The sequence below is a fragment of the Cupressus sempervirens genome, chromosome 10 (assembly GCF_028749045.1).
Source record: "Cupressus sempervirens isolate cs-2001-9-10 chromosome 10, ASM2874904v1, whole genome shotgun sequence".
Classification (NCBI taxonomy): Eukaryota; Viridiplantae; Streptophyta; class Pinopsida; order Cupressales; family Cupressaceae; genus Cupressus; species Cupressus sempervirens.
Genome location: NC_143127.1, coordinates 113325628 through 113613985, shown reverse-complemented (window position 1 = coordinate 113613985; position 288358 = coordinate 113325628). Strand labels below are relative to the sequence as shown.

The 288358-nt window shown below is 34.5% G+C and overlaps 1 pseudogene; it reads left to right on the top strand.

Annotated features, from left to right (window-relative positions):
• Positions 1–99129: 99129 nt before the first annotated feature.
• LOC149532858 (uncharacterized) lies at positions 99130–277440 on the top strand (annotated as a pseudogene).
• The last annotated feature ends 10918 nt before the right edge of the window (positions 277441–288358 follow it).

The window sequence follows — 288358 nt, the reverse complement described above, 5'->3', positions numbered from 1 at the left end:
ACTATGTCTCTACCAACAGAAAACAAGGACTTTCTTATCATGATATAGTGATGTCTCATGTTGCTAAAAAATTCTGGCACATATAGGCTTCTTTGAAGAATACCAACCTGTCAAGGAGATTTCATGGCTTATTTCTAATGAAGGGATTGTTGAGACCCACCTTTTAAATTGCTGCCACATTCCCATTTTTTTGTCAAGGCACTATGTTGCTAATGGTAGGATTCCTTATTTTCCAATCACAACATAGCGACCTCCTTAGTACTATTAAAAATCTAGTGCTAAGAAGATCTCCACATTTCCATCATGATTACTATAATCAATGCCTCTAATAGTGTATTGGAAGCATAGAATTATATTATTAACTAAGACTTTTCAGTGCCTACCCTTTTCAAAAATCTATTGTCCTTTCTATTTTCTAGTAAGGCTCTATGTTGCTACTAGCAAGGTTCTTACATTTCCCAGTCATGACATAGTGACCCACCAAAAAATACTAAAACTTGATGACACAAATTGTATAAAACTCCAGCTATTCCCTTCTTTGATACTGATAATTCTGGCATTAGTCACATCACAAAAAAGTTTGAATCAATCAAGATTCTGGTGCCCACTTTCCACTTTCTAACACCATCCTTCTATTTCATGATAGTTGCTATGTCACATAGGTTAAAATCCTTGCACTTCTTTCAAGAAACATAACAATGACCATAGATCTTGCAGAGATCTGACAGTGTAAAAATTTGGGAACAAGAAACAAGAAAGTGGGATTTTAAATGGATCTAGAAGGAATATTCCAAATTCAAAAAGTTGCTTGCCCAATAAAATTTAAAAAGAACAAGGCCTAGCATGCTTAATTGGGACACAAAACTTGGTTTTAAAAAGGTTTCTCATAGGGTTTTAGAATTGTAAAGATAGAAAACAAAACCCTAGTAGGCAAGACATACAACTTATTCTATTTTTTATATCTAAATTAATGAAAATTTTATTTTGTAAAAATTAGACCAATAATGGCTCTATCTGGTGATGATAGATTACCTGCATGTATGCAAGTACCTACATGTATGCAAGAATTTAGAATCTTTGGTTGAGTAGACCACATACTTGACAAGAAATGATAACTTTTGAGAGAGCAACCATGCCAAAAATAGAGCTATGTACAAGAACTCTACACAGACCAACAAAATATACAAATGTATAGGAAACCTAAAACTGCTATTCATGGACAAAACAAGTATTTTAATAGAAATACCTCTTTAAGAACTATCCATGAATTGGTAGTTCAAGAATGTTACCTGATAAATCCTTCAGCAAATAAGAATCCTCTCCCCATAAAACTTCAATTAGATAGGGACCCAACCATATAGGATCAATTTTCCATGTTTTCCCTTATCTCAAATTCGGGCATTCCACATGAGGACAAAATCTTCAGGTTCAAATTTTTTACTAACTATTCTTCTATCATATAGTATCTTGACCTATAGTTGCGACTTTTGGTTCCAGAGAGATGCTTCTCTCCTAGTTTATGCTAATCCTACAAGCTCATCCAACCTTTCTTGCATATCATCAAAACTATCTTCATTATACAACTGGATGTAATTATAGAGCCCTACTAGGTTATTTTGATGCATCCTTTTTTGAATTCCATACACAATATCAAAAGGTTCTACTCCTACTACCTTTTCTATAGTGACCTTATCAATCCATATTACTTATTGCAACTTAGAATCCCAAGCTTTCTTATTATCATCAAGTGTCCTTTTCATTATTTTCAACAAACTCTTATTTGTGGAATCAACTTATCCATTCACTTGTAGATGATAAAGGGAAGAGGTTGATCTTGTAATTCCATATTTGTCACAAAATTTTATGAACTCCTCAGACATAAAGCACATTGCATTATCTATTAAAATTTTCTAAGGACAACCAAATTTGGAAATAATGTTATTTAGCAAGAAATTATTGACAACTTTACTAGTTGCATTTCTAGTAGGGATTGCCTCCACCCATTTTGTAAAGTAATTAGTAGCAAATAATATCCTAGAAGAACTAGTACTAGACTTGGGAGAAATATCACCTATAAAATCCATTCCCCATTGTTGAAATGTTGATCAACACACTTTAGCAGTATTCCTTCAAAATTTCTCCACCATAAGCTATTCTGAACAGTAATATATCTGATGGCTTGTAACTTGGTGCTTCTCTTTTCATTTTTAGTCAGATGAGGAGGAGCTTTCGTGTGTTGTAGATAATGAATAACATTAGTATTCCATTCACAGTGGTCCATATAACACAAACCTAACTTTGAGTTATCTATAACCAAGTTTATTTGACTAGCATCCAAATTGGACTAAGCCATAAGCTTAGCTAATCCCTAGCCTCTCACCAATTTTATTATGTATATTTCAATGTTAAACTCTTGGATGTTGTTGATCCATCTACATCTTCTACCTAATACTTCTTGTTGAGAAAATATGTCTTTTACAACAACACTGGGTACAAATGCAATGACAATGGCACCTATCAAGTAGTATCTAAAATCCTTAATATCTTTTGCCAAGGCATAAGCCCATTTCTCATTAATCTCATATTCAATTCAATAGGTTGTAATGATTTGCTAAAGAATGCAATTAGTTGTTCATATCCTTCCTCATTCTTCTACAACAAGACTACAACTATAGTATAGAAAGATGCAAAAGGGAATGTGTGCATTGGTTTTGTGTAATCTAGAGTCCTAAGGACTAGAGCATACTTTATGGTAGTTTTAATAACCTAAAATTCCTATGAAGGTTCACCATTCTAGTTCATAGTAGTTCCTTTCTTAAGCATTTTTGAAATAGGTTTTCTAATCTCAGCAAAGTTAGTAACAAACCTAAAAATATAACATGCCCAAAGAAGGATTGTATTCCCTTAAAACTCTTTGGCTTAGTAACCTTATCAATGGCTACCACTCTCTCAAGATCTATCTTTACACCATCTTTTGATACTATGTGTCCTAGTAACCTATCTTCTATCACCCCAAATGTACATTTTTTTGGGTTTACTGACACTCCATATTCCAAGGCTTTGATAAAAATCTTCTCCAAATGATCTTTAGCCCTTTTGGAATAAGTTTTAAGGTCATCTTGGTATACAACCATAAAATTATTGATGTACTCATAGAAAGCTACATCCATAGCCCTTTGAAAAGTGGCACCAACATTAATCAATCCAAATGGAATTCTCATATATACATAAGTTCCCCATGGAGTTGTAAATGTTGTCTTAAACTACTTTTCTTCTTTCACTAAGACTTGGTTATACACTGATAACCCATCCATCATGGACATAAGTTCATAACTAGTTACCTACTGCAACATAACCTCCATGTTTGGCAACCCATAATTCTCTTTTAGGGAAGCAATGTTTAGATTTCTAAAATCCACAAATAGTCTGATGTCTCCATTATTTTCTTGATAGGTACTAGATTTGAGACCCAAGTGGAATGTCTAATAGATTTGATTATCCCTCTATCTCTTAATTTTATCAATTCTTCTTGCATTTTGGGTGCTAAGGTGGGATTTACTAGTCTCTACTTTTTCCTAAAAGGTTGAGATCCTCATATGACCATGCAAAAAAAATCTATATTTTCTCAGTAGGTCAATCAAAGGCTTTTTGATTTTAGCTGATAAATTCTAACCAATATATACTTTCTTGGTGGCCTCATTAGTTCCAAGGTTTATTTCTTCCATCTATTGAGGGTTATAACCTATAGCCCTCGGTCTTACCCTATCTTGGTTGTCAAACTTGTTCTCTAAAACAACTAAACCCTTAGCTATTTTATTAGTCTTTAATTGTATGACCTCTTGACCAAAAATTATTTCCTTACCATCTATAGTTTCAACCATATCACTATAGTCCAATTCTTGATCATTGTATTTATCTTCATTCAACAAGAAACTTACAATGTCTTTGTCATTTTCAAATACTTTCCAATGTTCAATATTGTCAAGTATTGAGGATCTATTTTGGACCTTAATCTATGAAATTTCCTTCAAATTATACATCCTTTGGTTTAATTGCTACATTTTCTAATCGGTCAGCCATCTTACTCTGAGTTCTGTCTCTCCATGAAATATTGAATGCATGAAAGAACTCTATTTGATCCCAAACAAAATTTCTATACTATTTCAATCTTTTATTTTTAGAGGCATATGTTTCCTTTATCTATGAGATAACCAATTCAAAATCACCTATATCATGCAACTTTTTAATTCCATGGTGGGTAGCGACTTTCAATCCTAATAGCAGAGTTTCATATTCAGCTATATTGTTGGTGTATGAAAAATTTAGGGTGTAGGAGTATCTAAAACTATTCTTTTTAGGAGAAACAAAAACCACCCCTACCCCTGAACCTTCCTTAGAGATGGCCCCATCAAAATACATGGTATATAACACTAATGAATCCACACAATAGTCAACTTCATGCTCAATCATAGTAGGCAACTTCTCACTTCTTGGATAATAATCTCAGCTTTGAATTCATTCATGCCTATGTCTAAGAAACAAGTATAATCTTTGTCAATTTCTTCCCCCAAAATATGACAAACCCTTGGCTCTCTATCTACTTTAACAACCTTATCTCCTATGTTAAAAGTTGCATAGGTTAGATTACATTGTAGGCTACCTCCCATAGCAACACTCCATTTTCTAGAGAACAACATTCCATAGTGTGGAGGAATATCAATTACAAGGACTGACATAGTCAATTCTACCTTAGGTTATGCAACTAGCTTAAATGGTAGAGCATTGATAGTACCTACATCCAGAACTTGTCTAACATCCATACCTCTAAATCTACCTTGCTTAGTGTCTACTTTCAACACTAGGGCTTCCATTACTTTGAAGGGCATGAAGGTGTTAGAGGCTCTTGAATCTATCATGCCATTTTTTTAGGGTTTTTCCCTTTATAATTAGATTGAGAAAGAAGGTGTCAATATCTTCTATATATGCTACTGATGAATCATCCAAGAACATTTGGAAAATTTTAGATATAATATCACTATCTTCTACTACCAATGGGGTTTGTTGAATGGAATTTTGTTCTATAATATTATTATTATTTCCTATCCCTCCCAACCATGACATGGCTTTGCTTTTATGCTCTTCAATTCTAAATAGTTTAGATAAATGTAACTTTACTATTATTTGGGACAACATAGATATCATATCAATAGGTTTAGATACAATGGGTTTCACAAGAATACCTAGAGTTGAAACCTTTTGAATAGTAGACACTATTATTTGCTTGATAGTATCAGATCCTAATTTCTTTTCTTGCACAATTGCTTTTGTTGTCTCATTTGTTTGGAATTGAGCCTTCTTCTTGGGTTCCCACTTCTTGCTTTTGATGTCTTTAAATTTAACTATCTCTATATTAGCTTTCTTTCTTTCATCTTTCATCTTATGTGTAATATCCTTTATGAATATACTAGAACGCCTCTCAACATCATTATTAACTATTCAGTTTCTCAAATTGTAATTTCTATGCACTTGGGAAATCATCTCTATAGTGATCCTATCAATCTCCTCTTTAGAGGGCATTCTCAAGTTTACATGGAGAACTTTAGAAGATGTAACACATATCTAATCTTCATCATAACCTTTTTCATCTGAGAACACTTGTTGATGATGTAACTAATAGGAAACTCTCTTATTTGCAAGATCACTTTTAGTTTCTTCCAAATTAGAATCCATATAATCATCACACATGTTGACCATATTTGATGCAGGAGCATCTAGAGTTATAAGGGCAATCTTGTGTCACCCAAAAAAATGTACCTAGACTTAGTTTCTATTTCATGTCTTTACATTTTTTGATACCCATTTGGGTCAAATAAAGGTTCCAACTCTCACAGTTCAACTATCAGTGTGCTAGAAAATCCTAAAAAAATAGGACCATGCAATTTGGCCATCATTTTGGTGACCTAGAAGGTGTAAATTGTCTAGATGAATTTAATTGTGATTTAGAGCATTCCAAAAAAAGAATTAGGTCAAAAGTCCCCACGGTTTGAAAGTTATTGCAGTTTTTTGGGTTTTGGAGACCTCTTAAGAATGCTTCAAAGTCAGGTTAGGGGCATTAAATGGCCTAAAAAAGGGCCAAAAAATGGGGGACGAGAAAATCTTGTCCATAGGGCTATAGAGCACTTCAACAAATTTCCAAAAATGTAAACGGTTTGTCAATCAGAGCTACGGTTCAAAAGTTATGCCTCTCGAAAGTTTGGTTACCGATTCTAGATTCTTCAAGATTTGTGCCAACTTCTACCACAGCTTCCAGAACCTTCTATTTGGTCGGTGGATGCCTACTAGCACTTTCTAGAATGTACTCCTAGTCCTTAACCCTCTGGGGTCTATTTAAGGAGATTTTTGGCATTGTAAAAGGTAGTTCGGAGTGGAGTTTGAGAGGAGGTACTGAAAGGAGGAATTATCTCCAAATTAATGCTATTGTAAGCCCTTAGGGCATGTTTTGAAGTTTATTCTCCTATACTGTTATACTAGCTTATTTTCTCAGTTAATATAATTTTCCCTTTTCTATTGTGTCCATTTTGTCTTGGGTTGTGTCCCCATCAAGTGGTATCAGAGCTGGTTTTCCTGAGTGTGTAGATAGAGCACCGACTATGAGGCAGTTTGCACCAGGACTGTGTGGTTGTGGGATCGAGTTAGAAGATGCCTTCACAAAGAGAGCATGGTGGAAGGGATAGAGCTATTAATCCTAAGGAGGTTAGAGCCCTCCAAAGGTAGGTGCAAGCATTGCAAGAGGAGCTCCGTAGAGGAGCAAATGTTGCCGTTGGTGACGATAGTGAGGATGACAATGAAGAAGAAGTTATGGGACTAGAAGGAGAATTTGATGGGGAAGTTCTAAATCATACAGAGGAAAGGCTTTTTAGGGCCATTACTAAGTTTTGAAAAAGACCCACAATTGAAGTGGGTGTATTTTCAGGAAATCTGAAACCATATGAGTTAATCAATTGGATCAATGAACTGGAAGAATACTTTGAGTATGAGGATATCAGGGACCTAGATAGGGTTAAGTTTGCAAAGGCCAAACTGAAAGGCCATGTCAAAATCTGGTGGCAAGAGGTCCAATTGGAAAGAAACAAAAGAGGAAAGGAGAAGATCACAAGATGGGATCGCATGGTGGACAAATTGAAGAAGCAGTTCATTCTTGTGGACTATGAGCTTGATTTGTTTAAGAATATGCATGGGTTAAAGCAAGCAGGAAGATTGTTCCAAGAATATACAGAGGAATTTTACCAACTCTTGATTAGAGCGGGACATGTAGAAGCAAATAAGGAGAAGGTTGCTCATTATATCAATGGGTTGCAACCTGGCATCCAGGAGGAATTAAGTCTGGTAAGAATGACCAGTGTTGAAGAGGCATACCAGTTTTCTCTACGAGTTGAAGAGAAGCTGAATAAAAAGTTTGAAGTAAGACAAAGAGGGCGCAGTCAAGGAGGAAGGGGAAGTGGTAGGTCATCTTGAGGCCGCAATGAAACCCAGAAGAATGAGGATTTCAACCACTCCGGTGACCAAGACTTTGGAAATCAGAGAGGAAGAGGTAGAGGATGTGGACAAGGAAGAGGAGGCTTCCGTGGTACCTATTTCCATTGCAATGAAGAAGGTCATCGTGCATTTGAATCCCCTCAACGACAAGGAAGGATAGATAGGAGAGTTGAGGGCCAAGCTAGGGTTTCTCATGTGGATGAGGATGAACAATCATCACATTCAGAGGATGCAGAAAGAGGAGAGACCTTGGTAAATGAAAAAGTCATACTAAGTGGTGAGATTGAACCAGGACAACAGAGGAGTTTGTTCCATACCAGATGCAAGTGTGAGGATAAATGTTGTGACATGATCATTGATGGTGGCAGCACTGATAACTTGGTATCAGAAGAGATGGTCTCTAGCTGAAGTTCAAGAGGGAGAAATATCCCCAGCCCTATCGGATTGCTTGGGTAAAAGATGATCATAAGGTCCTGGTAAGTGAATAATGATTAGCGAAATTCAAAATTGGTAGTTACCATGATGAAGTTCTCTGTGATGTTATTTCAATGGATGTTTTCCATCTATTTTTGGGTAGACCATGGCAGTTTGATAGACATGCAGTACATGATGGACATGCAAACACATACTCTCTGACAAAGGATGGAGTTCACCACAAATTGAAGCCCATGAAAAAGGAAGGTGAAAAGGTATGTAGCAGTGCTAGGATTTGTCTTGTTGATTAAAGGAATTTTTTAGATGGCATGAAACATTAGCATATGTGCTATGCTTTGATTCCTAGGAAAGATAAAGAAGGTAGTAGTGAAATGCCACTTGAAGTTTCAGATTTACTAGGAGAGTTTGGAGATATAATCTCTGATAATGTTCCAGATGGATTGCCACCAATAAGGCAAATCAGTCATCAGATAGATCTGATTCCAGGAGCTATTTTTATGAACAAGGCTACTCACAGGATGACTCCTACTGAAATAGAGGAGCTAAATAGACATGTTCAAGAGCTATTGAGGAAGGGCTTGATTGGAGAGAGCCTGAGTCCATGTGCAGTACCTGCAGTACTCACACCAAAGAAGGATGGAGAGTGGAGGATGTGTACAAATTCTTGAGATATAAATAGGATGACCATCAAGTACCGATTTCCTTTGCCAAGGATGGATGATATTATGGACTGCTTGAGTGGAGTTCAGTACTTCACAAAGATAGATCTAAAGAGTGGTTATCACTAGATATAGATTCGAGAAGGAGATGAGTGGAAAATAGCCTTCAAGACCAAGGAGGGTCTTTATGAGTGGTTAGTCATGCCCTTTGGACTGACAAACACCCCAAGCACCTTCATGCGGCTCATGAATGAGGTACTTAAGAAGTTCTTGGGAAAATTTTTTATTGTTTATTTGGATGATATTTTAATTTTCAGTGAGACTTTGGAAGAACATTTATTGCATATTCATAGTGTCCTTGAAAGGCTAAGGGAAGAGAAATTGTTAATTAATCTGAAGAAGAGTAACTTTGCAAAAAGGGAGTTAGTCTATTTGGGGTTTGTTATATCACCTAAAGGTCTCAAAATGGATCCGGAGAAGGTAAAATCCATCTTGGAATGGCCTACTCCAAGGTTTGCTACTGAGGTAAGATAATTTCATGGTCTAGTTAGTTTTTACAGGAAGTTTATTAAGAATTTTAGTGGCATATGTGTACCCCTAACTGATATAATAAGAGGGGATAGAAAAGAGTTCAAATGGACTGCAGCAACTGCGAGAAGTTTTGAATTTCTTAAGAAGAAGGTAACAAAACATCCTGTGTTGGCATTTCTAGATTTTAGAAAGGTTTTCTAGGTAGATTGTGATGCCAGTGGCAGCACTATTGGGGCTGTATTAGGCCAAGAAGGTAAGCCTATTGCATATTTTAGTGAAAAATTGAATGATGCAAAGAAGAAGTATTCTGTTTATGATCAAGAGTTCTATGCAATAGTTTAGGCCTTAAAGAAATGGAGGCATTATTTATTGCCAAAAGAATTTGTTTTGTATATTGATCGTCAGGCATTACAGTACCTAAATAGCAAAGGTAAATTGAATCAGAGGCATATGAAGTGGGTAGAGTTCTTGCAGAGCTATACATTTGTGTTGAAGCATAGAAGTGGAAAATCTAACAGGGTTGCAGATGCACTAAGTAGGATACAGTTGTTTCTTACAGTAATGCAAGTTGAAATAGTTGGGTTTGATGAACTCAAGAATTTGTACCCTGAGGATCCTAATTTTGCTGAAGCATGGAAAGCTTGTAAAGAACTTGTTGCTGTAGATAGAACCAAGTGGTTAGAATATTTGATTCAGGATGGCATGTTGTTCAAAGGTAGTCAATTATGCATTCCAAGGAGTTCCATGAGGGAAAATCTGATATAAGGAGAAACATAGTGGAGGGATGGCAGGACATTTTGGTCAAGATAAGACCATTTCCATTCTTAGAGAACATTATTTTTGGCCAAAAATTACACAAGATGTGAAGAAGTTTTTACAGAGTTGCCAGGTTTGTCAAGTTACCAAGGGGTTTAGTCACAATACTGGCCTATATCAGCCATTTCCTATTCCATCAAGGCCATGGGAGGACATAAGTATGGATTTTGTTCTTGGATTTCCAAGGACACAAAGGGGTAATGACTCAGTATTGATGGTGGTTGATAGGTTCTCCAAAATGGCACATTTCATTCCATGCCACAAACCTCATGATGTTGTCCATATTGTAGACTTGTTTTTCAAAGAGGTGGTAAGACTACATGGTCTTCCAAGGAGTATAGTTTCTGACAGAGACACTAAATTTGTGAGGTATTTTTGGAGGACATTATGGAAAAAGTTGAGAATAGACTTGAAATTCAGTTCCACGCATCACCCACAAACTGACGGCCAAACAGAAGTGGTAAATAGAAGTCTGGGCAATTTGCTGAGATGTTTAGTTGGGGATAAGCCCAAGGGATGGGATTTGATTCTACCAGAGGAAGAGTTTTCTTATAATAACTCTGTAAACAGGAGTACTGGAAAATAACCATTCCAAATTGTATATGTGAATAGCCCAAGGACTACACCAGAGCTGAGGAAGATAGAACATGGGGAGAGGACGAGTGCTGAAGCTGAGGAATTTTCTGAACATATCAAGCATCTACATGAGGAGTTTCAGGCACACATAACCAAGATGAATCAAGAGTATAAAGCTAGGGCTGATCAAAGGAGAAGACATAAGGAATTCCAAGTAGGAGATTTAGTCATGGTGCACTTACGAAAAGAAAGATTTCCAATCGGTACTTACAACAAGCCGAAAATGAAGAAATTTGGCCCCTGCAAAATTTTGAAGAAACATGACTCAAGAAATGCATATGAGGTGGAGCTGCCAGATGGTAGTCACATTTCTCCCATTTTCAACATTGCAGATTTAACAGAGTATCATGATGATGGTACAGATCAGGAGCTGGTGTTAGAGCCATGTCCAATTCCTACTTCTAAGAAGGAGGAGATAGAAGACATTCTAGATCATCGTGTGGGTAGGAGTACTAGAAATAGGCAGTATGAAGAGTATTTGGTCAAATGGAAAGGACAACCGATCCAGGACTCAACTTGGATTTCAGCAGTTGAGGTTTCCCATTTGCGATTTCCTCTACCATCCATAAAGTGACAGGGTCACTTTTCAATCTACCCTAGGTGTCTAATGTAGGAGCATCCAAAGGTATAAGGGAAATCCTGTGTCACCCAAAAAAATGTACTTAGACTTAGTTTCTATTTCATGTCTTTACATTTTTGGATACCCATTTGGGTCAAATAATGGTTCCAACTCTCACAGTTCAACTATCATTGTGCTAGAAAATCTCAAAAAAATAGGAGCATGCAATTTGGCCATCATTTTGGTGACCTAGAAGGTGTGAATTGGATAGATGAATGTAATTTTGATTTAGAGCATTCCAGAAAAAGAATCAAGTCAAAAGGCCCCATGGTTTGAAAGTTATTGCTATTTTTTGGGTTTTGGAGACCTCCTAAGAATGCTTCAAAGTCAGGTTAGGGGCATTAAATGACCTCAAAAAGGGCCCAAAATGGGGGACAAGTAAATATTTTCCATAAGGCTATAAAGCTCTTTGAGAGCTTTCCAGAAATGTAAACGGTTTGTCAATCGAAGCTACGGTTCAAAAGTTATGCCTCCCGGAAGTTTGATTACCGATTCTAGATTCTTCTAGATTTGCGCCAACTTCTACTGTAGCTTCTCGAACCTTCTATTTGGCCGGTGGATGCCTACTAGCACTTTCTAGAATTTACTCCTAGTCCTTAACCCTCCAGGGTCTATTTAAGGAGATTTTTGGCATTGTAAAAGGCAGTTCGGAGTTGAGTTTGGGAGGAGGTACTGAAAGGAGAAATTATCTCCAGATTTATGCTATTGTAAGCCCTTAGGGCATTTTTTGAAGTTTATTTTCTTGTACTATTGTACTAGCTTATTTTCTCAGTTAATATAATTTTCCCTTTTCTATTGTGTCCGTTTTGTCTTGGGTTGTGTCCCCATCAATATTATAACTTACATTATCATGGCTTTTTTTCTTCTTCCTCCTCCTCATTTTGTGCATTTTGACCTAAAGCAAATGATTGAGCAATTGCACAATAATCTAAAGAGTAAGGTGATTGACATATGATGCACCATGGCACATCATCATTCATATTAATAGAGCTTCTTTCTAGAGGATTTGGTGTACCCTTATCCTTTACATTTTAGGCCTGGTTAGGAATTGGTTTGCCATCCTTTCATTGAGTAGTGTAAGGATAGTTTTGCATTCTGGGTTGTCTGTTGAAATTGTTGTTGTTCACTGGGGCTTTCTCACCAACATTAAGGCTTATGTGTATTGAAATTAGTTGGGTTCATCTTTTTCAATAAGTCCAATACCTAACCTATTGTGAGTTCTTCAGGTTTCTTACATGTAGGAGTTTTATCAACTTCCTTCTTAGTGCTATTCTTGGGATTGAACAAATTTGGGTCATCTCTCCTACCAAGCTTGCCAAATGCTTTCCTATTATTTTCATATTTACTATAATATTATAAGAATCTCTCAAATTTTTAAGATCTTTATCCCTCAACTGGTAAGCCATCTTGCTATCAGAAGCATTAAAATAGGTTGTAAGACAAATATCCTCATTCAACCTCGTAACCTAAAACAATTTGTACATATCCTTTTGAAATCTCACATTGAAATCAAATGTAGACTCATTAGGGTTCTTCTTAATGTTATTGAAATCAGTCAACATAAAAGCAACATTAGTATTATCTCCATATTGTTCTTTAAACAATTTTTCCAAATCACTCCATGAACTAATGTTGTCATTAGGTAATCTTCTGAACCAATCCCTTGCAACTTTAATTAGTGAATGAAAAAATAACTTCATCACACCACATCCTCATGTTCAAATTCAAATTCTTTTAGCATATATATGAAAATTCTCAAGTGCTCTTCACCAGTAACAACATTATTTCTTGAGAACTTAACAACGTTATCTCTTAAATCAAAAGATATAGGGTGTGGAGAACAAGGAATACCTACAAATGACATTTTTCTATATTTTTCCATGTAGATAGGCTTCTTCTAAAAACCATCAACATTTGAGGTGCTTGCTACATTGGCTTGGTTGAGAATAACACTTTGAGATTGTTGTGGTTGAATGACAGAGACTTGAGTACTAATTGTAGATGATGAGGCATGGGTAGACTGAGATATTCCTTGATTTGAAATTACTAGACCACAAATAGGCATAGAAGTTGTAGCTAGGGTATACAAGTTTGGCCATGAAGCCAATGTAGAATTAGACTTTATGAAGTGAATTTTTCTCCTAGTTCCTATAGCCTGGGCTTCATTCTCAAACTTTTCAAGTTCCTTTGCAAGATCTTCTTTCTCTTTCCTAGCCTTTTCTAGATCCAAACCTAAATTTGACATAGGGGATTTTATAGATTTACTTCCTACTACTTGAGGCTCATTTATGTAGATTCTTATAGCTTTTCCTTTTCCTTTATCTATCTATTTGACAGTAGGTTCTACCTAGTTATTTTGGATAGGCTTGTAGAGTTGAACTTGGGAAATAACAGGTTCTTGTCTTTGGCTTAGAAGCTTTTCATGTTCCTGAACTTTTGTTCTCAAACCATCTACATCTCCAAAGACATTAGCATGAAGGATTGAAGTTATTTCTTCTAACTTCTTGTTTTGTTCTTTTAAGGCCACCATCCTTCTAAGAAAATTATCTCTTTCAAAAATGGTGTCTAGGGTGGCCTACTCTCTTTCCTTTTCTAGACAAGCATGTTTAGCTTCTTCCTTAGCAACCCATTTCTTCAAAACTCCTATCTATGATTGTACTTCTTTAAGATCTACAAAAGTGGCTTCTGAATTAGTAGGATCATCAAGATCTATAAGATTAGTTTCCATGTATGGGACTACTCTAGGATTAAAAGGATCTTCAAATGCACTCCTAAATCCTAGCCTATGATTCATCTCAACTATCAGATCTAGCCTAGAGGATGCATTCCCTACTAGTGACATATTCTTGTCCTGATAGATTCTTTCATCTAGTAATGGGGTACTAATTATTCCTCTTAATATTCTTGTGGTTTTTGATTTAGAGTTGAGTGAAGAAGACTCTCTCCCTACCACTGCTTGGTATTAAGAATTAACTGATACACTACCTCTTGGTTTCTAGGTGGAGTTTGGGTTTGCCTTTTTCTTATTCAGGTTCTTCCTACCACCCTTAGGTAAGTTAATATACATTGGTACATTAGGATTATCTCTTGTGTATGCTCTTGTATTTTTCTTTTTGTCAGCCATATTTACTATTTATCAAATAAGCACTAGCTTCAAAACCTTGACTAAGTTGCCACCCTATTATAGGGAAAAATATGATAGTAAAAGGGGATTTGACTTCAAAAGTGAAAATACAAGAAAATATGAAAATACTTTGCAATAATAAGGGACCAATTATATAAAAACATAACTATAACTCTAGTTTGATAGATAAGACACTTTGTAAAGGTTGTCTGAATCATTATACACCTATGGCACTAGGGTTGTTTCTCCCCTTTTTTTAAATTCTCAAGGATTTTCACTAAAATAGGCCTACTATAACCATGAGTAGTACAACACAATGATCTGACACACATGTACATAGTAGGACCAAAGCATTTGCCACACTTTTTACATAGGCACTTGTGTTAAACAACTCCCCAGTAGAGTTTCCATTTTGTTGGTGTTTTTCAACTACTGAACAACAAAAGCTCAATACCAAGATAATAATACTCAAAAATCTAGGAACTAGCTACTTCATATTAACATTTAATTATGCATATTACTTCAATCCAACTTCAACAAACCCAAGACTAGTTTTCTACTCTTTAGGCTCTGCAAAACCAAGGTGGGTATACCTAGGGGATGATTCAAATGAATGCTATTATATGAGAATCCTTTTAGTTTCATTTTGATTCTCATCTCCCATCTCTTACATATACATAGTTTATCCATTCCTTGACATTTTTAGATGATGTACATCCCTTATAAGTAGATTTGGTGACATTTCTCCTTAGGTTTACAAATATTTCTAAAAATAGTAGCTATCTAAGACTTAGAAATCAAATGTAAACAAGTGTTGACCCTCTTTGAAACTCTTCAAATGGTAAAATAAAATTGATTCTAATTTTAGAATTGGTGCTTATTCATTATCTCTATATCTATGGACTGGATTAACTAGATCAGTGCTTCATCCACTGGGATTCAGAGTCTACTTCAATTTATAGATCTATAGTTCTTATCTTTCTTAGGTTCTCACAGATGAAACCATTTCCTTTGACATTCTATCTCCTTAGATAGAGAATTTATTTCTTTTTCTTCACAATCCCAATTGTCCATTCTAGGGTTTGCTAAGATTCATTGAATCTACCCACTTTTCCATTTTATCCCTTTCTAGAAACTTCCTCTACAATCCTCTTTGTATTTTCCTCAAAATGGTTTATCTTGAATTATCTACCACTAGCTAATCATAGTTATCATCCACATGCTTCACACAATTCAATAAATCAACTTTGTCAACTTATATTAATTAAATCTTTTATCCATCTCATTTTACTAGCACTTGACAATAAGACTCTGTTTGCTTAGCAAACATTTTCGTCTAATGCTTAGCCAACACTAGGTTGCTTGGCATCCACTAAGCCTTTAATAGTGCTAGACACATACTAAATTTATTCACTTGGCACCAAATAAATTTCTCTTGATTGGCACATATTGAGCTTACTACTCAAGTTTTACTAATTTTTTGATTGGCCTAAACTAACTTTGCTTGAGTTGTATTGTTTTCTTGGTCTTGCTTGGCACAAAAATTTCATTGCTAAGCCTTCTTTTATTATTTTCTTAAGTATCATTTCATTATAGCCTAAAGTAAATAAATAGTACACTATATCATCAATGTCTTTCTTGGTCTTGATCCTCGTTTTATAGACCAAAAAATCAATCTTTCTCTAGGTTCTCTTCTTATCCATTTTTTCAAATCCTCTTCATCACTCAATCATTTGGTAGCATTTAGAATAAAGTAATTAATTGTATCACCAAAAAGTAGTAGTAGGTTTGACATCAATGACAAAATAATGATTGTTCCATGGTAGGTTTCATCAATCTTCTTCACTTCAACAATGTCGTTTAAGCATAGGCTAGTGATAGATTCTTCCATCTTAATAAGATCTAGATTACCTTGAAGTAGTTTGATAATAGTATTTTTCCCAATAGTTCATTTCTCCTTTTGAATGTCACCCTTCACCATATTTCTTTCATTCCTTTTATCTCTCCCTATAGGTTTCACCATTTTGGTCTCTATACCCATATTAATGAGTCTAATAGGGGAAGTAATTGTTCCCTACTCACTTGCATTACCCTCTTTCCTAAACTCTACATTATTAGGCTTTATTTTAAAATCATATCTTAATCATCACCCATGTCCTCCTCATATTTTATCTCAAAATTTTGAATTAATCATGGGGGGGGGGGGGGGGGGGGGGGGGGTGTTGAATCAAGATCTCAAAATTTTGACTCTAAAATCAATTTCATTAAATCATACCCAATTCATCATTAAAACTATAATGATGAAACATAAAATGAGTTCATCACATCCATAACAATTCAACACATTACACAATAATTTGGTTACCTAGAAATTCTTCAAGATGAAGGTAAAATTGGGGTAGGCATAAAATACACAAATCTTCACAATTACAACAATAAGGCTAACCTCTTAAGGTTACAATTTTGACCATAAGATATGTTCTACCCGATGAGAGGTATGTCTTGCCAAATCCTAAAAGAATATTAGGTTTTACCTTGTTAGAGGGCATGAAACTTACAGTAAAATAAGGAATTTGAATGGAGATTTACATAAGTTTGTTATGACCACTTTATTAAGAGGTTATCTATCTCTCAATTACAAAATAAATGATTTAATACCTAACCCTCAGTATACTCTATAAGTTGATCTTGGGTATTCTCTTTCTCTTGTCTCTAATATAATTCTCCTAATATGATAAATCTATTTAGTCCTTCACTATTAGATAATTTCTCTCTCTACTAGAACTGACTCTTCAACTCCTTCGCATGCATGTTTCCTTTTGCATTTTATCCCACTTCTATCTTTCTTAATTCTAGGGTCATCCTTAAAATAGACTTCAAGTGAGCCTTATAGATCTTGATTAGGGGTTTAAAATTCATCTTTTGGTGTCATCTTTTGGTGTTTATGTCCCTTTCTTTGATTGTTAATTTTTTTGCCTAGGTATCATCACCTTCCTTTGATGATGCATAAATAGAATATGATTTTCCTCTGTAGATTATAAATATTATAGAATACTAGCTAGAATGATTCACATATGATTTTGGGCCATTAAAATCTTACATAAAAAAATTGTATTGCTCAACAATTGAGTTCTTTTGATGCTCATTCATGTATGATTACTCAACTTCTATAGGTCTTTGTGCTTGAGACATGATAATGTCTCAATATGCTTAGTCATCATTAAATTTATTGGCTCATACATCTACTTAATCTTTATTGAATGCTTGGCAATCAGTGTTTTGTTGGGTCTAAGTATAACTTTCTCAATCTATACTAGATAACTTAGTTGTAGTGATGACCTTGTAATCTTCCATAGTAAATGACTTGAAAATAACTAAGCATTTGGTCACTAATTGGTAAAATAGGCTCAGAGATCAACAATCTCCCACTTTGACATTAGTGGCAAAAGAAATTTTTCATGAAATTATTCCTTACAATATTATATTATCTCTTCAGACCAAAAAAATTATTTGCTAACTAATATCCTCTTCTTTATATGTCTCTAATTGTAACTCCCACATACTTGTTACTTCTTCATTCTTACATATCCCCCTTGTTTTTGTCACTAATGATAGATGGGGCTTTTGGGGTGAGTTGGAACTTCTCAAAAAAATTCTAATGACTTGCTACAATATTAGCATAGGCTTGGATCCATCTTTCTTGTACCTTGTCCAAAATTTGAAACTTGATCTCTAGCTTGGCAACTAGGTCAATAAATCTTGCAATGCGTACAAAATTTGTGTCTATTTGAAAAATTTCTTTGCCAACCGAAATAACCTTCTAAATTATTTTTATGTATGGAAATAACTAAAGTTGAATTAATGCCAACTTGGTTCATATTTCTACATCTTTAGCCAGGTGAGTTAATTTAAGCTTGTCTAATTAAATGTGAGTTCATCGATTGAAGATGAAATTGAGCTTTTGTTCTTACTCAATGAGTGAAAATTATTCTTCATACTTGAATGTAAAAATAGTAATGATCATTGAGTATCTGTTGTAAAAAATCTATGTCACACAACCTCAAATATAAAGAGTTTACTATCTTCAAAACTATTTGCAATTTTGTAATAATAGTAAAAAGCTTGGCTTATTGTTGTACAATTTCATGTGAGACTTTCTACAAAAAATTATGCTCCGGTCTCCTTTTAGACCATTGTAGTAACTTCTCATTTATTTCTATGACATCTATCTAAACTTTATCAACAACATATACTAGTTGTTCCAAAATTATATGTATATGATTGACATCTATAATGCTAAAAGAATCTATAAAAATATCTCTGACAGTATGGAATACCTATATTCTCTTTTCTTCTTTCTTTAAATGTTTTTTTTTGGCCTCTTGACTCAACATGATTTGCAATTCATACATTTTCTCTAATGTAAGACTATTCAAATCATATGTAGGTAAAGTAATTACCTCATTAAGGTCTACTAACTCACTGTGATCCTCTTCTACATGAGTCATAGCTTGATATTTTGATGGTGTATCACTTAGTAGTGATGGTTGTATTTTCTTCCCTTTCTCAATTAATCTCTCCTTTGGTTCTTGCACTAGTGTATATATCACCTAGTGTATAGGTCTCACTTGTGTTGGTTCTACAACCTTTTCACTTGGTATTTGAATGATAGCTTGAGTAGCCTCTTTCTATTTTTGTGTAATTCCTCCATCTACTATTAGCATACTTGAAAATTTCTATGAATTTTATTCCTTCTTCAAAACTTGCATACAAGTCATTGGAGGAAAATATAAAATCAATGGTTCGTACCAAGTTTCTTAGCACTTGCAGCCTCTATAACTAGTGTGACTAACACATCATTAGTTTTATTAACTTCAAGCTTTTGATATTCAATTACTTGTAACAAAATTAGATTTTTAGAAAGTTTTCTTGAATCCTTCATCAATCATGAATTTCAATTTTAGTGAGTACATTTGGATTACGTGGAGATAGATCATTATCATCTTCAATTGTGATAGTATCGTTAAATTTAATTCCTTTAATAATTTCTTCCATTTTTTCCATTATTGAGCATCTAGTTCCTAATTTTATTCTTCAATAAGTTTGTTATTTTCTTGACCTTCTCTCACATTGCAGTGTAATTTTTACTCCAAATACTTCTTTCCAAACTATAATACTTTCTTCCTCAACTTTAAGAACTTTTTTCTTTAGAACTTTGCATGCCTTGTCCTTTAGAATAAGCTTCTTAATAGAATCTTTAAGGGCTATAGACATATGTCTCTTTCCCAAATATGCAATGATATGTGCCAATCTTATTTCTCTTATTTTCTTCTCTATGGTCAATGCCCATTTCCATTTTGTATCCACTCTATTATACAATCCCATAGAAATTCCAATTTCTACTTCCATAGATGTATGTGTAACTTTGATCAACATATTAATTAAAGCTTCTTCAAGTTTATCTTGATATTCATTTCTCAAAGAATTATATCGTAAGTCTTTAAGAACCAAAACATTTTTTGATCTATCAATTTTTCACATACCTAATCTATAGTCATTGTAAGGAGTCTCTTTCCAACTTGTAGATTACTAGTCTGATAAGACTCTATCCTTTCTTCATCCTCCTCCTCCTCTTGTGCAACTATCTATTTCTTTGGCTTCATCCAAAAATATTCTTACTTTCTCTTCTTTGATGGCCTCCCTAGTAGTAGTTCAATAGTGGGTTGCACTAACTTCATTATTGTGATGAACACCTTGCACTTTGGCCTTGATAGTGTTACCATGTCTTGCATGTTCTTCTCGAGGTCTTTGTTTACCTTAAATACAATAAACACAACCTTCCATTTTTTTGGTTCCCTTTTTTTACAAATAAAAATTCTTTTCCTTTTCCTTCCTCAACTTCTAAGGGTTGTCCAGAGCTTTCTTATTGTTTAGTTTGACTAGCCTTAGAAAAATTTATTTTTCTTTTCTTACTTGCCATAGGTGTGCTAGCTTTAGCAATAAACTTTATGATAATTGTGTGTACCCAACTAATTGGCACTAGCATGTATGTCTCCTACCAATATTGCAATGACCATTATTGATATATCATCAACATTTACCTCATAGGGCATAGGTATCAACCATGCTAGCCTAGGTATTATTTCTTTTGCGTATACAAAACCTGTATCCAAAATAATTTTTTTTTATAATAATATCTATCCAAAAATGATTTTGGAATCCTCATTATGTTCTTCATTTTAGTTTTGAATTCATCAAAATAGTTATCCATGATACTTCAAAATTATCTCCTAATCTCTATATTAGTTTATTCACCTAAGCTACAACATTTTTGTTTCTATCCCATGTAATTCTTCCAATGATAGGGAAATAGTTTTGTACATGTTAAAATATTCAAACTAATAGAGACCCAAACTTACAAGATGTTTTCTTATCTTTTCTTACTACTTCTACTTGAACTCTGTAAGTTGTTGTAACTATAGCATGAGAATATCACATTAATGATCTTTCTTCACAATTTTATATCCTAAATCAACTACAATGTAGGACATGTTGTTCAATCTACTATATTGATAAAAATTGTTTACAATCACATAAACAATAAATTCAATTAGTGGATACTAAATCTAGACTATTAACATTCCACATCCATTTTATTTTTCCTTAGATAAGTCTTTAATTTCTATCCATGTGCCACTCACTATGAGCTCTTAGGTTGATCTGATGTAGGATACCTAGTTAATCTTCAAATAATTACTCTGTAGATCTTGACTGGTCCACCTTCCAACCATACTTTCATGTTGTGAACTTAGTTTAGAACATTTTTTATCCATTCATTCTTGAAAACTTTGGGAAAATCTAGGGCACAAGTCAAACCTTTTTCTACAACAATTTTGAAATCATCTTTTAGAATTTCATCTATAAAAAACAAGTCATAAGCTATCCTTCTTTTGAAATCCCTAATTTTTCCAATTTTACATTGATCACATGATATGATTTCTTACACAATCAAGATTATAGGTAGAATAGATGATAATTCTCCAACATTATCATTAGGTGTTTCAATATTAAGTGTGTTTCTAAAGTTTGGTGGAGGCCTTAAATCATTCTGTATAGTTTGTGTATTGTTGTCCTTTGTCATTTCACCTCCAAACACCATTGTGAAGTAGTGTTTTCAATAAAATAGTTTCAAAAAATATAAGAGTAATAGTTACTTCTTTTCACATATTTGATAATTCTTTTTTGTGATTCCTTTCTCTAGTTTCTGAGATCACCTTTAGTCTTCTCTTGAACTCTTTGATTGCTAGGAAAGAAAAATAATCATTTAGATATAATTTATTTAGATAGTGTATAATAGTTGTGCTCAATCTTAACTTTAGCTTGATAAACATTATGTACTCAGTCATAACCAATTTACTTAGTCGTAATGTGATCCTCCCTAATCACTTAGTCTACACTGCAAGAATCAGTCAATATAGGTTGTACCATTGATGCTCGATACTTACTAAATTTTATTTCTAATATTTCTCCATGCATCTCTATCTAATGAAATATATGTTTTCAAAAATTTAATGCTAGGTATTGACGTAAAATATAGTTTAAAATTATATAGTTCCTACATACCTCATTTCTTTAAGTGAGATGTGGTATGATTACTAGATCGATTAGATTGTGTGATCATAGTGTCTTCTACTATGTTGCTTCAAACTCTTACTACCTCTATCCATGTCTTCATCTTTTCTAGTTTGTAATTTTCATTTCTTGATGCTAGTGCAAGTGTCCTAGTTTTATATTTCTTATTGATGTGCTCCACTCTAAGACAACTAAAACATATTATCTTGCCATTTAGCCATTTCTTGTAATGTCCTCTAAAATGTGTCCTAAAGTAGTTGTCTAGAATGTGTCCACATTCTCCATAATAGTGACAACTATACCATGTGTTATAATCCCAATCATAGGAATTTCTATTTCTTTTTTCATGAATTTTTTTTTTCAAGTGACCATTGTGATTTCTTCTTAAATCTGCAATCATCAGCCTTATGTCCATAATTTTGAAAATTATACTAGTGACCTTGTAATCTAGATACCTTTCTAGGTTAATATGTATTTTTTATTTTGCATTCATGAACTTGATGTTCTATTTTCTTATATTTAGAACAATTACCACTTGGGTTAGGTTTAGGAGTTTTCTTACCATCTATTCTTTTGTAGATGTTTTTTGTATGTCTAAGTTTTCCATAGTAATGGTATTTAGTTTTTCCTTTAGCATTCCTTTGCTCTGCACTTTTGGAGGATTCTCCTTCTTTAGTAATTGAAAATTGCTTTTATCCAAGTCCTAATGTTTATTTTTCTCCTAGTGACTTCATCATGTATTCAAAATATTTGATTGCTTCAATTGGTTTGTTCATCATTTCCATGAGTTTCTTTTCATGACTTAACTCATTCTTCAATTTCTCATTTTGTAACTTAAGATTTGTGATTTCCAAATCTTTTCTGTTTGCTTCATGATTTGCAATTACCAATTGATTTATCATATCCAGATGACTATTTGTAAGCTTCTAAACTTCAAATAATGTTTCTTCAAGTCTACTATCTCTTTTCCTTTTGTCTTCTTTGGCTATGATATTATCTTATATTACTTTATTTTTTTGTTCAATTGCTTCTTGTAGTATGACAACTTACCTTTCTTGTTCTATCTTCAGATCTTTTGCTTCCTTTACTAGGGCATTATTCTTCTCAAGTAATTGTTATTTCTTCATCATTATTACAAATATTTTCATTAGCTAGAAAACCTTATGTATCAAAATCTTTGTGCTAATATTCATTAAGCTGTGTGGCGGTCTCTCTACTCCTCTTGAGGGATTTTCTCTATACTTCTCTTCTTGCATCTAATTATTATAACCCAGTCTATATTTCAATTATTTGATTTTCAATGATCTTTCCCATCTTGTAGAATTCCATCTTGATGATCTTAGACTCAAGTTGTTAAGATTCCTAACAATATATCTGAGGTGTGATACAAATTGTTGGAATATATGTATGTATGTATGTATGTATGTATGTATGTGTGTATGTATGTATGTATGTATGTATGTCATATGTATGTATGTATGTATGTATGTATGTATATGTATGGGAAACAAGATACTAAGAGGGAGGGAGTTTAGGGGTTAATCACGATCTTAAAATTTTGACTTAAAAAAAATCTCATTAAATCATACCTAATTCATCATTAAAACTATAATGTTGAAACATAAAATGATTTCATTTCATCCATAATAGTTTAACACATAACACAATGATTTGGTTATCTAGAAACACTCCAAGATAAAAGGTAAAACTAGGGTGGGGGATGAAAGTTGCAAATCTTCACTGCTGTAACAATAAAGTTAACTTGTTAAGGATATAACATTGACCATAAGATATGATCTTTGCAGTGAATGGTTTTTCTTATTAAAGACTAAAAGACTATTAGGTCTTGTCTTACTAGAGTGCTTGATACTTACAATAAGTCAAGGACTTTGTTAGGAGATTTCTATAGGCCTATTAGGACAACCCTATTAATAGATTATCGTTGTCTTAGTTATAATAAAATTGATTCACTACCTAACCCTTGGTATTCTTTGTAAGATGATATGGGGTCCCCTCTTTCCTTTTTCTCATATCTAATTCTCCTAATATGATAAATATATTTAGTCCTTCACTACTTTTATTCCTCTCTACTAGACTAACTCTTCAACTCCTTCAGATGTATGCCTCATTTTGCATTTCATCCCACTTCTCTCTTTCTTGATGCTAGGGTTAGGATTCTGCTTAAATAGACTTCATGTGAAGCTTCTAGATCTTGATCAATGGTTTAAAAATCATCATCTTTTGTCATTTATGTCCCCTTTTCTGATTGGTTAAATTATTGTCTCAAGATCAACACCTTCTACTAATGACACGTAAATAGTGTCTGATCTACCTCCACATATATTAAGTCTTATAGAAATGTCATCCAGAATAATTTTCATATGAGTTTATGCTATTAAAAACTCACACAACAAAATTTTATTCCTCAGTACTTGATTTCTTCTGATGCTCAGTCATGTATGCTTTTTCTCATCGTCTATAAGTTTTTGTGCTCGACACTTGATAACTTCTCAATATTCTAGGTCATCATTGAATTATTTAGCTCATACTATATTCCTCAGCTCCTATATCTACTCAATATCTATTGAATTCTTGGCAATCAATGTTTTTCTCAGTCTACGTATAACTTGTTCAATGTTTACTAGATAACTTGGTCATAGTGATTACCTTGTAATCTTGCCTAGTAAATGACTTGCAAATGACTAAGTGCTCAGTAACTAATAGACAACATAGGCTCAAAGATCAACACTTTCTTGCCTACATTATCAATGGACTTAGAATATCCAAGTTTCCCCTTAACAAGGGAGGCCAAGGAACTTTTCTCTCTTAGTCTCTAACTCAACCTATTAGTGCCCTTACTAGAAATAGTTCTAGTTCTTTTAACATCTAAGACCGCAATTTTCTCCATTTTGATCTACCTAGTAGTAGTAGGGGGCTCATTGCAAATATAGGTTTTAGCAAAAGGGAATGACATTTAGGAAACTTCTATGATTTTGATAGGAGATGGGGTCAAAGTAAAAATTTTTGGGTCAAGGCCTTTCTAGATCCTAAATAGGTGAAACATTAAGGCTTTGTGGTAAATAATTCATCATTAAGAATGACCTCTCTTCTTGTGTATATTTCACTCATAGTCATCCATAGAATGTAGTGACATGTAAGGAAAGGAGATACATTGTCTATTCATAAAGTGGTTAAGGATGGGGAAATGGAAATGGTAACACACCTTAATTGTTTCCTCCATAGTAATGTACCTCATTATGACATAATAGACCATGTTCCAAGGTTTAGGTAAGAATTCATGAGAAAGGACGATGTAGAAATGAACCAACTTTTCATCAGGCTAGAAGAATTTTCACAAACTTGTATCATCCACAACCCTTAGTTGCTTTATCCAATTTGTACCCTCCATAAATAGGGTAGTGTCATTAGCAATCATCTCCTCCATTTTCTCAAATAAGACTCCATTAATATTTATCCACTAATTCTTCTGAAAATCAACAAAGTGCCAAGTGACCTTATCATTGTGCCCTTCAATTTCCTCCATAGAAAGGGCTATTCTTCCTTACTTCAAACACATCTTTGGAGACTTGTCCTTCTTGATATATTCTTCAATTATTGGTGACTAAATCCAAGCATTGACATTCTCCATCACTTCTTCTTCCCCAACATCAACCACTAAATCATCAAAACCCTCCTTCATCTAAACAACCATTATGCCCACAAACCTCACCAAAATTTGTAGAGAAACTATTGAAATATTTTTGACCTAATAGTACAACTCATAAATACAATATAAAATGTATAACTACGTTTTAGATTAAGATAAAAAGAGGTTTTGAAAGGGGCTTGAAGCCTTAGAAAAACTATTTATTGGTGTAAATACATATTTACTATTCACACTTTACTTAAGTTTACTTAGGTTAATGCATTATTTTATTATTTATTTGATGGGACACTTAGGAGTTTGTGTACTTTTATGAGTTGTCATGTTGACAACACAGAAGTAAGCAACTCTAATTCAACACATGATCTCTACAACATTGGAGTTTGCATACTTAACTGATTTTTCCTATAGAAAACATAGTTATTCACACTCCTATTTTGGCACATGATGTCTACAACATTATTTTGCATGCTACACCTTTGTAGGCTTATCCTCTCATCATTTCACTTCCTTCTATGTCTAATGGAGAATAAACCACACTTGGTGGACATTGCCTAGTTGTATGACTTATCATGATGTTGATTCCTATGCATTCTAGAAGCATTCTAGAGGCCTTTATATATAGGCCCTCCTAGTGTACTTTTGCATTGAATTGAATACATATCAATATTTTGATCATACTCTTTCTGGTCTACTATTGTGTTTGTGCTTGAGTTCTTTGATCTTGGGTGAATTTTTCCCTTAGACAAATTCTTACATGGTATCAAAGCTCTTGGAGAATTTCTCTTCATATAGACATTTGAGACCATTGTTGCTTCAAGACCATAGTTCAAATCTAGAGTTTTGCGATCATTGGGAGTATCTAGAGCGAATGTGGACCTCGCCACTATGTCTAGAATGTTGATTCAGTAAAAATTGACTATAAATTTCCCTACCCTAGGCCAAAGTCAATTTTGAAACAATTTTTTATTGCAAATTGGAACCTGAAGGCTTGATTTACAAATTCAAGTATAATTTATTAGGTCTATAATTTAATTTAATTTAGATCTGTTAAATTGTTCTTCTCTACAATTATTTTTGAATTCTATATTTTTTCAAAAAAAAAATTTCCCTTCAGGCAAGCAGAGATTTTTTTTTGTATAGGTATCAGGAAGTGACACCTAGGCCTTGTACTCTGTGTGGAATATTCTTGCACTCGATAAAATCTACATCAATCCCACCTGTACCATTTATTCTATAGAGAATATTCCCATTTTAGTCAACAAATATCCACATTTTCTAACACATTCTACTAGCAACCATTTAAGAACCGGCGACCATTTCCCATGGCCAAAAATGAACCTCGACATCAACTAGTAGTCAAGCCCATAGCACAAATGGCTTTGTTATATCACATTCCTTTATCGAGTTTTAAACTATCATAGCTCCTTACTTCATAGCAATGTGGGATTAATCCCCAACATACCACTAGCCGTGTAAGCACTTCTAGTCCTACAAACTTATCTTTCTAGCCATTGTATACTGATATCATTACTGTCATCCTAGTGTCTTGAGCTCCTTGTTGGTGGTACTTCCTTAGCCATTGGTCACTTCTCCCTACCACTGCTTTAACCAATCACACTATGACAATGACAACATTGTAGACATTGCACTATGACATGTGGCCCCACTGCTAGCTTGGACTCCCAACCACATAGATTGACACATCAAATGACCAAAAAGGACACATACACGATGATGTCATCTTGATGTCACTACCATGTGAGTAGAGGAGGCTAATTTTTTTCTTGCTTTAGCATTTTATAGGACTAAATTTGATGGCCATCTAATCCTCATTCCTAGGCATTTTCCAACTATTTTGATAGTCACTTGACCATCAAATTTAAGGTCATAATTTTTTTTCCTTGACTCATCTTTAGATGTATTTTTGATTTGACAATTCAACTTTGGGAGGCCATAACTCAAACATTTGGACTCCAAATCAGGTGTAATTTTTTTTATTTTTGGTAGAGTTTCATGAACTCTTTAGAGGTGCTATTTTTTTCTAGTTTTGGTGTATGGATTTTTTAGGAAATATGTCTTTTGATGACTATACCTATTCAATCCTACATTTTCCAACTTGTAACGCTCCATATGGGCTCATCTTTTAAGGTTCATTTTTTTTGAAAGTGCATTATTTTTCATCTACTTTCTAGATCTACAATCAGATTATAGGGTTGTGTGGACAAAAATATCACTTTTAGACTTAGGGCCTTTTCTTTATTGTATTGCTTTGATTACTTTTTATAATTTTTGTACATTTGAGCGATAGTGCTTAGTGATAGATTTGTTCCTCAAAAGGTAGTTGTAAACAACAAAATCAGAAGTCCACTTTGTACATTTTGACAAGTGACCTATTGTACATGCACTACATATAAAATTCCAAAAGTATCTTTCTTTGGGGGGTCTTTTGATTGAGTGAAAAGGGTGGGGAGGTGGTGTATTGTGTTCTTGTGTCTCTATTTTGTGCTCTTTTCATTTTCTTCATCATGGGTTCACCTAAAGGTCCACTTCTAACTTCAAGAAATTATTCTACATAGAAAGTTATTGCATGGAGTATATTAATGGAAAAGGTCTAAGTCTTTAGGTTGATGGTACAATTACCAAACCCACTAATGCTAAAACACTCATTGATTGGAAAACTAAAGACCAATAGGCTTTAGGAATTATCAACACTTGTGTACATAGAGATTTGTTCTTCCACATTTCCAATTTCAAGGAAGCCAAACTTGATTGGGACAAACTTGCAACATTGTATGGTGAGTTGGATGAGGAAATGGGATTCCAGCTTGAGGATGATCTACTTCTATGGATCCAAAGAACTTTGACACAATTTAGGATTATATCAATAAAGCCAACGAGTTTAGAGCACTACTTAAAGATTGTGGTAATCCCATGAAGGATGATAAGTTCATTCATCACATCCTAAAGAGGCTACCTTCAAAGTATGCTTCCTTTGTTTTGAGTTATAACACTCATAGGTTGACTATGGGAAGTGCTTTCCAAAAGCCTACATTTGATGCTTTTGCAGAAATGTTGATTTTTGAACAACCCACTTGATAGATATGGGACTTCTCATGTCATCAAATACAAAAATATTGGTGGCTAGTGATGGGAACCAATCAAGTCAAGGAGGAAAAAGTTCTACCAACAACAACAAGAAGCAGTGGAAGAAAAAATCACAATTTGAGACACAACAATCCTCCTCAAAGCAAGGCAATTCTTATTCCAACAAGAAGGGAAGTAATGAAAAGAAGGACAAACATTTTTGTGCATATTGCAAGAAGCCAAATCTGATGAGCATCATTGAAAAACTAAAAGAATCAATGAGATGGAAAGCCTACTCAAGAAGAACAAAATTTAAGTGCCAAATGCTTCCAAGGATTCAACTCCAACCACTTCAAAGGGAAAAGGGCAAGCACTTATGGATGGTTCAAGTTCTTCATCGAAATGGATTCTTGACTTAGGTGCCTCATATCACATGGGTTCTTCAAAGGGAGACTTTTCTTCATTAAAGCAGTCACAAGTACCGTACATCTTTATGAGAGATGATACTAAAATGGAAGTTGAAGGGAAAGGACATGTGGAGATGGAAAAAGGGGAATTCAATGGCATTCTCTATGCTCCACACCTTAGCTCTAATCTCCTCTCAATTTACCAAATCACTCACCTTGGAGATGGCAACAAAGTTGAGTTCCTTCCAAATTCAATAATGGTGTGAAGTCTCAAAGATAATTCATTGGTTTTAGTAGGGAAAGTCAATCATGACAAGAGGATTTATTCCTTCTCCCACTTTGTTTCTAAGTCTCCTTGACATGCCTTATTAATTCAATCTAATTAACAAGCCAAATTATGGCATGAGCAGTATGGTCATCTTGCCTTCTACTATCTTCAACAACTTTGCTCAAAAAATGTGGTCAAAGGTCTACCTCCAATCAACTTTTCTAAAGGTGAATGTTCATCATGTTTAGTGGATATGCATCTCAACGATAAGTATGAGAAAGGGAAGTCTTCAAGAGAACCAATTGTTCTTCCATTGGTTCACATGGTTTTAGTAGGACATTTTGTAGTGACATGAGTTAGCCAAGGCCACTACATCCTTACTTTCATTAATGACTTTTCACGCTGCACATGGGTCTATTTTCTTCATCACAAGAATGAAGTCATCAATACGCTTCAAGCCTTTAAGATTCATGTGGAAAAAAAATCAAGGAAATTCATCAAGGTCCTATGGATGGACAATGAAAGTAGATATGTGGACAAAAAAGTTAAAGACTTTTGCAAACTTTAGGGAATTAATCTTCAAAATCCACTAGCATTTAGTCTGCACAAGATAGATGTTGTAGCACTAAGTATTAGGACTCTTAAGTCCATGGCAAGTTGCATGATACAAGCCAAGTCTCTTGATCCCACACTAAAAGTTGAAGCTATCAGTAGTGCCACTCACATACTTAACATGTCTCCTCATTATGTCTTAGATGGAAAGACTCCTTTTGAGGCATGGTGTGGTAGAAAACTAGTTGTGAAATACTTCAAAATCTTTTATTGTCCAACATGAGAAAACATAACTTCTAGGGGATGCAAGGCACCACCACCTAGGCCTGGTACTTTCATTGGATATGAAGACAATGTTAAGGCATACAAGCTTATGGATCCTAAGACTCATAAGATATTTGTGGAGAAGGACGTACACTTTAAGGAAAGTTCACCTGGCTTATAGTCTAATCCTCTCCACACTTCATACAATATGGAAAATGATAGTGACACCAGTGATAGTGATTCAACAAATTCAGATTTGTAGCATACTATTGACTAGTGTAGTTAGAGGTCACATCATCAACACTTTCCACATGCATAAATTTCCATAGTGATAGGTCTATCACAACAAGTATAGCTTGTCTTCAAGCTCCAGCAATAGGGTATGACTACATAGTAGACATTTTAGGTTTGTTTTTGGAGTCATACATAGCAGACTTGGGGGACATCATTGATGATATATATCTTCTTTTTGATGAGTTAGATCCCTCTTTAGTTGTTACAAGAGCTCACTCTGACCCTAATGTCCACTCTCTACATGATAAATCTTTAGAGGTTAATATGATTATGGATCCTTATGTACATCAGTTAGAGGAGGTCTTTTTATCATTTGAGGAGACAGTGGGTTCCTCAGGACAGGTTCTATGATGGGAACACAACCCAAGAATAGAATGGACAAAATAGAAATGGGGAAATTATATTAACTAAGAAAATAAGCTAGTACAAATAGTACAGAGAAAATAAACTTCAAAACATGCCCTAAGGGCTTACAATAGCATAAATCCAGAGATAATTTCTCCTTTCAGTACCTCCTCTCAAACTCCACTCCGAACTGCCTTTTACAATGCCAGAAATCTCCTTAAATAGACCCTGGAGGGTTAAGGACTAGGAGTACATTCTAGAAAGTGCTAGTAGGCACCCACCGACCAAATAGAAGGTTCCAAAAGCTGCATTAGAAGTCGGCGCAAATCTAAAAGAATCCAAAAATGGTAATCGAACTTCCAAGAGGCATAACTTTTGAACCGTAGCTTCGATTGATGAACCATTTACATTTCTGAAAAGCTCTTGAAGCTCTCTATAGCCCTATGGAGGAGCTTTGCTCATCCCCCATTTTTCAGCCCTTTTCAAGGTCATTTAGTGCCCCTAACCTGACTTTGAAGCATTCTTAGGAGGTCTCCAAAACCCAAAAAATTGCAATAACTTTCAAACCATGGGGCCTTTTGACCTGATTCTTTTTTTGGAATGTTCTAAATCATAATTATATTCATCTGGCCAATTCACACCTTCTACTTTACTAAAATGATGGCCCAATTACATGCTCCTATTTTTTCAAGATTTTCTAGCTCACTGATAGTGGAACTGTGAGAGTTGGAACCTTTATTTGACCCAAATGGGTATCCAAAAATGAAAACACATGAAACAAAAAATAAGTATAAGTACATTGTTTGAGTGACACAGGATTGCCCTTATACCTCTGGATGCTCCTGCATCATTCTACCTACATCCTTGCTAGATCTGCATTTGTTATTTTTAGTAGTGTTGGAAGCGACAACCATTAGCATCAACATAGGGATAATTGAGTAGGTTTTAGGGACATCATTAATCATTGGGATTCTTTCTTCACATTGGGGAAGCATCTCACTTGTACCTTTTTCATTGTTTCTTCCAAAGGGGAGGAACATTATTCAGCACTCATTGACTAGCTTCTTCCTTGGAGCAGCTATCACTAATTGACACTCTTCATTAGGGGGAGGAACTATCTTGTCTCTCTTCCTCTTATTTCTTATGGGAGACTTTTTCCTCTTATGAGGTTTTGTTCTTCTCATTGTTCACCTTTGTATATACTTGATGTATGTCATAATGGGGGGGTCTCTATTACTCCATGCATCTTGCTTTTTCATCATTCTTTTTGGGGGAGGGTTTTTCCCATTATTTTTTCCTTCTTTCTCCACTTTATGAGAGATTGCATTTCATTATGTACATGGGTACCTAACATGGCCTAGTAGCCAGGACCCATTATGCACTTCATCCTAGTTTTCATAAGCTTAAGGGAATTCCCTTAAGTTGCACTTAAGGGGGGGTGTTGGTGTAAATATGTATTTACTATTTACACTTTACTTAAGTTTACTTAGGTTAATGCATTATTTTATTATTTATTTGATGATGCACTTAGGATTTTGCATACTTTCATGAGTTGTCATGTTGACAATATAGAAGTAAGCAACTCTAATTTAGCACATGGTCTCTAAAACACTAGAGTTTGCATAATTAACTGAGTTGTCATGTAGACAACATAGTTATTCACAATCCTATTTTAGCATATGGTGTCTACAACATTATTTTGCATGCTACACCTTTGTAGGCTTATCATCTCATCATCAAACTTACTCCTGTGCCTAATGGAGGATAACCCACACTTGGTTGACATGTGCTTTGTTGTATGACTTATCATGATGTTGATTCCTATGTCTAGAAGCATTCTAGAGGCCTTTATATATAGGCACTTCTAATGTACTTTTACATTGAATTGAATACATATTGATATTTTGATCATACTCTTTCTAGTCTACTATTGTGCTTGTGCTTGATTTCTTTGATCTTGGGTGAATTTTACCCTAAGGAAAATTCTTACACTATTACATGGAAATATTCAATAAAGACCTAGAATTTGAGACTCTCTTGGAAACATAGACAAAAAACAAACATCACAACTACCAACTAGCAGAAAACAAAACTAAATTGAAACACTCACACAAAAACTAGGAAAAATAGTGGAAATAATGAGACCATTTAGTAGACAAGCTCCTTAAGAGCTTCAATAGTTTGGCTCCCCATGATAGTGACCTCCTCCATGGTACTCTTCAACTCATGGATGGATTTCTTAGAGGGTGCCACCTTTTTTCTCAAGAATTCCCTGTCTCTCCTTCTACGATTGTCCTTAGTAGCCAACATCTTCTCTTTATCACCTAGGTTGACATTCAAGTCAAACTCATCCAAGTTAATCTGTCTCGTAAAGTTCATGAACTTCTATAGGGAGGAATTGATTTGGCTATCACTTTCCTTTAGTATTTTTTGATATTTACCTCATTAATATTAATGTGATATGGGATTCTCTTGCACTTAGTATCCAAAATATCCCTCACTTTTACTTCATCATTAAGCTAGGTTTTTGGTGTGAGTGTTTTGAGGGGTGCTTGCACTGCTCCTCAAGAGACCTAGCTTGTCTCTTCTGGGAACCTAGTCATCCTATTTCCTTTATTGGATTAGTTTATTAGCTAAAACCAATCCAAAATCCCCTTCAAGAGTTTGATCCTTTGCACTTACCCTTAGAAGACTAACACTCTAGTTTTAGTACTCTTATTGACACTTAGAGCTCTAAGTGCAACTTGCTCACAAACTTCATTCTTCATTTTAGGGACATCCATCAAGAAGTGAACATTCATATTGGTTCCTTTTGATTTCGTTTAGCAATATCTTAAGGCTTCTTTCCTATCAATTTTAGGATTTAACCTCTAGGAAGCCTAATTAGGCCTAGTGCCAATTAGCATTTGAAATTGACTAATTCCTCTTTCTTGTAAAAAATCTCCAAACAACCCAATAAAAAAATTCTAGTTTTGAGAACCCTTTTGGATTTCCTAAAGTAATCTATAGGTCTTAAACTCCTAAGTTTTCTTTACATGTGATTTCTATTATCTAGGTCTAATAGGGCAATTAGGCCCAATTTATAGGGATTACTAGTTTCTTGATCATAACTCACCCACATAGATTGGTGGACTCCTAAAAATTCTTATAAAACTCCTCATAATCACACCACACATGATCATGTGGTTTATTCATACAATACACACAAAACCTTTAAGATTTTTTTATTCTTTCTCCTCCAAACCTCTAATTGACAACTACCAGCTCGCATGGGGCTTAGTATTAAAAATCCTCTCCCTACATTCCATGACTCCTACTCCTATATATTTATAGATAATTGAATATCCTAACATTTCTATCCAAAATTAAGGTTTACCCATGGTCATATTTCATGGGGGAGTGGAAACAATACTAACTAGTCTGGACTGGACTAGTGAATGGGCTAAGTGTAAAACAATTTACAAAGGAAACTAAACTATCTCTGCACTCTCAAAGTATGAACAATGAAAAAAACTATAATCTAATCCTATTACATTAATTCAATGAAATTTTTACTCCTTCAATATATATAACACCAAAAAAGATGAAAATGCTCAGTCTGCACACTAATCATAGTCACAAACACTATTGTATTCACATTAACTTCTTACAATACCACTTCCCAACTCAAGATTGAGCCTTCAATAAGTAGTAGATGAATTTTACCTATATTTTAGGCCATCTTAGAAGATTTCCCATTCCTCATACTTAGCAGATCCAAGGTAACTAAGTTACATGCAACATTTGTAATAAATTGCAAATGTTATCATGACAACTTTTTGACAACATTTGGCATCTTTGCACTTGTTCCATGATCTTTATTTCTAGGACCTCTAACCCCTTTAGGTCAATTCATAAGAAAAATTAATGACCTTAAAGAATCTTTTGCACCCATTCTATGTGTCTAGGACACATTTACAACTCAAATCTCTTTTCCTAACTAATAATCACAAACTTGTTAAAACAATTAACAATGGTTAGTTGTGTGACCTTAGTCCTAATGACTAACATAGTCAACAATGAAAATGACCTTCCAAGGTCTAAAATCAAACTAATGCATGCTCTTGACTTGTCTATAGTCAAGTACAAGCCAAAAATATTTCAAACATAGGACGTAGACTGGGTGTGCTCCTACACCATTTTCAAGGCTAACAACCTTAGATCTGAGGGCATGATTTCATTCTAGATGAAATTATCTAGATAAAGGAAAGAATCAAATTTTCTATTAGCTTTATTTCTTAATTCCAACGAGGAAGTACAACTAAATCAAGAGTCATATTAACTTTCTAAATCCTATTGGTGTTTGTATCAACATTCTGGTGATTCTCAAGATCAAAGAAGTTTCCAATGGAATATGTACTAGGGAGCTTTAGATGATTAAATATATTGGAATTTCTCTTAACCTGACACATTAATATTTTCATACCTCCATCCCTACATATAACAGGGTAATTATCTTTAACAAGTGATAGGTAATGGTTCCAATCTTTCTCTGAGGATTATAAGTTGTCTTCTCCATATAATCATTGCTAATACCTATTCTCTTAGAGTCCCCAATTGAATAATTTACCAATTCATCAATGTCCATGAACTCCATGGAATTTTTTATCAATCTTGTCCAATATCCATACCATTGTCACTATCGTCCAAGATAGTTAACCCCTTCTAACTCTATAGTCCCAAGGAGATTTTCTTTTCATACCAATGGGGATTTCACCTTCATGCTTCCTAATATTTTTAGGAGTAAGTTAGTGGTAGAAGATTTATAATATTTAGATTAAAGTAGGATAATACCCTCATGTAAAATCAACTTTATAACCTTCCTTTGATGTTCAATGATAGAGTGATTAAGGGATTTAACAATACAATATGAAAAAGAGACCTTGTCCCCATACCAAAAATAATTTAGGAATAAAATGTTACAAATCTATACTCTTGAGTACCTATCCTCATGCACAAAAATATCATCCTCCAAACGGTCTTTATCTATATGCTTGAATAATAGTCTCCTTCTTCTATAAGGGTCATCCTTTCAACCTCATAAACAACTATCTTATAATTATGTTACTATCTCATGAAAATACCTTTTTGATCCGATGTATCATTAATGAATTTTAAGTTATATTACTTATGAAAATTAATTCAAATAAAAATCATTAACAAATATATTTGACAAATATAATACTATCAAACTTTATTTATAATTGTGTCACTTTTTATCATGTAATTATTTTTTGAAATGTTCTTTGATTACATATAAAACTGAGTGCAAGCTATATGAATTTCACCATCACAATATGATATTTAATAATAAGTTTTATGATTTACATAACAACTTGCATATGCTACAATTAGAGAATTCTATAATAAGCTATATGATATTTAATGAGAAGAAATTTGAGAATATCAAAGAATAGATCCATGAATATCTATATGAAATATTGGTAAATGGTAAAAGAAGGGTACAAGAAGATAAGTAGATTAGAGAGAATGTGATTAGAAAATTATTTGTAGTTGAAAGTGAGGAACACTTGAAGAGCTTGTTGTAGAGTCTTAAACTTTTCCTAATGAAAAAGACAAGAGCTATTATGATGGGACATTACAATGAGAAGGTGAGAGAAGAAACTCAAGAAGACATACTACAAATGATGAAGAGCATTAAATACTCTAGCCCTCAGACTATAGTAGTATTAGTCATAACAACAATAGAAACTCCATAGGTAACAAGAAGTGTTGACACAATGTAGATTGATAACATGAACATTAATTTTGATATAGTAGAAGATCCTTTTAAGGATTATGGTACAAATGTTGATAACTTGGTGATCTATGAGAGCTCAAAAGATGTGAAAGAAGAAGAAAATGAGAAGTCAAAGGAAGAACAAAATAAATCTAGGTTAGAATAGAAAAGAAAGAAAAATGAAGAAGCAACTAAGAAAATCATAGAGGAGAAAAGGAAGGACAAAGAGGATAAAAAGAGGAAGGAAGAAGAGGAGAGAAAGATGAAAGAAGTGTTAAAAATATGACATAGGTAGGGTTATTGAGAGCAAGGGGTGAATCAGGAATAACTAAAACTTCAACATATTTCATTAATTAATCATTCATATAATATTTTGATCTAATTGCATGCATGAAAGAATGAAAGTAGTAAAACATTCATAACACTTTGACACAAGATATGCTGACCCAAAAAAAATTCAAATAGAAAGTAAAACTTGGGTGGGGATGATACCCACAAGCTTTGGTATTGTAGTATAAATTTGGTCCATTAAGGCTTAAAATTGATCACTTTTGATGATCTTCCCTATAATAAGTACTGCTAGGTCCACCTTGTGAAAGGATCTACAAAACATAAAATGTAGTATGCACTTGGTAAAGATATTTGCAAAAGACTACTAAGCCTACCTTGTTTAAAGGATTTAGTTGATACATCTGTTAGGATGAACCAATGGCTAATATTTGATCTACAACTATGATTTGTTGGTTGAGGTTCCTTTGAAATGTAAAGATCACCTTGTTATGATAGATAAATTTTTTTTGTATCTTATACTAATTGTAGCCTTCTTAATTCACACTTATTCTCATGATATGCTTACTTATCTTATTTGGACATGGTACAATACATTAAATATATACCAATCCAAAATACATTTTAATAAAGTCATCTACAACACAAGTTTCAACCAAATCCTCAAAGTTGGCTCAACTACTAGCACTTAGGTTATGAAGACAAACTAATTGAGGTTCTGATACTTGGCAACCATTATCAATACTCAGCATCATCATGCTCTCCATAGATGTAGAACCTTGGTTCATACTAATCACTTTCAAGTAGTCATAACTTAGTCAATACTTGTGACTTGGTGAACACTATAAAACTTGATATATAAATTGAATCACTTGGTTGATGCTACATGACTACACTAACACTAAGAGCTTGGTATAAATAGTAGATTTACATCACTAACACTACGAACTCAGTAGACACTAGAGAACATAGTTAACACTATGCAACTTAGATAGTACTGTGAAGTTTGGTTTGTAATGTCACCCATGAACTCAATAGATACTAATTAGTATGAACTAAATGTAGATTTTGAAACTTGGTATAAAACTATAGAAATTGGTAGAAATTGGGTTGCTCGATTAACACTATAAACTTCCAGATAAGCTTGGTAGCTGCTAACCAATTAACTAAGTGTGAGTCACTGATAAAAAAAACTTCACCTTAATGTCAACAATCTCCCCTTTTGGGATTAGTGAAAAAAAAAACTTATCACTCCAAAATTGAATACTCAAAATTTTTAGGTCAAAATATTCCTTTTATCTTCATCATATGTCTTGAACTCGGTAACATACTCTATTTTTGAAATTTTTCAAAATTTCTTTTTTAAAAGATGTTTTCTACTTATCAATACATGTATTTGTATAATATTATGTTGCTCCTTGATACATATATCACATATATACACATATTATACTTTGCTTCAATATATATACACACTTCTCCTCTTTTAAATATATATCATCTTATCCCCCTTTTTGAAATAAATGCCAAAGGTGTATACTACATGTTGATGCCAAAATGTGACAAGAATTTAGAATATACCTTCAAAATGAATGCCATTATCTTGTCCAAATTTTCTAGTAACACCTTACTTACATGAAATGCAATTTGAACTTCTGCTAAAAACTCCTTCATGTGATCAACTATGGAGAAGTTATTTCCATGGATGAGAGTCTTGGGATGTGCAATGTGCTTCTATAATATATCCATGTTTAAAAAAATCATTCCTTGAATGTCTACTTATAGATTTATCAGATATCAAATCTTTGAATAGTGAGCAAAACTATAGCTTGGGTGAAATGACAACAAGTGTGCACTTGTCTTCAAGTCTTCATTTATCTTAGATAATTTATATTTAATTTCCTAAGTGAATATAGATGTATCACACAACTTACTAAATAATGAAGATACATTCTTTGTAGAGGTTTCTAATGAACTAAGAATAGTAGACAATTCTACTTGATTTATTGCAATTCTCTGACTCACTTGTTCCAATACCTTGTTCTCAAATTTCCTCTCTTATCTTTGTAGTAACCTTTCTTGTGCATTAAAATATTCATTGAAATTTAGTAAAATTTTTGCTAATTGAACCAAAATAGGTTGTGAAATATCAACCTCAATACTTAGTGCATCTACAAGTATGTTCTTCACATCTTCAAGCACTAGGTTTTCTCTACTCTTCTCTTCTCTGAACTTTTTTTGCTTAGCTCTCTTTTTCAATAATTCACCCATGATGTTCATTTGAATAGGATTCATAGTAGAGATATCCCAATTTGAGATAACTATATCCTTATCTAGTTCAATGCCTTCTTCTTTACTTTTATCCTTACTTGAAACTTTAGTACTCAGTTGAGACTTTTTCTCAATTGTCCTTGTATTGCTATATGTACACTTGGAATTGTAAAAATAGTAAAAATAGAGGGGCTAGCAAAAAAAAAAGATATAGAGCTAATAGTAGAAATACCTTGTTAATGTTTAGCCAAATCTGATGATGTTGGAGGCACTAGCTACTCTATAGATGAACTGCTAATCACTTCAGTCAATATGGTACTCAACTGAATAGGTGCACAAATTGGTTGGGTCCTTGGTATTGCATTAGTTACCACGACTAATTTGGTAGAATATTTCTTTGAGCTTGATGACATTAAATCTTTTCTTAGAGAATGAGGAAATGAGGTCATTACTATTGCTGCTATCTTCTCCAGGTCAATTTCTTCAATATTTTAAACCTTAGGGAGATTCTCATTTGTAGTTTCTTGCTCCTCCTCCTCATCATCCATATTTACATCATCACCATCTTTATCACTAACATGAATGATGAAGTCACTTAGTTAATGAAGTTTGTAAATGTTCTTCCATGTAGTTGTAGTTTTCTTCACTATGGATTCTATGTCTTTCATAAACACAAGCCATGTATTGAATTTTAGAGTGAGTTTCTCCTCATTTCTCTTCAAGGAATCTTTCACCTCTTTGTCACTGAGACTCGGCATGAGTTTTCTCATAGTCTATTCATATATGTCTTTCACAATCTTCTTAGCATTTTCCCTTCTTGGCTTGATTGTTTGCATAAGCTCATATGGAATTTGTTGCATAGGTTGATCAATAGAGTATTTCCATTTACCCAACTTTGACATCATCATGTCTTCAACTTGCTTTTTCTCATCTATAGTGTTGGATTGATATCTGAGTGCTTTAAAGTTTTCCATACCAGCTCCTCTTTCTAGTTCAATGAAATTTTCTTGAAATATAGGTGGAGACATTTTGAAAATAATTTTGTTTGCGTCCTCCTCACCTAACTCCAAATTCTTTTTGGATCTGGATGCTCTTCTAGTGAATATCGTAGTAGATAACATAGTAGGTCTACTTATGATAAACTTAGATTTATTCCATAGTGGCTCTTCTTCCTCAAATGTTGTTTCTTATTATTTATGCTTTGCTTCATCTTCTTCCACATCATCTCCTTTTCATTTAGTTAAGAGGAGAGTAGAACTTTCTTGCCTTAGTTTTTCTATCCTCTTCTTTCCTTTACTAATTGTTTAAGGAAGCTTAATTTAAAGTTCTATTCTTGCCTTGGCTTCATCATAGGGACAAAAATATTTTGCCTTGGGATCCATAGGCTCATTCAATAGTGCCTCAATGATATCCTTGGTTTCATCAATGTTAACCTCATATCTTAGAGGCTTAACCCACACCACTCTAGGTTTGACTACTTGAATGTATACTTTATCAAAATCTACCATGAAACAAACATCATCCTTGTAGTGTTCTCCATGTTTCTTAGGTATTCTAATATCTGTTATTCATCTTTTCCTTGAATGAATCAAAATAGTTATCCAAGATACTAAAAAAGTTCTCACCCATCTTTATTATATTTTCATTGATCTGATATAATAGTAGTACATCTTTTTCTCCATACAAATGAATCTTTTGAAGGGAAAAAATTTTACACATAGAAGAGTAAACAAGTCAAGAGTGAACCAAACTTACATGGATGATTCTTTGAGTTCCTAATGCTCTCCATGTTCTTGTTGAACTGATTTAGCATTAACTCAACAAGGTCAAAGGACATGTTGTTCTTCACTACTTTGAGAGTTAGATCAACTCGCTCACATGAGATGCTATTGAGATGACTAGAGGTATAGATCTTATAGGTGATCATATAAGTTCTAAATTTCAGCTCCATTTCAGTTACATTATTGATCTTCATTCCTCTTCCATCCCACTCAGCAAGAGTCTTGTTTTCTAGTTCTACCCAAATTAGGGTTTGGGCAGTCTTCACTTCTTTCAACATTGGTAGCCCTATTATTATATGAATCATTTTATTTGTGATTTTAGTAGGCTAATCCAAAAACAAGTGTGTCTAGTGTGTACATGGTTGAGGATAAAACTTATCCATTTTATTTGAAAAGCTCAGGGCATATAGAGCATTTTTGTTAAGCCGTTGGTCTCCAAATGTTGATTCTTAGGTTTCAACACACTATTGAGACATAACTTCTTGAAATATTCATCCATCTCTAGGGTTCCAAGTTCTTGAATTGAATAGAAAAATTGTCAACATATATCATTAATGAGTAATACCTTGGGTGGAATATATGATTGAGCTCTAGTTGGATCAAGTGCTTTTGCAATTGCTAGACTTAACTTGAAGTCTACTACCTTCCATTCAATTCCTCGAATCAACATCTTAGATCTTTTCCTAGTTTTGCTACTAGAAGATTCCATGCTCTGAACAGTTTATGAAACACTAAAATATTTAGCAAAAAAAACATACAAATCACTTGGAAAGAACATAAATCACTCTTTACAAACAACTCTCAAAAATTTACAATAATAAAATGAATTCAATATTCATCCTTTTAAAAAAATTTACTTTTCAAGAACCATAATTCTTGGTATGATCTCTCATTTGGTGACAGACTATCTTCCACTTAGTTCAACCTTAATTCTTTGTAGTTTCATTCATAGCTGGTGTCTACACAATGTTTTAGTATATCATGACCTTTATCGATAGGGTCTTCCAATGTGACCTAGCTTAGTAAGGTCTTTAGTTTCTATAAACAATCAATGATCCCTTTTCATCTTGAATGCTGATATGGATCTCTTCTTCTTGTTAGCTGGAACTAATGTGAGATGTCTACTTTAGAGTCTTAGTTCTAGTTATTCCTATGGGAATTCAAGTTGAGATGCTTAAGTCGCCCAATTTTTGAGTGACATCTACTTCATGATTTAGACTTGCATTCTCAAAAGATTTTGGAATCCATTGCCACCTCATTAGTTTTTTGATATTGTCAGCTTTGGCTATTCATCCTTGACTCTTCAAGTTTTTGTATATTTCTTGGCAAGGTGTCCAAGTTTTGTACAAATAAAACATCTTCTAGTGGTATCTCTTTTCTTAATGTGATGTTTCAAACAACATTCTCCAATGTGCCCAAATTCTCCATAGTAGTGACATCTACACCATGTGTTTTAGTCCCATACAAATATTTTTTTCATAATCTATTCTACTAGATTCAATATCTTGGTTTTGCATTTAGAATGTTTGTTTCTTTATTTATTGCACTTGTGACATTTACCTTCAAACATAGGCTTCTCCTTGCATTCACTTGCTCTATGACCATGTTTGTTGCAGTTGTAACACTTTCCATTGAATTTTTCTTTACTATTACTTAAACATTTGTTTGATTTCTAACCTAACTTACCCTAATGATTACATGTAGGCCTCTTATTCTTTTGAGCTCCTTGCTTGGATAATTCACCTTCTTTTGTGTATCATATTCCAAATTTTCCTTTGTATCTGTACTAACTTTTCTCATTTAACTGATTCATGTCTACTTGAGATTTTAACATTCTTTCATTGCATTTTCTTTTCTGTATTTAGATCATTCTATAGTCTTTCATTCTCTTATCTTATATTTATGATTTCTTCATTTGCATTAGTAAGTTGATCAATGAAGCTTTCCTACTCAATGGATAGATGTTGAATTTCATTGTTCTTTCCTTCCATCTCTTCTTTGGCTTTGTCTTTTTCTTCCATGACTTCACAGTCTTACTAAATCCATTTCTTGTTCTATTTTCATCTTTCTAACTTCTTCTTGAAGATTCCTTGATTCCTTTCTAACAGGTCTTTGATTTCTTCATCAACTTCATATGAATTTCTTTATGGACAGATATCTTCAATTCTTTCTTCATTATAGAGATTGTCATTCATTTTTATAGCAAGATCTTTTCTCCTTTTCTTTCTTTAGTTGATGAATGGCTAATTCCAAATACAACTTTTCATTGTCAATAGCCTTATCTAGCCTGTATACCACCGTTGCCTCTGATCTTTTCTTAAGATGCTAAACTTTTTTTGAGAACCATAATTCTCTGATACCTGTTGTTGGAAATTTTAGATAGGCATGGTTACTACGAGGGGTGGTGAATTGGGAACTAATAAAACTTCAACTTACTTCATGAATTAATCATTCATATAATATTTTGATCTAATTGCATACATGAATGAATGAAAGTAATAAAAGATACATAACACTTTGATGCAAGATATGGTGACCTAGAAATCTTCCAAGTAGAAAGTAAAACTAAGGTGGAGATGATACCCACAAGCTTTACTACTATAGTATAAAGTTGAGTGATTAAGGATTGCAATTGATCACTTCTGATGATCTTCACTAGTAGGAGCAATAAGGACCTCTAGGTCCACCTTGTGAAATGATTTACAAAATATACAATGAGGTATACACTCGATAAATAGCTTTGCAAAAGATTGTTAAGTGTACCCTTTTAAAAGGATTTAGCCAATACACCTGTTAGGATGAACCAGTGGCTGATCTCTGATCTACAACTCTAGTTTTCTAGTTGAGATTCCTTTGAAATTTAAAGATCACCTTGTTGTGATAGATAAATCTTTTTTGTCCCTTGTACTGCTTTTAGCATTCTTAATTCATACTTCTGCTCCTTATATGCTTACTTATCTTATTTAGATGTGATAAAATACATTACATATACTCCAATCCAAAATACATTTCAACAAAGTTGACTCAACTATTGGCACTCAGGTTCTAAAGAAAAACTTGGTGGGTTTCTAATACTTAGCAACCATTGTCAATACTCAACATGTAGTGCTTGCCCCTACTTTGCATTTTTGCTATCATTGTCGAACTCTTTTAGGGCTAGTTTTATGTTAATGGTTAGTAGCATTGTTTTGAGACTATCAGATATGTGTTATGGATTCAGTTGATATGTGATGAGATTACTTAGACTCTACATTTCATGTATGCATGATGATTATTCAGTGATTTCAATTGTTATTGATTAGTTAGATGGTTTATCATCACATGTGTTTTCTTATGGATACTTACCCCATACTTGCATGTGTATGGTGTGCATGTTTGCTTATGTATGGCGTGTCTGATGTGGTTAAAGAAGGGAGTTGTAGTCACCTGTTAGTCAGGATCTACGCGATGCACCACTTCTTGCCATTGCCTATTTAGCTTAGCATATATATACTGTATGTACATGCATAGTTTTTGTGTAGGTTGCAAGTATCAGGTATCGACTTCCCTGAATTGCCAAGATGAGCATACCCTATCACATTATCTCAATGATAAGAGAGGGGAGATAATTTTTCAAGTCCAAATTCCAACCCTTTAAGCCATTTGTCCTAATTGAAAACTAAGACAAATATCTGAGTTGAGTGCCCTCCGAATGCGTTGGATGACATAATTCATGATATTAACCCTTGGTTTGATTTTATATGTATTTTGGCTATGATGGATTTTCATATTTTACCTTGTGAGTCTTTGATGTATTTTCTATTAATTAAGCCTAGTTAAAAGATTTAATTAATGGTTTAATTTAATAGAAAATTAATATAATATTTTAATATTTATTTTATTTAATTAATTGGGAAATTAATTAAATAAAATAATTAAATTTGAAGATAAAAGTTATAATTTTAAAAAGTTGGAATGTGATAATATTTATTTAAGTTAATAAATATTTATCAGTTAAGTTTCGAAAATAAATGAAAAAGTGAAAAATATATTAAAATTATTAAAAGATTCTAGATTGCATGATGTGTACATGTGATTAAAATATAAATATATTTAGTTTTAAATAAGTGGAGTTATTAAAATTAGTGCACGAGATTTAAAAAATAATAAATTAATTAAATTGAAAAGAGTAAAGTGAATATTATATTAATTAATGTGCATTATTTTAATATTTGCTCACATAGGAGTTTGCAAATTCTTGGGAGTTGTCATGTAGACAACACAGGAGTTTGCACTCTAAAAATGCACTAGTTGTCTACACTTAGGAGTTAGCATATTATTTGAGCACATGGTGTCTACAACCTTATGACTTATCTAGAAGGTTGGAGAAGACTCATGCTTAGTTGTCATGCTTATCTTCTAGTTCTTTCTAGACACATTCTAGATGCATCTTAGAGGCCTTTAAATAGAGGCTCTCCTAGTGTGTTGGGTGAAGCTTCAAAGTTTACATGCATTTGAGAAGCTCATATGCTTCTACATGCTCCTATGCTTCTTCAAGCACTTCTAGTCACATGGGAATTTCAGTTGGCTTGGATCTTGGAGGAATTGCGAATGATGGAGAAGGAAGGGATTTTCTATGGAATTCTGAGGTATGGCAAATTAGCATCAGTGTCTAGGTGCACTCGAGATTTTTTCTTATTCTGTTTGCACTCTTTCTCTTCTTGTCTTCATCGTGTCTATTATATGTGTCTGAATATACTCCATGAACGATTCTTCAATCTTGGAATTGGAATCTAGATGTGTATGTTAATTTTTATTTGGTTGTGAGGAAAATATTAGAAAACTGTAGCTTCCATTCATGATAAGAAATTAGATCTGAATCGGGTTCGGGTTTGAATTAAAATTGTGAATTAAAATTGACAAGGATTTAAATTTGAAAAAAAAAAAAAAAGTTGAAATGGAAATTCTAGATTAAAATCTGAATGATTGGTAGTAATCTCTCCATTAGAATATATTGGCAAATTATATATATATATATATATATATATATATATATATATATATATATACATATATATACATATATATATATACATATATATATATACATATATATATATATATACATATATATACATATATATATATACATATATATACATATATATATATACATATATACATATATATATACATATATACATATGTATATATATATATATGTATATATATATATATGTATATATATGTATATATATATATATATGTATATATATATATGTGTGTATATATATGTGTATATATATATATATGTGTATATATATATATATGTGTGTATATATATATATATGTATATATATATATATATATATGTATATATATATCTTGTGAAGTTTATTTTAATTAAACATAACCATAATCGAAATTATGGATTTAACTCAGTGATGTGATTTTTTTTGGGGAAAACTTTCATGTTAAAATGCTTTTATAAAAATTATTTAAAAATAAATATAATAATGTTGGGGGGGCAGGGGTCTCACCCCACCCGACCCCTTTTTCCTTACCTTATTCCCGTCGTTAGTTACCTGTACCCACTGACACAGGTACTGCGACTGCCATCACAAGCCATGCGTCAGAGGGCAGGGCTGCACAGCCTTTGTAATAGTCGTTCAACAATTTTTTTTAAATCGCTTAAACTTTGAAGTGCCTCCCTCTTTAATATATTATAAAGCTTTTAAATTCAATTAAGTTTTAATAATAAATTGTAATTAATATTCGTTAACAATAGTTGATATTTAATATTTATATTAATGTTGTTATTGTATTTTAAATCAATTCTACTTATAAATTGATGTTTATGAATATTGTTACTCAATATTAATAGTATTAAGCATTAATTAATGTAGATTTCATTGAATATATTTAATAATATATATAGCTATCAATGGCAATATATGTTATTACGTATTATTTAATATGTATATAAAGTCATGACTTAACATTAATATTTGTAAAGTTACAAATATTAAATGTTATGGTCAATATATTACATTGATTATTATTATAATCACAATAATGCTAAATATGGATTATTAATAATAATCCGTTAATTATTATTAAATTAGAATATGGATCTTAGTTAAATAAAGAGAACAATTTAATTAAAGGTCATAGTCATTGTTATAACATTTAATAACCTTACTATGATTTGAATTGTTATGTTATTGTTAATACGTTATGTATTATTAAATAAATTATGGATATACCTTAATGGTCTTAAGAGTTAGTTAAATATTAACTAATGAGGTTTATGGAAGGTTCTCTAGATTGATTATTTATAGTTTTGATGAGTTTATTATTTATTAATGTTTGTTGGGTCTAGCAAATTATTAATAAATAATAGTATAATGGATTAAATGATTATCATTAAATGTTAGTATTGATTGAAGAGTGATGAATGTGATCATTATATATTTATTAATAAGATTTCCAAATAGCTTGTTATTAATATTAACAAATTATTATTATTGAACTATTAATATGATTATTTGTGTATTGAATTATAGTTGACTTTTAAATTACAAATTATAGTAGTCATTAGTCAACTAATACTTATTGGAATGTTGCCATGGATATGTAATTATTAATTAAATTAATTAGAGTTAATTAGATTTAATTAATAATTAAGTTATGTAATAAAGTTTTAATGAATATGCTAATATCGATTCTTTTAGTGGAGTTGTTAAGTATCTACATTGAAGTTGATAAGTCTTATTCTAATGACTTGAATAATGACTTTAGATACTTTAGTGGTTATTAGTGATGATTTAGTTATTATAATGATTAAAATTAAAAGGCTTAAATTTTAGTAATATTTAATTAGGTTTTAATTAGTATTATTAGAATGACAAAAAGGGTCATGGATTGTGAACCTATGTTAATTGATTGATTTAATTGATCATTTTTATGAAAATATAATCTTCTTATTCAACGATTGATAATTGGCTCTCTTATAATATAATGAATAATGATCATTGATTATGTTGAAAAGTTGAGTTAATGATAAGGAAGAGTTATTCAATTAGTAACATGGATCTTAGCAAATGAAGTGAATGATTTAACTTAGTTAAGGATCAAAGAAGATTAGCTTAATCAGTAAATAAGTATCCTTAAACTACTCTTAGAATGTAATTGTAAATAATGGAAAGGATAATGCTATCGGGGAAACAAACGGGTTGACTTGTGATTACTCTTAGTATACTTGAAAATAAAAAATGGAAACCTCTACACTTAATTCAACTATGTGATTTTATTAAACCAAAACATGTGTTTGCATTGTGTATTCTCTATGCTTCTTGTTTTGGGTTTTTGGGTTGACTAGTGTTGACCAGTCTTAGGTTGTTACCAGAGGCTCGGGGGTTTATGAGATGTGATGGCATGTTGATCTTTTTTAGTTTCGATCTTTCTAAACCCAACCATGGTAATGTGATGGCATGCTCTATGAGATGTTTGTATTTACTGATTGTTATTGCTCATCAGTCTTCTTGAGTGAAGCTGAGTTATGTGTATCTGAGACACTTGACCTAATCATTTTTGAGTCATCGATTAGTTATCCTTAGATTACTTTCCAGTCACCATGATGGGACTGAAGTGTTGATTTATTTCTTGATGATGTCATGTTGTGACATGTTTGACTCAACCATTTTGAAGTCTTCGATCAGTATGATTTTGAGATATATTTTGGTTATTGAGAACCAATGGATACTTTTGATTATCAATGATGCCTTCAGTTGCCAATAGAGAACTGTTGTGGTCATAATTTTCTATGGATGCTTTTTAGATGCTCATGGAGAGTTGATGCTTTTATCATGGATATTTGATGATTCTTATTGTGGATTATCTTTTGGTATTTTCTTTCCAGTCGCTCGTATAGGACTGGGGTGATTTTATGATTCCATGAGCTTAGGGTAGGTTATCTACTTGTAGTGTCAAGAAGTGGCTTGCAATGGGGGTCGAGGCCCTAAGTGGCTGCCAGGGTAACTCATTGTAAGTTTTGTTAATAAGTGATAACATTTACACTAAATGAGGATTAAATGAACCTAAAAAGATAAAAAAAAAATTCTCGCCCATGCCTTGAGTGCTTGTATAGACTAGGATGGAGTAGAGAGAATGCATGGTTGTGACCTTGCATTCCATAGTATGCTTTGTCAGTATGAGAGGATACTAGTGGCCACATGAGGATCAATAGGGACCCATGGAGTTTAGCTAACTACCAGGGTAGCTTCTACATGATACATGCAATGACACTTTCCCACTTGCATAGTAGGTTCCTTCATGTCATTGTGTGCCTCTGGGAATTAGATGTCAATTTTGTGATTGGAACCTTTGAGTTAGTATACTTTTAGGATTCCTGGACTTAGAGAGTATCTTTTCTATGTGGTTTTGATAGCTTGTTTGGGACTTGAGATTATCTCCTTAGCATGATGGGAGTGGACTACTTAGGTTCCACGCGGTCGGGTGGTAGTGTATTTCCACACTTACCATTTGAGATCCGTCTGAGACACCGTGGCTGGAGCACTCTTGGTTGGTATTTATCTTCATTCTATTCTTGGATCATTATGATAGATGATATACCTTATGATGGATGTATTTACTGGTATGTTTCTTATATTGATGATTTACATATGTTATCTTATGCTTTACTTTGCATGTTAGATTTCTTTTCTGCATATGATGTAGTATGATTTAGGAGTGACATTCCTACTATGTTAATATTGATGATCTCTTCGGTGCTTTGGGATGTTATGCATGGAGGGATGGCTAGGATCCACAATGGTATAATGATGCTATTTATGGTTGGGAGGAACCGTGCACTTAGTTATTCATGTTTGTGATATATGGTTATCTTTTATGATGGATGTTTATATCTTTTGTGATGATGTATCATGTATGTTATGTGGTTTCATTTATGTTATTGCATCATGCATTAGAATTAGTATGATGATGTAGTTTATTTACACGAATGTTTATTCTATTAAATTTTTCATACCTTGTAACATGTACAATGGATGATTGAACAATCTAAAATGTAATTACTAAAAGGACATTTGTATATTTTTTAAGAACCTGGATGTATCATTGCTAAGGATGTGATGTTAGATGAATAGTTAATTTAGATGTGATTCAATGTTAAGGGATCTTTAAAGAATGTAGCCTGTTATGTATGTATGTTATGTTTACTTTCAGTTGGATGTTACTATTGCTTCTGCGCATGTTATGAATGGTTTTACTTTCGTGTTTAAAAAAAAATGCTACCAAACTTAGGTTAATTTTTTGGATCTCTTGGCAGGGCATTACACAACATCATCATTCTCTTAGTAGTTGTAGAATCTTGGTTCAGACTAATCACTTCCAAGTAGTCTAAAGTCCATCAACACTTGTGACTCAATGAACACTGTGAAACTTGGCATATAAACTAAATCAGTTCGTTAATACTGCATGGCTTGATCAATACTAACACTTTGAGCTTAGTATAAATTGAATCACTTTTTTGACACTCCTTTCCTTGGTCAACACTAGATTCACATCACTAACACTATGAAATCATTAGACATTGGAGAACATAGTTGACACTGTACAACCCAGTTGGCATTGTGAAGCTTCATTTGAACTATCACTGATGAACATGTTAGATATTGCTTGGCATGAACTGAATGTAGGTTTTGAAACATAGTAACAACTATAGAACTCAGTAGTAACTAGATTGATTGGTTAATATTGTAAACTACTTGATTAACTTAGTAGCTACTAACCAATTGACTAAGTGTGAGTCACTAATAAACAAATTTGACATCAATGTCAACAATCTCCCCCTTTGGCATTAGTGACAAAAACACTTATCAATCCAAAACTGAATACTCAAATTTTTTAGGTCAAAACATTCCTTTTATCTTCATCTTGTGTCTTCAATTTGGTAACATACTCCATGTTTGAAAATTTTCAAAATTGCTTTTCTAAAAGATGTTTTTTGATTATATATACATGTATTTGTATAATATTATGTTTCTCCCTCATACATATATCACATATATACACATATTATAATTTTCTTCAATATATTTACATACTTCTCCCCTTTTATATACATATCATCTTCTCCTCCTTTTTGACATAAATGCCAAAGGTGTATAGTACATGTTGACGAAAAAATGTGACAAGAAGTTAGAATGTACCTTCAAAATGAATGCCATTGTCTTTTCCCAATTTTCCTATTACACCTTACTTGCATGAAATGCAATTTGAACTTCTACTGATAACTCCATCATGTGATCAACTGTGGAGAATTTATTGTCATGTATGAGAGTCTTAGCATGTGCAATGTGCTTCTACAATGCATACAAATTTGGGATAACTATATCATCATCTAGACCAATGTCTTCTTCTTTACTTTTATCCTTGCTTGAAACTTTAGTACTCTGTTGAGACTTTTTCTCAAATATACTTGTACTTGCTATATCCACAGTTGAAATTGTAACAATAGATGAAATAAAGGGGTTGGAAAAAAAAGTAGATATATAACTAATAGTAGAAATACCTTATTTCTATGTAGCCAAATAAGATGATGGTAGAGGCACTAGCTGCTCAATAGATGAAGTGTCAATCACTTCAATCAATATGGTACTCAGCTGAACATGTGCAAATATTGGTTTGGTACTTAGTGTTGTAGTGGTTACCACAACCAACTCGGTAGAAGCTTTCTCTAAGCTTGATGGTATTTAATATTTTCTTAAAGAATGAGGAAATGAGGACATTATTATTGCTTCTATCTTATTCGGGTTAGTTTCCTCAATACTTTGATTATCTAGGATATTCTCCTCTATAGCTTGCTATTCTCCCTCCTCGTCATCAAAATTTACATACTCTTTTATTTCCACATCTTCTTCATTATCATTTTCATCATCTTCCTTATCATCTTCATCATCTTTATCACTAACATGAACAACAAAGTCACTTAGTTGATGAAGTTTGTAAATGTTCTTCCATGTGGTAGTAGTTGTCTTCACTATGGATTCTATGTCTTTCATCAGCACAAGACATGTATTGAATTTCAGAGTGAGCTTCTCCACATTTTTCTTCATGAAATATCTCAACTCTTTTTCATTGAGAGTTGACATGATTTTCCTTAAATTCTATTCATATATCTCTTTTATGGCCTCCTTAGCATTTTCCCATCTTGTCTTGATTGCTTGCATAAGCTTATTTGGAATTTGCTACACAAGTTGATTAGGAGAGTATTTCTATTTACCTAACTTTGTCATCATCATGTCTTTAACTTACATTTTCTCATTTGTAGTCCTAGATTTATATTTGAGTGCTTTGAATTTTTCTATCCTATCTTGTCCTTCTATTTTAATTAACTTTTCTTGGAATATAGGTGGAGGCTTTTTAAAAATAATTTCCTCTACATCCTTGTCACCTAACTTCAATTTCTTTCTAGATCTTGATGCTTTTCTAGTGAATACTATAGTAAATAACTTAGTAGGTCTAGTTATGATAACATTATATTTCTTCCTTAATGGTTCTTCTTCCTCAAACTTTGCTTCTTCTGCTTCATCCTTTGCTTCATCTTCTTCCACATCATATCATTTTCCTTTAGTTAATAGAAGAGTAGAACTTGCTTGCCTCATTTTTGTTATTCTCTTGTTTCCCTTTCTAATTTCTTGAGGAAGATTGATTTTAATTTCTATTCTTTCCTTGACTTCATCATAGGTACCAAAATGTTGTAATGTGAAGCCAAATCAGACTTGAAGATTTATTTGGTATGGTTTTTCTTGCCATACTATTTCTATAGGGGTTTGGGGGCAGTGCTTGCAAGATGGGGTCAAGTGGTAGCACCTCTGTGGCATCCTAGGGTAATTCCCTAGGTGTGCTCCCTATCACAATATAGGGTTGGGTCAAGGGGTAATGCCCCTATGGGAGTTTTCAAGGCACCATCCCCAAAGCCAAAAATGCCCTTATATTTTAAAAGGTGTCAATTACCATTTTTTCTATTGCACAACTTATTCTAGCCCAAATTTTGTAAGAAAAAAAAGCTTGTATAAAAAAGGCTTAAGGTTAGGGATTTCATAATGGAATGGTAATATTGTAGCTTCTTGCAACAATTTTTAGCTATAAGGGATTATAGATTGTAATCACTAGATATTGCGTGAACCACATTAAATCTTAGAATCTTGTGTTCTCTTTTATGCAATCTACTATTTTTTGGTATTGATTATATTTGTATGTAACTATTATCTCTATCCAAGGTTAATCCCAACAAAAAATATGCGGTCTTGGGATCAATAGGTTCATTCAATAGTGCCTCAATGATATCGTTGGTTTCATCACTGGTAAACTATTAGTTTAGAGGCTTAACCCACACCAGTCTAGGTTTGACTACTTGAATGTATACTTTTTAATAGTACACCATGAAACAAACATCATCCCTATAGTCTCCTACAAGTTTCTTAGGTATTCTATATATGATATTCATATTTTACTTGAATGAACCAAAATAGTTGTTCATAATACTAACAAAGTTCCCATCCATCCCTGCTATATATTCATTGATTTGATATAACACTGGTACAAATTTTTGTCCATAAAACTAAACCTTTTGAATGGAAAAAAAAATTCACATAGAAGAATAAAAAAGTCAAGAGTCAACAAAACTTACATGGATTATTCTTTAAGTCAAAATGCTCTCCATGTTCTTGTTGACCTAATTTAGCATTAACTTGGAAAGGTCAAAGGACATGTTGTTCTTCACTGGTACCTTGAGAGCCAAATCAACTACCTCACACAAAACACTATTGAGATGATTGGAGCTCCATGTCATTTAAATTATTGATCTTCATTCCTCTTCCATCCCAGTCAGCAAGAGTCTTATTTTCTAGTTCTACTTGACTTAGGGTTTTGGTAGTCTTGGCTTTGTTCAACATTGGGAGCCCTGTTATTCTATGAATCATTTTCTTTGTGATTTGAATAGGTTGATAAAAAAAAAACTACCCAATGTGTACATGGATGAGCATAAACTTGATCCATTTTATTTTAAAATCTTGGGGCATATATGGAATGTGTGTTAAACCCATGGTCTCCAAATGTTGATGCTTGGGTTTCAACACACTGTTGACACATTACTTCTTCAAAGACTAATCCATCTCTAGGGCTGCAAGTTCTTGAATTGAAAAAAAATAATATAAATGGATATTGTTAATGAGTAATACCTTGGGTGGAATCTATGATTAAGCTCCAATTGAGTCAAGTGCTTCTATAATGTTGGACTCAACTTGAAGTCTAGTGCATTCCATTCAATTCTTTGAACCAACAACTCAAATCCTTTCCTGATTTTGCTACTGGAAGATTCCATGCTTGATAGGGTTTATGAAAACATTAAAATCTTCAGCAAAAAGTACGAAATCTCTTGGAAGAACAGAAATCACTCTTTGCAAATACCTCTAGAAAATTTATGGTGAAAAATGAATTTGATTTCCTTTCTTTTAACAATTTTGACATTTCAAGCACTAGAAATACTTGGTAAGATCACTCATTCAATGGCAGACTATCTTCCACTTGGTTCAACCTTAATGATTGGTAGAGTCATTCATAGGTTGGTATCCACACAATGTTTTATTACATCCCTACCTTGCTCAGTATGGTCTTGCAACCCAACCTAACTCAATAAGGTCTTAAGTTTCCATAAACACTTCGTGATCCCTTTACATCTTAAATGTTGTTATAGATCTCTTTTTCTTTCTAGTTGGAATTGATGTGAAATGTTTGCTTCAGAGTCTTAGTTCTAGTTATTCCTATGGTAATTCAAGTTGAGATGCTTGAGTCACCCAATTCTTGAGTGACATCTTCTTCATGATTTAGACTTGTATTCTTAGAAGATTTTGAACCATTGCTACCTCATCTACTTTCTAATATTGTTAGCTCTAGCTTTCTTTTCATCCTCAACTCTTCTAGCATTCATATAGTTCTTGGAAAGGTTTCCATGTTTTGTACAAGTAAAACATCTTCTAGTGGTGTCTATTTTCCTCATGTGATGTTTCACACAATTTTCTCCAATGTGCCCAAATTCTCCATAGTAGTTGTATCTACAACATGTGTTGTAGTCCCATCCAAATATTTCTTTCACAATATATTCTATTAGACTCAATATCTTAGTTTTGCATTGAAAATATTTGTGTCCTTGTTTATTTCACTTGTACCATTTACCTTCAAGCTTATGTTTCTCCTTCCATTCGCTTGCTCTATGACCGTACTTCTTGCAATTGTAGCACTTTCCAATGAATTTTTATTTACTGTTGCTCCAACATTTGTTTGATGTATGACCTAACTTACCACAAATATTTCAAGTAGGCCTTTGATTCTTTTGAGCAACTTGTTTGGAGGATTCACCTTCTTCTATGTATCTTACTCTAACATTGCATTTGTGCCTATACCAAATTTTCTCATTTAACTAATTCATGTCTTCTTGAGATCTCAACATTTTTTCATTGGTTTTCTTTTCATATTTAGATCATTCTGTAGTCTTTCATTCTTTGATCTTAGATTTGTGATTTCTTCATTTCCATTAGTAATTTTATCAATGAAGTCTTCATGTTGAAGGGATAGATGTTGAATTTCATTGTTCTTTCCTTCTATCTCTTATTTGGCTTTGTCTTTTTCATCCATGACTTCACATATAGTCTTACTAGCTGGATTTCTTTTTCTCTTTTCAAATTTCTAACTTCTTCTTGAAGATTATAATTCTTTTCTAATAAGTCTTTGATTGCTTCATTAGCTTCATCTAAATTTATTTATGGACATATATCTTCAATTCTTTATTCATTCTAGTGTTTTTCATTAATTTTTACTACAAAATATTTTCTTCTTTTCAATGATTGAGTGAGTTCCTCCTTTGCTTTATTGAGTTGACAAATGGCTAGATCCAAATCCAAGTTTTCATTATCAATAGCCTTATCTACCCTATACACCTCCATTCCCTCTAATCTTTTTTCAAGTTGTTAATTTTTTTTTGAGAACTACAATTCTTTGATACTAATTGTTAGGCATATCAGGTAGGAAGGGTTACTAGGAGGTTGGGGGTGAATCAAGAACCAATAAAACTTCAACTTATTTCATCAATTAATCCTTCATATAATATTGTAATCTAAGTGCATGCATAAAAGAATGAAAGTAGTAAAACATTTACAACTCTTTGACACAAGATATGGTGACCTAGAAAACTTCAAAATAGAAAGTAAAAGTAGGGTGGGTATGATACCCACAAGATTTAGTACAATAGTATAAAGTTGGCTGGTTAACTCTTACAACTGATCACTTCTAATGATCTTCCCTATTATGAGCAATAAGGACTGCTAGGTCCACCTTGTGAAAGGATTTACAAAACACACAATGAAGTATGCACTTGGTAAAGATATTTTCAAAAGAATGTTAAGTCTACCTTTCTTAAAGGATTTAGTTGATACACCTATTATGATGAAATAGTAGTTGATCTCTGATCTAAAAATCTAATTTACTAGTTGAGATTCTTTTGAAATGTAAACATCACCTTGCTATGATAGATAAATCTTTTTTGTCCCTTATACTACTTATACTCATCATCTAATTACTTATCTTATTTGGATGTGATATAATAAATTACATGTATAGCAATCCAAAATACATTTCAACAAAGTTAGCTACAACACAAATTTCACCAAAATCCAAAAAGTTGGCTCAATTGCTAGCACTCTAGTTCTAAAGATAAAATTAGTGAGGTTATGATACTAAATAAACATTTTCAATACTTAGAATCATCATGCTCTTAGTAAACATTGAAGCTAGAGAACATGGTTGATGTTTTACAACTTGGTTAGAACTATGAACTCAACACTAGTTTCACATCACTAACACTATGAATTCAATAGACACTAGAGAACATGGTCAACATTGTGCAACTTGGTTAGAAATATGAAGCTCAGTTTGTACTATCAATGATTAACTCAATAGATACTATTTGGCATGAACTAAATGTAGATTATGAAACTTGGTAGCAACTGTAGAACTTGGTAGTAATTGAATTGCTCGTTTAACACTATAAACTACTAGATAAGCTTAGTAGTTGCTAACCAATTGACTAAGTGTGAGTCACTAATAAACAAACTTGACCTCAATGTCAACAAGAAGAAGAGGAAAAGAATAAAAGTGAAGAAGAGGTGAAGAAGGAGGAATAAAGGAAGAAGAAAGAATAATAGTATAAGAGTATAGCAAGAGCAAAGAGAAAGGAGGTAGAAGAGAAGAACATGAAAAATAAAGTGAAGAAGAAATAGGAGTAAGAAGAGAAGAAGAAAAAGGAGGAAGATGAAAAGACAGAAAGTGTACCATGTTCTTCTAGGACACCCTTTACACTATTAGTCCTTACAGGGTTAGATGATGATGATCAAATAGAGTTGATCTCATCACTCAATAAGATCATAGAGAAGAATAAGAAAGTGAAGAGATGTCAAAGTTCATTAATGGAAATAACTAATAGACATCATAGAACCATACCAATATTATTCATGGATTAAGATCCCTAGGATAGAGAAAATGTAGTAATTCAAGGGTTTGACACAAAATTCTCTAAGTTGTCAGATATCACTACTGTGGAACACACTTTTTTGTGATGGAGACTTATATTAGAAAGTTTGTGATAATATCGTAGTTGATTCAAAGAACCTTGATGAAATGATAAAGGATCTAAGACAATGTCTAACAAAATGGAAGATTCTATATGCAAAGTGTGTTGGATCACACAGTTTAATTGGGGATATTTTAGATGAGCTAAGCACCAAACTTAGAGAACTAAGGTAGTTATAAATAAAGTGAAAAATCCCTCAATTAAAATTGTTGATCTCATGGGTAGAGTATGTAAATTCAATGATGAAATTATGATTATAGAGCTATGAAAGGAGATGAAACTAAATAAATTATCATTGCTAAGGGACCACCTTGCATTGAAAATTGATCTTGTATAGAGACAGATGGAAGCATGCCTCTTAGTGAAGGAATCTTATGAAAATTTTTCCTATGCAAATTTAGATGTAGTAGATGTAGAATTTTAATATCTATTTGTAGTTTTAAGTGTTCTAGATGACATTATGGACAAGTGGAACTCAAGGTTCTCTATTTTGAAATAGAACTTTCATGTGTTGCATCTCACAAATTACCAATTAGTATATACATATACATACATACATACATTTATATATACATATATGTATGTATGTATGTATATATGTGTGTATATGTGTGTGTGTGTGTATACGTGTGTGTATATATATGTGTGTGTATATATGTATATGTATATGTATATGTATATATGTACATATGTATATATAAATGTGTGTGTGTATGTATATTATATGTATGTATGTATAGATATGTACACACACACACAGATACATACATACACATACACATACACACACACACACACACACACACACACACACACACACACACACACACACACACACACACACACACACACACACACACATATATTAGGGGGAGAGACAATGTATAAGTAAATGGGGAGTTATAAAAAAATTGAGAGATATGAGGAAATATGAAAAAATATGTAATGATCCATAGTTTTGAAATTTTGAAATTTTGTCAAGGCCAATTTTGAGAAGTTTTCTTTTTGGAATTGAGCCAATTTTCCCTATGTTGCTATCAATACCAAAGGGAGAGATTGCTGATGATTTTCCTAGGTTAGACACTTTTATATAGTCATTTATTATAACATATGACTCATATAAAGTGGGTAGGTCATGGAGATGAAGCTATGACATGTATACTTAGAAAATTTTCTAACTGTTACTTAGTTTAACTAGTAGAACAAATAGAATTTTGGTTGGAGATATTCATAGGCTTATCATAGATGTGTGAATTTAACTATTGCTACCTTAATTTTTAATGATGGCATATGCGAGTGCACAAGATAGTATAGACAATATGAATAAATTTATAGTTATATTACTAGTTTCAACAGTATTTAGACATAATAGAGCATGATGAGGAGACATATATTTTTGGTTACTTTGAAATATTTTTTTTATAGATTAATTATTTAACTAATTAGTGAAAACATCCTAGATGTTAACCCTAAGTGAGAAAATTTAATATTATATTTTGTAAAGTGTATAAGGGCATGAAGGCCAACTGGGAAGATTATTGTAAATCAACAAGGTATACAAAAAATATTGTGAATGCAAAGTTATGTGAGTTATTAAGTGATGGAATATGATATTGATGTAGTTTTATGTGATGCAAATTCTAATGTATGCTGAGAGGAATGTGATTTATGTGATGATAATAAAAGGTAGTATTAGATATTGAAGATATCAACAAAAGTGCAAAGAGATTTTTGTATCTATCTCTTTATATTAGAAAACTATATTGTATATTGCATATTTGTGTAGTGGGTTCATCTTGTATAAATTTTGTATTTATATATATTAACTCCTAATAAGGTTGATGTTTTTAACAAGGCCTAGTTCCCTAATAAGGACTAAGACACTATATAGATTTAATAGACTCCTAACAAGGTCAATATCTCTCACAAGATACTTTTTCTTAATGGATAATTTTTTTGATACCATCCCCACCTGCATTTTCACTTGGCTAGGGTTATCCTAGTTAAAAAATGGTTTTATGAGTTGTCTTATTGCATGGTTAAGTTTACTAATATGGATAGTTACTTCTCTTTCATATACAAGTTCTAAGATTTTTAATAATATCTAGTTTTGGGCTTAAGTTTGTTATATACCTATTCACCCCACTCCCTCCTCTCTATTGCCTATTTCTAACAATTGGTATCAAAGAACAGTTATAAAGTGTCATGGGGGAAAGTTGTTTGCCATTTAGTACCATCTTCCTTTTTCAAATAAGTGTCCCTTCCATGACATTAGCCCCATAATGTGTAAATGACATGTACCTTTTAGAGGTGAAAGTACCTCTTCCTCACTCTTGATGTTCTTGGTTCTTTCTTTTTTATAGGAGTTATTGGCCCACTTTCTCAGTTACATGTCACCTCACCCTTGTAAACTTTTTTTTTTTTTTGGGGGGGGGGAGGGGGGTTTGTGGGCTGGGGAGGTGGGATAATTTTCTATTGTTTCTCATGCTTCCTTGGTTCAATTGATCAACTCTTTAGGTTTTGGTATTTCATGTCATCTATATCTTCGAATTTAGTTATTTTCCTTTGTGTGCCTCCTAATTCAATGTAGATTATAATCTTCTCTACTTGGTTAGGTTCTATTTCAATGGAGGTTCTACATATCAATAGTTTCTAGTTGATAGAGTTTGTGACTTCTTCATGCTTCAATAATGTTTCTTCATGATCGCTCTTTGTTCCTATTTTCTAGAACAATCCTCTAGTTGGAGGCTTCTACAATCCTTCACTAGGTTTTCAATTATATCCTTTTAGAGTAGAGTTTTTCCCACTAGGTTTTCTCTATTTCTCCATTTCATAGAGATTTGGTTATGATTGGGTACCTTATTAGGCCTTGTTGTTGGGACCCAAGTTTTCTTTTTGCATTGCATTGTAGTTTCCTTTATCTTTCTACATTGTTTGTAGTTGCATTATTGCTCATCTTAAGGGGGGATGTTAAAGAAAAAAGGTTAATTTAATTTAATTTATTAAATCACCCTTTCTCCTTTCTTAAGATTTCATTTTATGTTCCTTTTTCTTTCTCATTTAATAATTATTTAGTAATTATTAAATATCATTTACCTTTTAGGTTACCCTTTTCAGGTTTCAATCTCCTACTATAAGGATAGATCATTAGTAAGTATCTTGTATCTTTTCTTTATCTAAGAATATAAAAAGTTGTGTCACCTATCAAGCTGACTTATCAAAATGACTGAATTTTAGTATTTACATCTAATTTTTTTAAATTTTTACAAACATATGCTCTAGATAAATTCATTCTAACTAAGTTATATATGATCTCACACTTTTCCAATTGAAATTGTCTATTAAATATGTGTTTTATACTAGTTTTTATCCAATTACTAAATAAATAGAATTATTTCAAAAAATTGATGTTTCAATAACTCCTATAATATTTTATGATATTTTTTTAGTAACATATAAACACTATTTTATAGAGCTCAAAGCCAAGAACATTCTCATATAGAGTTTATAAACTTTTAAATAGATGTAGTATATTGTAATTAAATCTTTTGACAAGTATATATTTTAACACTTGAAAATATGTCATTTTTCAGAAAGAAAAAATATAAAATCATTTAAAAAATTAAAAAATCATATAAAATTCTAGAGGAGAGAGTCACCTTCAAGAATGAATTTTCTTCTAGTTAAAATATGTTTGTTTTGAAAAATGTGGTGGGAGATGAAAACTATGAATTTTAGGTGAGTTGAAATTTGAATCATTATAAAAGAGAAAATATAAGTCTAAAACCAATTTCCATTTTTTATTGTTCTATCTATATATGTTTTATATAACATAGCCTAAGATCAAAAGGAAATAAGTTTACTTCCATATAATTCTGTGGTGGGAACTAGACCCCTAATTTTTAGTATTTTTCAGCAGCTAAAAAATTATGTATAAAAATTAGAAAAATATATCAATTCTTGTCCCAAATAATTATTAAAAAGTATAATACTAAACTTATCCATTTCTACACAATTTATTAGTTTACTTCATTTTTAAATTCTAAATAAAAATATCATTTTTATGTTATTGAAGGTGAACAATTATACTTTTGCTAGCCTTTTCCTTTACAAAAGGGTGACATAGGTTTGTGCCTTTATGTATTTGCATATTTTTCAGAGCAAACCCTTGCTTCCTCTTGTCTTTTTCTTCTCTATCATAGATTTTCACATGCAGATATTCCGGGGCTTCGTGGATTTTTTTGGCATATTTCTCAAATCCTTCACTTTGATCATATAACAAGATTAGATATAGAATGATGTTTAGGAACAACACTAGGAATCCAAATTTTAGAAGGAACATAAACATAAATGATAGAAGAAATGACTACACCAATGGTACTTAGAAAGGTAGTATAAGATAATATGTAGAAGAATTTAGAGAAGTATCTTTCAAAGCCAAAGATCCATCAAGTTCACATTTGGTGTTAGAAGAATAGTCAAATAAAGCTCTTAAATGAAAATTAAAGTCAGCTGTAGAATTTGATTCATCCTACTTGAATTAAGCACTTTTATAAAAGGAACGAGCATCAAAAAGGTATAAGAAATGTTAGAGAAAGAGTTCAAGTATGTGCAGTTAGTATGAGGTACAACACGATGTGTTCAAGCTATGGTTAAGTGTTAAAACTATTTAGAGATCACAAGTGGTTACATGAAAAATGACAATATTACTGGTAAAAGATCAACAACTTTTTGTAGATTGCATATTTGTGCAATTAATGGAGTAGGTAAATGAAAAGAATTTGTGGATCATAATCGATAGTTTGAGCATTATTTGAATGTGTGAAAATTTAAGTAGAGAATTAAGAGTGAATCCAAGACAACCAAAGAAGCATCAATGTGAATTCATTTGTAAACCCTATTTCTAAAAAGTAAAGATATTTTATGAATTTTGAAAGTTTAAGTTGTGAATTTGAGATGAGAAATTATAGTAGACATGGATATATATTTGATTCATAATTTTGAGGATGATGGAAAACCCAAGATGAAGATAAACCTTGTACAACCCTTAGAAGATGATACTATGAAAGGATATTTAGTTATTCCAGACAAAGTTTTACAATTGGAAATTATTGGCAGTTACCATAAGAGTAAGTTTGAAACAATAGGAAAAGGAAATGTGGAAAAGAATTTGATCATGTTTAGAACCAAGACATGAGACTTAAGAGTGGATATGATCACATGGAATAGAATGAGTTAATTAAGTTACTTTTTCACGTGATTTTTATACAAATGATTGTATATAATATTGAGCAAAATTCATGATGGACAGTTTTGGTTGGGAGACAATGTAGTAGATATATAAGCTAACTTAATTCATGAAATGATTGGACTATGAAACGAAGGTTCAATACTAGTGAATAAAAATAATTTAAAGAAACTTGTGTTACAGAGAACTAAATCTAAGTATAACGGGAGAGGAATTGTGATAAGTAAGATTAGGCAATGTAACAAGAGATTCATATGTAGATTCATGGCATTAAATATTTGTGCTAGTTCTAGAAAGGATGACATGGAAGTAGGTTTTATCCATACAATCTACAAAATGTGTATTGAGAAAGTAAAAGTTAATATGTGTGAGATATTAAGAGTATAATTAATCAAGAATTTGGAAAGGATTGAGAAGGTCAAGAATAGTCAATTCAAAAATACATCACTAATAACTTAAGTATTTTTTCACTTGATCAAAAGATTTCCATTTTTTTTTTGGCTAACTTGTTGAACAATGACTAATGTACTATGGAGAGGATAAGTGATCTTTATAGAAGGTATCCTATTGATAAGATTTGGAGAAATGTGGAAGTAATTATAAAAACCTTTCAAGATGAGATGAAAGAGAGGTATAAGATTCTACCCTCAATTATAAGAAAATTCAAGAATGACATATGCTTTATGGCTGACATTGATTTTATGTACATAGAGCTAGCAAAACCTATAATTTTATATATAAAGCCTCTAGGATATGAGGTTAACTAGGAGTGAATTAAAGGATGTGTGGAAATAATTCTTAAGTCAAATACTAATGAATAATTCAATAGATTTGAAATATTTGAAGAGATCATGCAAATGACTAATCAAGTACAGCTTGAGAAGTCATCAACAAAGAAGGTAGATGCATAGTTCTAGCTCACTCGACACATGAAATGTTTTGACTTGCTTTAGATCCATACCTAACCCCAAGTCTATGAATTATTTATAAGAAGGCTTAAACCCCATGATTTCATGTTTCTGAATAGATGTTAAAGGAAGTTGCTAAGAAGATAAAAAAAATTGCAGAATAGGGCAAACAACAGGGGCATCAAAGACTTATTGAATTGAGCAGCAATTACACATCTAATTGATTAGAATAGTACAAGGGCTAAAAATAGATATCAGATCAAGCAAAGGATCACATTAGAATGAGTAGATCAAGTTCTTGAAATCAAAAATTGAAGATTGTAAGCAGTCAGGTCAAAGATTTCTAATACTCTCTAGCAATTTTACTAGATAGTGGAAAACCCTATGATTATAGGTTAGCTTAACAAGTATTTTGTAGATCCTTTGAAGAGGTGATTAAATCCTTTAATAGGGTGACACTTTATGTAAAGTTTTTGTAGATCCTCTAACTAGGTCACTATTGACACAGTATAAAGCCTTTAACAAGGTAGGCCTTTCACAGGGCAAACCATCATAAGTGGTCAAACAATTATTACTGTAGTGATTTTGTGGGTATCATCCCCACCCTAGTTTTAGCTTCTTATTCCAAGAGGGTTTTTGGGTTACCAAAATTATTTTTTCATGTGCTTACTTCCATATATTTAATTTATGTTTATTTGATATGTTTGCATACATCCAATTTACTTTTAGTTATTTGTTTTAAAAGAGTTTGAAAAGATTAAAGTGTGGTACTTCTGATTCACCCCCCCTCTCAGAAGTACTCATCCCATTTGAATATTCCAACAACAATAAGGTATATGATATTTAATAAGAATAAATTGGAGGATATATAATAACATATCCCCAATGATCTATATGATAGACTAGTGAACAAAAAAAGATGGGTACAAGAACAAGCATTTAGAGAGAACATGATTACAAAACTATGTAGTTGAAACTAAGGAACACATGGAGAGCTTGTTATAGAGTCTTAAACCTTTTCTAAGGAACAAAAAAAGAGTTTTTTTTATAATGGAATGTAACTATGAGGAGTTGAGCAAAGAAACTATTTGAAATTTGGTTAGCACTCCCCTTGGGATTCATAACAATGGCTTAATGCCCTTTTGTGTACTATAAGTTGAGTGGTTGTAATGGAGATTGATAGGTCAGTCTTTTGGTGCAATGACAATCCCATTCTAATAAGTTGTATTAGATCTTGGTCACAAGTTTGAATCCTCTGACCCTCTGGTAATGCTAAGGGGGATATTGTTAGAAATGTGGTTAGCACTCCCTTCAAGATTCATGACAAGGGCATAACTACCTCGTGTGTACTATAAGTTGAGTGGTTGTATCAGACATTGATAGATTGGTCTTTTGGTTCAAGAAAAACCCCACTCTAATATAAAATAAACAATCCATAGTGAAAATGATGAAGATAATTAAGCCCTCTAACACTTAGACTATAGTAGTACTAGCAGCAAAAACTCCAGAGGTAACAATAAATGTTGACGCAATGTGCATTGATATCATAAATGCTATTGTTTATATAGTAGAAGATCCTTTTAAGGAATATGGTATAAATTTTTACAATTTGGTGAGCTATGGGAGCTCAATATATGAGAAATAAGAAGAAAAAAAAAAGGCAAGGGAAGAAGAAAAGAAAATTCGGTTAGAAGAGAAATGAAAGAAAAATGAAGAAGTAGCTAAGAAAATTGAAGAGGAGAAAAAGAGGAAAATTGAAAATGAGAAAAGGGGGAAAGGAGAAGAGGAGAGAAATAGGAAGGAAGAAAATGAAAATAAGAAAAGAGAAGAAGATATGAAGAAGAAGAGGGGAGAAAGAAAGAAAAAAGAAGAAGAGGATAAGAAGATAATATAAACAAAGAGAAAGGAGGAAAAAGAGAAGAAAAAGGAGGAATAAGAAAAGAAAGCATTCGTACCTAGTTCTTCTAGGACATTCCTTACACTATCAATCCTTATAGGATCAAATGATGGTGTTCAAACATAGTTCATCTCATCAATTAGCAAGGTCATAGAAAAGAAAGGGAAGGTGAAGAGACTTTAGATTTTATTGATGGAAAGAAGTGAGATTTTAGAGCACCATACAAGTATGGATGACAAATTCATATCCTCATGATTAAAAAAAAGTTGTAATTCAATTTTTTGACATAGAATTCACAAACTTGTTAGAAATAGCTACTATAAGGGAAAACACTTTGATGATGCAGAGTTTTTTTAGAAAATTGTGTGATGATATTAGATGTGATTTTAAGAACCTTGATGAAAAGAACAAGGAATTAAGACAATGCCTCATAGAAGGGGAGATATTATATGGGAAGTGTGTTGGAGAAACAAACTAATTAGGGATATTTTAGATGAGCTAATAACCAAAATCACATAACTAGAGTCACTTATGAAAGAAGTGCAATATCTCTTAGTTAATGTTTTTGATCTAGAGAGTAGAGTCATTAAAGTTAACTATGAAGACATGTTTTTAGAGCTACACAAGAATATGAAACTAAGTAAATTTTTATTGCTAAGGGAACACCTTGCATTAAAAATTAATCTTTTATAGAGATAGCTAGAAGGATGTCTATAAGTGAAGGCATCTTATGGAAATTTTTACTATATTGATTTAGATGTAGCAGAGATAGCTTCTTATGTTCTATGTGTTGTTTTAAGTGTTGTAGATGTAGTTAAGGACAAATAGGAAGTGAATTTATTTATTTTGAAATATTACTTTGATAATTTCATCTCACACATTAGCAGTCAGCAACAACCTTGAAGGTAATGCAGAAATTTTTGTCTTGTACATAAGTTTTGATACCTTTGTCATTGATGTCAAAGGAGGAGAGATAAGGAAAATTGTATATAAGGGGAAGAGATAAAGATATTTTCATATAAGGGATAGATAAGGTATAAGTAAAGGGGGGGGGTAATGTATAATTTTTAATAAAAGTCATCATTATAGTCAAAGAGGGAGTTATAATGTAATTAGGATATACAAGGAAAGATGGTACTTATGAAATTATCTAGAGTTTTGAAATTTTGTCAAGGCCAATTTTGAGAAGTTTTTTTCTTGGGACTTAGCCAATTTCACCTATGTTTCCATCAATACCAAAGGCGGATATTGTTGAAAATTTGGCTAGATTAGACATTTTGATGTTGTCATTTATGGAAATACATCAGCTATATAAAGTGGGGAGATCACTGAGATGAAGTTGTTAACAATTGGCTAATGGAGATATGTAATCTTTGTCATTTATGGCAACACATGATGTACATGCTTATAGGAAACCTCAAAAACAAAGATACTTAGCCTTTGGTAATTAGAAAATTGTCAAAGTATGGAATTTGGTATACAATAGTGTATTGTTTTATTTATAACTTCTTGTTGATGTCATATTATGACTAGTAAAGTTAGATGTAGATAGTAAACATGTTGGCAATGACATGCATAACCTCGAAAGATAGTATAGACTATATGAAAAAGAGATATTCATGTTTTAGTGAAATACGATAGCAAAATTGAAGGAAAGGATTATTTTGTTTACAAAATAATTACTTGTCCAATTAGGGTTGAAATCCTAGATGTCTACTGTAAGTTAGAAAGGGGTACTATGGTCTTAACTAACTGAGCAACAATTTTTGTAAAGGCATGGAATTTATGCAAATGACATCTTGTGATGAGAAGTGTGATTATATGTGATTATATGTTGAGAAATTGTATGCAAAGTTTTGTAAAAGTGATATATGTGAAGCTTTTGTGAAAGCTATTTTGTAATCCAAGATCAAGCTAAAGATTAGAGGTCAATCAAGAAAAGTGTTATGGTACTTATGTTCTAGATGTCTAATTACTTTTTTGGGCAGTGATCTCTTCTTATAATTGGAAGTGCATGTTTAGTTAGTGGGCTCATCTTGCATCTACTATACTACAACTCCTAATAGGGTTGAAATCTCCTAATAGTGACTCCTTTACTAAATTTTCTCATGGACTCCTAATAGGGTTCATCCTCTAATAAGGAACTTATATATCAATGTATTATCTATTTGGTATCATCCCCACTAGGGTTTTCCCTTGGACAAGGTTTCCCTAGTTAACAAACTATGTAGTTATGAGTTATCTTTGTGCATGGTTACTATTACTATTCAACATTACTTTATTACTTTGGTATATATGTTTTAAAGTAAGAAATAATATCTAGTTTGTGACTAAAGTTTTTAGATTACTGATTCACCCCCATCACTAGTAATCCCTATTTCTAACAATTGGTATCAAAGTGTCATTACTTTGAAGAGGCTTAATAGCTCGAGGAAGATCCTTATGGATATGGCATAGTTGATGAAGAATGTTGAAGAGGCTCTTGAACAAATTGATCTCCTTACTAAAGAAAGAGATAAGTTGAAGGACAGATATGAAGACTCAAAAGTATACATTAGGCAATTACAGGAAAAGATTGAAGATCTCAAATCCAAGCCTAAATCTACTAAATCTAGAACTAGTGATGATGATTATTCAAAGCTAAAGAAAAAGTACAAGATCTTGAAGCATGAATTGAAGATTATGAATCTGAAGTTGACTTTAAGAAATGATCTTAGCAAATTTGAATTGGATTTGAAGATTAAGAATGCAGATCTTAGAGCAAGTTTGGTAAAAAACACATCTGAATTTGAAACATTAAGAGAAGATTGTGAAGAACTTCATAAGTAAAATACTATTGTGAAAGGTGAATTAACTTAGTGCAAGCAATGCCTTGAGAATCTCTTTTCTAGTAGAGAAAAGCTTGATGATTCAATGCTAATATAGAGACCTACTTATGATAAGATTGGTCTTGGTTATCTAATTAACATATCTACAAAGAAACCTAAGATTAGAGCATATCTAAAAGGAAAAGATATATCTAATGATAAGATTGGATCTAGTAAATCTTCTAATAAACTTAAAGTAGTTGTGAAGGACAAGAAAATTGAAATTTTGGATGAACCAAAGCAAGTGGAATCTCCTAACAAAACTAGGTGTGAATTTAGAGGTAAGTTTTTTTCATGTAATGAAATAGGTGATATGAAAGAGATTGCACAAATAAGTCATTTAATCATGTTAAATTTTCGTAATTTTCATGGTATGGACCATAAAGAAATTTATTGTAGGAGACCTAAGTATGATAATGATAGAAGGAATAGTAGAATGCCTATAAATACTAAACTTGTAGATAGAAGAAGATCTAATGAAAGAACATCAAGAGAAGGAAGACCTTATGAAGACAAAAGAAAAATCATGTGTTATAGGGGTAACAATTTAGGACACATTGCTCAGAATTGTCATGCACTTGATGGTCAATGTAATCCTAGAAGTAAAACACTAGTATGCTAGTTATGCAACAACTTTGGACATACACTAAAGTATTGTAGAATGGATAGAAATGTTAGAGATAGAAGGAAAAATGGAAGAAAATTTGGAAATAGAAAAAATGATGAAAAGAATGTCAAAAATAATAGAAGGAACCATGAAAGGAACTTTTGAACTAACAAAGACATTGAGGAACAAAGAAACGTAGTCAATGAACTTTGAGAAGAACTAAATGAGGAATTTGTAAAAGGATTAGATATCTCAAAGGAAAAGCTAGATGATGATGACATAGATGGATTGAAGTCAGTTATCAATTTTGATTCAATTAAGTTGAATTAAGCTTATTTACAACACCAAAATTTGAAAACATCATTCAAAGATTTAATTAGAGGTAGAAAAGTTGGCAAAAGATGTCTCAAGTTAGGTTTATGGTACCTAATATTGCTTGTAATTTAGATCTTATCTAAACAAGCTATGAAGGAATTAAGATTTATTGGTATTATAGAAAAGGTTAATTCTATAGTAGAAGATGAAGACTATGTTTTTGTAGAGAATTTTGTAAAGTAAAGTCTCGAGGAGCATTGTCATGATGAAAGGAGGCTATAGTAAATTTCAGGTGGCATTTGAAGATTGGTTAGATGATCTTTAGTAGTTATTTGATTAAAGAAAGTAATTGACAACTTTTTCATGTTTCCAAAGTATGCAGTTAATGCAAGTTCAAGTTGATGGAAAAAATAGAGAACAAAATTGATTTTTACTCCATTATGAATACATATAAAGCAAAGAGCACTCAAAAGAAACTTGTCAAGGTAACTTTGAAGAAAACCCTATTTTTGGAAAGAGGTATTTTATTATTTTCCCACAAATTTATTCAATAAAAGTTCATAAGTTGAAAGTTGTTCCTGTGAAACCTAATAAAGGAAACCCTAACTCAATGTTATCCATTACTCAAAACAATGTAGTATATTTGGAAGATGTAGGAAGTTATCTTAACAGTAAATTTGAATATATTGCGAGTGAATACATGAACAAGGATATGGAATTAGCTTTCAATCATGAAATGATTGTGAAGCCTAGATTTAAATATTTGAAGGAACTAGAGCTATTCAAATATCATTTCTACTATGAATTAGACATAGATGATTTGACATAGATCATATTAAGTAGGATACATGATGGGAAACTATGAATGCAAGATAGTGTAATTGATATTTTTTGTGGACCGTATTCATGAGGTAACTGGTCTTAGTAAACAAGACAGTGTACCTATAGGTGAGAAAATGGTCAAGAAGAAAGTTGAGAGTTATATGAAAGTAGTGCATATGAAAATGCCATGGTGATCAGCACCATCAACCAAGATGATGTAAGATTCCTGAGTAGAATCATTGTTTATTCTATATGTGCAAGGTCAAATATTGATGAATTATTAGTTAGATTCATCTATGCAACATACAAGATATCTATAGAGAAGGAACAAGTAAACTTCAATGAAATTCTAAGAATGCAATTACTTGAGAACCTAGAAAATATCAAGAGGACTAAGAATAGTGTGTTTAGATTTCAGTCACTAATCAATCACATATTCTTTCATGAGCTTAAAAGATTTCCATATTTATTAGTAACAGAGATAATGAGTAGTGATAGATGTACAATGGAGAAGATCACAAAAGTATGTAGAAGACATCCTATAGACAAGATATTGGATAGTGAAAACTTGATAATGAAGACATTTTAGAATGAAATGAGATAGAGATTCATAATTGCACCTATAATTGTAGATAGATTTAAAGAAGAAAATTTCTATTCTGGTTATTATAGATTATACTTATATTCAAGTAGTGGAACCTCAGGAAACACTTCTTGATCCCTTGGGTTATGAATTGAATAATGATATAGTAGTTGGTTATATTGATTTATTTTTGAAATCAAAGAAGGATAAAGCATAATATAGATTTGGAACCTATGATGAGATTACCTAGTTAGCTCATTAGGCATCCATGGAGAAGGAAAAAAGATAGAGTCTATTATGAAGAAATATTTATTAGAGGCTATTGTGACTAAAAGTGAGTCTAAGATAGTCAAGAAAACCATGAAAAAAAGCATACTAGATATACAACTTTTGTTAATATCTATTGTAGAGACATCTTTAGAACAGAACGTTCCATATGCAACAGTGTCAGATGTGCAACCTAGTGAACCTAAGAGAAAATCTAAGAGATTAGTGGAACCAGTGACCAGAAAGAAAAAAAGGGTCAAGCAACTAGCCATTAGATTGGGAAAGAGGCAAAAGAAATTGTTGAAAATCATCTAATCTAGTGATGAAGAAGAAGAATAATGAGATGTCAAACAAGAAGAGAAAGTAACAAAGAAATCAACAAGAAAATCTTGAAAACCCTATAAGTCAAAGATAGAAAAGATTAACTCAACTATTGCAAGTGAGGGTAACTTTGTTCTGATGAACAAATTTTATGACTTGAATAATTGATGCAGGAGCATCCAGAGGTATAAGGGCAATCCTATGTCACCCAAAAAATATACCTAGACATAGTTTTTGTTTCATGCATTTTCATTTTTGGATACCCATTTGGGTCAAATAAAGGTTCCAACTCTCACAGTTCCACTATCAGTGCTCCTGTAAATTTAAAAAAAAAATAGGAGTATGTAATTGAGCCATCATTCTGGTGAACTAGGAGGTGTAAATTTCCTAGATGAATGTAATTGTAATTTAGAGAATTTGCAGAAAAAGAATTAGGTCAAAAGGCCCCACGGTTTGAAAGTTATTGTAGTTTTTTGAGTTGTGGAGACCTCCTAAGAATGCTTCAAAATTAGGTTAGGGGCATTAAATGACCTCAAAAAAGGCCAAAAAATGGGGGACGAGTGAAGCTGGTCCATATGGCTATAGAGCACTTTGCGATCTTTCCAAAAATGTAAACAGTTCATCAATCAAAGCTACGGTTCAGAAGTTATGCCTCCCAAAAGTTCGGTTACCATTTCTGGATTCTGCTAGATTTGCGTCAACTTCTAATGCAGCTTTTAGAACCTTCTATTTGATCAGTGGATGCCTACTAGCACTTTCTAGAATGTACTCCTAGTCCTTAACCCTCCAGGGTCTATTTAAGGAGATTTTTGGCATTATAAAAGGTAGTTCAGAGTGGAGTTTGAGAGGAGGTATTGAAAGGAGAAATTATCTCCACATTTATGCTATTGTAAGCCCTTAGGGAATGTTTATTTTCTTTGTACTGAATGTACTACCTTATGTTTTAGTTAATACAATTTCCCTTTTTCTATTGTGTCCATTTTTTTCTTGGGTTGTGTCCCCATCAAGTGGTATCAGAGCAGGTTTTCCTAAGTGTGTAGACAGAGCGCCGACAGTGAGGCAGTTTGCACCAGGACTGTGTGGTTGTGGATTCAAGTTAGAAGATGCCTCCATGAAGAGAGCATGGAAGAAGGACTAGAGCTATTAATCCTAAGGAGGTTAGAGCCCTCCAAAGGCAGGTAAAGGCATTGCAAGAGGAGCTCCATAGAGGAGAAAATGTTGCTGCAGGTGACGACAATGAGGATGACAATGAAGAAGATGAAATGGGACCAGAAGGGGAATTTGATGGGGAAGTTCTAGATCATGCAGAGGAAAGGCTTTTTAGGTCCATTATTAAGTTTTGGAAAAGAAATACAATTGAAGTGGGTGTATTTTCAGGAAATCTGAAACCAGATGAGTTGATCGATTGGATCAATGAACTAGAAGAATACTTTGAGTATTATGATATAAGGGACCCAGATAGGGTTAAGTTTGCAAAGGCCAAACTAAAAGGCAATGCCAAAATTTGGTGGCAAGAGGTTCAATTGGAAAGAAATAGAAGAGGAAAGGAGAAGATCACAAGATGGGATCAAATGGTGGACAAATTGAAGAAGCAGTTCATTCCTGTGGACTACGAGCTTTATTTGTTTAAGAAGATGCATGGGTTAAAGCAAGTAGGAAGATTAGTCCAAGAATATATAGAGGAATTTTACCAACTCTTGATTAGAGCGGGGCATGCAGAAGCAAATAAGGAGAAAGTTTCTCATTATATCAGTGGGTTACGACCTAGCATCCAGGAGGAATTAAGTTTGGTAAGAATGACCAGCATTGAAGAGGCATACCAGTTTTCCCTACGAGTTGAAGAGAAGATAAATAAAAGGTTTGAAGGAAGTCAAAGATGGCATGATCAAGGAGGAAGGGGAAGCAGTAGATCATCTGGAGGCCGCGATGAAACATAAAAGAAAAATGAAGATGTGGGTACTAGCAGGAACCAGAGGAATGAGGATTTCAACCGCTCCCATGATCAAGACTTTGGAAATCAAAGAGGAAGAGGTAGAGGATGTGGAAAAGGAAGAGGAGGCTTCCATGGTACTTGCTTCCATTGTAATGAAGAAGGTCATCATGCCATTGAATTCCCTCAATGACAACGAAGGACAGATACGAGAGCTGAGGGCCAAGCTAGGGTTGCTCATGTGGATGAGGATGCACAATCATCACATTCAGAGGATACAGAAAGAGGAGAGACATTGGTAAATGAAAGAGTCCTACTAAGTAGTGAGATTGAACTAAGAAAACAGAGGAGTTTTTTTTGTACCAGATGCAAGTGTAAGGATAAATGATGTGATGTGATCATTGATGGTGGTAGCACTGATAATTTGGTATCAGAAGAGATGGTCTCTAAGCTAGAGCTCAAGAGGGAGAAACATCCCCAGCCCTATCAAATTGCATGGGTAAAATATGATCATAAGGTCCTGGTAAGTGAACAATGTTTAGTGAAATTCAAAATTGGGAGTTACCATGATGAAGTTCTCTGTGATGTTATTCCGATGGATGTTTTTCATCTGTTGTTGGGTAGACCATGGCAGTTTGATAGACATGCAGTACATGATGGACATGCAAACACATACTCTCTGACAAAGGATGGAGTTTGCCACAAATTGAAGCCAATGAAAAGGGAAGGTAAAAAGGTATGTAGCAGTGCTAGGATTTGTCTTGTTGACAAAAGGAAGTTTTTTGATGGCATGAATCATCAACATATGTGCTATGCTTTGATTCCTAGGAAAGATAAAGAAAGTAGTAGTGAAATACCACTTGAAGTTTCAGATTTACTAGGGGAATTTCGACATATTATCTCTAATAATGTTCCATATGGATTGCCACCAGTAAGGCAAATTAGTCATCAGATAGATCTGATTCTAGGAGCTAGTTTTCGTAACAAGGTTGCTCATAGGATGACTCCTACTAAAACAGAGGAGCTAAATAGATAGGTTCAAGAGCTATTGAGGAAGGGCTTGATTCGAGAGAGCCTGAGTCCATGTGCAGTACCTTCAATACTGGCACCAAAGAAGGATGGAGAGTGTAGGATGTGTACAAATTCTCTAGCTATAAATAGGATAACCATCAAGTACCAATTTCCTTTGCCAACGATGGATGATCTTATGGACTGGTTGAGTGGAGCTCAGTACTTCACAAAGATAGATCTCAAGAGTGGCTATCATCAGATATGGATTTGAGAAGGAAATGAGTGGAAAATAGCATTCAAGACCAAGGAGGGTCTTTATGAGTGGTTAGTCATGCCCTTTGGATTGACGAATGCCCCACGCACCTTCATGCGGCTCATGAATGAGGTACTTAAGAAGTTCTTGGGAAAATTTGTTATTGTCTATTTGGATGATATTTTAATTTTTAGCAAGACTTTGGAAGAACATTTACTGCATATTTTTAGTGTCCTTGAAAGGCTAAGGGAAGAGAAACTATTATTTAATCTAAAGAAGTATATCTTTGCAAAAAGGGAGTTAGTCTATTTGAGGTTTATTATATCAGCCGAAGGTCTCAAAATGGATCCAGAGAAGCTAAAAGCCATCTTGGAATAGCCTACTCCAAGGTCTGCTACTGAGGTAAGATCATTTCATGGTATGGTTAGTTTTTATAGGAAGTTTACTAAGAATATCAGTGGCATATGTGCACCCCTAACTGACACAATAAGAAGGGATAGAAAATAGTTCAAATGGACTACAACAACTGCGAGAAGTTTTGAATTGCTAAAGAACAAGGTAGAAAAACAACCTGTGTTGGCACTTCCAAATTTTAGAAAGGTTTTCCAATTGGATTGTGATGCTAGTGGCAGTACTATTGGGGCTATATTAACCCAAGAAGGTAAGCCTATTCCATATTTTAGTAAAAAATTGAATGATGCAAAGAAGAAGTATTCTATTTATGATCAAGAGTTTTATGCAATAGTTCAGGCCTTAAAGAAATGGAGGCATTATTTATTGCCAAAGGAATTTGTTTTGTATACTAATCATCAGGCATTACAGTACTTAAATAGCCAAGGTAAATTGAATCAGAGGCATATGAAATGGGTAGAGTTCTTGTAGAGCTATACATTTTTTTGAAGCATAGAAGTGGAAAATCTAACAGGGTTGCAGATGCACTAAGTAGGAGACACTTTTTGCTTACAGTAATGCAGGTTGAAGTAGTTGGGTTTAATGAACTCAAGAAATTGTACCCTAAGGATCCTGATTTTGCTAAAGCATGGAAAGCCTGTAAAGAACCTGTTGCTATAGATAGAACCAAGTGGTTAGACTATTTGATTCAGGATGGCATGTTGTTCAAGGGTAGTCAATTGTGCATTCCAAGGAGTTCCATGAGGGAAATTTTGATTAAGGAGAAACACAGTGGAGGAATGGCAGGACATTTTGGTCGAGATAAGACCATTGCCATTCTTAGAGAACATTATTTGTGGCCTCAAATTGCACAGGATGTGAAGAAGTTTGTACAGAGTTGCCAGGTTTGTCAAGTTCCTAAGGGGTTTAGTCACAATATTGGCCTATATCAGCCATTTCTTGTTCCATCAAGCCCATGGGAGGACATAAGTATGGATTTTATTCTTGGATTGCCAAGGACAAAAAGGGGTAATGACTCAATATTCATGGTGTTTGATAGGTTCTCCAAAATGGCACATTTCATTCCATGCCACAAAACTCATGATCTTGTCCATATTGTAGACTTGTTTTTCAAAGAGGTGGTAAGACTACATGGTCTTCCAAGGAGTATAGTTTTTGATAGAGATACTAAATTTGTGTGGTATATCTGGAGGACATTGTGGAAGAAGTTGAGAACAAACCTAAAATTTAGTTCCACGCATCACCTGGAGACTAATGGCCAAACAGAAGTGGTAAATAGAAGTCTAGGAAATTTGCTGAGATGTTTAGTTGGGGATAAGCCCAAGGGATGGGATTTGATTCTACCACAAGAAAAGTTTTCTTACAATGACTTTATAAATAGGAGTACTGAAAAATTACCATTCCAAATTTTATATGGGAATAGCCTAAGGACTGCACCAGAATTGAGGAAGATAGAACAAGGGGAGAGGACAAGTGTTGAAGCTAAGGAATTTGCTGAACATATCAAGCATCTACATGAGGAGGTTCAAGCACACATTACCAAGATGAATCAAGAGTATAAAGCTAGAGCTGATCAAAGGAGAAGATATAAGGAATTCCAAGTAGGGGATCTAGTCATGGTGCACTTATGAAAAGAAAGATTTCTAGCCGGTACTTACAACAAGCTGAAAATGGAAAAAATTGGCCCCTGCAAAATTTTGAAGAAACATGACTCAAGAAATGCATATGAAGTGGAGCTGCTAGATGGTATTCACATTTCTCCCAATTTCAACATTGCGGATTTAACAGAGTATCATGATGATGGTGCAGATGAGGAGCTAGTGTTGGAGCCATGTCCAATTCCTACTTCTAAGAAGGAGGAGATAGAAGACATTCTAGATCATCGTGTGGGTAGGAGTACAAGAAACAGGCAGTATGAAGAGTATTTTGTCAAATGGAAAGGATGACCGATCAAGGACTCAACTTGGATTTTAGTAGTTGAGGTTTCCCATTTGGGATTTCTTCTACCATTCATAAAGTGATAGGGTCACTTTTCAATCTACCTTGGGTGTCTGATGCAGGAGTATCCAGAGGTATAAGGGCAATCCTGTGTCACCCAAAAAATATACTTAGACTTAGTTTCTGTTTCTCTATCAGTGTTCGTGTAAATCTCAAAAAAATTAGGAGTATGTAATTGAGCCATCATTTTGGTGAACTAGGAGGTTTAAATTTTCTAGATGAATGTAATTTTAATTTAGAGCATTCCAGAAAAAGAATCAGGTCAAAAGGCCCCATGGTTTGAAAGTTATTGCAATTTTTTGAGTTGTGGAGACCTCCTAACAATGCTTCAAAGTCAGGTTAGGCACATTAAAAGACTTTGAAAAAGGAAAAAAATGGGGGATGAGAGAAGCTAGTCCATAGGGCTATAGAGCACTTCAAGAGCTTTTCAAAAATGTAAACGGTTTGTCAATCAAAGCTATAGTTCAAAAGTTATGCCTCTCAGAAGTTCAATTACCGTTTCTAGATTCATCTAGATATGTGTCGACTTCTAACGCACCTTTTGGAACCTTCTATTTGGTCGATGGATGCCTACTAGAACTTTCTAGAATGTACTCCTAGTCCTTAACCCTCTAGGGTCTATTTAAGGAGATTTCTAGCATTGTAAAAGGCAGTTCAGAGTGGAGTTTGAGAGGAGGTACTAAAAGGAGAAATTATCTCCACATTTATGCTATTGTAAGCCCTTAGGGCATGTTTTGAAGTTTATTTTCTCTATACTGAATGTACTAGCTTAATTTTTAGTTAATACAATTTCCCATTTTCTGTTGTGTCCATTCTATTCTTGGGTTGTGTCAACATGAAGTGGTATCAAAGCTGGTTTTCCTGAGTGTGTAGACAGAGCGCTAACTATGAGGCAATTTGCACTAGGACTATATGGTTGTGGGTTAAGTTAGAAGATTCCTTCATGAAGAGAGCATGGTGAAAGGACCAGAGCTATTAATCCTGAGGAGGTTAGAGCCCTCCAAAGGTAGGTACAAGCATTGCAAGAGGAGCTCCATAAAGGAGCAAACATTGCCGTAGGTGATGATAGTGAGGATGAAAATGAAGAAGAAGAAATGGGACCAGAAGGGGAAGTTCTGAATCATGCAAAGGAAAGGATTTTTAGGGCCATTACTAAGTTTTGGAAGAGACCTATAATTGAAGTGGGTGTATTTTTGGAAAATCTGAAACTAGATGAGTTGATCGATTGGATAAATGAACTAGAAGAATACTTTGAGTATGAGGATATCAGGGACCTAGATAGGGTTAAGTTTGCAAAGGAAAAGCTAAAAGGCCAAGCCAAAATTTGGTGGCAAGAGGTTCAATTGGAAAGAAATAGAAGAGGAAAGGAGAAGATCACAAGATGGGATCGCATGGTGGACAAATTGAAGAAGCAATTCATTCTTGTCGACTACGAGCTTGATTTGTTTAAGAAGATGCATGGGTTAAAGCAAGCAAGAAGATCAGTCCACGACTATACAGAGAAATTTTACCAACTCTTGATTAGAGTGGGGCATGCAGAACCAAATAAGGAGAAGGTTTCTCATTATATCAGTGGGTTGTGACCTAGCATTCAGGAGGAATTAAGTCTGGTAAGAATGATGAGCGTTGAAAAGGCATACTAGTTTTCTCTATGAGTTGAAGAGAATCTAAATAAAAGGTTTGAAGGAAGGCAAAGAAGGTGCGGTCAAGGAGGAAGGGTAAGTGGTAGATCGTCTGGAGGCCATAGAGAAACCCAAAAGAAAAATGAAGATGTGGGTACTAGTAGGAACCAGAGGAATGAGGGTTTCAACTGCTCCCATGATCAAGACTTTGGAAATCAGAGAGGAAGAGGTAGAGGATGTGGACAAGGAAGAGGAGGCTTGCATGGTACTTGTTTCCATTGCAATGAAGAAGGTCATCGTGCCTTTGAATGCCCTAAAAAACAAGGAAGGACAAATAGGAGAGCTGAGGGCCAAGCTAGGGTTGCTCATGTGGATGAGGATGCACAATCATCACATTTAGAGGATGCAGAAATAGGAGAGACCTTGGTAAATGAAAGAGTCCTACTAAGTGGTGAGATTGATCTAGGACAATGGAGGAGTTTATTCCATCCCAGATGCAAGTGTGAGGATAAATGTTGTGATGTGATCATTGATGGTGGTAGCGCTGTTAACTTGGTATCAGAAGAGATGGTCTCTAAGCTAAAGCTCAAGAGGGAAAAACATCCCCAACCCTATCAGATTGCTTGGTTAAAAGATGATCATAAGGCCCTGGTAAGTGAACAATATTTAGTGGAATTCAAAATTTGGAGTTACCATGATGAAGTTCTCTGTGATGTTATTTCGATGGATGTTTGCCATCTATTGTTGGGTAGACAATGGTAGTTTGATAGACATGCAGTACATGATGGAGATGCAAACACATACTCTCTGACAAAGGATGGAGTTTGACACAAACTAAAGCCCATGAAAAAAGAAGGTGAAAAGGTATGTAGCAGTGCTAGGATTTGTCTTTTTGATGAAAGGAAGTTTCTAGATGGCATGAAACATCAGCATATGTGCTATGCTTTGATTCCTAGGAAAGATAAAGAAGGTAGTAGTGAAATACCACTTGAAGTTTCAGATTTACTAGGGGAATTTGGAGATATTATCTCTGATATTGTTCTAGATGGATTGCCACCACTAAGGCAAATTAGTCATCAGATAGATATGATTCCAAGAGCTAGTTTCCCTAACAAGGCTGCTCACAAAATGACTCCTACTGAAATAGAGGAGCTAGATAGACAGGTTCAGGAGCTGTTGAGGAAGGGCTTGATTCGAGAGAGCCTGAGTCCATGTGTAGTACCTGCAGTACTCGCACCAAAGAAGGATGGAGAGTGGAGGATGTGTACAGATTCTTGAGCTATAAATAGGATAACCATCAAGTACCAATTTCCTTTGCCAAGGATGGATGATCTTATGGACTACTTGAGTGGAGCTCAATACTTCACAAAGATAGATCTCAAGAGTGGCTATCCTAAGATATGGATTCAAGAAGGAGATGAGTGGAAAATAGCCTTCAAGAACAAGGAGGATCTTTATGAGTGGTTAGTCATGGCCTTTGGATTGACAAACGCCCCAAGCACCTTCATTCGGCTCATGAATGAGGTACTTAAGAAGTTCTTGGGAAAATTTGTTATTGTCTATTTCGATGATATTTTAATTTTCAGCACAACTTTGGAAGAAAATTTATTGCATATTTGTCGTGTCCTTGAAAGGCTAAGGGAAGAGAAACTATTAATTAATCTAAAGAAGTGTATCTTTGCAAAAAGGGAGTTAGTCTATTTGGGATTTGTTATATCACCCAAATGTCTCAAAATGGATCCAGAGAAGGTAAAAGCCATCATGGAATGGCCTACTCCAAGGTCTACTACTGAGGTAAGATCATTTCATGGTCTTGTTAGTTTTTATAGGAAGTTTATTAGGAATTTTAGTGGCATATGTGCACCCCTAACTGATACAATAAGAGGGGCTAGAAAAGAATTCAAATGGACTACAACTCCTACAAGAACTTTTGAATTATTGAAGAAGAAGGTAACAGAACAACCTATGTTGGCACTTTCAGATTTTAGAAAGGTTTTTTAGGTGGATTGTGATGCCAGTGGCAGTGCTATTGGGGCTGTATTAAGCCAAGAAGGTAAGCCTATTGCATATTTTAGTGAAAATTTGCATGATGCAAAGAACAAGTATTCTGTTTATGATCAAGAGTTCTATGCATTAGTTCAGGCCTTAAAGAAATAGATGAAGTAGTTGGGTTTGATGAACTCAAGAAATTGTACCCCTAGGATCTTGATTTTGCTGAAGCATGGAAAGCTTGTAAAGAACCTGTTGTTGTAGATAGAACCAAGTGGTTAGACTATTTGATTCAGGATGACATGTTGTTCAAGGGTAGTCAATTGTGCATTCCAAGGAGTTTCATGAGGGAAAATTTAATTAAGGAGAAACACAGTGGAGGGATGGGAGGACATTATGGTCAAGATAAAACCGTTGCCATTCTTAGAGAACATTATTTGTGGCCTCAAATAGCATAGGATGTGAAGAAGTTTGTAGAGAATTGCCAGGTTTGTCAAGTTGCCAAGGGGTTTAGTCACAATACTGGCCTATATCAGCCATTTCCTATTCCATCAAGGCCATGGGAGGACATAAGTATGGATTTTGTTCTTGGATTGCCAAGGACAAAAAGGGGTAATGACTCAGTATTCATGGTGGTTGATAGGTTCTCCAAAATGGCACATTTCATTCCATGCCACAAAACTCATGACGCTATCCATATTCTAGACTTGTTTTTTGAAGAGGTGGTAAGACTACATGGTCTTCCAAGGAGTATAGTTTTTGATAGAGATACTAAATTTGTGGGGTATTTCTGGAGGACACTGTAGAACAAGTTCAGAACAGACCTAAAATTCAGTTCCATGCATCACCCACAGACTGATGGCCAAATAGAAGTGGTAAATAGAAGTCTGGGCAATTTACTGAGATGTTTAGTTGGGGATAAGCCCGAGGGATGGGATTTGATTCTACCACAATCAGATTTTTCTTACAATAACTCTATAAATAGGAGTACTAGAAAATCACCATTCCAAATTGTATATGGGAATAGCCCAAAGAATGCACTAGAATTGAGGAAGATAGAAGAAGGGTAGAGGACAAGTGTTGAAGCTGAGGAATTTTTTAACATATCAAGCATCTACATAAGGAAGTTGAAGAACACATTACCAAAATGAATCAAGAGTATAAATCTAGGGCTGATCAAAGGAGAAGACATAAGGAATTCCAAATAGGGGATCTAGTCATGGTGCACTTATGAAAAGAAAGATTTCCAGCCGGTACTTACAACAAGCTAAAAATGAAGAAATTTGGCCCTTGCAAAATTTTGAAGAAACATGACTCAGGAAATGCATATGAAGTGGAGCTGCCAGATGGTATTCACATTTCTCCCATTTTGAACATTGCAGATTTAATAGAGTATCATGATGATGGTGTAGATGAGGAGATGGTGTTAGAGCCATGTCCAATTCCTACTTCTAAGAAAAAGGAGATAGAAAACATTCTAGATCATCATGTGGGTAGGAGTACCAAAAACAGGCAGTATGAAGAGTATTTGGTCAAATGGAAAGGATGACTGATGGAGGACTAAACTTGGATTTCAGCAGCTGAGGTTTCCCATTTGGGATTTCCTCTACCATTCATAAAGTGACAAGGTCACTTTTCAATCTACCTTGGGTGTCTGATGCAAGAGCATCTAGAGGTATAAGGGCAATCATGTGTCACCCAAAAAATATACTTAGACTTAGTTTCTATTTCATGTGTTTTCATTTTTGGATACCCATTTGGGTCAAATAAAGGTTCCAACTCTAACAGTTTCACTATCAGTGTTCGTGTAAATCTTGCAAAAAAATAGGAGTATGTAATTGAGCCATCATTTTGGTGAACTAGGAGGTGTAAATTGGGTAGATGAATGTAATTTTAATTTAGAGAATTCTAGGAAAAGAATTAGGTCAAAAGGCCCCATGGTTTGAAAGTTATTGTCATTTTTTGAGTTGTGGAGACCTCCTAAGAATGCTTTAAAGTTAGGTTAGGGGCATTAAATGACCTTGAAAAGGGCTGAAAAATGGGGGATGAGCGAAGTTGGTCCATACGGCTATAGAGCACTTTGAGAGCTTTTCAAAAATGTAAATGGTTTTTCAATTGCAGCTACGCTTCAAAAGTTATGCCTCCTGGAAGTTTGGTTACCATTTCTAGATTCTTCTAGATTTGCATCAACTTCTAATGTAGCTTTTGGAATCTTCTATTTGGTTAGTGGATGCCTATTAGCACTTTCTAGAATGTACTCCTAGTCCTTAACCCTCCGAGGTCTATTTAAGAAGATTTTTGGCATTGTAAAAGGCATTTCGGAGTGGAGTTTGAGAGGAGGTACTAAAAGGAGAAATTATCTCCACATTTATGCTATTGTAAGACCTTAGGGCATGTTTTAAAGATTATTTTCTCTATACTGAATGTACTAGCTTATTTTTCAATTAATACAATTTCCTTTTTTCTATTGTGTCCATTCTATTCTTGGGTTGTGTCCGTATCAAGTGGTATTAGAGATGGTTTTCCTGAGTGTGTAGACAGAGCGCCGACTGTGAGGCAGTTTGCACTAGGACTGTGTGGTTGTGGGTTCGAGTTAGAAGATGCCTCCATAAAGAGAGCATACTAGAATGGCCAAAGCTATTAATTTTGATGAGGTTAGAGCCCTCCAAAGGCAGCTATAGGCATTCCAAGAGGAGCTCCGCAGAGGAGCAAATGTTGCCACAAGTGAGAATAGTGAGAATGACAATGAAGAAGAAGAAATGGGACCAGAAGGGAAATTTGATGGGGAAGTTCTGAATCATGAAGAGGAAAGGCTTTTTAGGGCCATTACTAAGTTTGCAAAAAGACCTACAATTGAAGTGGGTGTATTTTCAAGAAATCTGAAACCAGATGAGTTGATCGATTGGATCAATGAACTGGAAGAATACTTTGAGTATGAGGATATCAAGGACCCAGATAGGGTTAAGCTTTTAAAGGCCAAACTGAAAGGCCATGCCAAAATCTAGTGGCAAGAGGTTCAATTGGAAAGAAACAGAAGAGGAAAGGAGAAGATCGGAAGATGGGATCGCATGGTGGACAAATTGAAGAAGCAGTTCATTCCTGTGGACTATGAGCTTGATTTTTTTAAGAAGATGCATCGGTTAAAGCAAGCAGGAAGATCAGTCCAAGAATATACAGAGGAATTTTATCAAATCTTGATTAGAGCGAGGCATCTAGAAGCAAATAAGGAGAAGGTTGCTCATTATATCAGTGGGTTGCGACCTAGCATCTAAGAGGAATTAAGTCTGGTAAGAATGACCAGCATTGAAGAGGCATACCAGTTTTCCCTATGAGTTGAAGAGAAGCTAAATAAAAGGTTGGAAGGAAGACAAAGAGGGTCCGGTCAAGGAGGAAGGGGAAGCGGTAGATCATCTAGTGGGCGCAATGAAACCCAAAAGAAAAATGAAGATGTGGGTACAGGCAAGAACCAGAGGAATGAGGGTTTCAACTGCTCCCATGATCAAGACTTTGGAAATTAGAGAGGAAGAGGTAGACGATGTGGACAAGGAAGAGGAGGCTTCCATGGTACTTGTTTCCATTGCAATGAAGAAGATCATTATGCCTTTGAATGCCCTCAATGACAAGGAAGGACAGATAGGAGAGGTGAGGGCCAAGCTAGGGTTGCTCATATTGATGAGGATGCACAATCATCACATTCAGAGGATGCAAAAAGAGGAGAGACCTTGGTAAATGAAAGAGTCCTACTAAGTGGTGAGATTAAACTAGGACAACAGAGGAGTTTGTTCTGTACCAGATGCAAGTGTGAGGATAAATTTTGTGATGTGATCATTGATGGTGGTAGCACTGATAACTTGGTATCAGAAGAGATGGTCTCTAAGTTGAAGCTCAAGAGGGAGAGACATCCCCAGCCCTATTGGATTGCTTGGGTAAAAGATGATCATAAGTTCCTGGTAAGTGAACAATGTTTAGTGAAATTCAAAATTGGGAGTTACCATGATGAAGTTCTCTATGATGTTATTCTTATGGATGTTTGCCATCTATTGTTGGGTAGACCATGGCAGTTTGATAGACATGCAGTACATGATGGACATGGAAACACATACTCTCTGACAAAGGATCGAGTTTGCCAAAAATTGAAGCCCATGAAAAAGGAAGGTGAAAAGGTATGTAGTAGTACTAGGATTTGTCTTGTTGATGAAAGGAAGTTTTTAGATGGCATGAAACATCAGCATATGTGCTATGCTTTGATTCCTACGAAAGATAAAGAAGGGAGTAGTAAAATACCACTTGAAGTTTCAAACTTACTAGGGGAATTTGGAGATATTATCTCTGATAATGTTCTAGATGGATTGCCACTAGTAAGGCAAATCAGTCATCAGATAGATCTGATTCCAGGAGCTAGTTTACCTAACAAGGCTGCTCACAGGATGACTCTTATTGAAATAGAGGAGCTAAATAGACAGGTTCAGGAGCTATTGAAGAAGGGCTTGATTCGAGAGAGCCTAAGTCCATGTGTAGTACCTATAGTACTTGCACCAAAGAAGGATGGAGAGTGGAGAATGTGTATAGATTCTTGAGCTATAAATAGGATAACCATCAAATACCAGTTTCTTTCGCCAAGGATGGATGATCTTATGGACTGCTTGAGTGGAGCTCAGTACTTCACAAAGATAGATCTCAAGAGTGGCTATCATCAGATATAGATTCAAGAAGGAGATGAGTAGAAAATAGCCTTCAAGACCAAGGAGGGCCTTTATGAGTGGTTAGTCATGTCCTTTGGATTGACAAACACCCCAGGCACCTTCATGCGGCTCATGAATGAGGTACTGAAGAAGTTCTTGGGAAAAATTTTTATTGTCTATTTGGATGATATTTTAATTTTCAGCAAGACTTTGGAAGAACATTTATTGCATATTCATAGTGTCCTTGAAAGGCTAAGGGAAGAGAGACTATTAATTAATCTGAAGAAGTGTATCTTTGCAAAAAGGGAGTTAGTCTATTTGGGATTTGTTATATCTCCCGAAGGTCTCAAAATGGATCCAGAGAAGGTAAAAGCCATCTTAGAATGGCCTACTCTAAGGTTTGCTACTGAGGTAAGATCATTTCATGGTCTGGTTAGTTTTTACAGGAAGTTTATTAAGAATTTCAGTGGCATATGTGCACCCCTAACTGATACAATAAGAGGGGATAGAAGGGAGTTCAAATGGACTACAATAGCCATGAGAAGTTTTGAATTGCTGAAGAAGAAGGTAACAGAACAACCTGTGTTGGCACTTCAAAATTTTAGAAAAGTTTTCCAGGTGGATTGTGATGCTAGTGGTAGCACTATTGGGGCTATATTAAGCCAAGAATGTAAGCCTATTGCATATTTTAGTGAAAAATTGAATGATTCAAAGAAGAAGTATTCTATTTATGATCAAGAGCTCTATGCAATAGTTCAGGCCTTAAAGAAATGGAGGCAATATTTATTGCCTAAGGAATTTTTTGTATACTGATCATCAGGCATTATAGTACTTAAAAAGCCAAGGTAAATTGAATCAGAGGAATATGAAGTGGGTAGAGTTCTTGCAGAGCTATACATTTGTGTTGAAGCATAGAAGTGGAAAATCTAACAGGGTTGTAGATGCACTAAGTAGGAGACAGTTGCTACTTACAGTAATGCAGGTTGAAGTAGTTGGGTTTGATGCACTCAAGAAATTGTACCCTAAAGATCTTGATTTTGCTGAAGCATGAAAAGCTTGTAAAGAACCTGTTGCTGTAGATAGAACAAAGTGGTTAGACTATTTGATTTAGGATGGCATGTTGTTGAAGGGTAGTCAATTATGCATTCCAAGGAGTTCCATTAGGGAAAATCTGATTAAGGAGAAACACAGTGGAGGGATGGTAGTACATTTTGGTCAAGATAAGACCATTTCCATTCTTAGAGAACATTATTTTTGGCCTCAAATTGCACAAGATGTGAAGAAGTTTGTACAGAGTTGCCAAGTTTGTCAAGTTGCCAAGGGGTTTAGTCACAATACTGGCCTATATCAGCCATTGCCTATTCCATCAAGGCCATGGGAGGACATAAGTATGGATTTTGTTCTTGGATTGCCAAGGACACAAAGGGGTAATGACTCAGTATTCCTGGTGGTTGATAGGTTCTCCAAAATGGCACATTTCATTCCATGCCACAAAACTCATGATGTTGTCCATATTGCAGACTTGTTTTTCAAAGAGGTGGTAAGACTACATGGTCTTCCAAGGAGTATAGTTTCTGACAGAGATACTAAATTTGTGGGGTATTTCTGGAGGACATTGTGGAAGAAGTTGAGAATAGACCTAAAATTCAATTCCACGCATCACCCGCAGACTGACGGCCAAACAGAAGTGGTAAGTAGAAGTCTGGGCAATTTATTGAGATGTTTAGGTGGGAATAAGCCCAAGGGATGGGATTTGATTCTACCACAAGCAGAGTTTGCTTACAATAACTCTATAAATAGGAGTACTGGAAAATCATCATTCCAAATTGTATATGGGAATAGCCCAAGGACTGCACCAGAATTGAGGAAGATAGAACAAGGGGAGAGGACAAGTGCTAAAGCTAAGAAATTTGTTGAACATATCAAGCATCTACATGAGGAGGTTCAAGCACACATTACCAAGATGAATCAAGAGTATAAAGGTAGGGCTGGTCAAAGGAGAAGGCATAAGAAATTCCAAGTAGGGGATATAGTCATGGTGCACTTACGAAAAGAAAGATTTCCAGCTGGTACTTACAACAAGCTGAAAATGAAAAAAATTTTCCCCTACAAAATTTTGAAAAAACGTGACTCAAGAAATGCATATGAAGTGGAGCTGCTAGATGGTATTCACATTTCTCCCGTTTTCAACATTGCAGATTTAGCAGAGTATCATGATGATGGTGCCGATGAGGAGCTGGTGTTAGAGCCATGTCCAATTTTTGCTTCTAAGAAGGAGGGGATAGAAGACATTCTAGATCATCATGTGTGTAGGAGTACCAGAAATAGGCAGTATGAAGAGTATTTGGTCAAATGGAAAGGATGACCGATCGAGGACTCAACTTGGATTTCAGCAGCTGAGGTTTCCCATTTGGGATTTTCTCTACCATTCATAAAGTGACAGGGTCACTTTTCAATCTACCCTGGGTGTCTAATGCAGGAGCATCCAGAGGTGTAAGGGCAATCCTATGTCACCCAAAAAATATACTTAGAATTCATTTCTATTTCATGTGTTTTCATTTTTGGATACCCATTTGGGTCAAATAAAGGTTCCAACTCTCACAGTTCCACTATTAGTGTTCATGTAAATCTCAAAAAAAAATAGGAGTATGTAATTGAACCATTATTTTGGTTAACTAAGAGGTGTAAATTGTCTAGATGAATGTAATTGTAATTTAGAGAATTCCAGAAAAAGAATCAGGTAAAAAGGCCCCACGGTTTGAAAGTTATTGCAAATTTTCAGGTTGTGGAGACCTCTTAAGAATGCTTCAAAGTTAGGTTAGGGGCATTAAATTACCTCAAAAAGGGCTGAAAAATAGGGAACGAGTGAAGCTGGTCCATAGGGCTATAGAGCACTTTGAGAGCTTTCCAAAAATATAAACGGTTCGTCAATCGGAGCTATGGTTCAAAACTTATGCCTCTCGAAAGTTCGATTACCATTTTTGGATTCGTCTAGATTTGTGTCGACTTCTAACGCAGCTTCTGGAACCTTCTGTTTGGTCGGTGGATGCCTACTAGCACTTTCTAAAATTTAATCCTAGTCCTTAACCCTCCAAGGTATATTTAAGGAGATTTCTGACATTATAAAAGGTAGTTCAGAGTGGAGTTTGAGAGGAGGTATTGAAAGGAGAAATTATCTCCACATTTATGTTATTGCAAGCCCTCAGGGCATGTTTTGAAGTTTCTTTTCTCTGTACTGAATGTACTAGCTTATTTTTCAGTTAATACAATTTCTTTTTTTCTGTTTTGTCCATTTTTTTCTTGGGTTGTGTCCGCATCAAGTGGTATCAAAGCTAGTTTTCCTGAGTGTGTAGACAGAGCGCCGACTGTGAGGCAGTTTGCACCAGGACTATGTCATTGTGGGTTTGAGTTAGAAGATGCCTCCATGAAGAGAGTGTGGTGGAAGGACCAGAGCTATTAATCATGAGGAGATTAGAGCCCTCCAAAGGCAGGTACAAGCATTGCAAGAGGAGCTCCGTAGAGGAGCAAATGTTACCGCAGCTGACGACAGTGAGGATGACAATGAAGATGAAGAAATGGGACCAAAAGGGGAATTCGACAGGAAAGTTCTAAATATGTAGAGGAAAGGATTTTTAGGGCCATTACTAAGTTTGGGAAGAGACCTACAATTGAAGTGGGTGTATTTTCAGGAAATCTGAAACCAGATGAGTTGATCGATTGGATCAATGAACTGGAAGAATACTTTGAGTATGAGGATATCAGGGACCTAGATAGGGTTAAGTTTGCAAAGGCCAAACTGAAAGGCCATTCCAAAATCTGGTGGCAAGAGGTTAAATTGGAAAGAAATAGAAGAGGAAAGGAGAAAATCACAAGATGGGATTGCATGGTGGACAAATTGAAGAAGCAGTTCATTCCTGTGGACTACGAGCTTGATTTGTTTAAGAAGATGCATGGGTTAAAGAAAGCAGGAAGATCAATCCAAGAATATATAGAGGAATTTTACCAACTCTTGATTAGAGTAGTGCATATAGAATAAAATAAGGAGAAGGTTTCTCGTTATATCAATGGGTTGTGACCTAGCATCCGGGAGGAATTAAGTCTGGTAAGAATGACCAATGTTGAAGATGTATACTAGTTTGCCCAACGAGTTGAAGAGAAGCTGAATAAAAGGTTTGAACAAAGACAACGAGGGTGCAGTCAAGGAGGAAGGGGAAGCGGTCTATCATCTGAAGGCCACAATGAAATCAGATAGAGAAATGAAGATGTGGGCACTAGCAGGAACCAGAGGAATGAGGGTTTCAACCACTCCCATGATCAAGACTTTGGAAATCAAAGAGGAAGAGGTAGAGGACGTGGAGAAGGAAGAGGAGGCTTCCATGGTACCTATTTCCATTACAATGAAGAAGGTCATCGTGCCTTTGAATGCCCTCAATGACAAGGAAGGACAGATAGGAGATCTGAGGGCCAAACTAGGGTTGCTTATGTGGATGAGGATGCACAATCATCACATTCAGAGGATGCAGAAAGAGGAGAGACCTTGGCAAATGAAAGAGTCCTACTAAGTGGTGACATTTAACTAGGACAATGGAGGAGTTTGTTCCGTACCAGATGCAAGTGTGAGGATAAATGTTGTGACGTGATCATCTATGGTGGTAGCACTGATAAATTGGAATCAGAAGAGATGGTCTCTAAGTTGGAGCTTAAGAGGGAGAAACATCCCCAGCCCTATCAGATTGCTTGGGTAAAAGATGATCATAAGGTCCTTTTAAGTGAACAATGTTTAGTGAAATTCAAAATTGGGAGTTACCATGATGAAGTTCTCTATGATATTATTCCAATGGATGTTTGCCATCTATTATTGGGTAGACCATGGCAGTTTGATAGACATGCAGTACATGATGGACATGCAAACACATACTCTCTGACAAAGGATGGAGTGTGCCACAAATTGAAGCCCATGAAAAAGGAAGGTGAAAAGGTATGTAGTAGTGCTAGGATTTGTCTTGTTGATGAAAGGAAGTTTTTAGATGGCATGAAACATCAGCATATGTGCTATGCTTTGATTCCTACAAAAAATAAAGAAGGTAGTAGTAAAATACCACTTGAAGTTTCAAATTTACTAGGGGAATTTCAAAATATTATCTCTGATAATGTTCTAGATGGATTGCCACTAGTAAGGCAAATCAGTCATCAGATAGATCTAATTCCTAGAGCAAGTTTTCATAACAAGGTTGTTCATAGGATGACTCCTACTGAAAGAGAGGAGCTAAATAGATAGGTTCAGGAGATGTTGAGGAAGGGCTTGATTCAAGAGAGCTTGAGTCCATGTGTAGTACCTACAGTACTCATACCAAAGAAGGATGGAGAGTGGAGGATGTGTACAAATTCTTAAGTTATAAATAGGATAACCATCAAGTACCAATTTTTTTTACCAAGGATGGATGATCTTATGGATTGGTTGAGTGGAGCTCAGTACTTCACAAAGATAGATCTCAAGAGTGGCTATCATCAAATATAGATTCGAGAAGGAGATGAGTGGAAAATAGCCTTCAAGACCAAGGAGGGTCTTTATGAGTGGATAGTCATGCCCTTTGGATTGATGAACGCCCCAAGCACCTTCATGCGGCTCATGAATGAGGTACTTAAGAAGTTCTTGGGAAAATTTGTTATTGTCTGTTTGGATGATATTTTAATTTTCAGCAAGACTTTGGAAGAACATTTACTGCATATTCATAGTGTCCTTGAAAGGCTAAGGGAAGAGAAACTATTAATTAATCTGAAGAAGTGTATCTTTGCAAAAAGGGAGTTAGTCTATTTGGGGTTTGTTATATCACCTGAAGGTCACAAAATGTATCCAAAGAAGGTAAAAGCTATCTTGGAATGGGCTACTCCAAGGTATACTACTAAGGCAAGATCATTTCATGGTCTGGTTAGTTTTTAAAGGAAGATTATTAAGAATTTCAGTGGCGTATGCGCACCCCTAACTGATACAATAAGAGGGGATAGAAAAGAGTTCAAATGGACTACAACAGCTGAGAGAAGTTTTGAAGTGCTGAAGAAGAAGTTAACAGAAGAACCTGTGTTGGCACTTCCAGATTTTAGAAAGGTTTTCCAAGTGGATTGTGATGCCAGTGGCAGTGCTATTGGGGCTGTATTAAGCCAAGAAGGTAAGCCTATTGCATATTTTAGTGAAAATTTGTATGATGCAAAGAAGAAGTATTCTGTTTATGATCAAGAGTTCTATGCAATAGTTTAGGCCTTAAAGAAATGGAGGCATTATTTATTTCCAAAGGAATTTGTTTTGTATACTGATCATAGGGCATTACAGTACTTAAACAGCCAAGGTAAATTGAATCAGAGGCATATGAAGTGGGTAGAGTTCTTACAGAGCTCTACATTTGTGTTGAAGCATAGAAGTGGAAAATCTAACAGTGTTACAGATGCACTAAGTAGGAGACAATTGTTGCTTACAGTAATGCAGGTTGAAGTAATTGGGTTTGATGAACTCAAGAAATTGTACCCCGAGGATCCTAATTTTGCTGAAGCATGGAAAGCTTGTAAAGAACCTATTGCTGTAGATAGAACCAAGTGGTTAGACTATTTTATTCAGGATGGCATGTTGTTCAAGGGTAGTCAATTGTGCATTCCAAGAAGTTCCATGAGGGAAAATCTGATGAAGGAGAAACATAGTGGAGGGATGGCAGGACATTTTGGTCAAGATAAGACCATTGCCATTCTTAGAGAATATTATTTGTGGCCTAAAATTACATAGGATGTGAAGAAGTTTGTACAGAGTTGCCAGGTTTGTCAAGTTGCCAAGGGGTTTAGTCACAATACTGGCCTATATCAGCCATTGCCTATTCCATCAAGGCCATGGGAGGACATAAGTATGGATTTTGTTCTTGGATTGCCAAGGACACCAAGGGGTAATGACTTAGTATTCACGGTGGTTGATAGGTTCTCCAAAATGGCACATTTCATTCCATGCCACAAAACTCATGATGCTGTCCATATTGCAGACTTGTTTTTCGAAGAGTTGGTAAGACTACATGGTCTTCCAAGGAGTATAGTATCTGATAGAGATACTAATTTGTTGGGTATTTCTAGAGGACATTGTGGAAGAAGTTGAGAACAAACCTAAAATTCAGTTCCATGCATTATCCGCAGACTGATGGCCAAAAAGAAGTTGTAAATAGAAGTTTGGGCAATTTGCTGAGACGTTTAGTTGGGGATAAGCCCAAGGGATGGGATTTGATTCTACCACAAGCAGAGTTTGCTTACAATAACTCTATAAATAGGAGTACTAGAAAATCATCATTCCAAATTGTATATGGGAATAGCCCAAGGACTGCACCAAAATTGAGGAAGATAGACCAAGGGGAGAGGACAAGTGCTAAAGCTGAGGAATTTGCTGAATATATCAAGCGTCTACATGAGGAGGTTCAAGCACACATTACCAAGATGAATCAAGAGTATAAAGCTAGGGCTGATGAAAGGAGAAAACATAAGGAATTCCAAGTAGGGGATCTAGTCATGGTGCACTTACGAAAAGAAATATTTCCAGCTAGTACTTACAACAAGCTGAAAATTAAGAAATTTGGCCCCTGCAAAATTTTGAAGAAACATGACTCAGGAAATGCATATGAAGTGGAGTTGCCAGATGGTATTCACATTTCTCCCATTTTCAACATTGCAGATTTAATAGAGTACCATTATGATGGTGTAGATGAGGAGCTGGTGTTAGAGCCATGTCCAATTCCTACTTCTAAGAAGGAGGAGATAGAAGACATTCTAGATCATCGTGTGGGTAGGAGTACCAAAAACAGGCAGTATGAAGAGTATTTGGTCAAATGGAAAGGACGACTGATCAAGGACTCAACTTGGATTTCAGCACCTAAGGTTTCCTATTTGGGATTTCCTCTACCATTCATAAAGTGACAGGGTCACTTTTCAATCTACCCTGGGTGTCTGATGCAGGAGCATCTAGAGGTATAAGGGCAATCCTGTGTCACCCAAAAAATATACTTAGACTTAGTTTCTATTTCATCTGTTTTCATTTTTGGATACCCATTTGTGTCAAATAAAGGTTCCAACACTCATAGTTCCACTATCAGTGTTTGTGTAAATCTCGAAAAAAATAGGAGTATGTAATTGAGCCATCATTTTCGTGAACTAGGAGGTGTAAATTGGCTAGATGAATGTAATTGTAATTTAGAGCATTGTTGAAAAATAATCAGGTCAAAAGGCCCCACGATTTGAAAGTTATTATAGTTTTTCGAGTTGTGGAGACCTCCTAAGAATGCTTCAAAGTCAGGTTAGGGGCATTAAATGACCTCAAAAAGGGCCAAAAATGGGGGATGAGTGAAGCTGGTCCATAGGGCTATAGAGCACTTTGAGAGCTTTCCAAAAATGTAAATGGTTCGTCAATCGGAGCTATGGTTCAAAAGTTATGCCTCCTGAAAGTTTGGTTACCATTTCTAGATTCTTATAGATTTGCATCAACTTCTAACACAGTTTCTGGAACCTTCTATTTGGTTGGTTGATGCCTACTAGCACTTTGTAGAATGTACTCCTAGTCCTTAATCCTTCGGGGTCTATTTAAAGAGATTTTTGGCATTGTAAAAGGTAGTTCGGAGTGGAGTTTGAGAGGATGTACTGAAAGGAGAAATTATCTCCACATTTATGCTATTGTAAGCCCTTAGGGCATGTTTTGAAGTTTATTTTCTCTATACTGAATGTACTAGCTTATTTTTTAGTTAATACAATTTCCCTTTTTCTGTTGTGTCCATTCTATTCTTGGGTTGTGTCCCCATCAATATTTTTTTGAAAAGGATTGGATTGATATCTCTACTATGAGATACATTATATAAAATAATCTAAAATTGAAGAATATTGAGGGCATAGTAAACTAGAAAGTCTATGATAGACTTATTGAGAAAAAGGCACCAATAGGAGAAGAAGATTTAGAACTTCAAAACTCTAGATGCTAAGAACCATTTGCAAGACTGATGACAAAGAAGAGACTAAGAGATTATTGAATAATCTTGTACCATATTTGAGAAATAAAGTAAGACCATTTTTGTTTATGGTGGGTGAGAAAGATAAATTAAAAAGCAAGATTGCAATAGCAATAAGTCAAAAGTTGACAAAATCTAACGCAACATCTCCACCAGCACCCAAAACCTCAGAAGTGTCAGTGGGTGGTGAAACTACGCAAATAGATTAGACCAATGTTACCATTAACATTGATGATACTAATATTTTTGAAGGTTCTGAATAGAATGAGCCTCATACCAAGGATATTGAAGACAAACTAAGACAAATTGAAGAGAAAAAGAGGTTACTTGAAGTAGAAAAGAAGAAAGTAGAAGAGGATAAGCAAAAATTGCTTGAGGATGAGAAGAAAAGAAAGGAAGAGGAGGAAAAGAAAATAATAGAAAAAAAAGAAATAAAAAAGAAAATAGAGGAAGACAAGAAGAAGAGACTGGAAGACAAAGAGAAGAGAGAAAATGAAAGGAAGGAAAAAGAAAAGAAAGAAGAAGAAGAGAGAATAGTAAAAGAGGTAGCCAAGAAGCAAAGGGAGGATGACACTAAGCCTTCTAGTTCATATACTCCACTTTCACTTGATAGCTTAGCAACTGATGATGATAATCAAACTGACTTGATCTCATCCTTATCAAAGCTTATTCAAAAGAAAAGAACAATGAAGAGGCTCGAGAAAACCTTGATGGAGGTTATCGATAGACTGCATAGTACTCTAGTAGTGTAGCATATAGAATAAATTCTAGAATAGAGGGCACAGGTAGTTTTGAAGTCATTTTTTGGTGTAAATATGTATTTACTATTTACACTTACTTAAGTTTACTTAGGTCAATGCATTATTTTAATATTTTATTTTGTTAGACACTTAGGAGTTTCCGTATCTTTTTGAGTTTTCATGTTGACAACACAAAAGTACACAACTCTATTTCAACACATGGTGTCTACAACATTGGATTGTGTATCATTTACTAAGTTGTCATGTAGACAACATAGTTATTCACACTCCATTTTTTGCACATGTTTCCTACAACACTCATTTGCATGTTACACCCTTGTAGGCTTATCCTCTTATTATCGCACTTACTTTCATGCTTAATGGAGGATAACCCATATCTAGTGGATATGTGCTTGGTTGTATGACTTATCATGTAGCTAATTTAGAGGCATTCTAGATGTATCTCAGATGCCTTTATATATAGGCACCCTAGTGTACCTTTAATGCATATTGAATGAATATATCATTATTCTGATCATACTCTCTCTTTCTGGTCTATAGGTGTGCTTGTGTTTGAGTTCTTAGTTCTTGGGTGAATTTTTCCCTAAGAAAAATTCTTACATGGTATTAATGCTTGAAGATTTTCTCTTCACATAGCTATTCTAGATCATTGTTACTTCAACACCTCAGCCCGAATCTAGAGTACTATAGAAATTGAAAGTGTCTAGATCTAGATCTGACCTCGCCATTGCATCCAAAATGTTGATTCAATGAAGATCAACTATAAATTTGGCTACCTTAGCCCAAAGTTGAACATGAGACAATAATTTTTTGCAAATCAACACCCAAAGGCCCTTATTTGCAATTTGGGTAAGGTCATTTGTAGATCTATTTGATTAATTTTTTGGGTCTATAATTTAATTCTCTGCAATTTTTAATTGTATTATTTCAAAAAAAAAAACCCTCTAGGAAACTAGCAAAGAAATTTTTTTGCAGGTATATGGTTGTCAAATCCTAGCCCTATGTAGAGGAATATTCCATTTGGTAGATTTATTATAGTATAGATGCATCAAATTCAAAATCTAGCTAGATATCCTCGACTGCACTTACCAAAAAAATTTCAGCCTAGCCACCACCTACCGAGTAGCGACCATAGTCCACATCTATAATTTAATTCTCTACATTTTTTTACTATATTATTTCAAAAAAAAAATACTCTCTAGGCGGCTAGCAAAGAATTTTTTTTGTAGTTAGAGGACTGTCAAATCCTGGCCCTGTGTAGAGGAATATTCTATTTGGTAGATTTATTATAGTACGGATGCATCATAGTCAAAATATGGCTAGATATCCTCAATTGCACTTATTGGAAAAAATTTCAGCCTAACCACCACCTACCGGCTAACGACCATAGTCAACATTCTAGTGACCTCTTTTTTATATAGCCTCCACAACCTTTTCCATTTAAACTACAAAGAGGCCTATCACATGGTCAATGTGGGATAAACCCCACATTTTACAGTAACCCGCAAGTGATTTCCCAACTACCTAAAGTCTCCTGATAGTGTTGTTGGAAACCCCAGTGACAACATGTGAATGAACAACCATTATTTATTTTTTTGGCCATAGTGACAATTTTTTTTCCCCCTGCTCCATTTAGTAACATAGTGGACCAATAAGAAGTAGCTACAACATGAAGACATGTGACATTTTTTAATCACCCAGACTCACCATGTCATATCCCATACAATAGCCTTGTCACTTGCCACGGTGGATAAACTATCACTAACCAAATTTAGACATGTTGATTGTACTATGCCATGTAGATGTTGCCTCAACAAACCTCCATACGAGTGCCATGTGGATTGTATTCTACCAAAACATACTCGTCAAAAGCATGCAATTACTGAGTTAGTGCCCCATCCTTAGCCATGTGTACAGACACATCAGTACCATGTGGATAGTGACTCAATTTTCATGTGTCATCCTTATCAAAATCTCCATATGACCATACAAGTTCCATGTCACATCTATACCATACAAACAATCCAGTCACCCTGCCATGTCAACCTGGGTACTAATTTTTTCCTGACATTAGCATTTTGATAGGTTAAATTTTGTAAGAGTTGAGGAAAGCCAACTCCGAAGATGCCCAAGATTACCTGCATGCGAGAACCTGTTAAAGAGAAGCCAAGAAGAGGAAGAGCATGGAGCAAGGGAAAAACCCTAAACGGACATGAGAGACCAAAAGTATGCAAACATAATGAAAATGTATTTACAATGAGAAGTAATTTGATGATAATACAATGAGGGAGAGGTCACTTATAAAGACCTCAAGAAAGTTTGTAGAACAAGCTAGAAGGTGGTAGAAGATAAGAATGACAACTCAACATATATCCACAAAAGGTGGAACATGCTAGAAGGGAACAAACTCTCGTGTTGTCAACAACTAACCACTACATGCATTAAATATAAAATATTAAATAAATGAATTAACTAAGTAAGCTTAAGTAATAGAATAAATAATAAATAAATAATTATTTATTTACTCTAACACCCCCCCTTAAGTGCAACTTAGGGAAATGCCTTAAGCTCACAAAACTAAGATGAATGCAAAATGGGTCCCAGCAACGAGGCCATGTTAGGTACCCAAGTACAATGTAAGAAAAAGCAACCTCTATAAATGAGGAAAGAGAGAAAATCACGTGGGAAAAACCCTCCCCCAAAAAGAGGTAACCTAGTGAAGAACTAAAGAAGTCTCCAACTAGGGAAATGTCCCCTAAAATAGGAACAAGTAGTGATCGTGAAGAAGCATCATTGAAGCATGAAGAAGCCACAAATATGCCAAATTGCTGATCTAAAGAACCTCCATGGAAGAAGAATGCATAAACTAAGCATGTCTATATGGTAGATGATCCATCTCACCGAAATGCATAGGTAGCCAGCCACTACAATTGCCTTGTATATAGGATCAACCACTGAATACATAGTTCACACTATCGAACCATCTAACCAAGGATGCATTAGAAAAACAACATAACCCCCTCTTAATGTAGATGGGATGTGATGATAAGCAATTGAGAAGGTGGGCCAAAGTCTCCTGTAGACGAACTAAGAACGATGAGAGAGGAAGAGAGGTACAAAACACCTATAAAGACACGATCAAACTGACTCTATATGGGGCTAATGTCATGGAAGGGACACTCACTTAACAAAGGGAGAAGGCCTAAAACAAAAAACAACTATCCCCCCCATGGTGCTCTATGAAAATAGTGCACATACAACTGACTCAAAACAATGTTCATGATCCCTGAAATGCAAAAGTGGCACTTTATCTCAGTGTGATACAAAAAAGTGCTTCAAAATGATAGCTATAATGATCAAAACTAAAAAACAAGCTAATAAAAAACAAAGTACAGCCTAAAACAAGGGAAACCATGCCAAGAAAATGATCCTCGGGCCTAAAAAACTCAAAATATCCACCATATAGCAAAAATGCCAAAACTATGATAGAAAGAGCATAGCCCAAAAACTTAGAAAAAGGACCACATTTTTGAAAAGATAACAGACCCAGATTTCCAAAAATATAAAGTTTTCAAAAAATTGACATGGGACAAAAAAGATATGCTTGCCAGAGTTAAAAATAGAACTTTGGACTTCAACTAAAAAAGGGCAATAAAAAAGGATCAAAATCTAAAAATACCTATACCAAAGCCTCCATCTCAAAACTGGCTTTCTGACACTTCTTTCAGATCATAAAAATACGTCTGTATGTAAAAGTTATGGCCAAAAAACCAAAGGTAGGTCCAAAATAGAACTAGGAGAGGTGCATGGAAGGATGATGATGCCAGTGCTGATGTCAGCAGGTCATGTGATTAAATTTGATAGCATGCAGCACATCACAACAAAAAAAGAGGCCACATGGCTACCATGTGGTAGAATAGATGATGTGGTAGGGGCCACGTGGTAATGTGCCACATGGCAGACCTGCCACATGTCAAGTGGACTGTAGCTACTGACGCAGCAAAGAATGCTGAAGTGGCTCCTCAAAAAATGGACTGTGCATGTCAACAGGTGTCAAATGATGATAGTGTCCATGTTGGTGTTGAACAAGTAGGTGGCAAACTAAGAAGCTCCACCGGCAGAGTGCTAAAAAAAATGGCAGAGCGGCAGAGGACCTGGCGAAGGGTGGCACTGTTAGGCGAAGATTTGAAGCGCCATTGTTAGGAGGTAGCTCGCTGGCTAGGCAGCAGGGGCTGCAAAGTAGAGGGTGGCACCATCGATGTTTGTCACTAGGGGCTGCGCAGTGGTGGCCATTAGGCAGCGTGCTAAAAAACTATTTTTTTTCTAATCGCAGATCATCCGTACGACCGTATGGAAGGGCCTACGGGCAAAAATTTTTTGCCTCCCAGAGCTGTGTCTCCAAAAATATAAAGTTTTATATGAATTCTGACTATAAGCGGCCTTTTGGATCCAATGGTGATGCCCATTTGGCCCTAATGTGCTCTAAACAATTTTTGATCCCCTGATTTGAAGAAAAAATGCACAAACAAACTAAGGTTTGTGACTTCAAATCATGACTTCAAAAATATTCAACCAAGTAGTAGTAGGAAGGCTCTGATACCATGTAGGAGTTAAGGAAAGCCAACTCCTAAGATGCCCAAGATCACCTGCATGCGAGAACTTGTCAAAGAGAGTCAAGAAGAGGAAGAGCATGGAGTAAGGGAAAAACCCTAAATGGACATGAGAGACCACAAGTATGCAAACACAATGAAAATTTATTTACAATGAGAAGTAATGTGATGATAATACAATGAGGGAGAGGTCGCTTATAAAGATCTCAAGGAAGCTAGTAGAACAAGTTGGAAGGTGGTAGAAGATAAGGATGACAACTCAACACATATCCACAAAAGGTGGAACATGCTAGAAGGGAACAAACTCCCATGTTGTCAAAGCTTAAGTAATAGAATAAATAATTAATTATTTACTCAAACAAATTTGATGGTCATCTAACTATCATTCCTATTTTTTTTGAAACTACTATAATGGTTGTTTGACCATGAATTTTAAGATAGCAATTTTCCTTCTAGATCCCTCTCCAGATTGCTTTTTGATTTGGCAACCTGACTTTGTGAGCCCATAACTTAGACATCTAGACTCTAATTCGGGTGCATTTTTTTTTGAAATTGGGTAGAATTTCTGAAACTTTCTAGTGGTGGTGTTCTTTTCTAGTTTTTGTGCAAGGATATTTTAGAAATTCAATCCTAAATTTTGCAACTTCAAACACTCTATACAAGCTCATCTGGACACGAAAATAAGTTCCATTTTTTTTAAAGTGCATTATTTTTTGTCTACTTTCTAGATATATAGTTAGATTCTAAGGTTGTGTGGACAAAAATCTCACTTTCAAACTTAGGGCTTTTTCTACATTGTACTGGTTTGATTACTTTTCAGAATTGTTGTATATCTAAGCTACAATGCTTAGTGATAGATTTGGGCCTCAAAAGGTAGTTGTAAAAGAAAAATTAGAAGTCCACTTTTTTCATTTTGACAAGTGGCCCATTGTACACACACTACTTACAAAGTACCAAAAGCATCTTTTTTAGGGGGGTTTGTTGATTGAGTGAAAAGAGGGGGTGTGTATTATGTTCTTCTATCTCTCTTTTGTGCTCTCTTCATTTCTAAATCATGAATTCATTTAAATGTCCACCTCTAAATTCAAGCAATTATTCTACATGGAAAGATATTGCTTGGAGTAGATTAATGGAAAAAGGTTATAGTCTTTATGTTGATGGTACAATTACCAAAACTACTACTGCTAAAGAACTCATTGAATGGAAAAAAATAAGACCAATAGGTTTTAGGAATTATCAAGAGTTGTGGTCATAGAGATCTCTTCTTCCACATTGCTGAATGTACAGAATCCAAATCAGCTTTGGATAAACTTGAATCATTCTATGGTAAGGTGGATGAAGAAAAAAGATTTCAAATTGAGGATGATCAACTTCTCTTGGATTCAATGAACTTTGACACAATTCAAGATTACATCAACAAAGCCAATGAGTATAGGGTACTACTTAAAGATTGTGGAAATCCCATGAAGGATGACAAGTTGATTGATCACATCCTAAAGAGGCTACCTTTAGAGTATGTTTCCTTTGTTTTGAGTTTTAATACTCATAGGTTGACCATGAGAACTACTTACCAAAAGTTTACATTTGATGCATTTTCAGAAATGTTGATTGTTGAACAATCTCACTTGATGTATTTAGGACTTCTCATGACATCAAAAACCAAAGCCTTGGTGGCTAGTGATGAGCACCAATCAATTCAAGGAGGGAAATGTTCTACCAAAAACAAGAAAAAGTAGTGGAAGAAAAAAACACAATCTGAGACACAACAATCCTCCTCATAGCAAGGAAATTCTTCTTCCAACAAGAAGGGAAGTAATGAAAAGAAGGACAAACTTTTTTTTGTCTATTGCAAAAAGCCAAATCATGATGAGCATCATTGGAAGACTAAAAGAATCCATGAGTTGGAAAACCTACTTAGGAAGAACAATATTCAAGTGCTAGCTACTTCCAAGGATTTAACTCCATCCTCTTCAAAGGGAAAAGGGAAAGCACTTATTGCAAATAAAAGTTCTTTTTTGGAATGGATACTTGAATTAGGTGCCTCCAACCATATGGGTTCTTCAAAGGGAGACTTTTCTTCATTAAAGCAATCACAGGTACCACACATCTTCATGGGAGATGATACTAAAATGGAATTTGAAGGAAAAGGATAGGTGGAAATGGAAAATGGGAAATTTAGAGATATTCTCTACATTCCAAACCTTAGCTCTAATCTCCTCTTAGTTTACGAAATCACTCACCTTGGAGATGGTCACAAAGTTGAGTTCCTTCCAGATTTAGTCATGATGCACAGTCTAAAAGATGATCCATTAGTTGTAGTGGAGAAAGTCAATCATGACAAGAGGCTTAATTCCTTCTCCCACTTTGTGGATAGGTCTCCTTCTCAAGCCTTGTTGACTCACTCTACTTCATAAATCACATTATGGCATGAGTAGTTTGGTTATCTTTCCTTCCTAAAACTCATGGTCAAAGGTCTACCTAACATTAAATTTTCTAAGGGAGAGTGTTTGTCATGTTTAGTGGCTATGCATCTTGAGGAGAAGTATTGTAAAGGCAAGTCTTCTAGAGCTCTAGTTGTTCTTTAGCTAGTTCACATGGTTTTAGTAGGACCTTTTGCGGTGACTATAGTTAGCCAAGGCTACTACATCCTTACTTATGTTGATGACTTTTCAAGATTCACATGGGTCTACTTCCTTCATCATAAGAGTGAAGTGGATCAAAATCTTAAAGCCTTTAAGACTCATTTTGAACACAAATCAAGGAAAGCCATCAAGGTTCTATGAGTGGACAATGAGAACAGATATGTAGAAAAAAGACTTAGGGGCTTTTGTAAACATGAGGGAATTGATCTTTAGAATCCATCAACATTCAATCTACACAAGACAAATGTTGTAGTACTAAGGATTAGAACTCTCAAGACCATGGCAAGTTGCATGATAAAAGCTGAGTCTCTTGATCCTACATTAGAAGTTGAAGCCATTAGTAGTGCTACTAACATACTTAACAGGTCTCCTCATAATACCTTAGATGGTAACACTCCTTTTGAGACATGGTGTAGCAGAAAACTAGTTGTGAGTCACTTTAGAGTCTTCAGTTGTCCAACATGGGCAAACCTATCTTCTAAAGGATGCAAGGCACAAGCACCTAGGCCTTGTACTTTCATAGGATATGAAGACAATGTGAAGGCTTATAGACTTATGGATCAAATGACACATGACATCTTTGTGTAGAAGGATATTCACTTTCAGGAAAGTTCATTGAGCTTGTCCTCTACCCCTCTCCACACTTCATACATTGTGGAAACTGATAGTGACAACAACAATAGTGCTTCAACAGATTCAAACATGTGGGTTTCTAGTGATACTTGCAGTGAGAGGTCATATCATCAGTATAGTCTACATGCTTATATTGCCATAGTGAAAGGTCTAGCACAACATAATACCTGTTGTCTTCTAGCTCCAATTTTAATTGATGAACACATCATAGACTTGAGAGATAGCCTCGAGGACTTACATCTTATCATTGATGATGATGATCCTTCTATAGTTGTTGCGAGGGCTCACTCTAACCCTCATGTCCATTCTCTACATGATCAATCTTTATGGGTTGGCATGATTGTGGATCCTTATGAAAATTTTTTTTTGGAAGTCTCTTTATTAGTTGAGGAGATAGATGGTTCATTGGGATAGGTTCAACAGACATCCTTGCCAAATTTGCATTCGTTCTTTTTAGCAAAATTGGAAGGGGCAACCACCAGCATCACCATAGGGATACTTGAGCAAGTTTTAGGGCCACTATACATTTTTAAGATTGTACCTTTCCCATTGTTTCTTCCAAAGGGGAGGAACATCATTTTACATTCTTAGACTAGCTTCTTCCTTAGAGTAGCACTCACTAGTCGACATTCTTCATTTTTTTTTGGGGGGGGGGGGGGGAGGGGGGGGACCCTTTCTTCTTATGGGGTCTTGTTCTTCTCCTTCTTCACTATTGTATATATTGGATGTATTTCGTAATGGGGGGGTCTTGATTACTCCATCCATCTATGCATTCCTATTCATCTCTCTTTTTGGGGGAGAGTTTTTCCTATGAGGTTTTCCCTCTTTCTCCACTTTATGAGAGATTGAATTTTCATTATGTACTTGGGTGCCTAGCATGGCCAAGTAGTCAGGACCCATTATTCATTTCATTCTAGTATTTGTAAGCTTAATGGCATTTCCCTAAGTTGCACTTAAAGGGGGGTGTTGGTGTAAATACGTATTTACTATTTACACTTACTTAAGTTTACTTAGGTTAATGCATTATTTTATTATGTTATTTTGTGAGACACTTAGGAGTTTGTGTACCTTTTTGAGTTATCATGTTGACAAAATAGAAATATGTGTTAGGTTGTGGTGATTAATCAGGGAAGTACTATACATACTTCATAAATTCTTTAAATTTTGGGGTAGCACCCCAAAAAAAATTTTGGATCATGGCCAACATATGGCTGACATGTTGTAACCCTAAAGTGGCATAAAAATACCTATATAGAAGGTCTTAGGGTTAGGTATCATTTCATTGTAGTGATGCAAAATTGGTTCTTGCAATAGTATTGAGTTGTAAGGGTTTACAAATTGTAATCAGGTTGTAATCATTGGATCATAATAATATCAAACTTTTTGTTTGGTGGATGTAGCCCAGGGACTGGGTGAACCACATTAAATCTTGGTGCCTTGTGTTCTTTTCTGTGTGATCTATTATTTTCTACTATTGGTTATATTTGCATCTAATTATTATTTCTGTCTGTGTTTTAATTCTAACAAGTGGTATCAGAGTGAGGTTATTTTTTCAGTAATCCTCTATAGGAAAGTCTCACAATTGAGTGGGAGAAATGGTAGATGAGGGTAAGCTAAGTGTTGAGAGGTTTAATGGGAAGAACTTTAAGTTATGGAAGATGCAAGTAGAAGACTATTTTTATCAGAATGATTTATGGAAGCCATTGGAAGGAAAAACCAAGAATCAAAGATCTATGTCAAAGGATGAATGAGATCTTTTAGATAGAAAGACACTTGGAAGCATTCAATTATGCCAAGCACCATTAGTGACATTTAATATTACAAAAGAAAAGACAAGAGAAGAGTTGATGAAAACCCTCATGACACTATGTGAAAAGCCCTCTGCTTCAAACAAGGTATTTCTCATAAAGCATTTATTTAATATGAAAATGGTAGAAGGTGGATCTATTATAGATCATTTAAATGAGTTTAAGACTATTACAAGTTAGTTATCTTCTATGGGTATCAATTTTGAAGAAGAAATTAGGGCTCTCTTGATTTTGTGTTCTTTTCCTAAAAGCTAGAATGGTTTGGTAATGGTTGTGAATAATTCTATTCTTGGGTCTAGTACCCTAAAATATGATGATGTGATCAGTGTTGTTTTGAGTGAGGAAACTCATGGGAAATCCTTAGGTGGATCTACATTAGAAAGTGATTTGAACACACAAAGTAGAGGCATAATGACTGAAAGAGGAAGTAATTCCAAAAACCATGGGAAATCAAGAGGAAAGTCAAAGGGGAGGAGGTCTCAATTGAGAGAACCCAATGACTACTAGTACTATGGGAAACTAGGTCATAAAAAGAAAGATTGTTGAAATTGAAAGAAAAATGAAAGAGATAAACTAGATGGAGACAAGGAGGCAAATGTGTTAAGTAACAAATTTGAAGAGGATTCTTTGCTTTTGTCTTTAGAAAGTGTTGATGACTCATGGGTTTTAGATTCTAGTGCTTCATTTCATGCTACAGCTCATAGAGTGATTTCATTGATTATGTCCAAAAGGATTTTGGACTTGTTTATTTAGGAGATAAAGAACCCTATCAAATTATTGGAGATGGAAAAATAAAGATTAAGTTGTAGAATGGGAATCATTGGCTACTACATCAGGTAAGACATGTTCCAAGACTGAGTAGGAATTTAATTTCAGCAAGACAACTTGGTGATGAGGATTGTGTAGTTACTTTTAATGATAAAAATTGGAAGGTTTCAAAAGGTTCCCTCGTAGTAGAAAAAGGTGTGAAAGTTGGCACCTTATATCTTTGTACAGGTCATATTGTTCCTTCTATTTAATTGTTTTGGAGAAAAAAGAATGTTCAGGAACAACTATTGTAGTTGAGCAGGGAGAACAAATAGTTGTTGTAGATTCTGATACAGCATTGTGGCACAATAGACTTGGGTACATGAGTGAGAAAGGTATGAAAGTACTTCATTCAAAGAAATTTTTTCTAGGTTTGAAATGTGTTAATATGGATTTCTATGAAAGTTGTGTTTATAGAAAACAAAAGAGAGTGAGTTTTGTGAAGACTGGGAAGGAAAATAAAAAGGAGAAATTAGAGCTTGCATGCATACCAATGTATGGAGACTGGCTCAAGTATCTTCCCTTGCAGGCTCTCATTATTATGATACAATTATTGATGATGCAACAACAATGATATGGGTTTATTTCCTTAGAAATAAATCTAATGTATTTCAAACTTTTAGAAAATGGAAATGCTTGGTTGAAAATGAGACTTGTAGGAAGTTAAAATGTCTCTGATCTGATAATGGTGGTGAGTATTGTAATTATAAATTTGAAGATTATTGCTCCACTAATGGTATTTGTAGGTAGAAAACTATTCGAAGGACTCCACAGGCTAAACACATGAACAAGACTATAATGGAGCATGAGGTTACATATTGGGTTGCCCTTATACATGTAGGTGGAGGCTATCAATACTGCTATGTATTTGATTAATAGAGGTCCCTCTAATCCTTTAGGTTGTGGCATTCTAGAGGAAGTGTGGACTGGTAAGAAGGTGAGTAATTCTTTTCTCAAAACCTTCGGTTGTGAAGCATTTGCTGACATAGATTCTGAAAATAGAACCAAGTTGGAAGCTAAGTCAAAGAAATGTGTATTTGTTGGATATGGAATTAATGAATTTGGCTATAGGCTTTAGAATTTTGAAAATCATAAAATTGTAAGAAGTAGGGATGTCATATTCAATGAGAAAGTGTTGTACAAAGATCTATTGCAACCACATGAGAAGAAAGAAGATGATTATGTAGTGTTGGATGATACTCCACAAGATGATGTTCCATCCATTCCTCATGATGAGAAACAATTGCAACAAAAAATACCACACACACTGGTGAATGTTAAATGGTCAACAAAGAAAATTAGACCTCTAGAAATATTTTCTCCCTCTTTGTATTCAATTACTTACTAATGCTGGTGAACCTGAATGTTATGATGAAGCAGTGCAAGTGGATACTAAGATTCAGTAGGAGTTTGCAATGAAAGACAAAATGAACTCTTTGCTAAAGAATAAGATATGGGATTAAAGCAAGTTTCCTATAGGAAAGGAGCTTTATAGAATAAGTGGGTTTATAGGTTGAAAGAAGAGGAAGGAGGTAAGAAAAGATTTAAAGTTAGGTTAGTTGTAAAAGGATTTACACAGAAAAGTGAATAGATTTTGATGAGATATTTTTTCATATTATTAAAATGACTTCTGTCCATATTGTTTTAAGTCTTGTGGCTACTAAAGATTTGCATTTAGATAAACTTGATGTTAAAATAACCTTCCTTCATAGTGATTTGGATAAGGAGTTATATATGGCTCAGCCAAAGGGATTTGTAGTCAAAGTTTGTTGAATCAGCCAAGGAGACATGGACTAAATATATGGATAGTCTAAAAGAAAATTTTGATGATTGAATGAAGATTCTACTAGTGTAAGGTAGAAGGACAAGATTTTTGATAGCAGATGGACAATTTTTGGACATATTTTGACATTTTGACCTTTGTCATTGATGTCAAAGGGGGAGAGATACAATGTGAGAATTGTAAATAAGGTAAAGAAAAGATAAAAGTGTAAAGTATATTGTAAGGGGTAGCATATGTAAATATGGAAAAATGTAATAGATGTAATGTTACTATATTGTTTATGTAGTTTTTATTACTTAGCCAATTTTCCATATTTTGTTGCCATCAATGCCAAAGGTGGAGATTGTTGAAAATTAGCTAATCAAGATATGTAATTATTTTCATTTATGGCAACACATGATGTTCATGCTTACAGGAAACCTTAGAAATAAAGTTACTTAGCTTTCGGTAATATGAAAAATTGTCTAAGTATGGAATTTGGTATACCGTAGTGTATTATTTTGTTTATAACTTGTTGCTGATGTCATACTATGACTAGTGAAGTTAGATAGATAGTATAGATTTTGGTGATGACATGTATAACCTCAAATGTTAGTATGGAATGTATAGAAAAGAGATATTTGTGTTTTCGTGAAACAAGACAACATAATTGAAGGAAAGGATTATTTTGTTTACAAAATAATTACTTGTCCAATTAGGGTCGACATCCTAGATCTTTACTCTAAGTTGGAAAAGTGTATTATGGTGTTAGCTGACCTAGTAGAAATTCATGTAAAGGCCTGGTATTTATGTGAAGGACATTTTGTTTTGAGAAGTGTGATTATATGTGATTATATGGTGAGCAATTATATGCAAATTTTTGTAAAAGTGATATATGCAAAGTTTATGTGAAAGGTCTTTTGTGATTCAATATTGAGGCAAAAATCATAGATCAATTGAAAAAATAATTACAATACTTATATTCTAGAAGTATGATTACTTGTTTAGGTAGTGAGCTCTTCTTGAAATTGGAAGTTCGTGTTTGGGTATTGGGCTCATATTCCATCTACTGTACTACAATTCCTAATAGGGTTATATTCTCCTAACAAGGATTCAAAGTCTCGTAATGGGGAATCCTTACACTAAATTTTCTCATTGACTCCTAATAGGGTCCATCCTCTAACAAGGAACTTATATATCAGTATATTATCTAGTGGGTATCATCCCCATAGGGGTTTTCCCTTGGCTAAGGTTTCCCTACTTAAAAAAAATGGTGTTATGAGTTATCTTTGTGCATGGTTGATGCTACTGTTCAACATTACTTTATTTATTTGTTATGTATGGTTTAAAGTAAGTAATAATATCTATTTGGTGACTAAAGTTTGTATATTATCGATTCACACCCCCCTAGTAATCCCTATTTCTAATAGAAGTTATGGCATAGAAAATTGTCTAAGTGTTACATGGTTTATCTAGCACAATAAATAGAGTTTTGGTTGGTTAGCTTCAAAGGATTATCATGGACACATGCAAAGTTGGGTATGACTACCTAACTTTATCATGTTGATATATGCAAATGTGTAGGATACTACAAATAATACATATAAAGTTATGGTTAGATTACTAGTTACAACAATATAGAGTAGAATAGAGTATGATGAGGAAATGGATATATTGGGTTAAGGATTTTCTTTAAAAATAAATACTTAACTCATTGATGATGGAATCCTTGATATTATCTCTATGTTAGAAAAAAATTAATATTGTAACTTGTAAAGTGTATAAGGGCATGAAGGCCGACTCGAAAGATAATTGTAAATCAGCAAGGTATAAATGAAATATTGCAAATGAAATTTATTTGAGTGATTAAGTAGTGTAATGCAATATTTATTTAATCTCATATGATGGAATTCTAGCATATGATCAGAGGACTATGAATTATTTGATGAGAAACAATGCAAGTATTAGATATTGAATCTATATCAACAATAACATAAAGAGATTGTTTTTATCTATGCTTTTGTATTAAAGAACTATAATCTACATTGCATGTTTGGCTAGTGCAATCATATTGCATACATTTTGTATTTGTATATATCAAATTCTAATAGGATTGAGGCTTCTAACAAGGCCTAGTCCTCTAACAAGGATCGAGAGACCATATAAATGTTATAGTCTCCTAATAGGGTCAATATCTTTCACAAGATACTTTTGATTTTTAGAGTAAAGTGTTAATTTATTTTAATTATTAAATTACATTTACTCCTTTCTTAATAATTTACTTTATGCACTTATACATTCTCATTTAATAATTAATTATTATTTATTAAATGTCATTTACCTTTTAGGTTACTCCTTTGAGGTTTTTAATCTCCTTCTATAAGGATTGATCTTTTGTAATTATCTCATATATTTTTCATTTCTAAGAATACAATTTGCATATTTTTAGAGAAAAACCCTTGCCTCTTCTTTTCTTTATCTTCTCTATGAGAGTTTCTTGCATGCTTATATTATTTAGGCTTAGTGGATTTTTATTTCTCAAATCATTTATGGTATTAGAGCTTGGTCATAGGTTTGAATCCTCAGACCCTTGGGTAACAATGAGGGGATATTGTTGAAAATTTGTTTAGTGCTCCCCTTAGGATTTGTGACAAGGGATTAGCCATCTCCTATGTACTATAAGTTGAGTGTTTATATCAAGCATTGATAGATCACTCTTTTGGTACAATTGAAATCACACTCTAACAAGTGGTATCAATTACAAAAAATCAATCCTTATAGAAGGAGATTAAAAACCTAAAAGAAGTAACTTAAAATGTAAATAAAATTTAATAATTACTAATTAATTATTAAATGAGAATGCATATGTTCATAAAGTGAAATATTAAGAATGGAGTAAAGGTAATTTAATAAATTAAATTAAATTAACACTTTAATCTAACAACCCCACTTTCTTGTGAGGATCAAGAAATAGAGGACTTTGTTATAAGAATGTTGGAAACTTTCAAATTTTATCTTCTACCTTTTATTCCACTATGGATGTCTTGGGTCCTAGATTTACCATGCCCACTTTTGAGGTCTTTTGTGTTTGATTGACTAGAGAGCAATCCAAGTTTACATAGCTATATAATATCACTACTTCAAAGACATAGACATTGGTTTCTCATATATCTATAGGAAAGCATAAGAAAAAACTAAAGCTTGAGATATATTTAGTAGGTAATGAGTGTTACTATTACATGAAAATACAACCAATAATAGAAAATAATAGATCATACGGAAAATAATAGAAGGCACCAAGATTTAATGTGGTTCACCCAATCCCTGGGTTACATCCACCAAATAGCAAGTTTGATATTATTACGATCTAGTGATTACAATCTATAATCCCTTACAACTCAATACCACTACAAGAGCCAATTTTCACATCACTGCTATGAAAAAATCCCTAACCCTAATCCCTTTTATAAAATTAATTTTATACCACTTTAGGATTGCAACATCTTGGCCATATGTCAACCATACGTTAGCCACAGCCCAAAATTTTTTTGGGATGCTGCCCTAAACCCCAAAGAATTTACGATGTGTAGTATTTCCCTAATCAGTCACCACAAAATAACAAATCTTCTAAGTCCGGTGAGTCTTCCTCCAATACTAAGAAGTTCACAGGTGATCCTTGTAGTTTTTGTGGTAAGGAAGGACATCTAGTTTCAAGGTGTTGGAAACATCTTGAGGCTTTAGAGGAGTCCATGCAGTAGCATAGTATTGCTTCTCTGAATTTTCCACCTCCTCCATTAGGGAAAGGACATGCTCTTTTGTCACAAGAATTATCTTCTAGGGCTACCTAGATTCTTGATTCTGGAGCTTCACATCATATGAAATACTCACCTGATTTGGTTATCTCACTTTCTCAAAGTGTTACTACATAGATTGTTGTTGGTGATTCTACACAGATTTTAGGCATAGGTTTAGAAAGTATCACTTTAGAAGGTGGTTCACTACAAGATGTTCTCTTAGTTCTAGCCATTTCTTTGAACCTCCTATCTATCTTTCACATTTTTCATTATGTCTCTAGAAAGGTAGTTGAGTTCCCACCACATGTTGTGGTTATTTGAGACCTCCATGATCTTAACATGGTTATTGCTACATGGATTGCTGATCTTCAATCTCACTTATATTAGTTTAATGGCTTTGAGAACTCTAATTCTAAAGGTGTTTCTCTATTTTCTCATGTAGACAAAATGAGAAAGCTTTAGCATGAACATTTTGGCCATGTCAACTACATGTATATCTAATAGATGAGTACACATGAGCTAGTGATTAGGTTACCTCAGATATATTGTACGGATGGTGTCTATCAAGGTTATGCACTTGGAAAATATCATAGAGATTCTTTTCTAACATATAGATCCACATGTGATAAGGCATCATTGGAGTTGATACAAAATGATCTTATGTCATTTCCCACTCCACCTTTTTCATGTGCTCAATATGTGGTCACCTTCATAGATAACTTCTCTAGATGCACATGGGTGTACTTTTTGAAGTACAAGTCTAATGTCTTTGATTCATTTTAAATATTTAAGTTATTTATGGAGAAGCGGTCTAGTCTTTCTGTCAAGTGTATATGCACTAGAAATGGGTGGCAATATGTGAATCATTCTTTTAGAGAATTTTGCACTGATCATGGTTTATAGTATTAATTCATAGTTCCCCACACCCCTAAGTAGAATGGGGTTGCAGAGAAAAAGAACATGACATTACAGGAGATGGCCAATTGTATGATTCAATCTTGAGCTGTGAGTTCTTCATTTGGGGCTGAAGCTATCAATTTTCCCAACTTTATTTAGAATCAAGTTCCTTACAAGGCATCATGACACTTGACTCCTAAGAAGGCTTGGACTCATGTCAACCCTGGTGTTTATACTTTCCGCAGTTTTGATAGTGAGATTGGGGCATTTATTCTGCATGCTCAGTGGAAAGCCATGGAGAATAAGAGCTTACCACTCTACATTTTTGTCTACCATGAGGATGTAAGACACATAGGTTGTTTGATTCTAATTACAGAGATGTCTTGTTTTGATGAAATGTTCAGTTTGATGATCATTGCCCTCAAATGGATCCACCATCACCAACTTAGTACTTCCTCTACTCCTCTATAGGATAATGCATCCTCTAAGGAATATCTTAATATTGATCCCACTTCACCACCTCCACCATTTTTTCCATGAGTTCCCAAGTGGGCATGTGATACTGTTGATGTAGCTAGATCTTTAGCAAGTGATCCTATCAATTCTCATTGCACATGTGCTCGGACTACAGATAATGGCATCTTGAGTCAAGTCATTTTAGATGATCCATAGAGTTTTCATTGGCAAAAAAGACACTTAGTGTAGGATAGGGCTATGGATGAATAATACTCTTCTTTGATGAAGAACCCCACATGGGATCTTTGTCCTCTTTCAAAATAAAGAAAGTTGGTTTGGTATTAGTGGGTGTACTATACCAAGTATGTTGTAGATGGTTCTATTGATAGGTATAAGTCACATCTTTTTGCAAGGGTTTTTTCATAGGTTGAGGGTATTTATTACTTCAATACCTCTTCCCCTATTCCAAATATGAATTCTATTTGCCTTGTGCTCTCTCTCACAGCTTCATAGGGATGGATAGTTTATGGACATGAAGAGTGTCTTATTGCATGGAGACCTTCATGGGGATATCTATATGGAGAAGCCTCAAGGTTTTTTGTGGGACTCTTTATTAGTATGTAGGCTATGGAGGTCTTTATATGGTCTCAAATAGACCCCTTAGGCTTGGTATGAGAAGATGGATTCCTTCTTGCTTGCTTCATAGTTCACTCGATATCATTTTGATCCTACAGTTTACATTCAGTGTCATAGGGATGACTTATTGATACTTATGCTTTATGTAGGTGATATCATCATTACAAGTAGCTTATTCTCCATGATATAGAGGTTAGTCTTCAAATGGGATAGCCATATTCTAGTAAAAGTATGTTCTTGATATGCTTTAGAGATTCAACATGCTTAATTTCAAGCCTACTCCCACACATTTTTAGCCAGCTTTTGTTTTATCTACAACTTGCATTACTCCTGCAGTGGATTCCACTTTATATAGACAACATGTGGGTAGTTTGTTGTACGTAACACACACACATCTGTATATTTCCTTTATAGTTGGATTTGTCTCTCAATTCTAGACAAGAGTTATTGGAAAGATTCCAAACATATATTAAGGTACATTAGGTTACAACATGTTATGGAATTCATTATACATTAGGGAATCCTCACATTGTTGGTTACACAAACTTAGACTGGGCTGGTGATATTGATGATCACAAGTCTACTTCTAGATTTGTCTTATTTCCTTGTTTTGGTCCTATCACATGGTCTTGCAAGAAGAATCATGCTCATGATTTATCATCTATAGAGGTAGAGTACATGACAACTATATTGGCTAGTTAGGAGGTTTTGTGGCTTTGACAATTGATGACAGATTTTGGATTTCCTCTTGATAGTCCCATCTTTCTATGATGTGACAATTAGAGTACTATACACATTTCTCACAACCAAGAACATTGAGCTTCACATGCACTTCATTAGACATCTAATTCAAGATGGCACTTTGAGCTTGGAGTACATTCCTACTACTTAGCATGTTTTAGACATCTTCACTAAACCTTTTGAATCTACACAGTATCTTGAGCTATGTTCTATTCTTGGGGTGGAGGAAATTGTCCTTGGGGGTCTCTTAGTGATGAGTCCTTCGTTCCTTCTTTTCTCTCTATCTATTTTTGGACTATTCTTTTCCCATTGGATTTTCTCTAATTCTCCATTTCATAGAGATTCGGTTGTAATTGGGTACCCTCATAAGGCCTTGTTATTGGGATGCAAGTTTTCTTTCAACATTGTAACATAGTTTACTTTCTCTTTTTACATTGTTTGTAGCTACATTGTTGTTCATCTTAAGGAGGGTGTTAGAGTAAAGTGCTAATTTAATTTAATTTATTACATTTACTACCTTCTTAAGATTTCACTTTATGCACTTATTCATTCTCAATTAATAATTAATTAGTAACTATTAAATTTCATTTACCTTATAGGTTTTCAATATCCTTCTATAAGGATTGATCTATTGCAATTATCTCATTTCTTTTTCATTTACGAGAATACAATTTGCATATTTTCAGAGAAAAACCCTTTTTCTCTTCTTGTCTTTTTCTTCTCTATGGTAGGTTCTTGCATCTAGGTATTCTTTGGGCTTTATGGATTTTTATTGCTCAAATCCTTCACTAATTATTGGATTATTTTGTAGGTAACATCCCTAGTGGGGTTTTCCCTTGACCAAGGCTTGGTGTTATGAGTTCTCTTATTGTATGGTTATTATTCAACATACTTTGTTTTCTTTCATATGAAAATTATAAGATTGTTAATCATATCCATTTTGGACTAAAGTTTGTGAAATATTGATTAATTGTCAGTCCCCCACCCTCTCTTATTATTTCCTATTTCTAACAATATAACAATAGAAAAATGTATTGAAATGGGACCCTAGGGAACACCCTCATGCTCCCTTGTCATGTTGGGAGAAAGTTATAGATACAAAAAGAAACATCCAATCCACAATAAGGAACCTACATATATACAAGGATCTTCTTTTATCTCTATTAATTTTATAATTCTCCTTCACCTAGTCATAATATTTGTTGCTTCATCTCCTTGACAAAGAAGTCTTATAGAGTGATGATGTTCATTTCTAAGTATGAGATCATCACTTTCAAATTATTAGCCACCATTTTTATTTTTATCAAATCCTTTGGAGGAGGATCATAAGCTTGATCCTTGACATTTTCCTACATAGTAGGAGCTTCTTTTTGAGGAGGGGGAATAGGTGGTCTATTTTTTTATTAGGGGATGCAGGTTATAGGTGAGGGAGGTGGAATCATTACAGGCCATCTTGTAGATGTTGAGGTGTGTTTCCTTAGGGGGGATTCCATAAAACTCTCAATCCCATTCTTGGTGGTAAGGTCCACCATTTCCATTTTTAAATTTGTAGAAACTGTTGGAAGTCTATTGGGAAAGTAATATACTGAGAGGGGTGGGGGGGATTAGGATCTATACAATTTTTATATTCTTGAAAAAAAAAAAACAAATTCACCACTAACTCATCTCATATCAACATCATGAATCATGTACCATAAACTAAAATAGATCTAACTATTCATCACATCAATAAATATAAAAGTAAATGTAAACTGATAACACAAAATATTTGATTACCCAAGAACCCTCCAAAGTGAAGGTAAAATTGGGGTGGGAATGATACCCACAACTCTTCACTACTACAACAATAAAGTGTGTCTATTAAGGCTACAATGTTTGATCAGTTATAGAGATCTACCCTATGAGGGGTCTACCCTACTGATAGATTACAAGACTTATTTGTGTATCTTGATTAAATGATTTAAACTAATAACTAAGTAAGCACCCTATTAAGATATTTGTATCTAGGCCTATTAGGAAAACTTTGTTAAGAGATTTAGCATGTTTCACTTGCTAGAATATATTAGTACCTAATCATTTGGTTAGCACTCTAATGCTTGATTAATGATCTCCCCTTTCTAATCTTTGATCCTCTCTATAATCCAATAAAAATAAATTTGTACTTCACTACTTGGTTTCCCTACCTAGTCTTTACTTCTAACTCACAAACTTCACCTCTTTTGTATATACACTTCTCTCTTTTATGTTGTGATGTGGAGCCTAATTAGACTTAGAGGTTTATTAGGTATGGTTTTCCTTCATGTTATTTCTATCTGAATTTGGAAGTAGCAGCCCCAAGATAGGGTCAAGGGGCAGGGCCCCTGTGGGGTCCTAGAGCAGTGCCCCAGGTGCACTCCCTATCATAGTAGAAGGTGGAGTTGGGGGGAAATGCCCCTGTGGGGGTTTTGGGGGATAGCACCCTCGAAGCCTAAAATGACCTTATATTGTGAAAGACATCGACTACTATTCTTGGATTATTCTAACCATAATTTTATAAGAAGCAAAAAGATAGTATCAAAGGTGTGATGCAAAAATTGGTTCTTGTGGCAGTATTGAGTTGTAAGGGATTATGGATTGTAATCAAATTGTAATCACTAGATCATAATAATATTGGACTCATTGTTGGTGGATGTAGCCCATGGATTGGGTGAAACATGTTAAATCTTGGTGTCTTGTGTTCTCTTTTATGCAATACAATATTTTTTGGTATTGGTTATATTTGCATATAATAGTTATTTTTATCTGAGGTTAATATTAACAAGTGGTATTAGAACTAGATAGTCATCATCATTTTTTTGGTTTTTTTAAGTGATAATCTGTAGGTAGGTCTCACGATTGAGTTGGAGTATCATAGTTGAGTGGGAGTGATGGAAAATGAGGGTAAGCTAAAGGTGGAGAAGTTTAATTGGTAGAACTTTCAGCTATGGAAGATGTATATGGAGGACTATCTTTATCAAAAGGATTCATTCAAGTTGTTGGAAGGAAAATCCAAGAAACAAGGAACTATGTCAGATGAGAACTGAGAGATTTTAGACAAAAAAACACTTGGAAGAATTTGATTATGCTTGGAACCATTAGTGACATTTAACATTACAAATTCAAAGATGACAGAAGAGTTGATGGAAACCCTAGCGAAATTGAATGAAAAGGCCTCTACCTCAAATAAGTTATTTCTCATGAAGCATTTATTTAATATGAAAAGTCAGAAGGTGGATTTGTTGTAGATCATTTAAATGAGTTTAATACTATTAATAGTCAATTATCTTATGTGGGTATTAATTTTTATGAAGAAATTAGGGCTTTCTTAATTTTGTGTTCTTTGCTTAAAAGCTAGAATGACTTGGTAATGGTTGTGAGTAATTCTATTTTTGGATCTAGTACCACAAAATTTGATGATGTGATTGGTGTTTTTTTGAGTGAGGAAACTCATAGGAAATCCTCAAGTGGATCTACATAAGGAAGTTCTTTGACTGCACAAAATAGAGGCAGAATGACTAAGAGAGGAAATAATCGTAGGAATTGAGAGAAATCAAGAGGAAAGTCAAAGGGGAAGAGGTCTCAATATAGAGGATCGAGAGATTCCTGGTACTATGGTAAAATAGGGCATAAGAAGAAAGATTTTTTGACTTTAAAGAACAATTAAGAAGATAAACCTAAAGGGAACAAGGATGTAAATGTGGTAAGTAACGAATCTGAAGAGGATGTTTTTATTCTATCTTTAGAAAGTGTTGATGATTCATGGGTTTTAGATTGTAGTGCTTCATTTCATGCTACACCTCATAGAGGTTATTTTATTGATTATGTCCAAGGGGATTTTGGACTTATTTATTTAGGAGATAATGAACCTTATCAAATTGTTGGAAAAGGAAAAGTTAAGATTAAGTTACATAATGGAAATCATTGGCTACTACATGGGGTAAGACATGTTCTAAGGCTGAGTTGAAATTTAATTTCAGCAAGGCAACTCGGTGATGAGGGTTCTGTAGTTACTTTTAATGATAAAAATTGTAAGGTTTCAAAATGTTCCCTTGTAATAGAAAAAGGTGTGAAAGTAGACACCTTATATCTTTGTACACGTTATATTGTTCTTTCTAGTTTGACTATTTCAAATAAAAATAAATATTTAGGAACAATTATTAATTGAGCAAGGTAAAGAAATAGCTACTATAGATTCTAATATAGCATTGTGGCACAACAAACTTGGGAACATCAGTGAGAACGGTATGAAATTACTTCATTGAAAGAAAGTTTTACCAAGTCTAAAATGTGTCAATATGGATTTATTTCCTTAGACAAAATTCTAATGTATTTTAAACTTTTAAGAAATGGAAATGCTTGGTTGAAAATGACACCAGAAAGAAATTAAAATGTCTTAGATTTGATAATGGTGATGAGTATTGTAGTCATGAATTTGAAGATTATTGCTCCACTTATGGTATTTGCAGACAAAAAATAGTTCCAAGGACACCACAGGAAAATGGAGTTGTTGAACACATGAAGAAGACTATAATGGAGCATGCCAGAAGCATGAGGTTGTATGTAGGGTTTGCCTTAAGCATGTGGGTAGAGGCTATCAATACTACTATATATTTGATTAATAGATGTCCCTCTACTCCTTTGGATTGTGGTATTCCAGAGGAAGTATGGGTTGGTAAGAAGGTGAGTTATTCTTTTTTGAAAAGCTTCGGTTGTGAAAAATTTGCTCATATAGATTATGAAAATAGAACCAAGTTGGAAGTTAAGTCAAAGAAATGTGTATTTTTTGGATATGGCATTAATGAATTTGGTTTATAGGTATTGGGATTTTGAAAGTCATAAAATTGTAAGAAGAAGGGATGCCATATTCAATGAGAAAGTGTTGTACAAAGATCTATTGCAGCAACATGAGAGGAAAGAAGATGATTATTTAGTGCTAGATGATACTCCAAAAGTTGATGTTCGAGCAATTCCTCATGATGTGCAGAAAGAAAAATAAAGAATACCACAAACCCAGTGAATCTTAGATGGTCAACAAGGATAAGAAGACCTCCAGGAAGATTTTCCCATTCCTTGTACTCTATTTTACTTACTGATGTTGGCGAACCTGAATGTTATGATGAAGCTACATAGGTATAAAGATTCAATGGGAATCTACAATGAAAAAAGAAATAGACTCTTTGCTGAAAATAAGACATAGGATTTATGCAAGTTTCTTGCAGGTAAAAGGGTTTAGCAGAATATATGGGTTTACAAATTAAATGAAGAGGATGGAGGTAAGAAAAGATTTAAAGCCAATTAGTTGTAAAAGGATTTGCATAGTTGTTGTTAAAATGACTTCTATTCACATTGTTCTAAGTATTGTGGCTACTAAAGATTTGCATTTAGAGTAGCTTTATGTTCAAATAGTCTTCCTTCATGGTGATTTGGTGAAAAAATATATATGGCACAACCATAGGGATTTGAGGTCAAAGGTAAGGAGAACTTAGTATGTAGATTGAAGAAAAGTTTATAGAGGTTGAAACAAGCCCCTTGACAATGGTTTCTCAAATTTGACAAGTTTATGCATGAGCATGGGTATAGCAAGTGTCATTCAAATCACTATGTTTATTTTAAGGGGTTGGATGATGACAGCTATATTATTTTTGGTTTATGTGTTGATGATATGTTTGTAGCTAGGTTTAACATGGATCATATTAAGGGGCTGAAATGCCAATTAGCACATGCATTTTCTATGAAGGATTTTAGGGTAGAAAAAAAAATCCTTGGTATGAAGATTTGTAGAGATAGGAAGAACAAAAAACTGACATTATCTCAGGTTAATTATATTGAGAAGGTGTTGCAAAATTTCCCTATGGAGAATGCTAAAGCTATCAGCAAACCTTTACCTAGTCATTTGAGGTTGACTAAGGAGATGTGTCCCAATACATAAGAAGAGGAGGACAAGATGTTTGAGGTACCCTATGCTTTCACTGTGGGAAGCTTAATTTATGCTATGGTATGTACTAGGCCATATATTGCACATGTAGTGGGAGTTGTTAGTAGATATACAAGTTATCCAAGAACTAAGCATTGAAATATAGTTAAATGGATTCTCAGATATTTGAGAGGAACATTCAATAAGTGTTTACACTTTGGGGGCTCTACAACTACTTTATAGGGATATGTTGACTCAAATTTGGTAGGCGATACTCATACCAAGTAGAGTACTACAAGTTATGTATTTTTTATCTGTGGGGTAGTAGTGACCTAGATTTCTTGATTACAGTAGGTTAATGCTTTATCTACTATAGAGGTAGAGTATGTTGCTACTACATAGGTAGCCAAAGAGATGATATGTCTTCAATTCTTCATGGAAGAATTGGGACACCTATAGAGGGATAATTATTTGTTCATAGATAGCCAGAGTGCCATTCATCTTGCAAAGAATTCATCTTTGCATTCAAAGAAAAATCACATACAGTTGTGATAGCATTTGATTTAGTCACTTTTGGATGATGGATAGTTAAAGCTATAAAAGATACATACAAATGACAATCCAAGAGATATGTTTAAAAAGGTAGTAACAAGGGAGAACCTAAACTCCTCTTCAACTTAGGTTGGTCTTCTAGGCTAAACAAATTAAAAGAACCACACAGTCCAAGGTGCTTTAATATTCCAGTGTGAGCTATAGGTTTAGTAGTGCTATGATCAGTCTCTAATGGGAGGTTATTATTGTGGAGTCTAATCAGTCTCCAAGTGGGAGATTATTGTGATGTGGAGCATAATTAGACTAAAAGGTTTATTCAACATTATTTTCCTCTAGATTATTTCTATGGGGATTTGGGGCAAGTGTCCCTAAGATGGGGTCAAGGGGTAGCAACCCTGCAGGGTCCTAGGCTAGCAACCCTGAAGCCAAAAATGACCTTATATTGTAAAAGGTAACGATTATAATTTTTTTTTAATTCTAGCCCTAATTTTGTAAGTGGAGAAAAGCTTTTATAAAAGGGCTCAGGGTTAGATATTTCATAAGTTGTGACGCAAAAATTGGTTCTTATGGTGGTATTGAGCTATGAGGGATTATGGATTGTAATTAGGGTGTAATTGCTAGATCATAATAATATTGGACTCAGTGTTGGTGTATGGAGCCTAGGGATTGGGTGAACCACATTAAATCTTGGTGTCTTGTGTTCTCTTTTATGGGATCTAGTATTTTCTTGTATTGGTTATATTTGCATGCAACTATTTTTTTTTTTCTAAGGTTAATCCTAATATTTTATCTCTCTCACTTCTTTTTAGGGTTTAGATCCTCCTTAAATAAGAAAGTGGAGAAGGTTCTAGATCATGATCAATGATCCATATTTCTCCCTTTTTTTGCTTAATCCTTCTATTTGGTTGCACTTCCTTCATAAGGATTAGTGATCTCTAACAAAGTGAGTAAACAACTCCTTAACTGTCTCAACTATCATTAAATTGTATATACAAGTTGGCCAAAATTGGTTACATAAGTGTTTGTGTCATTCCAAACACATATACCAAAACTAGTTTGCTTGATACATGAATACTTTGACACTCAATCATGACTAATACTCATGTTTCCACTCTACTTCTAACTACTCGACACTAACTATGTAACTTGACATGAACTAACTAAGTTTAGCTCAGTGTCTACTGACTTCTAGCTTACTTGGCATAAACTATGACTTAGTACATACTGGGGTGCTCTACATCCTAAGAATTTTTGGTTTAAATTAAAGTGTGAACAAGTCCAAATGCAACATGTGGCCTTCATTGGGTGGCTAAGTACCAATAATGATAGACCAACAATTCCTAGGAAATGATTAAGTGTTTAACACAAATAGGTAACATACTTTGGTGATCAATAATTTCCCCCTTTTACATTATTGTCAAAAAAAATTTTTTATGATTGATCACTACATCCATAATTACAAAATAGTACTTCCCCTTAGATTGTGACTTGGTCTCCATAAAGACTTCATTAATATACATGTCTTCAAAAATGAGTAATACATTACATTATGTTATACCTTCCTAATTATATCATTGCCTTATTGATCTTCAGATAATTTCCCCTTGTCACTTTCATCTATACCTACTTCCCCTTTGTATATATATCTATTCCCCCTTGTTTTTGTCACTCGTGGCTATTAGGGTGCCATGGTCAAATTATATTTTTCCCAAAAAAAATTATGAATCAGTAGAATTATGGTTAGTGTACTATCCTAACTCGATCTAACAATTTCTAAAAGTTGTATTTTGATTTCTTGTTGAGCAACTAGATCAATCAAACTATCTACAATTGTCCAATGTTGATCTCTCTATACTAAGTTCGTTGCAGCTATTATCTCTCTTTGCATGAGCTCCAAGTGAGTTATTAATATTGTCTAAATTATAATCAATTTTGCCCTTAGTTTCCATCATTGGCAATCAAATGATGTAATCTTCCTTGGGTATAAGTTAACCTATTAAAATGAATGGAGCTTGAACTTGCATCCATGCTCAAAGAATTTCCTACTAAGTTTAAAATTTCTCCAAAAATTTAGTCTTAAATTTCTTTTTAGCCCACCTAATTAATTTTTCATTGGCCCCAATATCATCAGTTTTGACCTTCTCAACAATGTGAACTAGCTGATCTAAAATAGGAGTCTTCTCATTAATATCCTAAATTTCAAATGCATCAACAAAAATATATCTTATTTCATGAAGTACCTATTTTTTGTGGTATTCTCTCTTCACTCCTCTTGTATTTTCTTCTTCTTCAATTACTTTGGAAAAATTTTCATATTATTAAATATTATTTTCTTAGGGTCATACCTAGGTATCACAATGACCTCATCTAATCTTATAATCTTAACATGGTATCTAGCCTTCATTTTCAGCAATTTCTTCCTCAATATGTTACTTCTTAGAAAAGTGAGATGAGAGGTGTAAATGCCCATGCTAGGCCTTGGCTAGCTATATCCTTAACTAGTGCCATTACCAACTAAAATAGATTTCTGATGAGTAGTACTCACATGTTGTTCAAGTGTAGCAAATATCTTTGTTTCAGTGTGTTTAGGCATTTCTACACTCGATAATTGAACCAGTTCTTATATAGCTTCCTGTTCTTTAGGCTCTTGGTGATTAGTAGTCTTTGACTATATAGTCTCCTTTCTTCCCTCAATGTAAGGTCTTGAGGCATTAGTTGTAGGCTTATCTTCTTTCTTTTTCTCCTCTCCTTCCTCTACATTAATGACAAGGTTGGACTCAGGTGATGGATGTAGAAGTGCAATTAGAAACCTTCCCTATTCCTTGGCACTTACATCTCGTATGTTCATTTCTTCATTTGTGACTATAGTTATTGTAGAGTATCAGGAACTAAGTCAATAGTTGGGTCACTTTCTATCCTAGGGTAATCATACACTAATACTAAAACTAGATTTATGTATGGTAGAGATGTATCTAAGATTTCCTTGATCAATGTTTCATTATTTAAATCTTCATCTATCAAGGTGTTGATATTTAACTATGCATCCTCAGGTATATCTTCAATAGTAACAACATCTTGTTTTTCACTCCTCTCTACCTTTCTCTTTGTTTCTTCCTCCATATTTTCTGATTCATTTACATATTCTTTATTATCCAATGGAACTTCTTCTTCCTCCTTTTCTTCTTTAGATGTTGTAGCTAACAATCTAAATGCTTTCTTCCAAACCAAATTGTACTACTTCCTAAATTTTATTTTGTGCAAAAAAAAAATTCCCTTAGACTTGGCATAAGTTTCTTAATAAAATCTCTTAAGGCTATAAACATATGTGTCTTACCTAAATCTGGCTTTATCTAGGCTAAGGTTGTTTCCCTTATTTGTCTCTCGATACTCAATGCCCATTTTAATTTGGAATCTATTTTATTGTATAACTCTCCTTATATTGCCTTACCCAATTCTATACTTGTATACCTAAACTTTATCATCATGTCCAATACTCCTTGCTCAACCTTCTCTTTATCAATTTTCTCTAAAGAATTACATTTTACATTCTTAAAATTTAAAATACTTGCAAAATTTTGATGTTACCACACACATTTTCAATGTCTTGGGGCGGTTGCCTCAGAATATTTTGAAATCTTCTCATCTTATTGGATTCCATTTTTTCTACTTCATCTTCCTCTTCATCATGAGGATTTACTATAAGTTTCCTCCTTAGTCTCTTCTTCTTACCTTACTTTGTCTATTTAGCCACCAGTTTCCTCTTTGTTGGAGACATGCCCTTAACTAACTTTGTAACATTTATAGACCCTTTATTAGGCTCAAAAGTTAGATGAGATGATATGTTAGATCCTATCTTATTTATTCTCCTTTGAGGTATAGAGGAGGGAGGTGTAACTCCTTTATTTAGATTCCTCTTGACCCTTCGATCTACAATTACAACAATCTTTGTTTGGGTTCCTAAGACTTGTACCACTAATTCTTTTCCTTTTGATTCATCTTCTTCATCTTTCCCGATCTCCTATGTTGAAACAATTGATTAATTGTGTCTTTTCTTTGATGTTACAAAAAATGTCATATCATTACTAGTTAGTGTATGCTAAACTTGATCAAGCATTGAAGACAATTTTATGTGTCTATCAAGCATTCCAGAGTTTTGCTAGTTCAAAAGATAGTATCTAATGAGTTCACTTGAGCACCACAGGAAAGTTTGCAAAAATTGAGTATTAACTGAGCTCACTTGGTTAATGAAGGAAATGTTGGATGGAACCAATGTTAATTGAGATCACTCAGTTACCAAAGGAACTTTGTGGATATGTAATGTTTACTAATTTTACTTGGTTAACGCAAGAACATTATTTCTAAGTTAGTATCTACCAAGTAGGGTTAGCTAACAAAGGATTTTCTTATTTTTCAATATTAAGTTCAAATTAATTTATCTATTGGTTCTGGCTGACTAAGGAGATGAATATTAATTATTTTGAGTTGTATTCTAGCTGACTTGACAATATGAAAGATATAAATATAAGGTCAAGTTAAAATTTAGAAAGAGTGAATGCATGGAAGATAATTGAAGATTTGATGATGCTAAGAAGAAATGAATCAAAAGAATAAGAAGAATATCCTTTTGGAGCTGAAAAGATATATTTGATGAAGAAGGATCAAGTACAAAAGCCAAAATTGAGATGTGTAATCAGCATTTAGTTGCATCTAAATTAGGTCATCATTGCTACTCTCTAACCATTGTAGCAGTGATCTAAATCTCTTAACAAAGTTGGTTTAATATCTATTTGTAAATCTTCTAACAAGGTGGAATTTATATTGAACTGTCCAAAGAACTCTAACAAGGCCACTCCTAATAGGGTCACACCTAATAGTGTATTTTGTAACCTTTAATAAGGTTGGCTCTTAACAGGGCTCACTTTAGAAGAGTGAAAATCAGTAACTAGTTACAATTGGTGGTTTTTCCCAAATTGGGTCTCCACATTAAATCTTCATGTCAAATGTGTTCATGATATTTCTCTTATGTGTTTGCAACTAAATTAAAGTATTACTAATCGCAGGCAATATCTTAAGATTTTCATGTTAACTATTTGTCGAGCATCAGTTTTTAGAAGTTATTTTGTACTAACATCTAAGGGATTTGGGATTTATTTTTGTATTATTTGATTCACCCCTCCATCTTTGTTGCTCCTCTTTTATTTTCTAAGAATTGGTATCATAGAATTTGGTGCTTGTAGAGAAGACTTCAAGGATCTAAGCTAAATATCAAAATGTCTTACAAAAGAGAGATTCCAAGTTGAACTGAGAGAATTTTGTAGTATGGAAAGGACTTATGAGGTTACATTTGGAAACTATTAGTGATTCAAGTTGTAAGTATCTTAATACTAAATACAAGACTCCTACTAGAACATTATCAGTTGAAGATATTCCTAAAAATAAAAAATCATAACATCATGATGATTGACATTGCATCTGCTCTTAATTATGCTAAATTTGATGAAATCAAAGACTATATTATTGCTTATTATATGTGAATTAAATTGAAAAATTTCTATGGAGGAGATGATAATGTGAGAAGAGCTAAAGTATAAAGTCTTAGAGGATAGTTTGATTAGATGAAGATGAGAGAAGATAAAAATATTGCAAAATATGTGGAAACAATCAAAGCAAGTGTGAATGCAATCAAAGCATCTGGAGGAGACATTGAGGACAAAATAGTTGCAAGAAAGGTACTCATAACCCTTCTTCCTATCTATGCAATTAGAGTGTCTTCTATTCATGAAATGAGATGTGATCCAAATAGCAAAATATCTTTGGATGCTCTAGTTGGAAGATTTATAGCTTTTGAGTTGGATAACTATGATAACTGTGTTCCTAGTTACAAAGGTATTGAGTTTGCATTTGAAGCCAAACTCTCACTCAAGAAAAAGAGAAAGAAAGAAAAGGCCAATCAATCAAGAAGTGAAGAAGAAGAAAGTTCTAATGGTGATCTTGAAATTCTTGAAGACCTACTTGCAAAGAAATATTCCAAAGGAAAATTAAAGTACAAAGGTAAGACTCCTCTTATCTGCTTTTCTTGTGAAAAAGTTGGTCACATTGCTACAAGATGCCCAAATAGAGAAAAAAAGGATGAAAAGAAAAGAAATAAGTACAACAGTACGAAGGAATTTAAAAACTACAAGGACTACAAGGAAAAAGCTAAGAAATCTTCTCTTATGGCTAAAGATTCTAATAGAAATGAGGATGAAATTGTATATATATTATTGTAAAAGATTAATTTGATGATGAAGGAGATAAGATGTTACTTATCTCTCATGTTAGCAAAAATGATACATGGATTATTGGCAGTGGCTGCTCACATCATTTGACTATCCAGAGAAAACAAACTCTAAGCACGAGGAATATTATGATAGTGGTAGTGTGAGATTTGGAAACAATGAACCTTGTTACATGAAAGGAAAAGGATGTATCTCTTTACCAATGAACTTATATGTGATAATGGTTATTGGGTTGAAGAACCAAAGAAAAATCTACTAAGTGTGGCATAGTTGAATAACATTGGATTCAAGGTAGAATTTATGAATGGGGAGGTCAAACTGTTGGATGGAAAAGGAAATCTAGTTGGATCTGGCAAACAAACAAAAGGTAACCTATTCTATCTAGATCTCAGTGCAAGTTCATGTTTTATTGCTCAAGTAGAAGAAAGTTGGTTATGGAACAAATGATTATGTCATGTGAACTTTGATAATCTAGTTAAAATAAGCAAAAACAAAAGAGGAAGAGGTATTCCTAGCTTGAGGAAACCTAATATGTGTCTATGAAAAACTATCAAATTGGTAAGATGGGAAAGACTAGCTTCAAAAGAAAGAACTATAATTCTAAAGAAGTCTTAGATCTTGTGCATATAGACTTATGCAAACCAATTGGAATAGAGAGTTATAGCATAGATAAGTATTTTAATCTTTCAATTGATGATTATTCTAGAATGATGACTGTAATGTATCTAAAAGAAAAATTAGAAGCTTTTCATAAATTGAAGAGGTATCTAGCAAGAGTAGAAAAGAAACTAAAAAGAAGTTGAAAATTTTGAGATTAGACAAAGGTTGTGAATTCATTTCCAATAAATTCAATGAATTTTGCATTGAAAAATTAATTAAAAGACAAGTATCCACACCTAGTACACCTCAACAAAATGGTATAGCTAAAAGAAGGAACAAATCCATCATGGATTGTGCAAGAACATTGATGATAGAAAAGAATGTTGCAATCAAATATTGGAAAGAAGAAATCAAAACTATAGTACATACCTTGAATAGAGTATAGTTAAAGAAAGACTCAAATCAAATTTATTATGAAATATGGTATGGCTACAAACCTAATTTAAGTTACTTGAAAGTATTTGGCAACAAATGTTATATCTTGAAAGAATCTAGGAAAAGTAAATTTGATATCAAAAGTGATGAAAGTATATTCCTAGGATACTCTTGAATAAGTAAAGCTTTCAAATGTTTGAATTTGTATACTCATAGAATCATAGAAAGTGCACATGTGAGAATTGATGAGTTAGCAGAAAAGAGGGAAGAAGAAAGCAACAAAGAACTTGAGGATTATAGAAGATTTTTTTATTAAGAACTTGATACCTTACAATATCTATCTAGTAGATGGGAGGCTTCATCCCCCAAGTTCCCAAAATCTCCAATACCTATCAAGTTACAGATAGTGCAACTTGAGTCACATTCTGAATGAATCGAGTCATATTTTGAAGAACTCGAGTCACAGTTAGAGGCTACCAAGCTATTATTAGAGAAAACTGAGTTTGTTGGACTCGAGCCACAAATAGTGAGACCCAAAATTGATATTGAAGTTCATGATGAAATTACTGAAACAAATTCTAAATCTAAAATAACTATGCTAGCAAGCTATGTTAGAAGGCATCATGCACTTAACCATATCATTGGAGACAAATCGTATGGAACAATGACAAGAAAAAATTTGAAAGGTACATGTTTACTTGATAAATTTGAACATAGAAATGTTAAAGATGCTTTGGATAATGAAATTTGGATTGAAACAATGAATGAAGAAATAGAATAGATAGAAAAGAACAAAACCTGGACTCTCATTCCTAGACCCAAGGATAAGAATGTAATTGGCAAAAAGTGGGGATTCAAAAATAAGCTATATGAAGATGGAAAAGTTTTCAAAAAAAAAGCAAGGTTGGTATGTAAAGGCTATTCTCAAAAAGAATTTATTGATGGTGAAAATTTTTCTCCTATTGCAAGATTAGAAGACCTGTTAGAATTTTACTAGCACATGTAGCTCATAGAGGATTTAAAGTTTATTAAATGGATATAAAATCTGCATTCTTGAATGTAATTCCTGATGAGGAATTTTACATTGAACAACCTAAATGTTTTGCAAATTTTAGCAAAAGAGACATGGTCTACAAATTACACAAGACATTATATGGTATCATGGAAGTCCCCAGAGCTTGGTATGAAAGACTTCATAATTACTTGGTATCGATTGATTTTCAAGGAACAAATGATAATAGTAATATGTATACTAAAGAAGGACCAGATAAGAAGATTGTGTTGGCATAAATATTTGTTGATGATACTTTATTCACAAGAAATGATGACTTGTACAAGGCATTCTCAAAAGAAATGAGTAAATAATTTGAAATGTCTATTTTTGGAGAGATAAAATTCTTTGTTGGATTGTAGATCCAGTAGAAGAAGGATAGCATCCACACTACTCAATCTAAATATATCAAGGAAATACTAAATAAATTTGGAATGCAAGAATCAAGATGAGTTGAAACCCCTATGTCTACTAGATATAAGATTTCCAAAAATGATGATACCAAAGAGGTAGATCGGACCACATATAGATCAATGATTGGAAAATTGTAGTATGTAGTACATACAAGTCCTGATATTGCATTAGCAGTTGGTATGGTGGCAAGATTCTCAACAAATCCCAAAGAAAATCACATGATGGAAATCAAAATAATCATGAGATATCTAAAAGGTACTAAAGAATATGGTTTATGGTACACAATAGGAGGTAACATGGATTTGAAAGTATTCATAAATGCTAATTAGGTAGGAACTATTAATGACAAAAAAAAACACTAGTGGTAGAGCATTCTTTCTTGGTAAAAGACTAGTGTTTTGGACAGGCAAGAAACATAATTGTACCTCTTAGTCTATAGTAGAGGCAAAACATGTGGTAGTGATAGTCAATTATTCTAATATTGTTTGGTCCAAACAACTGTTAGTAGGCATGAAGATAGAGATCAAGCATCCAGTAGTCATATACTGTGATAACACCAGTGCAATCAATATATCAAAGAATCTACTTGTATCACCTAGTTTTAGTAGTGTAAATTGAAAACTAACTATTAAATAGAAGCTTTAGCCATACTAAACAAGCTAACACTTAAGATAGGACCAAAGAAAACCATATGGAGGAAAGTAGACCTAGAATGGTAAACTCCTCAAATGCTTCTCATGATGATGAAGCTATGTCCCTAATGAGAGGGTATGTATGCTCATGTTCTGCTCAAGCTTCCAACGGATGGGGTTTTTTACCAAGTGTATATATGGACGAGGGTTTTAACAATGGAGTCATGGAGGTATTTCAGCATTATAATGGTATTTTGGTAGTTTATGAGCTCTCAAAATAGCATTATAAATTTCCATGGAAGGTGGATGATTTTGTGAAGGGAGAAGGTTCAATTTATAGGCCAAGGTTTGGAGGAATGGATTGTGAAGATTTTAAGATGATGAGATGGTGAGGGAGGGTCAGGATGCACTCAAAAGGGAGCATATGGATTGTACTTTTTTAGCACCAATGGGGAGGTGACACTTGTTAGAGGGTGATTGGATGAAGGGAAGGAAAGGTGGATGGTCAACAAAGGAGGCTCAAGAGATAAGGGCTCCATAAATGCTTTGTAAGAGCCATTAAGGGAGGTGTAAGAGATATTTTGAGGATGTGAGAGGTGTGGTTGAGTTTGTTGACTTTCACTTGGGTTAGCAAGTCTTAACCCATGTTTATGATTGTGCACATGATTAGAAGGGGATTAATATTAGCTAAGAAGGGGCGTTAGGGGGTAAGTGATTTAAATTTTATGGGATGGGTTAGTTAGGAGGCCAAGTGAGGTTAGTATGAGTGAATGGGCTGGATTAGGGGTTAGGATAGGGTTTAAGAAGGCTTTTTGGATTTTAGATATTTTATTAAATATTTTATTCAATAAAATGGGAGTATGGAATTAAATTGAATAGATTTAATGATTTATCCAATTTAATGGAGGAATTGGGATTTAATTAATAAATTGATTTTGGGTGATCATTTGATTTTATCAATTGGACTATAGTTAATTAAATCAATTAATTAACTAGGGGATGATGATTAATTAATTAAATAATAAATATTTAATCAATAATGTCCTAGGAGATGACTAAATATGATTACTTATTGATGTAATCAGATTTAGGTGTCTACATTTTGCCCCTCTTTGACATAGTGTTGAAACAACACTATTTCAAAGAAGTTCAAATATAAATGACATGAAGAAGACTTTTTAAAGCAACATGGTTGCCCTAGTTTCAAATAGAAGAGGAGAGAATGGACTGCATGATGCCCCCTCAAGAAGTTGGTGGGGAGAGAAGGTGAGGCCCAACAACTTCTTGAAAACCACAAGAAACAAGGCAGAGTAGGAAGACTGAGAGTGGCTGAGAGAGGGGGGGGGGGGGGGTTGAGGAACATCATACTCTCACTAGGGGAGAATGATACAAAGGAAAACCTTGTGCACAAGGATAAGTGATGGTTAAGAACATGGGTTAAGGGGGAGGGGGAAGGGTGATTGTTTGTTTGAAATTAATCCCAAGGAAGTGATTTAGAAGATGATAAGGTTGGGGAGATTATGATGCTAGGATAAGGTTGGGTGAGGACTAAGGTTATGATTGATGTAGAAGCTATAATTATGATTGATGCAGAAGCTATGATTATGATTAGTGTAGGAGCTAGGATTATAATTTGATGCAAGAGCTATGATTATGATATAGATACTATGGGTTTGATAGATTGGTTGGATCATGATTATAGGATTGATCAAATGGGTTGCTTGGAAAGGAGGGGATGTTTGGATACAATGAGATGCTCTGAGAAGATGGGATTCTTTGATAAGATGGGATGCTCTGACAAGATGGGATGTCTTGAGAGGATGGGATGCTTGGATAGGATTCTTGGATAAGATGGGATGCTTTGATAGGATGAACCCATTGAAACTTGAGCATGGGGGTGTTCCAAAGGAGAGCACCACCATATAGCTAAGCACATATTTTGATATAGGAATTTTGGGCATATGCCAAGGTTACTAAGAACATCAAGGCTTTTGTACCAATATTACATAGGAATGATGCAAAAAAACACACAAGGATTGCCCCAACATCACACATGAATCTAGGAAGAGTCAAAGTGAAAATGATATTGGGTAACCCATAAGCAAACGATATTTCCCATGTGCACAATGTAGCCACAAGTGATCACATGTTTGGACTATGCAAGGGTCATATATGATTAACTCACAAGCAGAAAAGAAAAAATGAAAGACCTAATCAAGACCTTGCTCTCGAAGTGCCCCATTCATAGCACACCGTGATATAAAAGATCATGGCAACCTTGAGGAGGGAACAACCAAGATCACATGGAAGAGATGCCTTTAAGAATCAATCTTGAAATCCCAAAAGGAAAATAAATCAAAAGAAAATATAAATCCATAAAAAGTTATCCTTTTTCCAAAGAGATCGGTAGGACTTTATACTAACAAACCAAGATCAAACTAGATGAAGGATGCATCCTACAAGGATCTATCAGAAATATCGAGGACTAGGATGAGCTGGGCAATCAAAACTATTTAGGACAACATTTTGATGACAAGGGATCTCGTACGAGGATTTGCTAAAATGACTAACCAAGAGAACTACACTTTGTTATCAAGCATGAACTGGCACGAAGAGATGAGAGATTTACAATGGTACTAAGTTAAGGACTAATGCGCAAGGAATATATATCTGATAGACCAAATTATGTACAAGGGATTATTGTACAAAAGGCTCAATATGATAGGATAGTAGTGGGAAATATAAAGATGAGAAGATAGCAGATAAAAGAGTTAGGATGAGGAGATTAGTAGATAAAAAGCTTTGGGATGAGGAGATAGAGGGAAACCTTGAGATGAGGAGATAAAGAGGATGAAAAGGTTAAGATGAGAAGATAGTTTGTGAAAAGCTTAAGATAGTGGGAGTAAGAACAACGAGAGAAAATGGATTGATGGTGGGTAGAGTGATATGGATAAGGGAATGATATACCTAAAGATAATGGGTGGGAAGGATGGATCCCAATGATGATGATTGGGGGTGTGACCAAAGCTTGCGACAAGGGTGGGCAGAAGATGGTGATTAGATGAGCAAGGGAAGGGTGCAGTGGATGGTAGATTTTTAGAAGTATTAGGATATGAATGGATGACATTGGGGTATATGGGGATAGCCTAGTGTTAGATACCAATGACAAGGGATGTACCAGGTGATGGAAAGATGGAGAGATAGTTAGAAGTAAAAGGATAGGAGAAAAAAGTATGACTAGTTTGGGGATGATAAGATGAAAACATGGCTAGGATTGGGGGGGGGGGGGGGAGATGGACACAATATGGGCTCCAAGGAATATAGTGCCCCTAGTTATATGTTATTCAAGAGAATTTTTTATGAGGGATGTGTTAGGATGGAATATTGGTCAACAAGAGGATGAGGGAGATAAATGGAAGCTAGGATGTGAAAGGTTAATGACATAGAGGATAAGTAGGATGGGTGGACGAGGCTAATGGAGGGATTGTATGGATGAAAGAATGGGTAGATAAAGGATAAGGGGATACAAACTTTGATGGGAAATGGATGTCAAAGGGATGACCAAAAGCATGTATCTGGTGTTGGACTTTATTTTTATCAAGATCCGAAGGAGGATGGTGGTTGAAATGGATAGGATATGGTTGGTATGGTGGGATGAGATAGGTATGGTGGGTGATGGAATGTGCCCCCAAGTGTATAGAGCATTTGGATGGAGGGGTTACACATGCAACTTGTTTGCCAAGTTTTCATCATGGTACTTGTCCATGGTGTTTGAATTGCCAAGTTTTCACCAATGGACGTTGTTTTTGTGTTTTTGATTTTTTTTTTTTTTGAATTTTTTGATGCATTTTTACTCATAGATGTTGGTAGGAAGGGACAAAAAGATTATATTAAATGGGTGGTATGGTGGGTGGGAGTTGGGAGATAAGGGATGGGAAGACATAAGACAGGTGGGTAAATGGATGAGGAATTTAGAAAGATCATCATTGGCATAGACCTTGAGAGGTGATAAAGCAACAGGAAAGATGGTATTGAATGAGGTTAAGGAGAAAATGGAAGAAGACAAAAATAAGGACTACAAGTAAAATTGGAAGATGGAGGATGGAAAATTTAGGATAAGAAGCATATGGACTAAGAGCGGATTAGGAGGATGAAGGATGTATGTATGGATATTTGGATAAAGGATTAATGGATGAGGCTTTTTGGGTAGCATGAAGGGATGCCAAGTGAGAACTTTCTTTGAGAGGCATTTCGTTTATGAGCATATTGGGTATCCACATGATTTTTTACTTTTGCAGCTTGGGCCTTTCTGTCCTCTTGACATTTTCTTTGATTTGGATCAAATGCTTATCTTTAGGAACATGTATTTTAGAAGGGACATGTTGAGACTTGGATTTTTGTGGATTTTTGGATTTGTGCTTTTGTATTTTGGCATCCAATATTCTTTTATTAGCTATGGTATGGGAATAAGAGCATGGGGGATATGGAGGGATTATGGATGGAGTGATAAGGTTTGAATGTTGGAAGGGATTCTAGGATGAGTGCCTTTGATTATCTATCTTGTGGATTTGAGGGGATGGAGTGATGGATTAGAATACATGATATGGATGTATATAATTGCCCAAAATAAAGTGGAGGGAATGAAGGATATGTGCCTAAAATAGATGGAAATGGGGAAGGTGCAGGTCCCAAAATAGATGAAGGAGATAAAGGATTCATATTATATATATGAGGACCCAAAATGGATGGAAAGGGTGAGGGATTTAGATAAGGGATATATGGACCCAAAATGGAGGGTTGGAAATAAGGAGTAGGCTAAGGGCCCAAAATAGATGTAGAACAAGAGGGATGGGAGCTTTGGAGTGAAGATGGAAGGACCTGGGACAATATGGAGATAGAAGAAATACCAAAATCTAGAGATACAGATTTTTTTTTCTTCTATATGATGTTCATTAATTAGAACACAAGATGTGAGTCCATTACTAGCTGAAGGAGTCGAAGCTTCAGATATGATAGTTAGTTCTTGTTCTATGGATCTATTGTCATGGATTATGGGAGATGTATGATTATAAAGTAGAGGAGATGGAAGAATAGGATCTTGATAGGGATGGGCTGATGGAAAGGGATCTTGAGATGGAGTAGGTAAGATGGTAGGATTCAGATATGGAAGGGATGGTAAAAGTGGATCATGTAGGGGAATAACTGGGATGGTGGGATCTTCTTTTGTGTTAGGGGATATGTCAACATGCTTTTGGACAAGATCTTGATAAGAATGGATGGGAGTGGATGGTTTGATAGGAGAAGTATGGATGGTTTCATTAAGTGAGGTATATGGATGGGTGGGAGATTCTTGAATGGGGATGGGTTGATGGGGGATGGGCTCATGAGGTTTAGTACATGGGATTTGGGTAATTCTAGGAGGACAAGATGTAGATGGGATTTGGAGGGATTCAATGGATGGTAAGTAAGGGATGGAAGGGTTTTGATAATTGGGGTGGATGAGATAGGGATGTTAACGATAGGATGATGTAAGAGGAATGATGGATGTGGGAGATGGAGTTGCTTTGGGTTTCCTTGTAAAATTCCTTGGAGATGAGTGTGTTGAACTTGGAAGAGTAAGGGAATTGGGGTGATGTGTTTTATGACTAGGATTGATTAGAGGATTTGGAAAAGGGGTTTGGAAGATATTGGGATGGTGGATTTCAACTAGGGATGTAACTGCTAGAATTGTTCTGGAATGGTGGAGGTTGGGAGATGAAGGTAGAGGAAGATGGAGATATAACTACTGTATAAGAGGATTATGTGGGCACAATATAAGGAGGAGGTAAGGATGAGGACAATAATGGATTTACCTTGTCAAAGATATGGTAGAGGGTACTAGTGGGTATGCATGGAGGAATGATGGAGCAGTTTGGAAGAATGTTTGGATTGTGGAGAGTGTTGGGAACAATATATCTAAGGCTCTCAATATACCCATTGTAGTCGACAAGATCTTCATCATCATTGGAATAGGATGGAGTGGGAGAAAAGGTGGGATGACCAAACTCATCACAATAGGATTGTGAGATGATATTTTGGGGATGAAGGATGAATATGAAAATGCAGATTAGGATTAAGTTGGTAAGCTTAGATTTGGATTTGGATGATGAGTTGGGTAGGGATGGAATGTTACATAGTTAAGAAATGGAGAGAAAAGGAAGACTTTATGGAAGACCTTAGGAATGATGGATACCAGAGGAAAGCTTGGAAGCTTGGATGAATCTTGAATGAGGTAGTGACTACACTAAGTATGCCTTTCACTTGGGGTGAAAGATTGACCAATGGTTGGGTTGTTGCGAATGGACTTGCTAACAACCATTTCAAAGGATAGACAAGTGATCTCTTTAGCAAAAGGACATGATTTTTTTTGAAACATGGGGAGGATTTTGAACACTCAAGAACATAAAACACATCAATAACCCTAAAATGTTTTTTCTAGGATATACAAGATTAACTAGGGGTGTCCTCGATATATGCAAGGTACATGACGCTAAAATTTGTAGATGAAAGAAAATAATACCACTTAGCTGGGAGGAGACGGTAACCCAAATCTCCACCTTCAATTCCTAAAGGTATAAAGTTCTTTGGGTCTTAGCCAAGAGTGACAAGATTATGCTTCCAAGAGAGGTTTCTTTTGATTCACCTCCTGATACTTATACTTTGCCAAAATGCTAGATTTGAGGTCGTCCCAAAGGGTGATGAAATCCCCAAGTAGACCACCTAAACAATGTAAAACAAGACCACATAAGTCATCTTGGGTTTAAAAGAAACTCATTTATTTCCAATTGATGATTTAGATTTTGTAAGCTATAATTGAAGAAACTTGTTTTTATGACATAAAATGTTCATTCCAACTTGATAGCATCATCAACATAATGGAAATCGAGACTTCGTCAACATAAGAAATTTGAGCTTCGTCAAAGTGTGTCAAAATCATGCAATGTTCATTAATTTTTAGGTATTGAAGATTATGTTTAACTATTTTATGCCCAAATTTGAAGTGTGAGGTATAAAAATGATTATTTGATCCTTGGCATTCAAGATTGTATTTGTTGTTTTAATCATGCATTCCAATAAAAGTTTGATTTTAGTCCATGGAATTCAAGAGTGATTTGAGCAACATTCATTCAATGAAAGATGCGTTTAAACATGCAAGTTCATTTTAAGAAAAACCTACAAAAAACATGATTAGGTTTGTAAGATGCTCCAACCTACAATGCTACAAAACAATCAATTTGATTAGTCACCCAAAAATTCCTAAAATCAAAGCTTAACTATGGGAAAAGAAAATTAACTTTTTTTGTTATTTTTGATATGCATAAATCAACTCAGAATAGTCCATATCCTACAGAACCATTAAAAGTCAAATTTTAAAAAAAATATGATTATGATTTGATTATGAGCTTAAAGATATGATGATAAAACCTATAGAAAATAAGTTAGAATAAAACCCTGCATGAAAAACTATTAGAATTATGAGAAAATCAGCTAATGGCACGAACTCGTGGGTTAAGGAAATGATCTGACAGGTGCGGGAATGTAGAAAAGGTCACTAGGAATGTGGGACAAAAATTGGTGAAAACTATGAAAATATAGGTCAGGGGTTTAAAAAAATATTGTGAACCCACAGACAAGCAATCCTGCGGGTATACTTTTGAGCATTCTCATAGGAAATTAGTTTGGCAGGTTTGAGAGGTCAACTATAGGAATTGGTTTGTAAGTTTGACTAGGCAATAGGTGTGTTCCCACAGGAAAATGCTAGTGATCCCGCAGGTTTTTATAGCGTTCCCACAAAAGAAAAGGTCGGTAGGGATGTAGAGAGGTTCTACTATACGTGGTAGCTATTGGTTAGGATAAACTACAAACTCGCAATCACAGGTTTATATTCCTGCCTATGAATAGATGCATTCCCACAGTCATGAGATCATGTTCCCAGGGTCGTAGGATCACAAAACAAGCTAGTTTTTAAGTGTTCAAAAATAAAAAATGATTAGATTTTTGGGAGCACAATTTTCAAAGGATGACCTATGTACCTGCAACAAAATCAGAAAACATATCACAAAAACACACAAGCAAATAAGGTTACTTTGGTTAGTTAACACAAAAAAATCCAAAAATTGATTAGATTGACCCAAATGTGGGGTTCCACCGGGCGTGCCAAAATGTATCACCTAGTTTTAGTAGTGTAAATTGAAAACTCACTATTAAATAGAAGCTTTAACCATACTAAACAAGATAACACTTAAGATAGGACCAAAGAAAACTATATGGAGGAAAGTAGACCAAGAATGGTAAAATCCTCAAATGCTTCTCATGATGATGAAGCTATGTCCCTGATGAGAGGGTATGTATACTCATGTTGTGCTCAAGTCTTGAATGGATGGGGGTTGTTACCAAGTGTTTATATGGATGAGGGCTTTAACAATGGAGTCATAGAGGTATTCCAGCATTATAATTGTATTTTGGTAGTTTATGAGCTCTCAAAATAACATTATAACTTTGCATGGAAGGTGAATGATTTTGTGAGGGAAGGAGGTTTAATTTATAGGCAAAGGGTTAGAGGAATGGATGGCCAATATGTTAAGATGATGAGATGGTGAGGGAAGGTTAGGATGCACTGAAAAGGAAGCACATGGATTGTGCTTGGTTAGCACCAATAGGGAGGTGACACTTGTTAAAGGGTGATTGGATGAAGGGAAGGCAAGGTAAATGGTCAACAAAGGAGGCTCAAGAGATAAGTGATCCATAAATGCTTTGTCAGAGCCATTAAGGGAGGTGTAAGAGATATTTTGAGGATGTGAGAGGTATGGTTGAGTTTGTTGACTTTAGTTTGGGTTAGCAAGTCTTAACCCATGTTTATAATTGTGCACATGATTAGAAGGGGATTATGATTAGCTTAAAAGTGGGGTTAGGGGGTAAGTGATTTAGCTTTGATGTGATGGATTAATTAGGAGGCTAAGTGAGGTTAGTATGGGTGAATGGGTTGGATTAGGGGTTAGGATAGGGTTTAGGAAGGCTTTTTGGATTTTAGATATTTTATTAAATGTTTTATTCAATAAAATGGGAGTATGGAATTAAATTGAGTAAATTTAATGATTTATCCAATTTAATAGAGGAATTGGGATTTAATTAATAAATTTATTTTGGGTGATCATTTGATTTTATCAATTGGACTATAGTTAATTAAATTAATTAATTAACTAGGGGATGACAATTAATTAATTAAATAATAAATATTTAATAAATAATGTCCTAAGAGATGACTAAATATGATTACTTATTGATGTAATCAGATTTAGGTGTCTACACTAGTGACACATACCAAAACAAAACACATTGCTATAAAATATCATTGCTTGAGAGAATCGATAAAAGATAAAGAAGTAAGATTGGAATATGTGAATACAAAAGAACAAATTGTAGACATATTCACCAAGCCATTACCTAAGGATGCATTTTGTATCTAAGAGGTAAGCTAGAGGTCATTCCCCTATTTGAAGCTCATTAAATAAAGTTTAGTAATGCATCAACCAGAGCATGTTGATGACCATTCAGTTGGTGTAATATTGATAGGGGAATATTTAAAATGAATTTGTACTTGAGGTACAATGATATTCACTGAACATTTTCTTTGGCATGAGATGTCAAAGAGGGATAAATTTGCTTCATATCTCATAGAAATTTTGTAAATAGAAAGAGAAAGAGATGTATAAAGGAAGAATGAACTTGGTCTAATATCAAAGCTAGACTTTGCTATCAAAAGAAGTTGTAGTAGACAGAAGTTTTCTAATAGAGGAAGAAACTAAAGGAAAAAAAGGTTCACTAATAGAGGGAGTTCTCATGGATAAGAATCAAAATGAAACTAAGGATAATTTCTTACTTTATTATTGCTCTAAAAGTTTCATTGCATTATGACATGTTGTGTTGCCATCAATGTTGAAGAGGGAGATTGTTGAAACAATTGACTAATTGTGTATAGTCTTTGATGTTGCAAAAAATGTCATATCATTACAAGCTAGTGTATGTTGAACTCACTCAGGCATTGAAGTTAGTTTTTTGTGTCTACCGAGCATTCCAAAGTTTTCCTAATTCAAAAGACAATATCTACCAAGTTCACTTGAGTACCAAAGGAAAGTTTGTAGAAATTGAGTGTTAATCAATCTCACTTAGTTCATGAAGGAAATGTTTGATGGAACCAGTATTATTGAGATCACTCAATTACCAAACAACTTTGCAAATATATAGTGTTGACCAAGTTCACTTGGTTAACATAGGAAAATCATTTCTAAGTTAGTATCTACCAAGTAGGCTTGGATAATAAAAGATTTTCTTGTTTTGGCATATTAAGTTTAAATTGATTTATTTGTTGGTTCTAGTCGATTAAGGAGATGAATATTAATTATTCTAAGTTCTATTCTATCCAACTTGAAAATATGAAAGATATAAATATAAGGTCAAGTTGAGATTTAGAAAGTGTGAATGCATGGAAGATAATTAAAGATTTGATGATGCTAAAAAGAAGAGAAGTAGAAGGATAAGCACAATATCCTTTTGGAGCTAAAATGATATATTTGATCAAGAAGGATCAAGTTTAAAAGCCGTAATTGAGATCTGTAATCAGCAATTCAGTTGCATCCAAATCAAATCATGTCATTTTTACTCTCTAACTATTGTAGTAGTGATCTAAATCTCTTAATAGAGTTGGCTTAACAGCTATTTTTAAATCCTTTAACAAGGTGACATCTCTATTTTATTGTCTCTCTAACAAGGCTACTACTAATAGGGCGATTAAATCCTGTAATAAGGTCACACCTCACAATGTATTTTGTAATCTTTAATAGGGTTGGCTCCTAAAAGAGATCACTTTAGGAGAGTGAAAATCAATACCTAGTTACAATTGGTGGTTTTTCCAAAATTGGGTTTCACATTAAATCTTGGTGTCAAATGTGGTCATTCTATTTCTCATATGTGTTTGCACCTAAATTAAAGTATTAATAATCAAAGATAATATCTTAAGATTTTCATGTTAAGTGTTTGTGGAGCATTAGTTTTTAGAAGTTATTTTGTATTGACATCTAAGGAATGTGGGATTTATTTTTGTAGTAACTGATTCACCCCTCCCCTCTCAGTTGCTCCTTTTATATTTTCCAACATCCTCATCTTCTCATTTACCTTCTGTGATCTAGAGGCATGATTCTCCATGTTTACCTTCTAGATCTACTATCATCTTCTTTCTTTTTCTATCCATCTTGGGCACTTTTTTTTTCATGATCATCTTTATCTTAGCAATTTCATATGTGCCAAATGTCTCAGCATTCTTATAAATTTCTTCATCAAGTGATGTAGTAATTGTGGCAATATCACACCAACATTTACTTCGTATTACATTGGCCTTATCCATGCAACCCTTGGTGTCACTACCTACCAATCGGTGAAGTCAATAACTACCATGAAACAAATGTGATCATTGTAATGATAAACAACCAAAAAATTCTCAAGTTATTCTTCATTTTCCCTTTGAATTCATCAAAATACTCATCCAAAATAATTTCATAGTTTTCTCCTAGTTGTTCAATGTAACCATTGATCTAATTGTTTATAGGTCTACATTTGTCCCACACAATTTCTCCAATAGTAGGAAATAAATTTTGTACATAAACAAATATGCACAACAACAATGATCCAAATATATAGGAGTTGTTCTTTTCCTTCCTAATAGCTCCAAGACTTTCTACTAATTGGATCAATGTAGCTTGACCAGGTCATAACTATGATCCTTCTTTACACTTTTGTAGTCCAAATCTACTGCTACACATGGTATACTATTCAGTTGGCTTGACTAATAGAATTTGTGTGCAATCACTTGAACTAAAAACTTGATAACAAGATCCTCAATTACATTAGTTGATATCCCTTGAACATTCCATTATGCCTTTGTAAGTTATTTGATGAGATTTCTAGACTAGAATCATATTGTCTTTACTCAATCTACAATGGGGTACTCGATCACTTGATGAATAATTGCCTTGGTTATCTTGACTAGTCTATACTCCAACCACAATTTCATGTCATGTATCTTGCTCAAAGTTATTTTGATTGATTCTACCTTAAATACATTGGGAAAAGATATGACATGGGTAAGCCCTTTCTTGGGCACCACTTTGTTCTCCACTTTGAAGACTTCATTCTCACATAGCTTGTCATAAGCATTTCTTAGTTCAAAGTCACCAATTTCTCTAGTCTTTCACATATAGCAGGATCACATGTCATGCACCATGATGACTTAGGGAGAAATGGATGATAATTCTCTAGATGCATCTCCATTTATTGTACAAAAATTGGATATGCCTTCAATTTCAACAGAGGGCATAAATTATTTCACACAATCTAAACTTATTTTTCTTCCAAAATTTCCTTCTTTCTAATTCTAGATGCAGATGATGCCATTAAGAACTAGGATTTTAAAACTTCTGGCTAAATCACAAAGTAATAAATTTTGTTCCAAGAAAAAATTCAACCATACATTTTCTTTTGGCAAAAAGATGCTATTGAATCTCATAGATTTTTGTGCAAATCAATCTATCAATTACCTTTGAATCACTTTACAAGTTCTTTGATTGATAGTTGAGTGAAGGTGATCTACAAAATTTTCTATTTAGTTTCAAATGGTTGAATTAGGTCATCAATAAATGCTCCATACATTGGTAGGTGTGATACATTTGGCATGGTCTTAACATAAGAGCTTGGTTAACACAATATGTTTGTTCCATCACTTGATCAAAATCACAACACAGTCACCATTATCATTTCTACACTTGGTTCAATCAATGTATTAGATCAGTCTATATGGGAGCCCGATTATTTCAGCCATTATAGACATCAATACCTATGCTAGACACCAATTATGTATATGGACTTCTTTCTCAATTCTTGTGTCAAATCCATCATAGTGCATCTTGATTTATGCAAGTATGGACTGTTAATATATCTTATGTGAGGAACTGGTGTATAATGTAGCATTCAAAAGTTCAGTTCCTTACCTACCTTCTCTTCCTAGTTAGATGTAGTGTGATCACATTATCTGTTTGATTGGGTGACCTTAGTCACTAGGTCCACTACTATTTTCTTATTCCTTAATTCTCCAAGTTTGATTCATCTAGTTTTTTTTCATCTAAACAGTCTTTTCACCTTTTCTTTATTCATTGCTAGGTGTTGGTGCTCTGGTTGTGTAATTTCTACTTACATGTCCAATCTTGTGACAACTATAGCAAATTATCTAGTTCTTGGATATTCCTTTAAAGTGTGTCTTGATGTAATTTTCTACAATATGACCATATTCACCACAATAATGACAATTATAAAATGTGTTATATTCCAAATTGTAGAAGTTACCTTGTTTTGATTCTTTTCCTTGATTCTTGGTTGTCCAATTAGGTGTTTCCTTTGATCTTAATTCTTGATCTCTATGTCCAAACATCTGATACTTGTAGCACTATCCTTCAAATCTAGGTGCTAAAGTTGTATTGTTGGCTTTCGATCAACACCTGTGTTCTTGGTATCATTATTTATTGTAATTAAAATAGTATCCATTGAATTTTGGTTTAGAATTTTTCTTACCAGTCATGCTTTTGTAGATATTTTTTGCATGACTTAGTTTCACTTAGTGATGACATGTGGGTGTGTTGTGTTTTGGCTTTACATTCCTTTGTTCTCCACTTTTTGATGATTATCCTTTGGCAATACATGATAGGCACTTGGTATATCCTAGTTCAAAGGTGTCACTAACTATTCTTGATGTTCTCATTTGTTCCTTGAAGTATCTCACAACTTTATTAGGTTTGTTAATCTTCTTAATGAGTTCCTTCTCATATCTTAACTCATTCCTCAAATTTTCATTTTCCATGTCCTTTCTAGTCAATTCTTAAATTACAAGTAACAATTAATTCACCATATCTAGTTGATTGTGTGTGAGCTTCTACACATCATATGTCCTTTCATGAAGTCTAGTAGCCATTTTTCTCTTTTGTTCTTCTTCAATTATTTTTTCTTCGTTAGATTTCTATTTTATCTCAGTCTCTTCACATGGTCTTACTAATCGAGTTTCATGTTCTCTTTTTAGTCCTTTGACCTTTTCATTTAGTATGTTGTTTCTCTCCAATAGTTCTACTATTGCTTTATCACTTTCACTGAAATTACATCTCTCAATTAGTCCTTGCATTTTGTCTTCTTGATATTGAGTGCCATTCTATTGGGTAGCCAATTCCTTCCTTCTCTTTAAGAATTTCTTCAACTTCTCTCTTGCTGCTTCAAGCTATTGTAGTATGATCTATATGTCAAGCTTCTTATTGTCAATGATCTTTCCTAACTTATAAGCCTCCATCTCCAAGATCTTTACTCTCAAGTAATTATACTCTTTCTAAGAGAACAAGGCTATAATACAATTTTTGGAAGTATATTGGGAAAGTAAGATGCTAATAGGGGGGCGAATTAGGATCTATAAAACTTTTATCTTCTTGAAATAAATCAAATGTATTCACCGCTAACCCATCTCATATCAGCATCATAAATCATATAACCATAAACCAAAATAGATCTCACTATTCATCACATCCCTAAACATGAAAGAAAATGTAATCATGTAACATAAAAGATTTGGTTACCCAGAAACCCTCCAAGCTGAAGGTAAAACTAGGGTGGGAATGAAACCCATGAATCTTCCCTATTGCAATAATAAAGTGTTCCTATTAAGGTTACAATATTTGTCACTTTTGGTGATGTACCATGTGAGAGGTCTTCCCTACTAAGAGCTTACAAGAATTCTTTAGTCTACCTTGATTAATGGAATTAAACTTACAACTACATAAGTACTCTATTAAGAGATTTGTATAAGCTTGGTAGAACCACTCTATTAGGATATTTACCTTGATTCACTTGCTATAATGTATTAATATCTGATAAATTTTATTCTATAGTTCACTACTTCATTGTTCTACCTAGTCTTTACTTGTAACACACAAACATTGCCTCTTTCACATATACACTTCTCTGTTTACTCTCTATCGGTTACCCTATGCTTTTACCTAATTCCCCATGCTCCTTAACCTCCATAATTGAAATTTCAAGGACTAGAAGTAGGACAACCAAATAGAAATCTGATAATGATATCTAAAATGAACCAACAAGGGAAAATGATAGTAGTACATTCTCTAAAAATGATGTTCCAATTTAGTGGAGTTCATGATATTAAGAAAAACAAACATCATTCCATTGTTCTAAGATTCTTTCCTTATCAAAACCACCATGTGGATGGTATGGCTTTTCCTTGGCTTTGAATATCCTTTTAAGACTAGTCTCATATCTGACGTTAGTAACCTTTTGAGAGTTCATTGTTAGAGCTAATAATTGATTTTTTTTTTATTAGACAAGCAAAGAACATACACCTAGAGAAGAATATTTATGGTCTCAATTTTCAATAGGGATTTAACCAAAAAATAAAATTCAAATCTTGTAGATCTTTTAGAAAGTGAACTATAAGTGTCTTCATATTTCTCCTAGTTCTAGTGTAGGGCCCTTTACTATTTTAAACATTCAATTGATCTTTCTTTTATTCATAATCTATTTCAAAAATCATTGATTGCTAAGGATAGAATCTATCAATTCTTTTACCATTATCTGAATATTTCTATAAAGTATTTATGAATTCCTTGGTGCTAAAACTCACAAGCGTTCATATATTATCACTAATACTATTGAGAATTCTCTCTAAGGTGGTAATTATGCTTACAAAGTCAACTTTTTTGTAATCCTTGATGACTTTATTTAGAGATGACACCAAAATTTTCTCTTTGTTTTCATCGAGGGGTATATCTTTATGTTGTTTGTTCTATAATTAGATCTACATTCCCCTTTACTTTAAATTGATTAGATTATTTTTTCCAAAGATTTACTTATTCAAAATGAGTCTACAATCAAAACTATGTGTGGGGGATCTCATGCTCAAAATAGGCAACATGAGACTCTAAAGGAACCTCACTAAGAAAACAAGGATAAGATTCAAAAAAGAATATAGGTTCTATTATTTTCAATAGTTGGGACTACATTAACTAGATAAAAATGACAAAAAGAATCATAATGGGATTGAGAGAGGTGTAGCCCATTTAGGATAAACCACAAGAGGAATTTCCTTCTTAGATATCATTTACTAATACTTTCCTCCTTAAATAGAGAGATTAACTCAAAGAAATCATCAAACTACTAACCATTTCTTTTCTAATATAAAATTTTGTTCTTTTTCTTATTTTTCTTCTATTTATTCCCATTATCTTTAATTCTATAAAATATAGAAGAAAGTAAGAAAGTTGGCAACGAACTACATACCTTGTATGGCAAAAATGACAAGAGACACAAAATGAACTACTACCATTGAAGAAGTGGTCAATAATTAGCTTCACAATTCCTACCCAAGTCTTCTTGATATAATTTATCTCATATCTACTTTTTCTTCTTCTTACCAAGAGTCTCCCTAAAGATCTATTGTTGAGGTTTGCAAGAAAATAAAGAGTGGTTGGAAAGAGAGAGTAGGTTTTCATTCAGTAGGGGAAGCTCTATTGCTGATTTTTTTGGGAGGATTCTATAGGTGAGGATGATGATAAAGACTTGGACTTTTTGGTTTTTTTTCCTCTATTTTCTAGTATTAGGATATTTCCTAGCTTCTCCTCATGTTGGATATCTGGTAAGGGAAGCTAGATTCAGGGTTTTCTCTTATACATTAGGGCGTTGGCTAGGTTGGGCATTGTTAGTGCTTAGGATGTTGTAGTTATTGCCTATGCCAGAAAATAATTTTTCTATGTGGGGTTTGGGTTTCTGTCTTGGAGAGTTTCTTCTTCTTGGAGTTCTCAAGCTAGGTTTTGTCTTTCCCAATGCAATGGTATATGTTGGGCATTTTTCTTCTTCTCTGAGTGGTGGCTTTATTCTTACTTATGGTGGATGGTCATGTTCACATGGAAGATTGGTGTTCAATAAATTTATAGAAGATCCCTATTGTGGGAGTTTTATTTTCCTACCTCTCTCTTCATCCCAGTGATGATATATACAACCCCTCAATGCTTCAAGGTATTCTCTTTTGTATAGTTGGTTTTATTCCAATTTGAATGCAACTTTAATAGTAGAGTTGGAAATGGTAGTCTATTACATGGTGATGCCAAAATGTGACAAGAATTCTAAATGTACCTTTAAAATCAATGCCATTTTCTTGTCCCAATTTTTCTATAACACCTTACTTGCATGAAGTACAATCTATACTTCTACTAATTAATAACTCCATCATGTGATCAGCTATGGAGAAGTTGTTGCCATGGATGAGAGTTTTTTGCATGTGCAATATGTTTTTGCAATGCATCCATGTTTGGGAGAATCATGCCTTGGATGTCTACAAGTGTGGCCCCTTTCTTGGCTTCTTCCCTTAATAATATTGTTTGCAAATTAGTCAAAAATCTGATCTTTGAATGGTGAGTAGAACTGTAGCTTGGATCAAGTGACAACTAGTGTGTAATTGCCTTCAATTCTTCATCTATCTTAAAGATAGTTTATCTTTTATTCCTAGGTGAAGATCGATATATCACACAACTTTCAAAATAATGAATAAACATTATTTGTAGAGGTTTCCAATGAGCTAAGAATAGTAGACTGTTCTACTTGATTTATTGCAATTTTTAGTGTCACTTGCTCCAATACTTTGTTCTCAAATTTCCTCTCCACTCTTTATAGAAACTTTTCTTGTCCATTCAATTCTTCATTGAATTTTTGGACAACTTCTGCTAATTGAACCAAAATAGGTTATGTACTATCAACCTTAGTGCATAATGCATCTATATGTACATTCCTTACATATTTAAGTACTTGGTTTTCTCTACTTTTCTCTTCTCTAAGATTTTTTTGCTTAGCTTTCTTTTCCAATAGTTCACCTATGATGTTCATTTGATCAGGATTTAGAGTAGAGATATCCAAATTTAGGATAATTATATCCTCATAAAGACTAATGTCTTCTTCTTTACCCTTATATTTTCTTGAAACTTTAGTACTCAGTTGAGGCTTGCTCTCATCTATCTTTGTACTTACTATTTTCATATTTGGAATTGTAACAATGGTAGAAATAAAAGGGCTAGTAAAAAAAGTAGATATTGCACTAAATTAGAAATACCTAGTTGTTGTATAGCCAAATCTAATGATGGAGGAAGAACTAGTTGCTCAGTAGATCAAGTGTTGATCACTTTAGTCAATATGGTACTTAGTTGAATAGGTACAAAGATTTGTTGTGTGCATGGTGTTGTAGTGGTTACCACAACCAACTCAATGAAAGCTTTTTTTGAGCTTGATGTAATTATAGCTTTTCTTGGAGAGTGGGGAAATAAGGCCATCACTATTGTTGCAATCTTCTCTAGGTCAATTTCCTCAATACTCAAAATCTCAGGGAGATTCTTCTCTATAGCTTCATGTTCCTGTTCCTCATCATCCAAATTTACATCATTTTTTTTCTATATCTTCTTCATCATTATTTCCATTTTCTTCCTTGTCATCTTCATCATCTTTGTCACTAACATGAACAAAAAAATCACCTAGTTGATGAAGTTGGTAAATATTCTTCCATGTAGTTGTAGATGTCTTCACCACATGTTCAATGTAATTTACCAATATCATGCATGTGTTGAATTTCAAAGTGAGTTTTTCTTCACAGATTCTTTCACCTCTTTGTCACTAAGACTTGCCATGAGCTTCCTCAGAGTCTATTCAAATATATCTTTTGTAGCTTTCTTAGCATTTTCCCATCTTGGCTTCATTTTTTGCATAAGCTCATTGGGAATTTTTTGTGCAAGTTGATGAGGTGAGTATTTCCATTTACCTAGTTTTGACATTATCATGTTTTCAACTTGCTTCTTCTCATTTCCATTCCTAGTCTCATATCTAAGAAATTTGATGTTTTCCATTCTAGCTCTTGTATCAATTTCCTTTAATTTTTCCAAAATGTAGGTGGAGGTTTCTTGAAAATAATTTCCTCATCATCTTCCTCACCTAATTTTAATTTCTTTATTGATTTAATTTCTCTTCATGTGAATACTACAATAGATGACCTGGTGGGTCAGGTAATAATGAACTTACCCTTCTTCCTTATAGGTTGATATTCTTCAAACTTTGTTTCTTCTACTTCATCTTCTGCATCATCTTCTTTCATATCATCTCCTTTTTCTTCTCTCAATAGGAGAGTAGAACTTTCTTTCCTTAGCTTTTCTATCATCTTCTTTCATTTATTGACTACTTGAGGAAGCTCAATTTCAAGTTCTATTCTAGCTTTAGCTTCATCAAAAGTACCAAAATATGTGGTATTGGGATCCATAGCGTCATTCAAAAGTGCCTCAATGATTTCCTTGGTGTCATCAATATTAACCTCATAGCTTAGAGGCTTAACCCACACCATTCTAGGTTTGACTGCTTCAATGTACACTTTGTCATAGCCTACCATAAAGAAAAAATCATCCTTCTAATCTTTGATAGGTTTGTTTGGAATGCTATATCTACTATTCATCTTTTCTTTGAACAAATCAATGTAATTGTCCATGATACTGATAGAGTTCTCACCCATCTCTACTATATATTCATTAATATGATATAGTACAAGTACATCTCTTCTCCATATGACAGAACCTTTTAAAGGGAAAAACTTTTGCACAAATAAGAATAAACAATTCAAGAGTAAACCAAACTTACACAGGTTGTGCTTTGAATTTTTTATGCTCTCCATGTTCTTGTTGAACTGATTCAACATTAGCTCAACAAGGTCAAAGGACATGTTGTTCTTCACTACCTTAAGAGATAGATCAACTACCTCACATGACATGCTATTAAGATGTCTGGAGCTATAGATTTTATGAGGTATCACATGAATTCCAAGTTTCAGCTCCATATTAGTCACACACTACTAATATTTATACCTCTTCCATCTAACTCGACAAGAGTTTTGCTTTCCAATTCTACCCAACTTAGAGTTTTGGTAGTCTTTGCTCCATTCAACACTGGGGGCCCTGTGATTCGATGAATCATTTTTTTTTTTTTTTGAATAGGCTACTCCACCCATAGCTACCCATTGTGTACATAGTTGAGAATGAACCTTAACCATTTTATCTAAAAATCTTGAGGCATATGCAGAATGTGTGTTAAACCCTTGGTCTCTAAATGTTGATGCTCGGGATTCAACACACCATTCATACATAAATTTTTTAGAGTCTCATCCATCTCTAGGATTCCAATTTCTTTTATCAAATAGAAAAAATGTGAATGAATATCATCAACAAGTAATACTATTGGTGGAATCTATGACCGAGCTCTAGTTTGGTCAAGTGCTTTTGCAATTGTCAGACTTATCTTAAAGTATGGTGCCCTCCAATTGACTCCTCAAACCAACATCTTGGATCCTTTCCTATTTTTGATGCTAGAAGATGCCATGGTTAGTATGGTTTACAAAAACATGAAAATATTCAACAAAAAGCATATAGATTTCTTAGAAGCATAGAAATCACCCTTTGCAAATAGCTCTTTGAAAATTCACTATGATAAATGAATTTGATTTCCTTCCTTTTAACAATTTTTCACTTTTTAATTGCCATAAATTCTTGACCTATGATCACTCATTAGGTTATAGACTATTGTACACTCAGTTCAACCTTACTGCTTGGTAGAGTTGTTCATAGCTCGGTGTCTACACAATGTTTTTGTGTATCTTGATCATTCTCAGTAGGGTCTTGTAGCCTGACCTAGCTCAGTAAGGTCTTGAATTTTCTACAATAACTTGGTGATCCCTTTTACATATTAAATGTTGATATTTTCTTCTAGATGGTTGGAACTAATGTAAGATGTCTACTTTAGATTCTCAGTTCGAGTCATTCCTATGGGAGATCAAGTTGAAATGTCCGAGTCACCCAATTCTTGAGTGACATTTACTTCAAGACTCAAACTTGCATTCTGAAAAGATTTTGGAATCCATTGTTACCTCATGTGCTTTCTGATATTGTCAACTTTGGCTTTCTTTTCAACTTCTATCTTTCCATTGTTCATATAGTTCTTGGCAAGATGTCCATGTTCTATACAAATAAAACATATTCTAGTGTTGTCTGTTGTCCTCATGTGATGTTTCACACAATTTTCTCCAATGTGTCCAAATTCTCCACAGTAGTGGCATCTACACCATGTGTTGTAGTCCCATCCAAATATAGCTTTCATAATTTGTTATGTTGAGTTCAATATCTTGGTTTTTCCATCAGAAGATTTGTGTCCATGCTTCTTGCACTTGTGACATTTACCTTCAAATTTAGGTTTCTCTTTGTATTTACTTGCCCTATGATAATATTTATTACAATTGTAATGCTTTCCATTGAATTTTTCTTTACCATTGCTCCAAAATTTGTTTGATGTGTGACCTAACTTACCATAGTGATTGTAAGTAGGCCTTTAATTCTGTTGAGCTTCTTGCTTGGATGATTCACCTTCTTTTGTATATCATTTCCCTACTTTTCCTTTCTATGTATATTGACTTTGCTCATTTAACTGATTCATGTCTTCTTGAGATTTCATCATCCTCTCATTGGTTTGCTTTTCAAAGTTTAAATCATTTTTCAATATCTCATTCTTTGATCTTAGATACTTGATTTCTTCATTTGAATTAGTGAGCTGATCATTGAAGTCTACCTATTGAAGGGATAGATGCTAAATTTCATTGTTCTTTTCTTCTATCTCTTCTTTGGCTTTGTCTTTTTCTTCCATGACTTCACATAATCATACTGACTGAATTTCTTATTCTATTTTAAGCTTTCTAACATCTTCTTGAAGATTGCAATTCTTTTCGAATAGGTCTTTGATTGTCTCATTATCTTCATCTAAATTTCTTTCATGATAGATATCTTCAATTCTTTCTTCAGTGTAGATATTTTCATTCATTTGTACTACAAGATCTTTTCTTCTTTTCAAGGATTGAGAGAGTTTCTACTTTGCTTTCTTTAGTTTTCCAATAGCCAATTCCAAATCTAGCTTTTCATTGTCAATAGCCTTATCTAGCTCGTATACCTCCATTGCCTCTAAGATATTAAACTTCTTCTCTAAAAACCAAAAAGCTCTAATAGCAATTGATGGAAATATATGATAGGCTAGGTTACTAAGATGGGAGGGGTGAATTAGGAATTGATAAAACTTAATCTTATTACACCAAATAATCCTTCATTTATATTCTGATTTGATTGCATGCATGAAAGACTAAAAGCATTTAAATCATTTATAACAAATTGACACAAGATATGATGATATAGAAACCTTCTAAATAGAAAGTAAAACTAGGGTGGGGATGATACACACAAGCTTTAGTACTGTAGTATAAAGTTGGTTAGTTAAGGTTTACAAATGATCACTAATGATGATATGCCTTGTTAGGATCAATAAGGACTGCTAGGTTGACCTTGTTAAAGGATTTACAAAACATACAATGAAGTATGCACTAGGTAAAGAGATTTGTAAAAGACTATTAAGTCTACCTTGTGAAAGGATTTAACTAATATACCATCTTTGATCTAAAACTTTGAGTTGTTGGTTGGGATTACTTTGAAGTGTAACAATCACCTTACTATGATAGATAAACCTTTTCTTCTCCTTATACTTTGTGTAGCTTTATCAATTCATACTTCTTCTCTTATTATTTCTTACACATATATTTTGATGTGATAAAATACATTTCATATATACCAATACAAATTATAATTCATCAAAGTCAGCTACAAGACAAGTTTCATCAAAATATAAAATGTGAGTGTAATTGTTGGCACTCGGGTTCTGAAGACAAACTAAGTGAGGTTTCAATACTCGACAACCATTGTCAACACTTGGTATCATCATGCACTCGGTAGATGTAGAAGCTTGGTTCATATTAATCACTTCCAAGTAGTTTGAACTTGGTCAGTACTGGTGACTCAGTGAATATTGTGAAAGTTAGTATACAAATAGAATCACTTGGTTGATACTGCATGGCTCATTCAACAATAACATTGTGAGCTCAATATAAATTGAATCACTTGGTTGGTACTTCTTGGTTTGGTCAACACTATATTCACATCATTGATACTATGAACTTGGTAGATATTTCAGACCATGGTTGACACCGTGCAACTTGTTTAATACTATGAACCTTCGTTTGCACTATTATTATCAACTCAATAGATACTACTTAGTATAAACTGAATACTGATTCTAGAACTCGATAGCAACTATAGAACTCCATAGAGCCTAGATTACTTGGTTAATACTATAAACTACAAGATAAGCTTAGTAATTGCTAACCATTTGACTAAGTGTGAGTCACTAATAAATAAACTTGACCATAATGTCAACACATTTTATCCTTAGTTTCTCTACCCATAACCTTATTACACTGCTTCATCCTATAGTCCTTATAAGAACCATTAGGAATCATGTTCAAAATGTGTTTTCCATTACATTAAAATTCCATGATTGGCTCAGGTACATTGTAATTAGGCCATTTAGATCCTTGATAATATCTTCCATTGCTTGGTGACATCATGGAGCTCCATGGGTCATATGGTGCACCTACACTTTATTCCTTCCTATAAAGGAACTATTTTCCTAAGAGAAGAGGGGTTTAGTCTTCAATCCTCCCATCCTTCTTGATGGATCTCTACATCTTGACTTATCTAGAGGTATCTAAATTGCAATTTAAAATTAGTAAATGAGTCAAATGCTTACCTCCTATGGGCATTAGATTGATAGAAAAAAAATTAGATAAAAATAATTATAAAATTCATATTTAATACAGTAACTCCCTGATTATTACTGCAATGATTTATCTATCTTTTCAAGCTCCAAATAACCTTTCCAATTATCCTTTTTTATCATACTATCTCTATTATTTACCTACACATATTTTGGATATTTGCTGGTCTCCACCATCACAATTCTTTATATCTTTTGTAATACATATCTAGCAACTATTTTTGCTGGTTTTCCAAACCAACTTGTTTTAATTAAATCTTCTCACATTGCAAACTATTACATTTTTTTCTCCTAACACCAAGAATCTAAAAACTTATGTACTCATGTTTTAAAACATATGATACATGAATAAAATTCTTTACCATAAAGAAAAGGGGTTAGTGTAAATCAATTTCCATCCATGTGGGAAATATAGGTATTATGATATCCATCATATAGTGTCCTTCTTAGATATTTCTAAGGTATTGTCATAAGTATGTGAAAACATGTTATGGGAGTTTTACCACATAGGACTCCATCATGATAATCCTAAATAGTAAACTCAATCGAGGCTCTTTCTTGAATCAAAAGGCTTTGATTATTATTCGTCCATGCTACCTTATAAGGTCTTCTATGAGGAATTCTCTCTAAGAGCAATGTATTAACCATCTCACAAGATACCAAATTATCATATAAGCCTTAATCAGTAATCATTTTACACATTTGACCTTCACTTTTACATTATGGCTTGAAGATTGTCACTCTTGGTTATAGTGGTTGCTACAATGGACTCCCTCTAAACATGACGAAATATTCTTCCATGACTAGATCGACATTTCCAACATTCATTTCCTCTAATTTTTCTTCTTCTACCAAGTGTAGCATCTTTTATTCCCTCTAATTTTTCTATTCATTCATGGGAAAATTGTATGAGGGGTACCCCACTTCATTAAAATTATAACCTACTCTTGTAAACAAATTAGATCCTCATTTTGACCAAAACTTATCTCATTCTTTATATCTTCATATTTGTTTTGAATTTGTTTCCTTACTTATTTTTTTGTCATTTTCACTCTAATTTATTAAGTATACTAACTCCATCACTAGTTGTATTCCCTCTACCTCTGTCATGTTTCCTTTCTTATTTTTTCTTTACTCTTTATTCTCCCTGATTGCTAACTAATAGGATTCATCTAAGTTCTTTGGAACATTCAACCCTATCTCACCTTATATATTGTACCTCAATCTAGTGAGATACCTTACCCCTTCTCATTTTCATCTTCCAGTCCACCCCTAATAGTGAGTTTGTAAAATTTCTTAGTGTAGGAAATAACATCAATTTCCTTTTGTTTCAAATTATGTCTTATCCGCTAAGTTTGAATTGAAAATTTTAATGAAAGAAACTTATCCTTCTTCATGTCTTTAATCCTATCCTGCATATTTCTCTAATCAGTCCCTCTTTCTACCCACTCCATCTACATTCTTCTACACTAAGCTAGAGAAGCACCACTTAACATTGATCAAGCTAAATTTATCTTTTGGCTATGCCAATATCTTCTAGTTCAAAGATGTCAAACAATTATCAAACTTAGACAACTATTTCATTGTAACTCAGGGTTTCATTTGAAATCATGAAATATTAGAATCATTGTATAGTTTTACTCAGGGTTTCGTTGAAATACATAAATATATGATATTATTTTATTTAGGATCTCATTGAAATGCAAATATTATCTGATTTACAATAGTACTACTTTGGTTTTTTCTTTCTCTTTTACATCATAGTTGTATTTTAATGGAGATGAGGACAAGTCTTTAATATATTAAACTATAGTGCAATAGTGATCTAATATAACTAGATACCATTAATGTAGTAATGAAATAATGTGATAGAATAATATAATCTTAAATTATAGAGCCAAAATGCAATAATGCCAAAATTATTCAATTCTTTTATTGCCAAAACCTCCCCTCCACCCATTTTTTTTGAAGACAAGATGAAACCTAAGAAATTTTATTTTCCTCAATTGCTTGCTCCAAATGCAATCTACAATAACAAATTAGAAGAAAGAGGGAGAGATGTCAATATTTTTTCTAAGGGAAATTTATATCAAAGAATTTATAGCCTATAGATTTTTTAGAGGTTTGTTTCATTTTTATTTAACACATAAAAAAAAGCCATTTAAAGAAAAGAAATACACATACTTGCAAATGTATGATTTGTGTAAATCTTTGCTATTTCTCCATCAAAACCCTAGTTTTGAAGAAAATATGTCATGAGGAAAAACATAGAAGATCCCTTTTACCCTATAGATAAACATTAATTGAACACATTAAAAAAATATGTATTAATTAAAGAAATATGTAGAAAACTAAAACCATATTTTGTTAGTATTTGACAAAAGCCCCTTCTACAAATCGAAAAAAATCTCACTATAGAAAAAAATATATCCTCCAACTATTGTCAGAACATATATCCTCCAACTATTGTCTCCAACAAGAGATTCTTGTAAATGCCATTGTGATTTAGTGATGCAGGAGCATCCAGAGGTATAAGGGCAATCTTGTGTCACCCAAAAAAATGTACTTAGACTTAGTTTCTGTTTCATGTCTTTACATTTTTGGATACCCATTTGGCTCAAATAATGGTTTCAACTCTCATAGTTCAACTATCAATGCATTTGAAAATCCCAAAAAAATAGGAGCATGTATTTGGGCAATCATTTCGGTAAACTAAAAGGTGTGAATTGGCTAGATGAATGTAATCATGATTTAGAGCATTCCAAAAAAAGAATCAAGTCAATAGGTCCCACGGTTTGAAAGTTATTACAGTTTTTCAAGTTTTGAAGACCTCCTAAGAATGCTTCAAAGTTAGGTTTGGGGCATTAAATGATCTCAAAAAGGGTCAAAAAATGGTGGACAAGCAAAGCTGGTCCATAGGGCTATAGAGCACTTTGAGAGCTTTCCGAAAATGTAAACGGTTCGTCAATCGGAGCTACGGTTCAAAAGTTATGCCTCCCGGAAGTTCGGCTACCGTTTCTGGATTCTTCTAGATTTGCACCGACTTCTAACACAGCTTTTGGAACCTTCTATTTTGTCGGTGGATGCCTACTAGCACTTTCTAGAATGTACTCCTAGTCCTTAACCCTCCGAGCTCTATTTAAGGAGATTTTTGGCATTGTAAAAGGCAGTTTGGAGTGGAGTTTGAGAGGAGGTGCTAAAAGGAGAAATATTCTCCAGATTTATGCTATTGTAAGCCCTTAGGGCATGTTCTGAAGTTTATTTTCTTTGTACTATTTGTACTAACTTATTTTCTCAGTTAATATATTTTCCCTTTCTGTTGGTTCCATTATGTTCTTGGGTTGTGTTCCCATCAAGTGGTATCAGAGCAGATTTTCCTGAGTGTGTAGACAGAGCGCCGACTATGAGACAGTTTGCACCAGGACTGTGTGGTTGTGGGATCAAGTTAGAAGATGCCTCCACGAAGAGAGTGTGGCAGAAGGGCCAGAGCTATTGATCCTGAGGAGGTTAGAGCCCTCCAGAGGCAGGTACAAGCATTGCAAGAGGAGCTTCGTAGAGGAGCAAATGTTGCCGCAAGTGACAACAATGAGGATGACAATGAAGAGGAAGAAGATGGGGAAGTTCTGAATCCTATAGAGGAAAGGCTTTTTAGGGCCATTACTAAGTTTGGGAAAAGACCTACAATTGAAATGGGTATATTTTCAAGAAATCTGAAACCAGATGAGTTGATCGATTGGATCAATGAACTAGAATAATACTTTGAGTATGAGGATATAAGGGACCCAGATAGGGTTAAGTTTGCAAAGGCCAAACTGAAAGGCCATGTCAAAATCTGGTGGCAAGAGGTTCAACTGGAAAGACTTAGAAGAGGAAAGGATAAGATCACAAGATGGGAGCGCATGGTCGACAAATTGAAGAAGCAGTTCATTCCTGTGGACTACGAGCTTGATCTGTTTAAGAATTTGCATGAGTTAAAGCAAGAAGGAAGATCAGTCCAAGAATATACAGAGGAGTTTTACCGACTCTTGATTAGAGTGGGGCATGCAGAAGAAAATAAGGAGAAGGTTTCTCATTATATTAGTGGGTTGCGACCTAGCATCCACGAGGAATTAAGTCTGGTAAGAATGACCAGCATTGAAGAGGCATACCAGTTTTCCCTACAAGTTGAAGAGAAGCTGAATAAAAAGTTTGAAGGAAGACAAAGAGGGTGCGGTCAAGGAGGAAGGGGAAGCGGTAGATCATTTGGAGGCCGCAATGAAACCCAAAAGAAAAATGAAGATGCGGGTACTAGCAGAAACCAGAGGAATGAGGGTTTCAACCGCTCCCATGATCAAGACTTTGGAAATCAAAGAGGAAGAGGTAGAGGATGTGGACAAGGAAGAGGAGGCTTCCATGGAACCTATTTCCATTGCAATGAAGAAGGTCATCATTCCTTTGAATGCCCTCAACGACAAGGAAGGATAGATAGGAAAGCTGAGGGCCAAGCTAGGGTTGCTCATGTGGATGAGGATGCATAGTCATCACATTCAAAGGATGCAGAAAGAGGAGAGACCTTGGTAAATGAAAGAGTCCTACTAAGTGGTGAGAATGAACCAGGACAACGAAGGAGTTTTTTTTGTACCAGATGCAAGTGTGAGGATAAATGTTGTGATGTGATCATTGATGGTGGTAGCACTGATAACTTGGTATCAGAAGAGATGGTCTCTAAGCTGAAGCTCAAGAGGGAGAAACATCCCCTGCCCTATCAGATTTCTTGGGTAAAAGATGATCATAAGGTCCTGGTAAGTGAACAATGTTTAGTAAAATTCAAAATTGGGAGTTACCATGATGAAGTTCTCTGTGATGTTATTTTGATGGATGTTTGCCATCTATTGTTGGGTAGACCATGACAGTTTGATAGACATGCAATACATGATGGACATGTAAACACATACTCTCTGACAAAGGATGGAGTTCGACACAAATTGAAGCCCATGAAAAAGGAAGGTAAAAAGGTATGTAGCAGTGCTCGGATTTGTCTTGTTGATGGAAGGAAGTTTTTAGATGGCATGAAACATCAACGTATGTGCTATGCTTTGATTCCTAGGAAAGATAAAGAAGGTAGTAGTGAAATACCATTTGAAGTGTCAAACTTACTAGGGGAATTTGGAGATATTATCTCTGATAATGTTCCAGATGGATTGCCACCAGTAAGGCAAATCAGTCATCAGATAGATCTGATTCCAGGAGCTAGTTTGCCTAACAAGGCTGCTCACAGGATGACTCCTACTGAAACAGAGGAGCTAAATAGACAGGTTCAGGAGCTGTTGAGGAAGGGCTTGATTCGAGAGAGCTTGAGTCCATGTGCAGTACCTGCAATACTTGAACCAAAGAAGGATGGAGAGTGGAGGATGTGTACAGATTCTTGAGCTATAAATAGGATAACCATCAAGTACCAATTTCCTTTACCAAGGATGGATGATCTTATGGACTGCTTGAGTGGAGCTCAGTACTTCACAAAGATAGATCTGAAGAGTGGCTATCATCAGATATGGATTCGAGAAGGGGATGAGTGGAAAATAGCCTTCAAGACCAAGGAGGGTCTTTATGAGTGGTTAGTCATGCCCTTTGGATTGACGAACACCCCAAGCACCTTCATGCGGCTCATGAATGAGGTACTTAAGAAGTTCTTGGGAAAATTTGTTATTGTCTATTTGGATGATATTTTAATTTTCAGCAAAACTTTGGAAGAACATTTACTGCATATTCGTAGTGTCCTTGAAAGGCTAAGGGAAGAGAAACTGTTAATTAATCTAAAGAAGTGTGTCTTTGCAAAAAGGGAGTTAGTCTATTTGGGATTTGTTATATCACCTGAAAGTCTCAAAATGGATCCAGAGAAGGTAAAAGCCATCTTGGAATGGCCTACTCCAAGGTCTACTAATAAGGTAAGATCATTTCATGGTCTGATTAGTTTTTACAGGAAGTTTATTAAAAATTTTAGTGGCATATGTGCACCCCTAACTGATACAATAAGATGGGATAGAAAAGAGTTCAAATGGACTGCAGCAGCTACAAGAAGTTTTGAATTGCTGAAGAAGAAGGTGACTGAACAGCCTATGTTGGCACTTCCAGATTTTAGAAAAGTATTCCAGGTGGACTGTGATGCTAGTGGTAGCGCTATTGGGGCTGTATTAAGCCAAGAAGGTAAGCCTATTGCATATTTTAGTGAAAAATTGAATGATGCAAAGAAGAAGTATTCTGTTTATGATCAAGAGTTCTATTCAATAGTTCAGGCCTTAAAGAAATGGAGGCATTATTTATTGCCAAAGGAATTTGTTTTTTATACTGATCATCAAGCATTACAGTACCTAAATAGCCAAGGTAAATTGAATCAAAGGCATATGAAGTGGGTAGAATTCTTGCAGAGTTATACATTTGTGTTGAAGCATAGAAGTGGAAAATCTAACAGGGTTGTAGATGCACTAAGTAGGAGACAGTCACTGCTTACAGCAATGCAGGTTGAAGTAGTTGGGTTTGATGAACTCAAAAATTTATACCCCGAGGATCCTGATTTTGCTGAAGCATGGAAAGCTTGTAAAGAACCTGTTGTTGTAGATAGAACCAAGTGGTTAGATTATTTGATTCAGGATGGCATGTTGTTCAAAGGTAGTCAATTGTGCATTCCAAGGAGTTCCATGAGGGAAAATTTGATTAAGGAGAAACACAGCGGAGGGATGGCAGGACATTTTGGTCGAGATAAGACCATTTCCATTCTTAGAGAACATTATTTTTGGCCTCAAATTTCACAGGATGTGAAGAATTTTGTACAGAGTTGCCAAGTTTGTCAAGTTGCCAAGGGGTTTAGTCAAAATACTGGCCTATATCAGCCATTGCATGTTCCATCAAGGCCATGGGAGGACATAAGTATGGATTTTGTTCTTGAATTGCCAAGGACACAAAGGGGTAATGACTCAGTATTCATGGTGGTTGATATGTTCTCCAAAATGGCACATTTTATTCCATGCCACAAAACTCATGATGTTGTCCATATTGCAGACTTGTTTTTCAAAGAGGTGGTAAGACTACATGGTCTTCCAAGGAGTATAGTTTCTGATAGAGATACTAAATTTGTGGGGTATTTCTAGAGGACATTGTGGAAGAAGTTGAGAACAGACTTAAAATTCAGTTCCACGCATCACCCATAGATTGATGGCCAAACAGAAGTGGTAAATAGAAGTCTTGGCAATTTGCTGAGATGTTTAGTTGGAGATAAGCCCAAGGGATGGGATTTGATTCTACCACAGGCAGAGTTTGCTTATAATAACTCTGTAAATAGGAGTACTGAAAAATCATCATTTCAAATTGTATATGGGAATAGCCCAAGGACTGCACCAGAATTGAGGAAGATAGAACAAGGGGAGAGGACAAGTGCTGAAGCTGAGGAATTTGCTGAACACATCAAGCATCTACATGAGGAGGTTCAAGCACACATTATCAAGATGAATCAAGAGTATAAAGCTAGGGCTAATCAAAGGAGAAGACATAAGGAATTCCAAGTAGGGGATCTAGTCATGGTGCACTTACGAAAAGAAAGATTTCCAATTGGTACTTACAACAAGCTGAAAATGAAGAAATTTGGCCCCTGCAAAGTTTTGAAGAAACATGACTCAGGAAATGCATACGAGGTGGAGCTTCCAGATGGTATTCACATTTCTCCCATTTTCAACATTGCAGATTTAACAGAGTATCATGATGATGGTGCAGATGAAGAGCTGGTTTTAGAGCCATGTCCAATTCCTGCTTCTAAGAAGGAGGAGATAGAAGACATTCTAGATCATCGTGTGGGTAGGAGTACCAGAAACAGGTAGTATGAAGAGTATTTGGTCAAATGGAAAGGACGGCCGATCGAGGACTCAACTTGGATTTTAGCAGCTGAGGTTTCCCATTTGGGATTTTCTCTACCATCCATAAAGTGACAGGGTCACTTTTCAATCTACCCTGGGTGTCTGATGCAGGAGCATCCAGAGGTATAAGGGCAATCTTGTGTCACCCAAAAAAAATGTACTTAGACTTAGTTTCTGTTTCATCATCTTATCCAACGGATTAAGAGATCCATGGAGCAGGGGAAGGTAAACTCTTTTTCATATGAGGTTTAATGCCCGTTAATCTTTTTATTTATTTTTGAATCGGTTGTTAATATAATTTAACTGCGCATGTTCTGGACGAAATTTCAGCGTGTTGGCGAATATTTCCGAAACTACTGTAGCTTTGGCGACAGAAGATGGTAAGTTGGTATAGAATTTGGTTGGATCTCCATTCTGCAATGAAAGAGAAATGGTATTATTTTGTCGAGTAATGGTGATGATATTTTGCCACGCAGGAACGCATTGTGAAGATATTGTGTCGAGTAATGGTGATGATCGTCCAACAACAAAAAGAGATAATGATCGTCCAACAATGGATTGCTGATTATAATAACTAATGTCAATTGCTTCTCCCGCGCAGCAATGTCTTCTCCATTCAATAGAGTTATTTACAAAAAATGATTACCTACCATCTTTGGTGACATTGAAACGTAAACTGTAGTTATCAATTGATAATCTCTATCCTCTAGGTATTCTATATTTTGATATTAGGAGCTTTCCCTTGTAATTGATGTTAATCTCTATTGTTGCCGTTCTTTAGGGTCATCAATTGTTTTATCTTACGTTTGTTACGTTTGTCTGATAGATATTATCTATAATGGTATGCTTTTTACAGTACATGAAAGTTTATAGGTGGAAATTATGTATTTTCTTACTTAAGTTTTCTATCATTTTTTTAATTTTTTATAAGAAAGAGTATAGAAATTTGGAAAGAAAATGTATAATTTTACAAAGTGAACAAATTAAATGAAACAAAAATGAAAAAAAATACATTTAAAGAGATAGTTAAAAAGAGAGATAAGAAGAAAGGTGAGACGATAAAAATCAATAAAATAATACTTCAAATAAAATTATCAACATAAATTTTTATTAAGAAGGCAAGGAGAGAGCCCCGAATCCAAGAAAGACAACCAAGCATCAAGAAGCTAGCACATACAAGGGGCATCACAACCGATCAAAGAGCTAGCACAACACCAGCCATTGTAGCCTAGTGCACTACACTCAGGCAAAATAATAAAAAACCATCATTGTTCTAAGAGTTACCACTACTAAAACTATGAACATTAACTAAAATATCCATCAAGACTTAGCTATAATATCCATCCAGTTTGACTTTATGGGGTTTTGAATCCACTAAAAACCAGGTTTTGCTCTTTAATAAAAGACTATAATATCCATCCAGTCTAACATTTTACTAGTGATATTAGCATTGAAGCTTCTAAACCAAAACTAGTAGTATCCAAAAAATTAACAAAGTTTTTAGCAAGAAAATTAGAGAAGCTCCACAAAATATCAAAATAAAGCAATAGACCCCAATAACTAGCAGAAACAACATCAACAAAAACAAACCCATTAGGCATTTGAGGTCTCCTAGTCTATAGCAAGGATTTTAGGTCTTTACTCCAGTCTTTATGGTCTTCTTCCTTCTATTCTTCCATGGTCATTCCTTCATTGACACTCCTAGGTTTTTTGAGTGTACTTTTCCTTGTGATAGTGTTTAATTTTAACAAAGAGCCATTACACCAAATCAAAACTTTAGGTTGGGTGACCTACTTTGGTATAGTGCATTTGAAAGAAATAATTATTTTTTGCCAAGGCCTACATGTAGCCTTCAATTTTATGGTCCAACCCATCTAGAAAATTTTGTAACAAATTAGGAGTGTACTTAGTGTTATCCTTGACTTCTTGAAGCAATTTTTTATTCTCAAGAGCCATATCGTCCACCTTAATGTCCACTTTTATTTCCACCATCTAGGTATCATCCATTTCTTGTTGACTGTCCTTCACTTCCACAGATTAGTAGTCCACATCATTAGACTCAATGGCTTAGGGGGTTTTCTAGTAGTAACTCTTGATCAATTTTGTAAGCTACATGCTACATAACTTCTTGATTTTCATTATTATCAACTTTCTCTTTTAGGCCATTCCTTTAGTTATTTCTTAGTCTTGTCAACATTCTTTCACTTGAGCTAGAGTCACACTTTCTCTCTATTAATTTAGGGTCTTTTCCTCCATCTTCTAATTTTGTATCCTCATCACACATATTTTACCACATCAAAATCAAGTTTTTTAATGGTGTTTCATTTGGGAATTTTAACAAGGATACTCTTTAAAAGGAAAATTTTCTTTTAGCACATGTAATACAAAGAAGGATCTCTTCAAAAGAGAGAGTTATTTCTTTGTTGGTTGAAGATTCTAAGGTTCATTCTCCATTTTTACAAGGACCTTAAGGTTACTTTCTTCTAGGGGTCATAACCTAATTCTTCAATGATCATAAAGGAGTTGGGCTTCACTTGGTTTTTCTTGGGGAAAGTGATGCAATGTCCCACACAAGGGGAATCAGAATAAACATGTTGGTAAGGAACACAAATGAGATCCTTGTTAAGAGGAGGATTAGCCACTTTACCAATCCTATATTTAAATTGCACATACAGAAAGAAGGGGACATTAAACTTTTTAACCATGTCTAAGGAGGTTTAGCAAGGGAAGGTGATAACCTTTAAAGGTCATTAAGTGACCTTCAAGATTAAAAAAAAATCCATTAACCAAATATAGACAATTGTAGCCATTCATAGATTTCACAACCACTTACTTCTCCTTATTGATAAATAATTTCTTCTTGAACTAGATGTAGTCCCCTACACTCTTTCTTTTAAACATTCATCTAGGAATTTCATACTAGTAGCTTCACCAATAAGCTCTAGAGTTACCATGAATTTTATGCTCCCTATGATGACACGGCCTTCATGTTTAGAGTTCAAAAATTTGGTGGGCAGTAGATTGTTGAAACCCCACATAGAAATAATGTATCTATCTATATTTTTCCACTTGAAATAAACTAAAATCTTAGGTTTTTAATTTAACTCTCTACATTCCCTAGGTTCAACCTTTTTAGGAGTGCCACCCATTTCTCTCACAAAGTCTATGTTATCCTTGCCTATGAATTTCAACACCTTGTCCTTCACAATTCTCCTCTCCCACATGGTTAAAATATGATAAAATAAAAAATAAAAACATATTTAAAATAGGATAAAATAAAAAATATGTATTTATTTCATTGTATAAAAAATAACAACATAGTTACTGACCCTTGACATGATCCATTCATTGTATTAAATTCATCCCTTGGAAAATTTTCATTTAATTTTTTTTTTCACTGGATGTATTAGTGTTGTAAGAAGTATCAATAGTAATATTTGCATGATCAATAACTCTATCAATCCTAAAAATTTGTATCCATTGCATCCATAAGTTCCTTTGGGAATGTGATGGAAGATTTTTTTTTGTTTTCTCTGCATGTCATATTCCAAAAGCTATCATGGCCAAAGGGAATATGTAACTCATAATCTCTTATTCTCTTGTAGCCTAGTAAATTATGCTAGCATGGGACCTAACATTGATTTGTTGTTCGATAGACACCATGATGAGAACAATATTCTTCCACACTTTTCCACATTTTAGTAGTTGATGTAGCTTTCTTCATTAGTCTACAATTGAGGATTGTGTCTTTCTCATTGCACTTTGCATCTATAAGGACTATGGTGTCTAATATGGTCCATCACATCCTTCCTTTTTGTGTAAAAGGATTTGTTGCTATTTGTTGTTGAACTTTTGATTGTTGTTGAAATGAAGTATATGTCATTACTTCTTTATTTCCCATCTCTATACTTTGAGGAAAATTGGATATGACCATTTCATCCATTGTTTGAATACTTAGAACAAAGTCAATAAATTCTTCATCTATGGACTATATATATCATCATCTAGTATGTCATTTTGTGACAACATTGTTATGAACCTCCTAAAACCAGACTTTGTTGGTATTAGATGATGCAGATTTCTATCCATGATAATTCCAACAAATATATCTTGCTTTACACTCAAAATAAACATTTAAAAATTATAAAATTTAGAAAGAAGATTGGACCATATGGTAGTTCAGCTGCCCCCTTCAAAATAGCATTCTCATTATTTAAATTTTAAATCAATACGAACTTTTGAGCTAAAAGTATTTATAAAAATATAATTACTTACCAAATAGTTCATTATAAGAGAGTCCAAAGTCAATAAAAGAAAACAAAATAATAATAAAAATTTGCTTATGAAAAACATAACAACCCAACAAATAAAATACCAAGTAATCTATATTCTAAATTCACACCATATTGGGTTCCTAGTTTTAGCTTTTGTCTTGTTGAGAAGGAGTCATGGATGAACCCTGTTGATAGTGTTTTGTAAACGATTATTCTGGCCTAAATGGATATATATATATATATATATACTATCTTCTTTTTGAGATGTATTTGATCTTCCATGAATTTCTTGTGTTTATTTTGAGCATTGGTTTCATTTTGGATGAAACCATTACTAGTGTTTATTGTTTTGATAGTAGTTCATTTCTATATGAACTTGTCATTTCTTCTTTAGTATAGATATTTTCTAGTACAAGCCCACTTTGAGTTACAAAATAGATTCTTGAATATTATTTTTCAAAACTTCCTACTTAAAAAACATGTGTTGCTTCCCTTGATAACATGTTTAAGATGTCTACAATTCTACCTTGGTCTTTGCAAGTCTATTGCACATGAACAAGTTAAATGAAAAATAGCACTCTAAGTTTTGTAGGCCTTTTGATTACATAGAAATGACTTGAATGAATTATATTTAAATTACAACCAGCTCCAATCTAAATGAATGGCTAACAACAATATTCCTCCAATTTACCCATTCACCTTTGATATCTTTTTAACTACTTGATGAAGTCTCATATTTGGTGAGTATTTCTACTTCAAATGGAGTGTTACTATATTACATTTTCCTTGAATTTATAAGTCCAAATAGGTTTGAAAGGCCAGTGTGCAATAATTTTTTGGCATAAATCCCTTCTCATCCTGTTCGCTGAAGATTATTGATTCAACCAACTTACTATTTCCCTTCAGTCATTTGAAACTGTAGTCCGTAGGATCCACATACAACAATTTAACTCAACTAAAGACTATCCATGTACTTCAGTAATACCATAACTTTGAGGATATTTTAATAAGATCCTTAGAGACAAAATTATAATTCATTTTCCAGTCAACCAAAATTTTGAATTTCATGTAGATATTCAAGGGTTTAGAGTTCATTCACCCCATCTTGTCTTCAGTCGAAAAAGTGAGCTTTTAATTAAAATTTGAGACATTTCCCTTAAGGTTTGTTGGCATAGAGCTGAATTAACTCATTTCAACATATTGAAATGTTAGAAATTATACATTGAACTTTTAACAGAGTCATTTAACTTTTGTGAGTTTACATCATACTGATTAAATTTAATATTTTTTGCGAACTTTACAAAAATGGAATATAGTCTATTGCTGGAAGCACTTGTAAAATTTTATTTCTCTTAATAATTTATATATGCAGGCATCTATTTTCTTAGTTTGGAAAGGATCATAAAATGCAGAGAATGCAGTCTTAAATCTCCCTAAGGTATATTAATCATTAAATGACCGATCCGAGGAGCTTCTGTTGTGATGAACTCACATTATGAAGGCATGTGTTTGTTTTGATTTGTGGATTTATTAATTTGACTTGAATCTTTTTTTTTCCAACTTATCTATTAAAATGGATCATCATCACTAATCAGCTTAGAGCTAGTTTATGTTATCTTTTAGATTTCTACAGAGGATTCAAAAACCTTTTTTCCATCCTATGTAAAGCAAAAACATTGTCATATAATATTATTTTAGGATCATCAAGAATGTTGTGGTCAAGTTCATCGAGAGGGGCGAGAAGATTGACAAGAATGTGGAGAGCGAGATCATGAACAACCATCTTTGAAGCATCGAAACATTGTTGACTTCAAAAGGGTGATATTAACAAAGACCCATCTAGACATTGTGATGGAACGCAAAGCAAGGGGTAAGCTCTATTAGTGTGTTGTGAAATCTAATTAGTTTATTGAGCACGAGGCTCATTTCTTCTTCAAGATATTTATTTGAATCAAGCATGAAGATGAAAGTGGCTTGACAATTTTTGAAAATCATAAAGCTTGGGATGAGAGTGTATTTTATGCCTCTCATATTTCCCAAGTTGGTTCACCACTTGTTGATCTATATGCAGTCCAAAATCACAATTTTAACTCAAAGTCAATGCATACAAAGATTAAAACCTTGCACCACCCATTAACAGAAGTCATTCCACAAGGGTCTATAGTTGTTCATGTGGGAGAGGATCAACAATATTATATGGTCCCCATTATAACATTGTTTCATTATGAAGCTTTTGGAAAAGGGAAACAAAGAATTTGGGTATCGTAATAGAGGGACTATTAAATCACATAAAAAATAAAAAAAGTCATTGAACTAATTGCATCAATATCTAACTGGCCATGAAAAAAAAAATGTCCTATAGTTTTAACAAATAGATTTTTTGGAGGATAGACTATTTCATAAAAAAACCCAAACATTTTTCAGATGGAAAACAACTGAAATAAAAAGCTTTAGGATATTTTTACAGAGCAAGTCAATGGAAAAAATAAGAAAATATTATTTGATGAAAATACTACCTGCCTTTATCTCTATCCCATATAGTACCATCTTGCCCAGGATTTTTGCAATCTTTTGTTATTGCTCTGCATGCACAATTAGGACTATATGAAAGATTAGGTAAATAAAACTATATTTCTTGCCAAATTATTTTGGTAGGATTGTTTTGGTGGGAAAATGATGATCAAATTGCTAACACATGGAAATAAATTCTCCTAAAATGGTGGGATTATTTCCAACCCCTACCATTTTTCACCTGCTCAAAATAAAACATCTACAAAAGTAGCAGCTCCTATCTTTTAGGAAAATATTCCAAATAAAGTTGTAGCCCTCTCAAAAAAAATAAAAATCATCGGATCTCTTGTTCCTTAAATATAGAGCCCAAGCTCCCTCCATGGTATCCCTACCTAATCCATATCTAATTAAGAACATTGTGCCACACCATAGATGACTAGGAGTAGAGGATGAGGAAGTGAGAGATAGACTCCTCATCACAATTACATAACACACACCAATTAACCATCTTGAGTCGCCATCATTGGAGGTTAGTAACCATGGAGAGAATATTATACATAACTGACCACCACAAGAAATTAATCTTGGGAAGGAAATGAGAATTCTAAACATACCTCCAGATTTTTGAGTAACATCATGCACTAATTATATTATAATAGGCCAACCTCATACTGAAATAACCACAATATTTTTTGTCCCAAATTAATGTATCCCTGCCCGACAAGGAGGGGATAAAAATTTATCTTAGGAGGTTCCCCATTTCCTCATTTAGTGATTTATCCATTGGATTTAGATTGCCCAAGTTGAAGACTTTGCACTTTTCATTATCAATATAATTGAGCACCCTTAGACCATGGTTAGCCACACTACAATCTTATAGTTGAGAATGTGGTACATATTAGAGGAGAATCTCCAATCCATCTATCTTCTGAGAACCTAATCAAATTTCCATCCCTAATGCTCTATCTAGCTCCTCCCCTTAAGTACTTCCTTCTTTTAACAATACTAGCCCAAATCCTTCATCTAGTCGAGAGGTCACTATTATAAAAATCCTAGTTGAAAGGTCTTCCTTGTACATATTTGACCCTCATATTTTAGGACTTAGCTAGATGGTGCAAACTTATAATTTTGGATGTCCATCTCCATGTTGAAAAAGTATACCTTTATCTTATAGTAGTTAATGTGTTGTCCTAAAACCTTCGCATATTATTTCAAACTTTTCTTGAAGCATTCAGCTTCCCTTTTAGAAGATAACACTTATAACAAAGTGTCATCAACAAATTGTTGAATTACCTCTAGTGGCAAAGATGTTGGTTTAACTCCCATGAAGCCATAGAAAGGATGTGTCTCCCTATGATCTCTAGCACCATAATAAATAAATAAATGTAAAAATTGATCATCTTGGTGTAACCCCCTCTTAGATTTGAATATTTCTTCTAGGGACCCATTAGCCAATACCAATAATTGGACCTAACTAATCATTTCTCCAATTAAAAAATTGAATCTCTCCCCCAAAAAAAAATCCCACAAGATTTTCATTAGAAATTCCCTCATAAGTTTATCATAATCTTTTGAAATATCTAACTTCATTGCCATACATGAGTTTTCACTCTTCTCCATGGAATGTAGAACCTTGTGAAAGTTTATCACCACATCCCTTATTTGGTGCCTAGGAATAAAACCATTCTGAGAGGGCCCAAGAGCTTTATCCAGGATGGGTTCTAGATAGTTCACTAGCACCTTGGAGAGAATCTTTTAAATGGTATTATACAAGATAACTATGCTAAATTACTCTATACAAGAATGTTCTCTAGTCATGAGGAACATAAGAATATATGTTTGGATAATTTCTTTGAGTATTATACTCGTCCTAATAAAATTTTGTTCCACATGCACCAAGTCATTCTTTATGATATCTCAAAACTTCTAGAAGAAGGCTAGAGGGAGATCATCTAGTCTTAGGGATTTAAATACTACCATAGAATACATAGCCTCTCTAACCTCCTCTTTAGGAATTTTTTTGCTCAAATCTTGACTCATCCTATCATTGACCACCAAGTTGATGACACCAACCATGGATTCATCTATATTATAATTAACTTGAGTTAGAGGGGGGAAGGGGGGTGTGTAAATTTTTTGGAAGCACTTGGTGGTCCAAGTTCCAATATCATTGTCGTTAGTAAGTTTATTATTTCTATCATCAAAGAACTTTTGAATAACATTCATCTTCTTTTTTTCAGAGGACAACCAATGGAAGAAGGTTGTGTTTCTATAACCTTCAATAAGCCACTATTCTATGGATTGATATTTCTAGAAAACTTCTTCTTTACCTATTACCAAATTCCATCTTCTTTACTAGTCATGTTCCTCCTCAAGAGTAGAAAGATAGAGGTCTCCCCTTGTCCATCCCCTCTCAAATCACTTTTATTTTTTATTCTATTTCTTTCTTCTACTTGAAAATAAATCAAAAAGATGATGGATTCCATCCCATCACCTCCCTTCTAATATTCTCTAATTTTCTGGCTATGTGAAACATGGAAGTATATTGGACCTATATATTCCACCATTGAATAACATAGCCTCTAAATTGAGGATGATAGTGTCACATAATCTCATACCTGAAGGGTTTCTTGTTGTTGGAGTTTTGGCCCATACAACTAAATAAAAGCATAGAGTGATACAAAAAGATCCTTGAGAATTCATATAGGCAGGTATAGGGAAGAATGTCCCAATCAATAAAGATAAGCACTCTATTAATCTAACTTGAATAAAAATATGACCCATAAAATTATTGGACCAAGTGAAGGGGACTCCCTAAAAGTCCATGTCAATTAGAAAATTTCTCTAGAGACACCCATCCAAATCATGCATACTCTTTGAAAAGTTCTCTAACTTACATTATTTCTATAAAGGGTACAAAGGAGTATTAAAATCGCTGAGACATATTATTTTGGAGCCATTCAAAATGGAAATAAAAATAGAGACCTCTTACAAGACCCATAGTCACTTGTAGTATTTGGAGCATAAAAATTGAGAAGAACCCAACTACTAACCTTATCAGAAAAAGCCACCACCAAGAAATGAGGGTGGGCTTGGATCTCAACCCTATCAAACTTATTAGGATTTCACATAGTCACAATCCCTCTAGACACATTGAGTTCTTCACTATAAGAACACTTTGCATCTTGCCAAATATATCCCCCCACTTTATTAAAATTTTTCTTATTCATCTTAACCTTTTGAATAAGGATAATATCAACCTTATGATCAATGATTATTTTCTCCAACAAAAAATTCTTTCTACGAGCTCTTCAAGCCTCTCATATTCCACATAAAAAACTTTATTTTTACCTTTTTGAATGCCTTCCAAGGTCCTTTTCTTATGATGAGCTATGTCTCAAAAATTCACCTTTGTCCTTAGCACTCTTGCTTGTAGCCTACCAGTTGTCATCTCTGAGCCCACATGAACCTTTGATAGTCCATGGGTTTTCTTCTTAGCATCCTACCAAACCTCATCATCTACAAATAGTGAGAAAGGGTTAGACATAGGTAAAGTATCCTTCTCACATGGTATAGAGATGAAGTACCCTTTCGGGAGGGGTAGTCTAACAATTGGATGGGCAACAAGGGTATAATCTTTGTATTCTCTACTCTATTGTGTATGGTGGAAAACGAAAAAGGTTCCTCCAAACCATTGATAGTTATTAATAGGGACAAAGAAACTTCCATAAAAATAATATTCTTATCTTTGGGGGAGGCTTGAGCTACAACTCCAACCCTAAAATATGAAGGGATCTCCCTTCTTCAAGGTGATCAATGAGATCATCCATATTATTTCCCTTCTTTAGAGACATAGATATAGCTTCTCAATATTTTCCATAAAAGAGTAGTCATCTAATAGATTAGCCTACCTCTCTGAATCCCCTATAGGGATCAAGGGAGATTTTGGGACCACCCTAGAGGAGCAACATAGGTCTTTTTCTATAGGTACACTCCCCCCATCTGAGTATACCTTCCCTTTCATTTTCTCATCTTCACAAGTAGTAGGTTTGTAGTCAATGACCACATGACCATAATTCCTACATTTCTAACAACATAAATTTGCATTATCATAGATAAGTGTATGTGTCCAAGCCCCCCATTTACACTTTAAATCATTATCGCCTGGGAGGGATTTACTAACAAACACATTACCAAAAACTCTAGGAAACCCATGATGAGATTTGTGTAAGGTAACAACATCCACCTTTATGAAATATCTAAAGGAATATCCACTCTATCTAAAAACTATTTTGTCCCAATTTTATAAGGGAAACCTAGGGTGCCTAACCCAGATTAGGATCATTCTCTTGAGATTAACATTGGGGTCAAAAATCAAATCCCATTTGGGTAAAGCTAGATAGTTTTTATTCTCTAAAATTTGGAAGAAATTATTGTGGCTATTCCCACTAAGGAGGGTAAGTTGGCTCAGAATATTATTCTTTTTATTCTCTACAGTTTAGAAGAAATTATTGTCTTATGAGAATTGAATGCCATGCAGGAATGCACTATCAAGACATTCTTCAAAGTTCAAGTGACAATCTAGCCTGGTTGAAAGAACAACGACAAAAAGAGATTATTAACATCCAAAAATTGATTAATGATTATAAAAGCTGATTTGAAATGTTTACCGCATTCAAAATAATTTTCTACCTTTAACAAAATCATCTTGATATGATTATCCAACGTCATTTATAAGAATGAAGAGTTCTGTATGATCACTACTAGAAATTAATATTTCACTAATGTAGAACCACTTTAAAGATAATTTAATTAAAAATTTAATTGTATCTGTATGGTGCATACACAAGAATTTTTTATAGCTAAATAATATATGTATATATAAGAACAATTGAATTATTCAAAAGTAAAAATTAATATAGTTTATATTTCTTGACATATAATTTTTTTTTTGATTGATAGTATCTTTAGGTCATTATTAAATAACATAATAAAAATCAAAATCCATTCACTATGAAAGTAAATGAGGTAGTTCAAAAATAATACATGCACTAAATTGATGTTGATCAAAGAACTCATATTCTTTTAGGAAAAGATAAATATGTGATGGAGAATATAAATGACCACTTAATTGATATTGAGGCAAGATCTCATGGATAGAAACAATATGTTCACATGAAGAAAAAGTCACATCACCTATGTTCAATCCCTCATTGACAAAGGATTTCTTTTAGTGTTGACTGGTGAGGTTGAATAAGGAAACATTGTTATGTTTGTGTGTTGTTCTACAACTTTTGAATGTTTTTAAATTTAAATTATACCATTAATAGGTTGAAAAATAATTGCTAGAGAAAAAGTTCCATTATGTGGGAATCTTGTCTATTAGATTTTATTTGTTATTATAAAAATACAAAATGAAAAAAAAATGTAAATAATTTAAAACTAGGTTTATTCATAACGATCACACTATATTTTTAAATTTGTTTACATATTACCCAAAACTTTTATTAGATTTTTGAAGCCACAAGTTTTTAATCATAACAACCTAATAGGTGTTTGAACCTTGGTGGGCACAACAACAAAGACACAAACTATCTAATGTCTAGTTTAGAATCAACTTATATGTTCAACACTCTTATTTATGCACAAGTACCTATTCGTATGTGTCTTAAACCCTCAAATTTTGGTTTGCTTGATCCTATATGGATCATGGGGTTAATATAGTGTATATGAGAGTCCAATAGGTAGGTTTTGAAGACTTCCAAAGATGTTTCTATGTTACTGCCAAGATTGGGGAAATTTTGTCAAGTTACTGGCCAAAAGTTACGAAGTAGGCCAAATTTGGGCACATTGTGGAAAATGGAACACAGTTGTATAGAAGGTCATGTATTGGTGTTAGATGTGCATAAGGGATCTAAAGATACCACTTTTCACCATTAGATTTTATATATAGTGGAAATGGAAAAGTGGCACAAGTTGCAAAATGTTATCATGACAACTTTTGGAACTTTTCAATGTTGCATTAACAATATTTGAATAAGTTTTGGATCTCATGTCAAAAAAATTAACGAATTCCCAAAGGAAGTTGGAATAGGAATTTTGAACATATTTAAGGCCTTTCAAAGAATTATAAAATTGTAACACGAGAAATACATGTTAGATGGATTGAATCTGTACAATTTAATTCTAAATAAATTTAAGAGTTCATTTCCTTTCATTGAGAATTGTGACATTGGATTTTGTACAATTTTGATTTCCTATTCAAAAATACAAGAATGACACTATCGTTGGGATTTCACAGCCACTTGATGTCTTCAAGTAGGACCAATGTATATTATTTTCCCTTTGGTTGCAGACTACAAGATGATATTTGTGATTTTTAAATTCATGCCATAGGTGAGTTTTTTTATAGCTTGATTAGGAAAATAGAGTAAAAAAGGATAATCCAATGGTTCAAGGAGGATAGGGATGTCTAAGGAAAGCCTAGTGTGACAACCAATCTTACTTTCAAACTCCAAGCTCTTCAAGGTCTCCAATAGGTCATTCACTTGACCAAATAGGGCTTCTACACACCCTATTGCATAGAACCTTGAAATAATCAACCCTAACTATTGCAACAAAAAAAATATGTAGAACTAATTCATTTACATGCCAATAACACCAAAAACAAAAAACTTCTATTCACATGTTGTTTGCTCAGTTTGTACAATATCAAATCAACTATCTCCAACATAACGAAAAGGTTTGAAATGATGTTATAAAGGCTCCCCAAGAGAGCTCCCAATTATTTCAGATAGTTGAAAATAACTAACTAAAAATTTTCTTGTTTTTTAAGAAAATTTTCAAAAAGTTGTCAATGAAAACTTTTGCCAGATTGGGCAATTTTTGCAATTGTTAACATTTTCTTCCCAAACTTGCTCTAATTGATGCCAAAATATGCACAAGGCCTTAAATGGTTACTAAAGACCTAATAGGGAACTTAAAACACCTACTTTCCCCATTTAGCTTTCAAAACTCAAAAATGCTCTATTAAGTGAAATGAGCAATTTTTGAGCAACTAGGAGCAACATTACTATTTTGGGCTCTTCCAACCTATCTGTCCATGTACCTTAGGACCAAGATAGTCCTCTTATTTATCTAGTGATGTGTCTAGAATCATTACAATATAAAAACATCTAAGAAGCCCTAAATCTACCACTAGCTTACCTAGGTGGTCCTGCATCATACTACCCCCTTCAGAAAAACCTAAATTGTACCAGATGGAAACATATCTAGGGGAATACCAACCTTCTTGAACTCTATCTCACCAACCTAAGTACCTTTTGAATTTGGATTTCCCTTCCCTTTGATGAGGTTCTACATGTATATCTTGTGCCTTATAGACTTCTTCACTCTTGAATCTAACACCTTATGTTCCTCCAACTTGCTGAGACTAGGTGATGCAGTATGTTCAATGTCATCTTGAACACCTAGACTAATCTAAGTTAATTTTCCTTTGAATTTCATCAACTCCTATATATTGAAAATAGGGGATATGTCTAGATCTGATGGTAAATCTAGGTCTTATAGGCATTTTCTTCATACTATGCCAAGATTTTGGAAGACCCTACCCTCTTCATCTATAGCTTGGTAGGCAGGCCTTTTTGTATCTTTTCTTTGTTCAAATGAACCATAACATAGTCACCAAAAAAAAACTAAATATATTTCCTCTTTTTGTGCACTTTGGGTTTTAATTTTTTATTTTTTGATTGGATGGTTTACTTAACTTTCTCCTGAATATTCTTCATGGTTTGAAAACGTCTTTAGCTTGCCCACTTCTCTAGCCCATGTCTCCTAGATACCTCAATTCACATACACTACTTGGATGCATTCCATAAACAATCTTAAAAGGACTCTTTCCAGTAGTCCTATTCTTTTTGTCATTATAAGCATATTCTGCTCGTGAGATGATAACATCCCATGTTTGACCATATTCTTTATTTAGGCACCTTAGAAGGTTACCTAAGGTCCCATTAACCACTTACAGTTTAACCATCAGTTTGGGGATGGTAAGTTGAAGCAAAAGACATATTTGTGCCAAGCTTTCTCCACAAATTTTTCCAAAAAAGTCTGGTAAATTTGGCATCCCTATCTGATGCTATGCTTAATGGAAGTTCATGAATCCTCACAACCTCTTTGAAAAATAGATGGGCAATATGACTTGCATCATTAGTTTTCCTACATGGGATGAAATGCCCCATTTTACTGAATATATCAACAACATAAATGCTATCATAACCTTGCTTGGTCTTGGGAAAACCTACAACAAAATCCACACTTACATAATCCCATTTCCTTTTTGGAACTGGTAGAGGCTAGTAAAGACCTACATTTCTCATTCCTCCTTTGGCTTTCATGCATATCATACATTTCTCCATGTACTTAGTCACATCCATTACTAGCCCAGGCCAATAATAGAACCTTTACACCAATTCTAAGGTTTTTCTCACACCAAAGTGTCCACTTAAGCTATCATTGTGTTTCTCCTATATTAAGTTCTCTCTCATTGAACCCCTTGGTACACACAACTAGTTTTCCTTGAATAGCAACCCATTTTGCAAAGTATATTCTAAAAATTTGCTGTGAAATTGATTCTCAAAATCATTGCATACCTTGTAGGCTTCAGCAATATTCTCATCTTCCTCAAAAAGGTTCTTAAAACTCTCTACCCCAATGATTTGGAGCTAAATTTTTTGAACTATCATGACCCTTCTACTTAGTGCATCTACCATTTTGTTCAATTGCCCCTTCTTGTGCTTGATTATCAAGGTGAAGGCCTACAAGTACTCCATCCACTTAAAATGTCTATTACTCAACTTCTCTTCAGTTTTTATATAGCTAAGAGCTTGATTATCTATAAAACTAACAAATTCTTTTGGCAACAAATAGTGTCTCCAGTTCCTAAGAAATTGAACTAAGGCATAGAGCTCTAGGTCATAGGATGAATACTTCTTCTTAGCATCATTAATTTTTTGTTAGAAATAATAAAATCAAAATTAACTAAAAAATAAAGAATTATAAATTAATCCACGAGAGTTTTTGATGAACATAATTACCATAATTTACAAGAGCTTTCCAAGATCAACATAATAATGGAGACACAGATTTTGAAAGGGGAAAGAAAAGAAAACCCCTTGTGAATTATATGAATGATGAAAATGCCTAAGAATGGAGAGAGAGAGAGAGAGAGAGAGAGAGAGAGAGAGAGAGAGAGAGAGAGAGAGAGAGAGAGAGAGATGGGGAGCCAAAGGGCTCATTACATGAACTACATCGTGATTGTGTGTTTAGAATGAGAGAGAAGCATAATAAGAAAAATCATAATAAGAAAATAAAAAAAAATCATACTAGTTCCTGAAAAAAATGAAATCGATAAATTGAAATCACTTTATTAAAATTATGAAGATCATAGAAAATACGATCATATCTATACAAGACATGTTTAAAAACTCTTTAAAAGTTCTAATATAAAGGGCATTGAAAATATATTAAAATATTAAAATAAAAAATAAATTAAAGTAGATGCCTTTTCTCAAAGAAAGAATTTGAGAAACACAATTATCACTTTGAGTTGCTATAGTAAGAGTTTGAACATGTTTTAAAAGAAAATATAATTGTACCAATGAAATGTATATATAAAATTTTATAAACTAAAAGGTATTGATTTTTATTTAGTTACACAATATTAAAGTTAAGATGTCTCATACTATGGATATGAAAATGTTTATAAAATTGTATAACTATGAAATATATATATAATTTTCACATTTACATATATCCAAAAAAAAATACACTTAGAAAAATAGTAGTAGCAACATCTAAAATATGCTTAACTCAAAATATGATAATTTGAATTATTTAATTTAATTTTAGGAATTAAAGTAGACATAGATATGAGATTGTGTAAGAATATTTTCTATGTACAAATCTAAAAATAAATTTTACCCCTTTTAAAAAAACCTTAATAAAAATGTTCAAGTGTTCTTTAAGAAAAAAACATTTAAAAGGATCATGTTCTAAAGACTATGTTTTATTATAAAATATTTTAATAATTCAAATGTTTCCAAACCTTAAAACACTTGGAATATAAAATTTTTTGTTCTTTTTGGTTTAAAAAAAATTCTGTTACGTGGCTAGAATTTGGTGGAAAGACAAACTCATGTTGAAGTTTATATGTTTGTTTTTAAACAACTGACACGAGGACTTTTAATTTACTTTTAAAAGAGATAATATAGACTTTTTAAAATGAACAAATACAATATTTTTAGATTTAAATGATAGAGTACAAAACTAATCAAATAACACGGAGAGGATTATTCTATGCTGCAGAAATATAATGATTGTAAAATTTTAAATGAAAAGATAATGATTAGAAAAAAAATACACAATTTATGATTAAAAAATGTTGATAAAATAAGGAATAGGAGATAATATTTCAAGTTGTAATTATATCAAAGGTAGCCAATGGTGAAAAAAAATAATTATGAAACATTTACAGGAATAAAATAATTATCTTGTATAGAAATGAAATCAACTAAAAAAGGAGGAAACATGATTAAAACAAATATCAAAACTTAGCACAATAGAATGCTTGCTGGCGCAGGGAACTTAAGATAGAGTAAATGCAAAAAATAATAATTAAAAACTAATGTCATGGAACTTTTGAAACGAATATCAAGGAAAGGAGTAGTGATTACAAATTCTAAATCAATCTTCTCTATAAAACTTATAAAAAATTATTTGATTTTGATTTGAAAACTATTCCAAAAATCATAGGGTAGTTGGTGAGAGAAACAAACAAGTTATAAAAGCTATGTGTAGTACTAGTGCTAGGAAGGCATATTTGATAGGAATTAGTCAAAAGGAATCAACTATAATGAATAAGAATGTAAATGGAATATAATGATGCAAGAATAATTATGCAGCTTTCAAAAATGCCAAATAATGAGAAAGAGCTAAGTTTGGTAGAGAGAGAAGTGTTAAGTTTGGCAAAGAGCAGAAGTAACCACTAAACACAAGGAATATTAATTATAGTACATGCCTTCAATTTAAAAGAAGGGGCATGGTAGCCAGGAAGGAGAGTGCATGTGGAGGCATGAGCACCCAAGATGTTAGATGCAAGGGAGTTAGAAACATTAGAAACCTCTTAGGCCTAGAAAGGATAGTTGGGTACACATGCATTAGAAAAGAACTTATAGGGCTTGATTTTTAGGATGGTACTCAAAATTAGGGCTTCAATTTTGAGTTCCAACATGTAGTGAAGGAAGAAAAAAATAATGAAAAAACATTTATAAGTTGCATCATCCCAGTGACTTTATTATACATGTTGTTGACTATGACGATGAAGATGAGGAAGAAGACATATAAATAAAATACGATGAACTTGATGATGTCAATTTGGATGATGAGGAAGAATAGGAAGCTACTAGATAAAGTCTTTTAGAGATACAAGGTATTGAGGAGATGAATGGAGAGAAAATTGCAATAGCAGTCATGACCTCATTTCCTCACTCTCAGAGCACAACCTGAGTACAATTTGACTCATATATAGCTTCTACCAAGTTGGTTGTGGATAAAACTACTACACCAAGCACCCAACCAAGATTTTAATCTATTCAGCTGAATTTGACAATGACAAAAGTGCCCAACACTTCATCTGTGAAGTAGCAAGGTCCTCCATAATCAAGCTTGACTGAGAAGCAACAAGGTATTCATGTTGTTAGTGCCATTTCAACTTTTATTGCTAGTCTATGATTTTAAACTATTACTTCTATTCCAAGTATATATATAGCAAGTACAATGAGAATTGAGAAATAATCTCAACCAAGTGTTGAAGTCGTTGACAAGGGGAAATAAATTATTTCCACCATTTTGAAAGAAAAGGGAAAAGATAGAAACTGTTGATCTTGATGAGGATATAACTATTCCAAATTGGGATATCTCTACTCTCACTCATGATCAAATGAACACCATCAGTGAATTAATGAAGAGAGCTAATCAAAAAAATCTTAGAGAAGAGAAGAAGAAAGAAAATGAATTTTTTGAACACATAAAGAGCATATTTATTGATGCTCTAAGTATTGAGGTTGATGGTACACAACATATTTTGGATCAATTAACGTATATTGTACAAAAATTCAATGAAGACATGAATGGAAAATACAAGCTACCTCAGAGAGTAGAAAGGAAGTTTGAGAATAGAGTGTTAGAACAAGTTGCATAAATAATTGCAATAGACCGAGTAGAGTTACCTACTATTCTTGGTACACTAGAAACATTTGTTAATAATGTTGTATTATTATTTATCAAGTTAAATGATACATCTATCTTCATAAAGCATATCAAGGAAAAATTGTCCAAGATAGATTAAGATATGAAGGAAAGTGCACATCAGCTATCACTTGACCCAGGCCATAGCTTTGCACATTATGCAAAGATTAGATATCTGACCAATCAACAGACATAACTATTGAAGGAAGAAGCCAGGATCAAGGCCACACATGCAAAAACCCAAGGCCTAATTCTTCCAAACATGGATGCATTGCAGAAACATAGTACACATGTAAAGACACTCATACATGATAAAAAATTCTCCATAGTTGATCACATGATGGAAATATCAGTAGAAGTTCAAATTGCATTGCATGCAAGGAAGATGCTATAGGAAAAATGGAACAAGACATTGGTACTTATTCTAAAGGTAAATTCTGAATTCTTATCACATTTTGGTATAGTTATTATACACCTTTGGTATTTATGTCAAAAGGAGTAGTGTATGTAATATGTAAAGGAGGAGAAGTATACTATACTGTGTATATAAGAGAGATATATGTATGATAGAGAAATATAGTGTAGTGTGAATAAGTAAGGAATACCTTTACAAATGAAATTTTCTAAAATAAAAAAAATAGAGTATAATACTGAGGCACAATAGATAGAAGTCAAAATAGAGTTGAAGACACATATGATGGCAAAGAAAGTTTTGACTAATAGTTTTGAATGATTAATTTATTTTTTGATAAATGTTTTTGTCACTAATGCCAAAGGGGGAGATTGTTGACAGTAAGGGTAATTTGTCTATTAGTAACTCAACACTTAGTCAATTGGTTACATTGCTACTAAACTCTATAGTTTCTACTAAGCCTATCATTCAATTTTCTATGTTAACCAAGTGATTCCATTGTTCTCAAGATAATTGGTTAGTTTGCAGTATTTACTGAGCTACACAATGTTTTTTGAGCTTCAGAGATAAAGTTCAGTGTAAACCAAGCACATCAGAGGCTACCAAGCTAGTTAATGGAAGTGAAGAAGACCATAGTGTTAACTGATCTCTATAGTGTTAACCAAGTTAGATAGTATCTATCAAGCTCTCAAACTTAACAAAGTGCATCTACTGTTGATTGAATCATGTAGTATCAACTAGGTGATCCTGTTGCTACTGAGTGTCTTAGAGTTCACTGAGTCACATAGTGTTGGCTAAGTTCAAGCCACATAGAAGTGATTATTATGGACCAAGCTTCAACTTGAACCATGTGCAAAATATTTTTGAGCATTGACATTATTTTTTGTGTGTCAGAACATCATTGGGGTTATCTCCAAACCCCAAGTTACAACAATTGGGTTGACTTTGTGGATTATAATGAAATTAGTATTTTAGTAAACTCCTGTAAGTTGTAATTTGGATTGGTAGATATGTAATGTATTGTATCATATCAAAATATGCATGTGAAGAGTATATGATGAGAAAAAGTGTGAATTGAAGAAGCCTATAAGAAATATAAGGGACATAAAAATATTATATATCACAATTAAGTGATCATTGTAATACAAGGAATTTCAACCAACAAATCAAAGTTGCAAATCAAAGATCAGCCACTAGTTCATCCTAAAAAGTGCATCAGTCAAATCTTTTAATAGGGAAAACTTAATAGTCTTTGCTAAATCTCTTAACCAAGTACATACTTCATTGTATGTTTGTAAATCCTTTTACAAGGTGGACCTTGTAGTCCTTATTGCTCCTAATAGGGTAGATCACTAGAAGAGGTCAATTATAAGCCTTAACAAGTTAAGAAGTTATACTGTAATACTAAATCTTGCAAGTATCATCCCCAAGCATATGCACCGAGTTGTGGTGCCAAAAAGGTGACAAGGAAATTTTTTTCATCAGCACTTTCATCTACTCCTACAGCGAGTGATGCGTACGCGAGTTGAAGACTCAACCTTTGCACCACCATTTGTAAAAATACCTCCTCGTCGATGAAATCCAAGACCACAAGCACACCCATGACGATGCCGTAAGTGATATAAACCTAACTTTGCATTGTTTGATATATTTTTCATATTGTTTTGTAAGTTTTTTATATTCTTTTGTAGGGTTTTTACAAATTTCATTTAGATTTGTTTATTTATTTGAATTTCAATTGATTTTTTATCAGGAAATGTTCATAATCAACTAGAAAATCCACAAGAACATTAAAACCCTCAAGAACCCCAAAACCAAAACCCTCCTCAAGAAGAAGAACAAATTCCACAACCCAAACCAATTGCAAGACCTCCACCAGGCACACAAGAAAATATAAGAAATGAAATAGAGAGAGGCAAAACTAAATTAGAAGGAATCATTGCTCGGTTGAAAGAATCCGGACAAACCAATCCAATGAGGGCTCAATTGGAATCATCCCTCGAATCCATTAACACTTAGATAGCCTCAGTTAGTGGTCAGTTAGATATTTGGCGGGCTAAGAGGGATGAACAAAAAAGATTTTATGCAAATAAATTGTCATATGAAGATGTTAGAAAAAAGGAAATACGAAAAGGTAGTATATATGCATTATTTAGAAAATCCGGTGAGCAAAATACTGTTAGAGAGGGTACAAAAAATTCCCCATCCATTGGTGCATACATGATGCTATTAGAAATACTTTTTGGGATAGATGGTGGATGGTTTTTGATGCCCCTCCTTGCAACAATCACGAGGTCCCCATGTATTTTTTGAAGAAATTATATTATGAGTTTTTCCTTGGGGAGATCCCCAATTATTTTTATATGTTAGACTACCAGGGTAGAGGTGGGGGGTCATCATTTGAGAGGCCAGGAGCACGTCGTGACCCTAATGTAGTTAGGGCAGTCGTGGTCCATCCACAGCGCAAGCATGTGATTATTCCTTCACTTGTGAAGGAACATGTAGAGGCCAGCACTCTAGGGACCATTAATGCTTTGACACAAACCCTCATCCATTCCACGAGCCCATTAGTTGAGGGGGAGCCTTCTATACGTCGTGGTCACATGTGCACTTCATGCGGATCCCTATGCACATTTGGCACTCATGTCAGAGATGGTGCAGATGATGGGCTTGTCATTGATCAGTTCCTGAACGGGACATTTTGCATTGGCACACAGGTAAATTACTAATTTGATCACATTTTATATGTATAGTGAATGATTCATTAATTAGGATTTATTGAAATTGTTCAAAATTTAGGGTCAAAGTGTTCCTGGGCCTAGTAGCGATCCTCCAGGCCCATTTTTTGTCCCTTCGACGAGTCCTGAGGTATGTATCAATTTAATCATTTTAATTAATACATATATTTATTACGTAATCATATTAAGGATTGACCAAAAAAAATATGCATTTGCATCCATTCTCCACAAGACCCTCAACCTTTACCACAGACACAGACCAGAGATATCATACGAGCTTCACATAGGTACAGTTGTTTCATGTTAATTTAATTCATTTGATTATATGTATTCCATGTTTCATGTTAGATATAACATGTATTGTATGACATGCAGCTCATGATGTCAGACGCACCTCCTCATCTGCGACAGTCTGTTGATAGTGGAGTGGCCACAGCTGTGGTTAGCTCACAACCACTGACGGAAGTATGAAAGAATTTTCTTCATTTTAGTTGTTGTTTATAATAGTTAATCTCAAAATTTTTAATGTTATTTATAAGTGATTATATTTATTGAATTGTTGTAGGGTCTTGTCACGCCTGATCATCCACGAGCATTTGAGGTGGACTTACAGAGTGACTATTTGTTGGCGGTAAGAAAATAATTGATTTTGTGAGTACATATCTTTGATTTCAACGTATAATAAATATTGATTCATATCTACTTTCTTTGTATCAGTTGGACCTAGAGAAGAGCCTCAACAAGAGGTCAAGTGAGCGTGTCAGGAGGGCCCCGTCATCTCCACTATCTCCCTCCACATGACAGCAGAGGACGTCGAGAGACTTGTTTCCTTCCCCTCATGGGAAGGAAAAGATGTAGTTGAGATATTTGATACATATATATAGAGACTTGTTTCCTTCCCCATGTATATATATAGGCATCTGAGAGACATATTCGATACACATTTGATGTACATATGACATTCTATATTTGATGTATGACATTATTGGTTAATATATGATATGTTTTTTCATATATGACATTATTGGTTATCATTTTATATTATATGTTTGTTCATGTATGACGTTAAATTAGATATGTTCATGTATGAAATTAAATTAGATATGTGCATGTATGAAATCAAATTCAATTGCTAGAGATTTTCCATTATGTCTACCAACTAGTAGATGTTCTTTTTTGCTTTATTAGTATTTCTCAAAAACTGCAAAGAAGTTGTTTCTGGTGAATAGTTGTAAACAATTGTGATCATCGACTTCATGTACTCATGGCTTTGGCTGCGAACACTTGTAACTTTGGCTATAAGCATCCATGGCTTTGGCTATGAGCATTTATGGCTTTGGTTGTAGGTACAATATAGCCTTGGCTATAGGTTGTCTTTCTTGCTGCATGTCGAAGTTACCTTCAAGAATATCATTAGTCTAAGATCATTACAATTAAAATACTATGACATAATACCTTGGAAATAATAGTCTTTAACCCATTACTTTATTTGTTAAAACATCATGTAGTATCTACTGTAGTCCTTCTACTCAAATATGTTTTCAAAAATAATTAGTATGGCAAAGAAATGTCTATGGAAAGCTTGTCAAATAGGATATTGAAGAACTAAATGTGGATAGTCATTAGTACCCATCAATTAGAACACGAACATCTTTCTCAAGCAAACCATATGACATTAGCAAGTAATTTATAAATTTCCTTTGCAAATAACTAGAAGATGCTATGAATCTTAATACAGAGTTAATCACGAACTCATTATTCCATCCAAGAAGCATATATCACCCTAAGCCAATTAACCGACAAGATAAAAATTAATTCAATTTCAAAAAAATTTTGAGTATAACAAGCATCTTAGGGATTCTTAGAAGAATTAACACGATGTTCACAAGAGCATTACAAGTTCTTGTAATGATATTTTACATATTGTAATCATATTCAGTTTTGAATGGCCATTTGTGTTACAAGCATAAATGTTCTTTAAGGTCTTTTAATTCTAGACATGAATTTTATTATGAAGCTTTTTTATGAAAACCCACTCAATGCATATATTCTTGTTCCACATTATGCTAATTTGACTTGGGTCTAGACATGACATTATTCACTACCTTTTTATAGATTATTTTTTTGTAGTGAGGTTCTGGCTTGAATGAATGTATTAATCATCAAAGTTGTGAACCTTGGTTGAGATCCTTACAAATATATTTTCAAATTGGACCTCAAATAGTTTTCTCAGTCACCCCCTGTACACAGATACTAAAATTGTAGTTGATTACAAAATTAATACTGAATTAACACAATTTTAATTGAGAAGTATTATGTACCTCAATAGGCTAGATTATTATTGACCGAGAAGCTTTATCTTAGAGCAGTTGGTTTCCTAAATCTTTAGTGCAATGACAGTCTTATGGAATGTGGAATTAGGTCTGCTAGCTAAGGAACGTTCTTTAAAAGGTAGAGGAAACTCAAGACTCACGTGTTTCCAATCAATATAAATGTTTAAATCGCTTCTCTAATTTTTTCTATTTATGATCTTCTTAAAACTTAACTTTCTAAATGCATTGATGGGGAAATAAAGATCTTCTAGGAACTAAAGGCTAATCATTTTTAATACTTACAATTCTCTATTTTTATCTAATAATTTAAAAAAATTGTACAAGTGTTTTCAAAGAGCAACACTTTTCACTAACATCATAAGAAGGAATATCCAAGGAGACTTACCACTAATCCCGCACCACCAAATTCAAGAGAAAACAAAATTCCACTACTAAAGAGATAGTAAAAATGATCATCCCTAGTCTCTCCCTTATCACAAAATGATTACCATCAAAATTTGCATTTCCAATTCCGTCATGTGCGTTGAGGTGATAGTAACATTTTCACTCTCTTACCTAATGTCTCCCATTTCTAAAACTCCTGGGGAAGGGCAAGGCCATCTTTTGAGTACTTCAAAATACAATGAGTTCCATTTTTTCACATATTGATAATCATTGACTTAAAGTATAGTCGAAGTATTGACAGCCCATAGATATGCCCTGTCAAAGATCGCAGCCCTGTGGCATTTAGTGACCCTTAGGGACATTCTGGTTCAATGTGCCTGAGAACGTTCAAGCACTGACGAGGATAGGAAGAGGTTGGGGATAAGGTTTACCTGGCCACCCAGACCTAATGGAGCAGACAGTTTGATCCCACGATGAAAGATGAGAGAGATTTGGCAGTTGGCAACTTCGTACTGGCCAACACTACAAGTTTTAGCATCACCCGAGATGGCATTGTAGAATGAAAATGAAATGTGATCTCCAAAAAGTGAGAGAGGTTATTGTAGATCTTTGCAACACAGTCTTGTAGGAATTGGAATCTCATCCATATCTTGCATGATCTTCGAGATATGCCCCATCAAAGATCGCAGCCCTGTGGCATTTAGTGACCCTTAGGGACATTTTGGTTAGGCGTGCCTGAGAACGTTTGAGCACTGAAGGGGACAAGGAAAGGTTGGGGATAGGGTTTACCTAGCCACCCGAAGCTAATGGAGCAGACAGTTTGATCCCATGACAAAAGATGTCTCATTCGTAACAGTCTCATTCATTCTCTTTGTCTTTCCAATCCTTCCTCTTTGTTTCTTGGTACCGTTGGTTCTTGATCCTCTTCGAAAGTCAATTATTCATTATTGCTTTGAAATTTTCCTTGCTCACGTAGTAATTTCATTTTATCTCTTTTAATTTCCAAATCTCTCTCCCTATCTTCATTTGTTTGATTTTTTGGTTTCTTCCTTGGCATGATGATGATTTCTACATGTCAAATTATTCAAACATTTGAATTACTTAAAATGTTTAAATTATAAATTATTCAAACACATATAAAAGTTATAATTATTTGAATGAATACACAATATATATATAAAATGACTTGTCAAATTTCTAACCATTTTGAAATAACATTTCATTGAAACATACAAATTTCAATGAATTCACTATATATTAAACATGTCAAATTATGATCAAATTTGTATCTATATATCAACAAACAATATTTGAAATAGATTGCACTAACCTTTTCTATACAAGTAATATTCAAAAAGTCTTCAAATCATGTATCCAATGATTGAATTTGGTGTTTGCAAGCTTCCAAAAGTGTTTGCCACCTTGAAATAGTGTTTGTTAGCTTGAAATAGTGTTTGCCACCTTGAAAGAGTGTCTGTTGTGTTGAAACCCACGATTTCTGTCAGGATAAGAGAGTGCAGAATAGAACAAAAGTAGAGAATGAATGAGACGGGCCCCAAAGTTTCTTTTTGACCATTTTTAAGTGATTTCACATAGTGCGTATGCGCTATAGCACGTACACACTATAGCGCATACGCACTATGTGAGAACACATCACTCTCCACCCTCCCTACTCTCTCTCTCTCTCCCCCTACTCTCTCTCTCTCTCTTCCTACTCTCTCTCCCCTCTCCCATCCCCTACACTCTCTCTCTCTCCCCTCTCCCATCCTTTACTCTCTCTCTCTCTCCCTCTCCCACTACCTACTCTCTCTATCTCTCTCACCCTCTCTCCTCTCCCATCCCCTACTCTTTAGATCTCTCACACACACTCCCATCCTTCCTCTCCCACTTCTTACTCTCTCGCTCTCTCTCCCATCTCCCTACTCTCTCTCACACTCTCACATCTGCTACTCTCTCTCTCCCATCCCCTAAACTCTCTCTTTTACAAATACACACTCCCATCCCCCTCTCTCTCTCCTCTCCCATCCCCTACTCTCTACTCTCTCTCTCCCATCCCCTACTCTCTCTCACACACTTTCTCCCATCCCCTACTCTCACTCTCTCTCTCTTTCTCCCATCCCATTCTCTCTCTCTACCACCTCCTACTCTCTCTCACACTCTCTCCCATCCCCTACTCTCTCTTACACACACTCCAATCCGCCCCTCTCTCCCATCCGCTACTCTCTCTCTCTCTTAGGCTGCTCTCTCTCTCTCTCTCCCCTCTCCCACCACCTACTATCTCTCTCTCTCCCTCTCTACTCTCTCTCTCCCATCCCCTACTCTTACTCTCTCTCTCTCCAATCCCCAACTCTCTCTCACACTCTCTCCCATCCCCAACTCTCTCTCACACTCTCTCTCATCCTTTCACTCTGTCTCTCTCATCTCCTACTCTCTCTCTCTCTGCCACCTCCTACTCTCTCACACACTCTTTCCCATCCTTTTACTTTGTCTCTCCCATCTTGTACTCTCTCTTTGCCACCCCCTACTCTCTCACACACTCTCACACTCTCTCCTATCCCCTACTCTCTCTCTTTCATAGACACACACACACACACTCCCATCCCCCCTCTCTCTTCTCTCCCATCCCCTACTCTCTAGATTTGTCACATGCACTCCTATCCCCCTCTCTCTATCTCCCTCTCCCTACTCTCTCACACTCTCTCCCATCCCCTACTCTCACTCTCTCTCTTTCCCCCATCCCATTCTCTCTCTCTGCCACCTCCTACTCTCTCTCAAACTCTCTCCCATCCCCTACTCTCTCTTACACACACTCCCATCTGCCCCTCTCTCCCATCCGCTACTCTCTCTCTCTCTCTCTTGGGCTACTCTCTCTCTCCCCTCTCCCATCCCCTAAACTCTCTCTTTTGCAGATACACACTCCCATCCCCCCCTTTCTCTCCCCTCTCCCATCCCTTAATCTCTAGATCGATCACACGCACTCCCATCCCTCTCTCTCCTCCTCTCCCACTCCCTCTCCCACCACCTACTATCTCTCTCTCTCTCTCTCTCTCTCTCTCTCTCTCTCTCAAGTTCTCTCTCTCCCTTTCTACTCTCTCTCTCTCCCATCCCCTACTCTTACTCTCTCTCTCTCTCTCTCTCTCTCCAATCCCCAACTCTCTCTCACACTCTCTCCCATCCCTTACTCTCTCTCATCCTTTCACTCTGTCTCTCTCATCTCATACTCTCTCTCTCTGCCACCTCCTACTCTCTCTCACACTCTTTCCCATCCTTTCACTCTGTCTCTCCCATCTCGTACTCTCTCTTTGCCACCCCCTACTCTCTCTCACACTCTCACACTCTCTCCTATCCCCTACTCTCTCTCTTTCACACACACTCCCATCCCCCCTCTCTCTTCTCTCCCATCCCCTACTCTCTAGATTTGTCACACAAACTTCCATCCCTCTCTCTCCTCCTCTCCCACTCCCTCTCCTAGGTCACCTACTATCTCTCTCTCTCAATTTCTCTCTCTCCCTCTCTACTTTGTCTCTCCCATCCCCTACTCTTACTCTCTCTCTCCCATTCCCAACTCTCTCTCACACTCTCTCCCATCCCCTACTCTCTCTCACACTCTCTCCCATCCTTTCACTTTGTCTCTCCCATCCCGTACTCTCTCTCTCTCTGCCGCCCCCTACTCTCTCTCTCACTCTCTCCCATCCTTTCACTCTATCTCTCCCATCCTTTCACTCTGTCTCTCCCATCCTGTACTCTCTCTCTGCCACCCCCTACTCTCTCTCACACTCTCACACTCTCTCTCATCCCCTACTCTCTCTCTTTCACAGACACACACACTCTTATCCCCCCACTCTCTTCTCTCCCATCCCCTACTCTCTTCATTTGTCATGCACACTCCCATCCCCCCTATCTCTCTCCCTCTCCCTCTCCTACCGCCTACTAGATCTCTCTCTCTCAAGTTCTCTCTCTCCCTCTCTACTCTCTCTCTCTCCCATCCCATCCCTTACTCTCACTCTCTCTCTCTCACATCCCCTATTCTCTCTCACACTTCCATCCCCTAATCTCACTCTCTCTCTCCCATCCCGTACGAGCTCTCTCTACCACCACCTACTCTCTCTCACACTCTCACACTCTCTCCCATCCCCTACTCTATCTCTCTTACACACATTCCCATTCACCCCCTCTCTCTCTCCCTCTCCCACTCCCTCTCCCACTGCCTACTTTCTCTCCCCCATCCCCTACTCTCTCTCTCCCCTCTTCCATCCCCTACTCTCTCTCTTTCATAGACACACACTCCCATCCCCCCCTCTCTCTCTCCTCTCCCATCCCCTACTCTCTAGATTTGTCACACACACTCCCATCCGCCCTCTCTCTCCCTCTCCCACTCCCTCTTGCACCACCTACTATCTCTCTCTCTCTCAAGTACTCTCTTTCCCTCTTTAATTTCTCTCTGCCATCCCCTACTCTCACTCTCTCTCTTCCATCCCCTACTCTCTCTCACACTCTCTCCCATCCCCTACTCTCTCTCTCTCTCACCCCCATCCTGTACAAGCTCTCTCTACCACCCCCTACTCTCTCTCAAACTCTCACACTCTCTCCCATCCCCTACTCTATCCCTCTTATACACATTCTCGTTCCCCCCCCCCCTCTCTCTCTCTCTCTCACACACTCCCTCTCCCATTGCCTACTCTCTCCCATCCCCAACTCTATCTCTCTTACACACTTCCATTCCCCTCTCTCTCTCCCTCCCACTCCCTCTCCCATCGCCTACTATCTCTCTCTCTCTCACTCTCTCCCTCTCCCTCCCATCCCCTACTCTCACTCTCTCTCTTTTCCACCCCTACTCTCTCTCACACTCTCACACTCTCTCCCATCCCCTACTTTCTCTCTTACACACACTTCCATCCCCCCTCTCTCTCCCTCTCCCACTCTCTCTACCATTGCCTAATCTCTTTCTCTTCCATCCACCCTCTCTCTCCCTCTCCCACTCCCTCTGACATTGCCTACTCTCTTTCTATCCCATCCCCTACTCTCTCTATCTCTCTCTCCCCTCTCTCATTCCCTACTCTCTCTTTCACACACACCCATCCCCCCTCTCTCCTCTCCCATCCTCTACTCTTTCTCTCACTCGCTCTCCCTCTCCCACTGTCTACTCTCACTCTCTCTCACTCTCTCTCACTCTCACTCTCTCCCTCTCTACTCTCTCTCTTTCTTTCTTACACACATTTCCATCCCCCCTCTCTCTCTCCCTCTCCCACTCCCTCTCCCATCGCCTACTCTCTCTTCCATCCCCTACTCTCTCTCAAGCTACTCTATCTTCCCCCTCTCCCATTCCCTACTCTCTCTCTTTCACACACATGCACTCCCATCCTCCTCTCTCTCGCTCTTCCTCTCCCACTCCATCTCCCACCACCTACTCTCTCTCTCCCCCATCCCCTACTCTCAATCTCTCTCTCCCAACTTGTACTCTCTCTCACACTTCCTCTCTCTCCCATCCCCTACTTTCAATCTCTCTCCCCCATCCCGTACTCTCTCTTTTCCACCTCTACTCTCTCTCTCTCACACACTTCTTCTCTCTTGCATCTTGTACTCTCTTTGCCACCCCTACTCTCTCACATTTCCTCTATCTCCCATCCTATACTCTCTCTACCACCCCTACTCTTTCTCACTTCCTCTCTCCCCTCTCCCATTCCCTACTTTCTCTCTATCTCTCTCACACACACAAATAGCCATTCCCTTGCCCCACCCCCCTAGCTCTCTCTTGGTTTTGGTTTGCAATTTAGGTCTCAATAGTGTGTGCATTGTACCTCAAATTCAATAGCATTTTAATAGGGCGCACACACTATTCAAAGCTTTGCATTAAAACCAAGCCTAAGGCTTGGTTTTGCCTTGGAGATCCAACCCAAAGGTTTGGAGTTTATAAACAGGTCTGAGACATGTTTTCCAACAAACATACAAAATATGATTGATTTTTCTTGTGTGCTCCCCTTCAAGATTCCTCGTGGTTGGGTATCGATAAGATCAGGTTACATAACATTATAGGTCTTTGTGCTAGGTATCTAACCATATAATTTATTTTTAATTTGAACTATTTTAAGTCTTTCATCTATAATTTCTTTTGATTGTATGTTCATTTTTTGTCAAAAACCACCATGTACTAATTGGGCTGTAGATTTTAGCTCATTCATCAAATTTTGTAACAACTTAGTTTTTTAGAATCTAGAATCCATTCTACACACTTTGAAAAAAAGAAGTTTTGATTTTAGATTAGTTTTCAATCATTTCTAGGGGGAGCACACAAATATTTCACATTTTTGGGATGGGTCTAATTAAAAAATTCATTAAAAAAAATACACATTATAAAATTACCTGAAAAATTTGGGATAAACTACATAGTGTTAGGTAACTTTTGACAGGAGCAATTAAAGAATTTCGAAAAAAAAGTTAAAATTTTAGCGGGGCCACACTTTGTACTATGTTATGTTTTTTTGGAATAAACAGTACCACTTTCTGTGGCCCTCTTTTTTGAGGACCTAAAACTAAACCATTTTGAAAAAAAATTAGTAGTTTAGAAACTAGATTCAAAGGACTACGACTTTTGTTTTTGTCATATCTTAAAATTTTGAGCGTAACTATCTTCAAATTCTTGTTGAAGTCCAGAATTTGCTGATTTCAGGAAAAAGGTGTCCACTTATAGCCCCCTTTTGGCACCACAACTTTTTGCGCTTACCCCCCCACCCCAATTTTACTTTCTAATTGGAAGGTTTCTAGGTCACCATATCTTGTGTCAAATTGTTATGAATTTTTATTTGCTTGCATTATTTCATGCAATTAGATCATAATATTACATGGAGGATTAATTAGTGAATTAAGATAAAGTTTTATTGGTTCTCGATTCACCCCTCCCCTCTCAGTAACCTTGCCTACCTTATATTTCCAACACTCACATTAGATATGTTAGAGTAAATAATTAATTAATTATTAATTATTTATTCTATTTACTTAAGCTTACTTAGGTAAATGCATTTATTTAATATTTAGTATTTAATGCATGGAGTGGTTAGTTGTTGACAACATAGGAGTTTGTTCCCTTCTAGTATGTTCCACCTTTTGTGGATGTGTGCTGAGTTGTCAAGCTTATCTTCCACCACCTTCCAGCTTGTTCTACAAGCTTCCATGAGCTCTTTATAAGCGGGCTCTCTCATTGTATTTTCATAAGGCATTGTGCATATTGTAAATACATTTTTTCTTGTGTTTGCATATTTATCTCTCATGCCCATTTAGGGTTTTTCCCTTGCTCCATGCTCTTCTTCTCCTTGGCTTCTCTTTGACAAGTTTTCACATATAGGTGATCTTGGGCATCTTCAGAGTTGGCTTTCATCAACTCCAAAAAGATAGACTTCATCCCATGTGCTTCCCTCCCCAACAAGGCTACATACAAACTCACCTCTAATCAAAATGCAAAGATGTCCAAAAAAATCAATGAATTATTGGCAAAAGGACACATATAAAAGAGTCTCATCCCTTGTGCATTCCCTAGTGTATTATCCCCTAAAAGGGATGGAAAATGAAGAATTTGCACTGAATCTAAGTAGATAAACAAAATAACTATAAGGTATAGGCTTCTTATAGCTAGGATTGAAGATCTACTAGACCAACTTGGAGGAGCATGCTACTTTTCCAATATAGACCTTAAATCATGCTATCATTAGATAAGGGTTAGGCCTAGAGATGAGTGCAAAATAACATTTAAAACCATTGAAGGATTATATGAATGGCTTGTCATGCCATTTGGTCTTAGCAATGCCCCTAGGACCTTTATGAGGTTGATGAATGAAGTGCTTCATGAATTCGTAGGTAATTTTATAGTGGTCTATCTAGATGGCATAACGATCTTTAGTAGAACACAAGAAGAACATATGAAACAATTGGAACAATTCCTTCAGAGGGTACATGAAAAGAAGTTAGCAATAAATATTGAAAATGTGCCTTTATGTAGACATAATTAGCATTCTTGGGCTTTGTCATCTCAAAGGAAAATTTTGAAAATGGATCCTGAAAAGGTAGAGGCTATAATTAATTGGCCAACACCTAATACCTTAGGGGAAGTCAGGAGCTTTCGTGGATTGGCAACATTTTAAAGAAAATTATGTGCACCTTTATTGGATACCATCAAAGGAGGTAAGAAGAAAAAGTCTCGATGGACTACACAAGTAGATGAATCTTTTGAGTATTTGAAGGGAAAATGATCACAATATCCAATCTTGGCACTACCTACCTTCAATAAGTTATTCATAGTGGAGATTGATGCTAGAAACCTTTCCATAGGTGCAATCCATAGTTAAGAGGGAAGACTTGTAGCCTTCTTCTCTAAAAAAATCAATGATGGAAAGAAGTATAGTACCTATAACCTAGAACTATATTCTATGTTTTAGGCTCTCAAGAAATAGAGGAACTAATTTCTTCCTAAGGAATTCATTGTCAATATAGACAATCACGCACTAAGCATCCTAAATAGCCAACATAAGTTGAGTTGTAGACATATGAAATCGGTTGAGAAACTCCAAGCCTTTAAATTTAGTGTGGTGTTATGTCTTCTTCAATACCTAAAAGTGGGATCAAGAGAGGGTTCTACACCTTTGAATGATCTTGCACAAAAACATGAACTAGGTACTCAAAAGAGTACAACTCGATCTCTAAGCACAATACCACTAAACACTAGGGATTTTCTTGAAATTAGAACCTATATGTCTAAAGGGCAATGGAAAGTCTCCTCAACATCTAAAAAACTTAACTTGATGGGTTAGAATACCCTAACTTATTCCCAATAGCCTCAAATAGAAAAACTCGTTGTTAGGCCTATGAGCCCCAATTAGTAGTACCAAAGAGGAAATTAGGACTTGGTTTCAAATTGTTCCAAAAGGCCTAGAAAGAAAATTGATATTTCGACACCCTTTTGAAAGAGGATTCATACTCCAAGGTTCTAGACTCCCAAATGATCAAATGACCACCAAACCGAAAATGCAGCAATCAACCCTTTTAGGCCTAATTGATGGGGTTTGTGAAGGAAGCAATTAGCAGGCTATTTACCAAGATAAGCCACTAACTAAGAAACTATGAGGGATCTAGTAGAGATCATATTCCAAAATTAGAAAGGTTTTATCCATCCCTTAAGTAGCTCTGGAACTTCAATACCTCTTGTCCTGAACCAAACAAATTGAGATATTTGGCCTAGGGTTGGGTTGAAAAATGATATGACTTGTTCTCCATGTCCCATCCTTTTTAGATATTATAGTACACCCTCCTAACTTTCATTTTTTTGAGTGGCATGAAATTCCCATGGTGGAAAAGCAAGTTAGGAATTTTTTTCCAAAAGTTATTAAAACAAAGGGTTTGGTGCACCCAAGGAAGAATGCGGGATATCTTTTGATGTTGATCACTCAAATCCTTAAAAAAAGTTGTATTCTTCTCCTAAAAAATTCAAAATTAAGATTCAAACAATAATTTTTTTCTACCAATCCATACTAGTTCATATACTCACATGTTGTAGTCAAATATAAGGAAAAATTGGAGATTTTATTGATTTCAAATTGCAAAAGTACATGTTCTATCTTCCACATACCTAAAAGGGCTATTTTAAGACTTCCCCCAACCAATCCAACTAATTTTCAAAGGTTGTGATAATTGGGGAGCAACTATGAAAAGTTGTCAACTTTTTGCTATAGTTGTCAATCAACTTTTGTTGTGAAGTGCAACTTTTTTTGCATTTTATGCAAAATGTGCACTATGACCACACTAGGACCTTCCTCGTGTGTCCTAGGAACCTAAAACATGTTAGGAAGATTAGAAACTCACCTATCCTATCCTCTTCCATCTCTATCCGAGAGAATTAATGGCTCTTACATGCCATTAATTCATCTTACATCCCTCTTTATGTCTCTTGCATCCCTCTTACACAGTCATCCTCCTTGTGACAAATGTCACTCCCCTATTGGATTTAAACTAGCACAATCCATGTGCTTCCCTTTCAAAGAATCTTAGACCTCCCTCACCATTCTTCCATCCTTGCATACTGACCATCCATCTCTCTACCCCTTGGCCTATAAATAAAGCCCTTCCCTCTCACAATCCATCATCCACTTCTATGCACACTTATAATGCTATTTTGAGAGCCTAAATACTACCAAAACACCATCATAATGTTGAAATCCATCCATACCTCCATTTCTGAAACCTTCACCCATATTCACACTTACTAAAAACTCCCACCTATTGGAAACTTGAGCACATCATGAGCATACATCCCCTATGCCATTAGGGACATAGCTTTGTCATCATAGGTTATTCCCAAGGAGCTTACCATTCTTGGTTTGCCTTCCTTTTGGTGATAACCTTGTCCTATCATAAGTGTTAATCTTTTTAGTATTGTGAATGCTTTTGTTAGTATTAGTATTTAATATTTCACAACTAGATTAGGTGATACAAGTTCAACCATGGATCTAGGATAGATTTAGTCCCTATCAGATTTCTTCATGCATCTTATGTGATGGCAGTAAAGGGTGAAAAGGTTAATCTATGTGATATTATCCAAACTTAGTTGTTGGATAACATATCAAAAATCAAGAAGTGTAGGAGTGCAGTCTTTAGGTTTGAATCCCTACTAACTCATATATTCTTCTACATAGCAAAGAATTTTCCTGGTATTTCAAATTGGGATGGAAGCGAGTGCGCAATGCAAATGATCACTTGTGCTTATAGATCTAAATAAAAAATAGTCAAGGATAATGATATTGATATAATGAAGAAATCATTCCAAACTGAAATGAAGCAAAGGTATAGGATACCTCCTGCACTAATAGAAAAATATAAGGATCAACTATGTTTCATGGTAGAAATAGACTTCACATGCATGGAGGCAGTAGTTCCTCGAGTGAAGTGCATTGAACCTGTGGGTTATGAAATGAGTGTTGAACTAATTGAAGGCTATGCATAGATAATTCTATACTTTGAAGTTAGTTCTAGATGCCCTAGATGGGGTACATATTATGAAAAGATGAAAAAAGTGAAAACAAATCTAGTGGACAAAGATATCAAGAAGAAAGTAGACAAAGTGATTGATTCCATCTTAAAAGACATAAGGATTTCTAGAAAGGAATTTGAAGAGGTAAAAGTGATAGCCTCAAAAATGAGGGCTTGTAGTCAAAGTGAACTATTGACCCCTAAACCTGTTGCAATGGTCGAACCTACTAAAGAGGTCACAACTGCATAGATAAGTGCACAAGGACCTACAATTCCATATGCAGCAGTTGCACAGCAACAACCCTTGAGGAAACCAAAGAGAATAGAGGAAGCATTAGCACCATGAAAGTAAACAAGGTTTGAGAAAACTAAACCCCCTCTTGAGAAGAGAGTTAAGAAAATAGAAAGTGGACCAAGTAAGAGGAGAAGACCCTTGCTAATTAATTCCTCAAAATCTGAAGAAGAAACTAATGGCAGACTAGTAGAGCTAGCATATCAAGAAGGAAAAACTTCAGCTGGAATCCTTTTTTGACCAGAGCTACAAGGTGGATTGATAGGGCCAATGAAATCCAATCTCCATTGAGCAAAAGGTTTCTTAACATGAATGGGATGAAAAGGAAGAGCTGCAAGTTTTTGCTTACTAGAAAAGAAAGAACATATTCCACATTTTCTCACATGTCTATGACAATCATGGAATAAGGATGGCCCATAGTAACCAGCCCTCATGATCTTCATTGCAATTTTTCTTGCTAAAAAATGTCCACCATCAGGACCATCATGAAGCTCTTTGATCATTATTTTAGCTTGATCTATATCAATACATCTTAGTGAAGCTCTAGTGAAATCCCTCCTAAAAAGGATACCATCAATTATGGCATAAGGAATTGACTACATCTTCTACTATATTTTTAAAAATCTATCCAATCCATGAGGATATCCATTTCCTCACAAGAAGGTCATCATGCCATCCATTGAATTCCTTGGATTATCATTTCTTGCTTCTTTCTATTCTGTCAATACCATAGCAACTTCCTCATCTATCTCTTGAGATGAGGTCACTTGCTTGCACAATCCTTTCCCTCTTACCAACTTAGTAATCTGAGTGTCCACATCATACTCCATTACCTTAGTGACCTTCCTAGCTCTCTTCTCACTAATATCTTTGCTCAAAAGAAAATCTTTCACACTTGCATCAAGTACTAGAAAATGGATTGTGTTGTGTGATAGAAGGTGGCTGGGCTTCTTTAAAGATCTTATAACTACAAGGGCCTACTTCTCTACATAATATTAGTTGTCTTCATATTCCTTAAGTCCTTCATTAAAGAAGGCTATGGGTTGCTCTTCATTATTATCATTTTCTTGAGTCAAGACAACACAAATTCTTGACTCACCACCTAAGGTATAAAGAATGAAATCCTTCTCAAAATTCCAATTGATGAGAGTAGGGGCTAAAGCTATGGCTTCCTTGATCTCTTCAAAAATTGTCTTCCCTTCCTTGGTTCATGAAAAGACCGCATTTTTGTAGCATAGTTGTAAGAGGTTTCATCATGGTAGCTAAATTAGAAATAAATCTCCTCACAAAATTTATTCTACCAAGAAAACCTTGCAACCCTTTCTTGTGGCAAGGAAGAGAGAGAGAGTAAGTATTTCCTTTGTTCTCTCTAGATAAATGGTTAGACCATACAATGTTTCCTAACAATTTTCCTTGATTAGTAGCAAAGACACACTTGCTCAGATTTAGTGACACACCAAACTCACTACATCTTATGAATACTTGTCTGAGATGACCCTAATGATCTGCTATATTCTTTGAATACACTATCATATCATCAAGGTATTCCAACACAAACCATTCAATCATGTTCTTGAAAGCCATTAGATTTTATATATGGTGAAAATGAAAAAGTGGCACTAGTTGCAAAAAGTTATCATGACAACTTTTGGAACTTTTCAATGCTATATTAACAATATTTGAATAAGTTTTGGATCTCATATCAAAACACTTAGTGAATGCCCAAAGTAAGTTGGAATAAGAAGTTTGAACATATTTAAGGCCTATCAAATCATTATAATATTGTAACATGAGAAATACATGTTAGATGGATTGAATCTGTACATTTTAATACTAAATCAATTTAAGAATTCATTTCCTTTTGTTGAGAATTATGGCATTCAATTTTTTACAATTTTGTTTTCCTATTTAAAAATGTTAGTGTAAATAATTATTATTTATACTTTACTTAAATTTACTTAGGATAAATGCATTATTTTATTATTTATTAGTTAGATACCTAACAGTATCCCTACTCACATGAGTTGTTTGTTGACAACACAAGAGTTAGCAACTCTATTTTAGCACATGGTGTCTACAACATTGGAGTTTGCATAATAAACTAAGTTGCCATGTAGACAACACAATTTTTTGCACTATAATTGAGCACATGGTGTCTAAAACATAATTTTATGTGACACACCTATGTAAGTTTATCCTCTCATCATCACACTAACTCCTGTTCTCAATGGAGGATAATCTACTCTTGGTGGACATGTGTTTAGTTGTGAGGCTTATCATTTCTCTAACTCTAAGGCATTCTAGAGGCCTTTATATACAAGCACTTCTAGTATACTTGTACAAAATAAATTATTGAATGATCTGATATCCAAAGATTTAGACATTATTCATTCTCATATTGTTATGGTCACAGATTATTTGATCCATATTGTGCTTTTTTTTGTGCTTCTTGATCTTGGTGTTATTTTTCCCTAAGGAAAATTCTTCATGGTATCATAGCTATACCAAATTCTTACATGGTATCAGAGCCATAGAAACATCATTTCATAGCCACTAGAGACCATTCTTGCTTCACCTCTCAGAGGGCCACCAATTCAAATCCGGTGAATCTATAGTCATTAGGAGTGTCTAGAGCCAAAGTAGACCTCACTGTTGCATTAAGAGCATCGACTCAATAAACTTTGACTATAAATTTGTGTACCCTAGGTCATAGTCAAAACTGAGGCAAATAATTTTTGCAAACTGGTACCCAAAGGCCTGATTTGCAGAATTTAGTATGATCTATTAGATGTGTATAATTTATTTTTCAGATCTATATTTATTTTGTCTACAATTTTTGTATATGTATATGTTTTCAAAAAAAAAAAATTTCCTATTAGGCTTGTAGAGGAAATTTTTTGTAGGAACTGAGTGGTCAAATCCTGGCTCTTGCGTGAAATATTTCGTCATAGATCAACATATTCCTGTTACCCAGATATTTTTGTGAGAGTGTTAATTAAAATAATTGTAGAGAGATAGAGAGAGAGGTTATTTTCCTTCTTTTCAAAACTTTCTCTCTCCCCATACTACCTCTCTCTACGTACTCAATATTCTAGAGTGAAGTTTGGGTTTGGATTGCTTTGTCTCACACAAAATTTTATCTCTCCACATAATACCTCCCTCTACATACTAAAACTTCTAGAAAAAATTTGACATTTTGATTCTATCTCTAAGTACTAAAACCTTCTCTCTCCTCCTACTATCTCTCTCCATGTACTAAAAGTTCTATGTCTCTATGTACTCTAACTTTTTGCCCTAATCTTAAGCTGGAGATTTCAAGAACCCAACATGAACTCCTATTTTCAAGAGAATGAAATTTCATTCATAATGCACGAGAAGCAAATTTGGTTACACCTTTTTGATAAGATTTCTCAAACCCATGAGATTTGAAAAATAATTTTTTAAAGAGAATCATGAAGTAGAGTTGTTGATAATACCATTATCATAACATACTTGATTGAAATGGATAGCCAAAGAAATGTTATTATTTCACAATCCTGTAGTCAGAATTTCCACTGATAGAGATGATCAACTAGTTTCACTCAAGGATGGATAGCTCACCATACATCCAAGTCTTCTAGCCATACATATAAGTTGATCGCCATTTTCAAGGCACACAATCTATTAAACTAGCTTCTCCTCATCCTATAACCTACGACATTCTAAGCTTGGAAGCCAAGCAAAGTTGAGGACTGAATAGTGATTTATAATCTACAAGTAAGGTTGTAAGTTGTATTAGATAAAAGCTCTACTATTACTTTCTAAAAATTGTATTAGATTAGGGTAAATCTTTTAGAGAAAGGTTGACTTAACAATCTTTGGAAAATCCTTTAATAGGGTGCATTCCAAGTGAATGACCCATTGTCCTCTAACAAGGCTCACTTTTGATAGGGTGATTGAAATACCTTAACCAAGTCACATTTAATAGTGTGTTTTGTAACCTTTAATAGGGTTGGCCTTTAATGGGACATCACTTTAGAAGAGTGGGAAAGGAGTAGCATGTTACTAGTGGTTTTTCGCAAATTGGGTTTCCACATTAAATCATTGTGTCAAGTGTGTTGATGGATATGTTGTGTTTTATGCTTTACATTTTTGCATGATGGTTTAATAGTAACATATCAATTTTGTTTAACACACAATGAATGCATGAATGGTTAAGAATGTCATATGGGTTCACCGAATTGTGAAAAAGTTTTTATTTGTACATTTGGACCTTGATTAACTAATTCACCCCCCCTCTTAGTTAATCTAAATGAATTCCAATAATTGGTATTAGAGCACAGTTGCTTAAGAGGATTAGTTCCAAGGTACTAAAAACATAAAGATTAAGATGTCAAAATGAGAGGTAGCCAAGTTGAATAGAGATAACTTTCCTGCATGGAAAAGTTTGATGAAGCTACACCTTGGAGGACTTGGAGATTATGCACAAACTTGCATTACAACATAACATGTTGATCCAACTAGTGCCTTAATTGCTGAAGATTTGAAGGAAAAGAAAGAACACAATCAAGCAATGTTGGAGATTGCCTTTACCCTAAGCTATGCTGAGTTTGATGATATAAAAGACTTTAAAATTGCAAAGCATATGTGGGATGCCCTAAACACCATCTATGAAGGAGGCAAAAATGTTCAAAGAGCCAAGTCATAAATCCTAAGAGGTAAGTTTGATGACATGAGAATGGAAGAAGGTGAAAACATTGCTCAATATGTTGCTAGAATAAAGGAAGTTGTTAGTGTAATAAAATGTGCTATTGGTAAAATAGATGATGATACTATGCTAAGTAAAGTCTTCAGAACACTATTACCTTTGTATGACATTAGAGTGTTTGCAATTCAAGAGCTAATATGTATACAAGGAAATGATCTAACCCCTAAAGATCTGGTGGATAGACTCATTGCATTTGAGTTATCTAATTTTGACAACTGCCATCCAAAGAGTATTGAATCAACTTTCAAAGAAAAATTGTTACTGAAGCATTCTAAGGAGGTAAAGCCAAAGAAGAAGAAAAAGAAGATAAAATATGCATCTAGTGAGAGCAGTACAAATGATGAACATGTTAGACAATTGGAAGCATTGCTGGCCAAAAGATTTCATAAAGAAAAAGGTAAATTCAAAGGTTAGCTACCCATTATTTGTTTTAATTGCAATGAAGTTGGTCATATTGTAGCAAGATGCACACAGAAGAAGAATTTCAAAGAATGGAACAAGTACAAAAATAGAAGAGAAGATGATGGAAGAAATTGCAAAGATAAAGGCAAGAAGTCATGCTACATTGTTGATAAAAACAACTTTGATGAAAATGATGATGAAGTGCTATATGTTGCAATGAAAGATGAGTCAGATGAGGATGAGGTTACTACAATTATGACTTGTGTAAACAAGAATGGAAAATCGATCATTGATAGCAGATGCTCACATCACATGACTAGAGATAAACTAAGTTCACTACCTTAACTTGTTATGATGGAAATAGTGTAAGATTTGGTAATGATGCACCATGTTCAATAAAATGAAAAGGGTCTATTAAGCTTATAGACAAGATTTCATGTGACAATGCTTACTATTTTGAAGGTTTGAATTATCACTTGTTAAGTGTGTCACAATTAAATAAATTGGAATGCAATGTTGAGTTTGAAAAAGAATCATGATACAAATAGAAATTTGATTAGAAAAGGTGATCAAACTAGGATTAATCTATTATGTTTGGATATATAAGATGCTACTTGTCTTATTGAAAATTTTGATGATGTATGGCTTTGGCACAAAATATTATGTCATGTTAACTTTGGTAATCTGATTAGTATAAGTAACACAAAAAGAGTTAGAGGTTTGCCTAAGTTGAAGAAACCATAAAATATAATGTGCAAACAATGTGAGCTAGGCAAGATGACAAAGTCAAGCTTTAAAAGTAAAGCTTATGCCTCTAAGGAAATGCTTGAAATTTTTCATACTAACTTGTGTGGACCTATTGAAGTGAAAAGCTCAAAAGGAGGTAGGTATATAATGCTGCTTGTTGATGATTACTCTAGGATGATGACTATCATGTTTCTAAAACAAAAATTAGATGCTTTTCAATTCTTTAAATGGTACTTAGCAAGAGTTGAGAAGGAAATAGGTAAGACGTTGAAGTATTTGAGATCAGATAGAGGAGGTGAATTCACTTCACATGAATATGAGATGTTCTGCAATGATAGAGGAATCAAGAGATAGACATCAGCACCAAGGACCCCTCCACAAAATGGAATTGCTGAAAGAAGAAATAGGTCAAAAATGGATTGTGCTAGAACACTAATGATGGAGAAAAATGTTTCCCTAAAATACTAGAGAGAAGTTGTAAGTACTATAGTATACACCTTGAACTATGTGCAAGTAAAAAAAAGTTACTCATTCAACACCTTTTGAACTATGGTATGGTCAACCACCAAATGTGAAATATTTTAAGGTATTTGGAAGAAAATGCTATATTCTTAAAGATGTTAGGAGTGGAAAGTTTGATGCAAAAAGTGAAGAAGGTATATTCCTTGGTTACTCCACAAGATCTAAAGCTTATAAGTGTTTAATTACTAACACTAAAAAAATTGTGAAAAGTGCAAATGAGCTTACAAAAGTACATGAGGCTGAAACTACAAAAGAACCAGAAGACTACAAGACATTTGCATACTATTATGAAGGAATGCCTACTGAAGAAGATGTCAGAAATCATGCAGCAAGTCAACAGCAAGTCAAGCACCGGGACTTCACCCCTGTGAGCATCACCTAGATCCAATGAGTGCTAAGTGTTCCATTTATTCTCATGAGAGATGGATTCATGTTGAATCACTACTCATGAAACATGGGTCATCGAGTTTGACTCAAAATCACACAGTTAAATCCTGATATTCACATCACAGTAAAATAACTCTCCAAGAATTTAAGAAATAAGAATACTCTCTCTCTCGTCTTACAAGAATTTTCTCCTTATATTTTTCTCCTCTTTAGGTTTGTCTTTCAAAGGAAAATAATTCCCATTTTATACTTGATATTGGCTATATTTGGCTTAAAACCATATAACCAATATAATTACTATTTTCCTTATTTAAAATAACCAAATAACCCAAATCTCCCAATTTTACTACTATCCTTAAAAAGAATGGACCTTATAATTTTGGACTTACATTATAATATCCAAAATATAATAACCCATCCAAAATCATATCCAAGTAAATAATCTCCCTTTCTAGCTTTTATAATTTTAAGCCATACAAAATAAGCTTGATTTTCTCTTGTTATAAGAAACTAAGATGAGTAAAGAGAAGGGAGAATAGATTAAAGCTTTTAAAAATTATTCTATAAATGCCAGCAGTTCAGAAGGTGCATTAGGGGGGACTCTAATGTTATTGAAGAAGAATTACTCTGGATCTATCCTGATTGCAAGCAAACATCTTATGATAGCCAAAATTACTAATGTTGACTAGAAGGATGGATGGTATATAGTGAATATCTACGCTCCCAACACTAAGCAACTAAGGAAAAAGGTTTGGGAGACTATTTCAAATTTTAAAAGTAAGGACTATTTTGGAAGATGGATTATAATGGGAGACTTTAATGTGCCTCTCTATGATCACTAAAAAATGGGAGGTAATGCTACCCAACTGGAAGGGAGATTGGATTTACTTGAATTTATAAATAAAGAGGGCCTAATGGATATGGACCTCCATGGAATTTAGTGTACCTAGAGTAATAAGAGAGTAGGTAATGAATATATTCATGCCAGGCTCGACCATGCTCTTATTTCTCCAAATTGGACTAAAGATTTTAGGTGCAAGCTGGAAGCCAGTCAAAAAATTGGATCGGATCATTTCCCCCTCATTTTCTATTGCTAAGATTAATCTCAAGAAGAATTTTCCTTTTAGCTTTGAGAAGATGTGGCTGCAACACCCTTAGTTTGAAATTAAATTGGAAGAATGGTGGAGTATTGATATTGAAGGGATGACCCTTTATAGAGTTGCTTCTAAGCCCAAGAATGTTAATAGGGAAGTTAAAACTTGGAACAAGAATAGTTTTGGGAACATCTTTGAGAACAAAACTATAATGAAGGAGGAAATTCTTATAACCCAAGAAAAAATTCAGAACGTTGGTTATACTCCTGATCTCCTCATTGAAGAAAATGAAAAATTGGCTCAATATCATGACATCATCAGTAAAGAAAAAATCTACTAGAGACAAAGGTCAAGGCTATTATGGTTGAGTGAAGGTGATAAAAAAACTAAAATTTTCCATCTCTCTACTCTTAAACATAAGGGAAAAATTCACATATCACACCTTAAAAAGGGAGATCTGAAGATTATAGAGGACAATGCCATCATGGAAGAAATGGTGACTTTTTTCTCTTCCCTTATGACAGCTGATCATAACATAAATCTAGAGAGTCAGGCTGAAATCCTTGGAGTGATTCCTCCTCTAGTTTTGAAGGAACATAATAAAATTTTAAGCTCTATACTTAAGGATGATGAAATTTTCAAAGCTGTCAACTCATTGGGAGGAGATAAAGCTCTTGGGCCTGATGGTTTTCCCATGTTTTTCTTCCAAAAACTTTGTAAATTTGTGGGCAAAGATGTTTTTGATGATGTGAAGGAATTATATTGAGCCAAACAAATGCTTAAGGAAGTCAACTCCACCTTTCTGTACCTGATCCCAAAGAAAATTGGTGCTAATTCTCCTGATCTTTTCAGATCGATCAGCCTTTGTAATTCTTTCTATAAAATTATTTCCAAAGTTCTTACCTCTAGACTTATCCAAGTGATCCCTATGATTATTGATGATCAAAAAAATGGCTTCATCCTAGGTAGGTAGATCCTTAACTCTATCATCTCCACTCATGAGAATATTCATTCCATATCTTGTTCTAACAATCAAGTGTTCATTATGAAAGTGGATATTGCTAAGGCCTATGATAGAATTGATTGGTCTTTCCTCTAGAAAAATCTTTTATCTTTCAGTTTTGATCACAAGGTAGTTGGTCTTATTCATCAATTGATCTCAACCTCTTCTATTGCTGTTCTAATTAATGGAAGCTCATCTCAGTTCTTTTATCGCTCTTGGGGTTTGAGACAATGTGATCCTTTATCTCCTATCCTTTTTGTAATCATGGCTGATTTCTTGGGGAGGCATATTGGGGATTTGGTCCATAGAGGTTTCCTTAAGGGTTTAAAACCTTCCTTGCATCCTCTTGTTTTCTCTCATGGACAATTTTTTGATGATACCATCTTCTTGGGTAAGGCTGAAGTTAAGGAAGCCATAAATTTGAAGCAAGCTATTAACTTATATTCCTTTGCCTCTAGTTAGTTAGTTAATTGGAATAAAAGTGTTGTGTACTTTATAAATACCCCTATCTAGAGACAAAATAAAACTGTTAAAATCCTTTGATGTTCTATAGGATCCCTCCCCTCTTCTTACTTAGGCCTCCCTTTAGGTCTAAAGATCCCTGATACCTTCTAGGAAGATCTAATTAACAAATTTGGTAAGAAACTTGTAGGATGGAAAGGGAATATTTTAAGCCAGGTTGGTAAGTTAACTCTTCTCAAAGCTTGTTTTCAAAGCATACCAACTTATGCTTTAAGTCTCTTTAGAATCCCTACTAAATTTGCTGAGTCTATTGAAATAATTCAAAGAAATTTCTTTTGGACTGGTTCTAAGGAGAAAAGGAGAATTCCTTTAATTTCTTGGGATAATGTTTGCAAATCGTTAAAAGAAGGGGGTTTGGCAATTAGGAAAATCAGATGCATGAATGATGCTCTTTTAGCAAAACAAGGTTGGAGAGTCTATGATGACAACAAAGAGTGGAGTACCATATGGAAACAAAAGTACCTCTTCAATGCTAAATCCCTTCCTGATTTCTTCTCTACTCCTGAGTTTTTTCATCCTTCCTCTATATGGGGGGCTATTCAGGGGACCAAGAAAACTCTAGGAAAAGGATGTTCATGGAAAATTAGTAATGGGCTACAAGTGAAATTTTAGGAAGATGTTTGGTTAATGGATCATCCCTTGTTTGAAGATTTCCTTGACAATGATCTTGTTGACCGATGCAAGTAGAAATTTGGCATATTAGTTAGTCACTATTGGCAGAATGATTCTTGGGTGAATTTAACTGATTTTGATCAAGGCTTTAACAATATCCAATTATCTCTCAATGTTGTTTCCCTTTATCCTAATCTTGAGGATGAGGTTATTTGGCATGCTGACCGTAGTGGCCATTTTAAAGTCTCTTCTATATTTTCCTCAAAGGATAAGGGAAGTCAACCTCTTTGGTCTCATGCCTGGATTAAGGGTCTCATTCTCAAACTTAATATCTTCTTTTGGATTCTACTTCAAAATAAAATTTTGACCCTAGATAATTTGCAAAAAAAAGGTATTAATGTGGTTAACATGTGTATTTTATGCAAAAATGGTTTTGAAGATAGAGACCATATGTTTTTGAATTGCTCCTACACCCAACAAGTTTGGACTAAGATTCTTAACTTCTGGGGTATAACATGGTTCCATCAAAATAATGTGGAGCTCTCTTTTAGAATATGGCTTTACCCCTCTAAGGATCCTGATGCTCTTTTTCTTTGGAAACTTACTCTCCCTCACCACTGGTGGGGAATTTGGAAAGAAAGAAATAATCAAATCTTTAGGAGTAAAGATCTTCTGGGATGGGTGCTTGGTTAGAATATCATTAGAGCCATCAAGGAGAACTTCAAATCCTAGAGAATTTCTAAGAAACATTTCCATTTTGAGAACCCTTTACTATCTGAAAGGTTCAATCTGAAAACTAATAATCCAAGATTGAGTATAAAATGGAAGGCACCTCCTTTTGGATGGATCAAAGGGAACTTCGATGGGGCTGCTAAGGGAAACCCAAGAAGAGTGGGATGTGGAGGTGTCCTAAGAGATGAGGTGGGTAATGTTATTGACACTATTGCTATCCCTATTGGTAAATCTAATAGCCACATTGCTGAAGCTATTGCTGCCCTCTATACTATTAAGCTAGCTATTGAGTTGGGGTATTCCAAATTATGGTTGGAAGGTGATTCTTTGAACATTATAAATACCCTAAATAATGAAAATGCAATCTCATGGTCTATTGAAGCTACAGTTATGGGAATCCAAACCTTAACTCCAAAATTTGAAAAGGTGGTCATTTCCCATACATACCACGAGGCTAATGGTGTTGCTAATTGGATAGCCAGCTGTGCTATTAAAATGGAGAATAAGGTGAGGTGGCATGAGGAATTAAAAAAGCATGCTAATCTTAAAATTATTATTAATTATGAAGCCATTCATTCCAAAGTGAGAAAGATTTGTTTGGATTAGCAATTTAATGATTTGGTGGAGTGGCCCTACAGCTATCAGATTACCTTCCCTGAGGGGGTACATTCATGTGAATGTAATGTGGTCTCAGCATGTATCTTCTAAAAGGCAACCTCCAAATCATGCAACTAAAAATTGGTTTCCTTTCAACCTCTCTGCATTCTATATCTGGGTGTTTCTGGTTTTGTGTTTGCTCAACAAAATGGGGGGTGAGCTGCAGAAACAAGTGTATATGAGAAATATGTTAGCAAGTAATAATAATCTATTAAAAAACAAAAGCATTAACTAGCATATAAACCATAACATAAATGAGAGACTAAAGAGGAAACCCCAATTGGAAATGTGAGCCAAATGAATGGACTCTCCCAATAGGATTTAGCTCCTTGCTTGGTAGATGGGTCTAAGGGTTGGGATGTATGCTCAAGGTTCTCAAAAACTAGCTTCAATGGAGATGGAAAATGGCAAATTGGTAGCTTTGTGAGCTCTCAATTTGGCATCATAAGGGTATGGTTGATGGCTTTTGGCTCTCAAAAGGGCATTATAACTTTAGCTCCAAGATTGAGATGAAATGGCTTGGGAGGGGATTCAATTTATAGGCAAGAGGCTTGAGGGATGGAGGGTTAAGATGGAAGGAAAGATGAAAGCTTAAGCAGGGCTAGGATGCACTCAAAAGGGAGCACATGGATTGTTCTTGTTTAGCACCAATCAGGGAGTGAAACATGTCACAAGGGGAGTGGATGGAGGAAAGGGGAAGGATGAGTCAACAAAGGAGACTCAAAGGATAATATCTTCATAAAGACCCTTCATTATGGCTTGTAAGAGCTTGTAAGAGTCTTTATGGCTTTTGTAAGAGAATTCATTGTTGGGTGGTTGGGATATTTTGGAGGGAGTTGAGATTGTTGACTTTCCTTGGCTTAAGAAAGTGTTAAGCTTGCTTAGGGAATGTGACAACATTAGGGGGTGGATTAGGCTTGGGTTTAGGATTAGATTAGGGATGTTAGAGATTTGCAAGTGGATGGCATTCATGAGGGTGGGTGAGTTAGTGGCTAAGCTTGGTTAGTATGGGTGGATGGGGTGGATTAGGCTAAAAGGGGGATTTAGGATAGGTTAAGGGTTATTAGATTTGAGGGTTTTATTTATCAAATAGATTTATTTAATAAATGGGGATTTTGAATTTAGATAGAAGAATAGGATTTAATCGATAAATAATAGGTTATTTGATTTATCAATTAGGACTATAGATGATTAATTAAATTAATCAGCAAGGGGATGGCAAAGGATTAATTAACTAGGATTTAATTAATGATGGCTTTAGAGATAACTAAATAGGATTACCAAAGCAATGTAATCAAATTTAGGTGTCTACATTTTGCCCCTCTTTGACATAGTGTTGAGACAACACTATTTCAAAGAAGTTTGAATGAAGACAACACAAGGAAGATGTTTTAGCAACAAGGTTGCCCCAGTCTCGGATAAGAAGAGGAGAGACTAGATGTAGATGATGCCCCCTCAAGAAGGTGGCAAAGAGAGAAATGAGGCTCGACGGCTTCTTGAAAAGTAGAAGAATCTGAGATGAGCAAGGAGACACAGATTGGCTTAAGAGAAGGGGTTGAATTAGTTCAAACTCTCACTACAGGAGAATGATAAAGGGCTATCAAATGCACAAGAGGATGCAAGCTTAAGACTTTCCAGAATTGGGGGGAGGATGGATGAGCAGAGCACTATAAAATGAATCTATGGTAGGGAGATGGATGATGGGATGATAGAGCTAATGCAACAGGATTTCAAAGAGTCCAATTGGCAGAAGATGGGTTTCAAAGATCCCTAGGACTAGGATTGTGGATCTTGAAAGATGAGGCTTGGTGGATTTATTGGATTGGTGGATCCCTAAGACTAGGATTGTGGATCCCTAAAGCTAAGAGTGATGATTGATTCAAAGAGATACAGTTGCACAAGCTGGGGTAGGAGAGACAGATGTTGGAGATGGATGGGGGATAATGGAGAGGAAGGGATTCCATTGAAGCTTTTTGAGCAGGGGGATACTTCAAAGAGAAGTACCACCATGTAGTTGAGCACTAGATTTGCTATAGGACTATTGGTTAATTGTCAAGGTTACCAAGAACATCAAGGCCTTTTCACCAACCATCCAGAGGACTGACAAACTGACTCAAAAAAAAATGCAAGGATTGCCCCAACATCACACATGAATCCTAGATTAAGCAGCATGGAAATGACACTGGAGAACCCACAAGCAGAAAAGAAAAACAAATAAAAGACCTGATCAAGACCTTATGCTCTAATTGCCCCATTTGCAGCATACCATGATGTGGAAGATCGTGGCAACCTTGAGGAGGGAACAAGGAGATTTCTTGGAAAAGATACTTCAAGACCCAAAAGGGAAGATTCCAAATCAAGAGAAAGTGAAAATCCAAAAGAGAGCCGTTTCCCAACGAGATGGGTAGGACGAGGTACTAAGGGACCAAGATTAGACATGAGGAAAGCTATATCCTGCAAGGACCTATCAGAGAGCACCTAAGCTGGTGGATTTGGATGAGTGATGCATCTGGCAAGCTAAACTAAGAAGGATAACACTTTGGTGACAAGAGATCTACCTAAAGGATGCATTGGAATAGCTAACGAAGGGTTGTGTGATGTGCAAGATGTTGATCAAGGAGGAACTGACATGAAAGCTGGATAGATACAATGGTACTAAGCTAAAGAGGATGTACAAGCTGACAGATCAAGATATGTTACAAATGTACAAAGTTGGTCATGTTTGGGTTTTGTGAGATGGAAATGTTTGTGAAGGATGGGATGTCTATAATAGGTGATAGGTGGATAGGTAGATGGTTTGCGAAAAGCTTAAGGAAAATGGGATTCTTTGTGTACATGTGATAGGATACAAGCTAGGATACTAGATTATTTACAGGCTGGAATATGGTACAAACTTTGGACAAGATTCAGATATACAAGGTATGGTACAAGATTTACAAGGTATAATACAAGCTTTGGTACAAGACTTTACAAGCTGAGGTACAAGATTTTACAAGCTGTACAGGAGGTATTTACAAGCTCCATTAGATTTTGGATATTTGGTTGGAACACCAAGGGAACAAGCAGGTGTGTTTATGGGATGGTGGGTGGATGGATGAGGGATAGGATAGTGATAGATAATAGATTAGTCTTAGTAGTCAAGGTGCCTGAATTACTAGGTTTTCACCAAAGTACCTATCCAAGGCGCTTGAATTGCCAAGTTTTCACCATTGGACACTTATTTTTCCTTACTATTTTTTTTGTATTTTTCAAAAGCTGGGTATACCAAGGATCTTCAAGCATAGAACCTCTTGAGATGAATGATGTTAGTGGGATAATTCAAGATTTCTCCTTCCGGTGTAGATAACTGATAGGCTCTGGAGCCAAAGGAAGTAGTGACAACATAAGGACCGAGCCATGTAGGTTCAAACTTGCCTTTCTTTTCTTGATCTGCTCGAACTTTCATGTTTTCTTTGAGGACCATGTCACCTGGCTGAAAGTGTCATGGGAGCACCTTCTTGTTGAAATTCCTTTTCAGATGAGTTTGGTAGACTGTGAGATGTTCATAGGCTTGTTGTCTCTTCTCATCTAAGAGATCTAGCTGGGTGAGCCGAGCTACTCTGTGTTCTTCATATGATATTTTCCCTCGCAAAGATATGCGCAAGGAGGGAAGTTCAACCTCTATAGGTAGTACTTCTTCGGCACCATAGACTAGGGAGTATGGAGTTGTGCCTGTGGATGTATGGAAGGAAGTTTGATAGGCTCATAGGGCTGGATTTATTTGTAGGTGCCAATCACGATCAGAATCATTGACAACTTTCTTTAGGATTTTGAGGAGGGTTTTGTTAGTTGCCTCTGCCTGGCCATTACCTTGTGGGAGATATGGGCTAGAAAAGCGGTGATGGATGTGGAGGGAAGTGCATAATTCTTCCATGTTGAGATTTTCAAAGTTACCTCTGTGGTCAGTGAAGATGGTGGATGGGATGCCAAAGCGGCAAACAATGTGGTACAAGATGAACTTGGAGACCTGAACTCTTGTAGCTCAGACTAGGGGGACTGCTTCCACCCATTTAGTGAAATAGTATGTAGCTGTTATTATCCATTTATGTACATCAGATGAGAGGGGTGTGATAGTTCCAACTAGATCAAGGCCCCAACAAGCGAAAGGCCAATGTGGTGCAATAGGTTGTAGATCCTGTGCTAGAGCGTGCACAAGATTTGCATGCTTCTAACATGGGAGACACTTTCTGAAAAAGTCATAGGAGTCTTCTTCAATGGTAGGCCAATAGTAGCCTGCTCTAAGGATTTGTCGCGCTAGGACAATACCACTCGTGTGGGCACCACAAAGTCCAGAGTGTACTTCCTTTAACACCATCATGGCCTTGTTTTGGTCTAAACATCGAGAGAGAGTATCGTGATAACCCCAACGATATAGGGTATTGGCTATGATAACATACTGGGATGATTTTTGGATGAGGTTCTGGTGTTGGGTACATGTGAGGTGAGGGGATATGATACCATCGTTAAGGTAAGCGTGAATCTCATGGTACCAAGGGGATTGGGGACCAACTAAGATACAAACACGGTTTGAATCCTCATTCGCATAGGCGGGTGTGAGGAGCTGTTCCACTAAAAACTCATACTATGTAGTTGCTTGGGGAATTTCCAAGAGTGAGGCTATAGTAGCCATAGCATCTGCTGCTTTTTTCTGTATTCGAGGCACTTGTGTAAACTGAAGCTTTGTAAAATGCTAGGTCAACTGATCAACTAGCTCTTTGTAGGGTAATAACTTTTCATCTTTGGTTTGATATTCATTTAGGGCTTGCTTGATGATGAGCTGAGAATCACCAAAGATTTGTAACTCAGTGATATTCCATTCTACAACTATCTTTAATCCTGCTATGAGGGCCTCATATTCAGCTATATTGTTGGTGCTAGGGAATTGTAGCTTGAAGGCTTTTGGAATGTAATCTCCTTGAGGTGTGACCAACAATATTCCTGCACCTAATCCACGAGATGTGTATGAGCCATAAAAGTAAAGTTTCCATGGGGGCTATTCTTCAATTAGGCAGATATGCATTCATGAGTACTTTATCCTAGATGGTAGGAACAAAAGAGTTCACAAATTTCATTTTTTTTTCCTCAACCACTTTAGATACAAGGATAGAATTTCTTTCCCTTTCTATCTGCATTTTTCATTGCTTCAAAGTTTATTTTCCCATAGGAAGAAGGATTCTTGACCTATTTTACATGAAGGTCCGATACTTCTTATTGAGGGCTTTTGTAAAAATAAGCCCATTGCTTTGACTCCTTTTGACAATCAGAAAGGCTCTCAGTCCAAGAAGTGTAAGAAGGATGAGAATGTTAAAGGGAAAGAAAAGGTAAAACCTAAACCCTCTAGTTCTCATAAACATATTGTTGAATCCAAGTTTGAGTCAAAGAGTTCTGAGGGTTCTAAGAAGGATATCTTAGAGGAAGAGGAAGGGATAGATGTTGGGGAATTCAGCTCAAATTTGGAGTGATATTTGGAAACAAAAGGAAAATTTGATAAAGAAAAAGAGGAGGATACATTGGAGGGTGACTCAAAACAGAGCATCTCTGACAATGAAGGTAATCGGACTATGTCTAGGGGGGGGGGGGGGGGGGGGGTGGTATGTTAAAGACAAAGATAACTTAACTGATGACCCAGGTACTATGAAGGATGTGGATCATATGGTTCTGGCTTTGACTCCTACTATAGAGACTGGGGAACAATAAAAGGAGGATCTAGTCCAACAAGAAGCCCCTGTTGAGAATAGAGAGGAGGTCCAGATGGATAGGGAGGAACAAATGGAAAGTTTTGGTTCCCCTCTACATGAGACTACTGATGACATTTGTGACTCACTGCAGAGGGACAACAAGCTTTACTTCTTACATTCTGCAAAGCTCAAAGAGGACTATATTCTCCAAGTTGATTCTTGGATTTATAATGAAATTATGGGGTTGAAGAAGAAAGTGGAAATAATGTAAGACAACCAAGATGCTAATCAGGCCATAATTAATCACTTGGAGGTGAAAATGGGAGATATCCCTAAAAAGCTTAAAGATTATGAGTTAAATCTTAGAATGCTCATCAAGGAAAGTGGTAAAAAAATGGGTTAGATAACATCAAGCATTTGTGCCACTGTAGCTAGCCTTGGAAAAAGAGTAAATGAAGATACTATTTCTTTGAAGGGCCTAAGTAAGAGGACAAGGCAGAGTTTGAGGAAGAAAGCATTGCAAGCTACTACGACTTCAGCTACCAACTCCATTCAGAACACTGTTACGATCAGGAAGGAGGCTGTCAAGATGATTACGGATCTACAATAGAAGCTTTGGGTCTTCTATGTTGTTTCTGTTTATTTATAGGTCCTTTTTTTAATCTATGTTTTTGGTTCTAGTTCTATTTTTTGGTAAAACTTAATTTCAAGTTCCCGGTCCTTGTAAAACCTCGATACTTTTATTGAACTTTGTTAGTGGTTTTAGGTCCCTATAAAACCTGATTTTCATTCTACTTTTCAGTAGGTTTCAAGACTATTCCTAGTGGTTTTAATTTCCTATCTTTCTTTCTTTTTTTCAAAGGGTTGTGGGGCCCCTTCAAAACCTACTTTTACCATAATCTAAAACAATATATATCCCCTTTTTTTATAATATAATAATCATAATAATATATGGTTCATATTAACCACATATTATATTTATATCTTACTTTAAAACTTGTTATATTATTAAGAACATAAAATGAGGATGAGGATATCATGATGACATCATCAAAATTTACATTTTTCCTTCAATTTCAAATGACCATAACTTTCGCATATGAACTCTGCTTTCAATGAAACAAACACCATTGGAAAGCTCTTAATGAGCTCTTTAATTTAAAACCCATTGTTGACCACTTTGGAGATGGTGAAATTTCACCTTTTTGTTCAACCTTTGCTACTCCTATTTGACCAAGCATATCTAAAGAAAAAAAACCCCTTTTGACATGCTTCAAGTTGTGTCATGAATATTTTTCCATGCTCTATGCATTGATGCCAAATTTGGAAGATTCTAAGTGGGCTAAATTTTTAAGGTCTTCAAGATTGACTTGGATCAAAATTCTTCATGGTATCATAGCTATACCAAATACTTACAAAAAATAGAATTATTCACAGTTCACTAGTTAGTTCAGGGTTTGATCCAAAAGAATTACACTAAAGTGGGGATTTCACAGCCACTTGAGGTCTTCAATTAAGACCAATGTATATTATTTTCCCTTTGGTTGTAGACTATAAGATGATGTTTGTGAGTTTTAAATTCATGCCCTAGGTGAGATTTGTTATAGATTGGTTAGGAAAATCGAGTAATAAAGGATAAAATCTTATAGAAGTAGATTAGAAAATTGAATCCAATGGTTCAAGGAGGATAGGGATGTCTAAGGCACTAGTAAATTTAGGCTTAATTTGCAATGCAAAAAGGTCTCAATTTCGACAAGAGTATGTCGCTAAAATGACCAAAGTCATTGTCATACAAATTTGGTCAATTTTTTGCCACATTCATTTCATGTTGGAATTTCGACTACATAAATGTGGATTTACCGACACCAATTTCGTCGAGTACTCTAGTCAATGTAAACTATTATTTTCTCAATTTCGATGTAAACTTGCCCAATTTTTCGTTGAAATTCTGACCAAAGACGCTTAGCTTTTGATGTTGATGCTATACTCGCGACCTAAAAGGTTGCCAGTTTGGTGTCTCAATTGCGACGAATATTGGTTGCAATTGAGACCAAAATGTGTCGCAATTGAGACGTGTTGTCCCATTTTTTTTGAAAGCTTTGCTCTCATAGGAGCGTTCAAAACTACACAAAACATGATTATAAAGCGTAATTGCTTGATGCATGAGAGTCAAGGTATCATGCACATTTCTTCCTCCACACCATTGTTTCGTTCGTCAAATGATTTATTTTATACAAAACAATGGGAAGGAGGAAGAAATGTGCACAATATCCTATTTCCATCGAGCAATTATGCTTTAAAACTCAAATTTTGTGGAGTTTAAAAGGCTCCTATGAGAGAAAAGGCTTTGCAATAATTGGCACAACGCGTCTAAATTTTGGTTCCTACAGGGAAGAATAAAATTAGGAAATAATTATTTATCAGGAATGAAAGCCAATAATTTCATCTATTTTTCAAATAGATAAACGTGACAAAAAAACTTATAGTCCCAATCACATCATCATAAGAGCGCATATATAACTATGACTATAACTATCTAAAACCAACATAGTTTACAAATATCCACAATTCAAATATTATCCCTTGATGTTTTCTTTAATAATGCTCCAATGCCTTAGGGCATTCAGTTAGAAACTTCAAAATTAATGCTATCAAGTTAGATGTCGTTTCATAGCCACCAAGGATAAGGTCCATAATAAGATTCAATATCTCTTCATCCATAATGTATATTAATGCTATCAAGTTAGTTTTTATATTAATAAGATTCAATATCTCTTCATCAATATACCTCTGGTTCTCGGTGGAGACGTGCTTCAATCAATAGGAAATGTCATCATGAAGTAGGAGGTGAGGTTGAAGGATTTTATGGAGGCATTCGAAAGTTAATTACAGAGGAAGAGATTTTAGCCTGGAAGAAGTTGTGGCCAAAAGAATTGCTAGAATGATTGATTGTTACACTAGAATTATCTTCATTTAACATTAAAGCTGCATGCATATTGGAATGGCTGACATCATCGTTAAGTGCATTTGATGATAGCACATTTGTTTAGGATATACATAGAGAATGTCAAGAGTGTTGTTGACAAATTTTGTATTTCTTTTGGCTTTTTCATGTTGGTTAGTCTACTAACCCTAACTCATCTCATCTAGGTCATATCAAATCTTGATAAAGCCTAGTTTGCAACAATTTAACTTCTAATAGCTAGCTTGTAAAAGTAGTTAAAATAACTTGTTAGTAATACAATTATCTTTATAAGGAGGTCTAATTTGCATTCTCAGTACAACACTCACCCAAATATGCTTTCAAAAGGTATTTAAACAAAAAATAGATCTTGAAAAAATTAGATATGAAAGTGGAAATGATAATCAGGTCATGTACCTATTCTTCATCTCGTTTGTGCTTTTTTTCCTTAACCTTTTCGTGAAGATTTGCAATGTACTTATCAGATATCTCTCAAGAGAAGCTTTCATCGCTAATTGCCCTGAATATTCATATCCAATATATTTATAGCTACTACTAGTGTAAGGTACATCATAACTACCTTTAATTACTCACAATAAGATTAATTCCTGATAGTGGCTCTTTTACCTGTATGCTTCCGCATCTTTGAGAAAAGGTATGCAATCCTCCCATTCTGAGGAAGCAACAATTTCCTGAAATGGAAAAACAATATATAACTAATTTATTGTTACATAGATAGAAATTCGTTTATGATAAGAATAGAAATTCATTCATATTCATGATTTTTAATGTACAAAACTCTGTGAAATTTTACTCCAGGTGTAAAAGTAGTAGAGGAAAAAGAGACTGCATTAGAAGGATTTTTTCCAAAATGAATAATGTAAACCTTCAGAGAATAAAGCAAAGTCGTGAAAACATCTGCCAGCCTTTCCCTCCTTTTTGCTTCTTTCTCTTCCTTTTCCTTTACTTGTTCAATCACTTCTTCAAACACAAGCCACAAGCAATACACAGGATGTCAGTAAGACCTAACAAAATCATATATCCCAAAACAACTTGCATTACTTTCAACATTTGAAATTGTTTCAGTTTAACCTAATAAAAATCCATTATCCACTAATGAGAATAGACTAATGCATTTGTGATAACAATTCACTTCCAACAACTACTTACTAGTGCAAATGAGTCAAAACATAATATAGCTAATGCAATGATCAAATCAGTTAGGAACCAGAGTCATATGGAACATAAGGATAAGATCCTTGTTTGTATAAATAGTAGTTACTAGGAACATAACAATATGTGGCAACATTGTTCAAAGGAAAATACCAAATACTTTTATTGTGAAGTCTTCTGTAGCTGAGACAAAAAATCTAGAAATGTAACCAGAACAAACCTTAAGATTTGTTTCAGATGCAGTAGCCAAATCATATAATTCCCCAATGGAGGCTTTGAACTTGTCAAGAGTCCATGCTGATGTTACTGCGACCTGCAATCATTACATCAAAAAGATTACAATATATTTTACATCCAATGGAAAATCTTAAAGCACAAAAGGCACACCTGTCCTGACTCCATAGCATCTTTTATGTTTGATTTCTCCTCCTAGTACTGCCAAAGATACATATTCAAAAAATGGTTACATCAAAGGAATCAAACATACGTTGCCTTGAGTAATAATGATTGCAAGCCTGATTGTGAAAGTGCAATTAAATCCTGCAATCAAATCATTAAAATATAAGCAACTTTCTTACCTACTTTTTCATCCTTTCTGCAACATCTTCAAACAAATCCTTGGGTGGTGAACCAGATGTATTTGACACAGGCTCTTTGCTTTATGATCCTTCAGTTCTTTGCTTTATCAAAGAACTAGAGGATCATAAAGCAAAGAGCTTGCTTCAAATGAAGTGTGTCTTTGCTGTAAGCAGGCCAGTTGCTTTATGATCCTCCAGCAATCTTCAAAATTCATCCCATTTTTTACATTCTTTTTGGCACAGTTCTTCCTGCATTTAAAAATATTCAAGTCATTCTAATATACAAAAATAAGACAGATGAAAACTATGGAAGCACACTACTCTCTCATTCTAGACAACCTTTTGAATTGTTTGTACTTCTTCCTCCTCCAAATCAGATATAACACGTCAAAATTTTAGGATATTCTCAGGTCATTAGGTATGACAGCTTTTGGAAAGATAAGATGCCCATAACTGAAGCCATTATCCACATAATGATAGCAAACTATTCATCAATCAAGATAAAAACCAAATAGCTTTCCAAACACAAGCATTTCACAGCTATGCCATCTCCAACGTGCCTTCCAAATTCGAGTACAACAATATGGGTTCTAAGATTACACCAAAAGCAGGTCTAAAGAGAAAGTGAGATAAATTTGCAGGTTAACATGTGTATTCAACACAAGATCACAATTTCCTATAGGCAAGACTTTAAGATAGAAAAAAAAGAATGTGAATTTGAGATTTGCTGGGATACCTTGCAAAGTCATTACAATTTTAGAGATTCCTGACTTTAGAATTCATAAAAGAAATGGAATAATGTTTTAAGGAAGATCAATTGGGGTTATAAAACCCAAGCATGAAATTGAGGAATAGGACAAAGAATTAAATTTCATTAGTTTATCAATCTAATTTCATGTTCATGTTTTCTGCTCACCATAACCTTCCTACCCATCTCAAATATTATAATGTGAGAAAATGCCAAAAACTCACCTTGGTTGAGCGACTTGTCCACCCTTTTGATTCCCTCCACTATTGAAAGAACTAAAATATATCAACAAATTAAGTTTTAGTGAAACTACTTGAACAAATGAAAGGGAAAAGTTAACAAATTTTGTACAATCTAAGGGATTTATTGTGAATTAAGTAGACTTCGAGATCGTTTGATTTCTAACATATGATAATAGATCACACTATTGAAACATTGATATAACAAGCATACAATATATTGAAAAATAACAACAAAAAGCATTACATATTGTAAAAACAATAATATGTACCAGAGATGCAAGGGGTGAGGACGCCATCTCCTATAACCATACAAGTCCCCAAAAGGGCTAGTATTAACAAACATCTCTTGGCAAAGTTACTTTTTTCAAGAGCTTCCTTTATCCTAATGGCTCTATTGGGCTGTCTACCTGCAACTTCAAGTGTATATGAGGAGAGTTTCTTGTCTTCTTCTTGGTGATTGGGTATCACGCTGACATTTGCATGGCGACAAATCAAAGAATAAAGAGAAAACATTCCACCTGCAAAAGAAACTGTCCCTTTAAACTTAGAACACATGTTTTCACATCAAAAAGATCAAACTTTGACCTAAAAACAAAGTGAAACTAGAGTTGTTATAATCTTACCATCTCCATTATCATTGGCCCACAATACAATGAAGACATATTTGATGAAAGGAAAAAGAGTGAGAGAATATATGATCAAAGACAAAGCCCCAAGAACATCATCAAGATGTTTGATACCATCAGGAAAAGTACTTGCGTACACATAAAGTGGTGATGTTCCTATGTCCCCATAAACCACACCAATACTCTGAAATGCCAATTGCACAACTGCAGCCATGCTCAACATCTGAGAAACAGGATTTTTCATAAAGTGATGTTAGAATAGTTACTAAAATGGTCATAAATTATGTTGTTATAGTAAAAGAATACTTTAACTTAAGAGGAAAAAACTATACAATATTAAAACATGATATCGTGCTTTAAAAACTAAAAAGGTACGTGTAATGAAGAACTTCATTTCAACTTGCTAATTGGTTGTCACTATTAACTATAAGCTTATCTTTAAAGTTTGAGCTTCACTTGGTTTCAAGAATAGTTAAATATTCTCTACTTAATAGGGCCAACCACGTGAAGGTGGAAGCTCATTTGGCCCCTCTCCCCCCCCTAACATCACTCTAAATTCCCCATTAACATTTAATAACATTCAATTCATCCATTTTTGAAATAGAACATTCAATCATTATAATCACATGATAACATTCATTAACACATAAAATTCATAAACACATAAAATTCATAAACACACAACATTCACGAATAATTCATTAACACGCAACATTCAAGAGTAAGTCATTCATGAATAATTCATTAACATAATATTCATTAACAATATTCAAGAGTAAGTCATTCATGAATAATCATCTCTTTTTTTCTTTCTTGTCGTTTCTTTTTTTCATAAAATTTCTAAGAGGAATATCAATGTCCTCATTAGGATCCCCCTCCTCTACTGGTTCGAACACATGTCTCCTCCTCATCCATTCAGGAACACCATGAGGCCGCTGTACCAAAGGGGGGTCCGCTACAATAACAAGTGCTTCATGAGGTTAAATTCCCACCATTTTATATTAGTGAATTACAATTTTTTATTTAAGTAAAAGAACTATAAATCAAAAAAATTAATTTAAAAGAGCAAAACATAGATTTTCTTTACCTGAATGTGCCACATGATCTACCTGTTGATCAGTCTGAACATCCTCTAGCACTCATTTAGCACGACATGATTCTATATCCTCAACACAAAAAGGTTATACCAAGTTCAATTAAAGATGTTAAATTGTATTAATAATTACATAATTAGTTTTAAATAACAAATGAGCACATCCATTGACGGTATGCTACACATCAGGGGTTTCATGATGCTGCATATGATCTATGTCAGGATTAATAGGCTGCATTGCAATGTCATGCACATTATTATCAAACAAATTGTTGCTCAAGTATTCAATTTCTAATATATTTTTTGGCATATTTACCTATGCACATGATGCAGGAGACTGTTCGGTTGGGGCAATGGAAGCTTGCCGTAGGCGTTCAGCCACCGCTGCATAGCCTTGCTTGAAGGCAATTTTTTTGTGTTCTTCTGTGGCCTCCAGATTAAAATCAATGCCCTGTACTTTTTTATTAATTAACAAAATTATTTGCATTTTATAAATAATTTTTCTTTGCAATTCATTTATTGCTACTTACAACGCGTGCTTTGATTTTTGAATATCCCCTAGAGCCAAGTTTGTGCTGCCCAAACTTTTCCAGCCTCGCCTTTGTTGCCTTTGATGTGTCTTGCAACCTATGAAAAGTTTGAAATATGTTAGATGATATAAAGAGAATACTAGAATCATTGTGGAAACATTTACTTCACTTGGGTTTGATGTCTTCTGAGGAAAAAATGCACCATATGTATGGGTTCGATTTCCTAGTCAAAATTCATGGGATATTTTTACTGAGATCCTTGAGAAAGCACATATAGTTACAACTCTAGGAAGTGGGTTTGGACCCACAGGTGAAGGTTTTATAAGGGTGAGTTCCTTTGGTCACAGAGAGAACATATTAGAAGCTTCATTTATCAATATATCTTATGTAGGATTTATGCCCAGATTGAGATTGAGATTTATAAGCAATTGTGTTAGCATATGAATTACATACCTTTCATATTTACAATAACAAAATTTAAATACCAAAATTGAGGATTATGCATGGTAGTATGTTTGAGAAATAACTCCTATTTTAGGGATTTTGACAGAACATCATAGCGAGAAATATTTAATTCAAAAGGATGAGAATGTGAAGGAACAAGAGGTGCAGCTGAAGGTTCAAATCACATGAAAAGTCATTTGTACACACTGTGAATTTTTTTGTACATTATGTTGTATTTTAAGAGTGCTCCCCCAAGGTAGATGTGTTAGGCTTGGTACTTTTTCTATTTACTTCACTGATATATGTGTTTAAATTAGTCTACACACAAATAATTAACATGTTACCAAAGCTGATATGCCTTTTGTGAGCTTGCAAATAGCTAAGGAATGGAAGAGAAAGATTGGAAGTAGGGTGATATCAGGAAAAATCTCTTAATGAGTTTCCATCTTTACAATTTCCATAGGAGAAAAAGAAGGGATTCCCTAAAAAGGATAATCTATTGGTTGGGTATAGACACATAATCCATGTGATCAAAGCTTCAACAACAACGAAAAATACTAAAAAAGAAGAATGGATTTTAGATGTGGTGGAAATGCTCAGCTTTAAATTCTTTAGGATTCTCAGACTACATTGTTATCTGAAGATAGAGATTAGATTTTGTGATGCTTCACACTTAAATCTGATGTATGGTGTATATCCACTTCTTTTTTGATATGCAACAAAGCACAAAATGGAATTGATGATAGTATAAAATACCAATCACTAATGACAACATTATATACTATTATCATAGTTAACAGAATACTATAGAATATGGGATTTGATATCTTCAATGATGGATTTCATCAGGATTTACATGCAGATTAAGTGCAAATTTGATGCACACATGACCCAAAAGAAAATAGGGGATAGGAAACTCAAGATAGCAAGCAATTATTGTAAAAGAAAGGGAAAGTCAACAAGTATAGTGGTCAAGGCATTGCCTATTTTTATGACTCAAAATCTAACATGGTACATCATATCACAAGATTCGATTGTCACAACTTTGAGTAGGAATTTCTTAGTTGAATTAGAGTTTGAGTTCAGCGAAGATAAAATTTGAGAAAAGAACCCATAGGAGACATAGGCTCTAAAATTTTTCACTAAATATGAATAAAGGGCTTCATTTTGTCAATATATCTTATGTAGGATTTATGACCAGATTGAGATTGAGATTTATAAGCAATTGTGTCAGCATATGACTTACATACCTTTCATCAATAGATAGATTAAATTGAGCTAGTTGATACTGAAGTTGAACCCTAAATTTTCTCATTAATGTACTAGTAGTTAATACTATTGCATACCTTTTTGGATTTTCTGGTGCACTTTCTTCTAGCGGACGTTTCCCTTTCTCCTTTGCATCCAAAATGAACTCATTCCAGTCCCTCGCTGAAACAAAGGGAGGATGCTCGTACTTTGGGTTGTGGATGAGGCTCTTTCTATATGTGTCCCTCACAACCTTGAGATGTCTGGCAGCCTTTTGTAACAATTTCTTACGATCAAAAATATTACTACCAAACTCATGCTCTATATCTTTGATGAGCCCATCTTTTAATTTTTGAGATTGGTAGTTCCAACTTTTAAGAAAAAACACAAAATTGTTAGATATAGCTAGTATAAGAAAAGACTCGAATGAAAGAAAAAATGTTGCACCAATTAATGATATGAAAAAAAATAGTGGGATAAAATTAGTTTAGTTATGATGTACAACAACCTAGTATGGGCCCGAATCTTTGCAGTGTGAGGCCATAGAGCCTCCTATAAAATGTATCGTTTCCTACAAAAAATGTCATGGGATAATTAATAGTAAAAACCATTAAAATGAATCATATGAAAGAAGACTCCCACTTTTGGTTCTTTGTAGAAAAATTAGTTAGTATCTTCTACTCAAAGCATGAAATTGCAATGTACCAAATTTCTGAACTAGAGAATTACTGGTATAGACAAAAGGTCATTGATAATTCAGATGATCCTACCAAACCCCTAATAAAAAGGAATTCTAGAATAATTAAACAACTTGCACAATATGACACACTAAAGGTCATGAGGCATCACTCCACATCAAAAGCCCTTGCATTCACCACTTCCTATCATGTTTACATCTTGCAAGAAAATCCTTATTATAGTATAAAAAATAATTATTTAAAGTACCTGGAAGCTTAGGACATTTCAAAGGCATTAATTCATTATCATCAATCAACAACGATGTCTCCATAGATCATGTGCTAGAAACACAGGTAGCTCTAGGAAATGATGGTGAATTATCACCAATAGATGTACCATGATCCACATTTGGGAGCATACCAGATGGTGCATCTCCTACCACAAAAAAAACAATACACTATGTGATGCATCCCAAGATTAAAGTACATATTATCAACTCATAATTAACACAAAACCAAATATAGCAAAACAAGGATTTACTAGTTGGATGTCCCCTTGTTGCCGACATTGCAGTCGGCAATCTCGTACGAGCATCCGTCAACTAAAAGATTATTTTACCAGTGGCAGCCGAAACTCTGCTACTACTGCCCTCACTACATTGTCCTTGACCACATTCTGGATCAATTCCCAAAAATTCCTGTATAACGAGAATTTAGTAGTTAAAGTTTCTTACAACTCTTTAAAAAAATTGCATCAATAAAGTATTTTTGTACATATTACATATTTTACTTCACAACATAAAAGATTATAAAATATAAATCTTTATTGAACTTTTGTTATAACTAAATATTCATTGGAGCTTACTTCATAACGCTAAGCTTGTGCTTTCAATTCTAATAGCCTCTTCCTCATCTCCTCGGGTTCCATATTTGCCTCATCCAAAATTTTAATTGCTTCTAAATTAATTTGCCTAATTTTTTTTTCAACATTTTTATAAAATTGGGAGTATCAGCAATATCGGTTTCATCAGAATGCATAGCTAGTGGCTCGGTGGTCACTGCTACTGCTTTACCCTTATCTTGAACATCAAATTGTGAGAGGAATATCAGTAAAACTATCATAAAAACTCAAAAACCGTAAATAAAATAACGTAATAATATAACATTTTTCAACTATCTAATTTCTACAATTTCAAAAAGGCTTACCCTCACTGAAGAAGGGGTGGGAGTAGCATCCTACTGACCTCTATCATCTGTCGGATCCATATCATCCTGTCACAAAGATTAAACATAAAAAATTCAGCTAACTGAAAGCAATAGACAGCAAAAAAAAACTTATTAACAAAATGGTAAATAGTACATACAACCCTCATGATAGTAACATTGTTTGTATCTATGTGATTTAAATGGTAATCAATTAGCAATTCTTCCCCTACACTTATTGATTTTATTGCACAAACAAAAACTTCATTCCCCTCACGTGCCTCAAATATGCAATTGGGTTGCTTACTAGTTGAAGCAGGTCGCATACTATTTATAAAACCTGCAATATTACCTATTGTTTTTGGTCTCCCATCAATGTACATAGCAAATATTTTACTTTGATCATTTTCTTTCCGTTGTATATAATTAGCTAATACCCCATACCTACGCATACTTTTTTTATATCGAACAATCTGCATCCAATCATTGTAATTGTAACATGGACCGACATACTTGAACAATTTGACAACTTTGTTGTAACATACCTTTATCCCATCCATGGAAAATAGGCCCAAACCATGTAATGAGGATGGAGCAATGTGATATATCCTCTCATTAACATAAAAACCTATGTTAATTGGAGGTAGCTCATTGGGTATCCATTCTTTCTCAATGTGTGAGTACTGAAAGGGCACCTTGATGTTACCTTTGGTCTCATCATCATAATAACATGACCCCTCATTAGCAAGGAAAAATTGCATGCGTTTATCAAATTTTTTTCTATTATTTTGACCTCTATTTGATCTCCCTCTTTTGGCCGTACTACATGTAGAGCTTTCATCTACCATTTCCTCATTTCCCTCATTCGATGTAGATAGATCTGACAAGTACCTATTTGGTGGGTCCTGCAATCCATCAAATGGAAAGTGAAAGTGACATATATAAAATGTAGTAAGTTGAAAGTGATTATACAATTATATTTCTATACAGACCTTCTTTGTCTATATATACATTATATGATTATATAATGTCTATCTATAACATACGTGCTCAATGATAAACAAGAAGAATATAAGAAAATTATGTCTATTTATTGACTTATACCTGTTGATCCATGTCACTGTGCACAATCCACACCAAACGGGTCAAATCTCCTGTAGTCAATTGATTGTTTGCAAAAAGGGTGACAATCAGACACAATATAAACATTGGTAATTATAAATAACCTATGTTGTAATCATTAGCAATGAACACAATAAATATGTAATCAAATTTCTTGAATATGTTAATCATTTACCTTAAGTTAGCTAAAAATTACATGATACACATTTGCTACAAATAACTTAGAAGACAACATGAACAATAGGCAACATCACAAACATGTCAACAAAAGGGGTGACGATGTACCTATAGTCAATTGACTTTTTGCAAAAAGGGTCATAATCAGACACAACATAAACATTGGTAACTATAAATAACATATGTTGTAATCATTAGAAATGAACACAATAAATATATAATCAAATTTCCTGCATATGTTAATAATTTATCTTAAGTTCGCTAAAAATTACATGATATGTATATGCTACAAATAACTTAGAAGACAACATGAACAATATGCAACATCATAAACATGAAAAAATTTACCTTATATATGGAATGCAAGATCGTCAATAGAAGGGGTGACGACATTTGTAGTCATTGATTATCTTCTTCTTCTTCTTCTTCTTCTTCTTCTTCATCATCATCATCATCATCGCCATCATCATCGCCATCATCATCGTCATCATCACCATCATCATCACCATCATCACCATCACCATCATCATCATCATCGCCATCATCATCATCATCATCACCATCACCATCACCATCATCATCATCACCATCATCTTGATCTTCATCATCTTCAATATCTTCTTCTTCCATAACATTATACTTTATTGGCCTTCCTCTTGGATCATGTCTAACAACAAATGACCAACCCTATTTATTTGGAACTTCTAAGTAAAACACTTGCTCACATTGGCTTGGAAGAACATAGGGCTCATCTCCAACTGGCTCAAATGACCTTGTATTGATCATTGTAAATCCATTATCATGTTGAATAACCATTCTATCTGGATGATTTTGATTTAGTCGTAACCTGTACCATTTGATGACAAATAGAACTACTTTGAAGGTGTTAAATTCAAACTCAATTATATCACTCAAGATGCCATAGTATTGATTTTGAGATTGTTGAGGATGTATATCACTTCTAGATGATATATTGGTGACCTCGAAAACTGTAGTTATCCCAGAATCACAAGTTTTCTTTGTGTCATCCAACCTTTTTATGTGGAATTTGTGGCCATGATAGTACATAGCTTTGTGGTGCTTGACCTGCAATTTTTGAAGTTTTTGTAAATTATTTGCATCGTGATTTGATACGAAACATACGTCGAGTTATGATCATTAATAAATTTCTACGTACCTCTCCACCTCTTAAACCATTTACTAGATCAACTACCATCGGCATAACATTGGAGTTTTCATTACAATGAGCTTTTGTAACCAATGAACCAACACCTTCCCATGTTAATGAGCAACCATTTTGTTGACATTGTTCAATCCATTCTGTCATCCAATCAAGATTGTTCACAATATACAAATGTATTACATCCCACTCTCGACCACCTGTTTCAAATAAATACGCCAATTAAAAATAACTTATATTGAAGATTTATATGAATTAAATAACTACAATAAAATCTTAGATTTACCTCTCACTTTCCTCGATCTACCTTTGCCCATCAAGTACTCCCCTTCGAATTTGTTAATTGAGTTGGGATCCCAAATACGATCTACATGAATGTTTTCTGCAAACTTAGGAAGATATTCAGTAATGTACACCATGGTCTGGTATACCATATATCCCTCCACCATGGAACCCTCGGAATGTGCTCTCTGGCAAACCAAGCCTTTCAAAAATTTCAAGTGCCTCTCAACCATCCACATTGACCTGGTTGGTACAAGTCCACACAATTCAATCTCCTCAACTTGATGTATGAGGTAGTGTTCTTGTGCATTGAAAAAACTTGGAGGTAGACACTTTTGCATTTCACACATCAGAAGAGGAATTTTTCTGTTCCAATATTTTATATCTTCTTTATTGATTTCTTTAGATGACAACCACCTCATGTATTTTCCAAGATCATATATAACCTATTTGACATTGTTGGCAAAGTGGTGTGGGAGAGATAGAGGTAGAACGTACTGCAATATTTGTAAAATGATCTTGTCAATATTTTATAAAAGAATGCAATTGAAACTACATGCAGTATATAAATATATAGTGAATACAAAATAACATGAATTACCTTAATAAATGTATACCAATCATGTGTTTTCAACCCTGGCCCAAATTCACTTTTATTTGATATAACATTGTTTATGTTCACAGCAAATCCTGTGGGAAATCGTATTTTTTTATGACTTTTTTTATAGCATTGCTCTGCTACTTTGACAATAACCAACTAAAGGCACTTGTATCAATCTAGTCTCCATTGTTATTTGGTCGAATACCATTTGTCATTGCATGGTTGGATTCTTCAATGTCACTACAAGTTTTGACAATTTGATCTTTGTCACACCTTCCATCCAAGATTTTCCATAATGTCTCAGCTACATTCTTTCCAATATGCATAGGATCAAACAAATGCACAATTGGGAGTTTCTCATAGTATGACAACCTAGTAAATTGTGTAGGATAAATTTTTAGTCCTTTTGGAAGTTGGACATTGATGTCTTGATGACCTTCACAACCATCAATCACATCATCAGTAAACAAAACATAATATCAAAATATAAATTTGAAACAAAAAGCATCAAATGGAATGACATTACCTCGACAATTTATTTTATTATATGCCAACTTCCATAGGCGAGGTGTCATTCTCTGTGGCCTTGATGTAGTCTCTTCTAGACTATTGAAAAGATGTTTTTCAATAATTCGATACTTATGATTTATGTGAAGAAAGTGTCTATTCTCATCAAACACCTGCTTTCTTAAACTTTTTGAATGACAGGATTTCGTCTTTGGACCACAAACTGGACATGCAAATTTACCCTTTATCTGAAGACTGACAAGATCGTGTATAATTGGATTAAATGTGTTAACTTTGACATACCAAAAAATAGGTGTCAAGAAGAGAACATACCACAAAAATGTGTTAGCCCAAGTGCATCGTGTATTGTCCATACAAGCATTGCATGAAATTGAAATTTTCTTTGTCCTATTGGTCTAAAAATGTCATACATAGTAACCCCATTCCATAACACCACCAACTCGTCGATAAGGGGTTCAATATATACGTTGATATCTTTGACTTGGTACTTACCTAGTTGAATGAGCAAAAACATTACATAATTATTTTGACCATTTGATGGATTAGTAATAATAAATTAATTTAGATGACCACTAAATCAAAAAATACCTGGAACAATCAGTGTCAACATTATGTAATCTCTCTTTATGGACAACCAAGGAGGTATGTTATTGTTGATAACAAAAACATGCCACACTGAGTAAGTAGATCTCATCTCTCCATAAGGATTGACACTGTTTGCTGCCAATGAAAGCTTGAGATTACGAGGTTCTTTAAAGTGTGGCCATTTTTCCTGTATTTCCTTAAATGTCAAACCATCTGCAGGCATTCACATAATGTCATCTTAACTTCTATTGCGTGCATGGTAATCCATAAATTGTGGCAAGCTATGGCACTTGAATAATCATTGCAGACGTGGAATAATGGGAATATGCTGAAGAACCTTGCGAGGCACCTTTTTTGTTAATCGATCGGATTGATATCTACTAATATGACAAGTAAGCCATTGTGTTGCAAATTCATGCTGTTTATAATATATAATATGATCATTCAGACATGCATCTATTGTTTGATACCCCATTCCAATATCTTTCATGATGGCAAATAATTCTCAGTACGAGCAAGGTAGAATGTTTGATGGTGGTAACAAACACTCACCTATCAACCTACGACCAAAAATATAATTTCTTAATTTAAAGAATATTAATTGCTACATGAACCCAATGTTAATTGTAAGGGAACTACGAGTAAAATAATGAAAGAAGATGGCATACCTTAACATACGTGTCATTGCTACATTGGATAAACCATTCATTACCTTCAAGTTCACTAATAGCAATACAGCGGCAAGAAGAGTTGTTTTGGAGCCTTCATATAGGGGCTTCTCTGCCTTCTCAAGTAAAGGTACATCAAACTCTACATCATCATCAACATCATCATCATCATCATCATTATCATCTTGATCATCGTGATCATTTTGATCATCGTGATCTTCATCATCTTGATCTTCTTCCATGGTATCATTACCTTCTACTTCAATATTCACACCTCCATGTTCCCTCATTTGGAAATCTGCATTCTCCGAATTGTCATGGTCCATAACATGAAACTCAGGGATGTTGACCTATATTAAAATGATTACCTTATATTAACCATGACCATGATTTCATCATCAAATCATGTCTCATGTAATTTATAAACTATTAAAATACATACCAATGGGCGATACTCATTTCCCCCTTTAATGTGACCATGTTGCCTACAATGTTGCTCAACTGTTGTGATTAGATATCTTTGAGTCTTTAAGCCCTTACACATTTTGCAAGGACAATAACATTTTCCATCACCTTTTCTTTTTAAGTTAGACCGCAGTCTAGCAATTACCTCCCTATTTTTTTCTGTGTTGATATCATCAGACATGGTCTTTCTTGAATGGAATGACTTGTTGGTGGAAGAAGGATGATTTCTTTGCAACCTGTAGATGGAGTAGTAAGAGAAAGACACATATAAAAAGGAGTATGGTCTCTGAACCAAGTAGGAGTTAGGACATGCTGGAGTGGGCTCAGCCCAAGATATTTTGGAATCTTGAAGAACCTAGTAAAGGGTATTTGGAAAGGTGAAAATAAACAAGTATTTTTACAGCTACAAAGGAGGAATCGAGAGCATTACAAATAATGAAGAAGAAACTTAAATCCATACAAGTTCACCTCTATTTACAATTTGACCTTTCTACAAGTGAAATATGACAATATACAAAATTTCCAATCACATTTTCACTTAAAAAAGAACACCAAATATACCTTTGCTACAATATCTTCTTCAAATTCTTCACTATCAGATTCTTCAGAACTGCAAGCTCCTGTGCAGAAAAAAGATGAGATGTACTAAGTAATTTTTGATGGGAAATATTTAAACAAATCAACTATCAAAAAAATAATTTATGAAATTTAGTTGCTTTATTATGTACTAAAGACTTGTCAAGATGTTCCCAAGTCTATCTATAGAATGCCTATTTGCATGGTTATTTGCAAATAGTCTAGTATGGTGCCACTTTTGAACAACAACAAATGTCACTAGGGCTAGTAATTTGGCTCAAGAAATGCACAAGCCTATTGACACCACAGAACTTTTAGTTCATCATATAGCATTCAGCTATCTTCTTTAACAAAATCCAAAGAGAATACAAACAAACTAATGAGCCGTGTCTATCTCAATTGAATAGCAAGTACTATAGTGAGTGTTAGGAAACTGACCTTGCGAATAGCATCCAGTTCATAAAGTATTAGGAAAGTGACCTTTCTGATTAGTTTAACATAGATTGGTGAATAGAAAATTCATAATAAAAATTTGATTTTTTTCCACACTTGTTCAAACCATACAATGAAATGACAAAAAATGAATTGTATACAAAGACCATATTGTAAGCTGTCTAAGTTGAAAGTGAATAGATGACCTTTATGGGGTGTTGTACCAAGTGGAGCAAGTATGTGAGAGCTTGAAGATGAAGGGCTCCTATTTTGGGGCCAATATTTGGTGGTTTCAAGGTTCCTAGGGAGAACCTTTGATGCTAAGTCTTAGTTATGTAGACTTTGGCGAATCTGGTGAGCCTTCTACGAGTTTGTACCTGCTATATCAGTAGCCACTATGCCCTATTCCAGACCTTCAATATTTTGATTGACATCAATTATAAGTGTACATCCAGATGCTAGCTACAATTGATTAGGCTGGCTTTTAGTGTGTATCAGTCTAATTTGACATGTGTGATGGCAGTATCAACTTGTTATCAGCATCTTACATTATTTAGAAGAGGTGTAGTTTAGTGGGTAAATGTTCGATCATTGTGGGAATGGTATTCTATGCTTTCTGTTAGGTTAATTTGTGTTGTTGCAGCAGTCTGATTTTATAATATGAATGTTGTATCAGTTTGTTTCAAAAATATTCTTGTTATTTTGCTATATTGCAATGCATCTCACTATAATGTCCTCTTTTTGACATGGCATTCAATAATAAAAATAAAAAGTAAAAATATAAAAAATTAAAATAACATGTAATATAATTATAATTTAATTAAGTTTAGTGAATGATCAAAATGAATGCAATAAAGAGTTATGAGTATTGAAGGATTAAGATATAAAGGAGAGACCATTCAATATTTAAATTTATATTGGAAAAGGTAGAAACGAATACTTATTGATTTAACTCAATTTATAATTGTTATTTAAATATTTCTTAAAATAACATAATCCTTAATCTTTTTTAAAATTCTCTTCCAACTATCTCTATTTAGTGCCTACCATGTTTATGTGCATGTTTTTTATGTGTTTTGGATAATAAGTCTAATTTAATTTGTCTATGGACTAAGACCTTAAATTATTGAGCTTCTCTTTGTTTTGTGAAAACTATAGCATTCTCTACTTAATAGGGCCAACCACGTGAAGGTGGAAGCTCATCATGGCCCCTCCTAGGAGTCTCTTATGACCCTTTACGACATTTTAAGAGCTCTAAGATTTATTCTTAGGGATCGTAAATGGTCATAAAGGGTCATAAGGGATCTTAGGACACAACAACTAAGAAATATAATTGTAAGCATCATGGTCACATTTTTTTGGAATCAATGTAATTGAGTTGTATACCCAAGTGACGAAGTGCATCTAGAAAATGAAACTACAACCTATTGGGATTGAGACAAACCTTATAAAACAAAAGCAGCTAGGAATGATCGCTTGCTAATATCTATTAAATAGATTTGTTGGAGGACCTTGTATTCATGAGCTAGGAATGATCGCTTGCCAACAGTTGTTGAATACATTTGTTGGAGGACCTTGTATTCATGAGCTACAGATGTATTCAACAACTTTTGGCAAGCGATCATTCTTACAGATGAATTTAAATTGGAATTGAAGGTGTGGAAGTTGCTTTGCATTGCTTGGGTACACAACCCAATTACATTTCCAAAAAAATGTGACCATGATGCTTACAATTATGTTTCTTAGCTATTGTGAAATCTACATATTTGATAGGAGAAGCATTTGAAGTTTATGTTGTGAATCCACTAAATAGGGTAAAGACTTGATTTGGGAATGTTGGTCAGATGATTTGAGAGAAAGAATGGACAGACAGATGGAGAGAGAGATAATACAAGTGGTAGAAAGAGCCATGCCATTTGCATGTCGTCACCATCCTTTTGGTAGATCAAAGGAAAACATGGTAAGGACTATAATACACATTGTCCTCAAGAATATTATCTAGGAGTCTTTCTATCACTTGTATTATCTCTCTCTCCATCTATCTCTCAACTCTTTCTCTCAAATCATTAGAACATCATTCTCAAATCAAATCTATTAAATCAACAAAAATAAGTTTGACCCTATTTAGTGAATTCATAGTTTCTTTTGCATTCAAGACCGAGATTAATGCATACGCAGTAGCCTGACACCAATCACCCATTACATGTCAACTATTAAAGCTTGTCAAACAGTTGCTGAGTTGTACTTCATAAGAGTTAGGTGCTCCTACACCATAGACGGAGATGCTGATGCAAGGTATGATGTTACTGACTTCCCTCTTAGCACCCTAGTCCACCAACTCATACATGAAACCATGGGACAAAAAAGAAAAAATGTTGGATTTAAAAGCTTTTCTGATCGGTTATTAGGAGTATGAACGAGGTCTGCATATCAGATTCGAATGAAGCCCTAATATTCATTCAAAGCCCCCACACCAATATTGGCATGGAGGCTTCGAGTGAAGCCCCTTGGGACCTTCATTCAAAGATTTGGCTTTATTTGAAGCCCCTAAAATTTAGCTTCCCCACTTTCCATGATAAAAGCCAGTTGTTTTACAAGAGTCAAAAACAGTTTGTCCTCCATTGTAGAAGCCACTTGTAATGCACAGTTGTTTCATGCAAATCAGAGTCCACAGAATTTACCATCAATCTCTTTCAATAGCTTAGTCCATCTTATCCACTGCACAATAATTTAGAGGAATGTGCCAAGGCATTCCAAATCTTTGCCAATGTATAGACATGTGTCTTAAAATGGACCCACATATAAGATAAGATTCAATGTATATCTGCATGAAATGAAGCTAAATTTTGAAACCATTTAGCTTTCATTTATTTCAGTATGGCCCATTTAATTTGCTATATAAATGTCAAAATGCAAGAGATATTGAATTGAGTATAATAAAGTAGAGAGGAACAACCAATGTCTTTTGTAAATGCAGTGAAATTGAAGTGTGTAGCATTTGTTGCACTGCCATTATTACCAACACAAGTATCTCAGTGTGAAAGGAAGAGAAGGAAATCAAGAGGTCATGTGAGGTATGCATTCAATGTGAGTTCAAGTAAAAGTGTGGAAGTGGAAAGAGAGGAGAGGATTGAGATTGTGGAAGAGATTATGTTTGGAGAGTGGCCTGAAAGTCTTTCTATACTCAATTTTGAGGATTTGTCAGTTTACTATGAACCACTTGTCTTCAAAGCTCAAGTAGATTTTGTTATAAATGTTTTTGTTATTATGTATTAAGTTTCAATAGATTCAAATCTAAGATTTCCAAGATGAAAAATTTACAATTTAATTTGATTGTCTCAAATTGCTTTTATCAATTTTTGAAATCACACCCATCATCAGAATTATATAGATCTCAGAAAGTAGAAAAAAATTATGAACTATAATTAATTTTCATGATTCTTAATTCAGATATATAAATCAGAATTGAGGTGTCTATAAGTGTGAGGAAGCCAAAACTTATGGAAAAGAGATTTTTCTATTGAATGTTTATGGCAAAAATGATCAAAGGCCCTGTATTTGACAGTCACGGGTTTTTGACAATTTGTATAAAGTTTTCCCTTTTATCTAATACAAGCTTATGAATTTTGAATCTATTTTAGTAAAAAGAACAGCAATACGGGCATCCACTTTGGCTTCCAATAGAATCCTAGGTGGATCCATTTACCACTCAAATTTATGTTTGCTCACTCCTTAGCTTTTTCCTTGGAGTCGAGATAAATTTTAAAGAAATTATTAATAGATTATATAAATAAATCTTTTAAATTCACATATGTGCTAGTTTTAACATCTGGAAAATTTAGTTAATTTTTTTTACATTTACACTAGCCTATATCTTTTTCATAAGAAATATTTTGGTATTAATTTTTTTTGTAAAGATTTAATTTTTTCTTATAATATATTACTATAATAAAAATATATTAAAGTAAATATTAATTGACATTGTGGTAAATATTAATAAAAATATATTAAAGTAAATATTACTATAATAAAAATTATGGAAAAAAGGCAGATTTTGTGTTGCTGAACAAGAAAGCATATTTCTAACTGAAGTATTGACATAAAAAGTTTAGTAACTATCCTAGAAAGTAATCTTGATGAAAGAGAACATATTCTTAAAGTAGTGACTTGGTAGAAATCCATTAAAAGTGTCCATTGAAAAACACAATATAGCCTGAATATGTCAGTATATGGCAGAGAGTTTTACATGGCATTCCTAGGATAAATAGAATAGTAGTCAAGCCCTATTCAAGAATGAAAAAGCTTTTTATTTTCCAAGGAGAGGACTTATATCAAGATGAATCATTAAATGTGGAGTGCACTTTGTAATAGGCACAAAAGATTGCATGAAAGTTGTGAAAGGGATGCAGAAGATGCTCACTTTTTCCTTGCAGAGTAACAAGTAGTTCGTGTTGCTGTTTCTATTAGTGTGAATTATGCAAAGTAGCCAATTGCATTTGATAAGAAACTCAGTGTCAATTCAGACGACATCCAGTTCAAAGGAAGAAGACATGATAAAGATAAGGCTCTTCAAGCCATAAGGAGATCAAAAGTGTTCAAAATTCTAGAACCCTACACAGTCGAGAGAAGATAGAGTGTGCAGAGTTTCCCCTAATAGTTGAGATCATGAACATAATCCAAATAGGCAGTTCATGGAAAGTCACACAGTATGAGTGAAGAATCTAATGAGATGATACACTGCATATCATAAAAAGGATGCCCCAAAAAAGAGTTACAGAATACAATCCTTATCCCTAATTATGTAATCTAATCTATGCCAAAAGCTAATCATGTCACTAAACATCTCTTTGACTCCCTAAAATCTCTACCCTTAGTTTCACCATTTTAAGATTTATGTATTCACCCATGTTTTATACAATTTTTTACATTTTTCTGTGCAATTTTCCAATCATTCCCTCAATAGACATACCCGTAGTATACGGTAATAAGTTGAAAGATTGACCACATGATGACCATTTTGACTGTGATGTTAAACGATGTCTTTCATGGGCTATATAATTGAGATATTGAATAAGTTTCAGGAAGGTCCATTTTTATTATGGTGTGTGATGTGGTCTTGTTGAATAAAAGATTTGGAAAAAGATGTGCAGTGTAAATGGCATTCAACTATGAGTGTTGTGGCCTACCACCCAACTCATTTGTTCCCCAATACTATGAGAAGCAATCTCTTCAAAGATTTATGTAATGTTGTTTGGCTTCCTATAAATGCCTATGAAACCATCTAATTCAAGTAAAATATCAAAAATTCAGAGATAAAAGTTGTTTCTTTGAAAAGTCGCTATTCTGAATGACCCACTGACCATTTTTATCACTATCTGATATAAATGGTTAGTGATAAAAATGGTACTGTGATCGGTTGGAGTTCCTTCACAAATGAGAATAAGTGGAATGTTATGCCTATACAAATCAAAATATTAAGCCAACTTTAATTTTATATAATAACCAATTAATATGAATGCAAACTATCATAAACACATCAACTGATGTCAAAGCATAATGCAGTAGACTGTTTGAAAGCAATTTCAAATGGAAATAGAAATGAAATGCACCCAATAAATTATTTTAAAGGAACATTGCAATGGTTTTCATAAATTAGTCTAATGGAATCACATGGAACTCCTCAAAATTTTAGACGTGCCCTTAAAATTTCTACAATCAAATGCACCAGATCAGACGTGCCTTCGCACCAAGACATGCCCTCACGCCAATGTTGATGGAGACCCTTGCGCCAAAGCCAGATGAAAAGGATCTGTAGCAGAGCCAATGTTGATGGAGACCCTCTCTCACGACAAAGCCAAATGAACCTCACGCAAAAGCCAAATGAAATGTTTTCCCCTTCTTTTTTTTTTTTATGCTTCCCTGTGTGTCGCAATTCTAACCAAAATAATTGGTCGCAATTGCGACCAACATATGCTAGTTATTAAAAAAAAACAAAAATTTTCTTTATAACACGACCAAGCAACCCATTTAAAAAACTTGGTCACAATTTTTGGTTGCAAAATGACCTCAAATGCACTAGTGAGGCAATCCTAGTGTGACAACCAATCTTACTTTCAAACCCCAAGCTCTTCAGGGTCTCTGCTAGGTCATTCACTTGACCAAATAGGGCTTTTACACACCCTATTGTCTATGAGGATCCTAGCCAATAGATCCTTCCCCTTCAACTAGTGAACATCAATTAGATAGTACAAGCTTACTCATAACTTCCTTCAGAAAACATATCACCTATGCTCTTCCCATATGATCAAATGGACACCTAGGTAAGACTTAGGTCTCTCTCCAAGATTCCAAACCCAGAACTAGGTCACAACCATAATTGAGTTACAAACCACAATTGTAAATATACACAAATTCTTGGAAAACACCTACAAGGATTAGCCCTCCAAATGCACAAAATAAATAATATCTTGTGAAATTCCTTAACAAATGTCCAAAAAAACTCCCATTCCAAATACCATTTGCAGAGTTCTTAGAGATTTTTGGTATCCAAGGTTTCCAAACTAAATGTACTATACAAGCACAAATTTAGGCTAAATTCAAGGGTTTTAAGGGTTTTACTGGCTATTTGTACATAAGAAGCCATTTCTCACCATGTAGCTCTTCATATAGACTCTCATTAGACTTGGAGATTCATTACTCATTCCTTTAAGACCTTCCATTCTTAGGTTGAAGTATCCATAAATTCAACCACTCCTCTTAGTTGTACAATAGATTGTGATCCCTAACCAAGTTGTTATTACTTGCCTAGGGTGTCACTGTAGTTCTAACTCTTCCACTTTCTAGGGCCACATATCTCCTATACATATTATAAATGGAGTAAAGTTCCAATTCCCAAGAGATTGTACTATACCTACAATGGGAAATGATCCTATTTCCCCATTTATCCAAACAGTATGTCTTAGGACAACAGACTGACACAAAACAAAATAATTAATCTAAGCAACCTAAAATTGACAAAACAACTAACTTGAATTGGACAAAAACTTGAAATAATCCACCCTAACTACTACAAAAATAAATAAATGTAGAACTAATCTATTTACATGCCAATAACACCAAAAACACAAAACTTCTATTCAAACATTGTTTGCTCAGTCTATATACTATCAAATCCACTATCTCCAACCAAATGGAATGGTTGGAAATGATGTTATAAAGGCTCCCTAAGAGAGCTCTAAACTATTTTAGATAGTTGAAAATCCCTAACTAAAATGTTTCTTTTTTCGCAAGAAAATTGTCAAAAAGTTGTCAATGATAACTTTTGCAAGATTGGGCAATTTTTGCAGTTGTTAAGATCTTCTTCCCAAACTTTCTCTAATTGATACCAAACTATGCAAAAGGCCTTAAATGGTTACTAAACACCTAATAAGGACCTTAAAACACTTACTTTCCATATTTAGCCTTCAAAACCCAAAAATGCTCTATTAAGTGAAATGAGCAACTTTTGAGCAACTAGGAGCAACATTACTATTTTGGACTCTTCCAACTTATCTATACATACCTTAGGAACAAGTTAGTCCTCTTATTGATCTAGTGACTATCTAGAATCAATACAAGACAAAAACATCTAAGAAGCCCTAGGTCTACCACTAGCCTACCTAGGTGCTCCTGTACCATACTACCCCCTTCAAAAAACCCTAAGTTGTACCTAATGAAAACATGTTGAGGGGAATTCCAACCTTCTTGAACTCTATCTCACCAACCTGAGTACCTTGTGAAGTTTGATTTCTCTTCTATTTGATGAGGAGCTCCATGTATACCTTGTGTCTTGTAGACTTCTTCACTCTTGAATCTAACACCTTATGCTCCTCCAACTTGCTGACACTAGGTGATGTAGTAGGTTCAATGTCATCTTGGACACCTAGACTAATCTAAGGTAATATTAATTTGAATGTCACCAAGTCATACCTTTTGAAGTTGGATTTCTCTTCCATTTGATGAGGTGCTCCACGTATACCTTGTGCCTTGTAGACTTCTTCACTCTTGAATCTAACACCTTATGCTCCTCCAACTTGCTGACACTAGGTGATGTAGTAGGTTCAATGTCATCTTGAACACTTGGACAAATCTAAGGTAATGTTACTTTGAATTTCACCAAGTCTTATATATTGAAAAAAGGGGATATACCTAGATCTGATGGTAAATCTACCTTATAGGAATTTTCTCCATACTTTGCCAAGATTTTGCAAGGCCCTACCCTCTTCATATATAGCTTGATATGTAGGCCTTTTTGTATCTTTTCTTTGTTCAAATGGACCATAACATATTAACCAATAACAAACTAAACATATTTCCTCTTTTCATGCACTTCGGCTTTTAGTTTTTGAGTGTTTGATTGGATAATTTGCTTGACTTTCTCCCGAATCTCCTTCATGGCTTGAAAAGGTCTTTAGCTTGACCACTTCCTAATCCATGTCTCCAAGATACCTCAATTCACATTAACTACTTTGATGCATTCAATAAACAATCTTAAAAGGACTCTTTCTAGTAGTCCTATTTGTGTTGTCATTATTGGCATATTTTGCTTGTGGGATGATAACATCCCAAGTTTGACCATATTACTTAGTTAGGCACCTTAGAAGGTTACCTATGGTCCTATTAACCACTTTAGTTTGACCATCAGTTTGGGGATGGTAAGTTGAACCAAAAGATATATTTGTGCCAAACTTTCTCCACAAATTTTTCAAAAAATGACTCATAAATTTGACATCCATATCTGATACTATGCTTAATGGAAGTCCATCAATCCTCACAACCTCTTTGAAAAATATATAGGCAATATGGCTTGCATCATAAGTTTTCCTACATGGGATAAAATGCCCCATTTTATATAATCTATCAACAACATAAATTCTATCATAACCTTGCTTAGTCTTGGGAAACCCTACAACAATATCCATACTTACACAATCCCATGGCCTATTTGGAACTCTTAGGGGCTGGTAAAGACTTACATTTCTCATTCCTCTTTTGGCTTTCTTGCATATCATACACTACTCCACATACATAGTCACATGCTTTACTAGCCTGGAACAATAATCAAACCTTTGCACCAATTCTAAGGTTTTGCTCACACCAAAGTGTCCACTTAAGTTGCCATTGTGTTTCTCCTATATTAAGTTCTCTCTCATTGAACCCCTTGGTACACATAACTAGTTAGCCTTAAGTAGTAACCCATTTTTCAAAGTATATTCTAGAATTTTTCTATGAAATTGATTCTCAAAATCATTGCATACCTTTTAGGCTTCAAAAATATCTTCATCTTCCTCATAAAGGTTCTTAAAACTCTCTATCCCAAAGATTTATAGCTGAATCTCTTGAAGTGTCATGACCATTCTACTTGGTACATCTGCCACTTTGTTCAATTTCCCCTTCTTGTGCTTAATTATGAAGGTGAAGGCCTGCAAGTACTCCATCCACTTCAAATTTCTATTGCTTAGATTCTCTTGAGTTTTTATGTAGCTAAGAGCTTGATTTTCTATAAACACAACAAATTCTTTGTAAAACAAATAGTGTCCCCAGTTTCAAAGAAATAAAACTAAGGCATAGAGCTCTAGGTCATAGGACAAATACTTCTTCTTAGCCTCATTAATTTTCTCACTATAGAAGGCTACTAACCTACCTTCTTGACTCAAGACCTTGCCTACTACTAAACCACTTGCATCACATTCTAAGGTGAATATTTTTTCAAAACTAGGCAATTGCAGGATATGTTGAGTAGCTAATTATTTCATCAATATGTCAAATTAATTTTCAGCTTCTAGAGAAAACTTAAAATTAGAATTGACTCCACCTATTATAGTATCAAGAAAAGGTGCACAAGTGCCATTGAAATTCCTAATGAGTTTCCTATAGAATTGGGATAATCCATGAAAACTTCTTACCATAGTAGATGTGGTAGGTGTTGGACAATCTAGTATAGCAGCAACATTCTCCTTGTCCATCTTCCCTGGGACACCACAAAGCCTAGGTACACAAGTTCTTGTTTGAAGAAGTCACACTTATCAAGATTGATGGCTAGCTTATTTTCATGAATTATTGTTAGAACTACCTCAACATGATTGATATGGTCCACCTTAGTCTTGCTATAGATGAGTATATCATCTAAGTACACCACCACAAATTTTTGTGTGAAGTCCTTGAGAACTTCATTCATTAGCCTCATGAATGTGCTAGGAGGATTAGAAAGACCAAATGGCATCACAAGCCATTCATAAAGACCATCAATAGTCTTAAATATTGTTTTCCATTCATCTCCCTACTTTATCTTGATTTAGTGATAGCCACACTTCAAATCCAACTTAGTGAAATATTTATCCCCTCCAAGACAATACATAAGGTCTTGAATCCTAGGTATGGGAAACCTATACATAATTGTGATCTTATTTATGGATCTTGAATATGTATACAATCTCCATTTCCCTCCTTTTTTAGATGACAACACAATAGGGACTACACATGGTCTTATGCTCTTTTATATTAGACCTTGATCCATCAATTCTTGGACTTGTCTTGCTATTAGGAATAAGGTGTCTCAACCTTGGATAATTCCTATTCTTATTATTTGTTTTGTAAATGTATTTTTTTCAAATAATGTAATTAAATTTGAGTGTACATGTCTAGTTGGCATGTTGATGTGTACCTCCACTTGTATGTGTCAACATCTTGAATTGTGTGTAAGGAGATCATGGCTGAAATGGTTATGACGGATTCCTATGACATATAAGAGATATCTTTAGAAGATTTAATAATGGGTGAAGATGTGAAGACATGAAAATTGATCATTGAGTATTGTACACTCAAGTCTCCATCTAGGTTCCTACTTTTTTGGAGAATGGTAAAACCCTAATATGGTTGTTCTTTGGAAGTTGCCCTAAAATGGAAAGCGCATGATATAAGCATTTTTAGGGTTGCATATAGGAGAGAGTGAAAAGTGTACTATTGGTTGCTACTAGATTTTTCTTTCATATCTTGAAAGAACTTACATTTTAAGTGTGTTGTAACCATTTGTGTTGAAGATAATACATTGTGTAGGTTTTGGAAGTGTGGTGTTGTTTTACCAAAAGGTTTTTCCCCACTAGCATATCTTTGTGTTTATGTATTTTCTCTCTATCTATTTTTTGTATTCATGGTTGATTGTAATATTATTGTAAAAATTACATAATATCATATCTAAAATTGTAAGAATTTAATACAAATTTGCACAACAGTTTCCTTAAGGGATAAGTGTAGGATGTTATTTCTACACCTGAGTTTCCTTACAAGTGGTATTAGAGCTTGATCAACTTTTCATCCTAGTTGTTAGGTAGGGTTTCTTAAGCTAATCTCAAGTTGAGTGGGAGTTTTATGTAGAGAATTCTAAATATTATTTGTAGATTGAGATGGTTAGTTCATCATACAGAAAAATGGAGGTGGAGAAATTTAATGGCAGTAATTTTGAGTTGTGGAAACTCAAGATAGAAGACTTGCTTGAAGATCATGATCTATGGGAGGTGGCTTCACTTGATGTGAGACCCACAACAATATCTCAAGTAGATTGGGATCTCAAGGATCGAAAAGCTATGGGTCTCATTAAACTTTATCTAGCTGATTTAGTTCTCCTGAATATTCTTGATGAGAAGACCATAGGGTAAAAGTACAAAGCTATGTCACCTTTTAGGCTGACTTATCAAAATGACTGAATTTGAGTATTTCTATCTAAAAACTAATTTTATCCAAATATATGATATAGATAAATTCATTATAGCTAAGTTATATATTGTTTCAAACTTTTCTAATTGGAAATGTCTATTAAATGCATGTTTTATACTAGTTTGTATCCAATTACTAAGGAAATAAAAATATTTCAAAATAGTGGTGTTTCAATAACTCTTAGATCCCTTAGATGCCTGATAAATCTATTTACTATTGTCACTTGGTAAACATACAGAAAAATGTTGTAACTTGGTAGATGCAATGTATGTTAATTTAAACCAATCTTTAAACATTTACAATGATTAACATGCAACCATAAAAGAAATAACATGAACACATGAGACACCAGATTTAACATGGAAACCCAATATGAGAAAAATCACAAAGTAACTAGCTACTAGTTTTCACTCTTCTAAACTGAGCCCTATTAGGAGCCAACCTAGTTAAAGGTTACAAAACACACTGTTAGGTGTGACCTTGTTAGAGGATTTAATCACCTTGTAAGGAGTGGCCTTGTAAAAGGTCTTTAGAACAATTCAATAGAACTGCCACCTTGTTAGAGCATTTACAAATGGTTGTTAAACTAACTCTATTAAGAGATTTAGGAATCACTATTACAATGGTGAGAAAGTAACAATGAAATGAATTGAATGAGATGCAACTGAATTGTTGATATAGATATATGTTCTACTTTACTAGATCCTTCCTGATCAAATAAAACTTTTCTACTCCTCAAGGATATATAACCATCCTTCAAAGTTTGCTCACTTTTTCTTCTTTAATCAATCAACACACTTGCATACTTACTCATTACTCCTTAGAATTCTCAACTTGACCTTTTATTTATACCTTACAAATTGTCAAGTTGGCCCAATTACAATTTACAATTACTAATAATCATTACCTTAGTCAGCTACAATCATTACTTGAAATAATTAAACTTTATTTCCCAAATTAACAAACTCCTTCATTGGTTGAGCCTGCTCGGTAAACACTATTCTAGAAATGATTTCTTGTGTTAACCAATAGAAGCTCAGTTAACACTGCAAACCCCACAAAATACTTTGGAGACAAAGTGAACTCGGTAAGCACTAACTTTCCTTTGTTAACCATGTGAACTTAGTTAACACTACTTTCTGCCACTTTTCCTTTGATGCCTGAGTGAGCTCGATAGGCACTGTCTACGCAGAGTAATTTCTAGGAATACTTGGTAGACATTGAGAATCACTTTGTTGACCAATTGAACTTGGTAGACACCGACTGATTCCCTTACAACTCACTACTACTTCTAGAAGCTACAATCTCATCATACATCATTAAATCCCTAACCCTAAGCCATTTTATATAAGCATTTTTTGATTAAAAAATTAGGGTTAGAATAATCCATCCAATAGAAAAATAGTAGATGATGCCTTGTACAATAGTAGAGTCAGTTTTGGCTTAGGGGAACTGCTCCTAAAAACCCAACAAGGGTGTTGCCCCCTAATCTCGCTTGGTACTATAATAGGAAAAGAACCTTGGGAACTACCCCAAGACCTTGCAAGGGGTATTTACCCTTGACACCATCTTGGAGGAACTTCTCTCAAACCCTTGTAGAAATAATATATGGAAAAACTATGTTGAATAAACCTTTGGGTCTAATTAGGCTCTACATCGCAATAGAACAAACTCTATTTATCTCTATATATTCTAACTTATGACTTACTCAGCATAAATAGTGTCTCATACATACAAGGGTGCTCAACAACCTACAACTTTCTTGACTCAAACTAAAATTTAAACAAGTCCAAATACAACATTGTTCCTTGATTGTGTGACTTAGTCATAGTGATGAACAACCAACTCTACCTAGGAAATGACAAAGTGTTTAACACTAATAGGCCACATGACTTGGGAATCAATGGAAACACAAGTGATAGTTGAAGCATCAATTTGAGGGGATTTTTTACCACTTGCTAACTCTAAAACCTTGTCCTTCTCAAATTAATTTCTCCTAACCATTATTTTTTACCTTTACTCTACTTCATCTTACTTTCCTTAGACTTGAAGTCTTAATCTACCTACTCGGGGTTGAAATATGTATCCATAAGTTTCTTCTTCCAAGATTTGTAAGAAAATTTATGGGAGCATGTACCCCATCCTCCCAAATCTAATTTAGGGTCTCCTAACCTAGTAGAAAGTTCAAGATTATGTTTGTTCTTGGGAAAGGAAACAATAGGATTTTTCATATTCTTATTTCTAGTAGAATATGGTAAATCTTTAGATACCTAAGGGAAAGAGTTAATAAAATAAGAAACAACATGACTAATATTATTTCTAGGGGGATGTAACAGAATAATATTGTGTGTGGGACACAAAGCATAGTGTCAATTGTAGAGATATAAAATAGGGGCCTAGTGAAGGATAACAAATATTTTACCTGATTCCCTGTGCTCCTTAACCTCCATAATTGAGATTTCAAGGTCAAGAAGTAGCACAATTTAATAGAAATCTTAGAATAATATTTAAAATGACTCAACAAGGGAAAATGATAGTAGTGCATTCTTTGAAAAATGACCTTCCAATGTAGTGTACTTCATGATATATTAAGAAAAAAAAAAGGACATCATTCCATTGTTCTATGAGCCTTTTCCTATCAAAACCACCATGTGGATGGTATGGCTCTTCCTTGGCTTTAAATATCCTTTTGAGACTAGTTTTATATGTGACCTTAGTAACCTTTTGAGAGTTCATTGTTAGAGCTAATAATTGATTATTTTTATTACACAAAAAAAGAACATACACCTAGAAAAGAATTTTTATGGTCTCAATTTTCAATAGGGATTTATCCAAAAAAAATTATTCAAATCTTGTAGATTTTGTACAAAATGGACTAAAAGTGTCTTCATATTTCTCCTAGTTCTAGTGTAGGGCCCTTTATTATTTTAAACATTCAATTGATCTTTCTTTTATCCATAATCTATTTCCAAAATTATCTATTTCTTAGGATGGAATCTATTAATTTTTTACCATTATCTGAATGTTTCTATAAAGTATTTTATGAATTCCTTGGTGCCAAAACTCACAAGGGTTCATATTTTATCAGTAATACTATTGAGAATTCTATCTAAGGTGATAATTATGCTTACAAAATCAACCTTTTTCGTAATCATTGATGCCTTTATTTAGAGAAAACACCAAATTTTTCTCTGTGTTTTCAACTAGGGGTAGATCTTTATGTTGTTTGTTCTATAATTGGATCTATATTTCCCTTAACTTTAAATTAATTGGACTAATTTCTTCAAAGATTTACTTGCTCAAAATGAGTCTACAGTCAAATTCAAAACTATGTGTGTAGGCTCTTATGCTCAAAATAGGCAACATGAGACTCTAAAGGAACCTCACTAAGAAAAGACAGATAAGATTCCAAGAAAGAATAAATGGTCTATTATTTTTAATATTTGGGACTACATTAACTAGATAAAAATGATGGAAAGAATCGTAATGGGAATGAGAGAGGTGTAGCCCATTTAGGATAAACCTCAAGAGGAATTTCCTTCTTAGACATCATTTATTAATACTTTCCTCCTTAAACAAAGAGATCAACTCAAAGTACTAATAAAACTCCTAATCATTCCTTGTCTAATATATAATTTCATCCCCTTTTCTTATTTTTCTTCCATTTATTCACCTCATCTTTAATTCAATAAAATAGAGGAAAAAGTAGGATTATTAGCAATGAACTACCTACCTTATATGGAACCAATGATAAGAGACACAAAATGAACTATGTATCTACCATTGAAGAAGTGTTGAATGATTAGTTGCTTCACAATTCCTTACCTAGTCTTCTTGATATAATTTGTCTCATATCTACTTTTTTCTTCTTCTTACCAAGACTCTCCCTGAAGATCTATTGTTGAGGTTTGTAGGAAGATAAAGAGTGGTTGGAATGAGAGAGTAGGGTTTCAATACGTAGGGGAAGCTCTATTGCTAATGTTTTATGGGAGGATTCTAGAGGTGAGGATGATGATAATGACTAGGAAATTTTGGCTTATTTTCCTCATTTTTCTAGTATTAAGATATTTCCTAGCTTAGCCTCCCCTTGGATATCTAGGAATGGGAAGCTAGATTCATGGTTTTCTCCCATACATTAGGGTCTTGGCTAGGTTGGACATCATTAGTGCTCAAGATGTTGTATTTATCACCTGTGCAAGAAAATCATTTTCCTATGTGGGATTTGGGTTTCTCTCTTGGAGTGTTTCTTCTTCTTGGAGTTCTCAAGCTAGGTTTAGTCTTTCCCAATGCAGTGGTATATTTTGGGTAGTTTTATTCTTCTCTTGGTGATGGCTTTATTCTTACCTATGGTCAATGGTCGTAATGGCATGGAAGATTGATGTTCAAGCAATTTATAGAAGATCCCTATTGTGGGAGTTCTATTTGCCTCCCTCTCTCTTCATCTTGGTGATGATAGTTGCAACCCCTTTGTGCTTCAAGGTATTCTCTTTTGTAGAGTTGGTTTTATTCAAATTTGAATGCAACTTTAATAGTAGAGTTTGGCATGGTAGTATGTGGTTTTCTCATCCTTTTGATTTTGATCTACCTAGTTTTAAATATTCTATTTTGGGACTCTCTATGAGGGATCTTCATTTCTTCTCTATTGGCTCTATTTCTTACACTTCTAAGTAGAATGGTTCTCTTATGGTTGTTTTCAATGGCTCCACTTTCATGATGGAGATATCCCCTCTATAGAGTGGGGAGGTATTTTTTAAATTTAATTTTTGAATATCTAGAGGGTGCCTAGTCAGAGTTCATAGGTTTTTTTTTCTATGATTTTTGGACTGGGAAGTATAATCTAGGATGAGAAATAATGATATTTTGGTATTTCACATTGAGTTGGACCTGTCTTTGATTCTTGGTTTCTATAATGGTGGAGATTCCATGTGGGATGTGTTTTAAGGATTTGAATCTCTCTATTATTTTCTTATGGTGCCAGGGTTGTTGGCTCCTACTTTTAAAGCTTTAAAGTTAGTTTCTTTTATTTTCTCTCTATGTAATTTTTTTTTAGGTATTTTGTTTTCTCGATTGGACTCATTTCCATTTTGAGTTGCTATTACATGGCAACATGTTACCATCTTATGGGAAGACTATAGTTATCTTTGGTTTTTTTATAGTGGTCAAAAGGAAATTTCTATTAGTTTTAATTGGGCTCTTCCTTGTAGCCCTATTTTGAAGAAAAAGGGTGAAATCAGTAGGAAGCCTAACCATAGTGAGTTGTTTTGGAGCACCAAAGAATTTAATTGCAAGGTTTTGTATCTCCTCTATGACCCTACAAGTTGGTTGTGAAGAATGGTCAAAAATACCTAGCTTAGTTGGAAGACCTCAAAGACTCTTCATCTAGTATGGGAGCCTGGTAGATAGTAAAAAGTGAAGTTTGATCAAGATAGTGGAGTGGGGTTTAGGATTAAGGGATACTTTCTTAGAAAGGATCCTATGATTCAATTTGGTAATCTAGAAAGAAAACTTAAGTCTTAGAGGTAGATAAGAAGTATAAACTTGTGATTGGTTCATCCCTACAATCCCTATCAAGTGGTATCAGACCCTACAAAAGGTGTCAAAAAAGCAAGTAAAAATCAAGGTGAATACTATCACCTACTGAATCTAGTGCTTCTAGAACAATGGTGACCAATTATAAATTGGCCAAGAAGGTAGAGGAATAGGAGAAGAAAGTAGAAGAGGAGCAGGAATACAACAAGTCTTTGAGAGAAGGATTGACACAAATTGAATAGTTGTTGAGTGAGGTCCAAGACACAATAGATAAATTCAAGGACAAGATGGAGCAGAAAGAAGAGAAGGAAGCCAAATAGAAAGAGATAGAGTTGGAGGAAGAAACCTCAACACCAGACCCAATTATATGAGAAGAGCCTTCCTTGAAGGCACTGAAAGCAATAAATAGTAAGGCCTTGGAAGCCATTCCCTTATTTAGCAGAAAGATGGATCTAGACCTCATTATGGAATGGATTGAAGGAATGGAGAACCATTTTGAATGTGATGGTGTCTGTGATGCTCAAAAATTAATGTGGTAAAATCAAGGTTAAGAGGCACTACTCTAAGCTAGTGGAAGTTTGTTCAAATAGAGAAGGAAAAAGAAGGGAAAAGTCCCATTCCTACTTGGAAGGGAATGGTGGCTAAAATTAGATAAGCTTATATTCCTAAGGATTATGAAATATAGTTGCATAGGAGAAGACAAATTAGAAGAAAAAAGATATGGATGTGCACTCTTACACTCAGGAGTTTCAAAATTGTGTCTAAGATCCAAGGTGGTAGAAGATGAAAGCATAAGGTTGGCAAGATATTTGAATGGACTTAAGTTGTCTATCCAAGAAGACATGAGCCTTTTTACTCATAAAATAGTCCATTAGTGCTACCAAATGGCTCTAAAGGTATAAGAGAAAAGAAAAAGAAAGCAAGATTGTAGCTCAAAGAATAGAGGAAGAGGTAGAGATGGTAGAGGACATATGGGAAGCTATGGAGGTAGAAGTAATGAAGGTAGATCCCAAGGTGAATCCAAGTTGACTGAAAAAAGTGGAGAAACTAGTCAAGGAGGTGGTTCTAGCAGAGGTAGAGGCCGAGGTAGATCACCATGAGGAAGGCGATCATCCTACTTTTCTACAATAAAATGTTACCACTGTCACCAACTTGAGCACCCTGCCTATATGTGTCCTAAAAAGGGATCAGGATCACAAGGAGAAAAGAAGATATCATGCATTCATGGAGATGCTTCAAGTGTGAAGTCAGGTGATATCTAGTTGGATTTTGAAATTTTTGAGAACTTGATGATAAAGAGGATCCTGATTAAAGAACTAGTCAAATGAGAGACCAAGAAATGAATATCACTCTTTAGGGTGAGATGTAAGATAATGGGAATGGCTTACAAAGTTATCATAAACTTAGGGTCTATTGACATCATAATTTTAGAGGTAGCCATAGCTAAAATCAAAATTCCTAAAATACCTCATAGTACTCCCTATAAGGTCACCTGGCTAAATAAGGAGTAGCATGCTTTGGTGAATGAAAAAGCATGGATTGAGCTCGCCATAGGAGGATATAAAGACAAGATTCTATTTGATTTTTTTTGATGGATTCCTATCACCTACTATTAGGTAGACCACAATAGTTTGATAGGAAAGCCATACACAATGGTGAACTCAACTCATACACCTTCAAGAAGGATGGGGTGAGTTATAAAATTTAGTCATTACTTGAATTTGATAATCAAGGGAGTGGACTTAATGTGCTACTATCAAAGGGGAAAGATTTCATGAAAACTCTTGATAAAGAAGGAGTGGGTTATGCTATTGTGGTGAAACCCAAGGAGGAAAGAGAGACTAAAAATGAGGAAATACCTCATGAGGTGTAGTAGATTTTAGATGAATTCAAGGACATTATATAAGATGGAATTCCAATAGTACTACCACCAAAAAGAGCAATCAGCCATCAAATATACTTGGTTCCAAGGGCATCTCTTCCAAACAAGGCACCTTACAAGCTAACTCCTACATAGAATAGGGAAGTTGAAAAGCAAGTACAAGAGTTGATGGATCAAGGGTTGATAAGGAAAAGCATCAACCCATGTGTTGTGCCTACTATTTTGGCACCAAAGAAAGGAGGAACATGGAGATTATGCATAGATTCTAGAGCCATAAACAAGATCACAATCTAGTATAGGTTTCCCATACCTAGGATTGAAGACTTAATGGATTGCTTAGGAGGGGCTAAGTACTACACCAAGATAGACCTTAAAAGTGGTTATCATCAGATTAGAATCAAAGAGGGAGATGAGTGGAGGAAAACTTTGAAAATCATTGAAGGACTCTATGTCATGCCATTTGACCTTTCCAATGCTCCAAGTACATTCATCAGGTTCATGAATGAGGTGTTGAAAGACTTCACATGTAAGTTTGTGATAGTCTATTTGGATGATATAGTTAGTTTTAGCATGAGTAAAGAAGAACACTTAGAGAATATTAGGATTTTATTGTCTAAGTTGAAAGAAAAACACTTAACCACCAACCTAGACAAGTGTGATTTCATGAAGCAAGAACTAGTCTATTTAGGCTTTGTTCTATCACAAGGAGATCTAAAAATGGATAAAGACAAAGTTGCAGCAATATTGAATTGGCCAACTCCCAAAAATGCCAGTGAAGTGAGGAGTTTCCATGGCCTAGCTCATTACTATAGAAAGTTCAATAGGAACTTCAGTGGGATATGTGCTCCCATGCTGGATACTATCAAGGGTGGAACAAAAACAAGATTTGTGTGGACACCAGTAGCAAAAAAGAGATTTGAAGCATTAAATAAAGAGGTAGTCGCTAAGCTTATTCTAAGGTTTCCTACTTTTAATGAACCTTTTGTTGTAGAATGTGATGCTAGTAATATAGTAGTGGGACGAGTCTTAAGTGGAAGCAATAGACCAATAGCTTTCTTTAGTGAAAAGCTAAATGCAGAAAAACAAAAGTACTCTTCTTATGATTTGGAGCTTTATGCACTTGTTCAATCCCTTAGAAAATGAGGTCATTATCTCTTGCCCAAGGAGTTTGTAGTGTTCAATGATAACCAAGCTTTGAGTTTCCTTAACTCCCAAGACAAACTAAGCCATAGACATGTAAAGTGGGTGGAGTATTTAGAATCTTATACCTTTACCATAAAGCACAAGAAGGGGCAGCTCAATAAGGTAGTTGATGCTATGAGAAGGAGGTTGCTAACTATCCAATAAATTCAAGTAACAAGCATAAGGTTGGATAATTTTAAAGAACTCTACAAAACTGATGAAAATATTGCAACAATATACAAGGTGTTTCAAGAGCACCTAAATAACTTTCATGGTGAGTTTTCAGACTATACATTGTAGAATGGACTACTCTTCAAAGGTGGGAACTGATGTGTCCCAAAGGGCTCCATGAGGGAGAACCTTATTCAAGAAAGAGACAATGGAAGTTTAAGTGGCCATTTGGGCTTGAATAAGACCTTGGAATTGGTTCAAAGGTAGTACTATTGGCCTAAAGTGCAAAGAGATGTTAGAGCTTATGTTGAGAAAAGCATCATATGTCAAAGAGAAAAGGGGACTTCTACAAATGCAAGACCTTGTCAGCCTCTCCCAATACCAAGTAGACCATGGGAATGTGTAAGTATGGATTTTGTGGTTGGTTTACCTAGAACAAAGAGTGGTTTTGATAGCATTTGTGTAGTAGTGGACAAATTTAGAAAAATGAGTCATTTTATTCCATGTAAGGTCACTCATGATGCAAGTCATATTGCCTACTTGTTTTTCAAGGAAGTTGTGAGGATTCATGGTTTACCAACTAGCATTGTATCTAATAGGGATAGCAAATTTATGGGACATTTTTGGAGTTCCTTGTGGAAAAGACTAGGTATCGATCTCTCTTTTAGTTGAGCCTACCATCCTCAAACTGATGATTAGACTAAAGAGATCAACAAGACACTTGGCAACTTGTTAAGATGCTTAACCAAGGAGTATGGTTTAACATGGGATTTGGTCATTCACCAAGCAGAGTTTTCTCATAATGATAGCATTAATAGAACTACAGGAAAGAATCCCTTTGAGATTGTATATGGGATCCATCCTAGGGATGTATGTGAATTGAGAAACCTAGATGGTCAAGTACCTAATAGTGGTTATGCTGATGATTTCAATCAATATGAAGGAATTTCATGAGCAAGTAAAATAGTCCCTCATTGATAACACCAAGAAGATCAAGGACAAATCTGACCTCAAGAAGAGAGAAGTATAGTTTGGTGTAGGGGACTTGGTCATGGTTCACCTAAACAAAGCAATAATGGAAAAGGGAACCTCAAAAAAGCTACAAATGAGAAGAATTGGACCATGTCCTATACTAGCCATGTATGCACAGAATGCTTACAAGATTGGGTTACTAGATGATCTAGATATTTCTCCCATCTTCAATGTAGTAGACCTAGTTAGATAGAAAGGCCCTCTTACTAAGGTGGATCAACATGTGGAAGAAATTCATAAGGATGCTCAAATAGAAGCTTTACCCCCTAAGCCCAAGCTTCAAGTAGAGAGGATATTGGATTCTCTAATTCACACCAAGACTAGACATGTAACACACAAAGAAATCCTTATCAAATGGCAAGGAAAACTAGACTCAAAGGCTACATGGGTCCCTAAGAATTAGTTCAAGCTCAAGGGTATAGATCTCCACCTTTTGTCTCTAGAGGGAACTTAACTTCTTTGGTGGGGAGTATGGTGCAAGGGAACCTTCAAACATAGCACCCTTACCATTTAAATTTTGTTGTGTTGTGCTCAAAGAGAGACTTTTTAAGTATAATAAGGGTTAGTGGACCTAGGTGTATTAGCTAGGGTATTGGAAGTCATTAGATGTCCTTAGAAGAGTCACTAAATGACCTTAAAATCAAGGAATTCCTTAACATAGTGAAATGAATAACCTAAGGTATAGGCCTCTAGCCTAGGGAAGGGTCCCTAGCATGGAAATTCTAAGGGATAGCCAAATTAGCAAGGAGGAAGTATTTAAAATTGCAAATAAGGAAAAATGCAAAAAGTTGCTATGAAAGAAATATTGCAATTTCGCAATTTTGCAAGAAATGCTGATTTTCCCTTCCAACCATGAAGGAGGCTGATGGGAACCCTAAGTATGAAGGATAAAGACCTAGGAGGATATATTTAAGCTTCCCAAACCCTACAGTAATCAAAAGTTAATGTCATTTATACTAACAAAAAGCTGTAGCATGAGTTTTGAATGCAAAAGATTGAAAATTTGAGTTTAGAAGGCTTCTAAACATTGTTTTTGTGTATTGTACCTATTGGAATTATAGATAGGATTGATTAGAACATTTTTTTTTAGAATTTTTTTTTGGTTGTGTGTCTTTCCTTTGTTTTGTAAATCTTTTCCTTTTTACCAATTTGTTGTCCTATTCTAGATAGTTTGCATTAAGAATGGTGTAACTCCTTATCCCACCATAGGAACTATATGACCTCTTGGGGATATTGATTCTACATAATGTACTAAACCTTAGAAAAATAAAGCTCCCTCAAAAACATGGAAAGCATTTTTAAGCTCTTTCCCTAGGAAAGCTAGAGCATGCTCAACTAAGGAATAAAGAGATCGTAGAGCTTCTTGTTTACAGGGTTGTGGAGATTTTTAGAAATTGAACATAGAGGTTAAATGGGAGTAAGAGGAGATCCCTTGGGTATAAGGATAATTTTTTTCCAATCCATCTAGACACCTAACAAAGCCAAACAACAAGTTGACCTAGTAAACACTCAAAAACCCTCAAATTGAGCACAAGTACTGTATGACAATTCTAGGGTCTAAAACCTAGAAAATCTCAAAGTGCTCACAATATGAATAGAGTTCCATGAAGGCCATTTGGATTGGTTAGTAGAAAAAATTGGAGAAAATCCCTATTTTGTATAGGAGAAATAGGGCTAATTGGGGTTCTTCCTTGTAGCCCTACTTTGAAGAAAAAGGGTGAAATTAGTAGGAAGCCGAAGCATAGTGAGTTGTTTTGGAGCACCTAAGAAGTGCATTGCAAGGTTTTGTGTCTCCTCTATGATCCTATAATTTGGTTGAAAAGAATGGTAAAAAAGACCTAGCTTTGTTGGAAGACCTTGAAGACTCTTCATCTAGTATGGGAGCCTGGTAGCTATTAAGAAGTGACGTTTGATCATGATAGTGGAGTGGGGTTTAGGATTGGGGGATCTTTACTTAGAAAGGATCCTGTAAGTCCATTTGGTGATCTAGCAAGACACCTTAAGTCTTAGAGGTAGATAAGAAGCATGAACTTGTGATTGGTTCATCCCTACAATTCCTATCAATTTCAAACACCCATTAGACTTGGCTTTGGGGATCTGCCCCTTTAGTTAAGATTTTAATTTTTTTGTGCTACTATTCTAAGGATCTTATCATTGTTATAGGTATTAGGGACCTTTCAATACCTACCTTATTAATAAAAAAATATGATTTGCCCCATTACTATACTTGAAAAAATTATCTGCACCATTTTCTAAATCTTTTATTGTCTTCTTAAGAGTCTTTCCTATCTATATGAAGGCTAGTAAAATTCATTATAATCTCCTTCATAATCTACTACTATTTCCCAAAAATTTAAATCATATCATTGTTTCATTTATTAACAAGCATTTTAGGGGTTTTTTAGTTAAAACTATGGATACAATAAAGAAAAGGTTTAGTTTATCGCTTCCAAAGATTTCTCCAAATAGTGGGTTTTTTATTCATGATTTTAGAGTTCATGGGTTGGAACAAACTTCAGCCATGATCTATTTTACTATTGTCAATAATGGAAGTCTCTTTATAATGGTCATGCAGAGTAGTACTCTTGATACTATGCCTTCAAAACTCAAATCTATTTAATATCCCTTTAACACTAGAGCCTTTCAAGCTACCAAAACTTGACTTGAACTTTCCTAACTTGGTTCACCCATTTCTTGTTGGAATAACCACCAATGTTCTACTTTGAGATTCATGGCATGAGTAACCACCTATTTTATTTTATAAGTCTATTATTTCTATTAGGCATTGAGAGGTCAATCTTTTAGTGCAATAAAAACCATATCTTGTAACTAGTGGTATTAGTTCTTGGTTATAGACTTGAATCTCCTTGGGTAGCACTAATGTGGGGATTATTAGACTCAGAACCAATGTTCTCTTTTAAAATTTGTGACATGGCTTAATCACCTCCTATGTTTAATAAGTCTAGTGGATGTATTATGTATTAAGAGCTCAACCATATAGTGCAATGGAAATTCTATCTTGTAACATTTTAAGGTATCCCTAAACCCTACATAACTTGACTCAATTTGTTTTAACACCTACTTGTCAATTTGATGAACAAACCCTTAACTAGGTACTTTCAAGGCCCATTTCCCTAGTTAGGTCTCTAGATACTATTTTTTTGACATTTCTCCCAAACTTCCCAAAACATCTATAGAGAAATAACCTTTTGAGATACCCTTATTGCTTTTGTACAACATATTGCAAAGAAGCATGTCACTTCTTTGAACCAATTATACAAAATAGGGTAACTTCTCACAAAAGTAGGCCTAAGTAGGCAACATTTAAAAAGTGAAACCATTCTTTAAACTTTGATGTAGAACTTTGTAGTTTTTATAATATTGTAGTTAATGCCATATGACATATTGTGGCAATGTTTTTGTCAGAAAGACTCTTCTAAAGAGTTAACTCACAAAACCTCCTCTATAAACCCTCAAAATTATTGCCTCCTCAATTTTTTACTTCATTTAATTCCAAACATTACATAATTTCTCCTTGTCATGCATTGTACATGTCACAACACATTCACACATAAAATGGTAGCCTTGTTGAGGTAGATCTTCAGATTATAAACATGCACACACAAATAATGCACTTCTTCAAGAAAACATTCATTCTTCTTGGTGATCAACCTCCAACACATCATTCCTACATTAAAAATTATTTATATGAGATATTTTTCATTAAATGCGACTCATTCTACAAGAAAAAATATACCATACATAAAGTAAAATGGGTTTTATCACATTTAGATTCATAAAAATAGGGTTTTCCAAATGTTGTCCACCTATCAGTTAGTCAAATACGATTGTTCAAAATAATTTCAAACATAAAATTTATCAAAAAAAGTATTTATAACATAATAATAAATCTAGATTATTTCCCTATGCTTAAGATATAGATTTCAAACTATAACAAAAGAACATGAATATGAATCAAAATATATAGGAAATCTTAACTATTTTATATTGAATCTCAAAACTTTACATTACTCCTATCCACCCCAATCCCTTATCACATCTATTTTGGTATATATAGAATATAAATACTTCTCATAGGCTTAAAAACCCCGTACAACTCCTAGAACTATCCAACCTTCTCTTACCTTCCTAGACCTAACTAGTTATTAGGATTCAAAATATAAAACTTGTAAATAGTAAAAATTGGATTTCTAGTTTCCAAAAAATGAAAAAAGGCCTTATTCTTTGCTTTATTCTATAATTAAATATTAAATATACCCATTCTATCCTTAGGTTCTCTACCCATAATCTTATTACATTGTTTCATCCTATAGTCCTTATAAGAACCATTAGGCTTCATGTTCAAAATGTGTTTTCCATTACATTAAATTGCCATGATTGGCTCAGGTACATTATAATTAGGCCTTTTAGATCCTTGATGGTATCTTTCATTTCTTGGTGACATCATGGAGCTCCATGGGTCATATATTACACCTACACTTTATTCCTTCCTATAAAGGAACTATTTTCCTAAGAGAAGAGGGATTTGGTCTTCAATCCTCCCATCCTTCTTGATGGATCTCTACATCTTGACTTCTCCAAAGGTATCTAAATAGTAATTTGAGATTAGTAAGTGAGTCAAATATTTACCTCCTATGGGCATTAGATTGATAAAAATAAATTAGATACAAATAATTATAAAATTCCTATTTACCATAGTAACTCCCTGACTATTGTTGCAATGATTTATCTATCTTTTCAAGCCCCAAATAACCTTTACATTTATGCTTTTTTACCATACTATCTCTATTATTTACCTACACATATTTTGGATACATGCTGGTCTCCACCATCACACTTCTTTATATACTTTTGTAATACATATCTAGCTACTATTTTTGCTCGTTATCCAAACCAACTTGTTTCAATCAAATCTTCTCACGTTGCAAAATATTACATCATGTTCTCCTAACACCAAGAATCTAAAAACTTACATACTCATGTTTTTGAAACATATGATACATGAAACAAATTCTTTACCATAAAGAAAAGGGTTTAGTGTAAATCTATTTCCATCCATATGAGAAATACAAGTGTTATGATACCCATCATATAGTGTCCTCCTTAGATATTTCTAAGCTATTGCCTTAAGTGTGTGTCAACATGTTATGGGAGTTCTATCACATAGGACTCCATCATGGTAATCCTTGTAAGAATTTTCCTAAGGGAAAAATTCACCAAGGAACTAAGAACTCAAACACAAGCACAACTGTAGACCAGGAGAGAGAGTATGATTAGAATGACAATATATTAATTCAATATGCCATGCTAATAGTACACTAGGAGTGCCTGTATAGAAAGGCCTCTGAGATACATCTAGAATGCCTCAGAATCAACTACATGATAAGTCATACAACTAGGCACATGTCCACTAGATATGGGTTATCCTCCATTAAGCACGGAAGTAAATGTGGTGATGAGAGGATAAACCTACAAGGGTGTGACACTGAAATCAATGTTGTACACACCCTATGCTGAAATAGAGTTCTATACTCCTATGTTGTCAACATGTAAAATAAAAAGGTGCACAATTTCCTAAGTGTTTCACAAAATAAAATAATAAAATAATGCAAAATAATAAAATAATGCATTAACCTAAGTAAACTTAGGTAAGTGTAAATAGTAAATACGTATTTACACCAACACCCCCCCTTAAGTGCAACTTAGGGGAGTGCCCTTAAGCTTATGAAAACTAGGATGAAATGAAGGATGGGTCCCAACTACTAGGCCATGTAAGGTACCCATGTACATAATGAAAATGCAATCTCTCATAAAGTGGAGAAAGAGGGAAAACCTCATGGGAAAAACCCTCACCCAAAAAGAGAGATACAAAAGTGAAGTGAGAAGAACAAAACCTCATAAGAGGAGAAAGTACCCCCATAAGAAAGAAGAGGAAGAGAGACAAGGTAGTCACCCACCCCCCCCAAAATGAAGAATGTCTGTCAATGAAAGTTGTTCCAAGGAAGAAGCTGGTCCAAGAATGTTGAATGATGTTCCTCCCCTTTGGAAGAAACAATGGAAAAGGTATAATCCTAAAGATGTATGGTGGCCCTAAAACCTGCTCAAGTATCCCTGTACTAATGCTGATGGTCTCCCCTTCCAACTGTGCTGAAATGAACGAATACAAATTTGGCAAGGATGTCCAGTTAACCTATTCCAATGAACTATCTATCTCCTCAACTAACAAAGAGACCTCCTCCAATTTTTGTACATAAGTATCCACAATCACACCAACCTGTAAAGATTGATCATGTAGATTATGGACATGAGATTTAGAGTGAGCCCTTGCAACAACTATAGAAGGATCACCTTCATCAATGAGAAGATGTAAGTCCTCAAGTCTATCTCCCAAGTGTGTGGTGTGTGACTCCATGAAAAAATATGCAATGTCTACCACGTAGTCATCAACTAAAGCTAGAGCTAGAAGACAAGATGTATCATTCTTTGCTAGACCTTTCATTGTGGCAATATAAGCATGTGGACTAGATTGATGACATGACCTCTTACTGCAACTATCGATAGAACCCCACGTGTCTGAACCTATTGAAGCACTATCACTTGTGTCACTATTAGGTTCCACTATGTATGATGTGTGGAGAGGAATAGAGGAAAAGCTTGGTGAACTTTCCTCAAAGTGAACATCGTTCTGCACAAAAATCTTGTGAGTCTCTGGATCCATTAGTCTGTAAACCTTCACATTGTCTTCATATTTGATGAAAGTACAAGGTTGAGGTGACTATGCCTTGCATTCCCTAGAAGATAGGTTTTCCCATGCTAGACAACTAAAGAATCTAAAATGACTCACAACTAGTTTTCTACCACACCATGCCTCAAAAGGAGTCTTCCCATCTAAGGCAACATGAGAAGACCTATTAAGTATGTGAGTAACACTGCTAATGTCTTCAGCTTCTAATAAAGGATCAAGAGACTTGGTTTTTATCATGCAACTTGCCATGGTTTTGAGAGTCTTAATCCTTAGTGCTACAACATCTATCTTATGCAAACTGAATGTTGGTGAATTCTGAAGATCAATCCCCTCAATTCTACAAAAGTCCTTAATTCTTTTGCCTACATATATGTTCTCATTGTCCACCTATAAAACCTTGATGGCTTTCCTAGATTTGTGTTCAATATGAGTCTTAAAGGCTTGAAGTTCATGAACTAATTCATTCTTGTGATGAAGGAAGTAGAACCAAGTGAATCTCAAAAAGTCATCAACAAATGTGAGTATATAGTGGCCTTGGCTGACTAAAGTCATTGCAAAAGGTCCTGCTAAAACCATGTGAACCAATTGAAGAAAAAATGAAGCTCTAGAAGACTTCCCTTTATCATACTTCTCCTCAAGATACATATCCGCTAAATATGATCAACACTCTCCCTTAGAAAATTTGATATTAGGTAGACTTTTAACCATGTGTGTTGAGCAAAGTTATTGAAGATGGTAGAAGGCAAGATGATCAAACCACTCATGCCATAATGTGGTTTGTGAAGTAGAGTGAGTCAAAAAGGCTTTAGAAGGAGATGTAGGCACAAAGTGGGAGAAGGAATAAATCCTTTTTTCATCATTGACTTTCCCCATTGAAACCAATGAATCATCTCTAAGATTGCACACCATCACTGAATCTAGAAGGAACTCAACTTTGTGACCATCTCCAAGGTGAGTGATTTGGTAAACTAAGAGGAGATTGGAGATAAGATTTAAAATGAAGAGAACATCTTTGATTTATATATTTTCAATTTCTACATGTCCTTTCCCTTCAACTTCCATTTTAGTATCAAATACCATGAACATGTGTGGTACCTTAGATTGCTTCAATGAAGAAAAGTCTCCCTTTGAAGAACCCATATGGTAAGAGGTACTTGAGTCAAGTATCCATTCCGAAGAAGAACTTTTGTTTTCCATAAGTGCTTACCCTTTTCCCTTCAAAGAGGTTGGAGTTAGATCTTTGGAATTACCTAGCACTTGAATCTTGTTCTTCCTAGGTAGGTTTTCCAACTCATTGATTCTTTTTGTCTTGCAATGATGCTCATCATGATTTGGCTTTTTGTAGTATGCACTAAAATGTTTGTCCTTCTTTTCATTACTTCCCTTCTTGTTGGAAGAATAACCACCTTGTTGTGAGGAGGATTTTTGTGTCTTAGATTGTGATTTCTACTTCCACTACATCTTGTTGTTGTTGCTTTTCCCTCCTTGACTTGATTGGTGCTTGTCACTAGTCACCAAGGCTTTGGTCTTTGATGACTTGAGAAGTCCTGAATCCATAAAGTGAGATTTTTCAACAATCAACATATCTACAAATGCATCAAACAAAGGCTTCTAGTAAGTAGATCCCATGGTCAACCTGTGAGTATTAAAACTTGAAACAAATGAAGCATACTCAAAAAGTAGCCTCTTCAGGATGCGATTACTCAACTTTTCATCCTTCATGGGATTTCCACAATCTTTAAGAAGTGCTCTATACTCATTGGCTTTTGATGTAATCCTAAGTTGTGTCAAAGTTCTTTGGATCCAAGAGAAGTAGATCATCCTCAATCTGAAATCCCTTTTCTTTATCCACCTTACCATACAATTGTTCAAATTTATCCCAAGCTAGTATGGATTCTTTACAGTTGGCAATGTGAAAGAGTAGATCTCTATGTAGACAACTCTTGATAACACCTAAAGCTTTTGAGTCTCGTTGCCTCCATTCAAGAAGTTCTTTAGCATCAATGGGTTTAGGAATTGTACCATCAACATAAAGACTATATCCTTTCTCCATTAATCTACTCCAAGCAGTATCTTTCCATGCAGTATAATTTCATGAAGTTAGAGGTGGACATTTAAAACCCATGATGCAAAAATGAAAAGAGCACAAAAAGGAGACACAAGAACATAGTACACACACCCCATTTTACTCAATCAAAAGACCGCCCCAAAAAAGATGCCTTTGATACTTTATAAGTAGTGCGTGTGCAATGGGCCACTTGTCAAAATGAACAAAGTGGACTTTCTGATTTTGTTTTTAAAACTACCTTTACAAGGCCCAAATCTATCACTAAGCACTGTAGGTCAAATATACAATAATTCTAAAAAGTAATCAAAGCTTTACAATGTAGAAAAAAGGCCTAATTCTGAAAGTGAGATTTTGGTCCACACAACCCAAGAATCTCACTTTAGATCTAGAAAGTACACAAAAAATTTGCACGTCCAAAAAAAATGGAACCTTAAAAAGTGACCAAATGTGCCTATACAGAGTGTTTAAAGTTGCAAAATGTAGGATTATCTAGGTACAGTCACCAAAAAATGCAACTTCTGAAAAATCTTTGCACCAAAACTAGAAAACAACACCACCACTAGAAAATGTAGGAAATTCTACCCAATTTTAAAAAAATTACACCTAAATTAGAGTCTAAATGTCCAAGATATGGGCTCGCAAAGTCAGGCTGCCAAATCAAAAAGCAATCTAGAGAGGGATCTGAAAGGAAAACTGCATGATTAAATTTGATGTCAAATGTCCATCATATTAGTTGAAAAAGGCATGGGAATGACGGTCAGACTACCATCAAATTTAACCTAGTGCTCTACTAACTTCAGCAAAAAAAACCCCCTATTGACATGTCAGGCTAATGTGTCATTCGTACAATACAAAATGTATAGATCCATATTAATAGCTGACATCTCCAGGTATGGGTGGTAGCTTCCATGGAAAAAATAACCCACTGGCCTATGTGACACGTGGTAGGTAGGGATCCACTTGTGTGGTACCGATCAGGAATAGACATGGCACTGACTTGTCTTCATTAACGTGGGTACAACTTTTACATGTGGTGAATAGTAAGTGGGCCATATATCTAAAGATGTTGATTGGCATAGATCTATTGATTGGGATGTATTCATCTTGGTGACTATTCAACAAGATGAGTTGGACAGTCCACGTGTCCCAAGCGTAGGTGTCAGTCCACCTATCTGATGTATGATGGGGCAAGTTTTAGTGGAATAGTCTATGTGGCTATCACAGAAGGTAGAATTCACTAGAAAGGGAGTAATGCATCACCAAAAATGTCTCACCATGCCAAGAAAGAACAAACCATTACCATCGAGTGGTTTTGATGTGCCGCAAGTTCTTTTACCTTCGCATGGACCAAATTTTCAAATACAGATGTTGGAATTCAACGCGCGCCAGAATATGCCATGTTATCTGCTAGATTTTAATGTGAAAGATCCCACATTGCCAAGGGAAACACCTTCCAAGGTGTTTAAAGAACAAGAGTCATGGCTTTGTAAACAAGGAAGCCACCCAAGAGCATGGCCACTGGTTGTGAAGTGGTCGGGTGTCAAAGGTTCCACCCATATTTTAATTGAATGTCCACTATGGATTTTTGGCTATGGTATGGCTTTTGACTGTAAACAAAGGAATATGCTCATAGATTTAAAAAGAATTTCTCCTATGAACAAATAAAATATTCCTCCAAATGGTAGAGCTGGGGTGTTAGTGCCTGGTTCTATTTAAAAAAATTAATCCGCTAAGTGCCTGAAGGGCAAAAAATTTCCAAAATTTTGCAAGAAATATATGACAAAAATAAGGAGAAAATAATGTAGATCCAAATAGATTAATGAAATCTGCAAAAAGTGACCATACCTGAACTGCAAATTGAGGCCTCTAGGTTTTGATTTGCAAAAAAAAATTGTCTCACAATGGACTTTGGGCCAAAGTAGCTGAGTTTATAGTTGATCTTCATTGAATCAACATTCTGGACATAATGGCAAGGTCAAATCTAGCTCTAGAAGCTCGTAATTTCTACAGTACTCCAAATTTAGGTTGAGGTGCATAAGCAACGATGGTCTAAAATGACTATTTGATGAGAAAATCTCCAAGCTCTAATACCATGTAAGAATTTTCGTAAGAAAAAAATTCACCCAAGATCTAAGAACTCAAACACAAACACAACTGTAGACTAGGAGAGAGAGTATGATCAGAATGATGATATATTAATTCAATATGCCATGCTAAGAGTAGACTAGGAGTGCCTATATATAAAGGCCTCTAAGATACATCTAGAATGCCTCAAAATTAGCTACATGATAATTCATAAAACTAGGAACATGTCCTCTAGATATGGGTTATACTCCAATAAGCACAGAAGTAAGTGCGGTGATGAGAGGATAAGCCTACAAGGGTGTGAGACACAAATTAGTGTTGTAGACACCATGTGCTAAAATAGAGTTGTGTACTCCTATGTTGTTAACATGACAACTCAAAAAGGTGCACAAACTCCTAAGTGTCTACCAAAATAAAATAATAAAATAATGCAAAATAATAAAATAACGCATTAACCTAAGTAAACTTAAGTAAGTGTAAATAGTGAATATGTATTTACACCAACAATCCTAAATAGTAAACTCAACATAGGCTCTTTCTTAATTAAAAATCCTCTAATTATTCATCATCCATGCTACCTTATAAGGCCTTCCATGAAGAATTCTCTCTAAGTGCAATGTACTAACCATCTCACAAGATACCAAATTATCATATCAGCCTTAATCAGCAATCATTTTACACATTCTACCTTCACTTTTACATTATGGCTTGAAGATAGTCACTCTTGGTTATAGTAGTTGCTATGATGGACTCCCTCTGAACATAAGAAAATATTCTTCCATGACTAGATCGACATTTCCAACATTCACTTCCTCTAATTCTTCTTCTTCTACCAAGTGTACCCTCTTGTATTCCCTCTAATTTTTCTATACACACATGGGAAAATTGTATGAGGAGTACCCCACTTCATTAAAATTATATCTTCTTCTTGTAAACTAATTATATCCCTGTCTTGACCAAAACCTACCTCATCGTTTGTATCTTCATTTTTTTTTTTGAATTTGTTTCCTTACCATTTTTAGTCATTTTCACTATAATTTATTATTTAGGTAACTACCCCCATCACTACGTGTATTCCCTCTACCTCTACCATGTTTCCTTTCTTATTTTCTCTTCACTCTTTATTGTCCCTAATTGCTAACTAAAAGCATTCACCTAAGATCTTTGGAACATTCAACCCTATCGCACCTTATATGTTATACCTCTATCTAGTGAGATACCTCACCCTTTCTCATCTTCATCTTCCAATACACCCCTAATAGTGAGTTTGTAAAATTCCTCAGTATAGGAAATAACATCAATTTCCTTTTGGTTCAAATTATGTCCCATCTACTAAGTTTGAATTGCAAAATTTAATGGAAGAAACTTATCCTTCTTCATGGCTTTAATCCTAACCCACATATTTCTCTAAGTTGTCCCTCTTTCTAACCACTCCATCTACATACTACTACACTAAGTTAGAGAAGCAAAACTTAACCTTGATTACACTAAATTTATCTTTTGTCTATGTCCATATCTTCTAGTTCAAAGATGTCAAACAATTATCAAACTCAAACTACTATTTCATTTTTACTTAGGGTTTCATTGAAATATATAAATCTATGGTACCATTTTGTTTAGGATCTCATTGAAATGCCAAAATTATCTAATTCATGATAGTAATGCTTTGGGTTTTTCATTCTCTTTTACATCTCAGTTGTATTTTAATGGAGATGAGGACAAGTCTTTTATATATTAAACTATAGTGAAATAGTGGTCTAATAGAATTGGATAGCCTTAATGAAATAAATAAATAATGTGATAGAATAATATAATCTTAAATCATAGAGGGAAAATACAATAATGCCTAAACTATTCAACATTTTTGTTGCTAAAACCTCCCCTCTCCCCATTTTCTTGATGAAGACAAGACGCAACCCAAGAAAATTTATTTTGCTCAATAGCTTGGTCCAAATGCAGCCTACAATAGCAAATTGGAAGAAAGAGGGAGAGATGTGAATATTTTTTCTGAGGGAAATTTATATGAGAGCATGTATAGCCTATAGTTTTTTTAGAGGTTTGTATCATTTTTATTAAAACCAAATTAGAAAAAAATTCCATTTAAAGAATAGAAATTCACATACTTGCGAAGGTATGACTTGTGTAAATCTTTAATGTTTCTCCATCAAAACCCTAGTTTTCAAAAAAACATGTCGTGAGGTAAAACAAAGAAGATCTCTCTTACCCTACAAATAAACATTAACCACACACATAAAAAAAAAATGTATTAAAGAAATGAAATAGGTAGAAAACTGAAACCATGTTTTGTTAGTATTTGACAAAAGCACCTTCTACAAATCCAAAAACATCTCACTATAGAAAATCATATATTCTCCAACTACTGTCTCCAATAAGAGATTTCTATAAATGTTATTGTGATTTGGTAGAAAGGAGATGTAATAGATTTTGGATCAATCTATTAATCTAAAAATTATTCTAAACTTTTACTTTCGTGCATTTCCTCTACCTTGGTCACTTGCCGCCCACAAAAGTGAAAATGCATGGCTTTTTCCTTTTTAGGGGGAACACATAATTGATTTTGTATTAATTTTAAAACTAAGATAATTTAAAAATATTAATTTTTAAACTTCAAATAATTAAGTTAATATTTTATATTTTAAATAAAAAATAATAATTTTGTTTTAAACAAAAAACCCTTGTATGTAGGAGTGACCCCTTCAATCTCGATATGAAATAAAAGAGAAAATAGGAATAGAACTAGATCGACACATTGAATAGTGTTAGTTAATATGAAAGACTATAGTGACTTGTCAAGTTCTAAGACTTTGTTACATTGAATGATCTAAAAATTTCAAGTTGAGTCTACAAGATCTAGTTTCTAAAATTCCAAAATCAGATAATGAGCCTCAACTTCAATGATGAATGATGAATATATAGATAATTGATACTTGTCTATATCTTATCCTCAATGTAAAAAATGATGATCATATCTTTACCACCATAATATGTTCTTTCAATTCCATTGATCATTTTATCAATCAGTTCGAATGGCTTCTCAAAATTTGTTTTGCATGATATTTCTATAATTTCTACTAGAGACTGTAGCTTTAATTTCTACCCTTAGCTCTACTTCTCAGAAATGTGATCGTTTTAGAGATTGAATGAATAAAAGTCTTTCTTGTGTTTTCTGTTGCATTTTTTTCTAATTCTCTATATATCTATCCTTGAGCATAAATCGCCATCTGTAACACATACAAGATTTTGTACTCAAGAATAAGTCAACCACCACTAAAGTAAAAGGTGATTGACATCGAGAATATGTCGACTACATGTTTACGAGGAGTCATTTTTTAACAATAAGTTCCATTGATATTATAAATTTCAAGTAAAAAATATGTGCAAAATTTTATATATATATATATATATATGTTGGAATATTTAATATAGTGGTTGTCTTGCCCCTGGAGCCAAATGCCCACCTATCATCTGACGACCAGTAAAACAGCCAGAAAAAATTAATACGGGTAGGTGAGATTTTTAAATTTGGAAATGAGACAAAAAGATATTTTTATTCATTCATTCATAGAGATCAAGAAAATCAGTAGTTGCAGAGGAGAGCAGAAGAAGGAAGAAGAAAAGAAGTTTGTTCCTATAGTTGCACGTGTTTCCCATGTTCTCTCTGTAAGTTTGTTATTGTTAGATTTGTCTTGTTGAAGCAATGATTGCTCCAAGCACCATTGTATGCAGCCATTAGAGTTACAGGTTCAAATTTTTTTGAAGTATTACCAGTTTAGGGTTGTTTTAGGGTTTTCTGGTTGAAGCCAAATGCTCCCAGATTTTGTAATAGTTTAAATCTCAGTTGAATAGAAATGCAAGCAGGCATACTTGAATCTATTATTCTTCCTCTTCTATTTATTGTGTTTGAGAAACTTGGTTGAAAGGTTAAAGCTTGGCTCTTTGGTTCTAATGGTGAAAGAATTCACGTTAGAATATTTCTCAGTTATAATTTTTCAATGGAACAGAACACTCGACACCCTCTTTCTCAATTGGAGCCAAGCTCACTCGGCATCCTTTTGGTGCTGAACTTTTTCCTTTGTATGCCGAGCTTACTTGACACCTATTGCCTGTCACTCGACACCTTCAAGTGCCAAGCAATCTGTGACTTAGCACTTTCAAGTGTCAAGCAAGTGCCAGAAAAACTAGCACTCGGCACCTTCATGTGCCGAGTAGTTTTTAAGTGCTGAGCAAAATTTTAGGTTTAGGGTTGTGAGTTTAAGTTTGATTTTTATTTCTCACATGGTATCAAAGCTTTGAGGCCCCACATCCATAGTGAGTTAGGGCATTTTTTTCCTTGGGATATTTGACATGGCAAAAGATGTAGGAAAGATATGGCAACCGCCACCACCCTTCAATGGGCAAAATTATGATACATGGGCAAAGAAAATGAAAACCATTATGGTTGCAAATGATTTGTGGAAGTTTGTAGTTAATGGATTCAATGATGTGACTGATCCAACTCAGTATGCTGCTCTCACAAATGCACAGAAGACTCATTTGAAAGAGTCAAGGAGGAAAGATGCAAAGGCATTAAGTCTTATTGAAGTAGCAATGACAGAGACAATATTTCCAAAGATTGCAGTAGCAAATTATGAAAAGGAAGCATGGGATATATTTGAGACAAACTTCAAGGGGTCTGATAAAGTCTGTACTGTAAAGCTACAGAACATCACGAGGGAGTTTGAGAACCTTCAAATGAAGGAGAATGAATCAGTTGTAGACTTCAGTTCAAGGACCTCAAATGTGATTAACCAATTGAAGTCAAATGGAGAAGACTATCAAGAGCAGAGGATAGTGAAAAATATATTGAGGAGTTTACCTCATAAATATGACAATTTGGTCATGACCATAGAAGAGGCAAAAGACCTCACTATTTTGATAATGGATGAGTTGATGGATACTTTTCAAACCCATGAGCATAGGATCAATAGATCTACATCTTCTTATTCCTAAGAGCAAGCATTCAAGGCTCAGTCAAATCCAAGGGGATGGGGGAGAAGAAGAAATGGCTCAAGCAGAAACTTTAGAGGAAGAGCCTGAGGTAATGGAGGACAAAGGAATGTTGCAGCAGAAAGCTTAGGAAGAGCAAATGGAGCAAGTAGCTCTCAAAATACTTCAAGAGGAGGTAAGAAAAATTGCAACTCAAATAAGAGTAATTTAGAATGTTACTACTGTCATAAATATGGGCATTATGCAAGTGAATCCTGGAAGAAGCAAAGTGATCAGTCAGGACAAGCAAATGTGGCTAATGTTAACATGGGAAGTGGAAACAATGCCACTGCCTTCATCATGTGTAATGTTGGTGAAGAAGAAATCCCTGAGGTTTGGTACCTCAACAGTGGATGTAGCAACCACATGAGTGGAAATGAAACCTTATTTTCATTCATTAACAAGAGTTTCAAATTTGAGATTAAAATGGGTAACAGTGGAACCCTACCAGTTGTTGGCAAAGGATCTATTATGGTCCACACCAAGAAAGGTGAGAAGAAAGAAATACAAAATGTGTATTTTGCCCTTGGTATGAAGCACAATATGATGAGCATTGGTTAGCTCATTCAAAATGGATACAAAGTGCTAATGAAAAATGATAGGTGTCTCATTCATGAAAAGGATGGGAGCAAGAACTTACTTGCAGCAGTTCAAATGACAAAGAACAAAATGTTTCCCTTGAAGATAAAGACATGTTTCTCATCTCAAGTTGGTGTTGCACCTCCCACACCATCAACTCTAAGGAGTGTGATTGAAGACCCCTCATGGCTATGGCACCTCAGGTATGGTCATCTAGGCTATGTTGGTTTAAATTTTTTGTCAAATAAAAGAATGGTAGAATGTTTGCATGTATAAAAAATTTATGTGACAAGTGTGAGGCTTGTATTTTGGGTAAGCAACATAGGCTTCCCTTTAATTCTAAAAATTCTAGGAGGGCTAGATATCCATTAGAATTAGTGCATACTGACCTAGTCAGTCCTATGCAAGTTACTTCCATTGGGGGGAGTACTTATTTTATGACATTCATTGATGATTTCAGTCATAGGACATGGGTGTATTTCTTAAAGAATAAATCTTAAGCATTTGATAAATTTGTAGAATTTAAAGCCCAAGCTAAAAGAGAATGTGGACACTATATCAAGGTCCTTAGATCAGATAGAGGAGGGGATATACCCCAATTCTTTTGTAAATTTTTGCAGAAAACATTGTATAAAGAAAGAGCTCATAGCCAGCTACACACCATAGCAGAATGGAGTGGCTGAAAGAAAGAACATGACCATTGTTGAAATGGCAAGAAGCATGATGAAAGAAAAAGGTCTCCCAACTGAATTTTGGGGAGAGGCTATGGCAATAATAGTTTACCTAATTAATAGGTGTCCTACAAAGGCAGTTCATGATAAAATCCCAATGGAAGCATGGTCACGAGGAAGATGGACAGTTGAACACCTAAGGGTGTTTGGATGTGTTGCATGTGCACATGTGCCTAAAGAGAAAAGGCATAAATTAGATGACAAAGGTGTGAAGTGCATCTTCATAGGGTACAGCTCAGAATCAAAGGCATACAGGTTATATGACCCATTGAACAACAAGATAAGTCTTTCAAGAGATGTGGAATTTCTTGAAAATCAATCTTGGTATGGTTCAATTGATGAGTCACCAAGCACTTCTAGTAAAGTTCCAATTATGAGTGAAGAATATGTTGATGAACAGCAAGAAGAAAGAGTAAGTAGAAGAAAAGGCAAGCAGATTTAGACATTGTCGAGCTCCTCTAGGCATGACTGAGTGTCAGTGCTAAGTACCAGTGAAGATTGAGCCATTCGGCAATGCAGTAGCAGTGAAGATTATGATCCCACACTCTCCTCCCTATTACCAAGAAAGACCAAGAGTCTTAAGGAGATATACCAAGATGAAAGGTATGAAGATTATGATGAGAGTGTTAATTTTGCATTATTTTCTCATAGTGATCCAATATATTTTAAAGAAGCAATCAAAGAGAAGAAATGGTGTAAAGCCATGGATGAGGAGATAGATGCTATAGAAAGGAATGAGACATGGGAGCTAACTGATTTGCCTCCCAAGAAGCATGTCATTCGAGTGAAATGGGTCTACAAGACCAAATGCAATGCTGAAGGCAAGATTGATAGGCATAAGGAAAGGCTGCTAGTCAAGGGCTACAAACAATAGTATGGAAGAGACTATGATGAGACATATGCCCCTGTTGCAAGAATAGAAACCGTGCGTGCTACCATAGAAATTGCAGCTCAGCACAAGTGGAAGGTATTTCAAATGGATGTGAACTCTGCCTTCCTAAATGGTGTATTGAAGGAAGAAGTATATGTGGAGCAGCCACCTGGTTATGAAGTTGTAGGTGAAGAGAAAAAAGTATATAGATTGAAGAGAGCTCTTTATGGGCTCAAACAAGCTCCAAGGACATGGTACAATAGGATTGACTCATATTTAATGAGAAATGGCTTTAGCAAAAGCAACGATGAGCCTACTCTCTACATCAAGGCAACAAATGAAAATGTGTTAATTGTTGTCTTGTATGTAGATGATTTAATTTTTACTGGTAATGACAAGGCTCTAATTGGTGAGTTCAAAGAGGCCATGAAAAATGAATTTGAGATGACGGATCTAGGTCTCTTGAAGTACTTTCTAGGCATAGAATTAAAACAAATGCATGATGGCATCTTCATCTCTCAAGAAAAATATGCAGGGTAGATCTTGGAGAGATTTAAAATGCAGAATAGTAAGGCAGCCCCCACACCAACAACAGTAGGTCTGAAGTTGAGCAAAGAAGACAGCAACAAAAGAGTGGATCCAACACTATACAAGAGTATGGTTGGAAGTTTAATGTACTTAACCGCAACTCGGCTAGATGTAATGCATGCAGTAAGTCTAATTTCTAGATTTATGGAAACACCAAAGGATTCCCATTGGCAAGCGGGAAAGCAGATCCTAAGGTATGTGAAGGTACCAATGGATTTGGAATTTTGTATACTGCAAATGATGATTTGAAGTTAGTTGGTTACACGGATAGTGATTGGGCTGGAAGTATAGATGATAGGAAGAGCACTTCCAGATACATGTTTCATACGGAATCAGGTGCAATTTCATGGGCATCCAAGAATCAACCTATTGTTGCTCAATCTATAGCAGAAGTTGAATACATAGCAGCAAATACAACAACATGTCAAGCTATTTGGTTAAGAAGGATCTTGACATATTTGAATGAAAGGAAAGAGGATGGAACCACAATTTATTGTGACAACATCTCATCAATTGCATTGTCCAAGAATCCAGTCTTCCATAGGAGAAGTAAACATATAGAGATCAGATATCACTTCATCAGAGAGTTGGTGGAGAATGGGGATATCAAGATGGAATTTTGCAGGTTTGGGCAGCAGCTAGCAGACATATTTACAAAGCCATTAGGAATTGGAACTTTTGTACACCTAAGAGAGAGTCTTGGTGTAGTTGATGTGGATCAGCTGTGATCCTTGTTTTGTTTGGCTCGGGACAAAGGGGGAGTGTTGGAATATTCAATACAGTGGTTGTCTTGACCCTAGAGCCAAATGCCCACCTACCACTTGACGACCAGCAAAACAACTTAAAAAAATTAATGCAGGTAGGTGAGATTTTCAAATTTGGAAATGAGAAAAAAGGAATGTTTTATTCATTCATTCATAGAGATCAAGCAGATCAGTAGTTGCAGAGGAGAGCAGAAGAAGGAAGAAGAAAAGAAGTTTGTGCCTGTAGTTGCACGTATTTCCCCTATTCTCTCTGTAAGTTTGTTATTGTTAGATTTGTCCTGTTGAAGCAGTGATTGCTCCAAGCACCATTGTATGCAACCATTAGAGTTGCAAGTTCAAATTTTTTTGAAGTATTACCAGTTTAGGGTTGTTTTAGGGTTTTCTGGTTGAAGCCGAATGCTCCTAGATTTTGTAATAGTTTAAATCTTAGTTGAATAGAAATGTAAGCAGGCATACTTGAATCTATTGTTCTTCCTCTTCTATTTATTGTATTTGAGAAACTTGGTTGAAAGGTTAAAGCTTGGCTCTTTGGTTTTAATGGTGAAACCATTCACGTTAGAATATTTCTAAGTTATAATTTTTTAGTTGAACATAACACTCGACATCCTCTTTCTCAGTTGGAGTTAAGCTCACTCGGCATCTTTTTGCTGCTGAACTTTTTCCTTTGTGTGCAAAGCTTACTCAGCACCTTCAATTGCCGAGCAATCTCTGACTCGGCACTTTCAAGTGCCGAGCAAGTGTTGGGCAAAACTGGCACTCGGCACCTTCATGTGCCGAGCAGTTTTTAACTGCTGAGCAAAATTTTTATATATAAGTTAATCTTTGTATATATCGTTCACAGACGACCCAATTCATTAAAACTTTATCAGTTGAATTTGGGCCTTCTTTATACAACTCTGGTTATCTTGGCTTATGTTTCATGGACAATTCCAGTTGGGGTGGGGCCCAAAATAATTCTCCAATATTGGTATGATTGGTTGATGAACAAGACATTACAAGCGACTTAAATGTGGGTATAATGATAGAACAGGCTCCTAACTTTAAAGCTCTTGTCGTATACATAGAGGTAGTGTAATGATTTCTCTTTAGTTCCATACTGATTATTGCAGAATAAATTTAGTATATTTTCGGGATTCTGCTTTAAGGAGTGTATTATTAGGGCTAATTGTTGTAAGATATACAACACCGCTATCATGGGACATCAATGCCATTTGGGGGAGAAAAGGAAGCGTGTGCAAATGCAAGCACGATGGGTTATTTCACATCCATGCAGGCCTTGGCTGATTGTGCAATCGTCATTGTAGATTTGAAGAAAACATTAAACGCTGACAATTGTTCAGTCATTGTATTTGGTGGAAATGAGTGTTAAGTGTTCTATTTATTCTGATGAGAGATGGATGTGTGAATGGCTACTCACTAAATATGAGTCAATAAATTTAACTAGAAAATTACATAGTTAAATCCTCATAACAATATCACAATTTAACTTGTCATAGAAAACATCTCTGACTTATCCATTGAAATGCTATTTTCACAGTGCTATCTGCATGGTTTCGACTACTAAAGTATCCACACATAACAATTGGCGCCCTTGCATCATCTGCGCCTCTCCTTTACTTCGATGACATAATACCAACCTATAGTTTTGGTAGCGTTGTCACAAATGTTTTCAGAGTATGGTCACTCATCTCTTTCAGCTTACACTCACTATTATTACAATCAAATTTGACATTTTAGACTACGGAGCAGAATGCAAGCGACATCTGCTCGCGAAGAATCAACGAATCGTGGGGCATGATGGATGAAATTGCGTCGAGCTCCCAAGGCTTGCAAAACCTAAGTAAAATATTGAACACTTGCCAGTAAGTGAAGGTGGTGCCAAAAGTTAGAATTTTTTTTGACATCTAATTTTTTCAGTTCTTACTGTTTTCTTTAAAAAACATACAGATCATGAAGAATAATTGCCAAAAATTTAGATAATTTGATTTTTTCAATTTTTTTCAATTTTTAAAAGAGAAAATGGTAAATACAATATTAGACATTGTGCTGGTCGAAATCTGTTAACTCGGTATTCCTCCTGCAGAAATATCTGGAGGATATATACGATAACGCAGCACAATACAATTTTCAACTTGTTAAAGGAGTAATTAAGCGCACTAACCAAACTTTCTATGCATACCAATCATGTTTCTCATTGATTTAGTTCTATGACTTACTGCAGATTTGCATAGTCATCAACAGCGGAACGGCTTAAACATCATACACTAAGCTTAATTCTTAAACCAAAAGTATTAAATAGTCAAAGTTGATTTTTTTTCCCAAACTTAATTCTTCCCTTAGTGTGTGATGTTTAAGGGTGGCCATCAACAGCCTACCCGGAGACGAAGACACTATAGCCAGAATAGCATCTGGAGCTTCTTTCTTGAATTTGAGTCCAATGACTTATCCCGGATGGGAATGGTAGGTCTCTCAGAATTCTTTCTTTGTAAGAACAATAAAGATATATTTATGCTGTCAATGTCTAACATATTTTCCTCATCCGCAGACTTGCACCGAAATAGTGTTTCCAATAAGCAATCCCCCCGGGACAACTATGTTACGGCCCTCCGTGTTCGATATCAATTGCTACAAAAAATACGGAGTTGTGCCCCGCCCACACTGGGCAGCAACTGAATTCGGAGGACACGTATGTAATTTTTAACTTACTGTGGAATTTTATTGAGGAATGTATATCTTAGTTAAGTTATAATTACAGTTACACAGACTGGACATCATGCTTTTGATTGATTTTTGTTAAGATATGAGTCGCTACAATTAAAGTGCAGGACATAAAACAAGTGTTAAAAGAATTTAGAAGCAATATCATCTTTTCCAACGGATTAAGAGATCCATGGAGCAGTGGAAGGTAAACTCTTTTTCATATGAGGTTTAATGCCTGTTAATGTTTTTATTTATTTTTGAATCGGTTGTTAATATAATTTAACTGCGCATGTTCTGGACGAAATTTCAGCGTGTTGGCGAATATTTCCGAAACCATTGTAGCTTTGGCGACCGAAGATGGTAAGTTGGTATAGAATTTGTTTGGTTCTCCATTCTGCAATGAAAGAGAAATGGTATTATCTTACAAGAATTGAATGCCACGCAGGAACGCATTGTGAAGATATTGTGTCGAGTAATGGTGATGATCGTCCAACAACAAAAAGATATAATGATCGTCCAACAATGGATTGCTGATTATAATAACTAATGTCAATTGCTTCTCCCGCGCAGCAATGTCTCCTCCATTCAATAGAGTTATTTACAAAAAATGATTACCTACCATCCTTGGTGACATTGAAACATAAACTATAGTTATCAATTGATATTCTCTATCCTGGCAACGTCTATACAGCCACGAAAATGCACTTTCATACGAAGGAGAGGACTTAGTCAATTTTTTAAAAAGTTGGAAAAAGCAATGTGAAGGAAGTGCATTTTCGTGGCTGTATAGCCACGGGCCTCTATCCTTTAGGTATTCTATATTTTGATATGAGGAGCTTTCTCTTGTAAATGACATTAATTTGTCTATAATGCTATGCTTTTTATGGTACACGAAAGGTTATAGTTGGAAATTATATATTTTCTTACTTAAGTTTCTATCATTTAAAAAAATTTCTATAAGAAAAAGTATAGAAATTTGGAAAGCAAATATATAATTTTACAAAGTGAACAAATTAAATGAAAGAAAAATTTAAAAAATACATTTAAAGAGATGGTTAAAAAGAAAGATAAGAAGAAAGGTGAGAGGATTAAAAACAATAAAATAATACTTAAAATAAAATTACCAACATAATTTTTTATTAAGAAGGCAAGGAGAGAACCTCAAATCCAAGAAAGACGACCAAGCATCGAGAAGCTAGCACATACAAGGGGCATCACAACCAATCGAAGAGCTAGCACAACACTAATCATTGCAGCCTAGTGCACTACATTCAGGCAAAATAATAAAAAACCATCATTGTTCTAAGAGTTACCACTACTAAAACTATGAACATTAACTAAAATATCCATCAAAACTTAGCTATAATATCCATCCAGTCTAACATTTTACTGGTGATATTAGCATTGAAGCTTCTAAACCAAAACTAGCAGTATCTAAAAAATTAACAAAGTTTTTAGCAAGAAAATTAGACAAGGTGCACAAAATATCAAAATAAAGCAATAGACCCCAATGACTAGTAGAAATAACATCAACAACAACAAATCCATTAGGCATTTTTTATTGCCTCCTAGTCTATAGCAAGGCATTTGAGGTCTTCACTCTAGGCTTCATGGTCTTCTTCCTTCTATTCTTTCATGGTCATTCCTTCATTGTCATTCCTAGTCTTTTTGAGTGTACATTTCCTTTTGATAGTGTTTAAATTTACTAAAGAGCCATTACACCAAATCAAAACTTTAGGTTGGGTGACCTACTCTGGTATAGTGCATTTGAATGTGATAATTTTTTTTGGCAAGGCCTACATGTAGCCTTGCATTTTATGGTCCAACCCATCTAGAAAATTTTGTCACAAATTAAGAGTGTACTTAGTGTTATCCTCGACTTCTTGATGCAATCTTTTATTCTCAAGAGCCATATCGTCCACCTTAATGTCCACTTTTATTTATACCATCTAGGTATCATCCATTTCTTGTTGAGTGTCCTTGACTTCCATAGATTAGTAGTCCACATCCTTAGAATCAAGGGCTTCTAAGGTTTTTTGGCAGTAACTCTTCATCAATTTTGTAAACTACATCCTCCATAACTTCCTAATTTTCATTATTATCAACTTTCTCTTTTAGGCCATTCCTTTAGTTATTTCTTAGTTTTCTCAATCTTTTTTCACTTGAGCTAGAGTCATACTTTCTCTCTGTTAATTTAGGGTCTTTTCCTCCATCTTTTGATTTTGTGTCCTCATCACACATATTTTTCCACATCAAAAACAAGTTTTTTAATGGTGTTTCATTTGGGAATTTTAACAAGGATACTTTTTAAAAGGAAAATTTTCTTTTAGCACGTGTAATACAAAGAAGAATCTCTTCAAAAGAGAGAGTTATTTCTTTGTTGGTTGAAATATTGTTGCATGTCATATTCCAAAAGCTATCATGGCCAAAGGGAATATGTAACTCATAATCTCTTATTCTCTTGTAATCTGGTAAAACATGCTCCCATCAAACCCAACATTTATTTGTTGTTCAATAGACACCATGATGAGAACAATATTCTTCCACACTTTTCCACATTTCAGTTGTTGATGTAGCTTTCTTCATTAATCCACCTTTGATGATTGTGTCTTTCTCATTGCACTTTGCATCTATAAGGACTATGGTGTCTAATATGGTCCATCGCATCCTTCCTTTTTGTGTAGAAGGATTTGTTGATATTTTCTCTTGAACTTTTGATTGTTGTTGAAATGAAGTATATGTCATTACTTCTTTATTTCTCATCTCTATACTTTGAGGAAAATTGGAGATGACCATTTCATCCATTGTTTGAGTACTTAGAACAATTTAAATAAATTCTTATATATATATATATATATATATATATATATATATATATATATATATATATATATATATATATATATATATATATATATATATATATATATATATATATATATATATATACATACATACATATATATGTATGTATATATATATATATATATATATATATATATATATGTATGTATATATATATATATATGTATGTATATACATATATATGTATGTATATATATATGTATATATGTATACATATATACATATATACATATATATATATATATATGTATATATGTATATATGTATATATATGTACATACATACATACATGCATGCATGCATACATACATACATACATACATACATATATATATATCATTATCTTGTATGTCATTTTGTGACAACATTGTTATGAACCTCCTAAAACCAGACTTTGTTGGTATTAGATGATACAAATTTCTAAACATGATAATTCCAACAAATATATCATGCTTTAAACTCAAAATAAACATTTAAAAATTATAAATTTTAGTAAGAAGATGAAAGCATGAGATATCATTTCCTGTGGTATTTCAGCCACCCTCTTCACAATAGCATGCTCATTATTTAAATTTTAAACCAATACTGACTTTTGAGCTAAAAGTATATATAAAAATATAATTACTTACCAGATAGTTCATTATAAGAGAGTCCAAAGTCAACAAAAAAAAACAAAATGATAAGCAAATTTCACTTATGAAAAACATAACAACCCAACAAATAAAATACTAAGTAATCTATATTCCAAATTCATGCCATATTGGGTTCCTGGTGTTAGCTTTTGTCTCATTAAGAAGGAGTCATGGATGAAACCTATTGATAGTGTTTTGTAAATGATTATTCTGGCCTAAATGGATATATATATATATATATATATATATATACACCATCTTCTTTTCGAGATGTATTTGATCTTCCATGAATTTCTTGTGTTTATTTTGAGGATTGGTTTCATATTGGATGAAACCATTACTAGTGTTTATTGTTTTGGTAGTAGTTCATTTCTATATGAACTTGTCATTTGTTCTTTAGTATAGATATTGTCCAATACAAACCCACTTTGATTTACAAAATAGATTCTTGAATATTATTTTTCAAACCTTCCTGCTTAAACAACATCTGTTGCTTCCCTTGATAACATGTTTAAGATGCCTACAATTCTATCTTGGTCTTTGCAAGTCTATTTCACAAGAACAAGTTACATGGGAAATAACACAATAAGCATTGTAGGCCTTCTGATTACATAGAAATGACTTTAATGAATTATATTTAAATGACAACTAGATCCAATCTAAATCAATGGCTAACAACAATATTCCTCCAATTTACCCATTAACCTTTGATATCATTTTTTTAACTACTTGATGAAGTCTCATATTTGGTGAGTATTTCTACCTCAAATGGAGTGTTACTATATTACATTTTTCTTGAATCTCTAAGTCCAAATAGGTTTGAGAGGCCAATGTGCAATAAGTTTTAGGCATAAATTCCTTCTCCTCTTGTTCCCTAAAGATTATTGATTCAACCAACTTATTTTTTCCCTTCAGTCATTCGAAACTGTAGTCTGTAGGACCCACATACAACAATTTAACTCAACTAAAGACTATCCATGTACTTCAATAATACCATAACTTGGAGAATATTTTAATAAGATCCTTAGAGATAAAATTATAATTCATTTGGTAGTCAACCAAAATTTTGAATATCATGTAGATATTCAAGGGTTTAGAGTTCATACACCCTATCTTGTCTTCGGTTGAAAAAATGAGCTTTTAATTAAAATTTGAGACATTTCCCTTAAGGATTGTTTGCATAGAGCTCAATTAACTCATTTCAACCTATTGAAATGTTAGAAATTAGACATTGATCTTTTAACAGAGTCATTTTACTTTTGTGAGTTTACTAATTTTTTTTTACCAAACTAGCATCTTGCCCTAGCATTTTGCAATTTTTTGTTATGGCTCTACATGTACAATTAGGAAGTTATATGAAAGATTAGGAAAATAAAACTATATTTCTTGGAAAATTGTTTTGGTGGGAAAATGATGAGCAGATTGCTAACACATGGAAAAAAATTCTCCTGAGTTGGTGGGATTATTTCCAACACCACCCATTTTTCACCTGCTCAAAGTAAAACATCTACAAAAGTAGGACTTGCTATCTTTTAGGAAATGATTCCAAATAAAGTTGTAGCCCTCTCAGAAAAAATATTCATGGAACCTCTTGTTCCTTAAATATAGAACCCAAGTCCCCCTCCATGGGATCCCTACCTAATCCATATCTAATTAATAACATTGTGCCACACCATAGATGAATAGGAGTAGAGGATGAGGAAGTGAGAGATAGTCTCCTCATCACAATTACATAGCACACACCAATTAACCATCTTGAGTCACCATCTTTGGAGGTTAGAAACTATGGAGAGAATATTATACATAACTAACTGCCACACAAAATTAATATGGGGAAGAAAATGAGAATTCTAAACATATCTCCATATTTCTGAGTAACATCATGCATTAATTATATTGTAATAGGCCAACCTCACATTGAAATCACCACAATATTTTTTTTCCCAAATTAATTTATCCCTACCTGACAAGGAGAGGATACAAATTTATTTTAGGAGGTTCCCCATTTCCTCATTTAGTGATTTATCCATTGGATTTAGATTACCCAGGTTGAGGACTTTCCACTTTTCATTCTCAATATAATTGAGTACCCTTAGACCATGGTTACCCACACTACAATCTTACAGTTGAGAATGTGGTATAGATTAGAGGAGAATCCCCAATCCATCTATCTTTCGAGAACCTAATCAAATTTCCATCCCCAATGCTCCATCTAGCTCCTCCCCTTAAGTACTTCCTTCTTTTAACAATATTAGCCCAAGTCCTTGATCAAGTGGAGACATCACTATTATAAAATGCCTAGTTGAAAGGTCTTCCTTGTACATATTTTACCCTCATATAAGCTTTCACCATCTAGCTAAGTCCTAGGATACTCTCCATCCTTCGTCATTATGAGAACCTTTTTGAAGTCTCATATTCTTCACAGCTTCAACCCCCCTAAGATTTTAGCTTACACACTTTCTCCTAGCTCTCAAGACTAATTCTCATATTTTTATCTATTCTCAACCATGGAAAATTACTTTGAAATTTTTCTTAATATGCCTAAAATGGCCCAAGATCTTAAATAGATATAAATCATAGACTAGAATACCCTTAAATGAGGGAACAATGAGTTCGAGTTTCCCAACATTGCTAAGCACCTTGCCTTCCCAACCCATAAACTTCTTCTATATTTTTCAACAATGGTATTCTATAATTAAGTGGTAATTTTCTATCACTACGAAGGGGAGACCAAGATAAGTGTCAAGGATGAATGCCACTTGATAATTTAGTTCCCTATTTATTCAATTTTGGATGTCCATCTCCATGTTGAAAAAAATACTTTTATCTGATAGTAGTTAATGTGTTGTCCTAAAACCTTCGCATATTATTTCAAACTTTTCTTGAAGTATTTTTCTTCCCTTTTAGAAGATAACACTCATAAGAAAGTGTCATCAACAAATTGTTGAATCACCTCTAGCAGCAAAGATGTTGGTTTACTCCCATGAAACCATAGAAAGGATGTGCCTCCCTATGATCTCTAGCACCATAATAAATAAATAAATGCAAAAAATGATCATCTTGGTGTAACCCCCTCTTAGCTTTGTATATTTCTCCTAGGGACCCATTAGCCAACACCAATAATTGGACCTAATTAATCATTTCCCCAATTAAAAAACTAAATCTCTCCCCAAAACAAAACTCCCACAAGATTTTCATTAGAAATTCCCTCTTAGGTTTATCATAATCTTTTGAAATATCTAACTTCACTGCCATACTTGAGTTTCCACTTTTCTCCATGGAATGTCGAACATTGTGAAAGATTATCACCACATCCCTTATTTGGTGCCTAGGATTAAAACTATTTTGAGAGGGCCCAAGAGCTTTATCTAGGATAGGTTTTAGGAAGTTCACTACTACCTTGGAGAGAACTTTTTTAATGGTATTATACAAGATAACTATGCTAAATTACTCTAGACAAGAATGTTCTCTAGTCATGGGGAACAAAACAATATATGTTTGGTTAAGTTCTTTGAGTATTATACTAGTCCTAATAAAATTGTGTACCACATGCACCAAGTCATTTTTTATGATATCTCAAAACTCCTAGAAGAAGGCCAGTGGGAGATCATCTAGTCCTGGGGATTTAAATACTCACATAGAATACACAGCCTCTCTAACCTCCTCTTTAGGAAAATTTCTGCTCAAATCTTGACTCATCCTATCATTGACCACCAAGTTGATGACACCAACCATGGATTCATCTATATTATGATTTACCTAAGTTAGAGGGGGGAAGGGGGGCTATGTAAATTTTCTAGAAGTACTTGGTGGTCCAAGTCCCAATATTATCCTCATTAGTAAGTTTATTATTTATATCATCAAAGAACTTATGAATAACATTCATCTTCTTCTTTTTAGAGGACAACCAATAGAAGAAGGTTGTATTTCTATCACCTTCAGTATGCCACCATTCTATGGATCAATATTTCTAGAAAACTTCTTCATTACCTATTACAAAATTCTATCTCCTTCACTAGTCATGTTCCTCCTCAAGAGTAGCAAGATAGAGATCTCCCCTTCTCCATTCTCTCTTGAATCACTTTTATTTTTTAGTCTATTTCTTTCTTCTACTTGAAAATAAACCCAAAAGATGATGGATTCCATCCCATCACCTCCCTTCTCAAATTCTCTAATTTTATGGTGATGTGAAACACGGAAGTATATTGCACCTATATATTCCACCATTGAATAACATAGTCTCTAAATTGAGGATGATAGTGTCACATAATCTCATACCTGAAGGGTTTCTTGTTGTTGGAGTTCTGGCCCATACAACTAAATAGAAGCATAGAGTTATACATAATAATCCTTGAGAATACATATAGGTAGGTATAGGGAAGAATGTCCCAATCAGTAAAGATAAACACTCTATTAATCTAACCTGAATAAAACTATGACCCATAAAATTATTGGACCAAGTGAAGGGGACTCTCTACGAGTCCATGTCAATTAGAAAAGTTCTCTAGAGACACCCATCCAAATCATAAATACTCTTTGAAAAGATCTCTAACTTACACTATTTCTCTAAAGGGTACAAAGGAGTATTAAAATTGCCTAGACATATTATTATTGAGCCATTCAAAGTGGAAATACAAATAGAGACCTCCTACATGACCCATAGTCTCCCCCTAGTATTTGGAGCATAAGAGTTGAGAAGAACCCAACTACTAAACTTATCAGAAATAGCCAACACCAAGAAATAAGGGTGGGTTTGGATCTCAACCCTATCAACCTTATTAGGATTTAACATAGTTACAATCCCTCTACACACAACGAGTTCTTCAGTATAAGAAAACTTTGCATCTTTCCAAATATATCTCCCCACTTTATCAAAATTGTTTTTATTCATCTTAACCTCTTGAATAAGGATAATATCAACCTTATGATCAATGATTATTTTATCAAACAAAAATTCTTTCTATGAGCTATTTAGGCCTCTCATATTCCACATAACAAACTTCATTTTTACCTTTTTGAATGCCTTCCAAGGTCTTTTTCTTCCAATGAGCTATATCACAAGAATTCACTTTTGTCCTTAGCGCTCTTGCTTATAGCCTACCAGTTCGCATCTCTAAGCCCACATGAACCTTTGATAGTCCATGGGTTTTCTTCTTAGCATCCTACCAAACCTTATCATCTACAAATAGTGAGAAGGGGTTAGACATAGGTAAATTATCCTTCTCACATGGTATAGAGACCAAGTACCCTTTGGGGAGGGGTAGTCTAACCATTGGGTGGGAAAGGGTATACTCTTTGTATTCTTTACTCTATTGTGTAGGGTGGAAAAATAAAAAGTTTCCTCCAAACCACTGACAGTCATTAATAGTGACAAAGCACCTTCCATAAAAATTATATTCTTATCTTTGGGGCAGGCTTGAGCTACAAATCCATCACTAAAATATGAAGGGATCTCCCCTTCTTCAAGGTGATCAATGAGATCCTCCATATTCTTTCCCTTCTCTAGATAAGTAGATCTAGCTTCTCAATATTTTCCATAAAAGAGTAGTCATCTAATGGATTAGCCTACCTCTCTGACTCCCCTATAGAGACCAAGGGAGATTTTGGGACCACCCTAGAGGAGCAACCTAGGTCTTTTTATATAGGTACACTCTCCCCATCTGACTATACCTTCCCTTTCATTTTCTCATCTTCATGAGTAGTGGGTTTGCAATCAATGAACAAATGACCATAATTCCTACATTTCTAACAATATAAATTTGCATTCTCATAGATAAGTGTATGTGTCCAAGCCCCCCATTTATATTTTAAATCATTATTGCTTGGGAGGGATTTATTAATAGCCACATTAACACAAACTCTGGCAAACCCAACATGATATTTGTGTAAAATAACAACATCCACCTTTATGAAATATCTGAAGGAATATCCAATCCATCTAAAAACCCTTTCTTCCCAATTTTGTAAGGGAAACCTCGGGTTCCTAACCCAGATTAGGATCATTCTATTGAGATTGACAATGGGGTCAAAACTTAAATTCCATTTGGGTAAAGCTAGATAGTTTTTATCGTAACTCTATGTTCTTTCCAAAACATGGTTTTGCTCCTCATTAACTAAAAATTTAATCAAAAAGAGAGCACCCACCATAGAAGCTACCTCCACCAATCCCATAAGTTTCTATTTTTGTAAAACCCACCTCTTTACCATCTCAATGGTTTGTTGGTATGAAAAAAATCTTCCCACTAAGCCTAGAGAGAAACCTTGAGAAATATTTTCAACCACAATATCTAAGAGAAGGATCTCTAGACAATTATTCAAATGTGACATTGTTGGTATATCCCCAGGTGGGACACTATGACTAGATTTTCCCACCAGAATACCTTTCTAGTTCAGCTTTCTAATCTCAACATGCAACACCTTCAATAGGCTTTCCTTGGAATGAGTAAAGTGAAGAAATGCCAAATCATCTACTAACCTGATGTAAATCACAATAGTCAACTATTTGTTCAGGTTAGAAGTAACCCCAATGATAGGGGGTCACCATTAGAGGAGATAACAAGCAAGAGATATGGACATCAATGTTTCAGATCTGGAGGGGACAGATCATCTAGGGAAGATCCCACCATGAGAAGAGGTTAGGGTTAGGCTATAGATTTGAGATTATATCTCCTACAACCAAGATAAATATTATTTCCTAATACTTCTGAACTTTGTAGATAGCCTCTTTCCTATCTTGGTTTCTTATTATTACAAAAGGCTTTAGTTAAGATATTGACTAAATCTTCTAATCATCATTACGTATTCTAGTATATTACTTAGTTTAAATTAAACAAAGCATAAGGGTGAATCAATACTTTTATGCATGTTTTTAAGTGTGATGAGTTATTAATCAACTAAACTGAAATCATCATAATGCATAGCAAGGCAATTTTTTAGTAACCATAGGAGATTCTTTATTTAATGTTATAAAATTAAATGTCATATTTTTTTTACCTCAATATATTATATTTTAATTTAGATAAAATATGGGTGACATTGATATTTACATAAGAAAAATATCATGTGTTGATGTTTTTTCTATATTAAATTCATTTAATAGGACAAGACTGGTGATTAAAAATCATATGCATAAATTCATAAATTATACATTCAAATAATAATAAATGATAAGCATAAGACTATGTACAAACAAAACTAGACATGTAAATCATGCTATACAAAAATTCATATCATTCATAACAATGTAATACCAATCATAATAAATATAATTTTTTTAAAAATATGTATAGATATATAGTTTTTATTTCACCATGCCTTGAGAAAAGAACAAAGAAAAACATATTATAAACATGCTTGGAAACATTATCTACACACACAATAGACACACAAAATTATATTTTATTTGATATAAATTGTGAAACATGAGAATTGCATATATTATTAAAAAGTGATGCTTCAAAGAAAGAAAATACTATATCAAATTTGAAGATAAAAATTGGCTATATTAAGTTTAACCTTCCTATACAATGAACAATCAAAGTTGGCACCTAAAATGTAATTCTATATATTTAAATTATTAATTTAACATTATAAAATCTTAGCTATATATATAAATATATAAATACATATGTAGGAGATAATTTCCAGAACAAGTCAAATTGAGATATTATTATCAGGATTTAACTGTGTGATTTTGAGTTAAATCCTTATAGCAATATCATTAAACATGGGTGAATGAGTTTGACTCAAAATAGCACAGTTAAATCCTGATAGCAATATCTCTATATAAATACATAAATATAGTCAAAACTACATGGGTCAATGAGTTTGACTGAAAATCACAAAGTTAAATCCTGATAGCAATATCTCTATATAAATACATAAATACAGTCAAAACTACATGGGTCAATAAGTTCGACTCAAAATCACACAGTTAAATCCTGATAGCAATATGTCTATATAAATACA